This window comes from Oncorhynchus tshawytscha, linkage group LG01, assembly GCF_018296145.1.
Source record: "Oncorhynchus tshawytscha isolate Ot180627B linkage group LG01, Otsh_v2.0, whole genome shotgun sequence".
Classification (NCBI taxonomy): domain Eukaryota; kingdom Metazoa; phylum Chordata; class Actinopteri; order Salmoniformes; family Salmonidae; genus Oncorhynchus; species Oncorhynchus tshawytscha.
Genome location: NC_056429.1, coordinates 18,101,776 through 18,386,687, shown reverse-complemented (window position 1 = coordinate 18,386,687; position 284,912 = coordinate 18,101,776). Strand labels below are relative to the sequence as shown.

The 284,912-nt window shown below is 43.6% G+C and overlaps 5 protein-coding genes, 1 non-coding gene and 1 pseudogene across 9 annotated transcripts; 3 read left to right on the top strand and 4 right to left on the bottom strand.

Annotated features, from left to right (window-relative positions):
* The first annotated feature begins 22,009 nt into the window (after positions 1-22,009).
* On the top strand, positions 22,010-27,083 carry LOC121847265 (annotated as a pseudogene).
* Positions 27,084-43,825: 16,742 nt separating this feature from the next.
* On the bottom strand, positions 43,826-134,755 carry LOC112260563 (protein unc-13 homolog A-like). The gene is made up of 42 exons (XM_042303935.1): positions 133,397-134,755; positions 119,808-119,837; positions 119,618-119,717; positions 112,004-112,121; positions 108,869-108,992; positions 108,480-108,550; positions 108,298-108,349; positions 106,039-106,068; positions 105,645-105,852; positions 99,728-100,495; positions 98,005-98,095; positions 94,679-94,725; positions 79,589-79,673; positions 75,052-75,057; positions 74,613-74,687; positions 74,257-74,476; positions 73,198-73,425; positions 72,242-72,383; positions 71,777-71,946; positions 71,385-71,500; positions 69,107-69,270; positions 68,736-68,889; positions 68,368-68,436; positions 64,911-65,000; positions 64,545-64,679; positions 63,804-63,937; positions 60,690-60,775; positions 60,378-60,504; positions 60,037-60,133; positions 59,069-59,212; positions 58,872-58,949; positions 58,660-58,737; positions 58,434-58,522; positions 58,061-58,210; positions 56,735-56,858; positions 55,174-55,179; positions 53,192-53,248; positions 52,986-53,066; positions 52,026-52,173; positions 47,056-47,148; positions 46,716-46,875; positions 43,826-46,514 (listed from the first exon to the last, which is right to left on the bottom strand). Exons 1-42 carry the CDS (start codon positions 133,416-133,418, stop codon positions 46,232-46,234), a joined length of 5,250 nt encoding a protein of 1,749 aa, XP_042159869.1. The 5' UTR covers positions 133,419-134,755; the 3' UTR covers positions 43,826-46,231.
* A 102-nt stretch (positions 134,756-134,857) lies between these two features.
* hmg20b (high mobility group 20B) lies at positions 134,858-144,976 on the bottom strand. 3 transcript variants are annotated; one of them, XM_024396785.2, is made up of 9 exons: positions 144,781-144,976; positions 141,430-141,610; positions 140,458-140,661; positions 140,032-140,152; positions 138,216-138,268; positions 138,031-138,100; positions 137,718-137,933; positions 137,261-137,393; positions 134,858-135,457 (listed from the first exon to the last, which is right to left on the bottom strand). In XM_024396785.2, the coding sequence occupies exons 2-9, from the start codon at positions 141,559-141,561 to the stop codon at positions 135,445-135,447; spliced, it is 942 nt and encodes a 313-aa protein (XP_024252553.1). In that variant the 5' UTR covers positions 141,562-141,610; positions 144,781-144,976; the 3' UTR covers positions 134,858-135,444. The 3 variants fall into 3 exon arrangements, with proteins under 3 accessions (XP_024252553.1, XP_024252480.1, XP_024252584.1); XM_024396712.2 differs by having other exon boundaries at positions 138,216-138,271; positions 144,781-144,973; XM_024396816.2 differs by having other exon boundaries at positions 138,216-138,271; positions 141,509-141,610; positions 144,781-144,966.
* Positions 144,977-153,770: 8,794 nt separating this feature from the next.
* LOC112230265 (elongation factor 2) lies at positions 153,771-167,734 on the bottom strand. Of its 2 annotated transcripts, XM_024396523.2 has the most exons (13): positions 167,595-167,734; positions 162,496-162,710; positions 162,207-162,388; positions 161,739-161,950; positions 161,352-161,530; positions 160,080-160,185; positions 159,529-159,781; positions 159,236-159,431; positions 158,676-159,042; positions 156,797-157,150; positions 156,429-156,611; positions 156,026-156,158; positions 153,771-154,123 (listed from the first exon to the last, which is right to left on the bottom strand). In XM_024396523.2, the coding sequence occupies exons 1-13, from the start codon at positions 167,595-167,597 to the stop codon at positions 153,930-153,932; spliced, it is 2,577 nt and encodes an 858-aa protein (XP_024252291.1). In that variant the 5' UTR covers positions 167,598-167,734; the 3' UTR covers positions 153,771-153,929. The 2 variants fall into 2 exon arrangements, with proteins under 2 accessions (XP_024252291.1, XP_024252362.1); XM_024396594.2 differs by lacking the exons at positions 162,496-162,710; positions 167,595-167,734 and adding an exon at positions 162,049-162,098 and having other exon boundaries at positions 162,207-162,348.
* LOC112261941 lies at positions 159,883-159,951 on the bottom strand. Its single transcript, XR_002955252.1, has one exon. It is a non-coding gene; the product is annotated as a small nucleolar RNA SNORD37 (small nucleolar RNA).
* A 15,403-nt stretch (positions 167,735-183,137) lies between the features above and the next one.
* Positions 183,138-199,069, top strand: LOC112230187 (cyclic AMP-responsive element-binding protein 3-like protein 3-B). The gene is made up of 10 exons (XM_024396406.2): positions 183,138-183,292; positions 184,280-184,393; positions 184,561-184,801; positions 185,109-185,242; positions 185,547-185,657; positions 185,769-185,875; positions 196,354-196,422; positions 196,519-196,603; positions 197,104-197,194; positions 197,783-199,069. Exons 1-10 carry the CDS (start codon positions 183,272-183,274, stop codon positions 198,106-198,108), a joined length of 1,299 nt encoding a protein of 432 aa, XP_024252174.1. The 5' UTR covers positions 183,138-183,271; the 3' UTR covers positions 198,109-199,069.
* Positions 199,070-202,332: 3,263 nt separating this feature from the next.
* LOC112267513 (relaxin-3 receptor 1-like) lies at positions 202,333-204,623 on the top strand. Its single transcript, XM_024372736.2, has one exon. It carries the CDS (start codon positions 202,606-202,608, stop codon positions 203,809-203,811), a length of 1,206 nt encoding a protein of 401 aa, XP_024228504.1. The 5' UTR covers positions 202,333-202,605; the 3' UTR covers positions 203,812-204,623.
* The last annotated feature ends 80,289 nt before the right edge of the window (positions 204,624-284,912 follow it).

Sequence of the window (284,912 nt, the reverse complement as noted above, 5' to 3'; positions counted from 1 at the left end):
ATGACAATTAATGTAATAATGACAATTACAACAATACTGAACGAACACTTATTTTAACTTAATATAATACATAAATAAAATCAATGTAGCCTCAAATAAATAATGAGACATTTTCAATTTGGTTTAAATAATTCAAAAACAAAATGTTCGAGAAGAAAGTAAAATATGTGCTATGTAAGAAAGCTAACGTTTCAGTTCCTTGCTCAGAACATGAGAACATATGAAAGCTGGTGGTTCCTTTTAACATGAGTCTTCAATATTTCCAGGTAAGAAGTTATAGTTATTATAGGAATTATAGGACAATTTCTGTCTATACCATTTGTATTTCATTAACCTTTGACTATTGGATGTTCTTATAGGCACTTTAGTATTGCCAGTGTAACAGTATAGCTTCCGTCCCTCTAGTTAGCGCGCGCTTACTAGCTAGCCATTTCACTTCGGTTACACCATCCTCATCTCGGGAGTTGATAGGTTTGAAGTCATAAACAACGCAATGCTTGACGCACAACAAAGAGCTGCTGGCAAAACGCACGAAGGTGCTGTTTGAATGAATGTTTACGTGCCTGCTTCTGCCTACCACCGCTCAGTCAGATTATATGCAACGCAGGACACGCTAGATAATATCTAGTAATATCATCAACCATGTGTAGTTAACTAGTGATTATGATTGTTTTTTATAAGATAAGTTTAATGCTAGCTAGCAACTTACCTTGGCTTACTGCATTCGCGTAACAGGCAGTCTCCTTGTGGAGTGCAACGAGAGAGAGGCAGGTCGCTATTGCGTTGGACTAGTTAAATGTAAGGTTGCAAGATTGGATCCCCCGAGCTGACAAGGTGAACATCTGTCGTTCTGCCCCTGAACAAGGCAGTTAACCCACCGTTCCTAGGCCGTCATTGAAAATAAGATTGCGTTCTTAACTGACTTGCCTAGTTAAATAAAGGTATAAAAAAATATAAAATAAATAAAATCGGCAAATCGCCCCCCCAAAATACTGATTTCCGATTGTTATGAAAACCTGAAATCGGCCCTAATTAATCGGCCATTCCGATTAATCGGTCGACCTCTAGTTCAGAGAGACTGTATAGCAGAGGTAGGCTACCGTTCAGAGAGACTGTATAGCAGAGGTAGGCTACTGTTCAGAGAGACTGTATAGCAGAGGTAGGCTACTGTTCAGAGAGACTGTATAGCAGAGGCAGGCTACTGTTCAGAGAGACTGTATAGCAGAGGTAGGCTACTGTTCAGAGAGACTGTATAGCAGAGGTAGGCTACTTACCATTCAGAGAGACTTCATAGCAGAGGCAGGCTACTGTTCAGAGAGACTGTATAGCAGAGGTAGGCTACTGTTCAGAGAGACTGTATAGCAGAGGTAGGCTACCTACCGTTCAAAGAGACTTTATAGCAGAGGTAGGCTACCTACCGTTCAGAGAGACTTTATAGCAGAGGCAGGCTACTGTTCAGAGAGACTGTATAGCAGAGGCAGGCTACTGTTCAGAGAGACTGTATAGCAGAGGCAGGCTACTGTTCAGAGAGACTGTATAGCAGAGGCAGGCTACTGTTCAGAGAGACTGTATGGCAGAGGCAGGCTACTGTTCAGAGAGACTGTATAGCAGAGGCAGGCTACTGTTCAGAGAGACTGTATAGCAGAGGTAGGCTACCTACCGTTCAAAGAGACTTTATAGCAGAGGTAGGCTACCTACCGTTCAGAGAGACTTTATAGCAGAGGCAGGCTACTGTTCAGAGAGACTGTATAGCAGAGGCAGGCTACTGTTCAGAGAGACTGTATAGCAGAGGCAGGCTACTGTTCAGAGAGACTGTATAGCAGAGGCAGGCTACTGTTCAGAGAGACTGTGTGGCAGAGGCAGGCTACTGTTCAGAGAGACTGTATAGCAGAGGCAGGCTACTGTTCAGAGAGACTGTATAGCAGAGGTAGGCTACCTACCGTTCAGAGAGACTTTATAGCAGAGGCAGGCTACTGTTCAGAGAGACTGTATAGCAGAGGTGGGCTACTTACCATTCAGAGAGACTTCATAGCAGAGGCAGGCTACTGTTCAGAGAGACTGTATAGCAGAGGCAGGCTACTGTTCAGAGAGACTGTATAGCAGAGGTAGGCTACTGTTCAGAGAGACTGTATAGCAGAGGTAGGCTACTGTTCAGAGAGACTGTATAGCAGAGATAGGCCACTGTTCAGAGAAACTGTTTTGCAGAGGTAGGCTACTGTTCAGAGAGACTTTATAGCAGAGGTAGGCTACCTACCGTTCAGAGAGACTGTATAGCAGAGGTAGGCTACTGTTCAGAGAGACTGTATAGCAGAGGCAGGCTACTGTTCAGAGAGACTGTATAGTAGAGGTAGGCTACCGTTCAGAGAGACTGTATAGCAGAGGTAGGCTACTGTTCAGAGAGACTGTATAGTAGAGGTAGGCTACTGTTCAGAGAGACTGTATAGCAGAGGTAGGCTACCTACCGTTCAGAGAGACTTTATAGCAGAGGTAGGCTACCTACCGTTCAGAGAGACTTTATAGCAGAGGCAGGCTACTGTTCAGAGAGACTGTATAGCAGAGGCAGGCTACTGTTCAGAGAGACTGTATAGCAGAGGCAGGCTACTGTTCAGAGAGACTGTATAGCAGAGGCAGGCTACTGTTCAGAGAGACTGTATGGCAGAGGCAGGCTACTGTTCAGAGAGACTGTATAGCAGAGGCAGGCTACTGTTCAGAGAGACTGTATAGCAGAGGCAGGCTACTGTTCAGAGAGACTGTATAGCAGAGGTAGGCTACCTACCGTTCAGAGAGACTTTATAGCAGAGGCAGGCTACTGTTCAGAGAGACTGTATAGCAGAGGCAGGCTACTGTTCAGAGAGACTGTATAGCAGAGGCAGGCTACTGTTCAGAGAGACTGTATAGCAGAGGCAGGCTACTGTTCAGAGAGACTGTATAGCAGAGGCAGGCTACTGTTCAGAGAGACTGTATAGCAGAGGTAGGCTACTGTTCAGAGAGACTGTATAGCAGAGATAGGCCACTGTTCAGAGAAACTGTTTTGCAGAGGTAGGCTACTGTTCAGAGAGACTGTTTTGCAGAGGTAGGCTACTGTTCAGAGAGACTGTATAGCAGAGGCAGTCTACTGTTCAGAGAGACTGTATAGCAGAGGCAGGCTACTGTTCAGAGAGACTGTATAGCAGAGGTAGGCTACTGTTCAGAGAGACTGTATAGCAGAGATAGGCCACTGTTCAGAGAAACTGTTTTGCAGAGGTAGGCTACTGTTCAGAGAGACTGTTTTGCAGAGGTAGGCTACTGTTCAGAGAGACTGTATAGCAGAGGCAGGCTACTGTTCAGAGAGACTGTATAGCAGAGGCAGGCTACTGTTCAGAGAGACTGTATAGCAGAGGTAGGCTACTGTTCAGAGAGACTGTATAGCAGAGATAGGCCACTGTTCAGAGAAACTGTTTTGCAGAGGTAGGCTACTGTTCAGAGAGACTGTTTTGCAGAGGTAGGCTACTGTTCAGAGAGACTGTATAGCAGAGGTAGGCTACTGTTCAGAGAGACTGTATAGCGAGGTAGGCTACTGTTCAGAGAGACTGTATAGCAGAGGTAGGCTACTGTTCAGAGAGACTGTATAGCAGAGGTAGGCTACCTACCGTTCAAAGAGACTTTATAGCAGAGGTAGGCTACCTACCGTTCAGAGAGACTTTATAGCAGAGGCAGGCTACTGTTCAGAGAGACTGTATAGCAGAGGCAGGCTACTGTTCAGAGAGACTGTATAGCAGAGGCAGGCTACTGTTCAGAGAGACTGTATAGCAGAGGCAGGCTACTGTTCAGAGAGACTGTATGGCAGAGGCAGGCTACTGTTCAGAGAGACTGTATAGCAGAGGCAGGCTACTGTTCAGAGAGACTGTATAGCAGAGGTAGGCTACCTACCGTTCAAAGAGACTTTATAGCAGAGGTAGGCTACCTACCGTTCAGAGAGACTTTATAGCAGAGGCAGGCTACTGTTCAGAGAGACTGTATAGCAGAGGCAGGCTACTGTTCAGAGAGACTGTATAGCAGAGGCAGGCTACTGTTCAGAGAGACTGTATAGCAGAGGTAGGCTACTGTTCAGAGAGACTGTATAGCAGAGGTAGGCTACTTACCATTCAGAGAGACTTCATAGCAGAGGCAGGCTACTGTTCAGAGAGACTGTATAGCAGAGGTAGGCTACTGTTCAGAGAGACTGTATAGCAGAGGTAGGCTACCTACCGTTCAAAGAGACTTTATAGCAGAGGTAGGCTACCTACCGTTCAGAGAGACTTTATAGCAGAGGCAGGCTACTGTTCAGAGAGACTGTATAGCAGAGGCAGGCTACTGTTCAGAGAGACTGTATAGCAGAGGCAGGCTACTGTTCAGAGAGACTGTATAGCAGAGGCAGGCTACTGTTCAGAGAGACTGTATGGCAGAGGCAGGCTACTGTTCAGAGAGACTGTATAGCAGAGGCAGGCTACTGTTCAGAGAGACTGTATAGCAGAGGTAGGCTACCTACCGTTCAAAGAGACTTTATAGCAGAGGTAGGCTACCTACCGTTCAGAGAGACTTTATAGCAGAGGCAGGCTACTGTTCAGAGAGACTGTATAGCAGAGGCAGGCTACTGTTCAGAGAGACTGTATAGCAGAGGCAGGCTACTGTTCAGAGAGACTGTATAGCAGAGGCAGGCTACTGTTCAGAGAGACTGTGTGGCAGAGGCAGGCTACTGTTCAGAGAGACTGTATAGCAGAGGCAGGCTACTGTTCAGAGAGACTGTATAGCAGAGGTAGGCTACCTACCGTTCAGAGAGACTTTATAGCAGAGGCAGGCTACTGTTCAGAGAGACTGTATAGCAGAGGTGGGCTACTTACCATTCAGAGAGACTTCATAGCAGAGGCAGGCTACTGTTCAGAGAGACTGTATAGCAGAGGCAGGCTACTGTTCAGAGAGACTGTATAGCAGAGGTAGGCTACTGTTCAGAGAGAATGTATAGCAGAGGTAGGCTACTGTTCAGAGAGACTGTATAGCAGAGATAGGCCACTGTTCAGAGAAACTGTTTTGCAGAGGTAGGCTACTGTTCAGAGAGACTTTATAGCAGAGGTAGGCTACCTACCGTTCAGAGAGACTGTATAGCAGAGGTAGGCTACTGTTCAGAGAGACTGTATAGCAGAGGCAGGCTACTGTTCAGAGAGACTGTATAGTAGAGGTAGGCTACCGTTCAGAGAGACTGTATAGCAGAGGTAGGCTACTGTTCAGAGAGACTGTATAGTAGAGGTAGGCTACTGTTCAGAGAGACTGTATAGCAGAGGTAGGCTACCTACCGTTCAGAGAGACTTTATAGCAGAGGTAGGCTACCTACCGTTCAGAGAGACTTTATAGCAGAGGCAGGCTACTGTTCAGAGAGACTGTATAGCAGAGGCAGGCTACTGTTCAGAGAGACTGTATAGCAGAGGCAGGCTACTGTTCAGAGAGACTGTATAGCAGAGGCAGGCTACTGTTCAGAGAGACTGTATGGCAGAGGCAGGCTACTGTTCAGAGAGACTGTATAGCAGAGGCAGGCTACTGTTCAGAGAGACTGTATAGCAGAGGCAGGCTACTGTTCAGAGAGACTGTATAGCAGAGGTAGGCTACCTACCGTTCAGAGAGACTTTATAGCAGAGGCAGGCTACTGTTCAGAGAGACTGTATAGCAGAGGCAGGCTACTGTTCAGAGAGACTGTATAGCAGAGGCAGGCTACTGTTCAGAGAGACTGTATAGCAGAGGCAGGCTACTGTTCAGAGAGACTGTATAGCAGAGGCAGGCTACTGTTCAGAGAGACTGTATAGCAGAGGTAGGCTACTGTTCAGAGAGACTGTATAGCAGAGATAGGCCACTGTTCAGAGAAACTGTTTTGCAGAGGTAGGCTACTGTTCAGAGAGACTGTTTTGCAGAGGTAGGCTACTGTTCAGAGAGACTGTATAGCAGAGGCAGTCTACTGTTCAGAGAGACTGTATAGCAGAGGCAGGCTACTGTTCAGAGAGACTGTATAGCAGAGGTAGGCTACTGTTCAGAGAGACTGTATAGCAGAGATAGGCCACTGTTCAGAGAAACTGTTTTGCAGAGGTAGGCTACTGTTCAGAGAGACTGTTTTGCAGAGGTAGGCTACTGTTCAGAGAGACTGTATAGCAGAGGCAGGCTACTGTTCAGAGAGACTGTATAGCAGAGGCAGGCTACTGTTCAGAGAGACTGTATAGCAGAGGTAGGCTACTGTTCAGAGAGACTGTATAGCAGAGATAGGCCACTGTTCAGAGAAACTGTTTTGCAGAGGTAGGCTACTGTTCAGAGAGACTGTTTTGCAGAGGTAGGCTACTGTTCAGAGAGACTGTATAGCAGAGGTAGGCTACTGTTCAGAGAGACTGTATAGCGAGGTAGGCTACTGTTCAGAGAGACTGTATAGCAGAGGTAGGCTACTGTTCAGAGAGACTGTATAGCAGAGGTAGGCTACTGTTCAGAGAGACTGTATAGCGAGGTAGGCTACTGTTCAGAGAGACTGTGTGGCGAGGTAGGCTACTGTTCAGAGATACTGTATAGCAGAGGTAGGCTACTGTTCAGAGAGACTGTATAGCGAGGTAGGCTACTGTTCAAAGAGACTATAGCGAGGTAGGCTACCGTTCAGAGAGACTGTATAGCAGAGGTAGGCTACTGTTCAGAGTAGAGGTCGACCGATTATGATTTTTCAACGCCGATACCGATTATTGGAGGATGACAATTAATGTAATAATGACAATTACAACAATACTGAACGAACACTTATTTTAACTTAATATAATACATAAATAAAATCAATGTAGCCTCAAATAAATAATGAGACATTTTCAATTTGGTTTAAATAATTCAAAAACAAAATGTTCGAGAAGAAAGTAAAATATGTGCTATGTAAGAAAGCTAACGTTTCAGTTCCTTGCTCAGAACATGAGAACATATGAAAGCTGGTGGTTCCTTTTAACATGAGTCTTCAATATTTCCAGGTAAGAAGTTATAGTTATTATAGGAATTATAGGACAATTTCTGTCTATACCATTTGTATTTCATTAACCTTTGACTATTGGATGTTCTTATAGGCACTTTAGTATTGCCAGTGTAACAGTATAGCTTCCGTCCCTCTAGTTAGCGCGCGCTTACTAGCTAGCCATTTCACTTCGGTTACACCATCCTCATCTCGGGAGTTGATAGGTTTGAAGTCATAAACAACGCAATGCTTGACGCACAACAAAGAGCTGCTGGCAAAACGCACGAAGGTGCTGTTTGAATGAATGTTTACGTGCCTGCTTCTGCCTACCACCGCTCAGTCAGATTATATGCAACGCAGGACACGCTAGATAATATCTAGTAATATCATCAACCATGTGTAGTTAACTAGTGATTATGATTGTTTTTTATAAGATAAGTTTAATGCTAGCTAGCAACTTACCTTGGCTTACTGCATTCGCGTAACAGGCAGTCTCCTTGTGGAGTGCAACGAGAGAGAGGCAGGTCGCTATTGCGTTGGACTAGTTAAATGTAAGGTTGCAAGATTGGATCCCCGAGCTGACAAGGTGAACATCTGTCGTTCTGCCCCTGAACAAGGCAGTTAACCCACCGTTCCTAGGCCGTCATTGAAAATAAGATTGCGTTCTTAACTGACTTGCCTAGTTAAATAAAGGTATAAAAAAATATAAAATAAATAAAATCGGCAAATCGCCCCCCCAAAATACTGATTTCCGATTGTTATGAAAACCTGAAATCGGCCCTAATTAATCGGCCATTCCGATTAATCGGTCGACCTCTAGTTCAGAGAGACTGTATAGCAGAGGTAGGCTACCGTTCAGAGAGACTGTATAGCAGAGGTAGGCTACTGTTCAGAGAGACTGTATAGCAGAGGTAGGCTACTGTTCAGAGAGACTGTATAGCAAAGGCAGGCTACTGTTCAGAGAGACTGTATAGCAGAGGTAGGCTACTGTTCAGAGAGACTGTATAGCAGAGGTAGGCTACTTACCATTCAGAGAGACTTCATAGCAGAGGCAGGCTACTGTTCAGAGAGACTGTATAGCAGAGGTAGGCTACTGTTCAGAGAGACTGTATAGCAGAGGTAGGCTACCTACCGTTCAAAGAGACTTTATAGCAGAGGTAGGCTACCTACCGTTCAGAGAGACTTTATAGCAGAGGCAGGCTACTGTTCAGAGAGACTGTATAGCAGAGGCAGGCTACTGTTCAGAGAGACTGTATAGCAGAGGCAGGCTACTGTTCAGAGAGACTGTATAGCAGAGGCAGGCTACTGTTCAGAGAGACTGTATGGCAGAGGCAGGCTACTGTTCAGAGAGACTGTATAGCAGAGGCAGGCTACTGTTCAGAGAGACTGTATAGCAGAGGTAGGCTACCTACCGTTCAAAGAGACTTTATAGCAGAGGTAGGCTACCTACCGTTCAGAGAGACTTTATAGCAGAGGCAGGCTACTGTTCAGAGAGACTGTATAGCAGAGGCAGGCTACTGTTCAGAGAGACTGTATAGCAGAGGCAGGCTACTGTTCAGAGAGACTGTATAGCAGAGGCAGGCTACTGTTCAGAGAGACTGTGTGGCAGAGGCAGGCTACTGTTCAGAGAGACTGTATAGCAGAGGCAGGCTACTGTTCAGAGAGACTGTATAGCAGAGGTAGGCTACCTACCGTTCAGAGAGACTTTATAGCAGAGGCAGGCTACTGTTCAGAGAGACTGTATAGCAGAGGTGGGCTACTTACCATTCAGAGAGACTTCATAGCAGAGGCAGGCTACTGTTCAGAGAGACTGTATAGCAGAGGCAGGCTACTGTTCAGAGAGACTGTATAGCAGAGGTAGGCTACTGTTCAGAGAGACTGTATAGCAGAGGTAGGCTACTGTTCAGAGAGACTGTATAGCAGAGATAGGCCACTGTTCAGAGAAACTGTTTTGCAGAGGTAGGCTACTGTTCAGAGAGACTTTATAGCAGAGGTAGGCTACCTACCGTTCAGAGAGACTGTATAGCAGAGGTAGGCTACTGTTCAGAGAGACTGTATAGCAGAGGCAGGCTACTGTTCAGAGAGACTGTATAGTAGAGGTAGGCTACCGTTCAGAGAGACTGTATAGCAGAGGTAGGCTACTGTTCAGAGAGACTGTATAGTAGAGGTAGGCTACTGTTCAGAGAGACTGTATAGCAGAGGTAGGCTACCTACCGTTCAGAGAGACTTTATAGCAGAGGTAGGCTACCTACCGTTCAGAGAGACTTTATAGCAGAGGCAGGCTACTGTTCAGAGAGACTGTATAGCAGAGGCAGGCTACTGTTCAGAGAGACTGTATAGCAGAGGCAGGCTACTGTTCAGAGAGACTGTATAGCAGAGGCAGGCTACTGTTCAGAGAGACTGTATGGCAGAGGCAGGCTACTGTTCAGAGAGACTGTATAGCAGAGGCAGGCTACTGTTCAGAGAGACTGTATAGCAGAGGCAGGCTACTGTTCAGAGAGACTGTATAGCAGAGGTAGGCTACCTACCGTTCAGAGAGACTTTATAGCAGAGGCAGGCTACTGTTCAGAGAGACTGTATAGCAGAGGCAGGCTACTGTTCAGAGAGACTGTATAGCAGAGGCAGGCTACTGTTCAGAGAGACTGTATAGCAGAGGCAGGCTACTGTTCAGAGAGACTGTATAGCAGAGGCAGGCTACTGTTCAGAGAGACTGTATAGCAGAGGTAGGCTACTGTTCAGAGAGACTGTATAGCAGAGATAGGCCACTGTTCAGAGAAACTGTTTTGCAGAGGTAGGCTACTGTTCAGAGAGACTGTTTTGCAGAGGTAGGCTACTGTTCAGAGAGACTGTATAGCAGAGGCAGTCTACTGTTCAGAGAGACTGTATAGCAGAGGCAGGCTACTGTTCAGAGAGACTGTATAGCAGAGGTAGGCTACTGTTCAGAGAGACTGTATAGCAGAGATAGGCCACTGTTCAGAGAAACTGTTTTGCAGAGGTAGGCTACTGTTCAGAGAGACTGTTTTGCAGAGGTAGGCTACTGTTCAGAGAGACTGTATAGCAGAGGCAGGCTACTGTTCAGAGAGACTGTATAGCAGAGGCAGGCTACTGTTCAGAGAGACTGTATAGCAGAGGTAGGCTACTGTTCAGAGAGACTGTATAGCAGAGATAGGCCACTGTTCAGAGAAACTGTTTTGCAGAGGTAGGCTACTGTTCAGAGAGACTGTTTTGCAGAGGTAGGCTACTGTTCAGAGAGACTGTATAGCAGAGGTAGGCTACTGTTCAGAGAGACTGTATAGCGAGGTAGGCTACTGTTCAGAGAGACTGTATAGCAGAGGTAGGCTACTGTTCAGAGAGACTGTATAGCAGAGGTAGGCTACCTACCGTTCAAAGAGACTTTATAGCAGAGGTAGGCTACCTACCGTTCAGAGAGACTTTATAGCAGAGGCAGGCTACTGTTCAGAGAGACTGTATAGCAGAGGCAGGCTACTGTTCAGAGAGACTGTATAGCAGAGGCAGGCTACTGTTCAGAGAGACTGTATAGCAGAGGCAGGCTACTGTTCAGAGAGACTGTATGGCAGAGGCAGGCTACTGTTCAGAGAGACTGTATAGCAGAGGCAGGCTACTGTTCAGAGAGACTGTATAGCAGAGGTAGGCTACCTACCGTTCAAAGAGACTTTATAGCAGAGGTAGGCTACCTACCGTTCAGAGAGACTTTATAGCAGAGGCAGGCTACTGTTCAGAGAGACTGTATAGCAGAGGCAGGCTACTGTTCAGAGAGACTGTATAGCAGAGGCAGGCTACTGTTCAGAGAGACTGTATAGCAGAGGTAGGCTACTGTTCAGAGAGACTGTATAGCAGAGGTAGGCTACTTACCATTCAGAGAGACTTCATAGCAGAGGCAGGCTACTGTTCAGAGAGACTGTATAGCAGAGGTAGGCTACTGTTCAGAGAGACTGTATAGCAGAGGTAGGCTACCTACCGTTCAAAGAGACTTTATAGCAGAGGTAGGCTACCTACCGTTCAGAGAGACTTTATAGCAGAGGCAGGCTACTGTTCAGAGAGACTGTATAGCAGAGGCAGGCTACTGTTCAGAGAGACTGTATAGCAGAGGCAGGCTACTGTTCAGAGAGACTGTATAGCAGAGGCAGGCTACTGTTCAGAGAGACTGTATGGCAGAGGCAGGCTACTGTTCAGAGAGACTGTATAGCAGAGGCAGGCTACTGTTCAGAGAGACTGTATAGCAGAGGTAGGCTACCTACCGTTCAAAGAGACTTTATAGCAGAGGTAGGCTACCTACCGTTCAGAGAGACTTTATAGCAGAGGCAGGCTACTGTTCAGAGAGACTGTATAGCAGAGGCAGGCTACTGTTCAGAGAGACTGTATAGCAGAGGCAGGCTACTGTTCAGAGAGACTGTATAGCAGAGGCAGGCTACTGTTCAGAGAGACTGTGTGGCAGAGGCAGGCTACTGTTCAGAGAGACTGTATAGCAGAGGCAGGCTACTGTTCAGAGAGACTGTATAGCAGAGGTAGGCTACCTACCGTTCAGAGAGACTTTATAGCAGAGGCAGGCTACTGTTCAGAGAGACTGTATAGCAGAGGTGGGCTACTTACCATTCAGAGAGACTTCATAGCAGAGGCAGGCTACTGTTCAGAGAGACTGTATAGCAGAGGCAGGCTACTGTTCAGAGAGACTGTATAGCAGAGGTAGGCTACTGTTCAGAGAGACTGTATAGCAGAGGTAGGCTACTGTTCAGAGAGACTGTATAGCAGAGATAGGCCACTGTTCAGAGAAACTGTTTTGCAGAGGTAGGCTACTGTTCAGAGAGACTTTATAGCAGAGGTAGGCTACCTACCGTTCAGAGAGACTGTATAGCAGAGGTAGGCTACTGTTCAGAGAGACTGTATAGCAGAGGCAGGCTACTGTTCAGAGAGACTGTATAGTAGAGGTAGGCTACCGTTCAGAGAGACTGTATAGCAGAGGTAGGCTACTGTTCAGAGAGACTGTATAGTAGAGGTAGGCTACTGTTCAGAGAGACTGTATAGCAGAGGTAGGCTACCTACCGTTCAGAGAGACTTTATAGCAGAGGTAGGCTACCTACCGTTCAGAGAGACTTTATAGCAGAGGCAGGCTACTGTTCAGAGAGACTGTATAGCAGAGGCAGGCTACTGTTCAGAGAGACTGTATAGCAGAGGCAGGCTACTGTTCAGAGAGACTGTATAGCAGAGGCAGGCTACTGTTCAGAGAGACTGTATGGCAGAGGCAGGCTACTGTTCAGAGAGACTGTATAGCAGAGGCAGGCTACTGTTCAGAGAGACTGTATAGCAGAGGCAGGCTACTGTTCAGAGAGACTGTATAGCAGAGGTAGGCTACCTACCGTTCAGAGAGACTTTATAGCAGAGGCAGGCTACTGTTCAGAGAGACTGTATAGCAGAGGCAGGCTACTGTTCAGAGAGACTGTATAGCAGAGGCAGGCTACTGTTCAGAGAGACTGTATAGCAGAGGCAGGCTACTGTTCAGAGAGACTGTATAGCAGAGGCAGGCTACTGTTCAGAGAGACTGTATAGCAGAGGTAGGCTACTGTTCAGAGAGACTGTATAGCAGAGATAGGCCACTGTTCAGAGAAACTGTTTTGCAGAGGTAGGCTACTGTTCAGAGAGACTGTTTTGCAGAGGTAGGCTACTGTTCAGAGAGACTGTATAGCAGAGGCAGTCTACTGTTCAGAGAGACTGTATAGCAGAGGCAGGCTACTGTTCAGAGAGACTGTATAGCAGAGGTAGGCTACTGTTCAGAGAGACTGTATAGCAGAGATAGGCCACTGTTCAGAGAAACTGTTTTGCAGAGGTAGGCTACTGTTCAGAGAGACTGTTTTGCAGAGGTAGGCTACTGTTCAGAGAGACTGTATAGCAGAGGCAGGCTACTGTTCAGAGAGACTGTATAGCAGAGGCAGGCTACTGTTCAGAGAGACTGTATAGCAGAGGTAGGCTACTGTTCAGAGAGACTGTATAGCAGAGATAGGCCACTGTTCAGAGAAACTGTTTTGCAGAGGTAGGCTACTGTTCAGAGAGACTGTTTTGCAGAGGTAGGCTACTGTTCAGAGAGACTGTATAGCAGAGGTAGGCTACTGTTCAGAGAGACTGTATAGCGAGGTAGGCTACTGTTCAGAGAGACTGTATAGCAGAGGTAGGCTACTGTTCAGAGAGACTGTATAGCAGAGGTAGGCTACTGTTCAGAGAGACTGTATAGCGAGGTAGGCTACTGTTCAGAGAGACTGTGTGGCGAGGTAGGCTACTGTTCAGAGATACTGTATAGCAGAGGTAGGCTACTGTTCAGAGAGACTGTATAGCGAGGTAGGCTACTGTTCAAAGAGACTATAGCGAGGTAGGCTACTGTTCAGAGATACTGTATAGCAGAGGTAGGCTACTGTTCAGAGAGACTGTATAGCGAGGTAGGCTACTGTTCAAAGAGACTATAGCGAGGTAGGCTACTGTTCAGAGATACTGTATAGCAGAGGTAGGCTACTGTTCAGAGAGACTGTATAGCGAGGTAGACTACTGTTCAGAGAGACTGTATAGCAGAGGCAGGCTACTGTTCAGAGAGACTGTATAGCAGAGGCAGGCTACTGTTCAGAGAGACTGTATAGCAGAGGTAGGCTACTGTTCAGAGAGACTGTATAGCAGAGATAGGCCACTGTTCAGAGAAACTGTTTTGCAGAGGTAGGCTACTGTTCAGAGAGACTGTTTTGCAGAGGTAGGCTACTGTTCAGAGAGACTGTATAGCAGAGGCAGGCTACTGTTCAGAGAGACTGTATAGCAGAGGCAGGCTACTGTTCAGAGAGACTGTATAGCAGAGGTAGGCTACTGTTCAGAGAGACTGTATAGCAGAGATAGGCCACTGTTCAGAGAAACTGTTTTGCAGAGGTAGGCTACTGTTCAGAGAGACTGTTTTGCAGAGGTAGGCTACTGTTCAGAGAGACTGTATAGCAGAGGCAGGCTACTGTTCAGAGAGACTGTATAGCAGAGGTAGGCTACTGTTCAGAGAGACTGTATAACGAGGTAGGCTACTGTTCAAAGAGACTGTATAGCGAGGTAGGCTACTGTTCAGAGATACTGTATAGCAGAGGTAGGCTACTGTTCAGAGAGACTGTATAGCGAGGTAGGCTACTGTTCAAAGAGACTATAGCGAGGTAGGCTACTGTTCAGAGATACTGTATAGCAGAGGTAGGCTACTGTTCAGAGAGACTGTATAGCGAGGTAGACTACTGTTCAGAGAGACTGTATAGCAGAGGTAGGCTACTGTTCAGAGAGACTGTATAGCGAGGTAGACTACTGTTCAGAGAGACTGTATAGCGAGGTAGGCTACTGTTCAGAGAGACTGTATAGCGAGGTAGACTACTGTTCAGAGAGACTGTATAGAGGTAGGCTACTGTTCAGAGAGACTGTATAGCGAGGTAGGCTACTGTTCAGAGAGACTGTATAGCGAGGTAGGCTACTGTTCAGAGAGACTGTATAGCGAGGTAGGCTACTGTTCAGAGAGACTGTATAGCGAGGTAGGCTACTGTTCAGAGAGACTGTATAGCGAGGTAGGCTACTGTTCAGAGAGACTGTATAGCGAGGTAGGCTACTGTTCAGAGAGACTGTATAGCGAGGTAGGCTACTGTTCAGAGAGACTGTATAGCGAGGTAGGCTACTGTTCAGAGAGACTGTATAGCGAGGTAGGCTACTGTTCAGAGAGACTGCGAGGTAGGCTACTGTTCAGAGAGACTGTATAGCGAGGTAGGCTACTGTGTCAGTGTTGTTGAAAGATGAGAGAGACCTTGCAGACTGTCGAAAAATAGGAATAAATCCAATACTGATGATGGCTTGATGCCAAAACATTTGTGCTTTGTTTTTCACCTTTAATTTATGCATTTGTCTGCACAACAAACTTTTAGGCATCATGATGCAGAAAATAAAACATCTATATTTTTGCATTTTTGGGATGTATTCCCTTTTTCTTATTTTGTACCTTTTTATTTTGACAGGGAGTCAATGCTGAGACCACGGTCTCTTTCCAGATGATCTATGTTTAGCACAACAATACACATGAAAATACAATCAAAATCCTATTTTTCGAGAGTGTCGGGGTCTCCATCTCTTCCAGTATTTTGAGAACGGACACTATTTGGTTTAAAAGGACCTTTAAAGTGCGTAGACGGACAGCCTCCTGTTGTTGAAAGTACATATGCTACTGCTGCTACTGTTTATTATCTATGCTGTTGCCTAGTCACTTTACCTATACCTATATGTACATATCTACTGCCATTACCTCGTACCCCTGCACATGGACTCGGTACTGGAACCCCGTGTATATTGCCAAGTTACCGTAACTCATTGTTTATTTATTCCTCATGTTTTTATTTTTCAACTTTTTATCTCTGCATTGTTGGGAAGTAAACATTTCGCTGTAGGTCTACACCTGTACACAATTGTATTTTATCTGTAAAATGAGAGGGTTTTCAGGCTTCCACAGCATTTATGGGCTCCCCCAGTTTTTCAACAGATGTCAGTATTTTAAATTCAGAGCTGCAAATCATGCCACCCAAGGGATATGATATGACACATTTATAATTTGATTTATTATCTGTATTATTATAAGCTATTTCAACAAACGTCTGTCTTCATCCTCTCTTCCAGGGAGATGGGGTGTTATAGAGTAGTCTGGATGGGTTTTTCAACTCCTTGTCAAGTGACAATGAAACCAGGAACCCTGTACCAATCCAACCAAAAGAACTGCCCACTTTCTGCCCATCCCCTTCCACGTGCTACCCCTCTGAAGCTCTGCCTACCTACTGTTCACCTCGCCCACTGTTTAGCCTCTTCTGGCACCAGCCCCATGAAAGTACTTGGACTCAGGAATTCTGAATCAAATTGATTATTAGCTAAATTAGCTTTCTTTTGAAAAAGATAGCATGAAATAAAATGTTGGCAGGGCAGAGTGAAAGAGATCGGTTTCGTACAGTATGATGAATTGGGTGTTCAATCATGTAGTCTTTTTGTTTTGTAAGACATTTTATGGTTTTACTGAATGTGAGTTATATATTGTGACGATCATGTCGTTGTCAACCCACCCCAAAACATGTTTTAAATTCATTGGGATATTTTGAATGAGAAGTGAATTCTGTTTTTTCCATGGGTTTTTCTTTCTGGGTGTCTAATGCACTCCATGGGGATAGATGGACCATATTTTAAAGGTACTTTGGCTTATTTTATAGGGCTATGTGAGAGGCTTTGGTGAGAGGGAACAAGATACTTGCCTAAATGATGATAATGTGGCAGGTAGCCTAGGGGTTAAGGGCGTTGGGCCAGTAACCGAAAGGTCACTGATTCAAATCCCTGAGCTGATGAAAAATCTTCCCATGTGCCCTTGAGCAAGGCACTTATCCCTAGTTGCTCTGGATAAGAGTGTCTGCTAAATGACTAACATGTAAATTATGCACTCTAAATTCTAACGCTTGTGTTAGTCACAGGAGAGAGTATTAGTGAAAAATCATTGGATCATGTTCTCAAGAAAATATCCTTATTGTTGTAATGTAGTCCATATAAAACCCCTTACCCACTGTACTGAGTTATAATGGGTACAACAGTTATGAGTCAGGCCATACTGTACTGAGTTATAATGGGTACAGTACATACTGTACTGAGAGTCAGTTATGAGGCCATACTGTACAGTTATGAGTCAGGCCATACTGTATTGAGTTATAATGGGTACAGTACAGTTATGAGTCAGGCCATACTGTACTGAGTTATAATGGGTACAGTACTTATGAGTCAGGCCATACTGTACTGAGTTATAATGGGTACAACAGTTATGAGTCAGGCCATACTGTACTGAGTTATAATGGGTACAACAGTTATGAGTAGGCCATAACTGAGTTATAATGGGTACAACAGTTATGAGTTAGGCCATAGTACTGAGTTATAATGGGTACAGTACTTATGAGTCAGGCCATACTGTACTGAGTTATAATGGGTACAACAGTTATGAGTCAGGCCATACTGAGTTATATGAGTCAGGCCATACTGTACTGAGTTATAATGGGTGGGTTATGAGTCAGGCCATACTGAGTTATAATGAGTACTTATGAGTCAGGCCATACTGTACTGAGTTATAATGGGTATACTGAGTTGTAATGGGTACAACAGTTATGAGTCAGGCCATACTGTACTGAGTTATAATGGGTACAGTACTTATGAGTCAGGCCATACTGTACTGAGTTATAAACAGTTATGAGTCAGGCCATACTGTACTGAGTTATAATACTGGGTACAACAGTTATGAGTCAGGCCATACTGTACTGAGTTATAATGGGTACAGTACTTATGAGTCAGGCCATACTGTACTGAGTTATAAATACAACAGTTATGAGTCAGGCCATACTGTACTGAGTTATAATGGGTCAGGCCATACTGTACTGAGTTATAATGGGTACAGTACTTATGAGTCAGGCCATACTGTACTGAGTTATAATGGGTACAACAGTTATGAGTCAGGCCATACTGTACTGAGTTATCAGGCCATACTGTGGAGTTATAATGGGTACAGTTATGAGTCAGGCCATACTGTACTGAGTTATAATGGGTACAGTACTACTATGAGTCTTAGGCCATACTGTACTGAGTTATAATGGGTACAGTCAGGCCATACTGTACTGAGTTATAATGGGTACAACAGTTAGTCAGGCCATACTGTACAGTCAGGCCATACTGTACTGAGTTATAATGGGTACAGTTATGAGTCAGGCCATACTGTACTGAGTTATAATGGGTACAACAGTTATGAGTCAGGCCATACTGTACTGAGTTATAATGGGTACAGTACTTATGAGTCAGGCCATACTGTACTGAGTTGTAATGGGTACAACAGTTATGAGTCAGCCATACTGTCACACTGAGGCCATACCCTCTCAGGCCATACATGTTATAATGGGTAGATTGTATTACTGAGTTATAATTACAGTACTTATGACAGGCCATACTGTACTGAGTTGTAATGGGTACAACAGTTATGTAGAAGTCACACTGAGGTGCTCACTGTGCTCACTGAAGTGTTGGTTTAATGTTGGTGTTTCTAGCCAAGGCACATTTTTCCCATGGCCATGACTTCAGTCAACATATTTTTGAAATGTTTCCAATAATGTGTCAATGCCACCACAACACATGCTGCCTCTCTGTTATCTTGTTCACTGGGTGCCAGACAGTAAGCTAAGATTTTTTTGGTTTGAATAAAGGTGAAGATTCTCAGTGTTGAGAAAATGAAATGAGCTTTGAACATTTACCTACATTTCTCAAAGTTTGATGTATGTATGAAATGTCAAGCTCAATGCGATCCCTATCCCACATCAGCAGGCTGACTGCTGAACTGAATTGGATTGTGTTACTGAATAAAATGTATCTGTATTTCAACAGTAGTACAGTTTCTTTGTCGGTGATTGGTTCAATGTCTATATATATTGATGACATACTTGATACTCCAATGTCTTGTGTATCATTTGAATACTACAGTTGTTCCTGCAGTGCTGACAGGCCTCCACAGCTCAGGGTTAACTGCTGCTGTGAATGAGACCATAGAAGAGAAAGTGCTTGTAAATCCTTCCATCTCAATCACCTCCTCCTTGAGATGAACGGTTAACCTGGCTGCTCTGAGGTTTTCATTTCAGCCTGTCAGACCAGTGCTTGGACACATGATAGAAGGGGAAGAGGACACAAACTGTTTTAGACCTCTGCCTGTTGGAGTGACTTAGGAGTCTATCTACTCTGGACTTGGTCAGGGCCTTTGCAGACAGAGGCTTCGTGTCTGAGAAAGCAAAAAAAAAACGATTAAGATTGGAACTATTGAGTTGTACACCAAGGTAAGCGTTTGATCCAGCATATCTGATTGTAGCTGAGTAGACTTCATTTATTGACAGTTTGTTTTCACTGTCGTGTTCATGGTAGAAATGGATTTGATATCATGTTGTCATTGTGAAACCCAACCCTGTTAGTTCATTGTTATTGATTTCTGTGCGCATATGTGAAGTTGCAAAGACATGTTGGACATTTCTGTCCATTACTGTGAGTCCGTTTGGATCAGCTAATGTATGTTGGCCTACATGTCATAACATGTCAATATCGTGATAGAAAGGCACATAACTGCTGTATAAGCTCATGCTCAACGGGTTGGCAATGATCCACATTGTATGTGGTGCACAGGATCTTGTGCCAGGAGGTTGTCATTACGAGGATAGCTGGGATGATTGAAAAGATGAGTAATCCGAGCTGAGAGAAAAGGATGACAGACGTTCATTTTTAACGGCATTTAAGGGTGTTTTATGCTAATGGAAGACTGTAGAGACTGTATAGCAGAGGCAGGCTACTGTTCAGAGAGACTGTTTAGCAGAGGTAGGCTACTGTTCAGAGAGACTGTATAGCAGAAGCAGGCTACTGTTCAGAGAGACTGTATAGCAGAGGTAGACTACTGTTCAGAGAGACTGTATAGTGAGGTAGGCTACTGTTCAGAGAGACTGTATAGCAGAGGTAGGCTACCATTCAGAGACTGTATAGCAGAGGTAGGCTACTGTTCAGAGAGACTGTATAGCAGAGGTAGACTACCGTTCAGAGAGACTGTATAGCAGAGGTAGACTACCATTCAGAGACTGTATAGCAGAGGTAGACTACTGTTCAGAGAGACTATAGCAGAGGTAGGCTACTGTTCAGAGAGACTGTATAGCAGAGGTAGGCTACTGTTCAGAGAGACTGTATAGCAGAGGTAGACTACCACTCAGAGACTGTACAGCAGAGGTAGGCTACTGTTCAGAGAGACTGTATAGCAGAGGTAGGCTACTGTTCAGAGAGACTGTATAGCAGAGGTAGGCCACTGTTCAGAGAGACTGTATAGCAGAGGTAGGCTACTGTTCAGAGAGACTGTATAGCAGAGGCAGGCCACTGTTCAGAGACTGTATAGCAGAGGTAGGCTACTGTTCAGAGAGACTGTATGGCAGAGGTAGGCTACTGTTCAGAGAGACTGTATAGCAGAGATAGGCTACTTTTCAGAGAGACTGTATAGCAGAGAGATAGGCTACTGTTCAGAGAGACTGTATAGCAGAGTTAGACTACTGTTCAGAGAGACTGTATAGCAGAGGTAGGCTACCATTCAGAGACTGTATAGCAGAGGTAGGCTACCGTTCAGAGAGACTGTATAGCAGAGGTAGGCTACTGTTCAGAGAGACTGTATAGCAGAGGTAGGCTACTGTTCAGAGAGGCTGTATAGCAGAGGTAGGCTACTGTTCAGAGAGACTGTATATAGCAGAGGTAGGCTACTGTTCAGAGAGACTGTATATAGCAGAGGTAGGCTACTGTTCAGAGAGACTGTATAGCAGAGGTAGGCTACTGTTCAGAGATCCTGTATAGCAGAGGTAGGCTACTGTTCAGAGAGACTGTATAGCAGAGGCAGGCTACTGTTCAGAGAGACTGTATAGCAGAGGTAGGCTACTGTTCAGAGAGACTGTATAGCGAGGTAGGCTACTGTTCAGAGAGACTGTATAGCAGAGGTAGGCTACTGTTCAGAGAGACTGTATAGCAGAGGTAGGCTACTGTATAGCTGTAGGCTACTGTTCAGAGAGACTGTATAGCAGAGGTAGGCTACTGTTCAGAGAGACTGTATAGCAGAGGTAGGCTACTGTTCAGAGAGACTGTATAGCGAGGTAGGCTACTGTTCAGAGAGACTGTATAGCGAGGTAGGCTACTGTTCAGAGAGACTGTATAGCAGAGGTAGGCTACTGTTCAGAGAGACTGTATAGCGAGGTAGGCTACTGTTCAGAGAGACTGTATAGCGAGGTAGGCTACTGTTCAGAGAGACTGTATAGCAGAGGTAGGCTACTGTTCAGAGAGACTGTATAGCAGGAGGTAGGCTACTGTTCAGAGAGACTGTATAGCAGAGGTAGGCTACTGTTGAGAGAGACTGTATAGCAGAGGTAGGCTACTGTTCAGAGAGACTGTATAGCGAGGTAGGCTACTGTTCAGAGCGACTGTATAGCAGAGGTAGGCTACTGTTCAGAGAGACTGTATAGCAGAGGTAGGCTACTGTTCAGAGAGACTGTATAGCAGAGGTAGGCTACTGTTCAGAGAGACTGTATAGCAGAGGTAGGCTACTGTTCAGAGAGACTGTATAGCGAGGTAGGCTACTGTTCAGAGAGACTGTATAGCAGAGGTAGGCTACTGTTCAGAGAGACTATAGCAGAGGTAGGCTACTGTTCAGAGAGACTGTATAGCAGAGGCAGGCTACTGTTCAGAGAGACTGTATAGCAGAGGTAGGCTACTGTTCAGAGAGACTGTAAAGCGAGGTATGCTACTGTTCAGAGAGACTGTATAGTGAGGTAGGCTACTGTTCAGAGAGACTGTATAGCGAGGTAGGCTACTGTTCAGAGAGACTTTTAGCAGAGGTAGGCTACTGTTCAGAGAGACTGTATAGCAGAGGTAGGCTACTGTTCAGAGAGACTTTTTAGCAGAGGTAGGCTACTGTTCAGAGAGACTGTATAGCAGACGTAGGCTACTGTTCAGAGAGACTGTATAGCGAGGTAGGCTGTATAGCGAGGTAGGCTACTGTTCAGAGAGACTGTATAGCAGAGGTAGGCTACTGTTCAGAGAGACTGTATAGCAGAGGTAGGCTACTGTTCAGAGAGACTGTATAGCAGAGGTAGGCTACTGTTCAGAGAGACCATATAGCTTTATGGCTTGATGCCTAAACATTTGTGCTCTGTTTTTCACCTTTAATTTACGCAACTTTTAGGCATCATGATGCAGAAAATAAAACATCTATATTTTTGCATTTTTGGGATGTATTCCTTTTTCTTATTTTGTACCTTTTTATTTTGACAGGAGTCAATGCTGAGACCAAGGTCTCTTTCCAGATGATCTATGTTTAGCACAACAATATACATGAAAATACAATCAAAATCCTATTTTTCGAGAGTGTCGGTGTCTCCATCTCTTCCAGTATTCTCATTTTGAGAACGGACAATGACCGACAAAAGTCTTGCTTGGGTGGCACCTGGCAGTGTAACAGGGAAAGGCACATAGAGTAATAACAAGACTGTAGCGTTGATAGTGTCCTGTGTGATGTCAAATTATCCTCTCCAATTTCTACTCTGCAGCTGTGTGTTGGACCACTGGCTGTTGAGTCTGTCCACCTTATTCAATAAGCTCAACATTTGTGATAATGTGTATTTCTGTAACAGGGTGCTCGTGTGTGGTTGCCTGACCCAGAGGCAGTGTGGGTATCAGCCAAGCTCCTCAAGGACTACAACCCTGGAGACGAGAATGTACTTCTGCAGATCAGCGCACACGCACAGTCAACAGCTATACTGTACTGTAGATGTGTTGTTAGTCGCTCTTGATAAGCGTTGCAGGTGGCTGGTGGCACCTTAATTGTGGAGGACGGGCTCATAGTAATGGCTGGAATGGAATGAATGGTATTCCGCACATTATTATGAGCTGTCCTCCCCTCACCAGCCTCCTGTGATAAGCATCTGCTCATGTCAAATATTTCATGTGTCACCCTCATCCACCCTCTCTCAAGGATGTGCAGTACCCAGTGATGCCTCCCTCTGGCCTCCCCTCTGGGGAACCTTGATATTCTGGAGGGGGAGAATGACCTCACTGCTCTCAGCTTCCTACAAGAGCCTGCTGTTCTTCACAACCTGAGTGTGATGAAAGGACATAGTGAGAGAGGAATGGTAGGAATAGGTTGAAGGAGAAAGTGAAAGAGAGGGGGTGTGGGTCTTTCTTCAGATTCTGTTTGGGCATAGGACAGATGCAGCTCCTGGTGCTCCTGCCTTTATGGTCATGACCTCATAAAGCCATCTTTACTAAGTGTTAAGTTAATTGGAGCAATTTCAATGTACACTGAGTGTACAAAACATTAGGAACACCTGCTCTTTCCTTGACATAGACTGACGTCACTTGTTAAATCCACTTCGATCTGTGTAGATGAAGGGGAGGGGACAGGTTAAAGAAGGATTTTTAAGCCTTGAGACAATTGAGACAAGGATTGTCTTTGATACCCCTGTACTGACGTCACCTTCTGGATGGAAGTGGGGTGAACAGGTCGTGGCTCGGGTGGTTGTTGTCCTTGATAATCTTTTTTGGCCTACCTGTGACATCAGTGCTATTGGTGTCCTGGGGGAGCTAGTTTGCCCCCGGTGATGCATTGTGCAGACCGCACCACCCTCTGGAGTGCCCTGCGGTTGAGGGCGGCGCAGTTGCCGTACCAGGCGGTGATACAGCCTGACAGGATGCTATCAATTGTGCATCTGTAAAATGTTGTGAGGGTTTTAGGTGACAAGCCACATTTCTTCAGACTCCTGAGTTTGAAGAGGCGCTGTTGCATCGTCTTCACCACACTGTTTGTGTGGGTGGACCATTTCAGTTTGTCCGTGATGTGTACTCCAAGGAGCTCTAAACTTTCCATCTTCTCCACTGCTGTCCCGTCGATGTGGATAGGGGGGTGCTCCCTTTGCTGTTTCCTGAAGTACACAATCATCTCCTTTGTTTTGTTAACGTTGAGTGAGAGGTTATTTTCCTGACACACTCCGAGAGCCCTCACCTCCTCCCTTTAGGCTGTCTCGTCGTTGTTGGCTGTCTCGTCGTTATGTGTGCCATTCAGAGTGAACGGGGTATGGTAGTAGGTGCCAGGAGTACCGGTTTGTGTCAAGAACCACAACGCTGCTGGGTTTTTCACGCTCAACAGTTTCTCTGTGTGTATCAAGAATGGTTCACCACCCAATGGACATCCAGCCAATGCGACACAACTGTGGGAAACATTGGAATCAACATGGGCCAGCAGTCCCTGTGGAATGCTTTCGACACCTTGTGGAGTTCATGCCCCGATGAATTGAGGCTTTTCTGAGGGAAGGTGTCCTTGATATTTTGTGTATAAAAGGTCATAGAGAAGAAAAAAAATGTTGTATTCCTACAGGACCTTTCATTCTACCAATAACACTGTAATTTTCAACAATCATTCATTCCAGGTATTGTGTTAGTGGCTCTCAACCCATATGACCAGCTGCCCATCTATGGAGTGGGCAGGACATGGCTGACATGGAGCCTCACATCTTCTCTGTGGCAGAAGAGGCCTACCGCACCATGACCAGGTCAGGGGTTAAAGGTCAAGAGCCAGGGGTCACCCTCCTTGGCCTCCATTTTATATGCCCTTTGTTACTTCAAAACACTGCTGTTTTGCCTGCTTTTTGGGGGTTTGGGCGAGGGTTGCTGTTGTTTGTAAAGATCTACAGGTAAAATGTGAGTGACTTATGGATGTTCTTGGGTCTGAAAACAAGAGAGCCTTTGATCGAGTCTCTTCACCCTGTGTGACAAATGGTTCTGGAAATAGAAATGGTTATTGAGTGTGTAGTTGTCTCTGTGTGCAGGGAGGATAAGAACCAGTCCATTATAAACAGTGGGGAGTCTGGAGCAGGGAAAACGGTCTCTGCTAAGTTCACCATTTGTTACTTTGCCATGGTGGGCGGAGCAGACCAGTGTGGAGGAGAGAGTACTGGCCTCCAACCCCATCATGGAGGTACATATGTGTGAATGTGATGAATTCTGCTTTCCTGCAATCAAATGACTTTAAATGCCCTCATGGGTGGAATATTAATATTTTTCATAATTAATTTTAAAAAATGTAAACACCAAAGATCTGGTGTTTCTATGTGAAGCCGTTTTGATATATTTCAGTCTTATGTGATGTATATACTGTAAAGTATAATATTGGGATGCAAACTTAAAATGTAATACATTTCAACTCTATATCTGACATGGTACAGGTGTCTTCTTCTTTTAAGCCCATAACCATGTGTGTGAAGTGTATACTTTTGTTTCAAAGTAGATTTGTTTAAGACTACCAAAATACCCTCTGCATGACCCTGATTTAGCCCACTGCAGTAACCTGCAAAGCTGTTCAAGGTTTTATTTTTTGAAGAGTGTAATTTTGGAAAAAGCGTATGAAAAATGTGTACCGTATTGTGGCAGTATTCAGTTGTAAAGGTAATAACAAAAAGTATGTAATCTATTGTAGTTATGATTATCTCCTTTACTCTTTAGTCTATTGGGAATTCTAAGACTACCTGCAACGACAACAGTAGCTGGTTTGTGAAGTACATTGAGATAGGCTTTGGATGGAAGGGAGATATCATTGGGGCCAACTTGAGGACGTACCTGCTGGAGAAGTCTCGAGTCGTCTTCCATGCGTCACAGGAGAGGAACTACAACATCTTCTACCAGCTGTGTGCCTCCAGAGACCTGCCAGAGATGAGAGTCCTCAAACTCGGTGAGACTGCATAGAATTCATTAAACTATTACAAGAATAACAGGGAAGACGTGAACATCAATGGGTCTGTTTTTCAGAAAGGGTTCATTATGTAAGTGTTTTGTTGTGTATCTCTGTAGGTGGTGCTGATTCCATGCAGATCCTAGGCACTGATGATGTAGTAGATCTGCAGCACACTCGCAATGCATTCACTATACTGGGCTTACAGCATCTATATGACACTATGCACATATCTATGCTAACATGTTTACTTACTCTGCATATAGTCCTATCCAGTATGATCATGCTGCTATGTGTGCTCCTACAGGTGGGCCTCCTGACCAGCAGATGGAGCTCTTCAGGATCCTGGCAGCTGTTCTGCACCTGAGCAATGTCAACATCCAGGCCAATGGGAGACCTGGTGATCGAAGTTACATTGTATTTTTTCTTAACTTTTTCCACATTATTTCCCGAAACACACAAAATTCTCTCAAATATCCCATAATCAGTGGGAGGAGTGTTCCCTGGCTGTGTTCTCCAAGCTGCTGTGGGTGGCCCACTGGCTGTGCTAACGCAGGCTGGCAGTAGGGGGAGACATGCTGGTCAAGCCCATGCCCGGTCAGCAGGCCCTGGAGGCCCGGGACGCCCTGGCCAAGCATGTGTACGGTCAGGTGTTCACCTGGACTCAACACAGCCCTCCTTGCCCAGAGGGATCAGGCCTAGTCATTTTTGGGGTGCTGGACATCAATAACTGAGTAGTAAGGACAGGGAGTAACACTTGACATTAGGTTGGTCTTATACCTGTGTAGTGACATTGTGAATACTGTAGTAACAACATGGTATTAACATATTCCCCTCTTTGTCCATTTGTCTTTGGCAGGTTTGAGAACTTTGAAAGGAACAGTTTTGTACAGTCTGTATAAATTATGGCAATGAGAAACTGCAGCAGCAATTCAACAGGGTGAGTCACCAAGTGTTGTGTGTGCACCTGCAAGCATGCACATAAATATTAGTGTCTGTCTGTTTCCATGAACTCGTTGTCCTCATGTCCCCTCAGTAACCCTTGGTCTCCTCCTCTCCTCTCCCTAGCACGTGTTCCAGTTGGAGCAGGAGGAGTATGTCCGTGAGGAGCTGCCATGGAGCAGGATAGAGTTCAGTGACATCCAGCCGCTCATCGCTCTCATCGAGGGACAGCTGGGCCTACTGGATGAGGAGTGCAGGGTCAGTCAGTCACAGTCCTGGTTTCAATCGAGACCACATTGTGTTGTGTCTGCTTTGTGTTAATGTGTCCAAACCAGCTTGAAATACAATGAATAATGTAGTCAGGATATGATACTGAATCATCACTGTTTTAACTGGCAAGCCAAGAATGCTTTGCGGTGGATTTGAAAAATATACTGTTGTCTTAAGTCCAAAAAGCAAGTCTTGCCAGAAAAAGTATTGCTTTATTAAAAGTCAATCTTCAAAGTATTTATATAAAAAGCAAAAGATTTCTCAAATGTATGTTGACCCAGAAAACCTTACCCCCATGGTGTCTGTTTCCTTGATCAGATGCCTAAAGGCTCAGAGGAGAGCTGGGCTAGAAAGCTGTATGATCAGCATCAGAGTAATGACCCAAGTCCACACTTCTGCAAACCTTGCATGTTCCATCACTGACTTCATCATCCTGCACTTCGCTGGACTACAGGAAAAGGAGGACCGATCACGCCCCCACTCTCATCGACGGGGCTGTAGTGGAGCAGGTTGAGAGCTTCAGGTTCCTTGGTGTCCACATCACCAACAAACTATCATGGTCCAAGCACACCAAGACAGTCGTGAAGAGGGCACGATAACGCCTATTCCCCCTCGGGAGACTGAAAAGATTTGGCATGCATCCTCAGACCCTCAAAAGTTCTACAGCTGCACCACCAAGAGCATCCTGACTGGTTGCATCACCGCCTGGTATGGCAACTGCTTGTCCCCGACCGCAAGGCACTACAGAGGGTAGTGCGTATGGTCCAGTACATCACTGCGGCCAAGCTTCCTGCCATCCAGGACCTCTATACCAGGCAGTATCGGAGGATGGCCCTAAAATTACCAAAGACTCCAGCCACCCTAGTCATAGACTGTTCTCTCTGCTACCGCATGGAAAGCGGTACCGGGGTGCCAAGTCTAGGTCCAAAAGGCTTCTTAACAGCTTCTACCACCAGCCATAAGACTCCTGAAAAGCTAATCAAATGTCTACCCAGACTATTTGCATTGTCCCCCACCCCCATTTTTACACTGCTGCTACTCTGTTTATTATCTGTGCATAGTCACTTTACCTCTACCTACATGTACATATTGCCTCAATTACCTCGACTAACCTTTACTCCTGCACATTGACTCTGTACCGGTACCCCCTGTATATAGCCTCGATACTGTTATTTTACTGTTGCTCCATAATTATGTTATTTTTCTTATTTTATTTATTTATTTTTTACTTCAGTTTATTTTAGTAAATACTTTAACACTTTTTTAAAATTAAAACTGCATTGTTGTAGGGCTAGTAAGTAAGCATTTCACTGTAACCTGTTGTATTCGGCACGATTTGATTTGTACAGGCTATTTGACCAAGAAGGAGAGTGATGGCGGGCTGCATCAGATGACCTGGCCTCCACAATCACCCAATGAGTTTGGGATGAGTTTATTTTTATTTATTTAACTAGGCAAGTCAGTTAAGAACAACTTCTTATTTACAATGACAGCCTACCCCGGCCAAACACGGACGACACTGGGCCAAGTGTGCGCAGCCCTATGGGACTCCCAATCACGGCTGGTTGTGATAGAGCCTGGATTTGAACCAGGGACTGTAGTGATACCTCTTGCACTGAGATGCAGTGCCTTAGACCGCTGCGCCACTTGGGAGGCCGGAGTTTGACCGCAGAGTGAAGGAAAAGCCAACAAGAGCTCAGCATATATGGGAACTCTTTCAAGGCTGTTGGCAAAGCATTCAAGGTGAAGCTGGTTTCTACAATGTAGAAAATAGTATTACAAAAAAAAGTAAAAGTAAATAAAAACTCTTGAGTAGGTGTCCAATCTTTTGACTGGTACTGTATATCCATGCTGTCTCTTTTCACTTAAACGCATTGTAAGGACTACATGAACACTCTTAGAAACAAAAGGTGCTGTCTAGAACCTCAAAAGGGTTCCCAAAAGGGTTCTACCTGGAACCAAAAAGGGTTCTCCTATGAGGAGTCAAAGAACCCATTTGAAAACCTTTTTTCTAAGAGTGATCTACAGCTTTCCCCTTGTCAATACTCTTGGCTCATTGTTGCAACTTCCTTGTCCTACTGTAAGTATTTGAGTGCATCTCAATAAGAGGTGTCCTCTTGTCATTTTGAGGGAGGCTTTACTGAGGAACCAGCTCTCAGCTGTCCACTTTTGTCAGTTTGTGGTGAAATCTCAGATCTCATCCTAGAGTGAAATGAAGGACAGTAGACGAAGATATATTTTTTAACCCACTGTAACACTCTCTGTTAACCTTGTGTCTGTATTTTGTCTGTACATTGTCTATTGCTGGTAGCACCTATTCACTAAGTCAAATTCCAGGTTTCTGTAAATGAACTGTGCAAATAAAGTGATTGTGATTGTCTGTCTCTCTGTCAGTGTGAGTTGGTGGCTGAGCTCTTCCAGCAGGGGGCACTCTGTCCCTGTCAGGTGGGAAGTCCTATCTGCCCAACTGCAGTCTGTGCTCTGGCCCTGGAAAGATATTTCACAGGGATCACAAACTGTGGGCTTCCAGGTACTATGTCTCCCCTGCTGTGGCCAGGCAACAATACAGCCAGTATCTACACCTATTATTGAAATGTATCTTCATTTCCAGTTTTTTTTTTCAGTTGACAGAATGTATTTGTTTTCTTGCTGCAATATAATGTCTGTATTGCTGTTCTGTGCACTCTGTTGTTCTGTGCACTCTGTTGTTCTGTGCACTCTGGGACAGGAGTGGGAGTTTCAGGGTTCCTTCATGTTTCTCTATGTATTTAATATATGTTGAATATTGTACCTGTCCTGTACCTATAAGTTGATGAAAAACACACAAGGTCTCAGACTATTTGTACTCACTTTGTGAAACTCGGTCTCCCTCCTCACTCGAACATCTTGGTTCCAGGTGGACCTATGCAGAGTTCTTTATCTGGTACCGGGTGTTGCTGCGCAAGGGTGGGGTTCAGACCCAGTAACAGATTCAGCCGTCGTGCCAGCGGGCCCTGCTGGAGATCATCCCAGACCCGGAGCAGTACTGCTTTGTAAAGACCAGGGTGTTCTGGATGGGGCAGGTAGCTCTGCGGAGAGGCTGAGGGCTGTGGGGATAATTATCCAGAGCTGGGTCAGAGGCTGGCTGGGCCACAGGACATACATCAAGACCCACTTGGGCAACACTCACCATCCAGAGACACACCGGAGGAGCCCTGGCCAGGCGGTGAGAGCAGAATTTCTGACTGTGTGGCACGATAACACATCAGATAGCAGTGCTCTGAGAGAGACCCTCCAGGCGGAGCATAAGGCCCACAGCTCTGAGCTGGACGCCCTGTGGGGGGCGCTAGTTAAACTGGAGAACCAGCTAGAGACACAGCTCCAGGCCCAGCAGTCCCATCCCAGCCCCTCCGTCACAAAGAAGGAGATAGATAAGAGGGGGGGCAGAGGAGAGGGCAGCCCAGGAGATTCTATGACTCACACAGGTAGAAATTGTTGATCCTAATGGATCAGGAACATTCCTTATGGTTTGTAGTGGTATTTAAGGTCACTGTCACTCTCTTTCTCTGTTTACAGTAGGTGAAGGCCCTGCCCTGCAGGTAGAGAGGGACTCTTTGGGGAAAGAGAAGGAAGATCTGAGCACTTGCTTACTGAAGCAGGGGAAGGCTTAGGAGGGCAGTATTCATAATTGCTATATGTTCTGATTTAATGTGTGTATCTACATTTGTCTGTAATCGTGTGTGTGTGTGTGTGTGTTTGTATGTATGTATGAAGAGGAAGTACTAGGACTTGCTCAGAGAGCTCAGAGAGTTCATTAGGCTGGAGCAGAGGTACAACAACCTCAGAGAGATGAGCATGTTCACTGAGGTAGTCATATCCAACTCCCTTTTCCACTAGCTTGGGTGCCAATGTGAGGCATAAATGTAGCATTATAGAGTGATACCCAGGCTATAATATTCAACGTCTCTAAAAAAAAATAAGTATATTTCTCTGTTACCACTGCAGCGTACTAAGGGCCACAGATGGACAGATTCAAACCAGAGCCTGATCCTGGAGCCCCCATCCCCATTCTGTCCCCATTGTCGTCCCCCTTTTCCGGTCTCCCAGCCTTCCCGGTCACACCTTTCTTCTCCGGCCTTCCTGCCCTCCCCTCTCCAGAGGAGCTGAGCAGGGTTAGCGTGACGTCCCCACCACAGAGAGGCTGGCCTGGCTCAGCTGGGAAGATGACAAGAGAAGATCTGGGGCACGCCTATGATGCTGTATGAGTGACCAACAAGTCAGTCCCTGTTTCCTGATCAATACCTTCACAGCAATAAATATGTTTTATTGTGACATACACCGGATAGGTGCAGTGAAATGTGTTGTTTTACAGGGTCAGTCATAGTAGTACGGCCCCTGGAGAAAATTAGGGTTAAGTACACATCGACAGATTTTTCACCTTGTCGGCTCGGGTATACGAACCAGCAATGTTTTGGTTACTGGCCCAACGCTCTAACCGCCAGGCTACCTGCCACCCTTTATATATTTACATTTTATAACCAATAAACTAATGCAGATAGATTCTACCCCCTGTCTGTGTGTACCTGTCAGGTTCCTGGAGAGCCAGCTGCGGAGCCAGCACTCTCAGGAGGAGGCGGAGTTGGAGGCCCTGAGGCTGCAGGTTAAACTGACCTGCTCTGAACCATCCTCCACTGCACACCAGCAGGTAGGGCCACATTTCAGTGGTCTGGTATCTTGAGGTGGATTACAGGTGGATTACAGTGCAGATACTGTAACTTTGGGCACCACTGCCCAAAGACAAGACCCGGTTCCTCTGCATTGCTGCTGTCACTGCCATGAAGGGGGCTCTGAAGGTACATACACACACGCACACACTCTTATCCATTCTTATCCGATCGTTATGTTTATCTCCTATCAGAAACACTGTAATGATGTGGATATGACAGCACTGTGGCTGAAGAACACCTCCTCACACATAGGATAAAAATGCTGTATATGTGAAGGATCTCTAGGATGGCGCTGTGGATCTGGTGCCATTGACCTTTTACCTCACTGACTTTTTACCTCATTGACCTGAACCGTGCTCTGAGTGACTTCTTTATCCAGGACTATTAGCAGCTCCTGTCCATCTCCGAGAGCCGCCTGCAGCCCACCATCGGTACGACTGACTAATGATAGAACGATATGAAAATCATCCAACAACCAACCAACTCAGCCAACAACCAACCAACTCAGCCAACAACCAACCAACTCAGCCAACAACCAACCAACTAACTCTGCCAACTAAATCTTTTCTTCCCATCCTGCAATAGCTTATATGTATTAACATTTAATATTATGTATTAACATGTAAACATTAATAGCTCATGTTCACCTTTACCCCCACCCTGCTCTCCCGCTTACCTCCCTCCCTCCCTCCCCCTCTCTCCATCCACAGTTGCTGCCATGCTGGAGAGTGAGATGATCCCAGGACTGTCTGGGTCGGGGGTGAAGCTGAGGGGCTTTAGGAAGCGTGCAGGATCTGACCCCAGGGACAGGGGTGGCCCCCAGTATGGCTGCGGTGCTGAGGGAGCTGGGTGCTCTCCACACGGCCCTGTTCCACCAGGCCCTGCCTTCCACCCTGATTGAGCAGGCCTTCAGCCAGCTCACCCATCTCCTCTCTGCCTCTGCCCTCAACAGCCTGCTGCTGCACAAGGACATGTGGAGCTGGAGGCCTGCAGATAAGGTCAGAGGACAGACACACACACATGTATGTATACACACACAGGGCCTGCGCAGGAACAAGTTTCAGTAAAAGATATGCAACCAGATATCTAACATAATCTAGATTTGGTTTGTAAAGGTGTCAGTTTGTGTATAGTGTAGAAACAAGGTAAGTATTGGATGAGACTATAAGGTTTCATCCTTGCGTTCTCCCAGGTATAATGTGAGTCTGCTGGAGGAGTGGCTGCGGAGCCGTGGCTGCTGTGGGGCAGGCAGGGGGAGCTGTGGGCTGCAGGCAGGGGGAGCTGTGGGCTGCAGGCAGGGGGAGCTGTGGGCTGCAGGGGGAGCTGTGGGCTGCAGGCAGGGGGAGCTGTGGGCTGCAGGCAGGGGGCCGTGGGCTGCAGGCAGGGGGAGCCGTGGGCTGCAGGCAGGGGGAGCTGTGGGCTGCAGGCAGCCGTGGGCTGCAGGCAGGGGAGCTGTGGGCTGCAGGCAGGGGGAGCTGTGCCATGTTGGAGCCTCTCATCCAGGCCGCTCAGCTCCTGCAAGTGGGCAAGAAGACAAGACGCTGACGTGCAGGCCCTCGTTCATACCTGCACTGCTCAGGTGGTTTTTAAGCTGGTATTGGTAGGGGGAAATGTTCAAAGTGTTGCAGATATTCATTCAATAGAATAAAAACCAATATTATTCTGTGAACATTATTGTCTTTACTAGAGAACCGTGTCCTTTCTATACAGTATATGTCTATGTCCAACCTCGTGAATGTTTCTTCCTACTGAACACACGCTTGCAGGGCTAATCTAACTGTCTGTCTCTGTCGTGCCACAGATTGTGAAGACTCTGGCCCTGTACACCCCTCACAGTGACCTAGAGGTGAGAGCGACACTCATTTTTATCTGCACAGTGCAGGTACTGTACCGTGACACATACAACAATAATGGAAATACGTCTAGTCATAAAATGTCAAGTCTGTCTGAATTCACTAGGGTTGTGGTCTAGTTACCAGTACTGTGGTTGAGTTGCGTTCATCATCTCCTCTCTGTTCCATCAGGCTCTGCTGAAGGACCGTTGCTGATGGACGTACAGCGTGTGTTCACTGTCACGTTCCCCTACCTGCCGCCCCAGACCATCCGCTCTGACCAGCTGGACATCCCAGACTCCCTTAAGATGTGTTTCCTGCAATGGGCCTGAGAGGTAGCAGGAGTTATACAGGTCTTTCACTGTGGATTACAAGTCTTGGTACTGCTGCAGAAGTCTTTTCTCTGCAGGATATACAGTACATCAAAGTAATACGTGAGTAATGTGTGTGTGTAATTGTCTTATTTTGCATTACTCCTTCTATCAGTAGCACATGTACAAGCACAATATTACTGTTCTTAATGAGCTATTAGAATGCGCATGTGGATTTTATTCTTATCTGTTTCATAGTATTGATTTTTGACAGACATTTCCTTATCTGTACTAAGATTACAGTATTGCCTGTCTGCTACTAGACATTTCCTTATTGGAGGCATCCCACCTACCTCAATGCCTACCTATGTGTACATTGGAAATGTGTGCTTAATACATTTAGAAATTGGTAATATGTTCCAGATATCAGAATACATTATTATAATTATACAAATGTAAACATAATAGTGTACATATGTTTCTCACTCTGATCCAAATGGGCACAATGAAAATGAGAGATTTTCTCTAACATTTTATTGGAAGCAGAAACACAGCAATGCTGCACACCCCCCCTCCACACACACACACCCCCTAATAAGAACACCCAGAATAAAACAAAATAGAAACCTTCAGTATAAAAAAATCCTCTCATGCGAGTACTTTGTAACAGTCACACATCATCATCAGCAGTATATATATATATATATATATATATATTCACAAACCTCTGAAAATGTTTAAATAATATTAAGATAAACGAAGAAGACAATTGCCAAATATAACATCAAATAACACGTGCTGGCACAATACATGTTTTTTCCCATCATGCACTGCGTCCTATGTACAGGGCTGGCATCACTGTGTGGTTGTGTTTGAAGATTGCAGTCGGCGACTGATCTACAAATCATCATCCTAATCAGCTACTCATTATTATCTGTAGATCAGTCAATTGATGCTCTTGAACACGGCCAACGTGTCTACCTATGTGGGCGTGTCAGTGACAGTACCTGCGTGTCTGTACCATGCCTTCGTACCTGTCTGTACTACATACATGCAAACCTGAAAGGGTGCGATTTCCTATTTTACCTCAACACACAGACACTAGACGTCTGAAAGAGAATGGTCTCAGTGACCGAATATACTTGTATCATTGTCAACAGCAATAAATAAGATATTGTGCCATTCATTGCTACAGCTGCAATACCTGTACAGTTACAGTACAGCAGTATGTGAGGCTGTGTATTCAGGGACTATAGACTCCTGTCTCATTAGATGACTAAGTAGCAGCATTATCACTTCATTCAGTGTAACTATTTCTATATAAATTTGACATATATCTCGTGTATATATGTCTGGTACAGAAGTACTATTTACAATACCCATGATGACGAGTATGTTGTTGGTCCTCTCTACGCTGATTCTGTTGACACTGCTCTCCATGTTGTTTAGCCATTGTCCCCGTTTCAAAACAGCATTTACACGACTCAACGAAAGCACTCTGTGCTGATAATTACTTGCATTGTAAACATTATACGACTGCTCCAAACCAACTGATCTAGATAGAAACTGTACCGAATAGATAGACTCAAGTTGTACACATGTTTAAATAGGCGAACCACAATCAATATCTGTGCTTTTTGGGGCTGGACCATCTGAGTAAGTTGTAATTGGTAAGGGCAGCTACTTGCAGAGAGTCTGAACAGACTCACTGATATCCTGTTGTTTAAATGATACCTGGGGCAGATGGACCAAAACCCAGGGGAAGGGAAGGAGTGTAGTGGGCTGTAGAAGGAAGGGAGGCTGTACAGTGGGCTGTAGAGGGAAGGGAGTTAGTACAGTGGGCTGTAGAAGGAAGGGAGTTAGTACAGTGGGCTGTAGAAGGAAGGGAGGCTGTACAGTGGGCTGTAGAGGGAAGGGAGTTAGTACAGTGGGCTGTAGAAGGAAGGGAGTTAGTACAGTGGGCTGTAGAAGGAAGGAGGCTGTACAGTGGGCTGTAGAAGGAAGGGAGTTAGTACAGTGGGCTGTAGAAGGAAGGGAGTTAGTACAGTGGGCTGTAGAAGGAAGGAGTTAGTACAGTGGGCTGTAGAAGGAAGGAGTTAGTACAGTGGGCTGTAGAAGGAAGGAGTTATTACAGTGGGCTGTAGAAGGAAGGGAGGCTGTACAGTGGGCTGTAGAGGGAAGGGAGTTAGTACAGTGGGCTGTAGAAGGAAGGGAGTTAGTACAGTGGGCTGTAGAAGGAAGGAGGCTGTACAGTGGGCTGTAGAAGGAAGGAGTTAGTACAGTGGGCTGTAGAAGGAAGGGAGTTAGTACAGTGGGCTGTAGAGGGAAGGGAGTTAGTACAGTGGGCTGTAGAAGGAAGGGAGTTAGTACAGTGGGCTGTAGAAGGAAGGAGGCTGTACAGTGGGCTGTAGAAGGAAGGGAGTTAGTACAGTGGGCTGTAGAAGGAAGGAGTTAGTACAGTGGGCTGTAGAAGGAAGGGAGTTAGTACAGTGGGCTGTAGAGGAAGGAGTTAGTACAGTGGGCTGTAGAAGGAAGGGAGTTAGTACAGTGGGCTGTAGAAGGAAGGAGGCTGTACAGTGGGCTGTAGAAGGAAGGGAGGCTGTACAGTGGGCTGTAGAAGGAAGGGAGGCAGTACAGTGGGCTGTAGAAGAAAGGGAGTTAGTACAGTGGGCTGTAGAGGGAAGGGGGAAGTACAGTGGGCTGTAGAGGGAAGAGGAGGCAGTACAGTGGGCTGTAGAGGGGAAGAGGAGGCAGTACAGTGGGCTGTAGAAGGAAGGAGGCTGTACAGTGGGCTGTAGAGGGAATGGAGGCAGTACAGTGGGCTGTAGAAGGAGGCAGTACAGTGGGCCGTAGAGGAAGGAGGCAGTACAGTGGGCTGTAGAAGGAAGGAGGCTGTACAGTGGGTTGTAGAAGGAAGGGAGGCTGTACAGTGGGCCGTAGAGGGAAGGAGGCTGTACAGTGGGCCGTAGAGGGAAGGGAGGCTGTACAGTGGGCTGTAGAAGGAGGCAGTACAGTGGGCTGTAGAAGGAAGGGAGGCTGTACAGTGGGCCGTAGAGGGAAGGAGGCTGTACAGTGGGCCGTAGAGGGAAGGGAGGCTGTACAGTGGGCTGTAGAAGGAGGCAGTACAGTGGGCTGTAGAAGGAAGGGAGGCTGTACAGTGGGCTGTAGAAGGGAGGCAGTACAGTGGGCTGTAGAAGGAAGGAGGCTGTACAGTGGGCTGTAGAAGGAAGGGAGGCTGTACAGTGGGCTGTAGAAGGAAGGAGGCAGTACAATGGGCTGTAGAAGGATGGGCGGCTGTACAGTGGGCTGTAGAAGGATGGGCGGCTGTACAAGGAAGGGAGGCTGTACAGTGGGCTGTAGAACGAAGGGAGGCTGTACAGTGGGCTGTAGAAGGATGGGCGGCTGTACAAGGAAGGGAGGCTGTACAGTGGGCTGTAGAAGGATGGGCGGCTGTACAGTGGGCTGTAGAAGGAAGGAGGCTGTACAGTGGGCTGTAGAAGGATGGGCGGCTGTACAGTGGGCTGTAGAAGAAAGGAGTTAGTACAGTGGGCTGTAGAGGGAAGGGAGTTAGTACAGTGGGCTGTAGAAGGAAGGGAGGCAGTACAGTGGGCTGTAGAAGAAAAGGGAGTTAGTACAGTGGGCTGTAGAGGAAGGGAGGCAGTACAGTGGGCTGTAGAGGGAAGGGAGGCAGTACAGTGGGCTGTAGAAGGAAGGAGGCAGTACAGTGGGCTGTAGAAGAAAGGAGTTAGTACAGTGGGCTGTAGAAGAAAGGAGGCAGTACAGTGGGCTGTAGAGGGAAGGAGTTAGTACAGTGGGCTGTAGAGGGAAGGAGTTAGTACAGTGGGCTGTAGAGGGAATGGAGGCAGTACAGTGGGCTGTAGAAGGGAGGCAGTACAGTGGGCCGTAGAGGGAAGGGAGGCAGTACAGTGGTCTGTAGAGGGAAGAGGAGGCAGTACAGTGGGCCGTAGAGGGAAGAGGAGGCAGTACAGTGGGCCGTAGAGGGAAAGAGGAGGCAGTACAGTGGGCTGTAGAAGGAAGGAGGCAGTACAGTGGGCTGTAGAAGGAAGAGGAGGCAGTACAGTGGGCTGTAGAGGGAAGGAGGCAGTACAGTGGGCTGTAGAGGGAAGGAGGCAGTACAGTGGGCTGTAGAAGGAAGGGAGGCAGTACAGTGGGCTGTAGAAGGAAGAGGAGGCAGTACAGTGGGCTGTAGAGGAAGGGAGGCAGTACAGTGGGCTGTAGAGGGAAGGAGGCAGTACAGTGGGCTGTAGAGGGAAGGAGGCAGTACAGTGGGCTGTAGAGGGAAGAGGAGTCAGTACAGTGGGCTGTAGAGGGAAGGGAGTAAGTACAGTGGTCTGTAGAGGGAAGAGGAGGCAGTACAGTGGTCTGTAGAGGGAAGAGGAGGCAGTACAGTGGTCTGTAGAGGGAAGAGGAGGCAGTACAGTTGTCTGTAGAGGGAAGAGGAGGCAGTACAGTGGGCTGTAGAGGGAAGGAGTTAGTACAGTGGGCTGTAGAAGGAAGGGAGGCTGTACAGTGGGCTGTAGAGGGAAGGAGTTAGTACAGTGGGCTGTAGAAGGAAGGGAGTTAGTACAGTGGGCTGTAGAAGGAAGGAGGCTGTACAGTGGGCTGTAGAAGGAAGGAGTTAGTACAGTGGGCTGTAGAAGGAAGGAGTTAGTACAGTGGGCTGTAGAGGGAAGGGAGTTAGTACAGTGGGCTGTAGAAGGAAGGAGTTAGTACAGTGGGCTGTAGAAGGAAGGGAGGCTGTACAGTGGGCTGTAGAAGGAAGGAGTTAGTACAGTGGGCTGTAGAAGGAAGGAGTTAGTACAGTGGGCTGTAGAGGGAAGGGAGTTAGTACAGTGGGCTGTAGAAGGAAGGAGTTAGTACAGTGGGCTGTAGAAGGAAAGGGAGTTAGTACAGTGGGCTGTAGAAGGAAGGGAGTTAGTACAGTGGGCTGTAGAAGGAAGGAGTTAGCACAGTGGGCTGTAGAGGGAAGGGAGTTAGTACAGTGGGCTGTAGAAGGAAGGGAGTTAGTACAGTGGGCTGTAGAAGGAAGGGAGTTAGTACAGTGGGCTGTAGAAGGAAGGGAGTTAGGTACAGTGGGCTGTAGAGGAAGGGAGTTAGTACAGTGGGCATAGAAGGAAGGAGTTAGTACAGTGGGCTGTAGAAGGAAGGAGGCTGTACAGTGGGCTGTAGAAGGAAGGAGGCTGTACAGTGGGCTGTAGAAGGAAGGAGGCAGTACAGTGGGCTGTAGAAGAAAGGAGTTAGTACAGTGGGCTGTAGAAGGAAGGAGTTAGTACAGTGGGCTGTAGAAGGAAGGGAGTTAGTACAGTGGGCTGTAGAAGGAAGGAGTTATTACAGTGGGCTGTAGAAGGAAGGAGGCTGTACAGTGGGCTGTAGAGGGAAGGGAGTTAGTACAGTGGGCTGTAGAAGGAAGGAGTTAGTACAGTGGGCTGTAGAAGGAAGGAGAGCTGTACAGTGGGCTGTAGAAGGAAGGAGTTAGTACAGTGGGCTGTAGAAGGAAGGAGTTAGTACAGTGGGCTGTAGAGGGAAGGAGTTAGTACAGTGGGCTGTAGAAGGAAGGGAGTTAGTACAGTGGGCTGTAGAAGGAAGGGAGGCTGTACAGTGGGCTGTAGAAGGAAGGAGTTAGTACAGTGGGCTGTAGAAGGAAGGAGTTAGTACAGTGGGCTGTAGAAGGAAGGAGTTAGTACAGTGGGCTGTAGAGGGAAGGGAGTTAGTACAGTGGGCTGTAGGAAGGAGTTAGTACAGTGGGCTGTAGAAGGAAGGAGGCTGTACAGTGGGCTGTAGAAGGAAGGAGGCTGTACAGTGGGCTGTAGAAGGAAGGGAGGCAGTACAGTGGGCTGTAGAAGAAAGGGAGTTAGTACAGTGGGCTGTAGAGGAAGGGGAAGTACAGTGGGCTGTAGAGGGAAGAGGAGGCAGTACAGTGGGCTGTAGAGGGAAGAGGAGGCAGTACAGTGGGCTGTAGAAGGAAGGAGGCTGTACAGTGGGCTGTAGAGGGAATGGAGGCAGTACAGTGGGCTGTAGAAGGGAGGCAGTACAGTGGGCCGTAGAGGAAGGAGGCAGTACAGTGGGCTGTAGAAGGAAGGGAGGCTGTACAGTGGGTTGTAGAAGGAAGGAGGCTGTACAGTGGGCCGTAGAGGGGAAGGAGGCTGTACAGTGGGCCGTAGAGGAAGGGAGGCTGTACAGTGGGCTGTAGAAGGGAGGCAGTACAGTGGGCTGTAGAAGGAAGGAGGCTGTACAGTGGGCCGTAGAGGAAGGAGGCTGTACAGTGGGCCGTAGAGGAAGGGAGGCTGTACAGTGGGCTGTAGAAGGAGGCAGTACAGTGGGCTGTAGAAGGAAGGGAGGCTGTACAGTGGGCTGTAGAAGGGAGGCAGTACAGTGGGCTGTAGAAGGAAGGGAGGCTGTACAGTGGGCTGTAGAAGGAAGGGAGGCTGTACAGTGGGCTGTAGAAGGAAGGAGGCAGTACAATGGGCTGTAGAAGGATGGGCGGCTGTACAGTGGGCTGTAGAAGGATGGGCGGCTGTACAAGGAAGGAGGCTGTACAGTGGGCTGTAGAACGAAGGGAGGCTGTACAGTGGGCTGTAGAAGGATGGGCGGCTGTACAAGGAAGGGAGGCTGTACAGTGGGCTGTAGAAGGATGGGCGGCTGTACAGTGGGCTGTAGAAGGAAGGAGGCTGTACAGTGGGCTGTAGAAGGATGGGGGCTGTACAGTGGGCTGTAGAAGAAAGGAGTTAGTACAGTGGGCTCAGAGGAAGGGAGTTAGTACAGTGGGCTGTAGAAGGAAGGAGGCAGTACAGTGGGCTGTAGAAGAAAGGGAGTTAGTACAGTGGGCTGTAGAGGGAAGGAGGCAGTACAGTGGGCTGTAGAGGAAGGGAGGCAGTACAGTGGGCTGTAGAAGGAAGGAGGCAGTACAGTGGGCTGTAGAAGAAAGGGAGTTAGTACAGTGGGCTGTAGAAGAAAGGGAGGCAGTACAGTGGGCTGTAGAGGGAAGGAGTTAGTACAGTGGGCTGTAGAGGGAAGGGAGTTAGTACAGTGGGCTGTAGAGGGAATGGAGGCAGTACAGTGGGCTGTAGAAGGAGGCAGTACAGTGGGCCGTAGAGGGAAGGAGGCAGTACAGTGGTCTGTAGAGGGAAGAGGAGGCAGTACAGTGGGCCGTAGAGGGAAGAGGAGGCAGTACAGTGGGCCGTAGAGGGAAGAGGAGGCAGTACAGTGGGCTGTAGAAGGAAGGAGGCAGTACAGTGGGCTGTAGAAGGAAGAGGAGGCAGTACAGTGGGCTGTAGAGGGAAGGGAGGCAGTACAGTGGGCTGTAGAGGAAGGAGGCAGTACAGTGGGCTGTAGAAGGAAGGAGGCAGTACAGTGGGCTGTAGAAGGAAGAGGAGGCAGTACAGTGGGCTGTAGAGGGAAGGAGGCAGTACAGTGGGCTGTAGAGGGAAGGGAGGCAGTACAGTGGGCTGTAGAGGGAAGGAGGCAGTACAGTGGGCTGTAGAGGGAAGAGGAGTCAGTACAGTGGGCTGTAGAGGAAGGAGTAAGTACAGTGGTCTGTAGAGGGAAGAGGAGGCAGTACAGTGGTCTGTAGAGGGAAGAGGAGGCAGTACAGTGGTCTGTAGAGGGAAGAGGAGGCAGTACAGTTGTCTGTAGAGGGAAGAGGAGGCAGTACAGTGGGCTGTAGAGGGAAGGGAGTTAGTACAGTGGGCTGTAGAAGGAAGGGAGGCTGTACAGTGGGCTGTAGAGGAAGGAGTTAGTACAGTGGGCTGTAGAAGGAAGGAGTTAGTACAGTGGGCTGTAGAAGGAAGGAGGCTGTACAGTGGGCTGTAGAAGGAAGGAGTTAGTACAGTGGGCTGTAGAAGGAAGGAGTTAGTACAGTGGGCTGTAGAGGGAAGGAGTTAGTACAGTGGGCTGTAGAAGGAAGGAGTTAGTACAGTGGGCTGTAGAAGGAAGGAGGCTGTACAGTGGGCTGTAGAAGGAAGGAGTTAGTACAGTGGGCTGTAGAAGGAAGGAGTTAGTACAGTGGGCTGTAGAGGAAGGAGTTAGTACAGTGGGCTGTAGAAGGAAGGAGTTAGTACAGTGGGCTGTAGAAGGAAGGAGTTAGTACAGTGGGCTGTAGAAGGAAGGAGTTAGTACAGTGGGCTGTAGAAGGAAAGGAGTTAGTACAGTGGGCTGTAGAGGAAGGAGTTAGTACAGTGGGCTGTAGAAGGAAGGAGTTAGTACAGTGGGCTGTAGAAGGAAGGAGTTAGTACAGTGGGCTGTAGAAGGAAGGGAGTTAGTACAGTGGGCTGTAGAGGAAGGAGTTAGTACAGTGGGCTGTAGAAGGAAGGGAGTTAGTACAGTGGGCTGTAGAAGGAAGGAGGCTGTACAGTGGGCTGTAGAAGGAAGGGAGGCTGTACAGTGGGCTGTAGAAGGAAGGAGGCAGTACAGTGGGCTGTAGAAGAAAGGAGTTAGTACAGTGGGCTGTAGAGGAAGGGGGAAGTACAGTGGGCTGTAGAGGAAGAGGAGGCAGTACAGTGGGCTGTAGAGGGAAGAGGAGGCAGTACAGTGGGCTGTAGAAGGAAGGAGGCTGTACAGTGGGCTGTAGAGGAATGGAGGCAGTACAGTGGGCTGTAGAAGGAGGCAGTACAGTGGGCCGTAGAGGAAGGAGGCAGTACAGTGGGCTGTAGAAGGAAGGAGGCTGTACAGTGGGTTGTAGAAGGAAGGAGGCTGTACAGTGGGCCGTAGAGGGAAGGAGGCTGTACAGTGGGCCGTAGAGGGAAGGAGGCTGTACAGTGGGCTGTAGAAGGGAGGCAGTACAGTGGGCTGTAGAAGGAAGGGAGGCTGTACAGTGGGCCGTAGAGGGAAGGAGGCTGTACAGTGGGCCGTAGAGGAAGGAGGCTGTACAGTGGGCTGTAGAAGGGAGGCAGTACAGTGGGCTGTAGAAGGAAGGGAGGCTGTACAGTGGGCTGTAGAAGGGAGGCAGTACAGTGGGCTGTAGAAGGAAGGAGGCTGTACAGTGGGCTGTAGAAGGAAGGAGGCTGTACAGTGGGCTGTAGAAGGAAGGAGGCAGTACAATGGGCTGTAGAAGGATGGGCGGCTGTACAGTGGGCTGTAGAAGGATGGGCGGCTGTACAAGGAAGGGAGGCTGTACAGTGGGCTGTAGAACGAAGGGAGGCTGTACAGTGGGCTGTAGAAGGATGGGCGGCTGTACAAGGAAGGGAGGCTGTACAGTGGGCTGTAGAAGGATGGGCGGCTGTACAGTGGGCTGTAGAAGGAAGGAGGCTGTACAGTGGGCTGTAGAAGGATGGGCGGCTGTACAGTGGGCTGTAGAAGAAAGGGAGTTAGTACAGTGGGCTGTAGAGGGAAGGGAGTTAGTACAGTGGGCTGTAGAAGGAAGGAGGCAGTACAGTGGGCTAGAAGAAAAGGAGTTAGTACAGTGGGCTGTAGAGGAAGGAGGCAGTACAGTGGGCTGTAGAGGAAGGAGGCAGTACAGTGGGCTGTAGAAGGAAGGAGGCAGTACAGCACAGAAGAAAGGAGTTAGTACAGTGGGCTGTAGAAGAAAGGGAGGCAGTACAGTGGGCTGTAGAGGGAAGGGAGTTAGTACAGTGGGCTGTAGAGGGAAGGGAGTTAGTACAGTGGGCTGTAGAGGGAATGGAGGCAGTACAGTGGGCTGTAGAAGGAGGCAGTACAGTGGGCCGTAGAGGGAAGGGAGGCAGTACAGTGGTCTGTAGAGGAAGAGGAGGCAGTACAGTGGGCCGTAGAGGGAAGAGGAGGCAGTACAGTGGGCCGTAGAGGGAAGAGGAGGCAGTACAGTGGGCTGTAGAAGGAAGGGAGGCAGTACAGTGGGCTGTAGAAGGAAGAGGAGGCAGTACAGTGGGCTGTAGAGGGAAGGAGGCAGTACAGTGGGCTGTAGAGGGAAGGAGGCAGTACAGTGGGCTGTAGAAGGAAGGAGGCAGTACAGTGGGCTGTAGAAGGAAGAGGAGGCAGTACAGTGGGCTGTAGAGGGAAGGAGGCAGTACAGTGGGCTGTAGAGGGAAGGGAGGCAGTACAGTGGGCTGTAGAGGGAAGGAGGCAGTACAGTGGGCTGTAGAGGGAAGAGGAGTCAGTACAGTGGTCTGTAGAGGGAAGGGAGTAAGTACAGTGGTCTGTAGAGGGAAGAGGAGGCAGTACAGTGGTCTGTAGAGGGAAGAGGAGGCAGTACAGTGGTCTGTAGAGGGAAGAGGAGGCAGTACAGTTGTCTGTAGAGGGAAGAGGAGGCAGTACAGTGGGCTGTAGAGGGAAGAGGAGGCAGTACAGTGGGCTGTAGAGGGAAGAGGAGGCAGTACAGTGGGCTGTGGAGGGAAGGGAGGCAGTACAGTGGGCTGTAGAGGGAAGAGGAGGCAGTACAGTGGGCTGTAGAGGGAAGGGAGGAAGTACAGTGGGCTGTAGAGGGAAGAGGAGGCAGTACAGTGGGCTGTAGAGGGGAAGAGGAGGCAGTACAGTGGGCTGTAGAGGTAAGATAAGGCAGTACAGTGGGCTGTAGAGGGAAGAGGAGGGGGAGATCAGAGAGACCTGTCATTACAATCACAGTCATAATATAAGCCAATCATGACATCACAGGAATACATACATTCCTCTTCTGCAGCCTCAACCTCCTCCAGGCAGATTCATCAATAATAAAGGATTCAGGTGGAGGTCCTGGAATGGCACTAGATACAGCATGGTCAATATGAGCTACTACACCTCCAAGGGTTCCCTGTGCTGAATAGCCTTCCATGTGCTGCTTCTAAATGTGAGCGCCATGAACAAAAGACTGCAAGTGTTCACATACACAGCCCTAGACACTGGTCCTGTTCCCACAAAGCGATCTCAGTCACTATCTATAGCAAAGTCTCACTGGAGTGGGCAGGACTGGTACTATAGCCCTTGTGAACAGACCCCGTGTGCACAAAACTAGGACCAGACAGCCTGGTAAGAGGCCATTTTAGGTAAATGTGGTCATGTCTACGTTATGTGTGCCTGCCCCAGCAGAGGGGAAGAAAGAGACTGTGGGGGTCACGTGTGGCCTGACATCATCATTTGACAAGAGGTTGCTATGGCAACGCAAGCGGTAAGAAACGTATCTGTATTTAGTCTCTAAATGCTCTCCTCCACACTGACACATATCGATCAGAGAGGTTGAAGGAGAGAGAGGAGGTGGCTGTTTTCCAAGGCAAACGAATGGAGATCTGTTCACACACGTGATGTTTTACGATCAATAAACCTTCCCAAAATTGCTTTACTTTCATTCCCCGAAGTCAAAGACACTTAGGAAATTCTCAAAGAAACAAAATATACTATAGAATACGCATTCTTCCACTGTATCGTGTTCTCTCCTCTCAATGGCTTTCTGTGATTAACACACTTACACAAGCAGGGAACACTGGTGTCTACATTATGTCACTGGTGTAATATGACACACATAAACAGTATATACACACACTCACTCATTTCTTTCTCTCAAACACACACACACACACACTGATGAATCACAGTGCTCCGAGGCTTGTCTTCATCAGGTTGCTCACACTTTGTACTGAAGACAGACAACAGGTTTTACAGGACAAGGCATTTGAGGGTTTCAGGCAGTGTGCTCTGTAACAGGGTAGACAAACAGACTTATAAACTGCGACACAAACAGGGACACTCTTTCAAGTTCAAAGTCTTCATATAGGTCTTTAAATATATCATAAATTGACTGATAATATCTCTATATAATATATATAAACATTTCAATCTATATTTAGTCCAGCCTGCTCTCCTATAGAAAACTCCACAGGGGAATTAAGAAAGGTCCAAAACACATAGAAATACTATCATAAACCAGTCTGTGTAAACCTTACTCTTTGGAATGGATGAGGCCTAAAAGCCTGATGGTCTGCTGTACACAGTTGGTCCTGTTAACTTGTGCTTGGGGCTTGACTTGACATAATGTTATTTATTGATTCTTTGGCACTAGTCTAGATAAAGGAAGTGAAAGGGCAGGTAATATACAGTAAGTAATAGACGAGAGGTCAAGGCTACAAGATCTTGATCTCCAGGACCATTTAGATACCTATGCATGGAACTAGTCAATATTGGCAGAATCTAGTTCAAATGTGTGATTGGAAGGTCACAAATAGACATGACCCATGCTATGAGAAATGGAGAGAGGGAGAGATAAAGGAAGACAATATACTCTATCAAGGGATAGTTCAGGATTTTGGCAATGCAGCCCTTCATCTACTTCGTAAGAGTCAGATGAACTAGCGGATACCATTATGTCTCTGCGTCCCGTATGAAGGAAGTTAGAGGTAATTTCGCAAGCCACTTCTAACTAGTGTTAGCGCTAGGTTAGCACAAAGACGTGAAATCTTCGCGCTGTCTCCTCGACTAATTCCACACGAGGAATTCAAGTCTTGGTGCTAAGCTATTTAGCACTGGCTCGCGAAACTACCTCTAGTTGCCTTCATACTGGACACAGAGACATACAAATGGTATCCACGAGTTCATCTGACTCTGGGAAAGTAGATAAAATCCCAAACTATCCCTTTAAACTCTCTTTGTGTGAATGTGTTGTAGTAAGTTGGTCTGTTTTGTGAGTTTGTTGTGTTTATGAATATATGTATGCAAAATTACATGATTCATTATATTCATAATAAAGATATTGGTGCTTTCAAGACAACCAGGAAAATGCCTGTAGAAGGTATCACATGTCCTCTTCAATAAGATGTATGAACAGTACTATAGTAAAGAACTGTTTCTCTGTGCTTCACCAACACTCAAAAATCAGGGCAGTAGTTTGGCTTGCAGTCAGTCCGCATAAGGACTTCCTAGCCTGTAGATGGCGCTGAGCGAATAAAGACTTCTCATCCTCAGCCCTCCTCGGGAGAGCGCTGATCTGACTTGAGTTTGACAAACTCCTTTGCCACGTCGTCGTTGTTGCGCTGGGACAGGATGCGGAGGACGGTGAGGCCCGTCTCGTCCATGTGGACCCTCTTCCCCAGGGGGAGCCAGCACGCTACGCTGCCCCTAGAAGACATGTCCTTCAACTGCATTACGGCTATGCCCACGGTACGGTCCTCCCGGGCGAAGCAGTAGTCCTTCACACACACCTGCAGCTCGTAACACTCTGTGCCCACCTCGTTACTGAGGGCGCTGCAAGGAGAGAAGACAGAGACTCACAGCTTAGAGTCAATGACACGGATTCCACCACTTTGGAATGTAGAAGTGTGATCAGGTAAATAGATGAAAAACTGACAGGATTCCCTCTTTAATATTCAACATGGTCACTTCCAATAAGATGCCACCAAAATCGCAAGATGCTTTGTACCACTGAGGCCAGACTGTAGTACTCACTATGTGAACGTTTCGCTGTATTTGGGGGCGTAGCTGTTGTTCTTGGATTTGGTGGCGTACTTCCTCTTCTTGTCAGCTAGATGAGGACCAATGATGTAGATCTCAACGAAGGGACGGAACACCCCTGTGGTCTGCCACCTCAGGTCATTGGCTGCCACCACTGAGACAGAGAGGGAGAGGACAAAATAAATAGATACGGGAGGTAATTTATCAACAAGGTTTTAACACACCCCATCCAACAAAGCCAAACAGACATTTTCTGTGATATGAGTAACCTTCTGACAACAATTTTTAAGACATGGTAAAATGAAAGATCTGACAGAATTGACTGGACACTGACCTTTGACGGTGACCTTGTGCTCTCCAGTGTTGGGGTGGGTGAAGATCTCCACGTGGATAGACACCTCTCCCACGGCGTCTTCCACACCAGAGCCTGACAGGGACAGGGGCACAAGTTACTCCTTTGTGGCCCAGAGTGGGGCCTCTTTCACTGCTGTAGGCAGGCCAACACTATAGCCAGAATATCTTCCCTTCAGCCCATACTCCCTCTGTACAATACAGTCATGATAGGCTGCATGCTTAAGTCTGGCAGATGTAACTGTCTGAGGGTGAAAAAACAACATATTTCATATGGCGTGAGAGAAATAGGCTTGTATGAGGGGACAATCAGAGAATGCAGGGGTGGTTTGGGGTTGTAAAGAACTTTTCAGTTAACAGTTCCAGGCAAACTAAATATGAGAAGCATCTGATGTTATTAAAGTTCTTTGGATAATTTCATGTAACCACTCATAGCTGCCCTGTGACTCTGCCTGCCCAGCCCCAGGGGGTATGAGCCTTTCAGTTAGGATGCAGCGGTGATGGTAGTGGGAGGCAGGTCAGAGGAGACTGGTAGTGAGAGAGGAGAGGGTTTTCACAGGCCTCCTCTACTGCTGCAGGGCAGAGCAGAGTAGGCAAGTAACATGCTGAGATGGAATGGGCTTGTCCATCTGACTGGATCCTTGCCGAACCCTTTACACAGAGCAAGCATGGCAACTAAGAGGGACCTTGCTGTGGGAGCAGTCCAGCAGCCCAGTCACATTTATACTGAGGCAGAGTGCATACATGTCTACTCTGGATGGTTCTGACGTAGAATATGTGGACAACTACAAATACCTAGGTGTCTGGTTAGACTGTAAACCTATTTCACAACAAAGCCTCCTTCACACAGCGTAGCGTGCTGGGGCAGCAGGGTAACCGGAAGGTTACAAGTTCGAATCCCCGAGCTGACAAGGTACAAATCTGTCGTTCTGCCCCTGAACAGGCAGTTAACCCACTGTTCCTTAGGCCGTCATTGAAAATAAGAATTTGTTCTTGACTGACTTATCTAGTTAAATAAAGGTAAATAAAATAAAAACTCATGCTGCCAAACATACCCTCGTAAAACTGACTATCCTACCGATCCTTGACTTCGGCAATGTCATTTACAAAATCGCCCCCAACACTCTACTCAGCAAATTGGATGTAAGTCTATCACAGTGCCATCTGTTTTGTTACTAAAACCCCATATACTACCCACCACTGCGACCTGTACGCTCTCGTTGGCTGGCCCTCGCTACATATTCGTCGCAAAACCCACTGGCTCCAGGTCATCTATAAGTCTATGCTAGGTAAATGCCTCGCCTTATCTCAGCTCACTGGTCACCGTAGCAACACCCACCCGTAGCACGCGCATCAGCAGGTATATTTAACTGGTCATCCCCAAAGCCAACACTTACTTTGGCAGCCTTTCCTTCCAGTTCTCTGCTGCCAATGACTGGAACAAATGTCAAAAATCTCTGAAGTTTAAGTCTTATATCTCCCTCTCTAACTTTAAGCATCAGCTGTCAGAGCAGCTTACCAGTCACTGTACCTGTACACAGCCCATCTGTAAATAGCCCACCCAACTACCTCATCCCCCATATTACTTACCCTCTTGCTCTTTTTCACCCCAGTATCTCTACTTGCACATCATCATCTGCACATCTATCACTCCAGTATTAATGCTAAATTGTAATTATTTCGGCCTCTATGGCCTATTTATTGACTTACCTCCCTACTCTTCTACATTTGCACACACTGTACATATATTTTTTCTATTGTGTTATTGACTGTACGTTTGTTTATGTGTAACTCTGTGTTGTTTGATTTTGTCGCACTGCTTTGCTTGATCTTGGCCAGGTCGCAGTTGTAAATGAGAACTTGTTCTCAACTGGCCTACCTGGTTAAATAAAGGTGAAATAAAAAACTAAAACTGTCTATAGAGTGCTTGTTATCTTGCGACTACAAGGGGAATTGTGCCCAGAAAGCCAACAGGATTTGAACTGCACTTGACCAGGGAATGTGTGTACCTCTCCACACAACACAGGATAGCCTTGGGCCTGGGTTTGGGCTCTAGAGCTAGGAGTTCTTCGTTCCATGCTGATAGGCCTGGGGGTGGTGAGCGTTAGGGGGATACACGCAGGGCCCTGTAGCGGGCTCCAGTCAGGCACGGACATCGTTTGTCTGGGAGGGAGGAGAGATAATGGTGGAAATTGTAGGTAGGTCGGTTGACTGACTTTCCTTCCCTAAAATGTGAGTTTGTAATTATTTATGTCTTAATCAGTGGTGACTGAAAAACGTTAGTGTGCCGGTGAGTTCTATAGGAGGGCAAACAAGTTCTTTCTCTGTCCAGGGGCATGATGGGACTGTCAGTCCTCAAGTCACTCAGAGGGTGCAGCACAAAACTTTTATTTTGAATAAAAGCAAGCTAAACTGATTATAATTAAACAGCTGCACAATACAGTACAAATTAGAGGACTTCTTTATTGGAGAACTGTGTGTGTCTAAATCTCTGAGGAGGAAGAGATGTGAAATCAGACCCCCAGAAAGTCCCTCAGCTCTAATATACACTACCAGTCCAAAGTGTGGACCCACACACTCATTCAAGGGTTTTTCTTTATTTTTACATTGTAGAATAATAGTGAAGACATCAAAACAATGAAATAACACATATGGAATCATGTAGTAACCAAAAAAGTGTTAAACAAATCAAAATATATTTTATATTTTATATTCTTAAAAGTAGCCACCCAGCTTGACAGCTTTGCACAATTTTGGCATTCTCTCAACCAGCTTCATTAGGTAGTCACCTGGAATGCATTTCTATTAACAGGTGTGCCTTGTTAAAAGTTAATCTGTGGAATTTCTTTCTTTCTTAATGCATTTGAGCCAATCAGTTCTGTTGTGACAAGGAAGGGTTGGTTTTCAGAAGATAGCCCTATTTGGTAAAAGACCAAATCCATATTATGGCAAGAACAGCTCAAATAAGCAAAGACAAATGACAGTCCATCATTACTTTAAGACATGAAGGCCAGTCAATCCAGAACATTTCAAGAACTTTCAGTTTCTTCAAGTGCAGTCGCAAAAACCATTAAGTGCTATTATGAAACGAGCTCTCATAAGGACCGCCATAGGAAAGGAAGACCCAGAGTTACCTCTGCTGCAGAGGATAAGTTCATTCAAGGTAACTGCACCTCAGATTCCAGCCCAAATAAATGCTTCACAGATTTTAAATAACAGACACATCTCAACATCAACTGTTCAGAGGAGACTGCGTTAATCAAGCCTTCATGGTCAAAATGCTGCAAAGAAACCACTACTAAAGGACTCCAATAAGAAGAAGAGACATGCTTGGGCCAAGAAACATGAGCAATGGACATTAGACCGGTGGATATCTGTCCTTTGGTCTGATGAGCCCAAATTTGCGATTTTTGGTTCCAACTGCCGTGTCTTTGTGAGACGCAGAGTAGGTGAAAGGATGATCTCTGCATGTTTGGTTCCCACCGTGAAGCATGGGGGAGGAGGTGTTATGGTGTGGAGATGCTTTGCTGGTGACACTGTCAGTGATTTAGTTAGAATTCAAGGTATTCTTATTTAGAATGCTACCACAGCATTCTGCAGCGATATGGCATCCCATCTGGTTTGCACTTAGTGGGACTATCATTTGTTTTTCAACAGGACAATGACCCAAAACACACCTCCAGGCTGTGTAAGGGCTATGTGACCAAGTGCTGCATCAACCCAATTGAGATGGTTTGGGATGAGTAGGACAGCAGAGTGAAGGGAAAGCAGCCAACAAGTGCTCAGCATATCTGGGAACTCCTTCAAGACTGATGGAAAAGCATTCCTCATGAAGCTGGTTGGGAGAATGCCAAGAGTGTGCAAAGCTGTCATCAAGGCAAAGGGTGGCTACTTTCAAGAATCTCAAAAATAAAATAGATTTAGATTTGTTTAACACTTTTTTGGTTACTGTATGATTCCATATGTGTTATTTCATAATTTTGACATCTTCATTATTACTTTACAATGTAGAAAGTAGTAAAAATAAAGACAAACCCCTGAATGAATAGGTGTGTCCAAACTTTTGACGGGTACTGTACCCTGACAAAGAGAGCGCCACTGCTGATTTTACGATTCTGTGTTTTGCCGAAGGGGAGAAGGGAGGGGGAACTGTCACCTCCTGTCACTGCTGGAGGGACCTGCCCTGGGGAGGGATGACTGGCCACTTTGCGTGCGTGCGCGTGCGTGTGTGTGTGGGGAACAGAGGGTATGGTATGTCAGGGAGCCCTTCCAGACAAACTGATCCACCTGTCATCATCATCATCACTCCATCGTTCAAAAAGGAGGAGGGGTAAACAAAATAAGCAAAACAGAAATCCCCAACTATGCAGGAGACTGACCCTGTGGTTCAAATAAGATACTCTTTCAAACGGTCAGTCAGAGATGAACACCCACCCACTCACACACACTCCTTTTGTCCAGTCATTGTCTGACTCACTCGTTCTCGTTCAGAATCTCTCGTTAATTCAATCTCAAATACCTGTCTGATCACATAACGCGTTCAGAGCCTGAATAGAGAATTAAATGTTTTATAACCCAGAGAGAAAGCACCCCTCCAAAGCAGTTGGTTCTACAACACCACTGAAATATTTAACAGGAAATAAAATAGTGGGTTTCTGGGAAACTCTGGAGTAACCACAACACAGGATATGTTAGAGAATGTCTCTGATACATAACAGCACAGAAGGCAAACAAGGACACACGGAGCTATGGCATCATATTACACTCAGTAAGTGGCCATATTACACACTTCGATGTCCATTAAGCACAGTGAGAGAGAAACTGACGGTACGGAGGTGGAGGAGAGAGGAAGGAAGTAAAGAAATGGAAGACTTGAGAGTGAGGTGAGAAGAGGCAGAAAGAGATTGAGAGAGAGAGCAATAGAGAGAAAGAGGGGTTGGAGAGGCACCCTACCTTGTGCGATCTGAGATGAAACAAAGGTCTTGATGAGTTTGTCTGTGGCCTGGGTGTAGAGGGACAGGGCGTAGTGTAGAGACAACAGGTCAGGACTCTTCTCCAGGAAGGTCTTTTTCAGACCCACCCCTCCAGCATGGAAGTATTGCTACAGTAAGGCAGAGAGAGAGAGAACGAGGGAGAGAAAGAGAGGGGGAGAGAGGGGGAGAGAGAGAAAGAGAGAGAAAGCAAGAGGAAGAGAGAGAAGGAGGGAGACGGGGAGAGAGAGAGAGAGAGAAAGAGGGAGGGAGAGAGAGAGGACACAGAGTCCGAATATAGTTGTTTCCAAACTAGGCTGAAGTGTGTTGAGTGTGCACTACAAGACCCACACCCGTATGTCCTTGAAATAAATTACATGCAGATACATTTCAGACATTATACAGACATTTCAATCCTACTACTTAATTTTTCTGAAAGCCACACCTTGACGTTTCCTGATACACAACTATGTTAGCACACTATGGTTTCATACTCCATAGGCATACTATACTCAGGCAGAGAAGTAGTTGCCATTGGCTCACTGACAAGCCCTTATTCAAATGACCATTACAAATAAGCCGCATTTACCTCAGCTTAATCTGCCTTAAATCACACTACACAGGAAACCTTCACAAACTGAATCACAGACCTGTCTGCTACAGTTAGACAGGACATGGCTGGGAAAATTAGTCTTTCATACATCTTGAAAATCATTTATCTAGATTAGAGTTGTTTAACTGTACTAGCCTAAAGCCAACACTTTTACTGACTTCAATCGAAGGCCTAAAATTACCACTCTATTAATAATACAGTACAATATGATGTATATTTTAAAAAGTCATAGTTAATCAGGTCAAAGTGTGTGTGTGTGTGTGTGTGTGTGTGTATGTTTGTGTGACTGTAGCTTAGGTTCAGGAGAAAGACAGTAGTTTTGGGTTGTACCTTGATGGTGTCCAGGGCCAGTTCTATCACAGCACACTGTTTAGGGGACAGGGCTTTGGCCTCCTCACGACCCATGTGCTCCTGAGAAACAAACACATAGACAGGTTAACAACACAAAGAAATAACTCTTAAATGCAGATCGTGTTAAATACAGAACTCTTAAATGCAGACAGTACTAATGTGGCGCGAGACAAGATGTGTGGTACCTTTATCTTGGAGAGCTGTCCCAGCTGCTTGGCAGCGTTGGAGATGAGCTGAGTTCCCTAGAGGTGAGCAGAGGTAAAAACAGAGGGAAGAGGACTTCATTATGATCACGACGCAGGGTAGCAGTCACGTCATGTCACAAAAGACGGACAATTGTCACATTCACACTCCAAAACTCCCTCAACACATTACAGGACTTTCAGAAATACTAGCTGTCATACTAGTCATTATCTTTTACACACACACACACAAACTGTCCGTCTGCTAGGTTAATGGATATGGTTCAAAGCCAATCAGTCCTAATTTCTAATGAGTCAGATAATGTAATCCAGCTAAATCTACAGATCAAAATCGATGGATCAACATAATGTAATCCAGAGGTCTATGTTTTATCATTGTCATTGTCATGTTTTCCTCATTTACCATTGAGCAGTCTTGGTAATGAGCCCATTCTAGCTTCAGATAAAGACGTTGGCCACTGACGGCCAGAAACATCTCCACCAGAGAGATCAAACTTTGAAAAAATATATATTTTTAACCTCTCTGGAGTAGGCGGGACGCTTGCGTCCCACTTGGCCAATAGCCAGGGAAAATGCAGAGCGCCAAATTCAAATAACATACTATAAAAATCAAACTTTCATTAAATCACACATGCAAGATACCAAATTAAAGCTACACTCGTTGTGAATCCAGCCAACATGTCAGATTTCAAAAAGGCTTTTCGGCGAAAGCACAAGATGATAGCACAACCGTAAACAAAGAGAGAGCAGCATATTTCAACCCTGCAGGCGCGACACAAAACGCAGAAATAAAATATAAATCATGCCTTACCTTTGACGAGCTTCTTTTGTTGGCACTCCAATATGTCCCATAAACATCACAAATGGTCCTTTTATTCGATTAATTCCATCGATACAAATCCAAAATGTCAATTTATTTGGCGCGTTTGATCCAGAAATACACAGCTTCCAACTTGCGCAATGTCACTACAAAATATCTCAAAAGTTACCTGTAAATTTTGTCAAAACATTTCAAACTACTTTTGTAATACAACTTTAGGTATTTTTAAACGTTAATAATCAATCAATTTGAAGACGGGATGATCTGTGTTCAATACAGGAAGACAACAAACTGACTCTACTTTTCGAGTCCACTTCAAGTGACACTCATTCAATATGGCTGTACTTCTTCATTACACAAAGGAATAACCTCAACCAATTTCTAAAGACTGGTGACATCCAGTGGAAGCGGTAGGAACTGCAAACAAGTCCCTTAGAAATCTGGTTTCCCAATGAAATCTAATTGAATAGACAGTGACCTCAAAAAAAAATCTGAATGGTTTGTCCTCTGGGTTTTGCCTGCTACATAAGTTCTGTTATACTCACGGACATGATTCAAACAGTAACATATAACATATACTAATAATATGCATATCTTATATTCTGGGGATGAGTAGCAGGAAGTTGAATTTGGACACGCTATTTATCCAAAAGTAAAAATGCTGCCCCCTATCCCGAAGAAGTTGTTAGAAAAATTCTAGTTATTCTAGAAAAGTAAGTTAAAAAAACAGCAATCCAGATGTTACAGACTAGGGACGATACAATTGCGAAAACACAACAACATTTTAAGCATTGAGAGGGTTTCTGTGCTGTAGAGCAGAAGTGGGTTCTCAGACATACAGTAACAGTCAACAGTTTGGACACACCTACTCATTCAAGGGTTTTTCTTTATTTGTACTATTTTATACATTGTAGAATAATAGTGAAGACATCAAAACTATGGAACAACACATGAAATCATGTAGTATTTTGAAAGTTTGAACAACAGAGCAGGTGGAAGACAGAGAGACAGATAGGAGGAGTGAGGATGTGGGGGACAAAGGGGGGGACAGTTTGCAGCCACATATAGCAGAGGACTGACCACCCTTCACTAACCAACTGTGGGACAGACAGACACAATGACACGCAGGATGTGCCGTACTTACAATCATCTGTGGAGGAAGAACAGTGGGAGTAGGATGTAATAACCAGATAGGAGGGTCAGTGATGCTGCATGGAGCCCCAGATCAATCCTCCAAGCAGCAGTAATACACATATCAAATGGATAGGAGAGAGGGACAGAGTGACCTACAGTACTGAGACTGTAACTGTAACACCCCCTCTGTCTCTGCCCCTGTGGGACAAACACACACTAGGTGGGTCTAACTGATAGAGATACAGGGCAACCATGCTACTATAGAATGATGTGAGGCTCTTTTGTTACCAAACAAAAATGACAACAGACATATCAAAAGCAAAATAAATATACCGGCTGCTGTCCAACATGAAAGGCTCAACAGTTGTATCAATGTGACTGTTGAGTTAGAAGTAGTTGAGTTTAGATGTTAGCTTGTGACTAGGAGCACCACCCTGGAGAACAGGGTTAGAATGACATTGTCCACTCCTTCCCATTTCCACTTTTGGGTTTCACCAAAATCTATGGAGTGAATGAAAGACTGGGGGTCTTTTTGTATGTGGCCTGGGGGCTGGGGAGAGGGGCATATCAGGCCCATCATTACTTAATAATCACCAATCAGATCTATTATTATACAGTCACTTGTAAGCATCTTATAATGTAGACAAAATGTCTGCCATCTATCTCAGCCCTACTTCTTCCCTGTCTAATGACTGTCCTGGCTGCTCACTGTGCGTATGTGGGAGAGTTTGTTGTACTAAATACTATACTCAGAACAGATAAAATATTCATTATAAACTGGGTGGTTCGAGCACTGAAGGCTGATTTTCTGACCGCTGTGGTATATCAGACCATATACCACGGTTATGACAAAACATGTATTTTTACTGCTCTAATTACAGTATGTTGGCAACCAATTTATAATAGCAATAAGGCACCTCAGGGGTTGTGACATTATGGCCAATATACCATGGCTAAGGGCTGTGTCCAGGCACTCCACGTTGCATCGTGCTTAAAAGCAGCCCTTAGTCGTGGTATATTGGCCATATAGCACACCTCCTCGGCCCTTATTGCTTAAATATATCTCCCTCACATACCACATATCAGAGCATGAATCCCTTGAATAAGCATAACTCTGATCTGTGTTGGTTCTCATCCCATACTGAGAAGTGGTTTGTGCCTGTGTAGCAGTTGGTAGTGTGGGCTGTGTGTGTGTATCAAAGAATGTGTGACTACAGGCATGTGAGTGTGTGTGACTGCGTGCATGTGAGTGTATGTGACTACAGGCATGTGAGTGTGACTGTGTTCATTTTGAGTGTATGTGACTGCAGGCATGTGAGTGTATGTGACTGCAGGCATGTGAGTGTGACTGTGTTCATTTTGAGTGTATGTGACTGCAGGCATGTGAGTGTGAGTGACTGTGTGCATGTGAGTGTGAGTGACTGCGTGCATGTGAGTGCGAGTGACTGCGTGCATGTGAGTGCGAGTGACTGTGTGCATGTGAGTGCGAGTGACTGCGTGCATGTGAGTGTGAGTGACTGCGTGCATGTGTGCATGAATATTTGCATGCTCAGAGGGGTGTGTGTTCGTACCGTCTGGTCGGTGAGAGGGGGCAGGACGATGGTCCTCTCCATAGTGTTCATCACCAGTTTCCACAGCTCCTTCAGAACACGTTTCAGCACCGTCTTTTCACAGATCTTCGCAAACAGTGTCAGGCTGACAGGAGACAGAGCGAAGGTAGAGGAAGGAAGGAAGGAAGGAAGGAAGGAAGGAAGGAAGGAAGGAAGGAAGGAAGGAAGGAAGGAAGGAAGGAAGGAAGGAAGGAAATAATGAGACAGAAGGGAGTCCAAAGGAAGGAATTGACAAGAAAGTGAAGGAAGGAAGGAGAGATGAAGGAAGGAAGGAAGATGAGAGATGAAGAGAAGGAAGGAAGGAAGGATGAAGAGGAGACACAGAGAGGGAGGGAGATGAGGACAGAGAAGAGAAGATGACAGAGGAGACAGAGAAGAGAGAGTCCAGATGACAGAGGAGACCAGAAAGAGATTGACAAGAAATGAGATGTTCAAACACAGAGAAGAGAGAGAGATGACAGAGAACACAGAGAGAGAGAGATGACAGAGGAGACACAGAGAAGAGAAGATGACAGAGGAGACACAGAGGATGACAGAGGAGACACAGAGAAGAGAGAGATGACAGAGGAGACACAGAGAAGAGAGAGAGATGACAGAGGAGACACAGAGAAGAGAGATGAGATGACAGAGGAGACACAGAGAAGAGAGAGAGATGACAGAGAGACACAGAGAGAGAGAGAGATGACAGAGGAGACACAGAGAAGAGAGAGAGATGACAGAGGAGACACAGAGAGAGAGAGAGATGACAGAGGAGACACAGAGAAGAGAGAGAGATGACAGAGGAGACACAGAGAAGAGAGAGAGATGACAGAGGAGACACAGAGAAGAGAGAGAGATGATGACAGAGGAGACACAGAGAAGAGAGAGAGATGACAGAGGAGACACAGAGAAGAGAGAGAGATGAAAGAGACACAGAGAAGAGAGAGAGATGACAGAGGAGACACAGAGAGAGATTAAGAGATGACAGAGATGACAGAGAAGAGAGAGAGATGACAGAGGAGACACAGAGAAGAGAGAGAGATGACAGAGGAGACACAGAGAAGAGAGAGAGATGACAGAGGAGACACAGAGAAGAGAGAGAGATGACAGAGGAGACACAGAGAGAGATTAAGAGATGAAGAAAAAGAGAAGGAAAGAAAGAACAAGATGGAAAGATGTGTTAAAAGAGAGAGCGACAGGGATAGGGAGCGGGGAAAAGACGGCAAGATTGAAAGAGACTGGAAAAGAAAGAAATAGAGACTACAGCCAAAAAGGGATTAGCAACATTACAGGACAACTCTCTCTCACTTGCTGTCCAGGAAATCCATGATAGGCTCCAGAACTTTGTCAGCATCCTGGGCCACACTGCTGCAGTTGTTAGCTCCCACGTTGGTCCCCTTCACCTGGCCAAGGATGTCTCCCATTTGCTTCACATTGTCTTCAATCTGTGGCTGAAAACTACACACACACACATAAACACACGAGACATAGAAAGTGACGCAACTAATATCTCAGCTGAAGTGACATAAAAAGGTTAAATGCCATAATTTTGACATATTCGGATGAGACTACGTAGCAAGGAGAGAAAGGCACTGTGATATTAATGAAATATATAGTAGATGGAATGGCTGCTTGCTGCCTCTCTGTTGTCTGACAGTCCCCACCAGTGTGCCTAGCTCACCTGACAGAAAAGATCCTGCTGAGATCATCCATCACAGTGTTTAGCTTCAACTGCAGGTCTTTCAGGAAGTCACTGGCCTCCTTGCACAGCTGAAACACACACACCAATAGATACATGTACACACGCCCGTCCACGCACACACAAACGCACACCTGTCGACGCACACCCAGGCGGACGGACGGACGGACTGATACTGGGGGCAAACAGGGATATGAGAGCCACTCACATCCTTTCCTCCCATGGCCTCAAACATCCTCTCCAGTTGAACTCTGAGCTGCTGGATGTTGTTGATCAGGATGCATGGCTGCAAACAACACAAAGTCATTGTCCACTACACTATCGAAATACCACACATTTTCATTGAAATGCACAAACACTACACTATACTGATGAGCATCCCCACCCAACATGTGTCACGTCCAGTGATTGGGCACTCACCACTTTCTCCATGTTGACGTAGTTAGCAAAGCACTTGGAGATAATGTCCGAGTAGGATATGAGAACATTGCCAATTGTCTGAGGAGAGAGCAGGAGGAGATAGGAGTATGTCAACCACTGTCTCTGTGACTAGGCTCAGCTTACCATCATGAAGCCATGAATGAAGTGGCTATAGTGTGTAGAATACTGTAGTGTACCTTGGCGAAGCGTTTCATGCAGTTGCCTATGATCTGGGGGTCGGGACACTCCAGCTTGCGGATGATCTCAAAGCTCTGGTTGAGCTGAGAGAAGACATCCACCACGGAGCAGGAGAACAGAGCATGCTCCGAAGTCACCTGGAACTGTAGCGGGAAAGGAGAGAGAGAGCATTAAGAGAGAGATGGGAGGAGAGAAGAGAGAGGGAAAAGAGAGGAAAGAGTTTTCCTTAGCACAGCTGAGAGAGAGGAAGGAAGAGAGAGGAAGGAATAGAGGAAGAGGAGAGAGTGGTCCTTAGCAGAGAAGGGGAGAGGAGTAGAGATACCATAATGATTGGAGGACAGAGGCCATGGATTGTTAACATCAGGGGAGAGAGACGGGGGAGGAAGAGAGCGAGATGGTGTCTGGCCTGCTGACCACTGAGCTTTGAGAGAGTAAATAGATATGCTAGTTGTCCTGAGGACCACTAGGGTTGTTTGCAGCCAGACAGCAGTCCAGACAGACGACCGGGTCAGGTGGGTCTGTCTGTCTGTCTGCCTCTAATTGGCAGACAGAGGTGAGTCTGTGGTGGCTCCCCCAGGTGCTACTGGGTAATGAGGGAAGGGCAGCTCCCATTGTTTGGGTACAGAGCTCATTAATCCACAGGCTGGTACAGTCAGACTTTATCTCCCTACCTGAGCCTGAGAAGAGTCTGCACAAATCTCTTTATAGCCTCTCTCTACTTTCTGAGAACATCTCTTTATATTCTAAACTTCCTACTTTCTACTTTGAGCTCGAGTCTCCCCTGCAACATCTGTGCTTCGGCATCCATTGTCTCAGGGAAGTCTTTGATGAGTGCTGGAGACATGTAGGAGGATAAGTCTGCCTGATAACTAGGAGGTTTAGTGAGGAGCTACAAAGGAAGGGATTACTTTCATTCTGCCACAAACAACACAACTTTCATTTTGAGGACATAAGGAGAAGAGTTTACCCCGTCCTTTTTGTCCCTCTCCAGTGCACCATGCAGGAAGTCTCGAGACACTTCCTCGTTCTCGTCCAACCACTGGATGACAAATGGCTCGAACCACCTAGGAGACATCACACGGGGGTGGTTTAATTTAATCAACCCCACTGGAACTTTTGATTTCAAACTACTTCTGGGTTCTGAGAGAAAACCTGTCGCTGCAGTCCACCTGGAACTGCTTATGGGCTGTGCTGTATAGTACCAGGGAGGTAGTGTGTGAGTGCGTACATGTGTGTATGTGGGAATGTGCCTGCATGCATGCGTGTGTTTTAAGGTGAGTGTGTCATCAAGGCACAGGTGGCACTTACGCCGGGTACTCAGGCACACGGCTCTTAAAGAAGGTCAGGTCTCTGCAGTACTCGTTGTATAGCCACTTGACCTTGAAGTGCAGGTTCATGTAATCTGCGCTCTTACACAGCCGGTTCTTTTTATGCTCTGAGAGTTGAGCGAGAGATCGAGAGAAAGAGGAAAAGAGAGAAAAGAGAAAAGAGAGAGAGAGAGAGATAGTGTGCCATATCTGCTTGCAAAAGCATTATAACAGCCCCATAAAAACAGAAAACAACTGCCAGGACAGATCTAGAACAACAGTGTGGTGAGGTGCAACATTATTCAGTGCTCACCCTCCATGGCGTACTTCATATCCTGAGCAAACAGGTTCCACATCACCTCAGCACTGATTTTACCCACGTTGAGCTCCTGAGGAAACCTGTGCGTGGCAGATGGTAAGAAACAGACATGGAGTTACATATGGATGTAAAGGTGGAGAGAGACAGAGAAAGAGACAGAGAAAGAGAGACAGAGAACGAGAGACAGAGAAAGAGACAGAGAAAGAGAGACAGAGAAAGACAGACAGGGAAAGAGAGACAGAGAACGAGAGACAGAGAAAGAGACAGAGAAAGAGACAGAGAAAGAGAGACAGAGAAAGACAGACAGGGAAAGAGACAGAGAAAGAGAGACAGGGAAAGAGAGACAGAGAAAGAGACAGAGAAAGAGAGACAGAGAAAGACAGACAGAGAAAGAGAGACAGAGAACGAGAGACAGAGAACGAGAGACAGAGAAAGAGACAGAGAAAGAGACAGAGAAAGACAGACAGGGAAAGAGACAGAGAAAGAGAGACAGAAAGAGAGACAGAGAAAGAGAGACAGAGAAAGAGAGACAGAGAAAGAGACAGAGAAAGAGAGACAGAGAAAGACAGACAGAGAAAGAGAGACAGAGAACGAGAGACAGAGAAAGAGACAGAGAAAGAGACAGAGAAAGAGAGACAGAGAAAGACAGACAGGGAAAGAGACAGAGAAAGAGAGACAGAAAGAGAGACAGAGAAAGAGAGACAGAGAAAGAGAGACAGAGAAAGAGAGACAGAGAAAGAGAGACAGAGAAAGAGAGACAGAAAGAGAGACAGAGAAAGAGAGACAGAGAACGAGAGACAGAGAAAGAGACAGAGAAAGAGACAGAGAAAGAGAGACAGAGAAAGACAGACAGGGAAAGAGACAGAGAAAGAGAGACAGAAAGAGAGACAGAGAAAGAGAGACAGAGAAAGAGAGACAGAGAAAGAGAGACAGAGAAAGAGAGACAGAGACAGAGAAAGAGAGACAGGGGAAGAGAGACAGAGAAAGAGAGACAGAGAAAGAGAGACAGGGGGAGAGAGACAGAGAAAGAGAGACAGAGAAAGAGAGACAGAGACAGAGAAAGAGAGACAGAAAGAGAGACAGAGAAAGAGAGACAGGGGGAGAGAGACAGAGAAAGAGAGACAGAGACAGAGAAAGAGAGACAGAAAGAGAGACAGAGACAGAGAAAGAGAGACAGAAAGAGAGACAGAGAAAGAGAGACAGAGAAAGAGAGACAGAGACAGAGAAAGAGAGACAGAGACAGAGAAAGAGAGACAGGGGAAGAGAGACAGAGAAAGAGAGACAGAGAAAGAGAGACAGGGGGAGAGAGACAGAGAAAGAGAGACAGAGAAAGAGAGACAGAGACAGAGAAAGAGAGACAGAAAGAGAGACAGAGACAGAGAAAGAGAGACAGAAAGAGAGACAGAGACAGAGAAAGAGAGACAGAAAGAGAGACAGAGAAAGAGAGACAGGGGGAGAGAGACAGAGAAAGAGAGACAGAGACAGAGAAAGAGAGACAGAAAGAGAGACAGAGACAGAGAAAGAGAGACAGAGAAAGAGAGACAGAGACAGAGACAGAGACAGAGACAGAGAAAGAGAGACAGAGACAGAGAAAGAGAGACAGAGACAGAGAAAGAGAGACAGAGAAAGAGAGACAGGGGGACAGAGACAGAGAAAGAGAGACAGAGAAAGAGAGACAGAGACAGAGAAAGAGAGACAGAGACAGAGACAGAGACAGAGACAGAGAAAGAGAGACAGAGACAGAGAAAGAGAGACAGAAAGAGAGACAGAAAGAGAGACAGAGACAGAGAAAGAGAGACAGAGAAAGAGAGACAGAGACAGAGACAGAGAAAGAGAGACAGAGACAGAGAAAGAGAGACAGAGAAAGAGAGACAGAGAGAGAAAGAGAGACAGAAAGAGAGACAGAGACAGAGAAAGAGAGACAGAGAAAGAGAGACAGGGGGAGAGAGACAGAGAAAGAGAGACAGAGACAGAGAAAGAGAGACAGAAAGAGAGACAGAGACAGAGAAAGAGAGACAGAAAGAGAGACAGAGAAAGAGAGACAGAGAAAGAGAGACAGAGAAAGAGAGACAGAGACAGAGAAAGAGAGACAGGGGAAGAGAGACAGAGAAAGAGAGACAGAGAAAGAGAGACAGGGGGAGAGAGACAGAGAAAGAGAGACAGAGAAAGAGAGACAGAGACAGAGAAAGAGAGACAGAAAGAGAGACAGAAAGAGAGACAGAGACAGAGAAAGAGAGACAGAAAGAGAGACAGAGAAAGAGAGACAGGGGGAGAGAGACAGAGAAAGAGAGACAGAGACAGAGAAAGAGAGACAGAAAGAGAGACAGAGAAAGAGAGACAGAGAAAGAGAGACAGAGACAGAGAAAGAGAGACAGAGACAGAGAGACAGAGACAGAGAAAGAGAGACAGAAAGAGAGACAGAGAAAGAGAGACAGAAAGAGAGACAGAGAAAGAGAGACAGAGAAAGAGAGACAGAGACAGAGAAAGAGAGACAGAGACAGAGAAAGAGAGACAGAAAGAGAGACAGAGAAAGAGAGACAGAGACAGAGAAAGAGAGACAGGGGAAGAGAGACAGAGAAAGAGAGACAGGGGGAGAGAGACAGAGAAAGAGAGACAGAGAAAGAGAGACAGAGAACGAGAGACAGAGAAAGAGACAGAGAAAGAGAGACAGAGAAAGACAGACAGGGAAAGAGACAGAGAAAGAGAGACAGAAAGAGAGACAGAGAAAGAGAGACAGAGACAGAGAAAGAGAGACAGGGGAAGAGAGACAGAGAAAGAGAGACAGGGGAAGAGAGACAGAGAAAGAGATACAGGGGGAGAGAGACAGAGAAAGAGAGACAGAGACAGAGAAAGAGAGACAGAGACAGAGAAAGAGAGACAGAGACAGAGAAAGAGAGACAGGAGAGAGACAGAGAAAGAGAGACAGAGAAGACAGAGACAGAGACAGAGAAAGAGAGACAGAGACAGAGAAAGAGAGACAGAGAAAGAGAGACAGGGGGAGAGAGACAGAGAAAGAGAGACAGAGAAAGAGAGACGGGGGAGAGAGACAGGGGGAGGGAGAGCGACAGTGAAACAGACTGATATGGCTAGAGAGAGTGACAGACTCACTGGTTTAGGCAGGGTGTGTAGGAGTTCTTGTCTTCCTCTATGATGGACACGATGAGGGTGATGAGTTTGGACCAGAAGTCCAGGTTCTTGATGCTGGGACCCTGCTCTTCTGGAACGACCACTCCTAGCTTGGCCTGGACAAAACAACACACTCAGTCACTGGGATACTATCACATGGGCTACTATTGTAGCTACTATCGTAGTTTGTCTGATATATATCGCTTCGCTACCACTCAACTCCAATGATATCTATCTCTTCCCTACCACTCAACTCCAATGATATATATCTCTTCGCTACCACTCAACTCCAATGATATCTATCTCTTCGCTACTCTAATGAGCTGATGAACCCATCAAACCACATGTAGCAAGTTTAGTGCTTTGAAGAAAGCTGACAAAGTCAGAAAAAAAGTAGTCATACCACCGCAGAGGTTCAAACTGAAGAATGAACTGAAGATTCAACAAAATATTGCAAGGAACCTCAGGGTGGAATGTTTTATTCAAAGGAAAAATTAGCTTTTGAAATTCATGAAGGGAGTCGGAATGAATCGCCCCACTTTAATAACGCAAAAACAAGGCTTGTAAATCCATATAAAAATCCTGTACAGGCTTGATGGAGACCACCTGAGGTCCTAATGACACGGACAGAGAGAGAGACACACACACACACACGCACGCACGCACGCACACCTTCACACAGCACACCTTCATGCACGCTTGCACACACACACACACACACACCGGGTTTGTCTGGTACTCGCGGCTGTAGAGTTCGTGACAGTTGTTGAAGATGTATTCGTAGGTGGAGTTGAGACAGGCCTTGACACAGTCCTTCACCACCTGACTGGCTCTGGGGGGACTCTGTAGCTCCTGTACCTGAGGACAGACACACAGACACAGACAGATTGAGAAGTTACTGAAACTGGGAAAGCCCATACAACCACACTGGGTCAAAGAAACTCAGTGAAGATGCATGTTTGAAAAGAGCATGTAGTGTAGCGATACTGTACAGTGTAAACAAGAATGGATACATGTGGTACCAAACAGAGCAAAGTAGAGGTGATCCAAGGAGCGGATGGAGTGAAATGAAAGAGAAGAGAGAGTTACCTTCATCCTGAAGAAGGTGATGCTGGTGAGCAGGTCCACAGTAGACTTGAGGTCCTGCAGCCTCTCAGGACTGCTGGCTGGGAAGTTATTCTGTTACACACAGATGATAGATCCACAGTGAGATAAGTATGTGTGTGTGTGTGTGTGTGTGTGTGTGTGTGTGTGTGTGTGTGTGTGTGTGTGTGTGTGTGTGTGTGTGTGTGTGTGTGTGTGTGTGTGAGAGAGAGAGAGAGTGTGAGAGAGAGAGAGACAGTAGAGATATTAAGCTAAACAATAAACTACCAGGATAAACTTCAACATCCCCAGGGGGCAGCAGTAGGTGCTCTGCCAGGAAGTCGTGTGTAGACTTATTAAGCGTTGAAAGGGCACAGGTGCAAGGAACTAGAGTGAGCCATCTTGCAGAGCTGTGAGGCTTCTGGTTTTTCTTGGTAGCCATGTGCACCCTTGGTTTTGGATTAAAATTTTTGTTTGGGCCTGTTTCTCCTTTTTTAAATATTTATTTTCGTCACCACTTTGAACAATAAAAAAATCTGCAATTGGTAACACACTACGCCTTGAAGGACTGAAATCCTGCAGCGCCCGCAAGGTCCCCCTGCTCAAGAAAGCACATATACATGCCCGTCTAAAGTTTACCAATGAACATCTGAATGATTCAGAGGACAACTGGGTGAAAGTGTTGTGGTCAGATGAGACCAAAATGGAGCTCTTTGGCATCAACTCAATTCACCATGTTTGGAGGAGGAGGAGTGCTGCCTATGACCCCAAGAACACCATCCCCACCGTCAAACATGGAGGTGGAAACATTATGCTTTGGGGTGTTTTTCTGCTGTTTTTCTTATGGCTGGGGGCAGTATTGAGTAGCTTGGATTAATAAGTTGCCCAAAGTAAACGGCCTGCTCCACAGTCTCAGTTGCTAATATATGCATATTATTATTAGTATTGGATAGCAAACACTCTAAAGTTTCCAAAACTGTCAAAATATTGTTTGTGAGTATAACAGAACTGATATTGCAGGCGAAACCCTGAGGAAAATCAAACCAGGAAGTGGCTTCTATTTTGAAAACTCCATGCGCCATAGCCTGCCTTTGCTCCATTTAAAGGGATATCAACCAGATTCCTTTTCCTATCGCTTCCTCAAGGTGTCAACAGTCTTTAGACGTAGTTTCAGGCTTTTATTTTGAAAAATTAGCGAGAACGATAACATCGCGTCATTGTATGGCTGGGTGCCAGCAGCATTTTGTATGTGCAACAGAGTTTGGGCAGCCATTGCCTTTCCTCTCCTACTGAAAAAGACAGTTGCGGTTGATATATTATCGATTATATATTTTAAAAACAACCTGAGGATTGATTATAAAAAACGTTTGACATGTTTCTGTGGACATTACGGATACTGTTTGGAATTTTCGTCTGCGTTGTTGTGACCGCTCTTTCCTGTGGATTCTGAACATAACGCGCAAAACAAACGGAGGTATTTTGGATATAAAAATAATCTTTATAGAACAAAAGGAACATTTATTGTGTAACTGGGAGTCTCGTGAGTGAAAACATCCGAAGATCATCAAAGGTAAACAATTCATTTGATTGCTTTTCTGATTTTCATGACCAAGCTACTTTGATGCTAGGTGTTCATAATGTTTTGTCGAGCGATCGATAAACTTACACAAACGCTTGGATTGCTTTCGCTGTAAAGCATATTTTCAAAATCTGACACGACAGGTGGATTAACAAAAGGCTAAACTGTGTTTTGCTATATTGCACTTGTGATTTCATAAATATAAATATTTTTAGTAATATTATTTGAATGTGGCGCTCTGCAAATCAGCAGTTGTTGATGAAAATTATCCCGTTAACGGGATTGCAGCCATAAGAAGTTAAATGTGCAACCAGAGGGAAAGAGAACTCTGGACCACCTTTACTCCACACACAGAAACGCACACAAAGCTCTCCCTCACACTCCATTTGGCAAATCTGACCATAATTCTATCCTCCTGATTCCTGCTTACAAGCCAAAATGAAAGCAGGAAGCACCAGTGACTAGATCAATAAAAAAGTGGTCAGAGGAAGCAGGTGCTAAGCTACAGGACTGTTTTGCTAGCACAGACTGGAATATGCTCCGGGATTCCTATGATGGCATTGAAGAGTCCACCACATCAGTCATTGGCTTCATCAATAAATGCATCGATGACGTCGTCCCCACAGTGACCGTAGGTACATATCCCAACCAGAATCCATGGATTACAGGCAGAATCCGCACTGAGCTAAATTCTAGAGCAGCTGTTTTCAAGGAGCAGGACTTATAAGATATCCTGCTATGGCCTCCGACGAACCATCAAACAGGCAAAGCGTCAATACAGGACTAAGATCAAAAAGTACTACACCGGCTCTGACGCTCGTCGGATGTGGCAGGGCTTGCAAACCATTACAGACTACAAAGGGAAGCATAGCCGAGAGCTGCCCAGTGACACGAGCCTACCAGACAAGCTAAACTACTTCTATGCTCTCTTTGAGGCAAATAACACTGAAACATGCATGAGAGCACCAGCTGTTCCGGAAGACTGTGTGATCACGCTCTCCGCAGCCGATGTGAGTAAGACCTTTAAACAGGTCAACATTCACAAGGCTCAGGGCCAGACAGATTACCAGATTACCTTGCGGTCAGTCATACTGAGTGACTGACCGCAAGGCACTACAGAGTATTGCGAATGGCCCAGTACATCACTGGGGCCAAGCTTCCTGCCATCCAGGCAGTGTCAGAGGAAGGCCATAAAAACTGTCAAAGACTCCTGCCACCCTAGTCATAGACTGTTCTCTCTGCTAACGCACGGCAAGCGGTACCGGAGTGCCAAGTCTAGGTCCAAGAGGCTTCTATACAACTTCTACCCCCAAGCCATAAGACTCCTGAACAGCTAATCAAATGGCTACCCAGACTATTTGCATTGCCCCCCCCCCCCTTACACCGCTGCTACTCTCTGTTGTTATCATCTATGCAAAGTTACTTTAATAACTTTACCTACATGTACATATTACCTCAACTAATCAGTGCCCCCGCACATTGACTCTGTACCGGTACCCCTTGTATATAGTCTCGCTATTGTTATTTTACTGCTGCTCTTTAATTAGTTGTTACTTTTATTTCTTATTCTTATCCATATTTTTTTAAACTGCATTGTTGGTTAGGGGTTCGTAAGTAAGCATTTCACTGTAAGGTCTACACCTGTTGTATTCGGCGCATGCGACTAATACAATTTTATTTGATTTAATACGCAGATTTCTCACATCGATGCACATCTTATATCTGGTTACAGACCAGTTAACTAGGCCTAAGACTCCTTGGTGAGGAACAATATTAGCAGGCTAGTTAATTGGTTTTGCAAAAGGGATCTAGAGGTAGGTAAGGACACAGATTTAAAAACAGAGAGAGAGAGAAATAGAAGAGAGAAAGTTAAGAGTAGCCTACCCGGTACATGGACAGATCAATCCTAAGGGAGTTGTGGAGTTGGTCTAGGAGCTTCACAAATCGTTCTTTCTGAAAAAAATAAAAATACGCCACAACACATTAGCCTAAGAGCTAGCATACCCATTGGCTCACCTTAAACATTGAGTTGAGGCATTGCATCATATTATGTATCTGTCCATCTCTCATGAATTGCTTAGTGCTATCCGGAATCCATGGGACATCCCTACCCTAACTCTAACCTTAATGAGGGTCCTTTTTTGGATTGGACATCCCTACCCCATCGAAGTTGAAATGTAATACGGTTAAGGTTACGTAAGGTTTATTGTTAAGTTTAGTGTAAGGGTAAGGGTTCATTTGGGGCGACTCACCCCGAAGTTGGATGCGGCGAAACGGTCAGAGGCAGACACGCTGTTGGTGGCCTGGGTGCTGTGGGCGTAGTATGCATTGATGTTGGCCAGCAGGGTACTCATTACGGCCGGCACCCCAGGGCACATGTACTTAGACGACAGGCAGGCAAAGTGACTGTGGGAGAACACACACACAGCATAAACATTATCATTTTAGTATTAATGAAGCTGCCCATGCATTCCCTTGTGATGTTTAGGGTGTACCAGAGTATCATCCTAAACACAACCATACACTAGGTGTTCTCTCAATACATCACATTACAATCTGGTAATGTGTATGCTATTGCTGAGTGTCACTGACAGGGTGTGTAGGGTACTACATTTGAGCTCACGTCATAGCCTGATAGATTGACTCCACTCCGTAGCGCATGGCAAACTCATCCACTATCTCCTGAGGAGTCTCATCAAAGTACACCTTCCACGCATCATCCCCTTTAGCATCAGGAATCTTCACAACACCAGAACTCTGCACATCTGTGACAAAGTGGAAGAGGTTCTGTAGGCAGAGCGAGCGAGAGGGAGAGAGAGATAGAGAGGATGAAAGAGACGGGTTATTCAATCTAGACTATGATGTTAATGAGTTGAAGTTGCTAAGGCTGAATGAAGGGAGCTTTCATCATGATCTCTGTGTGAATGTGTCTGAGCAGGAGAGCAGAGTAGAATACACACACTATCTATCTAACTGACTGACTATCTGACTGAATGACTGGCTGACTATCTAACTGACTGACATACTGTATGACTGAGTATCTGACTGACTATCTGACTGAATGACTGGCTGACTATCTAACTGACTGACATACTGTATGACTGAGTATCTGACTGACTAGCTGACTAACTAACTAACTGACTGACTGATTGTCTGGCTGACTATAACTGACTGACTCACTATCTGACTGACTGACTATCTGACTTGCTGACTAACTGATTGACTGACTGATTGCCTGGCTGACTATCTGACTATCTGACTGATTATCTAACTGACTATCTAACTGAGTGACTGACTGGCTGACTATCTAACTGACTGACTGACTAACTATCTATCTATCTGTCTGACTATCTATCTGTCTGACTATCTGTCTGACTGACTATCTGTCTGACTATCTATCTGTCTGACTGACTATCTATCTGTCTGACTGACTATCTATCTGTCTGACTGACTATCTGTCTGACTGACTATCTGTCTGACTGACTATCTGTCTGACTGACTATCTGTCTGACTATCTATCTGTCTGACTGACTATCTATCTGTCTGACTGACTGTCTGTCTGTCTGACTATCTATCTGTCTGACTGACTATCTGTCTGACTGACTATCTGTCTGTCTGTCTGACTGACTATCTGTCTGACTATCTATCTATCTATCTATCTATCTATCTATCTATCTATCTATCTATCTATCTATCTATCTATCTATTCAATTCGAGGGGCTTTATTGGCATGGGAAACGTGTTAACATTGTCAAAGCAAGTTAGGTAGATAATATACAAAAGTGAAATAAACAATCAAAATTAACAGTAAACATTACACATACAGAAGTTTCAAAACAATAAAGGCATTACAAATGTCATATTACGTATATATACAGTGTTGCAACGATGTACAAATGGTTAAGGGTACACAAGGGAAAATAAATAAGCATAAATATGGGTTGTATTTACAATGGTGTTTGTCTATCTATCTGACTGACTATTTAACTGGATGACTGACTGACTGATCAGTGCTCAGAGGGTTACTCAATTAATCATTTATTCAGGCCTGGGCCGCCATTCATTCATTACATGACTGACTTTCATGAGAAATGTATCAGTTGGTTTTATGTGCCAACAGCTAGTACCTGAAATTGTACAGGAATATATGAATCATTCAGTGTCACGACTCACCATTACAATGTGTGTTGAGCCAAAGTGAAGATTGAGAGAATTTGGTACAGACCATTATTTACAGGACAATTGAATAGTAGCTCTTGTTAGGTTCAGCTGTTTGCAAACTATGTCCTGATATTGGACAGAGTAATGACTTGATATAGGGCAATGGTAATTTAGCATAAGCATGGTAGACAGTTGCATATTTGAAGAAGGTCAGAGTGAGAGATATTAGCTGTGGTATTTTATATCTGATGTGGTATTTATCTTGATAGAGCAATGCAGGCGGTGACACCTTTGTGGGATATTAACTTCTATTTCATCTGAAACAACAACTTCATTGAAAGATTGCTACATCAGTCAGCTAAATGAACCAAAATGACTGGGCTATTAACATCACTTAGCACCTGAAGGCAGGAGCATACACAGGCTCGCGTGTACACACAGACCACACGCACACACAGACCACACACACTTTATGCAGGCAGGCACCCATGCACACATGCTCTCTCTCTCACACACACACACACACACACACACACACACACACACACACCTTATCTCGTGCAGACCACACACACTTTATGCAGGCAGGCACCCATGCTACGCACATGCTCTCTCTCTCACACACACACACATACATACACACACACACATGAACATACACACACACACACACACACACACACACACACACACACACACACACACACACACACACACACACACACACACACACTCCTTACCTCGTGCAGACAGGTGTATTGGACATGATATGGAGCGACTGTTTCCTCTCCTTTGATCTCTACATTGATGTGCATCCTGATGGCACCAGACACGGCTGACTTGTCTGTACGCTTGTCTGCAGAGAGGGACCAGACACAAGACTCTCAGTCAACACATACCACAGTCAACCTAACAACAACTATCTTTGATAAAGACCTCAACCATAATGATGACTCTTATATGAAATAAATAATTTTTAAAAGGATAGTTCACCCAAATTAGTTCACCAAATTAACCTCATCGTATGGATACCTAGTAAGTAATTATATGGACCCGAAGTGTCAGAGGCTCAATGATTGGGTTTATTAGCTTAACAAGTGGTTATTTCCCCTTGTACTGTGACTGTACTGACCCAGGTTGTACCAGACATCCATCTCTCCGCTCAGCATGCGGACCTCGATGATGGTCTGACCCAGGAAGTCATCTGACTCCTTTTTGAACTTCTGCTTCACCCGAGATTTGATGTCATCATCCTCGTCCCACACCCGCACCTTGATTCGGTCCGAGGAGTTGTGGCACTCACTACACAGACAGACACAGACAGACAGAGACAGAGACAGAGAAAGAGAGAAAGAGAGAGAGAAAGAGAGAAAGAAAGAGAGAGAGAAAGAGAGAGGGGGGGGGGGAGAGAGAGAGACCCACCAATGTCATCCATTCACAATCTGTGAATACACAACCTTCAATGTTATTCCAGTCAGGTAATCCGTCGATGTGCCCTTGTACAAGGCACTTAACCCTAATTGCTCCTTTAAGTCGCTCTGGATAAGAGTGTCAGCTAAATGACTAAATTGAAAAAGTACTTTCTCTCTCTACTCACAAGTTGAAGTTCTCCTCCCAGACAGGGTTGAGGTTTCCATAGATGGTCTTGGTCCTCTTCTTGGTCTTGCCCACCTGGACCGTGACGTAGGGGTCACTGGAGCCTGTCTTATCCTTCGCCTGGAGGCCCTGGGCACACAGCACTGTGGGGAGGAAGGAGAGCGACCAGGGGGCAGCATCAGGTGGTCAATATGGCTGACTACTGCATTCATCATTGTTTCACTAGTGAGCACAGTGGTCAGTCTAGTTTAGAGGCTAATAGTAGTAGTAGTTTATTACATTTTTACCAGTAAGCCGTACTTGGCAGCTAAAAGCTGAATTGCAGTACACAGCACATACAAGTAAAAAATCTCAAGGAGTTTAAAATATGAGTGACATGAGTATAGGTCTGGTCTACATAGTTCGGAGTACTTCAAACCTCAAACAGATGGAGCTGCAGTCAATAGCACAAGACTTGAGCAGAGCCTAGTTAACCAGGCTAGGTCGAGAGTTCTCCCTTCTACACACTCCCATTGACCTATTCTGGTTCTTTGCCTTCTTGCCTACAGACGAATATCTCAAATCCCACTTCATATGGGACCGTTATCTAATCTGTCTCCTTCATGTCAGACAGTGACTCAATGGTCTACAGCACAGTATGACCTTTACAACAAATAGAGCTGGAACACAAACAAGCAAGAGGAGACAGAGGGTGGATGATGTGTGTTGTGATGGAGTCAGACTGCAAATGGCATCTGCCAGAGCTTTACAAATGGATGGTTCTGAAGTCATACTATTCACAAAGCGTCTCAGAATAGGAGTGCTGATCTAGGATCAGTTTTCCCTTTTAGATCATAATGAATAAGATTGTTTTTCTGCTGATATGGACATGGTGGACCTGGTCCTAGATCAGCTCTCCAACTCTGAAGCCCTGGTACACACACCTCGTCTCTCTCACACACACAGACACACACACACCTGTGATGCTGATCTTGGCCGACCACTTGGAGGTGCCATCCAGTACGCTCTGTTTGATCTGCTTCATGTAGGTGACGTGACTGACTTTGACCATGGCAAACACCTCCTGGATCAGCTCAAAGATCTCCGGCTTGTTCCTCTCTCGGATCTTCATCCTGTCTTTTAGAACCATGATGATGTTCTGGGTTCTGTCCTCTGCCCCATGCTGAGAACTCTTTTCCGCTGCCCCTGGGGTAGACAAGCGAGATGAGGGTCAGATTTGATTTATTGAGTTACATGACAAATAAGGTCTTATGCTGTATTATTCTACAGCAGGAATGGGCAACTGGTGGCATGTGGCCAGCGGCCCCCCTTTTGTAGGCCCCTGAATCAATTACCTAAAAATAACAAATATATGAGTTTGGACACACCTACTCTTTATTTTTGTTATTTTCTACATTGTAGAATAATAGTGAAGACATCCAAACTATTAAATAACACATATGGAATCATGTAGTAACCATAGAAGTGTTACTACTGAGAGATTCCTCAAAGTAGCCACCCTTTGCCTTGATGACAAGTTTGCACACTTCATGAGGTAGTCACCTGGAATGCATTTCAATTAACTTACAATTAACATACATAGTATACAGTGTGATTTCTCGATGAGTGCTCAGGCAGTATCTGCAGACCTGTGAAACGTTCACGAAGAGTTGGAAAGGGGGAGAGGATCTCAAGGAAAGACAAATGGCTTTTCATTTTTTAAATTCATTTTTTAAAATACAAATAAAAGATAGAGAGTGCCTGAGACTGCAGAGTGAGATAATGGGAGGGAGGAGGACAAGGGGAGTGGGATGAGAGATGTAGGAGAGATGAGAGAGGAGGGAAAAGGCTGAAGTATGACAGTCAAAGGGGAATGCCAGACAGCTATTTAACACTCTTATCCAAAGCAGCTTACAGTCTGTAGTCTCCCACACAGTTGGTGTTGTTAGGTTATGTTTTATCATTATATTATGTTTTAGCACCAACTGAACAAAACTTTACCACTCACTGAGAAAAGTTCAACATGGCTCTACTTACTTTGCAGGCAGTCAGCATTGAGTAGGTCCTGGCACTTATCGTGACATTTGACCCCGCACTCGGTGCACCTCATGCCCTGGCGGGCGATGCCCCACAGCAGCCCCTCACACTCATAGCAGTAGGTGGGTGTCGTGGCCGTCCACACCTCAAAGTTATGGGGTGTGGTGCAGGAGATGGGGTAGATCAGAGCCTGTAGGGTCTTCTTGTACACATGGCTCTTCTACAAGAGAGGGAAACGTAGAGGACGTATATACAGAGTCAAAGAATTAGTGGAATCTATGACTACATGGAGAGAGGGGAAATGTCCACTATCTGGATATACTGAGAGTAGAGAAAAGAAAGAGCCAGAAACACACCAGATCCTCGTTATTGAGAGTGCTGGACGCCATAGCTGATGTGAACCCTGCCTTCCTGGAGTTCTGAGCCAGGGACTGAGGTAGGCCAGGCAGGGGACAGAAAGAAAGGAAGGAATTCATGACTGATTAGATTAATATATAGTAGTTTTGTACATACTGCGATTGAAATACATTCAATAAGCACTTTTAAAACAAAGTGACAACTTCGATTTTGCTGAAAGAAAGAAGTCTATTTCTCTTGCTACTTACTTTAATATATTTTAACATATCTCATTAAGGCAACAGGTCACAAAGCGATCCAGCTGTATTCTCCCCAAGTGTATACAAGAAACCAGGGGTCATGGGTATCTGGAATGAAGTGCTTCTCTACACAAATTGCTATTCCCCTTGTCTTAACAACATTCTCTTTTCATTTGGAATCGTTCACGGTGTTACTCACCATAGCCTTTAGCAGTAGAGATGGAGGAAGGAAGAAGCAGGAAGAGAAACAAGTGTTAAAGGGGCCATATGTCAAACAACTCTAGCCACAGTCACAAACATGGCGACAATAGCATAGGGGTGATTTCAAAACAGATACAGAGTGATCGATCATGAGACAGAAAGATCACTATATCAGGGGAGAGTTATTCAGTTTGTTGATGGAATACTGGGTGGAGGGAAAGGAGGGAGGACATTTCCATTAATTTAAATCTAGACCTATTAATCACGTGCCACGTAAACAACCCAAAACATTGTGCTATCTAGAACCTAAAAGAGTTATTCAGGTGTCCCCATAGGAGATCCCTTTGGAGAACCCTTTTTCGTTCCATGTATAAACCTTTTCACAGAGGGTTCTACATGGAACCCAAAAGGGTTGTCTTATGGGAACAGTCGAATAACCCTTTTGGAGTGTAAGACAAAAGCCCTTAGGAACAAAGTGGAAAACTCCGTATTTCCTTAACAATGATATGCGATGTTAAAAGATATACTCTATTTAAAACCCAGAGAGTTACAGGTGTAGGATTTCTAGCTAAAATATATATTCAAAATTTAGAAAGAGCGCTCTAATAGGCTACTTTGAAGCAATGCAAGACATGCCCCATTTGTATTAAAACATTCAGGTTTCAAACAATTAAGTATAACGTTTTCAAAATGCATACTGCCTCCAGCTCATTGCAAAGTGGTGTGTGGTGTGCTAATGAAGCCTTCCTGCCCTTGCTGTTTGATGCAGTGTTCATAACAACTGGAAACTCATACATCTCTGACTTCTGACTTCAGTGTTTTCAGGAGAACTGGGAACTGGCGATTAAACAAGCTCCGACTGGGAAAAATAGTTTTGAACGGTCGGTCATCCAACTCGGAATTCCAACTCGGGAATTCAGGCCTCTTTCTAAAGATCCGACCTGAAGATCACTGACATCATGATTTGACCTCGTATCATAGTTGTCTTGAAAGCACCACAGGCAGCAGCTCTTGCGCTTTCTGACAGATTTTCCATTCAGGGGCTCTGTATCTGTATGCTGGTTGTGTGTGATAAATAAGATACATAACGAATATACTGTACATACACGCTAATTTAATTCCATACAATTATGCAGATGAACCTATAGACCGATAAGCACGACCAGACCACCAATGAATAGGCTAAAAAGCATTATTTCACAATGGGATTTTTTCTTCTCCTCCCAGGACAATTGGCCTGTGCCAATTTTATTCATCGGCTTTACTATTTTAATTTTTTTTATCGGACAAAAGCCAGCTATTATGGCTAATGGAAACGCTGGTGTGTGTGTGTGCATATGTATCTGCATCTCCATGTGTGTGTTCATTCTCATGCAAGTGTGTGGGATGTACAATCTGACAGTGAACTGGATTCATAGAGACAAAGTACTGAGCTATTTAGTCCTATATCGTAATTCATCATTCAAGTGCGCAGTGGAGCTGAGCAGGCCTCCAGCTTGTCAGTGCTATTCAATTCAAAGCCTGGAAGTCAGCTAAATTGGCAAGGGTGGATGGCACAAGGGCACAACGTCTATTTAGTGTGAGTATAATAGCCTAGTTATAGCACCTGCTTTGACAACTACTCTACCGTTCAAAAGTGTGGGGTCACTTAGAAATGTCCTTGTTTTTTAAAGAAAAGCTACTTTTTTGTCCATTAAAATAACATACAATTGATCAGAAATACAGTGTAGACATTGTTAATGTTGTAAATTAAATTATTGTAGCTGGAAACGGCTGATTTTTTATGGAATATCTACATAGGTGTACAGAGGCCCATTATCAGCAACAATCACTCCTGTGTTCCAATGGCACGTTGTGTTAGCTAATCCAAGTTTATCATTTTAAAGGGCTAATTGATCATTAGAAAACCCTTTTGCAATTATGTTAGCACAGCTGAAAATTGAATGTCTTGCTTAAAGAAGCAATAAAACTTGCCTTCTTTAGACTAGTTGAGTATCTGGAGCATCAGCACTTGTGGGTTCGATTACAGGCTCAAAATGGCCAGAAACAAAGATCTTTCTTCTGAAACTCATCAGTCTATTCTTGTTCTGGGAAATGAAGGTTAGTCCATGTGAGAAATGTGTACTACTCCCTTCACAGAACAGCGCAAACTGTCTCTAACCAGAATAGAAAGAGGAGTGGGAGGCCCCGGTGCACAACTGAGCAAGAGGACAAGTACATTAGAGTGTCTAGTTTGAGAAACAACTGGCAGCTTCATTAAATAGTACCCGCTAAGAGGCCTCCCGGGTGGTGCAGTGGTCTAAGGCACTGCTTTGCAGTGCTAGCAGCCGGCTGCGACCGGGAGGTCCATGGGGCGACGCACAATTGGCCTAGCGTCGTCCGGGTTAGGGAGGGTTTGGTCGGTGGGGATATCCTTGTCTCATCGTGCACCAGCGACTCCTGTGGTGGGCCGGGCGCAGTACGTGCTAACCAGGTCGCCAGGTGCACGGTGTTTCCTCCGACACATTGGTGCGGCTGGTTTCTGGGTTGGATGCGTGCTGTGTTAAGAAGCAGTGCGGCTTGGATGGGTTGTGTTTCGGGGGACGCATGGCTTTCGACCTTCGTCTCTCCCGAGCCCGTACAGGAGTTGTAGCGATGAGACAAGATAGTAACTACTAACAATTGGATACCACGAAATTGGGGAGAAAAAGGGGGTAAAATTCAAAATAAAAGAAAAAAGAAAAGAAAAATAGTACCCGCTCCACCAGTCTCAATGTCAACAGTGAAGAGGCGACTCCGGGATGCTGGCCTTCTAGGCAGAGTTGCAAAGAAAAAGTCTTATCTCAGACTGGCCAATAAAAATAAAAAATTAAGGCAAAAAACAGACAATGGACAGAGATATACCGGGGGATGTGCGTGAACAGAAACTTATGGAAAATAACAGCAGACTCGTACATTTCCTCAGCAAAAACAATGACTGAGCAAATGTCAAATTGGATTTTTACCAAATTACTGTATGTCAGACCACGTATTCACCCCGCAGATTCTAATTGACAAACAAACATACCAAAACAAAGTCTTCTCATGCTTCGTTGATTTCAATTTGGCATGAGGGTCTGCTATACAAATTGATGGAAAGTGGTGTTGGGGGAAAAACATACAACATTTTAAAATCTACGCGCACAAACAACAAGTGTTCCTTAAACAATTTGCAAAAAACACACAGTTCTATCCACAGGGTCGGGGGGTGAGACAGGGATGCAGCTTAAGCCCCACCCTCTTCAACATAAAAATCAACAAATTGGCGAGTGCACTAGAACAGTCTGCAGTACCCGGCCTCATCCTACTAGAATCTGAAGTCAAATATCAACTGTTTGCTGATGATCTGGTGCGTCTGTTCCCAACCAAGGAGGGCCTACAGCAGCACCTAGATCTTCTGCACAGATTCTGTCTGACCTGGTCCCTGACAGTAAATCTCAGTCAGACACAAATAATGGTGTTCCAAAAAATGTCCAGTTGCCAGGACCACAAATACATATTCCATCGAGACAACGTGGACCTAGAGCACACAAAAAACTATACATACCTCGGCCTAAACATCAGCGCCACAGGTAACTTCCATAAAGCTGTGAATGAGAGACAAGGCAAGAAGGGCCTTCTATGCCATCAAAATGAACATACAATTCGACATACCAATTAGGATCTGGCTAAAAATTCTTGAATCAGTTATAGAACCCATTGCCCTTTATGGTTGTGAGGTCTGGGGTCCGCTCACCATCTAAGAACCCACAAAATGGGACAAACACCAAATTGAGACTCTGCATGCAGAATTCTGCAAAATGATCCTCAGTGTTCAACGTAAAACACCAAATAATGCATGCAGAGCAGAATTAGGCCAATACCCGCTAATTATCAAAATCCAGAAAAGAGCCATTAAATTCTACAACCACCTAAAAGAAAGCGATTCCCAAACCTTCCATAACAAAGCCATCACCTATAGAGAAAGGAACCTGGAGAAGAGACCCCTAAGCAAGCTGGTCCTGGGGCTCTGTTCACAAACACAAACAGACCTCTCAGAGCTCCAGGACAGCGACACATTTAGACCCAACCAAATCATGAGAAAACAAGAGATAATTACTTGACACATTGGAAAGATTACACAGACCCACAAAGAATTTGAAAACAAATACAATGTTGATAAACTCCCATATCTATTGGGTGAAATACCACAGTGTGCAATCACAGCAGCAAGATTTGTGAGCCGTTGCCACAAGAAAAGGGCAACCAGTGAAGATCAAACACCATCCATTGTAAATATAATCTATATTTATGTTTAATTATTGGCCCTTTTGTGAGTAATGTTTACTGTTAATTTTTGATTGTGTATTTCACTTTTGTTATCTATTTAATTTGCTTTGGCAATGTAAACATATGTTTCCCATGCCAATAAAGCCCCTTGAATTGAAATTGATAAGAGAGAGAGAGAGAGAGAGAGAGAGAGAGAGAGAGAGAGAGAATATAGAGTAAAAGATATTTAGTATATGGTCAGAACTTACACTGACCAGGTCCCTGACCAGAGGCATGGCTTTCCTCTTGCGGAGGTCCGGCATGCTGTCGATGCTATACAGCGCACCACCCACCCTGCATGGGGAGACACCACACAAAGACAGCACTCTTGTTATCACAACATCCTCATCCCCACAAAATCCTCATTACCACAACATCCTCATCACCACAACATTCACCACCACCACTGACATACGTGACCCGATTCAGGAAACTAGACGCATGTTGCAAGTCACGACTTCAGAGGAGAGCTGTTTGAACTTTTTAAAATGTTTTTTTTAATCAAAATGCGTTTTTGGCAAAAATTCCATCTCAACTAGTCTCGAACATGTGAACTTTCATGTGCCTTAATATCAAGCTTGTATGCCATCTGTAAATACAAATAAAATTGTTAAATTACGAGCCTAGTTGGTTTAGCCACAGAAAAAATCAAATCAAATTTTATTTGTCACATACACATGGTTCGCAGATGTTAATGCGAGCGTAGCGAAATGCTTGTGCTTCTAGTTCCGACAATGCAGTAATAACGAACAAGTAATCTAACTAACAATTCCAAAAAAAAAACTACTGTCTTATACACAGTGTAAGGGGATAAAGAATATGTACATAAGGATATATGAATGAGTGATGGTACAGAGCAGCATAGGCAAGATACGGTAGATGATATCGAGTACAGTATATACATATGAGATGAGTATGTAAACCAAGTGGCATAGTTAAAGTGGCTAGTGATACATGTATTACATAAGGATGCAGTCGATGATATAGAGTACAGTATCTACGTATGCATATGAGATGAATAATGTAGGGTAAGTAACATTATATAAGGTAGCATTGTTTAAAGTGGCTAGTGATATATTTACATCATTTCCCATCAATTCCCATTATTAAAGTGGCTGGAGTAGAGTCAGTGTCATTGACAGTGTGTTGGCAGTAGCCACTCAATGTTAGTGGTGGCTGTTTAACAGTCTGATGGCCTTGAGATAGAAGCTGTTTTTCAGTCTCTCGGTCCCAGCTTTGATGCACCTGTACTGACCTCGCCTTCTGGATGACAGCGGGGTGAACAGGCAGTGGCTCGGGTGGTTGATGTCCTTGATGATCTTTATGGCCTTCCTGTAGCATCGGGTGGTGTAGGTGTCCTGGAGGGCAGGTAGTTTGCCCCCGGTGATGCGTTGTGCAGACCTCACTACCCTCTGGAGAGCCTTACGGTTGAGGGCGGTGCAGTTGCCATACCAGGCGGTGATACAGCCCACCAGGATGCTCTCGATTGTGCATCTGTAGAAGTTTGTGAGTGCTTTTGGTGACAAGCCAAATTTCTTCAGCCTCCTGAGGTTGAAGAGGCGCTGCTGCGCCTTCCTCACGATGCTGTCTGTGTGAGTGGACCAATTCAGTTTGTCTGTGATGTGTATGCCGAGGAACTTAAAACTTGCTACCCTCTCCACTACTGTTCCATCGATGTGGATGGGGGTGTTCCCTCTGCTGTTTCCTGAAGTCCACAATCATCTCCTTAGTTTTGTTGACGTTGAGTGTGAGGTTATTTTTCCTGACACCACACTCCGAGGGCCCTCACCTCCTCCCTGTAGGCCGTCTCGTCGTTGTTGGTAATCAAGCCTACCACTGTTGTGTCGTCCGCAAACTTGATGATTGAGTTGGAGGTGTGCATGGCCACGCAGTCGTGGGTGAACAGGGAGTACAGGAGAGGGTTCAGAACGCACCCTTGTGGGGCCCCAGTGTTGAGGATCAGCGGGGAGGAGATGTTGTTGCCTACCCTCACCACCTGGGGGCGGCCCGTCAGGAAGTCCAGAACCCAGTTGCACAGGGCGGGGTCGAGACCCAGGGTCTCGAGCTTGATGACGAGCTTGGAGGGTACTATGGTGTTGAATGCCGAGCTGTAGTCGATGAACAGCATTCTCACATAGGTATTCCTCTTGTCCAGATGGGTTAGGGCAGTGTGCAGTGTGGTTGAGATTGCATCGTCTGTGGACCTATTTGGGTGGTAAGCAAATTGGAGTGGGTCTAGGGTGTCAGGTAGGGTGGAGGTGATATGGTCCTTGACTAGTCTCTCAAAGCACTTCATGATGACAGATGTGAGTGCTACGGGCGGTAGTCGTTTAGCTCAGTTACCTTAGCTTTCTTGGGAACAGGAACAATGGTGGCCCTCTTGAAGCATGTGGGAACAGCAGACTGGTATAGGGATTGATTGAATATGTCCGTAAACACACCGGCCAGCTGGTCTGCGCATGCTCTGAGGGCGCGGCTGGGGATGCCGTCTGGGCCTGCAGCCTTGCGAGGGTTAACACGTTTAAATGTCTTACTCACTTCGGCTGCAGTGAAGGAGAGACCGCATGTTTTCGTTGCAGGCCGTGTCAGTGGCACTGTATTGTCCTCAAAGCGGGCAAAAAGTTATTTAGTCTGCCTGGGAGCAAGACATCCTGGTCCGTGACTGGGCTGGGTTTCTTCCTGTAGTCCGTGATTGACTGTAGACCCTGCCACATGCCTCTTGTGTCTGAGCCGTTGAATTGAGATTCTACTTTGTCTCTGTACTGGCGCTTAGCTTGTTTGATAGCCTTGCGGAGGGAATAGCTGCACTGTTTGTATTCAGCCATGTTACCAGACACCTTGCCCTGATTAAAAGCAGTGGTTCGTGCCTTCAGTTTCACACGAATGCTGCCATCAATCCAAGGTTTCTGGTTAGGGAATGTTTTAATCGTTGCTATGGGAACGACATCTTCAACGCACGTTCTAATGAACTCGCACACCGAATCAGCGTATTCGTCAATGTTGTTGTCTGACGCAATACGAAACATCTCCCAGTCCACGTGATGGAAGCAGTCTTGGAGTGTGGAGTCAGCTTGGTCGGACCAGCGTTGGACAGACCTCAGCGTGGGAGCTTCTTGTTTTAGTTTCTGTCTGTAGGCAGGGATCAACAAAATGGAGTCGTGGTCAGCTTTTCCGAAAGGGGGCGGGGCAGGGCCTTATATGCGTCGCGGAAGTTAGAGTAACAATGATCCAAGGTCTTTCCACCCCTGGTTGCGCAATCGATATGCTGATAAAATTTAGGGAGTCTTGTTTTCAGATTAGCCTTGTTAAAATCCCCAGCTACAATGAATGCAGCCTCCGGATAAATCGTTTCCAGTTTGCAGAGAGTTAAATAAAGTTCGTTCAGAGCCATCGATGTGTCTGCTTGGGGGATATATACGGCTGTGATTATAATCGAAGAGAATTCTCTTGGTAGATAATGCGGTCTACATTTGATTGTGAGGAATTCTAAATCAGGTGAACAGAAGGATTTGAGTTCCTGTATGTTTCTTTCATCACACCATGTCACGTTAGTCATAAGGCATACGCCCCCGCCCCTCTTCTTACCAGAAAGATGTTTGTTTCTGTCGGCGCGATGCGTGGAGAAACCCGCTGGCTGCACCGCTCGGATTGCGTCTCTCCAGTTAGCCATGTTTCCGTGAAGCAGAGAACGTTGCAGTCTCTGATGTCCCTCTGGAATGCTACCCTTGCTCGGATTTCATCAACCTTGTTGTCAAGAGACTGGACATTGGCGAGAAGAATGCTAGGGAGAGGTGCACGATGTGCCCGTCTCCGGAGTCTGACCAGAAGACCGCTTCGTTTCCCTCTTTTTCTGAGTCGTTTTTTCGGGTCGCTGCATGTAATCCACTCCGTTACACTGGTTGTAAGGCAGAACACAGGATCCGCATCGCGAAAAACATATTCTTGGTCGTACTGATGGTGAGTTGACGCTGATCTTATATTCAGTAGTTCTTCTCGGCTGTATGTAATGAAACCTAAGATGACCTGGGGTACTAGTGTAAGAAATAACACGTAAAAAAAACAAAAAACTGCATAGTTTCCTAGGAACGCGAAGCGAGGCGGCCATCTCTGTCGGCGCCGGAAGTTGATGAGCAACGGAAGTGAGCAACCTTCCCGCTAGCCATGATTGGCTGAGATAATGAATGGACTGGACATGCCGAGAGATGCGTTTGGATTGGTCTGCCATATAGTACACGTCTGTCTATTGGAGCTGGTCAGTATGTCAGGTAATCGTGTCAAACGTGTCTTTTTTTTTCAAATGTGGTGTTAGAAAACTGCATAAACCTAATGTCAAATGAAAGTGTACTGTTTGCTAGCTAACGTTAGCTGGCTGGCTCGCTAGCTAACGTTATGTGTATGCGCTCCACTTTCTGGAAGACCGAGTTTTGAAATAAGTGGAATTCGAGTATGATAGCTAAGGAGATGGAGAAAACTTCAGTCTGGATTACATCATCAAACTAAGCTAAGGGCAACCATGCATGGCATCAGACAGGAGATGCGTCCAACCATGATGTATACTGGTAAGATACGTTGTCTAGCTAGCTACATTTTCAGATATTACACGTTTCTAATTTTGACAGAAAGTGGTTTCATTTCAAGTGTACTGTTAACTAGCTAACGTTAACAGGCTGGGTCGCTAGCTAACGTTGTGTATGATCTTATTCTTCGTTTCTCAGGCACACTTGCTTGACTAGCCATAGAACCTGGGTGGTTAGCTACCTGCAGATTCATACAGGGTAGTAACGTCATGAGTTGTTTAGCTAGCTAGCTAGCTAGACGTCTTAACAAAAGACCCCACTCTAATTTTGACAAAGTATTTTCATTTCAAGTTAGTGTACAGTTAGCTAGCTAGCTAACATAAGCTGGCTGGCTCGCTAACTAACGTTGCATCATGAGTTGGGATTCATTGTTTACCTAGCTAGCTATCTAGCTACATTTCACAACAAAAGACTCTCTTCTTAGACCGAATCTAGGTGGTGAGTCACACATAGACACACTGGAAATTAGAGAAATAGATCCTCTAACTTGGTCCCAGATCCGTTTCGGCTGTATAGCCATGTTTGTATGACAATGACCATAGGCAACGCAGGTATCCTAGTGGTTAGAGTGTTGTGCCAATAACCGAAAGGTTGCTGGATTGAATCCCTGAGCTGATAAGGTAAAAACCTGTTGTCCTGTCCTTGAACAAGGCAGTTAACCCACTGATCCCTGGGCCCTGAAGACGTGGATATCAATTATGGCAGCTCCCCGCACCTCTCTGACTCAGAGGGGTTGGGTCAAATGCAGAAGACACATTTCAGTTGAATGCACTCAGTTGTACAACTGACTAGGTATCCCCCTTTCCCTAACAGATCTGGGACCAACTTAACTTTAACTGTTTGCTCAAAATGTCATGCAGTTCTGTATTATTCCATGTTGTGAAGCTTTGTAGCTCATCACTAAGCTAAGGACCATGGGACTAAACACCTCTCTCTGCAAATGGATCCTGGACTTCCTGACGGGCGACTCCTAGGTGGGAGTAGGCTACAAAACATCTGATATGCTGATCCTCAACACGGGGGCCCATCAGGGGTGCGAGCTTAGTCCCCTCCTTTACTCCCTGTTCACCCATGACTGCATGGCCAAACATGACTCCAACACCATCATTAAGTTTGCAGACAACACAACGGTGGTAGGCCTGATCACTGACAACAATGAGACAGCCTATAGGGAGGAGGTCAGACAACTGGCAGTATGGTGCCAGGACAACAACCTCTCCCTTAACGTGATCAAGACAAAGGAGATGATCGTGGACTCCAGGAAAACGAGGGCAGAGCACGCCCCCATTCACATCGATGGGGCTGTAGTTGGGCAGGTCGAGAGCTTCAAATTCCTAGGTATCCACATCCCTAAGGAATGATCATGGTCCACCCACACCTACACAGTCGTGAAGAGGGCACAACAATGCCTATTCCCCCTCAAGAGACTGACAAGATTTAGAATGGGTCGTCAGATCTTCAAAAAGTTCTACAGCTGCGCCATCGAGAGCATCCTGACTGGTTGCATCACCGCCTGGTATGGCAACTGCTTGGCATCCGACCGCAAGGCGCTACAGAGGGTAATGTGTATGCCCCAGTACATCACTGGGGCCAAGCATCCTACCATCCAGGACCTCTATACCAGGCGGTGTCAGAGGAAGACTCCAGCCACCCTAGTCATAGACTGTTCTCTCTGCTATCTATACATAGTCACTTTATCCCTACCTGCAGTACATGTACATATTACCTCACTTACATTGACTAACCTGTACCCTCGCACATTGACTCAGTACTGGTAACCCCTGTATATAGCCTCGTTATTGTTATTTTATTGTGTTACTTTCTTTTTACTTGAGTTTATTTAGTAAATATTTTCTTAACTCTTTTTTTATTGCATTGTAGGGTTACGGACTTATAAAAGTAAGCTTTTCACGTATTCATGTATTTGGAGCATGTGACAAATACAATTTGATTTGATTAATATTGGTTTATTTGTTTATTCTGATCCCTATTAGCTTTTGCAGAAGCAGCAGCTATTCTTCCTGGGGTCCATGAAAAAACACACAACTGGACAAGTAACAAAACACTGATAGACAAGGCCAGTCACACAAATGTAGAATACAACGATACAAATAATACAACTAACACAACTATTATCAAAACAAATTGCGGGTGTAGAGAAATGCTTGTGCTTCTAGCTTATACCCAAAATACACGTAAATCTAAGTAAGGAATGGATTAAGAATATATATACTGTTGAAGTCGGAAGTTTACATACACTTAGGTTGGAGTCATTAAAACTAGTTTTTCAATCACTCCACAAATATCTTGTTAACAATCTATAGTTTGGCAAGTCGGTTAGGACATCTACTTTGTGCATGACAAGTCATTTTCTCAACAATTGTTTACAGACAGATTATTTCACCTAAATCAATGTTTCTCAATTCCAGTGGGTCAGTAGTTTACTGTTTCAAATATGTTTTATTAAACACACACAAGAATGGTGTATAGGTATACAAGACAGGTATACAATTCTTATCTAAACATAAAAGAGCATTCAGGAACAACAAGACCCAGAGCCCTGGGTGCAAAACAAATAATACAAAACACGACATACAAAACAGGGCCAGCAGGGCCAGCACACGCCAAAGGTAGATTAAAATATTACAATTGAGAGTGCGTTAATAAGTACAAATTCACAGGGCCGACTCGTCCAAGTAGGAGAGGAAAGGCTGCCAGATTTGATCAAATGTTGATAATTTATTGTTCAGAATATATCTAATTCTTTCTAAGTGTACAGTGTTTGCCAATTCACTGAGCCATTATTTGGTAGAGGGCGCTTCCCTCCTTTTCCAAAACAACAAGATTAGTTTTTTTGCCGAAATGAGACCGTACGAGATTAGTTGTTTTTGGGGGTTGGTTAATCCGTTTAGGGACTCAGATACTCCCAGGATTATCAGAAGAGGGTCTGGGTCTATTGAAGTCTCCAAAACTTCAGAGAGGATCCCAAAAATTCCACACCAATAAGCATGCAAGCTAGAGCATAGGGCAAAGCAGTGGAGTAGTGTACCCTGCGCAGCCTGACATTTATCACATGTAGGGGATGTATCAGGAAATATCCTATGCAGTTTAGTTTTGGAATAGTGTAATCTGTGTAATACCTTGAATTGTATGAGACGATGTCTGGAATTAATGGAGCATGTGTGGATATACTCCAAGCTCTCTTCCCAGTCTGCCACCGAGATGTCAGTCCCTAGTTCTTCCTCCCATTTTGCCTTGATGGCATCTGTAGAAGGTGTGCTAACAGATTGAAAAGCATCATATAGACGCGATATCAGTTTATCTGAGTTGGGCATATTTTTATGCATCCGTCAAACATGGAAGGTTTAGCATTCCCAAATGTTGGGAGGTGTTTTCTAACATAGTCTCTAATTTGTAGGTATCTGAAAAAATTACTTCTGGGAAGATTATAAGTTTCCCTCAGCAACTCAAAGGAAGCAAAGGTCCCTTCTATGTATAAATCCCCTATGGTACTTATCCCCAACTCTCCCCATCGCTCAAAGGTGTTATCAAGGTTAGAAGGGGCAAAGGAGGGATTCCTGGCGACAGGGAGCATGAATGACATTGGTCTAAGCTCAAAGTGGACTTTAATTTGCTTCCAGATTCGGACTGTGCTTTGTATAATAGGATTGTTACAATAAAGTGACATCTCCAGATTGGCAGGCGACAGAATCACAGCACCAATAGAGAAGGAGTGACACTCCTCACGCTCCATAGTAAGCCAGCTGGATGCCAGAAGTGTGTCATCCAGCAGAAACATAACGCGGAGGTTAGCGGCCCAGTAATAAAATATAACATTTGGGAGAGACAATCCTCCTTCCATCTTGGATTTACAGAGGTGTTTTTTTACTTATCCTGTGTGTTTTATAATCCCAGATGAAAGGATTGATAATTGAGTCCAGTTGTTTATGAAAGGATTTAGGTATGAATACTGGGATGTTCTGATATAGGTAGAGCAGTTGTGGGAGGAAGACCATTTTAATGGCATTAATTCTTCCGAGCAGAGAAATTGGGAGAGTTCTCCAAAATAGTATGTTTGCTTTGAGTTTTTGTATCAGAGAGGGGAAATTCTCTTTAAATAGAAAGGAGTATTGTTTGGTAACTACAATTCCTAGGTAGGTACATTTTTCTGAAGATAACTTAAATGGGAGATGTTCTAGCCAGGAGGTGTTTTGCGACCGTATGGGCATTAATTCACTCTTGTTCCAATTTATTCTATATCCCAAGAAGGTACCAAACAAATTGATCACATCAAGAATAGCTGGGATACTAGCCTGGGGTTCTGTTACATAGAGGAGGATGTCATCTGCGTATAGGGAAATCTTATTTAGAGTATCTTTAGTATTATAGCCGTGTATTGCTGCATGAGATCTAATCGTCTGAGCGAGGGGTTCGATAATTAGGGCGAAGAGCATAGGCGACAGCGCACAACCCTGCCTTGTCCCCCTGTTAAGGTTAAATCGGGGCGACAATGATTGGTTAGTGAGTATTCTGGCACAGGGGTTCCTATATAAAAGCTGGATCCAATTTATGAACTCATCTCCAATATTACATTTCTGTAGGACCTTGAATAGATAGGGCCACTCAACTTGGTCACAGGCCTTTTCGGCGTCAAGAGATATGACGGCAAGGTCCACGTTGGGTAACCTCTGAGAATACATAATATTGAAGAGGCGCCTGAGATTGAAGAATGAGTTTCTGTTAGGGATAAAGCCGGTCTGATCCGAATGGACCAATTTGCCAATTAAAGTGCTAAGCCTGTTAGCCAGAGTTTTTGCTAAAATCTTTTGGTCTGTATTAAGGAGAGATATTGGTCTGTATGACCCTACCTCTTCTGGATCTTTACCCTTCTTATGTATAACTGTAATGAACGCTTCGTCCAAAGTAGAAGGGAGAGCTCCATCCTCATTGGCCTGAACCAACATTTTGTGCAGGTAGGGAGAGAGCATGTTGCTGAATGTTTTATAGAATTCACCAGGGTATCCATCTGGGCCTGGGGTCTTGCCACTCTTTAGAGATTTAATTGTTTCTCGAATTTCATCAAGAGATATTTCCTTATTCAGGAAGTTAGAATCTTCCTGGTTCAGGGCAAGAAGATTACAGTCCTCCAAAAATGTTTGCATAATTAAGGGGTTAGGATCCGCTTTAGATGTATATAGAGTCTCATAAAACTGCCGGAATCTGTCATGATGTCTTTGGGGGAAGAGAGTAATTCCCCAGATGCAGATTTAACTTTGTGAATCATTCGGTCACTCACATTTTTTCGAAGTTGTCTGGCGAGTAATTTGTGTGGTTTGTCACCAAACTCAAAATATTTTTGCTTGGCATAGAGAAAAGATTTAGCAATTTTAGCTGAGAGAATCTGATTATATTCAAATTTTAAAGAGGTAATTTTTTTATGTTTCTCCATAGATGGATGACTAGCATTCTCCCTATCCAGTAAGTGAATTTGTCCCTCCAGTTCTTCCAGTTTTCCTCTGTTTCGCCTACTCCTGGCAGCCTGAAAGGAGATGATACAGCCTCTCAGATAAGCCTTCAGTGTTTCCCACAATAATGCTGGGGAGGTCTCTGTGTTGTCGTTGGTATCAAAGAAAAATGGTAATTTGGTCTTTAAGATATTCACAGAATGTTGGTTCTGTGAGGAGCTGAGGATTCATCCTCCAGACCCTCTCGTTTAGTACAATGTCACCCAATCTCAGGGAGAAGGTGAGTGGACTGTGGTCCGTGATTATAATATCATGATACCTCACATTACAGGTATAGGGGAGTAGTCTAGCATCCAACAAAAAGTAGTCAATTTGAGTGTAAACATTGTGAACATGAGAGTAAAAGGAGTATTCCCTACCCGTAGGGTTAGCGATCCTCCATATATCAAATAAGTTCGAATTTTTTATGTAGGTATTCAAGAATTCGCTTGAATAGGAGGTAGGGGTTCGCCGGGTAGAGGATCTATCCAAATACTGGTCTAGCACACAGTTAAGGTCCCCTACAATGACCAGGTTAGTATGGGAGATATCTGGAATCAGGGCAAGGACTCTTTTGAAAAAAGAGGGGTTATCAATGTTTGGCCCATAGATATTTAGTAGAGTTACTGAGGTAGAGTGGATTTCTCCTATTACGATCACATACCGACCCTCTTTATCCGCAAGGGTGGTTTTATGTAGAAAGGGAATTCCTTTCCGTACCAGAATCGCTGTGCCTCTCGTTTTGGCAGAGAAGTTAGAGTGATACACTTGCCCCACCCACCTACACTTAAGTCTGCTATGAGAGTTATTCTTCAGATGGGTTTCTTGCAAAAATATAATATCAGACGAGAGTGCTTTCAGGTTGGCTAGGACCTTGCCCCTCTTAATTGGTTCGTTTAAACCCTTGACATTCCAGGAAGTGAATGTAAGCCCCGCCCTCCTCTCATTTGTAGTTCCTATGGTGGCCTGCATACCATGTAACTTGATAAAAAGTTAAGGAAGCGCACCAAACCATCACGATCAGCATATGTAGCACCTACACCCGAGCAGTATCCAACCCACCCCTCCCACCCTGCAAGCACCTTTACTTCCCACCCTGTTCCCCTAATTTCCCCAACACTTACCCCCCCCATCAACCCATATTTAACAGGCATGCAAACAGGAGAAGAAAAAAAAGGAAAAATAAAAATAATAAACACATTGTCTGGCCGATGCCAAAAAAGCACGGCGCGACCTCGAACAAGAGGTAAAACAAAAATAAAATCCCAACTATACGTTCACCTCTCACTATCCTAGAACTTCTACTAACATATGAACTGAGGAGGCTCCCGCGAATAAAGTGTTCAGTTGGCATCTAATAAACCTAAACCGAATAAGTTGCAACTTAAACATATTGCGCATTTAAGCGTCATCCTGGGTCAATCCCAGAGATAAGCAAGATATAGCCTCAAGATTATATTGCTAAGCACTGCCGGTCAAAAAATAAACCATCCGCAACCGACATAGTCAGCCGTACCTTTACATACTGTGGGTCAGGAGATCGGAACAAGGATTTGCTAAATTAAACGTTCCCCCCATTAAATTAAAATATATATATATATATATTATTTAATTTTTAAATATATATACATACACACATGCATACACACATACACATACATACACACATACACACATGCATATACATACACACACACACACACACACACACACACATACACACATACATACCTACATACCCACACAAAAAAATGGTATATATATTTAAAGAATATGTATATACATCCATATGCACATATACACATACAAACATTCATACCCCAGTATAACAATCTACACTGATTTAAAATGTACACATACATAATACTAAAATGCTAAGAGAAAATAGTAATAAAGTACAAATAGAAATGATATGTACGTACACCTACACAGCCATATAAGCACTAAAGAGGGCTGGTGGGACTCTAGTCGGGAGAGCGGCCCACGGCTAGCCAAAGGCAGAACGGCACAAAACATCAACTTGCTAACCAGGTGTCTGCGTCTGCCCCTTCCCAACCATCACCCCCATTCCCCTGCAAGCAATAAATAAATGGTATGGTAGTAAGAATAATGTAAGGATTGAAAAATAAATAACGATACAAAACAAAAGTGCGGGAATATAAGTATATCCATCCGAAGGTGTCAGTGATCAAACCTGGAAGTAAAAATATGCATCACTCTGAGCACAGCCGGGATGAAAGTGAATTTAACGTTAAATGAGAGCTCTGACCGCCATCCATTGGTCGGCTCAGCGTCTTACATGTTCGGTAGCCCTTGTTGAGCCCGTTTAATACGGTTTCACCCAATATGGTATAGTATGGATTCGAGTCCATGAGCAGACCCTAACACGCAATGACAAGGCACTCTAACCTGTATGGGGGATTGGTGTATATCCCCGGATAAACTTCTCTGTGTCCAAAACCGAGGAGAGCCAAATCTTCTCACCGGAAGGCGGGGTAATTCTTAGTCTTGCAGGGAAGAGTAAGGCTGGGTGAAGATGGAGTTTGTAGAGTTTGGTCATGACATCTCTGTAGTCGGCGCGATGCTTTGCCACATCGGGCGCATAATCCTCATATACACGGAATGGATGCCCTTTATGTGACAGGTTGCCCCTCATTCGAGCTTCACGCAGGATAAGATCCTTGGTCTTGAAACTGTGACAACAGATGATTACTGGGCGAGGACGTTGGCCCGGTCCAGGCACTGGGACAAGGGAGCGATGTGCATGGTCCAGCTGGGGATCCGAATCCAAAACATCCGATCCCATTGCATCCTTCAATAGCTTGGCGAAGAAGTCGGTGGGGCGAGAGCCCGCCTCTACCCCCTCTGCCAGACCAACAACGCGAAGGTTATTACCTCTGGATCGGCCCTCCAGGTCCACCACTTTCACAGAAAGCCTCTATCCTGCAATGACGTGCATAGCTTCTCTAACTCGTCGATCCTACCAGTGTTGAATTCAGAAGATTTCTCAAGGTGTGGATGTATTTCAAGGCTTACATTTAAACTCAGTGCCACTTTGCTTGACATCATGGTGATTATTAAAAGATATCAGCCAAGGCCTCAGAAAAAAATTGTAAACCTCCACAAGTCTGGTTCATCCTTGGGAGCAATTTCCAAATGCCTGAAGGTACCACGTTCATCTGTATAAACAATAGTATGCAAGTATAAACACCATGGCCATCATACCGCTCAGGAAGGAGATGCATTCTGTCTCTTAGAGATTAATGTACTTTGGTGCGAAAAGTGCAAATCAATCCCAGAACAACAGCAAAGGACCTTGAGATGATGCTGGAGGAAACAGGTACAAAAGTATCTATATCCACAGTAAAACAAGTCCTATGTCAACATAACCTGAAAGGCTGCATGGAATGACCTTTATTCCCAGCATGGAAGAAGCCACTGCTCCAAAACCGCCATAAAAAAACAGACTACGGTTTGCAACTGCACATGGGGACAAAGATCATACTTTTTGGAGAAATGTCCTCTGGTCTGATGAAACAAAAATAGAACTGTTTGGCCATAATTACCATCATTATGTTTGGAGGAAAAAGGGGGATGCTTGCAAGCCGAAGAACACCATTCCAACCGCGAAGCACGGGGGTGGCAGCATCATGTTGTGGGGGTGCTTTGCTGCAGGAGGGACTGGTGCACTTCACAAAATAGATGGCATCATGGGGGAGGAATATTTTGTGGATATATTGAAGCAACATCCCAAGATCTCAACTTATTGTGGGAAGCTACCCGAAATGTTTTACCCAAGTTAAACAATTTAAAGGCAATGCTACCAAATATTAATTGAGTGTATGTAAACTTCTGACCCACTGGGAATGTGATGAAAGAAATATAAGCTGAAATAAATAATTCTCTTTACTATTATTCTGACATATACTGTAACATTCTTAAAATATAGTGGTGATCCTAACTGACCTAAGACAGGGAATTTTTACTAGGTTTAAATGTCAGGAATTTTGAAAACTGAGTTTAAATGTATTTGGCTAGGTGTATGTAAACTTCCCAACTTCAACTGTACAGATATGTCAGAGCGGCATTGGACTAAGATACGGTAGCATAGTATAGAGTACAGTTTAAACATATGAGATGAGTAATGCAAGATATGGAGACATTATTAAAGTGGCTAGTGTTTCATTTCCTTAAAGTGGCCAGGGATTCCTAATCTATGTCTATAGGCAGCAGCCTCTGATTTGCTGGAGAGGGCTGTTCAACAGTCAGTTGTGTAGTACAGAATACAGTACAGTATATTCACGTGAAATGGGTGATGCAATATGTAAGCTCAATTTAAAAGTGACTTAGATTCTGTAGAATAGTGTGGAGTGCAGTTTATACATATGAGATGAGTAATGCTTGATACGGAACATTATTAAAGTGGCTAGTGATCCATTTCTAAAAGTGGCCAGGGATTCCTAATCTATGTCTATAGGCAGCCGCCTCTGATGTGCTAGTGATGTGCTAGTTTAACAGTCTGATGGCCTTGAGATAGAAGCTGTTTTTCAGTCTCTCGTTCCCAGCTTTGATGCACCTGTACTGACCTCGCCTTCTGGATGATAGTGGGGTGAACAGGCAGTGGCTCGGGTGGTTGTTGTCCGTGATGATCTTTTTGGCCTTCCTATGGCATCGGGTGCTGTAGGTGTCCAGGAGGGCGGGAAGTTTGACCCCAGTAATGCGTTGGGCAGACCGCACCACCATCTGGAAAGCTTTGCGGTTGTGTGCGGTGCAGTAAAAGTCAACCTTGCCCCTATATCGATGTTTATGCTGCTTGATTGCTTTGCGGAGGGAATAACTTCACTGTTTGTATTCCTCCATATTCCCAGTCTTCTTGCCCTGGTTAAATGCGGTTGTTCGCGCTTTCAGTTTTGCGCGAATGCTCCCATCTATCCATGGTTTCTGGTTGGGGTAGGTTTTAATAGTCACAGTGGGTACAGCATCTCCTATGCACTTCCTGATAAACTCTTTCACCGTATCAGTACTTGTGTCAATATTATTTTCTGAAGCTACTCTGAACATATCCCAGTCCACGTGACCAAAACAATCAAAATACTGCAGAGTTGCTTAAGAGTCGCAATGCTGCCATCTCCATTGGCGCAATCATCCGTCGCCATCATTAGGCCATCATTATACAGCTATTATCATGTACATTGGTGTGATAGTGACAGGCACTTACCCTGCTGATAGCAACAGGGAGCAAATCCCAACGGACTCCCCCCGAGCCTGTGGAGAGAGGGGGGAGACAGGTGGAGGAATGATTGGCACATAGTACCCCTGGAAATTGTTTTATTAGGTCTACTACATCACACCACTAGCTGTCTGTCTGTAGCTGTCTGCCCCTAGCTGTTCACCCCTAGCTGTCTGTCTGCCCCTAGCTGTTCACCCCTAGCTGTCTGTCTGCCCCTAGCTGTCTGTCTGCCCCTAGCTGTCTGTCTGCCCTAGGTGTCTGTCCACCCCTAGCTGTCTGCCACTAGCTGTCTGTGTACCCCATACTGTCTGCACCTAGCTGTCTGCCCCTAGCTGTCTGTCTGCCCCCAGCTGTCTGCCCCTAGCTGTCTGCACCTAGCTGTCTGTCTGCCCCTAGCTGTCTGCACCCAGCTGTCTGCCCCTAGCTGTCTATCTGCCTCTAGCAGTCTGCACCTAGCTGTCTGCCCCTAGCTGTCTGTCTGCCCCTAGCTGTCTGCCCCTAGCTGTCTGTCTGCCCCTAGCTGTCTGTCTGCCCCCAGCTGTCCACCCCTAGCTGTCTGCCCCTAGCTGTCTGTCTACCCCTTACTGTCTGCACCTAGCTGTCTGCCCCTAGCTGTCTGTCTGCCCCTAGCTGTCTGCACCTAGCTGTCTGTCTGCCCCTAGCTGTCTGCACCCAGCTGTCTGCCCCTAGCTGTCTATCTGCACCTAGCTGTCTGCCCCTAGCTGTCTGTCTGCCCCTAGCTGTCTGCCCCTAGCTGTCTGCCCCTAGCTGTCTGTCTGCCCCTAGCTGCTGTCTGTCTGTCTGCCCCTAGCTGTCTGTCTGCCCCCTTACTGTCTGCACCTAGCTGTCTGTCTGCCCCTAGCTGTCTGTCTGCCCCTAGCTGTCTGCACCTAGCTGTCTGCCCCTAGCTGTCTGTCTGTCTGCCCCTAGCTGTCTATCTGCACCTAGCTGTCTGCCCCTAGCTGTCTGTCTGCCCCTAGCTGTCTGTCTGCCCCTAGCTGTCTGTCTGCCCCTAGCTGTCTGCACCTAGCTGTCTGCACCTAGCTGTCTGTCTGTCTGCCCCTAGCTGTCTGTCTGCCCCTAGCTGTCTGCACCTAGCTGTCTGCACCTAGCGGTCTGCACCTAGCTGTCTGTCTGCCCCAGCTGTCTGCACCTAGCTGTCTGTCTGCCCCTAGCTGTCTGCCCCCAGCTGTCTGCCCCTAGCTGTCTGTCTGCCCCTAGCTGTCTGCACCTAGCTGTCTGCACCTAGCTGTCTGCCCCTAGCTGTCTGCACCTAGCGGTCTGCACCTAGCTGTCTGTCTGCCCCTAGCTGTCTGCCCCTATCTGTCCACCCCTAGCTATCTGTCCACCCCTAGCTGTCTGTCTGCCCCTAGCTGTCTGTTTGCCCCTAGTTGTTTGCCCCAAGCTATCTGTCCACCCCTAGCTGTCTGTCTGCCCCTAGCTGTCTGTCTGCCCCTAGCTGTCTGTCTTCCCCCAGCTGTCTGACCCCAGCTTTCTGCACCTAGCTGTCTGCCCCTAGCTGTCTGCACCTAGCTTTCTGCACCTAGCTTTCTGCACCTAGCTGTCTACCCCTAGCTGTCTGTACCTAGCTGTCTGTCCACCCCTAGCTGTCTGTCTGCCCCTAGCTGTCTGTCCACCCCTAGCTGTCTGTCCACCCCTAGCTGTCTGTCTGCCCCTAGCTGTCTGTCTGCCCCTAGCTTTCTGCCCCTAGCTGTCTGTCTGCCCCCAGCTGTCTGTCCGCCCCTAGCTGTCTGCCCCTATCTGTCCACCCCTAGCTATCTGTCCACCCCTAGCTGTCTGTCTGCCCCTAGCTGTCTGTTTGCCCCTAGTTGTTTGCCCCAAGCTATCTGTCCACCCCTAGCTGTCTGTCTGCCCCTAGCTGTCTGCACCTAGCTTTCTGCCCCTAGCTGTCTGTCTGCCCCTAGCTGTCTGTCTGCCCCTAGCTGTCTGTCTTCCCCCAGCTGTCTGACCCCAGCTTTCTGCACCTAGCTGTCTGCCCCTAGCTGTCTGCACCTAGCTTTCTGCACCTAGCTTTCTGCACCTAGCTGTCTACCCCTAGCTGTCTGTCCACCCCTAGCTGTCTGTCTGCCCCTAGCTGTCTGTCCACCCCTAGCTGTCTGTCTGCCCCTAGCTGTCTGTCTGCCCCTAGCTGTCTGTCTGCCCCTAGCTTTCTGCCCCTAGCTGTCTGTCTGCCCCTAGCTGTCTGTCTGTCCCCAGCTGTCTGCCCCCAGCTGTCTGCCCCTAGCTGTCTGTCCACCCCTAGCTGTCTGTCTGCTCCCAGCTGTCTGCCCCTAGCTGTCTGCACCTAGCTTTCTGCCCCTAGCTGTCTAACTGTTAGTTACAACGATGGAGTCGTGACACACGGCTAGTCAGTTTGTTATCTAGTCTACCCCACTTTGTTACTATAAAGTCAAGAAAGATGTGTTTCATTGGGGAAAAAAACAAACCCTAATGTCAGCCATAAAACACAGGAGAGAGACAAGAGAGCGTTATCGGGGGTGATTTCGCCATCCATTGACGTCAGTCGGGAGGCCTTTGTGTTTGAAGGCCACGGTTGAAAGTGGATTTGTGACAGATCCTTATTTTTTTATTTGACCTTTATTTAACTAGGCAAGTCAGTTAAGATCAAATTCTTATTTTCAATGATGGCCTAGGAACAGTGGGTTAACTGCCTTGTTCAGGGGCAGAAGGACAGATTTGTACCGTGTCAGCTTTGGGGTTTGAACTTGCAACCTTCCAGTTACTAGTCCAACGCTCTAACCACTAGGCTACCCTGCCGCCCCTGACGTTCCAGTAATTGTATCTGTGCTCTTTTTCTCTCTGTGTGTTTAGAGCATGACACAACACTGACATTCACGTCATCATCACTTGCAGCACTCATGACCAACCACAAACACACCCACCTTGCAGTCGGCTCCAGCCCTGGCCAATCAGAACGGACAACATTCAAATCGCTTCGGAAGTGGCACAAAATCAAACAAACACAAATTATCTTAACAACATTAAGCCGGGCAAAAAGAACCACAGGATTACAATTTACAGAGTAAGAGAAGGTGACATGAATGACAGACCACCAAAGGATTGAGAAGTGAATGAAAGAAAGCTGAAAGGGCAAAGATGTCAGAAGAGAAACCTCAGGGCAGGGACATATGAAGGAGTGACAGCATTCTGGCGAGAAACAAAGAGAGCAGCCACATGGTTTCCATACACATCCACGTGCACACATATATACACACACACACACACACACACACACACACACACACACACACACACACACACACACACACACACACACACACACGCTGTCTCACCTGCTGCAGCTGTAGTCGGACCTTGCTGCAGAGCCGTTGCCAGTTGGCCCTAGCCCTGTCTGGACCAGGATCCATGATGAGCCTCTGATTGCTGGGAGAGGAATTTACAAGAGCAGAGCTCAATATATTTACATGATTTGATTTGATTTGATTTGTTAGAACATAATGTAACTTTTTTTTATAGGCAGTAGTGGCTAGTAACGGATACTAATAAAACTGTAGAATAATGTATTGTGTATATAGTATGTAGTGTATATGTATTGTGTATATGTAGTGTATATGTTGTGTGTATAAGTAGTAAATATGTTGTCTGTATACAGTATTTAGTGTATATGCAGGCTATATACAGTATGTAGTGTGTATATGTAGTGTGTATACAGTATGTAGGGTGTATATGTAGTATATATGTAGTGTGTGTATATGTAGTGTATATGTAGTGTGTACAGTATACAGTATGTAGTGTGTATAGGTAGAAGATGTAGGGAAGTGAATAATTGTTATAGTATTAAATCTAGAATTGGCTTCCTATTTCGCAACAAAGCCTCCTTCACTCATGCTGCCAAACATACCCTTGTAAAACTGACCATCCTACCGATCCTCGACTTCGGCGACGTCATTTACAAAATAGCCTCCAATACCCTACTCATTAAATTGGATGCAGTCTATCACAGTGCTATCTGTTTTGTCACCAAAGCCCCATATACTACCCACCACTGCGACCTGTACGCTCTCGTTGGCTGGCCCTCGCTTCATACTCGTCGCCAAACCCACTGGCTCCAGGTCATCTACAAGACCCTGCTAGGTAAAGTCCCCCCTTATCTCACCTCGCTGGTCACCATAGCAGCACCCACCTGTAGCACGCGCTCCAGCAGGTATATCTCTCTGGTAACCCCCAAAACCAATTCTTACTTTGGCCGCCTCTCCTTCCAGTTCTCTGCTGCCAATGACTGGAACGAACTGCAAAAATCTCTGAAACTGGAAACACTTATCCCCCTCACTAGCTTTAAGCACCAGCTGTCAGAGCAGCTCACAGATTACTACACCTGTACATAGCCCATCTATAATTTAGCCCAAACAACTACCTCTCCCCCTACTGTATTTTTTTATTTTGCTCCTTTGCACCCCCATTATTTCTATCTCTACTTTGCACATTCTTCCACTGCAAATCTACCATTCCAGTGTTTATTTTTATTTATTTTTTAATTTACTTGCTATATTTTATTTACTTTGCCACCATGGCCTTTTTTTGCCTTTACCTCCCTTATCTCACCTCATTTGCTCACATTGTATATAGACACATTTTTCTACTGTATTATTGACTGTATGTTTGTTTTACTCCATGTGTAACTCTGTGTTGTTCGTGTCGAACTGCTTTGCTTTATTGTGACCAGGTCGCAATTGTAAATGAGAACTTGTTCTCATCTTGCCTACATGGTTAAATAAAGTTGAAATAAATAAATAAAATATGAGAAGGTGCTCTGGCTACATTACACACACAAATAAAGGTGCTATCTAGAACCTAAAAGGGTTATCCTATGGCTGTCCCCATAGGATAACCCTTTGAAGAACCTTTTTTGGTTCCAGGTAGAACCAGTTTGATTCCAGGTAGAAGCCTTTAGGTTCCATGTAGAACCATTTTTGGTTGCAGGTAGAACCCTTTTGGTTCCAGATGGAACCCTTTTGGAACTGTTTTTTTCTAAGAGTGCAGTAGAGGAGGTTTCACCTGACGACCGGGGTCTTCTCTGGGGGGACTTCTGCTGGGAGGCTCTCTACGACAGGGACCTCCATCTCTAAAGTCAGAGGCTCCTCCACTTGGATGTCTAGGTGGATGTCATCCAGGGCATCAAACACCGGAGGCTGGGTATCTGGAGCAGGGGGCTGGGTATCTGGAGCAGGGGGCTGGGTATCTGGAGCAGGGGGGGGCTTGATGAGGGATGGATGGATCATTGGGGTGAAGGTAGGCTTGGTGGAGGCTGTGGTGACAGGGGGCTGGAAAGGGAGCATTGAGTGGGCTTGAGAGGTGGGGGCCAGGGAAGAGGGAACCAGGGTTGGGGGTTGTGGCTGCTGCTCTCTCAGGGAGGCCTGTTTCTCCAGAGGAGGCCTGGCAATGGAGGCCTTGGGGGGCAGCGTGGAAGCCGTGCTTGTAGGGGAGGAGGTGTAGTGCAGCTCCTCGCTTAGAGTGCTGTCCATCTCCTCCTCCTCCTCTCTCTCATAGTCGTACTCCCCCTCTCCATCTTCGGGCTCATAAAGCTCACCCTCCTCCTCGTCATCTTTTATGTAGCCCCCCTCGTCACTGTACACCTCCTCGGGCGCGTCGGGATCCCAGCCGTAGCTGACAGAGGAGTGACAGGAGTGGTAGGCGTTGTCCTCATCGTAGAGCTCCACAGAGCCCCTCATGTTCCCCTCGACCTCTGGGCCAAACTCCTCACTGAGCTGGGAGCTGCCTTGACTCAGCTCCCCGGAGGAGGCATAGTGACTGCTGCCTGTAGGACTTTAGACACATGGACCACATTCAGATACACAGACACACAAGCAGACTGTAACAAAAGTAACATGTTACCCCCATCATTGCTTGACACTGTGGCACATCATAGGAGGAAGAGGTAATAACAGGCTGCCACTGAGGCGAAGAGGACACAGAGGAGCCACAGCCACACAGAACACACTAACACTTCAACACTGCAACTCACATGAATGTGGCACAATTGTTCCCCTATGCCTCCAGACTGGGGATGAAACACTATAAACACTAAAGAACCAAAGTGGCCCCATAGAGTGCATGTTAAAGGTGACATATTGGGATAAGGATCCAGAGTGGGGACCAGAGGGCATGTTAAAGGTGACATATTGGGATAAGGAGCCAGAGTGGGGACCAGAGGGCATGTAAAGGTGACATATTGGGATAAGGAGCCAGAGTGGGGACCAGAGGGCATGTAAAGGTGACATATTGGATAAGGAGCCAGAGTGGGGACCAGAGGGCATGTTAAAGGTGACATATTGAGATACGGAGCCAGAGTGGGGACCAGAGGGCATGTTAAAGGTGACATATTGTGATAAGGAGCCAGAGTGGGGACCAGAGGGCATGTTAAAGGTGACATATTGGGATAAGGAGCCAGAGTGGGGATCAGGGGGCATGTTAAAGGTGACATATTGGGATAAGGAGCCAGAGTGGGGATCAGGGGGCATGTTAAAGGTGACATATTGGGATAAGGAGCCAGAGTGGAGACCAGAGGGCATGTTAATGGTGACATATTGGGATAAGGAGCCAGAGTGGGGATCAGGGGGCATGTTAAAGGTGACATATTGGGATAAGGAGCCAGAGTGGAGACCAGAGGGCATGTTAATGTGACATGTTGGGATAAGGAGCCAGAGTGGGGACCAGAGGGCATGTTAAAGGTGACATATTGGGATAAGTAGCCAGAGTGGGGACCAGAGGGCATGTTAAGGTGACGTATTGGGATAAGGAGCCAGAGTGGAGACCAAATGGCATGTTAAACATGACATATTGGGATAAGGAGCTAGAGTGGGGACCAGAGGGCATGTTAAAGGTGACATGTTGGGATAAGGAGCCAGAGTGGAGACCAGAGGGCAAGTTAAGGTGACATATTGGGATAAGGAGCCAGAGTGGAGACCAGAGGGCATGTTAATGGTGACATATTGTGATAAGGAGCCAGAGTGGGGACCAGAGGGCATGTTAAAGGTGACATATTGGGATAAGGAGCCAGAGTGGGGACCAGAGGGCATGTTAATGGTGACATATTGGGATAAGGAGCCAGAGTGGGGACCAGGGGGCATGTTAATGGTGACATATTGGGATAAGGAGCCAGAGTGGGGACCAGAGGGCATGTAAAGGTGACATATTGGGATAAGGAGCCAGAGTGTGACAGAACAGTTAACCTAAAGTAAGAGGAAAAAGGTAGTGAACCAACCAAGGCAACCCAGACCAAGGGATGGGCTAGTATGTGTTCAGATGCATGAGTGTGAGTGTGGGTTGGGTGGTGTAGTTATGGGTCTTTATTTCAGTATTTTGAGATATTATTGGTGAATGCTTTGAATCCTACACTGGGCTGACAGGAGTGGAGAAACAGCATCTTTTTAGGATATATTTATCGTCTATGATGAATGAGGCTATTAGTGAGTAGGGAAAGAGAATGAGACGCGGCATGAGTTAGAGAGAGAGAGCAGACAGGAACAACACAAACCCCAACACATACACACAAGTCCACCCGTTTACACACTATCGATTAGAGCAGTGAAGGTTCAATAATGCAGGAGACGGGGGGACAGGAAAACACCTGAGGAAAGGACACCAACACGCACAAACACGCACACGGCATATGCACAAAACCACATACACACTCACAGACAGAATCCTGACCCCCAACCTGCTACTCAATAAAGAAGCGCACACACATGCAAACTCTCTTTGTTTGTCTCTTCTCTTTGTTTCTCTCTCTTTGTTTGTCTCTCTCTGTTTGTCTCTCTCTGTTTGTCTCTCTCTGTTTGTCTCTCTCTGTTTGTCTCTCTCTGTGTTTGTCTCTTCTCTGTGTTTGTCTCTTCTCTTTGTTTGTCTCTCTCTGTGTTTGTCTCTCTCTGTGTTTGTCTCTTCTCTTTGTTTGTCTCTCTCTGTGTTTGTCTCTCTCTGTGTTTGTCTCTCTCTTTGTTTGTCTCTTCTCTTTGTTTGTCTCTCTCTTTGTTTCTCTTCTCTTTGTTTGTCTCTCTCTGTGTTTGTCTCTCTCTGTGTTTGTCTCTCTCTGTGTTTGTCTCTCTCTGTGTTTGTCTCTTCTCTTTGTTTGTCTCTTCTCTTTGTTTGTCTCTTCTCTTTGTTTGTCTCTCTCTTTGTTTGTCTCTCTCTGTGTTTGTCTCTCTCTGTGTTTGTCTCTCTCTGTGTTTGTCTCTCTCTGTGTTTGTCTCTTCTCTTTGTTTCTCTCTCTTTGTTTGTCTGTCTGTCTGTCTGTCTGTCTGTCTGTCTGTATGTATGTGTGAGAGAGAGAGACATACATACATACATACATACATACATACATACATACATACATACATACATACATACATACATACATACATACATACATACATACATACATACATACATACATACATACATACATACATACATACATACATACATACATACATACATACATACATACATACATACATACATACATACATACATACATACATACATACATACATACATACATACATACATACATACATACATACATACATACATACATACATACATACATACATACATACATACATACATACATACATACATACATACATACATACATACATACATACATACATACATACATACATACATACATACATACATACATACATACATACATACATACATACATACATACATACATACATACATACATACATACATACATACATACATACATACATACATACATACATACATACATACATACATACATACATACATACATACATACATACATACATACATACATACATACATACATACATACATACATACATACATACATACATACATACATACATACATACATACATACATACATACATACATACATACATACATACATACATACATACATACATACATACATACATACATACATACATACATACATACATACATACATACATACATACATACATACATACATACATACATACATACATACATACATACATACATACATACATACATACATACATACATACATACATACATACATACATACACACAGACCCACAGACCCCACACACAGACCCCACACACAGACCCACACACACAGACCCACACACACAGACCCACACACACAGACCCACACACACAGACCCACAAGAACACACATGGGCCTGCTGTCCGATAGAAACCAGCATTTCTGTCAGACAGATGTGAGGAGGAAGATGAGGAAGAGGAGGAGGTGGAGAGGAGGTGCAGAGACCCACCTATTGGAGAGTGAGTGCCTACTGTCTAGAGTGTACTGGCGGCTGGTGTGCCGGCTTGAACCTGAAGCTGAATCGAGATCGCTGTGCCCGTTGGTGGCTGAGTCTAAAGTATCATAGCATCTGGCAGGTTGGGGCAGGAGAGGAGACGCAGGAGAGGAGAAGCATCAGTACAGCCCAGCCAAAGGCTTTTCAAAGACACACAGCAACGTACACACACCAAACTGAAACACACACTGCCCAGCACACCTACTGCATAAAGATCACTGGCATAGATAGATAGATAGATAGATAGATAGATAGATAGATAGATAGATAGATAGATAGATAGATAGATAGATAGATAGATAGATAGATAGATAGATAGATAGATAGATAGATAGATAGATAGATAGATAGATAGATAGATAGATAGATAGATAGATAGATAGATAGATAGATAGATAGATAGATAGATAGATAGATAGATAGATAGATAGATAGATAGATAGATAGATAGATAGATAGATAGATAGATAGATAGATAGATAGATAGATAGATAGATAGATAGATAGATAGATAGATAGATAGATAGATAGATAGATAGATAGATAGATAGATAGATAGATAGATAGATAGATAGATAGATAGATAGATAGATAGATAGATAGATAGATAGATAGATAGATAGATAGATAGATAGATAGATAGATAGATAGATAGATAGATAGATAGATAGATAGATAGATAGATAGATAGATAGATAGATAGATAGATAGATAGATAGATAGATAGATAGATAGATAGATAGATAGATAGATAGATAGATAGATAGATAGATAGATAGATAGATAGATAGATAGATAGATAGATAGATAGATAGATAGATAGATAGATAGATAGTGATTGGTTTTTAGCCATAGTGGACCTTGCAGGTTCATATCGCTTAAAACAGAATCACTGCTGATAGAAGCCTTTATGCAATAATGTGGCTGCACCTAGCAATGTATGAGTTTGAGTGAACTTGCGCCTTTGAACAACAGATGAACAGACAAAAAAACAGGGGACTGTATTTCAGCCACGCACACGCACACACACGTGTATACACACACAATGATCATTGTGACAAGGTGCCAGTAAGGATCTTGACAGATGACCTGTATACAATGGGCTGCTCCTTCAGGCTGATATAGTGAGACCAGAGACAGTGAAGTCACATTGGGACAACAGGTTACCATAAAACATCAGTGTGAATATGAAATCAAACAAGGAGGCATATCTATTCTGCTCTGTATCAGTCTGCTTTACTCTGTGAGAACAGAGTGTTGATCTCCAGACGAAGTCAGTATGGATCCCTTGACTAAGAAAAGGAGGTGAGATACATGCTGTGTGTGTCTCAATAGTCCAGCGTTGTTTCCTTTCCTCGTCTTCTTTCCTTCACCCACACAAATCTCAAAGAGCTGGACAGGGGAAATGTACAACTTATACATTTCACCTACCCTGCATGTTTTTTGATTAGTAGAACTGCAGGATAGCAGCTTGTAAAGAAATTACTCAAATGTAATTATAAAATGAAGGAAACAAGGAAAGGAAGGCACTTGGGCTTATTGGGACGAACCCCTTATTGAGACCCTGAGGACCGAGTAAACCAGATAATGAACCAGATAAGGAGGACACGACAGCAGAGAGGGTAGGTTACCTGATGGCTCTATGGTTGTCATAGTCCAGCTCTTGGATGGAGCCGTTGTAGGAGGTGTGCGAGGAGTAGCGCTGGTCTCTCAGGATGGGGTACTGGTGCATGGAGGTGTTGGGCTGAGACATGGTGTAGAAGGGAGGGGGGATGCTGTTACTGGTCTCACTGCGGTAGTCACTGTCTCTGTCGTCCATTGCACTGTCTGGGTCCTCATCTACACACACAGGAAATGGTTGAAATATTATGATTATTATAGGGGCTAGGTTCATTACCCAGGATGCTAGTGAGTGCTTGGTGACTAATTTTAAAAACCTGCCAGTACAGGCCTACCGTACCAAGGCCAAAAGCAGATACATCACATTTATAGTGCTAAACTGTGTGAAAAGCTATAAAAACTCACTTTGCTGGTTTCCCCACAGACTCCAGTTACCTACAGGGACAGGGAGTAAGAAGTTATCACAATGTTGATTTGGGCCTGAGATATGAACTTCAGGTTAAAGAATGTACAACCATATGACCAGGAAATAAACCAGTCAGGGTGAGGGTACTGAACCCCCGGGAACCATTCTGATTGGGGGGTAGAACCCAGAGTGGAGCTGGAGACGGAGCAGTTCAGCGAAGGCAATATGGCTGACCTTGTGACGGATGGAGGGCCAAGGAGGGTTCAGGGTGTGGCAATTAGCAGAGCGCAGTGGGGAGTCAGCCATAACTCTCACCAGTAGAGCTGCCAACCCAGCGCCCCATGACTCATAGCCCATAAGCAGCCACCATCAATACACACTCACTGAAACACAGCACGTAGACACGCACACGCACAAGCACTCACACGTACACTGACCAACCTTCATGGCTGGTTGCTCACAAACCGTCTCTCACCCACGCACGCAGTCATGCAAGCAGGCACACACGCACACACACACACCTACTGACAGACTGAAACACCCACCGCAGCCCAGACTCATCCACAGACATCTCCGCCCACTCACCTGGGCTGTCATCATCAGACAGACAGGGCTGTGTCTGACAGGGCAGTGTAAGTATGTCAGCACACATCCATCACACAGCCAGCAGCCATAAATCACTGTGTGTGGAGTTGACGAGGCAGGCCTGCTGGCTTGATTCATCATGTCAGCTTTTCTCCTAATCCTTCCATACGCCTGCCTGCCTGCGGAGAAGCTAAACACCTTCTTCACCTGCTTTGAGGATAGTACAGTGCCACCAATGCGGCCCGCTACCAAGGACTGTGGCCTCTCCTTCTCCGTTGCCGACGTGAGTAAGACATTTAAGCGTGTTAATCCTCGCATGGCTGCCGGCCCAGACGGCATCCCTAGCTGGGTCCTCAGAGCATGCACAGACCAGCTGGCTGGCGTGTTTACGGACATATTCAATCTCTTCCTATCCCAGTCTGCTGTCCCCACTTGCTTCAAGATGTCCACAATTGTTCCTGTACCCAAGAAAGTAAAGGTAACTGAACTAAATGATTATCGCCCCGTAGCACTCACTTCTGTCATCATGAAGTGCTTTGAGAGGCTAGTTAGGGGTCATATCACCTCTACCTTACCTGACACCCGAGACGCACTCCAATTTTCTTACCGCCCTCGGTGTACACATCACTGACGAACTGAAATGATCCACCCACACAGGCAGTGTGGTGAAGGCACCACAGCACCTCTTCAACCTCAGGAGGCTGAAGAAATTTGTGTTGCTACCTGCTACCTGGAAAAAACTACCTGCTCTTCAGGACACCTACAGCCCCCAATGTCACAGGAAGGCCAAAAAGATCATCACGGACATCAACCAACCGAGCCACGGCATGTTCACCGCGCTACCATCCAGAAGGCGAGGTCAGTGCAGGTGCATCAAGAGACTGAAAAACAGCTTCTATCTCAAGGCCATCAGACTGTTAACTAGCCATCACTAGCCAGCTTCCACCAGGTTATGCAACCCTGCACCTTAGAGGCTGCTGCCCTGTATACATAGACTTGGAATCACTGGCCACTTAATAATGGAACACTAGTCACTTCAATAATGTTTAAATGTTTACCTACTGCTTTATTCCACTCATATGTATATACTGTATTCTATTCTACTGTGTTTTAGTCAATGCCACTGACATTGCTCAACCTAATATTTATACATTTCTTAATTCCATTCTTTTACTTTTAGATTTGTGTGTATTGTTGTGAATTGTTAGATACAACTGCGCTGTTGGAGCTAGGAACACAAGCATGTCTCTACACCCGCAATAACATCTGCTAAATATGTGTATGTGACTAATAAAATATGATTTGATTTTTGATTTGATTCGCTGCTTCCCCTCAAATCAGGAGGTGGAGAGTGAAGAAGAGGGGGAGAGGGAGGAATAAAGTGAAGTGAAGTGGAGGAGGAAGAGGAGGATGAGGAAGAAGAGGAAGGGGTGGAGAAAAAGGAAGAGGAGGAATAAAGTGAATATGAGAAGGAGGAGGATGAAGGGGAGGATAGCAAAGAGGAAGAGTGAAGAGGAGGAGGAAGAGACAGAGGAGAGTGAGAAGGAGGAAGAAGAGGGCCATGAAGAAAGTAAAAAAGAAGAAGGAAGGATGAAAGGGAGGAGGATGCTGTATGAAAGAGGGGAGAAGGAGACTGAAGAGGATACAGGCAGTATCAAGTGTCTACTACTCACAGCATTGTGTTGATGGTGCTTGAAGTGGTCTCTCCTCTTCCTGGTATGTATACTGTAACACACACACACACATCATATTTAATGCATCGAGTAAGTTAGGACTTTTGGAATTACTGATAGCCCTGCCTTGTAGCGGGTAAGATGTAAGCACAAAGAGAGGAGAGGAGGAAGAAATGCCTTACGCCCTGGTCCCTCATGGAGTTGAGCTGCTCCAGTTTCTTGGCCCAGTATTGAGCCTCATCCTCTGGAATGTCTGAAGCAGAAACACCCATTTACTGGTCAGGCACTTAGGACACACACACAGACAATTGTATATGCACAGACATACGCGGGCATGCACATACATACACACACACATGCACGCACACACACGCACAGATGCACACACAATGCTCTAATGGTTCCAAATGATTGCAATATACTTTGACACTCATAGGCTTCCATTGTCCGTGAGTATATTCAGATATAATGATGTAGATATACTGTAGGTAATAACAAGGAGATAGGGTTATAGTTCACTTTCAAGGCACAATAGAGAGCACATTTGACATGAGTGAGAGTGTCATCTGACCTAATGGCAGTTCAAATCGGCTGTCCAGCAGCACGCGGTGGAAGGTGGGGTCTTTGGTGCCTGTGATCTCATTCTCAGCCATGATGACCTGGGAGTCTAAGGTCAGCCACTGCCCCGGCCCCTCCTAAAACAAACAAACACACACACACACACACACACACACACACACACACACACACACGCACTGTTACTGTACGGGGCTAGGATGATGCTAAAAATAGCCCTAGCTAAAGTCTTTTGGAGGCGGGGGAGATACATCCTGTTACAACATTGTCCCCTGGTGGCACTGGGGCCACTAACTTTTTCGGTTGGTGGCACCAGCCCATGATTTGGTGGCACCCCGCAGCATCACACAATAGAATACACTTGATCCATCATCTTATAAAGTAATTATGAATTCATTCAATGCTTAATAAATTCAATGCTTTATTAAGAAGAGTAATAGAAGAGTAATAGACCACTGAGAAGATATTCAATAAATAAGTTGTTAAATCTAACATGTATACGCAGGAATGCATGATTCAAACTATTTTGATATACAACCTAATCCAGTGGTTGCCATGAATTCTGGGTTGACAATTAGGCTTTTAATTTACTGTCATAATAGGTCTCCATAATTTTCATATTTTTTTCAATAGTGTCGTGTCTTTACTATCATTAAATTGAAGACTTAGTTTTTATCAAAGATTCTCTGTAATTAGTCGGGGCACCAAGAAAAATATTCAGATTACAAAGTTATAATTTCCCAATATAACCTTTCAGATATTTTCATATCTGATCAATAGTCTTCTGATTAATTATTTATTTTACCTCACGTTGGTCTCATTCCAAACGTCGTAAATTGTTGGTTATCTGCATGAACCCAGTCTTAGTCATCCATACATCAATTGTCTTAAATAATTTATTTATTACTAACTAAGTAATTCACAGAAATGCATAAACAAAACAACAAAGTAAATATGGTTACAAGAAATGAAAGGAGAATGTGCCCTAGTGGGCTAAACCGGCATGGCGGCTTGTTAGACAAAAGGGAAGTGGGGGTTGACTAAGAAGTCACTCCAGAGTTAATAATTATAACAATTGAAATGCTAATCCTTTACACATGAACGCTCACTCATTCGGGAACAATTGCAATCAATCAATATATTTACGCTGTGTGTCGTCTTGATCGCTGTTGAAAAGTTTGTTTCTTTTGTAGAATTGTCCGTCTCTCTCTCTCTGTCGTAGTTATAGTGGATAGTTCAGAGTGACATTCATTCATGTTGTTGTAGAATAGATGTTTTGGCGGTTGTCGTTCTTCGCGTTCAATGATACCGAATTCCTATCTGCAGACTAGTAATTAATATCAAAGACTTGTTCTTATTCTGTCGGTATAGATAGTCTAAGAGTTTAACCACGTGGTATGGTTAAAAGATTCAGCAATGGTCTGCAACCTTTGTCCTCCCGTGATTGAGAGAAACATGGTCTGGTTGAGAATATCTCAAAGTTGGGTTTTATTCGGAATTGCAGAAAAGGGTCTGTCCCAGGATGCCTGACCCTAACTGGGCTCATGGGCGGTCCTCTGATTTAGTTCAACTCAAAAGGTAATTGGAGTTTCCTTCATTAAACAGTCCAAAATCACATTACACAATTTTACAAACAGTATCATCCTCACTCATTCATCTTATACAACAATTAGATGTAAACCTCATATCTGAGGTTACTATATAAACAGCGTTACGGTAATGTGGCCGCACCGTCTCCCATGAGCTTCCCCAAGTTGTAACAAACGGACCAGTTCGTAGCTGGATTCTTCACCGATCTTTTATACCTTCTCCGGAACGTAAACGTTGTCAGGACTTCAAGTTCTGTGAGGTGGAAGAAATTCCTTTGTTCTCTATGAAACTTCACTCTATATCTATACTGTGTGACCATGTGGCAGGGACTTCCCTAGGAATTTACGACCTCACTCTGACCACAGCAGTCTGGTTGTAGAAGCAGAGAGCGGGGGATGGTGCTCGCTGTACCCAAAGAGGGCAACGTCATGACAATAGGGATGAATTTGCCTTCACCTTTACGTGCATGGCTGCCAGCCATGGTATATCAGGCTGTATACCACAGGTATGACAAAACAATTATTTTTACTGCTCTAAAACTCTCACAAACTTTTACAGATGCACAATTGAGAGCATCCTGTCGGGCTGTATCACCGCCTGGTACGGCAACTGCGCCTCCCTCAACCGCAGGGCTCTCCAGGAGAGTGGTGCGGTCTGCACAATACATCACCGGGGGCAAACTACCTGCCCTCCAGGACACCTACAGCACCCGATGTCACAGGAAGGCTCCCCCCGCTATCATCCAGAAGGCGAGGTCAGTACAGGTGCATCAAAGCAGGGACTGAAAAATTGCCTCTATCTCAAGGCTATCAGACTGTTAAACAGCCATCAATGACACAGAGAGGCTGCTGCCTACATACAGACTTGAAATCATTGTCTACTCTAACAAATGGATCACTAGCCACTATAATGATGTTTACATATCTTGCATTACTCACCCGATATGTATATACTGTATTTTATACCATCTATTGCATCTTGCCTAGGCCGCTCGGTCATTGCTCATCCATATATTTATATGTACATATTATATGTACTTATTCCATCCCTTACTTAGATTTGTGTGTATTAGGTATTTGTTGTGGAATTGTTAGATATTACTTGTTAGATATTTCTGCACTGTCTGAACTAGAAGCACAAGCATTTTGCTACACTCGCAATAACATCTGCTAACCACGTGACCAATACAATTTGATTTAATATTTCCGTTTTTAATTTGAATAAATGTGCTAAAATTGAAATAAACCTGTTTTTGCTTTGGCAGCATGGGGTATGAGGGAAAAAAACGAGTTATAGGGTAGCAAAATGAGAATAAATGGTCTCAGTCTGGAGCCCTGCCTTAAACTCCTTTCATCCCTGATATGAATTGTGTTCCACCTTAAACACTTTGAAATGCTGTGACAACAAACAGTATCAGTCTAGTGTTGTGATGTACTTGTGTCTGAGCCTCAGATGTGCTGCTTGTAAAACACCTTGTACACCCAGGAGGGTGAGGTGTGGTGGGGGAGGAGAGGGGGGCGCCAGGGGGGGCATACCGTACCTCATCAGACTGGCGGATGTTTTCCAAGGGGATCCACAAGGTGCCCACCATGGTGTCCCAGATTAACCCTTTGTTCCACACCTCCACTGTCAGCCCCAGATCCAGCCTGTTGATCTCACTAGAGAGAGAGAGAGAGAGAGAGAGAGAGAGAGAGAGAAATGAGGAAGCATAACAGAGGGATTGAGAGTGGGAAAGGAGGTATGAGAGAAGATGGCAGGGCAGAGAGAGAGAGATAGAGAAAGAGTATGAGACAACAAGAGACGTGATGAGATGAGGAAATGAAACAATATAACCCACCGATATAACCCATCTCACAAAGAAATTAATTTTACAGCGCCTTCAGAAAGTATTCACACCCCTTGACTTTTTCCATATTTTGTGGTGTTACAGCCTGAACTTAAAATTGATTAAGTTGAGATTTTGTGTCACTAGCCTACACACTATACCCCATAATGTCAAAGTGGAATTAAGTTTTTAGAAATGTTTACAAATTTATTAAAAATGAAAAGCTGAACTGTCTTGAATCAATAAGTATTGCACCCCTTTGTTATGTCAAGCCTGAATAGGTTCAGGAGTAAACATGTGTTTAACGAGTCACATTATAACTTCCATAGACTCACTCTGTGTGCAATAACAGTGTTTAAAATAATTTTTGAATGACTATCTCATCTCTTTACCACACATCCAATTATCTGTAAGGTCCCTCAGTCGAGCAGTGAATTTCAAACACAGATTCATCCACAAAGGACAGGGAGGTTTTCCAATGCTTCGTAAAGAAGGGCGCCTATTTATAGATGGGAGGGAAAAAAGCAGACATTGAATATGCCTTTGGGCATGGTGAAGTTATTAATTACACTTTGGATGGTGTATCAACACACCCAGTCACTGCATGAATGAATGAATGAAATGAAATGAATATATGAATGAATGACATTTTATTTTTGTGTCAAATCGCCAGTGTGCATCGCATAAAAAATGAAATAAAAAAATACATAAAAATCAATACATAATAATAAACAAGGTTATCCAAACAATAATTATATCCATAGAGCAGGTACAGGTTAGTCGAGGTAATTTGTACATGTAGGTAGGGGTGACTGTGCAGAGATAATAAACAGCAAGTAGCAGCAGTGTAAAAAGAAAGGGTGGCCAGTTGATGAATAATTCTGTAGTCTTATGGCTTGGGGGTAGAAGTTGTTAAGGAGCCTTTTCGTCCTAGACTTGGCGTTCCGGTACCATGGCTTGGGGGTAGAAGTGGCCTACCGTGCGGAAGCAGAGAAAACAGTCTATCACTTGGGTGACTGGAGTCTCTGACCATTTTTGGGGCTTTCCTCTTCCTGGATGGCAGGAAGCTTGGCCCCAGTGATGTACTGGTCCGTACACACTACCCTCTGATCAATTGCCATACCAGGCGGTGAAGCAACCTGTCAAGATGCTCTCGATGGTGCAGCTATAGAACTTTTGGAGGATCTGAGGATCCATGCCAAATCTTTTCAGTCTCCTGAGCGGAAAAGGTGTTGTTGTGACCTTTTCACGACTGTCTTGGTGTGTTTGGACCATGATAGTTCATTGGTGATGTGGACACCAAGGAACTTGAAACTCTCAACCCGCTCCACTACAGCCCCGTCGATATTAATGGGGGCCTGTTCAGCCCGCCTTTTCCTGTAGTTCATGATCAGCTTCCTTGACTTGCTCACATTGAGGGAGAGGTTGTTGTGAGAGACAGAATCTAAAACAAAAATCCAGAAAATCACATTGTATGATTTTTAAGGAATTAATTTGCATTTTATTGCATGACATAAGTATTTGATACATCAGAAAAGCAGAACTTAATATTTGGTACAGAAACCTTTGCAATTACAGAGATCATATGTTTCCTGTAGTTCTTGACCAGGTTTGCACACACTGCAGCAGGGATTTTGGCCCACTCCTCCATACAGACCTTCTCCAGATCCTTCAGGTTTCGGGGCTGTCGCTGGGCAATACGGACCTTCAGCTCCCTCAAAAGATTTTCTATTGGGTTCAGTTCTGGAGACTGGCTAGGCCACTCCAGGACCTTGAGATGCTTCTTACGGAGCCACTCCTTATTTGCCATGGCTGTGTGTTTCATGCTGGAAGACCCAGCCACGACCCATCTTCAATGCTCTTACTGAGGGAAGGAGGTTGTTGGCCAAGATCTCGCGATACATGGCCTCATCCATCCTCCCCTCAATACGGTGCAGTCGTCCTGTCCCCTTTGCAGAAAAGCATCCCCAAAGAATGATGTTTCCACCTCCATGCGGTTAGGATGGTGTTCTTGGGGTTGTACTCATCCTTCTTCTTCCTCCAAACACGGCGAGTGGAGTTTAGACCAAAAAGCTCTATTTTTGTCTCATCAGACCACATGACCGTCTCCCATTCCTCCTCTGGATCATCCAGATATCATTGGCAAACTTCAGACGGGCCTGGACATGCGCTGGCTTGAGCAGAGGGACCTTGCGTGCGCTGCAGAATTTTAATCCATGACGGCGTAGTGTGTTACTAATGGTTTTCTTTGAAACTGTGGTCCCAGCTCTCTTCAGGTCATTGACCAGGTCCTGCCGTGTAGTTCTGGGCTGATCCCTCACCTTCCTCATGATCATTGATGCCCCACGAGGTGAGATCTTGCATGGAGCCCCAGACCGAGGGTGATTGACCGTCATCTTGAACTTCTTCCATTTTTTTTATAATTGTGCCAACAGTTGTTGCCTTCTCACCAAGCTGCTTGCCTATTGTCCTGTAGCCCATCCCAGCCTTGTGCAGGTCTACAATTTTATCCCTGATGTCCTTACACAGCTCCCTGGTCTTGGCCATTGTGGAGAGGTTGGAGTCTGTTTGATTGAGTGTGTGGACAGGTGTCTTTTATACAGGTAACAAGTTCAAACAGGTGCAGTTAATACAGGCAATGAGTGGAGAACAGGAAGGCTTCTTAAAGAAAGACTAACAGGTCTGTGAGAGCCGTAATTCTTACTGGTTGGTTGGTGATCAAATACTTATGTCATGCAATAAAATGCTAATTAATTACTTAAAAATCCTACAATGTGATTTTCTGGATTTTTGTTTTAGATTCCGTCTCTCACAGTTGAAGTGTACCTATGATAAAAATTACAGACCTCTACGTGCTTTGTAAGTAGGAAAACCTGCAAAATCGGCAGTGTATCAAATACTTGTTCTCACCACTGTACATACATGCATTAATACATACATAAATAAATAACATATACAGATAAACAAATACAGAAAAATGAAACATAAGGCATTTGAACCCAGTCTGGCACAAATAGAAGATTAGTGTGGGAAACAAGCCTATACACAATCTAAGCTAAATATTTGTATAATTTAATTATTAGGTAGCCCTTTTTTTTTTATTCCAGGCTTTATCTAAATATTATGCAAACGGAAATGCACAATGGACAAAAAAACATTTCAGTTTCTCTTCATCGCTCAGCCACATAATGCCAGAGTATATCTGGTGTGCTTTCTGGAATAAGAGCAAGCGTATATCGTGGTAGAAAGAGCAATAGAGGATACAATTAGCTTCATTCACTATTTCTTTGAGATACAGGCACTCAGTTGCCAGAGAGGAAGAAAATCGCTCAGGGATTTCACCATGAGGTCAATGGTGACATTGAAACAGTTACAGAGTTTTATGGCTGTGATAGGAGAAAACTGAGGATGGATCAACATTGTAGTTACTCCACAAGAGTGAACAGAAGGAATCCCGTACAGAACATGCATCATGTTTGCAATAATGGCATTAAAGTAAAACTGCAAAAAAAATGGAAAAGAAATTCACTTTATGTCGTGAATACTGTTGCAGATTGAATCGGAGGCCACGTGACCACTTAGGGGACGCACAGCCCACTCACAGCAGTGGGAGAGCAGGAGATCCCAGCTCAATGCACTACACATGTACGGCTCCGACTTAACTCGAATAAAGAAGGATTTATGTTTTAAAGAACAGTTATTTTCTTTAGTATTTCTTAGACAAGAAGATACACCAAATACAAAGCATTATGTTTGGGGCAAATATTGTACAATAAAGGTGTGCAAATGTAAAGGACGTTGCACTGGTTGCTTAGCGAGTACATCTCTGCCTTGCTAGCACACATTACCGCCCTCCTGAGGTGTCTTAACAGTTGGCGCCGCGCAAAAAGCTAGCTATTCGCTGGAGCAAGTGGGGACACTTCAGGCTGAGGAGTAGGTTTCACACATCCCCATGTGCTACACAAACCTATTAGAGACTTACCCAGAAATACTCAAATCAAATTGTATTGGTCACATACACATATTTAGCAGATGTTATTGCGGGTGTAGCGAAATGCTTGTGTTCCTAGCTCCAACAATGTAGTAATATCTAACAATTCATAACAATACATGCAAATCTAAAAGTTAAATAATGGAATTAAGAAATATATAAATATTAAGACGAGCCATGTTGGAGTGGCATTGACTAAAAATACAGTAGAATAGAACACAGTATATACATATGATATACAAATGAGTATGATATACAAATAAGTAAAGCAGTATGTAAATATTATTTAAAGTGACTAGTGTTTCATTATTAAACTGACCAGTGATTCCATGTCTATGAATATACTATAGGGCAGCAGCCTCTAATACGCAGGGTTAAATAAACTGGGTGGTAGCCAGCCAGGAATGGCTATTTAACAGTTTGATGGCCTTGAGATAGAAGCTGTTTTTTAGTCTCTCGGCCCCGGCTTTGATGCATTTGTACTGACCTCGCCTTCTGGATGATAGTGAGGTGAACAACCCATGGCTCGTGTGGCTGATGTCTTTTTGGCCTTCCTGTGACATTGGGTGCTGTAGGTGTCCTGGAGGGCAGGCAGTGTGCCTGCGGTGATGCGTTGGACAGACCACTCCACCCTCTGGAGAGCCCTGCGGTTGCAGGCAGTGCAGTTGCCATACCAGGCGGTGATACAGCCCAACAGGATGCTCTCAATTGTGCATCTGTAAAAGTTTGTGAGGGTCTTAGGGGCCAAGCCTAATTTCTTCAGCCTCCTGAGGTTGAAGAATGGCTCCTGCGCCTTCTTCACCACACTGTCTGTGTGGGTGGACCATTTCAGATCGTCAGTGATGTGTACGCCGAAATTTAATGTGTATGCTGAGGAACTTGAAGCTTTCCACCTTCTCCACTGTGGTCCTGTCAATATGGATAGAAGCGTGCTCCCTCTGCTTTTTCCGGAAGTCCACGATCAACTCCTTCATTTTGTTGACGTTGAGGGAGAGGTTACTTTCCTGGCACCACTTCACCAGGGATCTCACCTCCTCCCTGTAGGCTGTCTCGTCCTTGTTGGTAAGCAGGTCTACTATGGTTGTGTCGACAGAAAACCTGATGATTGAGTTGGAGGCATGTGTGGCCACCTAGTCATGGGTGAACAGGGAATACAGGAGGGGGCTGAGTACACACCATCAGGAAGTCCAGGACCCAGTTGTACAGGGCGGGGTTCAGACCCAGGGCCCCAAGCTTGGCATTGAGCTCGGAGGGTACTATGGTGTTGAAGTCTCAGCTATAGTAAATTAACATTTTTCTTACATAGCTATTCCTCTTGTCCAGGTGGGATAGGGCAGTGTGCAGTGCAATGGCAATTGCATCGTCTGTGGATCTATTGGGGCGGTAAGCAGATTGTAGTGGGTCTAGGGTGTCAGGTGAGGTAGATGTGATATGATCCTTAACTAGCATCTCAAAGCTCTTCATGGTGACAGAAGTGAGTGCTACTGGGCGATAGTCATTTAGTTCAGTTACCTTTGCTTTCTTGGGTACAGGAACAATGGTGGACATCTTGAAGCAAGTGGGGACAGCAGACTGGGATAGGGAGAGATTGAATATGTCCGTAAACACTCTAGCCAGCGGGTCTGTGCATGTTCTGAAGACGCGGCTGGGGATGCAGTCTGGGCTGGCAGCCTTGCATGGGTTAACACGCTTACATTTCTTACTCCTGTCAGCCACGGAGAAGGAGAGTCCACAGTCCTTTGGAGTGGGCCGCATCGATGTCACTGTGTTATCCTCAAAGCGGGCAAAGAAGGTGTTTAGTTTGTTTGGGAGCAAGACGTCGCTGTGTGCGACGTGGCTGGTTTTTCCTTTGTAATCTGCGATTGTCTGCCACATACGTCTCGTGTCTGAGCCGTTGAATTGAGACTCCACTTTGTCTCTGTACTGACGTTTTGCCTGTTTGATTGCCTTACGGAGGGAATAACTACACTGTTTGTATTCAACTATATTCCCAATCACCTTGCCAAGTCACCTTGCCAACTCAGTCACTGTGTCCGTGTATACATCAATGTTGTTATCCGAGGCTACCCAGAACATATCCCAGTTCGAGTAATAAAAATCAATCTTGAAGCGTTGAATAGACCTTAGCACGGGTACTTCCTGTTTGAGTTTCTGCCTATAGGAGGGGAGGAGCAAAATAGAATCATGATCTGATTTGCCGAAGGGAGGGCAGGGGAGGGCCTTGTAGACATCCTGGAAGAAATAATAGCAGTGGTCGATTGTTTTCCCGAGTACTACAGTCAATGTGTTGGTAGAACTTCGGGAACGTTTTCCTCAAATTTGCTTTGTTAAATTCCCCAGTTACAATAAATGCGGCCTCAGGATATGTGGTTTCCAGTTTGCATAAAGTCCAGTGTAGTTCCTTGAGAGCCGTCATGGTATCGGCTTGAGGGGGAATATACACGGCTGTGACTATAACCGAAGATAATTCTCTTGGGAGGTTTATGCGGTCGACATTTGATTGTGAGGTATTCTAGGTTGGGTGAACAAAAGGACTTGAATTACTGTACGTTATCACAATCACACCATGAGTTGTTAATCATGAAACATACACTACCGCTCTTCTTCTTCCCGGAGAGTTCTTTATTCCTGTCTGCGCAATGTACTGTGAACCCAGCTGGCTGTACAGACGTGGACAGTATATCCGGAGAGAGCCATGATTCTGTGAAAAAGAAGCGATGAAGCGATGGATGGTGAGCCCTCCTGAGTTGGACTAGTAATCTGTAATCGCTACCAAAGGGGATTTTAATTTTTTTTTTATGTATTGACTCAGGGGGTTGAATACTTATCTAATCAAGATATATTAGTGTTTCATTTTTACTTTTTTATTTTTTACAAATGTTAGAATTTTTCTTGACATTACAGAGTATTTTGGGTAGATTGTTGACAATGACAATTAAATCCATTTTAATCCCACTTTGTAAGTCAAGGGGTGTGAATACTTTCTGAAGGCACTGTATATGCCATGAGAGCAACCAGCTATAATCCAATAGAACGGAGAGACAATATGATTCATCCTGTGGTGGATGTGAGTCACTGAGACACAGAGAGCTGTCTGAAGGGAAAAGGTGAGGTCAATAAGGCAGAGTGGAGGAGACCAGTATTATTTCATACAAGGAAAAACTATGTGAATTCTAGCAGGAAGGAAGCGTATAGAGCCGACTGGGTCAGGGAGGGAGGGAGAGAGAGACAGAGAGAGAGAGGGGTAAGATGAGGACTAAAGACAAAGAGGAGGAGAGCCAAGGAAGATGAGGAGGAAAATGAGAAGAAAGAAGGATAAAAGGAAGAAGAAGACTCACAACATGAAGTCCTGCTCCCAGCATGGCTGGGCACCACGCACAGTGATGGTGGTGCTCTTGACGTTCTGCACTTTCAGTGTCACGTAGGTGTTAAATTTCTCTGTGGAACATCAAGGAATATCAGTCTTATTGTAAAACAAACCAGTGTTTCTAAGACTTTTAATGCTAAGTCAAACATGTCTTGACTCACCTTGGGCCCCATCGAGTTTGGCTTTCTTCACTGCAAAACAGACCGAGAGAAACAAAGCATGAGCCATACCGTAATGTGTTAAACAAAATGAGATCAATGGGTCAATCAATCTAGAAATTCAGGTTTCTAAAAACAAACCTATTAATAACCCACATCTCTCTGGACTGAAAAGGTTTTCTGCATAAGACAGCGTCACTTTGTGATTTAGATTTGTATTTATAATTTTTTCATGTCTTTTTCATTTTTAACTAGGCAAGTCAGTTAAGAACAACTTCTGATTTACAATGACGGCCTACCCTGGCCTAGCCCTAATCCGGACGACGCTGGGCCAACTGTGCACCGTCCTATGGGACTCCCAATCACGGCCGGTTGTAATACAGCCTGGAATCGAACTAGGGTCTGTAGTGACTCCTCTAGCACTGAGATGCAGTGCCTTAGACCGCTGTGCCACTCGGGAGCCCAATATGCAATATGCATATAATCAGCATATGCAAATCAGCACATGTGGGGTTTGTGAGTGATTGACAAGACCCTGGCATTTCATAGGAGGAGAAGTGGAATGCACTCCCTCTGATGGCAGAATGCCTGGATCTCAATATCAAAGCCTGCATTAGTCAACAGATGTGGATGGCTCTCAGCATTATGCTCAGGCGAGAGTGGTTCAGAGAGGTGCGTGTGTGCACCAGTGGGGTAGTGTTCTATTTTTTTTATGTGACTGAGGGCAAAACTGTTTTTTAAATGACGTCATCAAAGTTTGTAGCCTAGCGAATAGCCAATCATTATAGAATAAACATAACATGCATCCTCCAATTGCAACGTCTGCCTATGCCCAGACATGGACTATTCTGCTTTAGCTAACCATCTTAAAATCTTGTTAGAAATAAGGAGGTGTTTTTGGTGTAACAGTAACGTTATAGGCCTACTATGCTATGCTATTATATTTGGTTCTATTATTTAAAATACTAATGAATCTTTATGTGATCTTGCGAGACATCGATTCACCTTTGATCTAACTTTACTAAACTAGCACCATTGTGAGAAGTGATAATCTTCTATTTGTAATAATAATAATAATAAGTGATGAGTAGGCCTATTAAGCGTAGGCAACAGATCTTGATGAGATGTCGAAGCGATTGGAGAGTCATTCGGGGTGCTGAAAGGACAGCGCCAGGATCATGCAATGACGTTGAACAAATGTGTGGTGCTGAAGGACAGCTTAAGGATAGCTCTGCCGTTCGGTCAGTTCAGGAACAAACAACAATAATTTGAGGTGGACGTATAGCCTAATAGACATACGACTATGTGGTACAGCTAGCTATTTGTAGGCTATAGCCTAATGTAAATACAAATACATATATCTTAGTATCATTGCACTGTTTGTGAGGACAGCTTTATTGCTGTAGCTAACACTCTGTATTGTAAATAAACTTTTATTTGATTAGCTTGAACACATGGCTACAATATACCCCATTACAGAATAAAAGAAAACAGAGAGGTGAACTATTAATTCATATCATTTATTAGCATAGCTTAAACATGCTACCAAATCAACTGACAAAGTAGTGAACCTAATTACTGCAAAGAATTGAAGGAAGTATTAAAACAGCCATAAAATCAAGTTTTGGTGTGGTGTATTCGTGCATCTCAATAAACTACAACCTAAATGCATTATTACCTCCAACTTGGCCTATTTCACATTTCCAATTTCCTACCCTGACATACCAAGTTAGAACAAGCCTGGCGTCTCAACCAATAGCCAATGTAGGCTAAATATCCCAACTAGGGCTACAGCAACTTCAAGAGAGGGTCAGTCTCCTTGGGCTTTTAGGTGGACACTCTAGTTTGGCTGTCCTCGGCAGAACAGTGTCACCGTAGCCAAGTGGTCACATATCGTTCTGGGTTCCACTTTGCAAGAGTGGGTTCGGGGAGTTTTATGAACATCAAGGCAGACGCACAGAGAATTTATTTTCAACATTCTGATTTGCCAAAGTGATCAAGCCTCCGACAAGTCTTCGCAGTGCACACATGTAGCTTATAGTTCATCATCATTCTCGCCACTGCCAGACAGAAGACAGAAGAAACCATAATTTACCTACCTCTAGGCTGCTATACATATTTATTTGGTTTGTCATTCTATCGCTTTATCTTGGCCAGGTCGCAGTTGTAAATGAGAACTTGTTCTCAACTAGCCTACCTGGTTAAATAAAGGTGAAATAAAAATAAATAAAATAAAAATGGAATTTTAGTGGTAATTAAATATAATTTATTAAAACTTCATCAGAATTAATCTTCCAGAAATAGTTTTACCAGATCCGTGAATTCTCAAATTGAAAGAAGTGAGGGAGCGCCGCTCCTCCTTGCTCCGGCAACACTACACCCCTAGTGTGCACTCACAGGTAGTCACAGGTAGGGTGGAGGGGGCAGTGAGGCCGACAGTGCGGCTGTATGACACAATGGAAGCAGGTCTGTTAAGGCAGGGTTTCCCAAACTCGGTTCTGGAGCCCCCCCTGGTAAGCGTTTTATTTTTTGACCCTGGAACTACACAGCTGATTCAAATAACCAACTGGGGGTGGGGGGGTTAGGAAACCCTGTGTTAAGGTAAAGTTACCACTATCATCTCTTATGGGCTCACTTTAGGCAACCAGGACTTTTTTTAATCACGCACTCTGACGTCAACTGGCCAATTCATTATTAATTCATCCCGCGCCCACCCGCCTGCCCTGCCGATGCCAAGCACCCCCATGTTCAGGGCATTAATATTCAAAGGTTTCCATCTAATCCCCACTGCTCGCCTCCTTTCACTTCATCTCCAAAAGCTGCAGTTAAGAAAAGGAAAAGAAGGAAAGTGGTCCATTTGGAATCCCAGATTTGGCTAAATTAACCTCAAAGGATTTTATCTGAGGGCACAGTGGGACGTGACACTGATGCCCGCAAGCAGCGCAGGTGCGGAGAGTGCTGAATATCTACTAACCCATTTTCTATAATTATGGGTTCAACTGGAGCCCTCTCACCTGTATGAATAATCCATATCATAATTATGAAGCCAATTAAGATTTTAGTTGTAACCGAAAGGTTGCAAGATTGAATCCCCGAGCTGACAAGGTAAAAATCTGTAGTTCTGCCCCTGAACAAGGCAGTTAACCCACTGTTCCTAGGCCGTCATTGAAAATAAGAATTTGTTCTTAACTGACTTGCCTAGTTAAATAAAGGTTTTAAAAAAGCATCATGACAATAGTTGATGTACTTAAAATAGCTCATCGCAACAGAAGCTGAGGATGATGTTTGTCTGATGTCTGATGTCTGAATATCAATCTAACCTGCTAGTGTGCAGGGGAGGAGGAGTTAGACCAGGGATCGTTAACAGGCAGCGCCGTTTTACAAAGTTTTTAGGACATCTGTATTCCCCCACACACACAAAAGATGTGATTGTGGGTCAATGTAATGAAGGTATGAAATTAGTGTTATTTTCAAATACAATCTCTTTTTAGGCTTAGTTGTGGACAATTTGCAGTGTACAAATTATAATTATGTTGCGGACCCCAGACCATTCGCTCTGAGTTAGTTGCCTGAGTTAGAGAATGCACTTAACCAACTTCAGAGCTAAGTCTTTCATGATATAATTACTTAATCTAAAAGCCTACTTTATCCCCTTTGGTGTGATTCCATGGAACACTGCAAAATACAAACAACAAAAGAGACGTTGAACTCCATTGTTATCTCCCCCAGGATTCTACTCAGTCATTCTGCCAGCCTGTTCAGCTGTCTATTCCTCAACACCTCTGCCTCAGCCAACCATGTCCCACCCACCCTCCAACGCAGTGCCTTCCCCATCATTAGCCTTGATTCACTGCCTGTATTTCCCCTTTCTCTCGCCCTCCTTTCTCTCTCTCTCTCACTCCCACTCTCTCCTCCTGCCATGTGGTGTGTGTATATCTTTTTCTTGTGCTCCATTAATCCCTCTGTGCAGCCAAGCGAGGGAGGAGCAGAGCAGAGCCACGCAACACCTCCACCACTAAAAAGAATTGTAGCGAATTGGAGGTTGGGGGGTGGTGGTGGGGAGGGGAGAGGGGTAGGAGAGGGGAACTCACGCAGCTCACAAGCACAATGCTAAAGCATCTTGGCTGTGATGGCAGGAGGGTTTACCAAAAAAAACTAAGCCAACATTTTGTACAAACCCTCAGAAATGTGTCCTCTTCCTTACAACAGCAATTACAGATTCTCTTTGCTCTTTGCAGCAAATAATGCCGTTCTCGGCCTACAGAGGAGCGCCAAGGTATTATTGCCTGAGATTTTCCAATCAAAAGCTTACAAGCACCTCACACTTCAGAGCAGTTGTATTTGTACCAAGAGCAAGCAATAGCAATATAATTCAAACCTGTAACCAGCAGGAATTCTATAATGTTGGAGGAATTCTCAGTTATGAAGAAACAGAAGGAGGAGCTAGAAAATAAAAATGATCTGAAAGGCAGGAATGAGACAACATAATGTATTAATCCCACCATATCATCTTATTCTATCTAACTGAAGGGGAAATTAAGTCACCCACTCACCCCATACTCAGGGGAGTATAGTGAAAATAATCTGGATTATAACGTGATAATAGTAAGCATAATCAAAGGTCAAGGCTGTATAATTTAACAGGATCCAATTAAATGCGCCCTTATGAAGAATAAGGGCACATCATTTATTTTTTAAAAACATTGAATCCACAGAAATGGAAAAATGAAATTAAAGCCAAGGGCTTGCATCTCTTTCAAAGAGAAGCCTGGTTATTGCCTTCTCCGTGTCAAGATACAGGCATCATGTATTCAGAACGTAAACAGAGCATGAGATAATGTAATATTGTGTCTGATTATATGGAACTGAACAGGCCTCTCCTGGCGCAAGATAATTATCCTTGCATTGGATTACAGCATTATTCATGCTAGCTGTGCCACTGAACACATTCAATGCTGGGGAATACACTGAGAGCTTCAGTGGATGTTCATGTGGGAAGAAGAAATTACTGAGGGTTTCTCAACTAAAAACAAGCCCATTACAGCAAGGAAGTGTGTGTACTGTTTGACATGGTAATGTGACTCTAGGCACAATGCAGCTAGGAATCTACTCTCTCCCAGAGCACTGAGCAAGCCTCTTCCTTATCACTAATGATCTGAAGATATGCAAATAGACCTACAGTGCCTCCAGAAAGTATTCATACCCCTTGACATACTCCACATTTTGATGTGTTACAGCCTGAATTCAAAATTAATTATGTATTTTTTTTCACAAAAACATGTTTTTAGATTTTTAAAAAATGAAATAGGACTACAGCAATATCTAATTTACATAGGTATTCACACCCCTGAATCGATACTTTGTAGAAGCATCTTTGGCAGCGATTAGAACTGTGAGTCTTTCAAGGTACAGTACCAGTCAAACGTTTGAACACACCGAATCATTTGAAGGTTTTTCTTTATTTTTATTATTTTCTACATTGTAGAATAATAGTAAAGACATCAAAACTATGAAATAACACATATGGAATCATGTAGTAACCAAAAAAGTGTTAAACCAATCCAAAAGCCTTGATAACAGCTTTGCACAGGCTTGGCATTCTCTCAACCAGCTTCATGAGGTAGTCACCTGGAATGCATTTCCATTAACAGGTGTGCCTTGTTAAAAGTTCATTTGTGGAATTTCTTTCCTTCTTAATGCGTTTGAGCCAATCAGTTGTATTGTGACAAGGTAAGGATGGTACAGTGCATTGCAAAAGTATCCGAGGACACACTGAAAAGGAATGAGATGGATTGAGGAATGCACCAGGGAGTTCTGTGTGTATTCGGCCCAAGCTAGATAGCGACTCCACTTTTGTGGTTGGTGGGTGCAGTGTTGGCGAAGGTACTTCCCCATTTCCATTTCTGCCCGTTGGTTTGGGGATGGTATCCAGAGGATAGGCTGATGTCCCCGATTCGAAACGATATCTTCCGGGATCCCATACAGACAAACACCTGTTGGAAAATGCACTTGGCAATTTCCATGGCATTAGGTAGATGCGGAAGGGTGATGAGTTGGCACATCTTGGAGAACCGGTCCACTACAACTAAAATAGTAATGAAGCCCGAAGAGTCCAGCAGATCCATGAGGAAATCCATGGCGATACGGGACTATGGCCTGTGTGGTGTAGGTAAAGGCTTGAGCTTACCGGTAGGTAGTTGGCGAGGGCTCTTTGCCCAAGCACAGACGGGACAGGAAAGAACATAATCCTGGACGTCAGCTGATGACCACCAGAACTTGCGCAGTAGCTCCGTGGTCCGGGTGATTCTGGGATGCCCAGAACGCAGCGAGGTATGGCAGCATAGCATTAGTTAGGTCTTGCCTGCAGGGGTTCCTGGAGGTGCTGGGTCGTGGCGTAGAGCCTCTTGGATGGCTGCTTGGATTTCCCACTGTATGGGTCCCACGACACAAGATGGCGGCAGGATGGGCTCGGGAGCTGGGTTAGAGAAAGAGGCGTCAAATAGATGGGATAAGGAATCAGCCTTCACATTTTTCTTGCAGGGCAGGTAGGTGACTATGAAGTTGAATCAGGTGAAGAAGAGTGCCCAGCGAGCCTGTCTGGGGTTGAGCCTCTTAGCACTTCTTAAGTACTCCAAATTGCGGTGGTCGGTAAGAACAAGGAATGGGTGATGAGCTCCCTCTAACCAGCAGCACCACTCATCGATAGCCAGCTTAATGCCGAGCTCTCGGTTCCCGACATTATAGTTCCTCTCAGCAGGTGACAGTTTCTTGGAAAAGAAGCCACATGGGTGTAATTTGGGAGGTGTCCCGACCCGCTGAGAGAGAACTGCTCCCACGCCAACCTCGGATGCATCCACCTCCAGAACAAAAAGAAGGGTAGAATCTGGCTGCCTAAGGATGGGTGCAGAGGTGAAGAGGCATTTGAAGGTCTCAAATGCAGTAAGGGCAGTGTCGATCCTTTAGGTGTGTTGGGTCATTGTCTTGTTAACAACCCAATTGAGATGGTTTGGGAAGAGTTGGACCGCAGAGTGAAGAAAAAAAAGTGCTCAGCATATGTGGGAACTCCTTCAAGACTGTTGGAAAAGCATTTCAGGTTTAGCTGGTTAAGAGAATGCCAAGAGTGTGCAAAGCTGTCATCAAGGCAAAGGGTGGCTACTTTGAAGAATCCAAAATATATTTTGATTTGTTTAACACTTTTTTCATTACTACATGATTCCATGTGTTATTTCACAGTTTATGTTTTCACTATTATTCTGCAATGTAGAAAATAGTAAAAATATTTAAAAAACATTGAATGAGTTGGTGCGTCCTAACTTTTGACTGGTACTGTGAGTCTCTAAGAGCTTTCCACACCTGGATTGTGCAACATTTGCCCATTATTCTTTTATAAAATCTTCAAGTTCTGTCAAATTGGTTGTTGATCATCAGTAAACAATACATTTTCAGTGTTGCCATAGATTTTCAAGTAGATATACAGTTGATGTCGGAAGTTTACTTACACTTAGGTTGGAATCATTAAAACTTGTTTTTCAACCACTCCACAAATTTCTTGTTAACAAACTATAGTTTTGGCAAGTCAGTTAGGGCATCTACTTTCTGCATGACACATAATTTTTCCAACAATTGTTTACAGACAGATTATTTCTCTTATAATTCACTGTATCACAATTCCAGTGGGTCAGAAGTTTACATACACTAAGTTGACTGTGCCCTTAAACTGCTTGGAAAATTCCAGAAAATGATGTCATGGCTTTAGAAACTTCTGATAGGCTAATTGACATAATTTGAGGCAATTGGAGGTGTACATGTGGGTGTATTTCAAGGCCTACCTTCAAACTCAGTGCCACTTTGCTTGACATCATGAGAACATCAAAAGAAATCAGCCAAGACTTCAGAAAATATATTGGAAACCTCCACAAGTCTGGTTCATCCTTGGGAGCAATTTCCAAATGCCTGAAGGTACCACGTTCATCTGTATAAACAATAGTATGCAAGTATAAACATCATGGGATCACGTAGAAGTCATACCACTCAGGAAGAAGATGTGTTCTGTCTCTTAAAGATAAACGTACTTTGGTGCGAAAAGTGCAAATCACTCCCAGAACAACAGCAAAGGACCTTGTGAAGATGCTGGAGGAAACGGGTACAAAAGTATCTATATCCACAGTAAAACAAGTCCTATGTCGATATAACCTGAAAGGCCGCTCAGCAAGGTTTGCAACTGGACATGGGGACAAAGATCATACTTTTTGGAGAAATGTCCTCTGGTCTGATGAAACAAAAATCAAACTGTTTGACCATAATGACCATCATTATGTTTGGAGGATAAAGGAGGAGGCTTGCAAGCTGTAGAACACCATCCCAACCGTGAAGTACGGGGGTGGTAGCATCATGTTGTGGAGGTGCTTTGCTGCAGGAGGGACTGGTGCACTTCACAAAATAGATGACTTCATGAGGGATGAAAATTGTGTGGATATATTGAAGCAACATCTCGAGACATCAGTCAGGAAGTTAAAGCTTGATCGCAAATGGGTCTTCCAAATGGACAATGACCCCAAGCATACTTCCAAAGTCGTGGCAAAATGGCTTAAAGACAACAACGTCAAGGTATTGGAGTGGCCATCACAAAGCCCTGACCTCAATCTTATAGAAAATGTGTGGGCAGAACTGAAAATTCATGTGCGTGCAAGGAGGCCTACAAACCTGACTCAGTTACACCAGCTCTGTCAGAAGGAATGGGACAAAATTCATCCAACTTACTGTGGGAAGCTTGTGGAAGTCTACCTGAAACGTTTGACCCAAGTTAAACAATTTAAAGGCAATGCTACCAAATACTAATTGAGTGTATGTACACTTCTGACCCACTGGGAATGTGATGAAAGAAATAAAAGCTGAAATAAATAATTATCTCTACTATTATTGACATTTCACATTCTTAAAATAAAGTGGTGATCCTACCTGACCTAACTCAGGGAATTTTTACTGAGTTTAAATGTATTTGGCTAAGGTGTAAGTAAACTTCCGACTTCAACTGTAAGTCAAAGTGTAACTCAGCCACTCAGGAACATTCACTGACTTCTTGGTAAGCAACTTGAGTGTAGATTTGGTGTTGTGTTTTAGGTTATTGTCCTGCTGGAAGGTGAATTCATCTCCCAGTGTCTGGTGCAAAGCAGACTGAACCAGGTGTTCCTCTAGGATTTTGCCAGTGGTTAGCTCCATTCCATTAATTTTTTTCCTGAAAAACTCCCCAGTACTAAACAATTACAAGCATACACATAACATGATGCAGTCACAACTATGCTTGAAAATATGGAAAGTGGTACTCATTAATGTATTGAATTGGATTTGTCCCAAACATAACACTTTGTATTTAGGTCTTTGCCAAGTATTTTGCAATATTACTTTAGTGCCTTGTTGCAAACAGGATACATGTTTTGGAATATTTGTATTCTTTACAGGCTTCCTTCTTTCGCTCTGTCAATTAGGTTAGTATTGTGGAGTTACTACAATGTTTTTCATCCATCCTCAGTTTTCTCCTATCATATCCATTAAACTCTGTAACTGTTTTAAAGTCACCATTGGGCTCATGGTGAAATCCCTGAGCAGTTTCCTTCCTCTCTGGCAACTGAGTTAGGAAGCACGCCTGTACCTTTGTCGTGACTGGGTCTATTGATACACCATCCAAAGTGTAATGAATAACTTCACCATACTCAAAGGGATATTCAAAGTCTACTTTTTATTTTTACCAATAGGTGCCTTTCTTTGAAAACCTCCCTGATCTTTGTGGTTGAATCTGTTTTTGAAATGGACTGCTCAACTGAGGCCCCTTACAGATAATTGTATGTGTGAGGTGCATGCAGAGATGAGGTAGTCGTTCAAAAATATTTTACAACACTATTATTGCATACAGAGTCCATGGAAGTTATGTGACTTGTTAAGCACATTTAGGCTTGCCATAACAAAGGGATGTAATACTTATAGACTCAAGACATTTCAGCTTTTATTTATTTAATTAATTTGTAAAAAACATTAGAATAAAATAATACTAATTCCACTGACATTATGGGGTATTGTGTGTAGGCCAGTGAGACACAAAATCTGAGTGTCATCCATTTTAAATTCAGTCTGTAGGACAACACAATTTAGAAAAAGTCAGGGGGTGTGAATACTTTCTTAAAGCACTGCATAGGCCGAGTTATAATCATGCATTTACAAGAAATGGTAACAGTGGAGACGCTTCCTCTCTCCTGGGTTTTTGTCGCTGCCATATCTACATGTGTTAAAGACCTAGAAATGTCCATGTGAAGTCTCTCAAGCTCACTGTGGCAACTGGATGTTAACCAAAAAGAACCACTAACATAGCTGTACACTCAATGCTAATGGGAAAGCACCCAAATGCCAGGGAATAGAGGGTTGCTATGCCAACAAAGCTTGAGGATATTGAGGGTACATCTGGGGATCGGTCTCAATCCTGACATCTGTGCAATCAGCTTGTTTATACAACTACGGTGCCAAGAACATATCCTGTCACAAACACTTTGGAGTGGGCGGTTTGGGTTGGAGGGTGGCATGTCGCTCTACCTCTACATATAGTACCTTGATATGTGACAATAACATAGAACTGCCCTAATCTATAACAGGCAGGCTACTAACAAATTAAAATAGACAAGTTACAAAGGGAGCAAAAAGGGTCAAAAGGATTCACAAAACTGCTGATATTCAAACAACCTGACCCAAAAACAGACTTGTCACCAGGCTGCTCGTTATGGCGCACACCTGTCACCATCGGTTCACGCATCAGCGCATAATGACAATCACCTGGACTCCATCACCTCCTCGATTACCCTCACCTCCTTGATTGCCCTATATATGTCACTGCCTTTGGTTCCTTCCCCAAGCGTCATTGTTTCATGTCTGTGTGCTGTTAGTGTGTCTTGTTTTGTACTATGTTCTGTTTATTTTAATAAAATACTCACTCCCTGAACTTGCTTCCAGACTCTCAGCGTTACAAGACTATTCCAAATGTGCTCTGATGTCAGTTAAACATCTAGTTTTGGTTGAAATTTGGTTGAATTGTCAACTAACATGAATTCAACATGAAATCAACAAAATATTTCACCATGACATTGAATTTAAGTTAAAAGTTGGGTGAAGAAAAAGGCAAAATTCCCTTACCTTGATCACTATTTGCAAATCCAATCAGTTTTGCACATTGATTCAACATCAGCACTCTGAATTGTTTTGTTTAAATTAGGTGGAAACAATGTTGATTCAACCAGTTTTTTCCCCGTTGGTTTTGCTGTTTTAAATTTACAAAACATTTGCTTTTGGGTGTTTTGTTTGGAGAGTAACTGGGAGAGTAAATTGCTTAGGGATTCACGCCAATACCACATGGCCCAGGGTAAAATCTCTTGGACACACCTTTATCATCCGCTGAGAAATGTATTTCACACAAACAATCAAATAATTTTAGAAGGGTTATATAGTCAACAACACTGATTCAACATAGTAGGCTAGTGCTAGAGGCAATCTACTGTGGTCACGGCACTGAAAGGCTGCATTCAGCAGATTTCCTTGGAAACTCATGATTTCTCAAGAGGAAGGCTGTCATAAGGAATGCAATCATCATTAGATGACCAAAAGCGACACAGTCCACTGGGCACAAACTGGTTGAATCGGCTTGATTTCAATGTAATTTGTCAACGTATTGTGATGTGGAATCTGTGGAAAATACATGGATTTGCAAAAAGTCATCAACTGTTGTTTTGAGGGCAAAATTCAACAACAGAGTTATGTCATCATGGTAAGCAATGGTAAGCAATTTTCAACATAGACAACCCTTGTTTAGGGTTAGGTTAAAGGGTTAAGGTTAGGTTTAGGGTTAGCTAATAAGGTAAGGGTTAGGGGAATGGTTAGCTAACATACTAAGTAGTTGCAAAGTAGCTAAAAAGGAGTAAGTAGTTGAAAAGTTTTTAATTAGCTGAAATTCTGATGATGAGATTCACCTACCCATCCACCCCGACCAACCACCCTCCTTTCGTTATTGCCTTAAGTAACCCTCTGTCTTATGTAACCATACAAAACGGAATTTATCATACTAATTTTAATGTCTCAGATTACATTTACTATGTTACGTCTAGTCTGAGACCAGGCTGACCATCCAGGGTTTTAATCAAGCCCAGCCATATTTAGCTTTGATATTTGTCTGACTACTGCCAATGAGCTATCGTGAGAATGATTATTGAGAGATCTCATTACTAAATATATATTCACTGTTGCTATCAAAGTCATGGGAAGGTTTAGCAGAGCAAATGAAATGTAACCAAAGTCATCAACAGCTACGGTTTCAATTCAACCCAGGGTTCAACAAAAAATAGACAATATATATAGGCCTAGGGTTTCAAGCTTTGGTTGATGTCAAATGTAATATTCAAGTTAATAATGAATATATTGGATTCACATCCCTATTTCAACCAAAAATTAACCAAGGTTAAAGAATAGTAAATCAGATCAAACTTTATTAAAGTGCATTTAAAGTTTGATTTGATAGGATTTAGTCCTATTCTTTAACTTTAGATATGTTTGGTTCAGAAAAACTGGAATTCATGTCAGACTAAGTCAGTGGTAAAAAATATACATCTCCTTCCAATGTTGATATTTGGTTGCGTTGACAACCAAACACAATTCAACATCACACTATTTACTGTATTGCAAAAGTATGAACTTCTCAACAAGTTAACAAATTCTATGTTGGATTCACGTCTCCAACTAAACCAAAAGTTAAAGAATATTATTAAGCCAGTGTTTCAGATGAAACTACCCAAGCATTAGATACCTCTCATTTAAATGCTGATATTTGGTTGCGTTGTCAACCTAACACAGTTCGATATTACTTTTGTAATACAGTAAATAGCCTATCTTACAAACTAATGTAAGAGTTTTTATTCAACATTAAAATGGGTAACTCATCCATGGCCACATTGAGGTTACTGTAACTATAAAAGTTTTATGTAATCATAGAAAGCGTACATGTTCAAGATAGCATAGAAAAACTGCACAGCGGGAAGCACTCGTTTTAATGTTGGTGTACTAGTAAGACAATTAACCGTAATCAAAAATCTAGTGAGGGGATATGGTAAATAGGACTATCTACTACAAATCAGACATTTTGATACCACAGGCCTAATATGAGGTTTTCGAATTCTGTTCAAATCATAATTTGGTACGGTGAATAGGCTTGTGACAATCAAAGTGTTTATGATGACATTGGTAGCCTATTACGCTTCTTTATCACTAGAAGACACTCATATAATTAAAAGAATTAGACCAATTAAACAACCATAAAATGTTGGCCACAAAATACAAACCTACTGTCAGTTTATTCAGTTAACAGCCAACTTAAATCACATTTAGTAAAACGCGCTTAATTTAGGAAACCACAATTGATACATTTTATAGCAGAATCAGCTGCAATGAGATTCATTGAAGAAAACAGCCCGCGAAGCAGCTGGTTACCCGACTTAACAAGAGCATTTCTCTCGACAGCCAGTAGGCTACAGCAAGCTTGAAATATGTTTGTTTTTATCGCTTACCTCCAACACACAGCAATGACATCTCTTAGCTCTGGCTATGATCGCTCCCAGATGTCCACCGGCTTCAATCCGGAGTAGATATCTGTCTCTATAGCCTGTATAAATAGGTGGACGTGATCAGCTCCGCTTCACAACTAAGCTATTGCGCGTCACCCCTGTGACAAAAAAAATAAATAAATCTGACCTTTCCCGCTCACCCACTGAGTCAGGATCAATTTGGGGGGAGGGAGAGGGGGTATATTTCATCCTCCTCAGCTCTTCGCTCCCCGACTCACAGCCATCTTGTTCAGCACCACCACTGTAAGGACAGTTCCCAAGAGTGACGTCAGGGTAGTGAGGACGGGATGGACCAATGCTGTTTGGCAGTCGCAACACTCTACCTCAACGTTACGTGGCACCGCTGAAAATCTCAAATGTAGACTACATCTTCAAATCTCAGTTAACTGGACCTAAAATAGGATTATAAAGAGTCTTCAAGTCCACTACCAAGGATGACTACAAGCAATTAGATTTACCCTAGTGCGTACTTTGTGTAAAAAAGAAGGAATACATTAAAGTAGATAAGTAAGCTATTGAATATCTTACATGCCATATTTACCCTGACATAATTATATTCTGCGCCTAGAATTACTCTGCCTCTCCTTGTTCCAATCCAAGCTTTTAGAAACATATATTACAGAGCATACTTTGAGAAAACTGGAATTGGTTTTGTCCTTGGAAAGGGGCAATCAGCTGTTGCTATATTCACTGTATATTTTTTCACTTAAAAATGTATGATTTGCACCCATTTATTCTTGAAGAATATAATTTATAAATGCCTCACGAGTTTAGTTCAACTGTCTCACCTCATCAGAACCCAAAATATAAACTTGTTTTACTCCAATGTCTGGAAAGAAACACTATTTTTCCTTAAAACATCCTTAAAACGATACTTTTGATATCATGGCTGTTCAGTCCTTGCATCCATAACTTTGTCTATGAATTTGAGTGGTTACATTTCTCAAGCCCCCAAATTTTAAACGAAACAGGGACAACACTTTGTTATCGTTTATACTACCGAGTGCTGCTTTAATTAAGTGTTTTCTATAGTAAAAACACATTGGGAAAGGCCTACAGTGAATCAAGAAGATCTAAACAAATTAAACCTCAATACTGAGAGTGGATTGAAAAGTCAATCCATGAATGGAAAATTATGAAATTAACTCAAATTTAAAGAAACTGTGTACAACCCAATCAAGCTAACTGACGTTTCTAAATGGAGCTATACCACCCTCTGGTGGGGATCTAGCAACTAAGATAAGACAAGTCTGTCCAAAATCATTTTTTCCATACTTCTGTCCATTGTTAAGTGGGGCCAACAGGTGCTATCGGCGGCTATTGAGTCATCAGGCCATTTCAGACAACATCCTCCATGCGTCACTATAGGCTCTGTGCGTCACACTCATCCTTAATGACATCTGGAAAATTACACACATTTACTTTTATTGCAAATTGATAAAACAATTACAAAGAAGACAAACATCCAATTTGAATTAACGCAAATAAACCATGGCAAAAAAAATCCCTTAATCCAAAACTGCCTACCACAAAACTAATATCAATTACAATACAAAAACGTATTTTGAAAACAATGCTATAATCTTTTCCAGTTAATTTTGCCTCTCATTGGACACCGGTACACTTCCGCAACCTCATCATTTCCAAGTGGCTTCACTTGAAAAACTCTTAATTCACTCCAAATGCCATAAAAGGCATGTCAACTGTTTCTTCCATTTAACAAACCAAATGAACTACAGATGGAACCAGTTAAGGCAGTTGACATAATGACTGTTCACACCAAGCCTCAAAGGCTTATATTCACCACCAAAACTGTACACACATGCAGATGTACCATAGAGTAATGGTATATGGACTGAACGTTGTGTTTTATCTGTTATATCAGATAGACATCCCACCTATCCCTTGACTACACTGCGATGGGCACTGATTGGACCTGTCGTTGCACCATCTGGGATCCACATCAAGTGGGAATGGGTGTGGAGGTCGTCTCATAGTTTCTCACTGAAAATAAGGTGAGGGAGGAGACTGTTAGAACAGTGTGATCATCCATAACAACAAGGTAAGTTGTTGTACTGTATGCATGCAGATCTAGCAAGTGTTTAAATTTGACACAACATTATACAGTAGGGCAAAAAAGTATTTAGTCAGCCACCAGTTGTGCAAGTCCTCCCACTTAAAAAGATGAGAGGCCTGTAATTTTCATCATAGGTACACTTCAACGATGACAGACAAAATGAGAAGAAAAAAAATCCAGAAAATCATAATGTAGGATTTTTAATGAATTTATTTGCAAATTATGGTGGAAAATAAGTATTTGGTCAATAACAAAAGTTTCTCAATACTTTGTTATATACCCTTTGTTGGCAATGACAGAGGTCAAATGTTTTCTGTAAGTCCTCACAAGGTTTTCACACACTGTTGCTGGTATTTTGGCCCATTCCTCCATGCAGATCTCCTCTAGAGCAGTGATGTTTTGGGGCTGTTGCTGGGCAACAGACTTTCAACTCCCTCCAAAGATTTTATGTGTTTGAGATCTGGAGACTGGCTAGGCCACTCCAGGACCTTGAAATGCTTCTTACGAAGCCACTCCTTCGTTGCCCGGGCGGTGTGTTTGGGATCATTGTCATGCTGAAAGACCCAGCTACGTTTCATCTTCAATGTCCTTGCTGATGGAAGGAGGTTTTCACTCAAAATCTCATGATACATGGCCCCATTCATTCTTTCCTTTACACGGATCAGTCGTCCTGATCCCTTTGCAGAAAAAGAGCCCCAAAGCATGATGCTTCCACCCCCATACTTCACAGTAGGTATGGTGTTCTTTGGATGCAACTCAGCATTCTTTATCCTCCAAACACGACGTGTTGAGGTTTTACCAAAAAGTTATATTTTGGTTTCATCTGACCATATGACATTCTCCCAATCTTCTTCTGGATCATCCAAATGCTCTCTAGCAAACTTCAGACGGGCCTGGACATGTAGGGGGACACGTCTGGCACTGCAGGATTTGAGTCCCTGGTGGCATAGTGTGTTACTGATGGTAGGCTTTGTTACTTTGGTCCCAGCTCTCTGCAGGTCATTCACTAGGTCCCCCCGTGTGGTTCTGTGATTTTTGCTCACTGTTCTTGTGATCATTTTGACCCCACGGGGTGAGATCTTGCGTGGAGCCCCAGATCGAGGGAGATTATCAGTGGTCTTGTATGTCTTCCATTTCCTAATAATTGCTCCCACAGTTGATTTCTTCAAACCAAGCTGCTTACCTATTGCAGATTCAGTCTTCCCAGCCTGGTGCAGGTCTACAATTGTGTTTCTGTTGTCCTTTGACAGCTCTTTGGTCTTGGCCATAGTGGAGTTTGGAGTGTGACTGTTTGAGGTTGTGGACAGGTGTCTTTTATACTGATAACAAGTTCAAACAGGTGCCATTAATACAGGTAACGAGTGGAGGACAGAGGAGCCTCTTAAAGAAGAAGTTACAGGTCTGTGAGAGCCAGAAATCTTGCTTGTTTGTAGGTGACCAAATACTTATTTTCCACCATAATTTGCAAATAAATTCATTTTAAAAAATCCTACAATGTGATTTTCTGGATTTTTTTCCCTCATTTTGTCTGCCATAGTTGAAGTGTACCTATGATGAAAATTACAGGCCTCTCATCTTTTTGAGTGGGAGAACTTGCACAATTGGTGGCTGACTAAATACTTTTTGCCCCACTGTATATGAATGGTAATGCACAAGCCTGTAGGTCATGTATGTTCCCTGACATAACTCAGTACAACTCAAGGTATTAGATCTTCTCACAGGTGTGTTACCTGTCAAGGTGAGAAAGGACATCGTGAAGCTGAGCCAGCAAGGCACGGTGCTCATGAGGATTGCTCTCCAGAGTACCACTCAGGCGACTCAGGTAAGAGTCCAGGGTACCAAGAGAGGGGGTCTCACCCGTGCCTGGAGAGAAAGTGTAGTGAAACTAAGGATTCAATTCCTATATGGACAATATTGGGGGTTGATGGAAGAAATACTAAAATATTGTAGTTTAAAATATTTTGAAACCATTAGAACCAAATCTGTATGTTTCAAAATGTCTTGCTAAGGACAAGTCATCAATGTTGATTTTGGCCAATTCATCAACAAACACGTTATGTTTTTACGTCTACAAACTACTTTCATGGTAAGGAAACTTCAACATAAGTAAAAGCAGCCAAATCATACAGGGAGACTGTGCTATCAGGTTCCGAGATGAATGAGAGGGCCCAGTGACATGGTTCTGACCTGGCAGGGCCACAGTGGACAGGCTGCTGACGAGGGTGTGTTTGATGGCCAGCAGGTGCCTGTGCAGAGCCTGCGTCCGGAGCTCATCCTGCCCCAGTTCAGCTTCCAGTCTCTCCTTAGCGCTGTACATGTCTGAAATGTGCTTCTGCAACACTGCGTTCTGCTCCTCAAACTCCACATTTGCTTTGCGTAAACGCCGCAGCTCCGCTTCCCGGGCTGGGAGCAAAGAAACAACCATTAGTAAGGAAATAGCTAGAACTTTCTTCACTGAAACAGTGTTTGTCCCAGAGATGCTCCTCTGCCTGTCTCATACCCTTGTTCTGGTCCAGGAATTCCTCTGTAAATATTGGAACATCAAATCTGTTGGACAGATGATCTGAACCCTAGAGGACATAATTCAAAACAAATCAACCCGTTAACACATGGCACAAAATCAGAAGTCAGCCTACTCATAACCTCTATTCAGAAACACAACACATTATGTAAGGCTAACTGTACCTTCAGAGCAGCTGATCCAGAACTGTTAGCATTGATAATGACAGATGGAGACTCTTCTGAAAAAGAAGATCCCATTATTTAAATGCTCAAAGAAGAAAAATGAACAAAAGACAAAAACTGAAAGGAACAGTTTTAACCACCCTGTCAAACTAATGAAATACAGTGGGGCAAAAAAAGTATTTAGTCAGCCACCAATTGTGCAAGTTCTCCCACTTAAAAAGACAAGAGAGGCCTGTAATTTTCATCATAGGTACACTTCAACTGTGACAGACAAAATGAGAAAAAAAAATCCAGAAATCACATTGTAGGATTTTTAATGAATTTATTTGCAAATTATGGTGGAAAATAAGTATTTGGTCACCTACAAACAAGCAAGATTTCTGGCTCTCACAGACCTGTAACTTCTTTCAGAGGCTCCTCTGTCCTCCACTCGTTACCTGTATTAATGGCACCTGTTTGAACTTGTTATCAGTATAAAAGACACCTGTCCACAACCTCAAACAGTCACACTCCAAACTCCACTATGGCCAAGACCAAAGAGCTGTCAAAGGACATCAGAAACAAAATTGTAGACCTGCACCAGGCTGGGAAGACTGAATCTGCAATAGGTAAGCAGCTTGGTTTGAAGAAATCAACTGTGGGAGCAATTACTAGGAAATGGAAGACATACAAGACCACTGATAATCTCCCTCGATCTGGGGCTCCACGCAAGATCTCACCCCGTGGGGTCAAAATGATCACAAGAACGGTGAGCAAAAATCCCAGAACCACACGGGGGGACCTAGTGAATGACCTGCAGAGAGCTGGGACCAAAGTAACAAAGCCTACCATCAGTAACACACTACGCCGCCAGGGACTCAAATCCTGCAGTGCCAGACGTGTCCCCCTGCTTAAGCCAGTACATTTCCAGGCCCGTCTGAAGTTTGCTAAAGAGCATTTGGATGATCCAGAAGAAGATTTGGAGAATGTCATATGGTCAGATGAAAACAAAATATAACTTTTTGGTAAAAACTCAACTCGTCGTGTTTGGAGGACAAAGAATGCTGAGTTGCATCCAAAGAACACCATACCTACTGTGAAGCATGGGGGTGGAAACATCATGCTTTGGGGCCGTTTTTCTGCAAAGGGACCAGGACGACTGATCCGTGTAAAGGAAAGAATGAATGGGGCCATGTATCGTGAGATTTTGTGTGAAAACCTCCTTCCATCAGCAAGGACATTGAAGATGAAACATGGCTGGGTCTTTCAGCATGACAATGATCCCAAACACAACGCCCGGGCAACGGAGTGGCTTCGTAAGAAGCATGTCAAGGTCCTGGAGTGGCCTAGCCAGTCTCCAGATCTCAACCACATAGAAAATCTTTGGAGGGAGTTGAAAGTCCGTGTTGCCCAGCAACAGCCCCAAAACATCACTGCTCTAGAGGAGATCTGCATAGAGGAATGGGCCAAAATACCAGCAACAGTGTGTGAAAACCTTGTGAAGACTTACAGAAAACATTTGACCTCTGTCATTGCCAACAAAGGGTTTATAACAAAGTATTGAGATAAACTTTTGTTATTGACCAAATACTTATTTTCCACCATAATTTGCAATTAAACTCATTAAAAATTCTACAATGTGATTTTCTGGATTTTTTTCTTCTCATTTTGTCTGTCATAGTTGAAGTGTACCTATAATGAAAATTGCAGGCCTCTCATCTTTTTAAGTTGGAGAACTTGCACAATTGGTGGCTGACTAAATACTTTTTTGCCCCACTGTAGAAGGTAGACGTGTCACATATCTCATCTAATAAGTTAGATGCGTCACAACTCTGACCTCTCTTGACCTTCTTGTCCTGGATCTTGGCACAGGTGATCTGATAGGCTTCACTCTGTTGGTATTCTCTCAGCTCCCGGGCATACTGCAGCTTCTCTCGCTCTGCCTCATCCAGGAAGCGCTATCAGGTCAGCACACAAGCAAACTTCAGTCCACTCCAGACACACACAGAAGAGATCTCAATACACTGGTAGCTTGCATTCCCAGGCTTCTCCTCAACATTATAGCCTGTAGTTGTGAAGGCCGACCTGGGCTTATCAAACAGATCTGGCTAGTCTATAAATATTCATATAAATATAACTATGCAGAAAATGATGCGCAATGCTACTGAATGCACTGCCACTAAATACAAAGCTGGGACAAAAAAAGTGTGTAACTGTTCCTACAACTACATTTCTCTTCCCGACCCATAAAGCCTGAAGGCACCTGTTTATCATGAGGTGCTAAGCGGCTCCACTCTGCACCCAGCCTCTTGGTGATTTCTGGAAAGGGCAGGTCGGGGTGTTTGGCACGGATCTGCTCCCGCCGTTCATTCAGGAAACGCACATATCCTGTCACTGGTGCCTTGGGACCATTGGGCAACACCTTCTTTCTCTTCTTACCCTTGGGCCAACCTCTCTTCTTCACAGGCTGTACAGAAAGAGAACAGACAGGCGATCCAGGATGAAATTATAAAATGCTAGCAATGTGAAAGTGTGTATCAAAAATCAGGAAACATAGCATGACATCATCATCATCACAATGTTTATGCTCTTCTCCAATTTAAAGAGCCAATGCAGTCAGAATGATGTTTCTCATGGGTTTTGTATCATATTGTACAACAGCTGATGAAACTAACACTGTAAAACTGTTTAGAAATTTGATCAGAGTTATTTCCTGATAGTTGCTGGTTGAAAACACAATCTACACAGGACCTTCTAATCAGCAGGTTTTGCATGGGTGGAGTTTTGGCTTGCCTGGTGCCGTCGCCAAGTGGTATAAGTTAATACAGACCAATAAGTAAGAGAGTTCCAAACCGCTAGTTTTTAGATTACATATCGGAAAAGACTATGTGGGATCCTTGGTATGTCCAACTCTGACATCACCCCATTCAAGTTGAAATGTAAAATGGTTAAGGTTTATGGTTGGCATGTCCCAAGGGGCCCGAATTACACTAACCATTACATATCCCTCTCCACTCAGACAGTCCTAGCTAAATTCTTGCTTGGGAAATAGTTTTTTGGTGAAAAGCTATTTGTTTCTTTTTGACCAATTTAATGGAAAATGATTACAGTAAGGCACTTAAACTGTTACACAGAAAGTATTTGATATTAGGATAAAAACGGTTGCATTGGGCCTTTAAGCTAGATCAGGTCATAGAATGGTAACAACACATAGGAAACAATGAGATAACCATACAGTGGGTAGTCTGTGTATACACAGAGTAGAGACAGTACTGTTATTCATGTCAGTATGGGGCCAATTCCCCTTCTCTTGCCTCTTCTTGTACTGCATCAGAGGACTGCGTGCCTCTTGGTGGAGGTCCATCATTTTGCTCCTGCTTCACACCACCCATGATATCGTTATCCCAGTGATTGATCTGCAAGTGGGATATATTACATATGATTCGAAAACAGGTCTAGGAAGTTATTAGTACTTTATACTCACTCATTGAGTTTGTCAGAAGAATATGGTTATATGAAGGACGGGACTATATCAGATCTGTAGTTTGTTATTCTAAATATAACCTAGCTCTTGATCATGACTCTCAGTTCCTTTACATTACACATACGAGTCACTGGACGAAGGAGTCTTCTGTACGGGGGAGTTTTGTTAAGAGCGCCGATGCTCGGATTGAACATTACCACGCATCACTTGAATGACGTTTTAGGAAGCATAAAGACCCTATCTTTCATATCAGCGAGAAATCATTTTCAAGAAACAAAAGGTTAAATTGATAAACATCTTTATAGGGTTTGGGTTCCCAGACGGTCATATTTCCATGCTAAAGTGCTTGTTTTACGGAAAAAAATACAGAAGACAGAGTGGACTAGCTATCTGAGTCTTCGAACACCGGTGTAAACGGAAAATAGATGCCACAAAAACGTTGTCACTGAAAATGACAGCCGACTGCTACTGTGTTAAAACCGGTTCAAACAGTGTACAGTAAGTGGGTGTTTTGCATTTGTGAAATTATTTTGATTTGATATGAAAGTATGGGGATTTATGTTTCTAGAACTGTACCGCAATTTGAGATTCGCGTTTAGATTAAAGTAATTGGCTGTTTTGGCTTCCAGAGCCAATTTGCCTTTGAACAGAATATAAATATAAGCTAGCTAGCTACAAATCAAATCAAATCAAATTTTATTTGTCACATACACATGGTTAGCAGATGTTAATGCGAGTGTAGCGAAATGCTTGTGCTTCTAGTTCCGACAATGCAGTAATAAGTGTGGGACAAGGGTGGTGTTAGGGTGTTACAAGGGTGGTGTTAGCCTGCTGCACAGACCCTATGGACACTAGCCTAGAGCGCCAAGTTAAATTGTACGTAGGAGGATTTTTAAGCTCTCTCCACGGTTACAGCAGGAAGAAAAATATGTAATTGTTGTAAAAATGTGTGAGTGTGCATTTACTATCATTATATATTAATACATTGAATTACTTTGACATATTTAAATTATGCCAAGTTCCCTATGGTGGACAGAACGTGTTTCTACATTAGCCTACACAGACTAAGGTTTTCACCACACAATAATTACAGGAAATACTTCAAATTGCTGACATTAGTATTAAAGATTATAGTCACCACAATTTCACAAAATCGATTGCTTAAAGGTGCACTATGCAGAAATTGCCCTGTCATTTCCTGGTTGCTAAACTTCTAGTTTGTCTAATTTCAGTTTATGTGACAAAACAAGCAAGTATAGTGTAGAGAATCATTGTACAATTTCACCGCCGTGAAATATATTTTCCATAACCAAAAATATTGTATTTTCATCTGTTTGAAGCTGGTGTACAAAAGCAAAAGACACAAAAACGAAAATTATGAACGGAATCATAGAGAGAGAGAGCACATAACAGATCTGCTGCTTCTTAGACTTGCTTTCAATGAGAATGAGCCCTATAACTCACATTTCTATGTGAATTTGGTCAGGTCGCTCTGTTGGTTGCTGAAATTCTACGCTGTTTGCTCAATTTCTATTTATGTGAGAAAACAATTACTGAATAGTATAGGAAATCATTGTACAATTTAAATCGATGTGAAATATATTTTCAATAACAAAAAAGCTGGTGGTCCAAAACAGTTGTTTTGAAGCTGGTGGACCGAAAGTAACTTTTGGTTTTGGTCCACCAGCTTCAAACAGATGTAAAAAAAAAATGTCGTTTTTGAAAAGATATTTCACATCGATCTAAAACTGAAATTGCGCGAACAGTGTAGAATTTGTGCAACCAGGAAATGACAGCAGTTTCCACTAGATAAGACAGCCACAAAGTCAGAAATCACAACACTGTTGGGTAAGTAATGCTATGAAACACTATCATTCCATTAGCGCCAGATATTATGGTCATTTTCTGAAAGTATAATGCAAAAAAAGAACATATCCATATATTTGGTTTAATAGAAGTGTATTTGTCGTATGCGCCAGTACGTAATGGGACTGACTGAACGCAGCTGTAACGTTACTTTTTAGAAAAAATCGGGCGCTCCTCCCATAAACGTCTCTAGCCAGACATGAATTCGTGGATTTGAGGGTTAAGCTATCATTCAAATGAAAGCCAACCCCTGTCGCCATTTACATTTTAGTTATTTAGCAGACGCTCGTATCCAGAGCGATTTATAGTAGGGAGTGCATACATTTTCGTACTTTTAGAAACCGATGTGAGGGTGATGATTAGTTGAAATCATAAGTCAAGTGTTCTTCTTCCGTATTGGCCATCTACCGAAATAATTTCCTCACTGAGATATAAATGGCTACGACAGGTTGTCATCTATTGAAATATATAAGCAGTATACCCAAATTCATTGAGGTCTGTCTGTTAAGAGCGCAAACGGTACACGTCATCAAAGTTATATCAATGTGAGTGACTTAATTTGCGCGCGCTATTGATTACAGTATAACAAACCTAATAAATTCCAGTTGAGTAACCACTTGGCAAATATTGGTGCGTGTGCAGTTTATACGGTACTCATTTAGCGAAATACAAGTAACGTAAATCTGAACACAAGTGTGCAGTAGGGAGTAACTTTTATGTATTGGGTTTAACAATATCACAATTTATTTCAGCATATCGATTATGAATTTGTACATTTAAAATCGGTGTTTTGACAAACTCAGCCATAAATAGAAAAATACATGACAACAGGAAGCAGCAACAGTATCATTTGCAATGTATGTTTTACGAATATAAAATTATACTTAAAAAATGATTTAACATAATTTAACTTAATCAGGTCAAAACTGAATGAGCCTACTTAAATAGTCCAAAAACGATGATTTATTGATTTTGATTATACAAGTGTAATCGTGAAGATATGTTTGGCCAGGCTATACTGTAGAGCGAGCTAAATAAATAGCTAATTTTGGCTAGCAAACATCGATGGAACGGACAATGGGAAACGGTCAGTACACTCCCTGAACAGGAGGTACATATGCGTCAAAGATGTGATGAAATATGCCAACAATAACATTTATCTAACAATAATATTCATTTTAATATACATTTTTAATGTAATTATTTAGCAAACCTAGATAATATTTTATTACTCACCCCTTATCATGGGCTCTCAACCTAACGCCAGAGACGGAAGATGGAGCGAGACATCCCACTCCCTAATTTTTTTCTGTTCTAATGGAAGTCGATTAACTAAGTAGAACAGACCCAGCCGCTATCGCATTTGTGTACTGTCTATGGGAGAGCCACCCCCTTAAGTAGACCGGAACGGACCATATTTTCCAATGGTAAACGGCCCGAATGAATCTTTATTTATCGACCATCTTTGATATGACTTCAGGAAGAGCGTATTCTCATTGACGATTGGCTGACACAATAACACCCACATGATTGGTTAGTTAATTCTGAGCTATATACACAACGAGGCATGTGCTGCGTTCAGTAAGTTTGTACGTTCTGTAACGTTCAGTTGAACGATGCTGTACTGAACGGCCAGTTGAAAAACGGGGAGGTTGTGGTTTGGTGAACGCTGTCAGCATGGCCAATTCCTCACAGATAGAACAATGAAACAGATATTTCACTGGATGAATACAAGTGAAGCATCCGCTTGGCTTATCCACTCGACTACCCAAATATGGTAGTGAGTGGAAGCCCACAGCCGGCAGTGGGCGAAGTTGCAGCGAGATTGATTTTGGCAGACATTCCGCAAATTTTCTCATCAACATTTGATGTCAATTACAGTTCTGTTCCCAAAACTAGAATATGTTATGAACAGAGTGGACTTTACCTTTAGCAAACGTTTTTAAAAGTTGTGTGGTTTAGGAGTGCAAAGACAAATTATTATTATTATTTTTTTTCACATGCGCACTTCACAAAGTAGGCGTTCCCTAATGGAAATATGCAGATGTATGACAGAACTCGCCAATTGGAACTCGCTAGATCGCACTTGGCTCTGCCCACCTCCTTGCTTGTTCTGTCCACTATGACTCATTTATTCCCATTGGAAGCGACAGGCTGTGGTCTATCTTGGTTTAGTTATACAAATATTTTACTTCTTAGGGATAGGAGGCAGTATATTCACATCCAGATGAAAAGCGTGCCCAAAGTAAACTGCCTGTTACTCAGGCCCAGAAGCTAGGATATACATATAATTAGTAGATTTGGATAGAAACCACTCTGAAGTTTCTAAAACTGTTAGAATAATGTCTGTGAGTATAACAGAACTGATTTGGCAAGCGAAACCCCCGAGCATAATCCATCCAGGGGAATTTTTTTTGGAGGTCATTGTGTTTTCCAATGGTTTTCTATGGGAATCCTGATTAATTAGGGCCCAGATTGCAGTTCTTATGGCTTCCACTAGGTGTCAACAGTCTTTAGAAATTCAATGTTTTCAATGTTTTTCTTTTGAGAAATGAAGATGTGCTATTCATTCCATGTGTCTTAAGGTCCCTACTCTTAAGGTCCCTACTATTTTGGTGCTCGTGAACAGGAACGCGCTCCATGTTGTTTTTTATCCAGTATTAGAAACAGTTTATTCCATCTTAAATTTGATCAATTATTTACATTTTCAGATGCCTGAGGTTGGATTAGGAATGTTGTTTGAAATGTTTGGACCAAATTTACAGGTAATTTATTAGATACTTTGTAGTCATGTTGGGCGAGTTGGAACCGGTGTAATTCTGAATCAAATGCGCCAAATAAATTGACATTTTGGGGATATAAAGAAGGAAATTATCGAACAAAATGACCATTCATTGTGTCAATGAGACATTTGGGATTGCAAAAAGAAGATCTTCAAAGGTAAGGCATTTATTATATCGTTATTTCTGACTTGTGAATATTGATATTTCTGTAGTTTGAATTTGGCGCTCTGCAATTTCACTGGATGTTGTCAAATCGATCCCACTAAAGGGATCGGCACGTGAAGGGATCCCTAAGAGGTTATTAAATAGGTCACTCATTGCTTTAAGCCACACCTCCATGGAGTGAGATACCTGCCAAAAGGTTGAATGTACGTGTCGTTAGGATCGTAATAATATCCATACGTAAATTGCTAGGATTGCAAGAAAAGCCATGCATGAAACGTAAAGGTGAAGTTTCATCTGTGAACATACAAACTCCATGTTACAATTACAGACTATTTACCTTTGCTGTTGTTCTGGGATTGATTTGCACTTTTCGCACCAAAGAACATTCATCTCGAGACAGAACGCATCTCCTTCCTGAGCGGTATGACTTCTGCGTGGTCCCATGGTGTTTATACTTGTTTACTATTGTTTGAACAGATGAACGTGGTACCTTCAGGTGATTGGAAATTGCTCCCAAGGATTAACCAGACTTGTGGAGGTCTACAATTTGTTTCTGAAGTCTAGCTGATTTCTTTCGATTTTCCCATGATGTCAAGCAAAGAGGCACTGAGTTTAAAGGTAGGCCTTGAAAATACATCCACAGGTACACCTCCAATTGACTCAAATGATGTCAATTAGCCTATCATAAGCTTCTAAAGCAATGACATCATTTTCTGGAATTTTCCAAGCTGTTTTAAGGCACAGTCAACTTAGTGTATGTAAACTTCTGACCCACTGGAACTGTAATACAGTGAATTATATGTGAAATTGTTGAAAAAATTACTTGTGTCATGCACAAAGTAGATGTCCTAACCGACTTGCCAAACCATAGTCTGTTAACAAGAAATTTGTGGAGTGGTTGAAAAACGAGTTTTAATGACTGCAACCTAGGTGTATGTAACCTTCCGACTTCAACTGTACATTCAGTCTTTTGGCAGCTATCTGTCTCCATAGGAGCATGCCAAATTTGACTGCAGCATGAGCGAGATTCCCAAAAGCTGGAGCGTCTTTCTCACCTGCTCCAGTAGCACTCACTTCACGAGCTCAGGGATGATTATGATTCATGACATGATGATTGTCTATCATGGTCAGCAAAGGCATTTTCTGTAGAGTTTAAAATGTATTACGTAGTAATTTTCTCTATGATAAATGATATAAAACATAGTATCGCATGCCATTGTGACGAAGCTTATTCATATTGCCCTCTAATAAGACTGCTTTCAAGAATAAGCACACGTAATCACATCTACTACCATCTGACTGTTTTCTAAAATGGGGTCACAAATGAGAAAATTCATAATTTGTCACATCCACCACAAATCCATTGTTGCCAGTGCCAATGAAATAATTGAAGAGATAGATTTGTATTTACTTTTAAATAAGCTGATAAGAACAAGACATTTATGTCAAGCTTTTTCTCTCCATTTTGTAAATTCAAATTACTTCCTGAATTGACCCCAACTCATGTAGGTCTATTAAATTAACACATATAGGCCTCCATACACAAACAGTAACAGTATAAACCAAATTTACCAATAACAGCAAAAGCACTGTTGCATACCTGACAAAGCAACAAGGTATCTCTCCAATAGTTTCTGAATAGATCAAATTGAAGGTTGATTCACCAAGCTGAGTCCAACCAAGGTGTGTGTAAATGTCCATTGTCCTATTTCTCTGGTTGAAGGGATATGACGCCCCTACCCTTTCATAGGTAGGCCTGTCAAATGAGCGATTTCTGTCAGAAATGCTACGCAGCAATTGGGAGGTTGGAAGGAGCACAAACTGTATAAAACGTCATTTAATCCTCATATTGTGCTTGATTAGGCCTTTAAATAAGACAGGACTTCTAATAAGACAAAAGCCAAGTAATAATCACCTTTATTTTCTCAGAAATTACAATTTGGAGAGATGGGCTATGATCTATGAATCAGTCCAAAACCCAAGAGGTGAACCTTTGAATTGATTGCGACCAAGGTGGGTTTGATAAAATTGTTGGAAGACTATGCATAATTGGGGTGATATAAACATATAGCAACATGATTTTACAAGGATACTACCTCAAAAATATTTTATTTGTCAGGCCAAGTGATTGACCTGGTGCATTTTTTGGCACATGTCAAGGCTGGACTTGGGCTGATTTAAATGTGTAAAGGTGACCCATTGCAATCACCATTAGGTTAATCTAGGTCATTAACAGGTATGCTCATCCATGATTGTTTACATTGCATTTAACACTGGAAGCAAACATTTAAAAAAGTGTTAACGCTTGTCTTTACAAATGATATTCAACAAAACAGCAGTACATTAATTTGTTTTGGAATTAATATGACATGCAGGACCTCCACTTCACTGATCCTCAACACTGGGGCCCCAAAAGGGTGCGTGCCCTGCCCACTCCTGTACTCCATATTCATCCATGACTGCGTAGCCACACACACCTCCAACTCAATCATCAAGTTTGCAGATGACACAACCATAGTTGGCCTGATTACCAACAATGATGAGACAGCCTACAGGGAGGAGGTGAGGGCCCTGGTGGAGTGGTGCCAGGAAAATAACCTTTTTCCTCAACATCAACAAAATGAAGGAGTTGATCGTGGACTTCAGGAAAAAGCAGAGGGAGCACGTCCCTATCCACATTGACGGGACCACAGTGGAGAAGGTGGAAAGTTCCTCAGCGTACACATCACTAACGATCTGAAATGGTCCACCCACAGACAGTGTGGTGAAGGCGCAACAGCGCCTCTTCAACCTCAGGAGGCTGAAGAAATTTGTTTTGGCCCCCAAGACTCTCTCAAACTTTTACAGGTGCACAATTGAGAGCATCCCGTCGGGCTGTATCACCGCCACCGCCATGCATTGCATGGCAATGATGTGGCAACTGCACCGCCCAGAAATGCAAGGCTCTACAGAGGGTGGTGCAGTCTGCCCAACGCATCACCGGGGGGCACACTGCTTGCCCTCCAGGACACCTACAGCACCCGATGTGATAGGAAGGCCAAAAATATCATCAAGGACGTCAACCATCCGAGCCACGGCCTGTTCACCCCGCTATCATCCAGAAAGTAAGGTCAGTACAGGTGCATTAAAGCTGGGAACAAGAGACTGAAAAACAGCTTCTATCTCAAGGCCATCAGACTGTTAATTAGCCATCACTAGCCGGCTACCACCTGTTACTCAACCCTGCACCTTAGAGGCTGCTGAAATATACAGACAAGGAATCACTGGTCACTTTAATGTTTACATACTGCTTTACACATTTCATATTTATACAGTGTATTCTCATCCTAATATTTATATATTTCTTAATTCCATTATTTTACTTTTAGATGTGTGAATTGTTAGATATTACTGCACTGTTGGAGCTAGGAACACAAGCATTTCGCTACACCCGCAATAACATCTGCTAAATTTGTGTATGAGACCAATACAATTTCATTTGATTTGAAATGCATGTGTCTATTACACAGTCCCCCTCAAACTACACATATTTGGTTAGTAGAGACCCTGTTGAGTGTTTTCCACCCCACTTTAGCTGAGACAGGTAGAAAAGTTCTATACAAGCCAATAAGTGTACCATGTATTTCATGGCAATGAATGGAGTGGGTGGCATAAGGAGTCACCAGTAATCTGTATTAAACCTGTTGCCCAGCAAAAGTGTATTTATTTAAATATAGCCTACACAATAGCTTTCAACATACCATTTGTTCTCTTGGGTACGTTTTTGTGAGGATGTGTGGAGAATGCATAAAACATTACATTTGCTAAACACTCGCACTCCCCATACTGTATTACCTAATGCTGCACCTCCCCATTCACTCAACCTTCTTCCAGCCAGGATAATGCCAACAATAGACGAGACACAAAGCAACCATTTTACTTTATAACTATCAGCTAGCTATATTATAATCTTAATGTAGCTAACCAGAGATAAATGAAACGAATATTATGCTAGATATGTCAATTCTTTGTGGCTTTCTGGTTAGCTAACAGCAGTAGCTAGCCCTATTGACTTCTGGGCTTGCGATCTACTTACTGTACGTAGACAGATAAATATGCCAAAATTAACAGAGCATGTATTAACGTATTAACGTATCAAGATAAAATATTGGTTAGGCAAGTTTATTTTCTCTCACTTCAGCCCAAATAATGTCCGCTATTGATTAAGAACTTTTGCGTCATTTTTTACATGGTTGTGTCATATTTCTTTGTATACTTTCCGTTGAAGCTTGCTTCGATGCATGCTTGAAAATATGTACAAACGGAGTACACATGAGAAGTGCCCTCTTGTGCTCCGTTTCGCATACTCCAATCCCTCAATTTGCGTGCCTCGAGCAGTAGTATGCATTTTGAAAAACACCCTGTATTATTGCTTTTAGACAACGGGTTACTATCATTACAAATGAAGATTTACCAAACCATACATTTTTCTACAAAACATGATGCTACAGTCACTGATTGTCAAGTGGCATTTTAGGCCTTCTCTGGACGTTAGTTATACACTGCTCAAAAAAATAAAGGGAACACTAAAATAACACATCCTAGATCTGAATGAAATATTCTTATTAATTACTTTTTTCTTTACATAGTTGAATGTGCTGACAACAAAATCACACAAATTATCAATGGAAATCAAATTTATCTACCCATGGAGGTCTGGATTTGGAGTCACACTCAAAATTAAAAAGTGGAAAACCACACTACAGGCTGATCCAACTTTGATGTAATGTCCTTAAAACAAGTCAAAATGAGGCTCAGTAGTGTGTGTGGCCTCCACATGCCTGTATGACCTCCCTACAACGCCTGGGCATGCTCCTGATGATGTGGCGGATGGTCTCCTGAGGGATCTCCTCCCAGACCTGGACTAAAGCATTCGCCAACTCCTGGACAGTCTGTGGTGCAATGTGGCGTTGGTGGATGGAGCGAGACATGATGTCCCAGATGTGCTCAATTGGATTCAGGTCTGGGGAACGGGCGGGCCAGTCCATAGCATCAATGCCTTCCTCTTGCAGGAACTGCTGACACACTCCAGCCACATGAGGTCTAGCATTGTCTTGCATTAGGAGGAACCCAGGTCCAACCGCACCAGCATATGGTCTCACAAGGGGTCTGAGGATCTCATCTCAGTACCTAATGGCAGTCAGGCTACCTCTGGCGAGCACATGGAGGGCTGTGCGGCCCCCCAAAGAAATGCTACCCCACACCATGACTGACCCACCGCCAAACCGGTCATGCTGGAGGACGTTGCAGGCAGAACGTTCTCCACGGCGTCTCCAGACTGTCACATGTGCTCAGTGTGAACCTGCTTTCATCTGTGAAGAGCACAGGGCGCCAGTGGCGAATTTGCCAATCTTGGTGTTCTCTGGCAAATGCCAAACGTCCTGCACGGTGTTGGGCTGTAAGCACCTGTGGACGTCGGGCACTCATACCACCCTCATGGAGTCTGTTGCACATTTGTGGCCTGCTGGAGGTCATTTTGCAGGGCTCTGGCAGTGCTCCTCCTTGCACAAAGGCGGAGGTAGCGGTCCTGCTGCTGGGTTGTTGCCCTCCTACGGCCTCCCCCACGTCTCCTGATAGCGCCTCCATGCTCTGGACACTACGCTGACAGACACAGCAAACCTTCTTGCCACAGCTCGCATTGATGTGCCATCCTGGATGAGCTGCACTACCTGAGCCACTTGTGTGGGTCGTAGTCTCATGCTACCACTAGTGAAAGCACCACCAGCATTCAAAAGTGACCAAAACATCAGCCAGGAAGCATAGGAATTGAGAAGTTGTCTGTGGTCCCCACCTGTAGAACCACTCCTTTATTGGGGGTGTCTTGCTAATTGCCTATAATTTCCACCTGTTGTCTATTCCATTTGCACAACAGCATGTGACATTGTCAATCAGTGTTGCTTCCTAAGTGGACAGTTTGATTTCACAGAAGTGTGATTGACTTGGAGTTACGTTGTGTTGTTTAAGTGTTCCCTTCATTTTTTTGAGCAGTCTATTCATATCGACTGCCATGTAAAACGAAACTAAAGCACTGGTTGATCATTCCAGAACCTTGGTTTAGGGGGAAGCTGTCCATGGTTCTGAAAACAGAGCATGTCTATGCATAGGAAAATAAACATTTATATATAGGACAAAACACAGACACCACATAAAGAGACCTAACACATGATAGAAACAATATGGTACAAATATTGGGCAGACAACAGCACAAAAGCAAGGTAGAGACAATACATCACGCGTAGCAACTGTCAAGTGTTCATGATTGAGATGTCAAGCTGCATGAGGCAAATGGGCACACCAGATACTGACTTGTTTTCTGATCCACTCTTGCCTTTATTTTAAAAAAGGTATCTGAACGACGGATGCATATCGATATTCCCAGTCATGTGAAATCCATAGATTAAGGACTAATTCATTTATTTAAAGTAGACTGATATTATAGGAACTATAACTCAGCAAAATATTTAACTGTATGTTGCTTTTATATTTTTGTTCAGTGTAGTATACCAAACATTTAGGAACGTCTTCCTAATTTTGAGTTGTGCACCCCACACCTTCAGAACACTCAATTATCAGGGAATGACTACAAGATGTGGAAAGCTTTCCACAGGGATGCTGGTCCATGTGGACTAACACTTCCAGTTTTCAAGTTGGCTGATGTCCTTTAGATGGTGGACCATTCTTGACACACGTAACTTATGGAAAAACCCAGCAGCGCTGCAATTCTTGATAAACCAGTGCACCTGGAATTACCACACTCCTTTCAAAGGCAGTTATATATTTTGTCTTACCCATATCTCAAGACTTAAAATCATTCTTTAACTAGTCTTCTCCCCATTCATCTACACCAATTATTTAACCAGGCAAGTCAGTTAAGAACAAATTCTTATTTACAATGACGGCCTACCCTGGCAAATTGTGCACAGCCCTATGGGACTCCCAAACACGGCCGGCTGTAATACAGCCTGGAATGGAACCAGGGTCTGTATTCACGCCTCTAGCACTGAGATGCAGTGCCTTAGACCGCTGCGCCACTTGGGAGCCCAAATTGAAGTCGATTATTAAGTGTCATCAATAAGGGATCATAGTTTTCACCTGGAAAGAGTGGGTGTTCTTCATGTTTTGTATACTCAAGTGTATGAAACGTGTATATATTGATCCACCTGCGTTAACAGTAATCGCAACGGCAGTCCGCACACAAATGTCCGGTCCTACAACCCTCTCCAAAGAATGTCGAACCAGTTTATATTTTCAATTTTTATTCAATTTATGTTTACAATTCTTCCTAATTGTTTATCTTGATAAAGTCTTTGCTTTCCTTATGGAAAATGTTTGTGCCCATGGTGATCTGTACAGTTCTGGTCTCAGTGTTGGGGTGGGGGGGAATGAGAGGGTAGCCTTTTACAATTTGTCCAGGTAGTTATCCAATGCAGGAATTCCCTCCTTGAGCCCCTTGCGTTTACGTGTGTCAGCCACAATCTGGGAAATCTTGGTGGATGCGTCCTGGGGATCTCCCTGGAGGATCTGCCAGTGGTCAAACACACACTGGGGGAAGGCCTGGCCACCGGTGTTGGAACGCAGGTCTGCTGTGAAACCTTGAGAAGGAACACAGGTATTAGCATATATCATTTACGGACATATTCAATCAATCCCTATACCAGTCTGCTGTTCCCACATGCTTCAAGAGGGCCACCATTGTTCCTGTTCCCAAGAAAGCTAAGGTAACTGAGCTAAACGACTACCGCCCCGTAGCACTCACTTCCGTCATCATGAAGTGCTTTGAGAGACTAGTTAAGGACCATATCACCTCCACCCTACTTGACACCCTAGACCCACTCCAATTTGCTTACCGCCCAAATAGGTCCACAGACGATGCAATCTCAACCACACTGCCCTAACCCATCTGGACAAGAGGAATACCTATGTGAGAATGCTGTTCATCGACTACAGCTCGGCATTCAACACCATAGTACCCTCCAAGCTCGTCATCAAGCTCGAGACCCTGGGTCTCGACCCCGCCCTGTGCAACTGGGTACTGGACTTCCTGACGGGCCGCCCCCAGGTGGTGAGGGTAGGCAACAACATCTCCTCCCCGCTGATCCTCAACACTGGGGCCCCACAAGGGTGCGTTCTGAGCCCTCTCCTGTACGCCCTGTTCACCCACGACTGCGTGGCCAAGCACGCCTCCAACTCAAATCATCAAGTTTGCGGACGACACAACAGTGGTAGGCTTGATTACCAACAACGACGAGACGGCCTACAGGGAGGAGGTGAGTGCCCTCGGAGTGTGGTGTCAGGAAAAACCTCACTCAACGTCAACAAAACTAAGGAGATGATTGTGGACTTCAGGAAACAGCAGAGGGAACACCCCCCTATCCACACCGATGGAACAGTAGTGGAGAGGGTAGCAAGTTAAGTTCCTCGGCATACACACAGACAAACTGAATTGGTCCACTCACACAGACAGCATCGTGAAGAAGGCGCAGCAGCGCCGCTTCAACCTCAGGAGACTGAAGAAATTTGGCTTGTCACCAAAAGCACACAAACTTCCAGATGCACAATCGAGAGCACCCTGGCGGGCTGTATCACCGCCTGGTACGGCAACTGCTCCGCCCACAACCGGAAGGCTCTCCAGAGGGTAGTGAGGTCTGCACAACGCATCACCGGGGGCAAACTACCTGCCCTCCAGGACACCTACACCACCCGATGCTACAGGAAGGCCATAAAGATCATCAAGGACATCAACCACCCGAGCCACTGCCTGTTCACCCCGCTATCATCCAGAAGGCGAGGTCAGTACAGGTGCATCAAAGCTGGGACCGAGAGACTGAAAAACAGCTTCTATCTCAAGGCCATCAGACTGTTAAACAGCCACCACTAACATTGAGTGGCTACTGCCAACACACTGTCAATGACACTGACTCTACTCCAGCCACTTTAATCATGGGAATTGATGGGAAATGTAAATATATTACTAGCCACTTTAAACAATGCTACCTTATATAATGTTACTTACCCTACATTATTCATCTCATATGCATACGTATATACTGTACTCTATATCATCGACTGCATCCTTATGTAATACATGTATCACTAGCCACTTTAACTATGCCACTTTGTTTACATACTCATCTCATATGTATATACTGTACTCGATACCATCTACTGTATCTTGCCTAAGCTGCTCTGTACCATCACTCATTCATATATCCTTATGTAGATATTCTTTATCCCCTTACACTGTGTATAAGACAGTAGTTTTGGAATTGTTAGTTAGATTACTTGTTGGTTATTACTGCATTGTCGGAACTAGAAGCACAAGCATTTCGCTACACTCGCATTAACATCTGCTAACCATGTGTATGTGACAAATAAAATTTGATTTGAAATGTGTTTTATACAATACACATTTACTACAACTCAGGGAATTGTCTAGCCCTGATAAGTGCATATCAGATAAGGGAAAAGTGGACTGCACTTGGTGGGTCACTCACCGAAGGACTCGTTGACAGGCAGGTAAGCCTTGACGATGAACATGGGGGTCCCCATGACCTGGGACTCCTCGAAAACGTGACCGCGCTTCCTGTTCAGCACACCATAGATGCCTCCCACCACCTGCTCAGGACACTGCAGGGAGAGGGGAAAACAAGGTTAACACCATTGAATTCGATGGTTAACACCAACCTGTCCAAGAAAGCTATGCTGTTCAAGGATATAGCATTTTTCTAGTCAACTTCCATTATCCTGGATATGAGCTAATTTCTAGTCAAGTATCGTATTGTGTTTTATGGATTTAGCCATCACTTGTTCAGTGTGGTGCATGATTTCACATCAGACATAGTCCTTGTTGAAACCAAACATTTAATGAAACATTTTAATTGTCAATTGTAGGCATACCTGAATCTCCACCAGGTAGACAGGCTCCATGAGTCTTGGCTGAGCTGTAAGCTGGCATGCATACAGCACTCTGCGGGCTGTGGGAATGATCTGACCACCACCCCGGTGGATAGCATCTGTGTGGAGGGTCACATCGTGGACGTCAAAGCGGACAGCACGCATATTCTCCTCGCACAAGGCACCCTGGAAACAAAATATTAATGTTTAAGGTATTGATACAAGCACTTCAGTTTGCGTGACAAATCTACATTCTCAGAAAACTACCCGTGGCGTATTCCAACACATAATTGTGCCTCCTTGAATGATGGTATGCTTGTTTTAAAGTGACCAACAAAGTAGTAAAAATTACATCCATGAGTCTTGCTTACCTCCTTGACAGCCCACTGGAAGCCAGCCACCACGCTGTCCTTGATCTCGTTCAGGTACTGGACTCCCTTGGTCACGTCCATCAGCAGGTTGGGGCCGGTACCGTCGGGGCCAAAGCACCAGATCTTACGGGCCTCAGACACATCCCACTCGTACTTGTCGGCCAGGAAACGGGCACGGACCTTCAGTTCCTGTCTGGCACTGACGTCACCCTTTTCGATGTCCTCAGCCAGGCCGTCGGGGAAGGGACGGGCTTTCATGTACAGACGGTTGTGTTTGTTGGGGGACTTGGACAGGCACATCTGGTCAGACTCCTCAGACACAGTCTCCCTGTAAGAAACCACCGGGTCGGATTTCTATGTGGGAGAGTGGAGGGGGTGTTTAATTATTAAATACATCAGTAGGATAACACTGCCTGTAACGTAAAACCATTGTAAACTCAGCAAAAAAAGAAACATCCTCACTGTCAACAGCGTTTATTTTCAGCAAACGTGTAAATATTTGTATGAATATAAGATTCAACAACTGACAAACTGAACAAGTTCCACAGACATGTGACTAACAAATGGAATAATCAAGTCAAAACAGTCAGTATCTGGTGTGGCCACCAGCTGCATTAAGTACTGCAGTGCATCTCCTCCTCATGGACAGCACCATATTTGCCAGTTCTTGCTGTGAGATGTTACCCCACTCTTCCACCAAGGCACCTGCAAGTTCCCGGACATTTTTGGGGGGGAATGGCCCTAGCCCCCACCCTCCGATCCAACAGGTCCCAGACGTGCTCAATGGGATTGAGATCCGGGCTCGTTGCTGGCCATGGCAGAACTGACATTTTTGCCTTGCAGGAAATCACGCACAGAACAAGCAGTATGGCTGGTGGCGATGTCATGCTGGAGGGTCATGTCAGGATGAGCCTGCAGGAAGGGTACCACATGAGGGAGGAGGTAGTCTTCCCTGTAATGCACAGTGTTGCGATTGCCTGCAATGACAACAAGCTCAGCCCAATGATGTGACACACTGCCCCAGACCATGACGGACCCTCCACCTCCAAATCGATCCTGCTCCAGAGTACAGGCTTCTGTGTAACGCTCATTCCTTCGACGATAAACGTGAATCCCATCATCACGCCTGGTGAGACAAAACCTCGACTCGTCAGTGAAGAGCACTTTTTGCCAGACCTGTCTGGTCCAGCGACGGTGGGTTTGTGCCCATAGGCGACATCTGGTTAGGACCTGCCTTACAAGCCCTCAGTCCAGCCTCTCTCAGCCTATTACGGACAGTCGGAGCACTGATGGAGGGATTGTGCGTTCCTGGTGTAACTCGGGCAGTTGTTGTTGCCATCCTGTACCTGTCCCGCAGGTATGATGTTCAGATGTACCGATCCTGTGCAGGTGTTGTTACATGTCTGCCACTGCGAGGACGATCAGCTGTCCATCCCGTCTCCCTGTAGCGCTGTCTTAGGCTCTCACAGTACAGACATTGCCATTTATTGTCCTGGCCACATCTGCAGTCCTCATGCCTCCTTGCAGCAAGGCTAAGGCATGTTCATGTAGATGAGCAGGGACCCTGGGTCAGTAGCAGTAGAAAGGCCTCTTTAGTGTCCTAAGTTTTCCTAACTGTGACCTTAATTGCCTACCGTCTAAGCTGGTAGTGTTTTAACGACCGTTCCACAGTTGCATGTTCATTAAATGTTTATGGTTCGTTGAACAAGCATGGGAAAGTGTTTCACCCCTTTACAATGAAGATCTGTGAAGTTATTTGGATCATTAAAAATTATCTTTGAGAGACAGGGTCCTGAAAAGGGACATTTCTTTTTTTGCTGAGTTTAGAAGGGATCATGTGAAAGCCCTACATGTAACAAGGCATGGAGGACTAGTGTACCTTCAGTGGAATGCAGGCATGGTCCTCCTCCAGATCCTTGAGGCAGATCTCCAGATGCAGCTCACCGGCTCCAGCGATAATGTGCTCTCCAGACTCCTCGATAATACACTGCACCATGGGGTCAGACTTGGCTAGACGCTTCAGGCCCTCCACCAACTTAGGTAGGTCAGCAGGGTTCTTGGCCTCCACAGCCACTCTCACCACAGGGCTGACGCTGAATTTCATCACCCTCATGTTGTGGGCCTGCTCGAAGGTAGTGATGGTCCCGGTCTTCACCAGGTACTGGTCTACTCCAACCAGACCAACAATGTTCCCGCATGGCACGTCCTCGATGGGTTCAATGTAACGTCCCATCATCAGAATGGTCCTAATGAGGAACAGGGGAGAGTCAGTCAACTGTTCAATACTGGGCAAGAGCTTATACAGCATTTAAAATGTGCTACTCCCATGCATGCGCCTTGTGCTTACGGGATGGTCACAGATTTACACTGTTTTCATGGATTGCGAGAGACAAATTACAAAGTATAGCCATTAGAAGTGTAGCGTTCCAGAGTACCAACCTCTGAATTGGTTTGAGGTAGAGGTCCTCTTTCTTTCCAGGGGTGAAGTTTGGTCCCATAATGCGCACCTTTTGGCCGGAAGACACGCAGCCAGAGAAGACTCGGCCAAAGGCGTAGAAGCGACCCTTGTCGGTGGTGGGCACCATCTTGGAGATGTACATCATCAAGGGAGCCTTGGGGTCGCAGTTCTTGATACCTTAGAGGAGACAGTTGCGTTAACAGACCGGTATATGGTACTATCCATGTTTCCAGATGAGTGCAGATGAAGGAAAGAAGAGCGGTTGTAGTCTTACCCATGGCAGCTTCATCGTCACCAGGTCCTTCATAGAGCAGCTCACAACGGTACTTCTGGGCCGTGACGGGGGAGGGCAGGTGGATGGTGATCATCTGGAGCAGGGCCTCTCCGGCTGGCAGCCAGCGACGCATCACAGCCTTCAGCAAGGGCTTGCCCTCCTTCTCCTTGTCCTCATTGTCCAGCTTGATGTCCAGCTTCTCTATCAACTTGGCCGTCTCCTCCTTCTTGAAGTTCATGATGGCGTCAAACACCTATAGCAGAAACAGCAGTTAAACGTAAAATGGGTGGACCATACAATAAAATACAGATGGCTCATATGGGGAGAGGTAACTATAGAATTGCCTTTGCCATGCGTCAGACTGCAGTTTAACATCACTGGACAATCAGGTCAAAGTGAAGAATGTATTAAGTCATCATTCATAGGCATGAAGCGCTAAAAGGCACAATACGAAATGCACTTTCCTGGTCAGATCTTATCAGTACATGGCTAGTATGTATCCCCTCACCTGACCTAATGCTAAACATTGTTAAAGTCATGTCTCCACTCACCTTGAAGATGGGGTCTAGGACGAGCTGAGAGAAGGTACGGGGGAGCTTCTTTCCATCAGGTCCGTTGGCAGACTTGCTGAACTTGCCAGTGGCTGGGTCGAAAAACCTGAAGGGGAAAAAAATATCACCATTTAACCTCACTAGGGTAGGGGGAAGCATTCTGAATTTTGGATGAAAAGCGTGCCCAAAGTAAACTGCCTGCCAGTCAGGTCCAGAAGCTAGGATATGCATATATTGGTAGTTTTGGATAGAACACGCTTAAAGTTTCCAAAACTGTTAAAATAATGTCTGAGTATTACATAACAGATATGGCAGGCGAAAACCTGAACTCCATCCAGGAAGTGCTATTATTTTGAAACGTCTCTTTTCCATTGAAAGCCTATGCACCATACAAAGACTTAAGACGCAGTTCACGATCTCTATGCCTTCCACAACATGTGGCCCGTCTTTATGGATTGTTTCAGGCTTTTACTCTGAAAAATTGGGGATAAACAGCACTTTCAATGAGCGGACAATGGAAATTTCCAGACACGAGTCCAGCGCGTGACCGGGAGCGCTCCTTTCTGGTTTCTCCTTTTCTATTGACGAAGCTTTTGTCCGGTTGAAATATGATTGATTATTCATGACAAAAACACCACGAGGATTGATTAAACATCGTTTGACATGTTTCTATGAACTTTTATGGTACTTTATTGATTTTTCGTCTGTCTGTTGTGACTGCTCTTTGTTCCAATGTATTACTGAACAAAACACACCAACAAAACAGAGGTTTTTGAATATAAAGAGGGACTTTATCGAACAAAACAAACAGGTGTAACATGGAGTCTTCGGAGTGCAACCATATGAAGATCAAAGATAAGTGATACATTTTAACGCTATTTCTGACTTTTGTTACTCCTCTTTTTGTCTGCTAACTGTTTGTAATGATTTGTCTGCTGGGCGCTGTTCTCAGATAAATCGCATGGTTTGCTTTTGCCGGAAAGTCTTTTTGAAATCTGACACCGTGGTTGGATTAACAAGAAGTTAATCTTTAAACCCATGTATAACACCTGCATGTTTCATCAATTTTTACAATGAGTATTTGTTTTTGAATTTGGCACACTGCAATTTCACTGAATGTTGGCCAGGTGGGGCGGTAGCGTCCCACACCCACTAGAGAGGTTAACTACACTGCAAACTGACAAGGCTTGACATGTACCAGGCAATCTGGCAGGAGCTAGTTCAGGAAAATGTGGCAGATGATTACAAGGTTGACAGTGACTGGTCCCTCACCTTTCACCCCACAGCTTCTTCATCATGTCCTCCACCTTCTTGCAGCGCTCTGCAGGTCCTAGTTGTGCATCACCCTTGGCAGCAAACTTCATCACGTACATTTCAGCAAACTGCTTCAGGGTGAAGGCCCATCCGTGGAGTCCCGACCCAAAGCCAACAGTTCCAATGACCGGGTCAATCTGTAAGAGAATAGTTATTACTACTAGGGCAGGGTTGATACCAAGCCAAGAAACTAGAACTCCATTTCCAGAGAAACACTTTCAATATTCATGTAAACCGCAGTTTTGTCATCAGGTGCAAAACAGAACTGGAACAATGCCACAATTTCACAGGTGAATTGTCAACAATTTCTGACAAGGCATCGTACAGCCAACATAAGTAGCTTACCATGATAGCGCCCATGGGACCACTCTCATCCTCTCCGTAAGTGGCAATGATCACGTTGACATTCTCCACGATGCGCTGGAAGGTCTGGAACAGATCTTCTGGCTCCAGCTGCAGCTCCAGTAGGGCCCGGTCCATCTTGTTCATCATCAGCACGGGCTTGATACGCTCAGCAATGGCCTGCCTGAGCACAGTCTCTGTCTGCACACACACACCTGGGCAGGGATGGACAAGAGCAGATAGTGAGCTAAGAAAATGTTGAGAACAAATGGATTGGTTTGTTGACTGACTCCTACTCCTTTTTATAATATACCTCGTAATCATGGAACCTAGCATCAATATGACATCCTGTATGACAGATGTCTGAAAATAAAGAAATACTTGTTCAAAAAGTATAGAACATGCCATCATTTTTTACAGAAATGAAAGCATGATCGTGTCCGACATAACTAGGGCGAAAGACGTCCTTACCTGACACGCAGTCCACAACAACCAGGGCTCCATCAGTGACACGGAGAGCGGCTGTGACCTCAGAGGAGAAGTCAACGTGGCCTGGAGAGTCAATCAGGTTGATGAGAAACCCAACGCCATCTTTGCACTGCTTGATGAAGGCCATGTCATTCTCAGAGAGTTCGTAGTACATGGAGATGGCACTGCAGTGGAAGAAAGTGTTAGTCCACTCAACTGCCAGCCAAAACCTCTCCTACTTCTGCCCAGTCAGAAGAAATGTTAATAGGCAATCGGCCAGGGGGACACTCACGTTGACTTGATGGTAATGCAGCGCTCCTGCTCGTCCTTTCGTGTGTCGGTGAAACGGGTCTCTCCAGCACGGGATCCTGCGATGATACCAGCCTTCGACACCAGTGAGTCTGTCAGGGTGGACTTACCATGGTCGACGTGCGCAATCACAGACATGTTACGGATGTTGGACTTCTTGTCCATGATGGCACGGATTTGGTCTACGGTAAAGTTCACCTACAGAGAGGGGGGGATTATTAATGTAGAGCTGTGATGATAAACTGAAAATTAGACGTCAACCATACCGATCACTTACCACAGGCATTTTGCTAACATCGCTCATTGAGACAAGTAGACTATACTTGGGAAATGTGAAGTTTGAAATGAAATAAGTTTGCTAATACATTTGATGGCTACAACCTAGGGCCGGGCTATATAAAATTATTTCAAATGTACGTTTTACGCAATGTTCCAAATGCCTGTATCACAAAAGTCAAAGGTTCATTTCTCTCTCCGTTTTTATGTGTGTTTATTTTGTCTCGTCCCCTTTAACAAGCAGTTAACAAGCAGTTTCAACACACTATTTACATTTGAGGTTTGATCCAACATAAAAATCAGTCATATGGACACCAAAATAGTATGTTACTGTAATAGAGAAATTAACCTTTGTAACAATTAACCCTTTAACCCTTTTAATGTCTCAACTCCCAAAATGTTGATCAGAGCAGACCCTACTAAGAGAGGAGTATCATTGGACAGGATTGTGGAAAATATATGCTCAGTTTCTGCTGCACGCAGCAGGCCTACTGTAATAGGCCTGGTAGTCGAGTAGTGCACACTGTGTTGTAGTGGGTACTGTGTTGTGAAAGAGTTATGAAAATGTAATGGCATGTAATATTTAACTGAATAACTGCCTTAACTTCGTCGGGCTAGGGGGCAGTATTTGGAAGTTTGGATGACTGAGGTGCCCAAAGTAAACTGCCTGGTACTCAGGCCCAGAAGCTAGGATATGTATATAATTGGTAGTATTGGATAGAAAACATTCTAAAGTTACCAAACTGTTAATATAATGTCTGAGTATAACAGAACTGATATGGCAGGCGAAAACCCAAGGAGAATCCATACGGAAAATACATTTTTTGAACTCACTCATTGAAATGGCTGTCTATGGGAATATCAACGGAATACCTCCCAGATTGCAGTTCCTAGGGCTTCCAGTAGATGTCAGTCTTTAGAAAGAGTTTCCGGTTAGTTTTTTGAAAGAATGAGCCAGAATGTAGTTTTTCTAAGTGGCTCCCATTTTGGCTGTAGTATTGTGGCGTGCGTGGATGACAGTGCCCACTGAGTTATTTATCTCCGGTAATGAACATACTATTCTCCGTCTTAAATTTGATGGTTTATTTACATATCAGGGTACCTGTGGAACGATTTGAAATGTTGTTTGACTTGTTTGGACGAAGTCTATTGGTAACATTCAGGATTCATTTGTATGCATTTTGAACAAGGGAAACCAGTGGATTACGGACTCAAGCGCGCCAACTAAACTGACTTTTCTGGGATATAAAGGACTTTATCAAACAAAAGGACCGTTTGTTATGTAGCTGGGACCCTTGGGATTGCAAACAGGAAGAGCTTCAAAGGTAAGTGATTTATTTTATCGTCATTTCTGACTTTCGTGACGCCTCTGCTTGTTTGGAAAATGTTTGTAAAGCTATTGTATGCGGGATGCTGTCTTAAAATAATCGCATGGTATGCCTTCGCCGTAAAGCCTTTGAAATCTGACAAAGCGGCTGGATTAACAAGAAGCTAAGCTTTTAAACGATGTAAGGTCAATTGTATTTTCATGAATGTTTAAAACCTCTTGGCTCTACCCATCCCGGAGCGTTGTCATCAAGTACATTAATTAGCATAACGCAACGGACAAATGTTTCCTAGAAAATATTGATGAAATACAGTGAAACAGTTTAGCCTTTTGTTAATCACCTTGTCATCTCAGATTTTGAAATTATGCTTTACAGCCAAAGCAAGACAAGCATTTGTGTAAGTTTATCGATAGCATAGCATTATGCCTAGCTAGCAGCAGGCAACCTGGTAACGAAAATCAGAAAAGCAATCAAATTAAATAGTTTACCTTTGATGAGCTTCGGATGTTTTCACTCACGAGACACCCAGTTAGATAGCAAATGTTCCTTTTTTCCAAAAATATATATTTTTGTAGCCGAAATAACTCCGTTAGTTCTTCACGTTTAGCTGAGAATTCGACCGGAAATTGAGGTCACGACAACGGCGAAAAATATTTAAAATTAGCTCCATAATATTGATAGAAACATGGCAAACGTGTTTTATAATCAACCCTCAAGGTGTTTTTTAATATATTTATTCGATAATATATCAACCCGGGACAGCTGTATTTTCAGTAAGACCGGGAGGAAAAATAGCTACCTCTGTCTATTACGCAAGAATTACTCTGAGAGCCCTCAGCCGGACACTTACGCAATGTAGTCACTTACACTCATTCTTCAACATAAAGGCGTGAAACTACGTCAAAATGCTGTAGACACCTTGGGGAATACGTAGAAAAAGGAATCTGGTTGATAGCCCATTCACTGCTCAATAGGGACGCAGAGCTTTCAAAACACGAGTCACTTCCTGATTTGATTTCAGGCTTTCGCCTGCGAAATCAGTTCAGAAAAGCTAGTCAACACAGCTAACAATCACTTCAAACAAGCTGGAAAGAGTGCAAACTAGCACTTAATTTCATTTTATGTTTTTACATTTAGTTGTACATTTCCATAAAAATGATGACAGCTGATTCGTGATTGACTGGCTGGGAAACGCTGCCTGCCTGTCTCATCCCGACACGTTCATTACTATGAGACACCTGGAGATCAAATTTGATTATTGAAACAGGTTTATACAAATTTCCACGGGTGAAAAAAATGTTAGTCCAAAAGAAATGAGAGAATGTCTAGACGCTTTTTATAGTGGAGATCATGTTTATAAATTGCCTGGCTGGGCTGATATGGAACAGTAAATAGGCCTTTTTAAAGTCATTGATTTAGCAGGTGGTAACTTGTGGAATAGACACCGGCTACATTGTGGTTTTAACCAATCAGCATTCAGGATTAGACCCACCCATTGTATAAACCCATTATGTAGGGAGGTCTAACAAAAGATATGAGAATGGCTGATTCTGCATGGCTATAAACCGTTGAATGCAGTACCATTAGAACAGATATGACGCACTGCAAGCTGATGCACTGGGGCCTGGGCATGCAGACAGTAATGAGTATACTCGCCGGTTAGCTGACAGAGCTTTATTGGCCAACTTCATGCTTTAAATCATTCAATGCTAGGCAACCAAAAACAGTAAACTGCCTTAAATGGTGCGTATAGGTTGGCAAGGTGCACCGGGTGGAAAATTTGACTAGCCATCACAAAAGTTGGCTCTCGAGTGTGCTACTAAGTTAATTAAGCAATTAGGCCTGAGGTGATGTGGTATATGGCCAATATACCACAGTATGGGCTGTTTGTTATGCATGACAAAACGCAGAGTGCCTGGACACAGCCCATGGCCGTGGTATATTGGCCATATCACAAACCCGAGGTAACCAACATAATTAGACCAGTAAAAATAAATGTTGTCATACCCATGGTATTCGGTCTGATATACAGTGGTGTAAAGTACCTAAGTAAAAATGCTTTAAAGAACTACTTAAGTAGTTTTGGGGTATCTGTACTTTACCATTTATATTTTGGACTACTTTAACTTCACTACATTCCTAAAGTAAATTATGTACTTTACTCCATACATTTTACCTGACAGCAAAAAGTACTAGTCACAATTTGAATGCTTAGCAGTACAGGAAAAAGGCCAAATTCATCCACGTATCAAGATAATGTCCCTGGTCATCCCTACTGCCTCAGATCTGGTGGACTCACTAAACAGAAATGCTGCCTTTATAAATTATGTATGTGTGTTGTGTGCCCCTGGTCTGCTAAATATAAGCACATTTTTGTATAGCGTTTACTTTCCCTCAAGTATGACAATTTAGTATTTCTTCCACCACTGCACTTAGGTACATTCAAACTCTGATACCTTTAGACTTTCTCAAGTAGTATTTTATTGGGTTAAATTAACTTTAGTAATTTTATATAAGGTATCTTTACTTTCACACAAGTATCACAATTGAGTACCCCACCCAATCTGTTGATATACCGCGGCTGTCAGCCAATCAGCATTCAGGGCTCGACGACCCAGTTTATACCTTAGAAATCTACGTAACCGGTGAACGATCAGACAAAAGTAGGCCTCGATGCAATCGGCAGAAAAATATAAACGTCAGCTTATTACACCTGGCTGCCATTTAATACCACCAAGTAGCGGGATAGCGAGTCATATAGACAAAACACCAGCTGTTTCTGAATAGTAAACCGAACAGATTTAAACTCGAGAGCATAGCCATTAAGGGTAGACCGTCATTGTAAATAAGAATGTGTTCTTAAACTGACTTGCCTAGTTAAATAAAGGTTATAAAAACACAAGACATGAATTACTGCCAAGAGACGACGCTTTGACAGCGCAGCCTGAATAGGCCACGTATACACACACAGCTAGCTTTTATGACATGCCGGCATCCTGAACATAGGTTAATAAACGAACGCTTGGCCAGTTAACAAGCAAACGTCGGACAAACAATTTGTAAACGTAACACATACAGCGTTACCTCTTAACGTTTGAGTCACTGGATATGGGACCAATACTAGAAGTGCAAGACATGACAATCGACCGCTAAGGGTTCAAAGCCACTGACCGGCACTTCGTTCATGCTAGAACCTCATTTTAAAAGGACATTACAGGTAAAGGTGGCCTCTGGCATGGGGCATCATCAAACAGGGGGAAAACTGGCATAGTTGGGACCATTTGGGTGTCTGCACTACTGTGCAGAAAGAGGTCTGTTCACACAAATTGGGTGCCATTTTGTTCAAAGCCCAAGTAACCACATACCATCTATCTCCTTAGTGTAAGACATTTTACACTTTAATGTTATGACTGAAGTAGAAGAACACATGATTATACTATACTACTATTCCCAAAACGGAAATACTTATCCAACTCACCATTTTGACGGATGGTTAAGGATTCGCTTCGTGGAAAAAGAGTCACGAAATTTTACACTGCCCACCTCTCGAGGGCATAGGCAGGGAAGAGAATGTTTACGTCAACAGTCACGCTTTTATACTGCTCACGTGCTGCGTAAGGACGCAAAGTCTTGACGAGCAGTCTACCAAGACAGAGACGTGCGTTGTTTTGGCATTTTGTGACAGAAGAAACAAACACTTTCTCTGATGACCATGTGTAGCATTTTACACTGGTGGGCAATGGCCTACAAGCATTGACGAATAATTATACTTCTACGAAATTAGGCTGAATTAACGTCAAACAGTCATCGCTAGAGGGTTCCTTACGTGCCACACCCAGGTACAACAATAGACGTTTCACTGCACACATCTTCCCTCGCCCTACCTGACTAGCCAAACCAGCCGTTTATGACGTGAAACGAATAACAGTGCCATCTGACGGATGGTTGGTCTGACCTGACCTTGTAGTCAGAACTTCAGAAATTGTTGAACTACAGTTACTTTAGCAATATATACTTGAGCAGTTCGGCAGTATCTTATAGGTGTAGTGGAATCTCAAGTATGTTTATCCAAATCAAATCAAATTTTATTTGTCACATACACATGGTTAGCAGATGTTAATGCGAGTGTAGCGAAATGCTTGTGCTTCTAGTTCCGACAATGCAGTAATAACGAACAAGTAATCTAACTAACAATTCCAAAAAAAAAACTACTGTCTTATACACAGTGTAAGGGGATAAAGAATATGTACATAAGGATATATGAATGAGTGATGGTACAGAGCAGCATAGGCAAGATACAGTAGATGATATCGAGTACAGTATATACATATGAGATGAGTATGTAAACCAAGTGGCATAGTTAAAGTGGCTAGTGATACATGTATTACATAAGGATGCAGTCGATGATATAGAGTACAGTATCTACGTATGCATATGAGATGAATAATGTAGGGTAAGTAACATTATATAAGGTAGCATTGTTTAAAGTGGCTAGTGATATATTTACATCATTTCCCATCAATTCCCATGATTAAAGTGGCTGGAGTAGAGTCAGTGTCATTGACAGTGTGTTGGCAGTAGCCACTCAATGTTAGTGGTGGCTGTTTAACAGTCTGATGGCCTTGAGATAGAAGCTGTTTTCCAGTCTCTCGGTCCCAGCTTTGATGCACCTGTACTGACCTCGCCTTCTGGATGACAGCGGGGTGAACAGGCAGTGGCTCGGGTGGTTGATGTCCTTGATGATCTTTATGGCCTTCCTGTAGCATCGGGTGGTGTAGGTGTCCTGGAGGGCAGGTAGTTTGCCCCCGGTGATGCGTTGTGCAGACCTCACTACCCTCTGGAGAGCCTTACGGTTGAGGGCGGTGCAGTTGCCATACCAGGCGGTGATACAGCCCACCAGGATGCTCTCGATTGTGCATCTGTAGAAGTTTGTGAGTGCTTTTGGTGACAAGCCGAATTTCTTCAGCCTCCTGAGGTTGAAGAGGCGCTGCTGCGCCTTCCTCACGATGCTGTCTGTGTGAGTGGACCAATTCAGTTTGTCTGTGATGTGAATGACGAGGAACTTAAAACTTGCTACCCTCTCCACTACTGTTCCATCGATGTGGATGGGGGGGTGTTCCCTCTGCTGTTTCCTGAAGTCCACAATCATCTCCTTAGTTTTGTTGACGTTGAGTGTGAGGTTATTTTCCTGACACCACACTCCGAGGGCCCTCACCTCCTCCCTGTAGGCCGTCTCGTCGTTGTTGGTAATCAAGCCTACCACTGTTGTGTCGTCCGCAAACTTGATGATTGAGTTGGAGGCGTGCGTGGCCACGCAGTCGTGGGTGAACAGGGAGTACAGGAGAGGGCTCAGAACGCACCCTTGTGGGGCCCCAGTGTTGAGGATCAGCGGGGAGGAGATGTTGTTGCCTACCCTCACCACCTGGGGCGGCCCGTCAGGAAGTCCAGTACCCAGTTGCACAGGGCGGGGTCGAGACCCAGGGTCTCGAGCTTGATGACGAGCTTGGAGGGTACTATGGTGTTGAATGCCGAGCTGTAGTCGATGAACAGCATTCTCACATAGGTATTCCTCTTGTCCAGATGGGTTAGGGCAGTGTGCAGTGTGGTTGAGATTGCATCGTCTGTGGACCTATTTGGGCGGTAAGCAAATTGGAGTGGGTCAAGGGTGTCAGGTAGGGTGGAGGTGATATGGTCCTTGACTAGTTTCTCAAAGCACTTCATGATGACGGATGTGAGTGCTACGGGGCGGTAGTCGTTTAGCTCAGTTACCTTAGCTTTCTTGGGAACAGGAACAATGGTGGCCCTCTTGAAGCATGTGGGAACAGCAGACTGGTATAGGGATTGGTTGAATATGTCCGTAAACACACCGGCCAGCTGGTCTGCGCATGCTCTGAGGGCGCGGCTGGGGATGCCGTCTGGGCCTGCAGCCTTGCGAGGGTTAACACGTTTAAATGTCTTACTCACTTCGGCTGCGGTGAAGGAGAGACCGCATGTTTTCGTTGCAGGCCGTGAATCCATGTAAATTATACCCAAAGAAAATGCACTTCTATTTGTTTTGACCTCAATCACAAACAAAAATATTTAGATTGGATTCAAATCAAATATCTTTCCCATTCATTTTGCATTGAGGCCAGCATGTTAGGGTAGCTCTAATGCAGATAAAAGGGAAGCGATAGATTAGAGTACACAATTTGAATTTGATGAAATATCCCATGTAAAGTGAAAGCTATGGAAAAAGCTATGGAAAAATGTCGTAGCTTTAATTCAAACAATGTCTTGTTATTATTGCACTCCCACTGTCAAGGTCTGCCAGTTGTCACGTTAATTGGTCAAGTCATCCAGCAGGTGGTGCCTCTTTGCTGAGTTCAGACCTCATTCTGCATCACTAGCGAGTTCCAACTACATTCTAACTCTCAACCTGAAGTGCCATAAAACAGTGTGTGAAAGCGATGGAAAAAATGGCTTTGCTTTAATTCAAACAATGTCTTGTTAATATTCCACTCCCACAGTGAAGGTCGGCCAGTTGCTACGTCACTTGTTCAAGTCATCCAGCAGGTGGTGCCTCTGTGCTGAGTTCAGACCTCCTGCATCACTAGTGAGTTCCAACTACATTCTAACGCTCAACCTGAAGTGCCATAAAACACTGGTGTTACCGAAGGTATTACCTAAAGATAGTACAGTAAAACATAGATTTATACAACAGAATGTCCTGTTCCATACCCAAAAGGCCATTATAGGGCTGTTTAAGGAGCTTGACATACAATACCAGTCAAAAGTTTGGACACGCCTACTCATTCAAGGGTTTTTCTTTCTTTCTTTTTTATTTTCTACATTGTAGAATACTAGTGAAGACATCAACACTATGAAATAAAACATATGGAATCATGCAAAAAAAGTGTTAAACAAATCAAAATAGATTTTATATTTGAGATTCTTCAAAGTAGCCACCCTTTGCCTTGATGACAGCTTTGCACACTCTTGGCATTCTCTCAACCAGCTTAATGAGATAGTCACCTGGAAAGCATTTCAAATAATAGGTGTGCCTTGTTAAAAGTTAATTTGTAAAATTTCTTTCCTTCTTAATGCGTTTGAGCCAATCAGTTGTGTTGTGACAAGGCAGGGTTGGTATACAGAAGATAGGTAAAATACCAAGTCCATATTATGGCAAGAAAAGCAAAGAGAAATGAGAGTCCATCATTATTTTAAGACATGAAGGTCAGTCCATCTGGAAAATTTCAAGAACTTTGAAAGTTTCTTCAATTGCAGTCACAAAAACCATCAAGGGCTATCATGAAACTGGCTTTCATGAGGACCGCCACAGAAAAGGAAGACCCAGAGTTACCTATGCTGCAGAGGGTAAGTTCATTAGAGTTACAGAAATCAGGAATCAGGAATTAATTGCACCTCAGATTGCAGCCCAAGTAAATGCTACACAGTTCAAGTAACAGACATAAACTGTTCAGAGGAGACTGCATGAATCAGGCCTTCGTGGTTGAATTGCTACAAAGAAACCACTACTCAAGGACACTAATAAGAAGAAGAGACTTGCTTGGTCCAAGAAACAAGAGCAATGGACATATGCCGGTGGAAATCTGTCCCATGGTCTGATGAGTCCAAATTTGAGATTTTTGGTTCCAACCGCCGTGTCTTTGTGAGACGCATAGTTGGTGAACGGATGATCTCCGCATGTGTGGTTCCCACCGTGAAGCATGGAGGATGAGGTGTGATGGTGTGGGGGTGCTTTGCTGGTGACACTGTCAGTGATTTATGTAGAATTCAAGGCACACTTAACCAGCATGGCTACCACATCATTCTGCAGAGATTCGCCATCCCATCTGGTTTGCGCTTAGTGGGACTATTATTTGTTTTTCAACAGGACAATGACCCAAAACAAACCTCCAGGCTGTGTAAGGGCTATTTGACCAAGAAGGAGAGTGATGAAGTGCTGCATCAAATGACTTGGCATCCACAGTCACCCGACCTCAACCCAATTGAGATGGTTTGGGATGAGTTGCAAGGCAGAGTGAAGGAAAAGCAGCCAACAAGTGCTCAGCATATGTGGGAACTCCTTCAAGATTGTTGAAAAAGCATTCCAGGTGACTACCTCATGAAGCTGGTTGAGAGAATGCCAAGAGTGTGCAACGCTGTCATCAAGGCAAAGGGTGGCTACTTTGAAGAATCTCAAATATAAAATATATTTGAAATTGTTTAACACCTTTTTGGTTATTACATGATTCCATATCTGTTTTTTCATGGTTTCACTCTTATTCTATAATGTAAAAAAATAGTTTATTTTATTTTAAAACAGCCTAAATCCAGACAAACTTTTGAATACTTTTAGATTTACTTCCACTGAGATGGAGACATCTGGTCAATATGATGAGGCGTGCATCACGCTGATATTCAAAACATTGTATGTGATTGAAATTCCACATTGTGTATTGGATGGTCACAAGACGCAGGCCTCCTAACTGTCCCTAGAATTTCTAAGCAAACAGCTGGAGGCAGGGCTTTCTCCTATAGAGCTCCATTTTTATGGAATTGTCTGCCTACCCATGTGAGAGACGCAGACTCGGTCTCAACTTTTAAGTCTTTATTGAAGATTCATCTCTTCAGTAGGTCCTATGATTGAGTGTAGTCTGGCCCAGGAGTGTGAAGGTGAACGGAAAGGCACTGGAGTAACGAACTGCCCTTGCTGTCTCTGCCTGGCCGGTTCCCCTCTCTCCACTGGGATTCTCTGTCTCTAACCCTATTTCAGGGGCTGAGTCACTGGCTTACTGGTGCTCTTCCATGCCGTCCCTAGGAGGGGTGTGTCACTTGGGTGGGTTGAGTCACTGACGTGATCTTCCTGTCTGGGTTGGCGCCCCCCCCTTGGGTTGTGCAGTGGTGGAGATCTTTGTGGGCTATACTCGGCCTTGTCTCAGGATGGTAAGTTGGTGGTTGAAGATATCCCTCTAGTGGTGTGGGGGCTGTGCTTTGGCAAAGTGGGTGGGGTTATATCGTCGGACGGGGCCACAGTGTCTCCCGACCCCTCCTGTCTCAGCCTCCAGTATTTATGCTGCAGTAGTTTATGTGTTGGGGGGCTAGTGTCAGTCTGTTATATTTGGAGTATTTCTCCTGTCTTATCCGGTGTCCTGTGTGAATTTAAGTATGCTCTCTCTAATTCTTTCTTTCTTTCTCTCTCTCGGAGGACCAAGAGGCCTAGGACCAATCCTCAGGACTACCTGGCCTGATGACTCCTTGCTGTCCTCAGTTCACCTGCTTGTGCTGCTGCTCCAGTTTCAACTATTCTGCCTGTGGCTATGGAACCCTGACCTGTTCACCGGATGTGCTACCTGTCCCAGACCTGCTGTTTTCAACTCTCTAGAGACAGCAAGAGGGGTAGAGATACTCTGAATGATTGGCTATGAAAAGCCAAATGACATTTACTCCTGAGGTGCTGACCTGTTGCACCCTCGACAACCACTGTGATTATTATTATTTGACCCTGCTGGTCATCTATGAACATTTGAACATCTTGACCATGTTCTGTTATAATCTCCACCCGGCACAGCCAGAAGAGGACTGGCCACCCCTCATAGCCTGGTTCCTCTTTAGGTTCCTTCCGGCCTTTCTAGGGAGTTTTTCCTTGCCACCGTGCTTCTACACCTGCATTGCTTGCTGTTTGGGGTTTTAGGCTGGGTTTCTGTACAGCACTTTGAGATATCAGCTGATGTAAGAAGGGCTTTATAAATACATTTGATTTGATTCCTGCTGATTGGGCGAGAAGTTGAACGCAGACTGATTATGATTGTGCATAGACCAAGACTGTTCAAAACCATTCAGAGTGACCAAGAGAGTAACCAGTAATCTGCTCTGACTCAGTCTGCAAATGCTCTCTTTTTTTTCAAGTATCATTTGGACCAAACAGATGCTCAACGTTCATCATCCATTTCTGCTCCATTAACAGTGTCGTTCGGTCCTTTACATCCAGCCAATTTAACATCCACTTGCTTTAGACTCACACTCACAGTTGCTTTTGACTCAGTTACTTGTCTTCATTTTTTTTAATAAAATCATTTTTGCAAAGACTGTATTGTAGCAATTGGATGAATGCTTTAAACAAACAACGCGTAAACGTTTGCTTGTAGCTTGTAGGAGCAATGACCGGTTACGTCAGGTTATATTCATGAGGGTAAATCCCAAAGCCCCAGAGTCTGAGAGTAGTCATAGCTATATTGCTTTTCAGATGTTGTAACAATGTACAAGTGTAACTTGCAGGCTAAAAACAGGGTTTTAACCTTTGGACCCATTCCCCATCAGATAGAGGAGCAATAATGATTATGTAATGCTGCCACAATATGAAGACCATCATGGTTATTGGCAGTGATCTAATTGCAAATTGAAGACACAGCTCGCAGGACAGTGACAGACGAAAGGAAAGAGTGACAGATATTGGAAGTGATACTATGAGTAAGGAGAGATAAAGGGTCAGGCTTTTTGGACATAATAGAAAATGAATACGTTGACAGCTCACATGAGACGGAAGAGACATAGTGTCTGATAGGAGAACAATGAAATGTAATCTGTTTTATGAGAAATATGAATAAATGGTGCATAGCTTCTCTACTGTATGTGCTTTATTAGTATATAGACGTTGGAGAAATAGCTCTGTCACTATCGAGATGTTTAGACTAATAGCCTTGCCAAAATAATCTACCATCAACTTTTTAATGACATTCATAAGGCCTTCTGATATATATTTTGAGAACAGAAACAGACAAATCAGTTTTAGAATTTGACAAAGTGAGTAGAATAGATTGAATAGATAGATTTGAATAGATTGTCTTGCACATTAAAACACTGAGAGTGTCGGTTCATTCCTTTTTCTATTTTCCATGCAGAGTCACCATTCCAGTCTGGGATATTTGCATCTGTCTTTATTGCAACTAAAATGGGAACACGTTTGAATGTATTTTAGAAAAGAGAACACATCAAAATATCCCCATGGGTTGTTTGTTATTGATTTATGCCTATGCTGCAGTCCTAGGCCTTAGTCATAAGCCCAACTGAATCCCAGTAATAACAACAGGTGGAGCCTTCCAAATGCAGAAAGAACAACTTTTTTTTGGGGGGATTTTGAGGTTTTTTTTTCTGGTCAGACTTGAATGAATTGATCGATTTAAATCAGTTATTTGTATGAACAAATAATGATTAGGTTATAGAAGCAGTATTTCATTCTCATGGGGATTGTTTCAAATGGATACATCTTATCATATAGTGCATTGATTACTTTTATGAGCTCAGAATTGTTTGCTAATGAAGGATGTTAGAGCCGATTTGGACATATTTGTATAAAAGACTGAACATACTGAAATATTAAGTACGTACCTTTATGATTTATGTTTACCTGATTGAGATATATTCATTTGTTAGTGTAATTCAGTTTTTGGCCCCCTCTTGCCCATTCATTGTATTGTGGTAAGTGTGTTAGGATTGCTAGATGTGGGAGCGGTATAGTTTTTTGAACATACATACAGACAGGTCATGTTATGTATTTTCCATATCAAGTATTCTATGCTTTAAGTTGATTGGAGAATAATTTCTTTGTTATATATAAGAATAATAAACATTTTTGTTGCACCATATCCCTGGATGTCATTGAATGTTTGGCCGTTTGGAAACCTTGAGTGTGGACTGTATGCGTACCAAACAACCCCGCTTCAGGCTTGGGCAGGGGCTATGGTAAAGAGGAAAGGAAGCCACTACAATCAAGTCAAAAAACTCTATGAAGGATTACTATCGGAAGGAAATCTCCGGGATCGGACACACGCTGGATATTGTTCTATTTGTCATTGCATTCGGACCATAAGGACAGCTCGCTTGGAAGGACTTGAACTCCTAGAATTCGCCCGGCCGTGAGTAACCACTGCGAAAGAATGAGCTGCCCTGTTCAGTGCGATCGTTTGATCATGCATATTATGGAAGCGCAAATGTGCTTATAATTGGAATGTTTGATAAACTTGGGAAAGGAATTCAAAACACAGCGCTGTGAAAACAATTAAGAATTTTAAGTTTGGGAAACACTGAGATCCTACGCACAATGTAGCCTAATCTTATGTCTAATATTTGGCCTAACGTGGAAATGCAATGCATCAACGCAACAAATGCAATTTAAGGATCTAAAGATACTGCTTCTTTAAACTTCATTAAAGGAAAAAAACTTAAATTGGGATGAAATGTTTCAAACTGATCTAAAATGCCGAACTTGCTCATGTTCAATTCAAAATGGGTCAATTTGCTGAACTGGAGGACTGTGTTTTAAAGCATTAAAAGGAGGTCTAAAGGGGCATTATGTTTAACAATCAAAAACCAACAACTGTCATTATAAATTGAGTGAACTAAAAGTGAATGATGGAGGATGAAATCCAAAATAAGACTCCACTGGATAGGGCAGAGGAGCATCTAAATTCACTCTATGCAGCCTGGAGAGGCAAACTTGGAGTGTGTACCCACAAAATGAATGAAATAAAAGTCTTGATGGAGGAAATATTGAAACTGTGAATGAGGGTCTTGAAGCATTTGATGCTGTTCTCAATAACTTTAAGAATGCTCATGATTCGGTGCTAGAGCTGGTCACAGAAGAGGAACAGGAGAGCATTAACTATTATCAACCAAGAATGAGAACTTATGAACATTTCCTGAAAGAGGTGGAAATATGGGAAAAAAACTGAAGTTGAGCCACAAATGCTCATTGAACCACACGACAACATTTCCAATGTGTCAAAAACATCAAGTAAAACAAAGTATTCTAAGACTGCTTCCTCATTGTCCTCTGCACGCCTAAAAGCTGAGGCAGAACGAGCAGCTCTACTAGCTCGCCAAGCATCATTACAGGACAAGCATGCATTGGAACTGGAGAAAGCTCAACTGGAACAACAGAAAGCTCAACTGGAACAACAGAAAGCTCAACTGGAACAACAGAAAGCTCAACTGAATGTTAGGATGGAAGAAATGGCACTGGAAATGGACATAGCAGCATATAATGCCAAACTGAAGGTCCTGGAGAGTGTTGAGTCAACTTCTCAATCCCATTCTGTGGTAGCCCATTTTCTAAGCCAAGAAGATGGAAGGAAACTCTTATTTTGAGAACCAGGAACCCGAGGTCTATGAGGAACCTGAACCATCACCTGTTGAGTTCGTTGCATTAGATGCAGTTCCAAAGACCCCACTACAAAGAGTTTTACAAAAACCGACCACAAAGCCATCAAAACCTATTCAGAAAACAGTCATAAACCACACACTTCAGCAGCCAACATCAAGGTCTAGCAATCAACACAGAATCAACACTGCGGGTATCAGCCATAATACCAGCCACGATAACCTCTCTACTGTCATGCAAAGGCAGAATGAAATTGCTGACCTCGTTGTACTACAGCACAAATAGGCCACACTCCCTGTTAGGGAGATACCTATGTTTGACGGTGATCCTCTAAACTTTGGGCTATGCGTGCATTTTAGCATGGTATAGAAGATAAGACAAGCAGTCACCAGGATAGGCTCTATTACCTGGAACAGTACACCTCTGGTCGGCCCAAGGATCTGGTCCGTAGTTGTCAGCATATGGAAGCCAGAAGAGGCTATGCAGAGGCTAAGAGGTTGTTAAAGGAACACTTTGGCAATGAAATCAAAGTCACCACTGCTTACATGGAAAAAGCTTGGAACTGGACAAACATCAAACCGGATGATGGAAAGGGACTGGGTGGCTATGCACTCTATCTTAGAGCTTGCTGTGACACTATGCAAGACCTACAGAACATGGAAGAGCTTAATCTTACCTTCAAAATTAAGTTGATCATGTCAAAACTTCCCTACAAACTAAGGGAAAAATGGAGGTCTACGGCATGTGATATTTTAGAGAGAAGTTCAGTGACCTTGTGATCTTCATGAAAAAACAGGCCAAAATACTGCAGGATCCGTTGTACGGAGATATTCAAGATCCCCTGACCAACAAAAAGGGTTTTTAAAAACAAAAACAGAAGCTGACTTTAAACAGCAGTTCAAGTCCAAGAGTAGGGGAAGCAGCTTTGCCACTGCAGTAGCTGTAGTGGCAGATTGTGACCCTGAAAAACCTCCTAAAAGAACAAACATTCAAAGTCAAGAAACCAGGCACATAACCTTCTGATGCTCCCAGTATCTCATGTGTATTTTGCGCTGGTGAGCATTTCTTGGTCGACTGCCAACAGGTGAAGGCACAGCCACACGAAGCCAAGGTTGAATTTCTGAGATCAAAAGGCCTTTGTTTTGGCTGTTTGATGAGAGGACACTTAAGCAAAGGAATGTAAAAGAAGGATGACCTGTCAGAAATGTCAAAGAAAGCACCCCACTATCCTGCACATTGAAGGAAGAGAGAGATTTAGATCTGTGAAGGCAGATACGAGTGGTGTAGCAGTAAAGCGGGAGGAGACTGTCAGCAGTGCTCTTGTTTCACTGGAAGCTGGTGAAGATACCGGGGCCGGTACAGATTGTGCACTTGCAATTGTGCCAGTTCAAGTAAAGATGGCAAATGGAAGCAAGTCTGCGTTAACCTATGCATTTCTTGATTCTGGTAGCTCAGCAACATTTTTTACAGAGAGACTCATGAGGCAGTTGCAAGCTAAACGCAGTGAGACTGAAATTCTGCTACGGACAATGGGGCAGGAGAGTCCTACCAAGAGCTATGAGATATCTGGATTAGAGATTGGCAATGTGGAAGGCAACATTTCTTGCATTACCAAAGGTCTACACCCAAAATAAGATCCCAGTGACTAGAGAGAATATTCCCACTCAGAAAGATCTCAAAAGGTGGCCATACCTGAAAGAGGTTCAGTTGAAGGAAATTGATGCCGACATCGAACTCCTGATTGGCGTAAATGCTCCAAAGGCAATGGAACCCTGGCAAATCATAAATAGCCAAGGCAACCGACCGTATGCAGTGAAAACCCTCTTTGGATGGGTGATGAACGGTCCTCTTAACAATTGTACCATGGCAGAAGAATCTGGGCATCCTACGGTGATGGCCAATCGTATCTCAATGGCCGACCTGGGGGTTCTTCTTGTAAATCAGTACAACCATGACTTCCCTGAAAAAGAGTATGAAGAGAAAAGTGAGATGTCAGCTGAGGATCGTAGGTTTATGGAGATCGTATCAAGCTCCATAACCCTCAAAGACCATCACTACTACTTACCGTTGCCCTTTCGCAACAAAGATGTAGTCCTGCCAAACAATCGTGATATGGCAAAGCAGCGGGCTCTAAATATTATCAGGAAGTTCAAGAAGGACAAAGGTTACCCTGCAGAGTACAAAGGCTTCATGGAAGAGATGATAACAAAAGGTTACGCCGAGAAGGTACCACAAGAACAGCTCCTCAGAAAGGCAAGGTATGGTACATACCACACCATGGTGTTCACCATAAGCGCAAAGGAACGATACGAGTGGTGTTTGACTGTTCATCATCCTATAAAGATACATCTCATAACAGTGAACTCCTTCAAGGCCCTGACCTGGTAAACACGCTTATAGGAGTCTTGCTAAGATTTCGGCAAGAGCGCATTTCCATGATGGCAGACATCGAAGGAATGTTCCATCAAGTACGTGTCCATGAAGATTACTTAGACTTCCTGTGATTACTATGGTGGCCGGAAGGTGATACTAACAAAAGATTGGAGGAGTACAGAATAACGGTGCATCTTTTCGGTGCTATATCCTCTCCAAGTTGTGCAAACTTTGCACTGCGAAAGACTGCAGAGGACAACTGTGAGAGGTACGATGAAGAGGTGACTCAAACAGTCAAGTCCAACTTCTATGTTGATAACTGCCTCAAGTCAGTGGCCACAGAAGAACAAGCCATAGCTCTCTCAAAAATCCTCAGGGATGTGTGCTCTCAGGGTGGGTTCAAATTGACCAGGTGGGTCAGCAACAGCCGCACTGTGCTGGCTTCTATCCCTGATGAACACAAAGCCAAGCAGATAAAAGAACTGGACCTGGACAGAGAAAAGCTGCCTGTTGAAAGAGCACTTGGAAACCGATGGAACATTGAAAGTGATGCATTTACCTTCCGAGTCACTGTCAAGAACAGACCCCTTACAAGAAGAGGTATTCTCTCAACTGTCAGCTCTATTTATGATCCAGTAGGTTTCCTCGCCCCATTTGTATTAAAGGCAAAGCAAATTCTTCAAGTGCTCTGCAAGCTAAAGTGTGGATGGGACGAAGTCATCCCTGAAGAACACTATTTCATGGAAGAGATGCTTCTCAGGGCTGGACCAGCTGTCCAGATTCCAGATTGATAGGTGTGTGATGCTTGAGAACTTTGGTCAAGACCGCACAGCTGCATCACTTCGGTGATGCAAGTGAACAAGGTTATGGCACGGCAAGCTACCTTAGGTTCACAAACGGTATGGAAAAGGTCCACATTGCATTCATACTGGGGAAATCAAGGGTGACTCCACTCAAGCAGATGACGATCCCCAGACTGCAACTTGCTGCAGCAACATTGGCAGTGTGAGTGGACAGGATGTTAAGGTTGGCGCTCCAGATTGAACTTGAGGAGTCAACTTTCTGGACAGACAGCCAGTCTGTGCTAAAATACATCTGCAATGATACGAAGAGATTCCATACCTTTGTGGCTAATAGGGTTGCTATGATCCGTGACCTATCGAAAACAAAACAGTGGAGGTATTTGAACTCCAAACACAACCCAGCCGATGATGCCTCGAGGATTTCATGTTGAAATGTTCCTGAACTCAAAGAGATGGCGCAATGGACCAGAATTCCTGGAGAAACCAGAAACTCATTGGCCGAAAGTCCCCGAGGAGCTTAGCTCCATCCCTCCGGATGATCCAGAGTGTGTAAGAAAATAGTCCAACCAGCAAACTGATTGAGTACTATTCAACATGGAACAGCTTGAAGAAAGCAGTTGCCTGGATGCTGAAACTGAAGAGACTTATTCTACAGTTAAGCCAGAAAAGGAAAATTCTCTCACAAACTGATCCAAGATCAGATCAGAGTCTGACAAACTCATTGAAGGAACAAATTGACAAGTTCAAGCTGACGTTTGGAAAAGAAAGTCTGTCTGTGGATGACCTAGATGAAGCAGAAAAGGTCATCATTCGATTTGAGCAACAACAGCACTTTAAACAAGAAATTGCACTAGTTGTAAGAGGAAAACAATGTGCCAAGAGAAGCGGCTCAATCTGTAAGCTTGATCCAATTGTTGACAGTGGCATTCTGAGAGTAGGAGGAAGGTTAAGCAAAGCTGCTATGCCTATGGAACTAAAGAATCCTATGATCCTGCCCAAAGACTCCTACATCTCCAGACTGATCTTACTCCACATCCATGAGCAGGTTGGCCACTCTGGGAAAGGTCACATGCTTTCTAGACTTCGCCAGCGATATTGGATACCCTGTGCCAACTCCTTAAGAGCTGTGTCTTCTGCAGGCGGATGCAATCTAGAAGTGGAGAACAGAAAATGGCCGACCTTCCACAAGATCGGGTGTCACCTGATTTCCCGCCTTTCACCCATGTGGGCATAGATTATTTCGACCCATAGAGGTGAAGCGAGGCCGCGTTCATGTGAAGTGGTATGGTGTGATCTTTACTTGCCTTGTGAGTTGAGCTGTCCATCTAGAAGTTGCTAGTTATCTGGATACTGATTCCTGCATCAATGCCCTGCGCAGGTTCATCTGTCGAAGGGGCCCAAGAACAAGTATCAGAACAGACAATGGCACAACTTTGTTGGAACACACAGAGAGCTAGGAGAAGCTCTGAAAGGGCTGGATCACAACAAGATTCAAAATGAATTACTGAAGGAAGGAGTGACATGGTCATTCAATCCTCCCTCTGGAGCCCACCATGGGGGGGTATGGGAGAGGTTGATCCGACTGGTGAAAAATATCCTCTATTCAGTCCTTAAAGAGCAAGTACTGGATGATGAGGCTTTGCAGACAGCCTTGTGTGAAGTTGAGGCGATTATGAATGACAGATCAATTACTACTGTAACAAATGACCCAAATGATCTAGAACACCTGACTCCAAACCATCTGCTTAATCTGAAAGCTAAGCCAGTCCTGCCACCAGGACTATTCCAGAGAACGGCCTATACTCACAAAGGAGATGGAAGCAAGTACAATATATCACTGACCTCTTCTGGAAGAGATGGATCAGGGAGTATCTTCCACTTATGCAGGAGAGGAACATGTGGAACATTTGTGTAAATATATTAAATATTAATGTACATGATGAAATATTAGGTACGTACCTTTATGATTTATATTTACCTGATTCAGATATATTAATTTGTTAGTGTAATTCAGTTTTTGGCCCCCTCTTGCCCATTCATTGTATTGTGGTAAGTGTGTTAGGATAAAGGCAGGAAGTTGGGCCTTCGGGGCAGGGAGTCCTTGCTAGATGCGGGAGCGGTATAGTTTTTGAACATACAGACATACATACAGAAAGGTCATGTTATGTATTTTCCATATCAAGTATTCTATGCTTTAAGTTGATTGGAGAATAATTTCTTTGTTAGATATAAGAAGAATAAACATTTTTGTTGCACCATATCCCTGGATGTCATTGAATGTTTGGCCGTTTGGAAACCTTGAGTGTGGACTGTATGCGTACCAAAAAACCCCGCTTCAGGCTTGGGCAGTGGCTATGGTAAAGAGGAAAGGAAGCCACTACAAGGATGTTCAATCAAGCTCTCATTGACAGGCCATAAAGAGCATCTCTATACCGTATGAATTAACTAACATCACACAGAAACTGTGTCAAAGGGTACCCTCATTCCCTGTCAATCTGTTATCAAACACAACAAGAGGATAGGAAAGTATAAACTCTGATCTATTCATCCATTCATCCATGAAGGTTCTTTTCTAGACAGACAGACTTTCCTTGGTTGTCAGTCTTTCCCTGGCAATCAAATCTTTACAAACTGGCCAATGGGATGACAGCCCTGGAGTTGATTACTGGGTGTGCTGTGTTGGAGTTTAAACTTTGGACCTCAGAACAAGAGCAGGGAGATACAGTAGAGACATGGTAATCTGGAACAGAGCTCCTTCACAACAAAGGAAACAGAACACTTAACTGGATTTGTCTTATTTTGGGGAGTTCTGTCCTGTGCCGCCCTAGTGCTGAAATTATGGACCACTATTCAGACCAGGTAACAGGGCCCATGTCTTAGTTTCTGTGTTTTTAGTGTCTCCTGGTTCATTTGTTTAGTAATTTATGTTATTAGGGCAGCCAAGGTTATATGTATCGTCAAACAAGTTCAGAGGAGGTAACACACTGTATCTACGTGCCAGTGAATGGGGGTGGGTGCTTTGTGTAGTCTACAAAGGAATATGGGTGCTTTGTGTAGTCTACAAAGGAATATGGGTGCTTGTGTAGTCTACAAAGGAATATGGGTGCTTTGTGTAGTCTACAAAGGAATATGGGTGCTTTGTGTAGTCTACAAAGGAATATGGGTGCGTTGTGTAGTCTACAAAGGAATGTGGGTGCGTCGTGTAGCCTACAAAGGAATGTGGGTGCGTCGTGTAGCCTACAAAGGAATGTGGGTGCGTTGTGTAGCCTACAAAGGAATGTGGGTGCGTCGTGTAGCCTACCAAGGAATGTGGGTGCGTTGTGTAGCCTACAAAGGAATGTGGGTGCGTCGTGTAGCCTACAAAGGAATGTGGGTGCGTCGTGTAGCCTACAAAGGAATGTGGGTGCGTCGTGTAGCCTACAAAGGAATGTGGGTGCGTTGTGTAGCCTACAAAGGAATGTGGGTGCTTTGTGTAGCCTACAAAGGAATATGGGTGCTTGTGTAGCCTACAAAGGAATGTGGGTGCGTCGTGTAGCCTACAAAGGAATGTGGGTGCGTCGTGTAGCCTACAAAGGAATGTGGGTGCGTTGTGTAGCCTACAAAGGAATAGTCTTACACTTTTCTCCTTTCAAATGAATCAGACCTAGATCAACTTAATTTAACTTACGCATTGAAAGGCATAGTCAAATTGATTTTTTTAGATAGGAGTGCCATGAGATAATGGTAATAAAAAGCATTAGTCCTGGGTATTATTGCTTTTACAGCCATCCTGTAAGGCTCTTTGTATGTTATCTCTCAGTTGTAAATGTAAAGCAACATGTCATTAAGTGGCCTGTTCTGTTCCAGGGTTGCGACGGGATTGAGCTGCTTGATTTGCTGTTTGATCAAAACAATGGCATCCTCCGTCATGAGGAGATGGGACACCATGACAACCATGCCTGGCCAATCCACGAGCCAAACGTGAGTGGAGTGAAATATCTAACTCTGTGATTTTTATCCTGCAGTGTTTTTAAAATGTCCCCTTACCTGTGTCTACTACGTGATTCACATGTCTAGCCTGCGATTCTCAACCACTCTCTCCAGTTTGGCTGTACAATAATTACCACATTTGGTATGTCATTTGGCAGGTGTGTCCAGCAGAGCAACAAAGCGAGGACTTCCTGAATGCCCTCCTGAGTGGCAGTGGCTCAGTTTCGGGGTCCCCCCTGTGGTCTCCCTCTCCTAGTGACAGTGGCATCAGTGAGGACCCGCACTCGGATCAGATGGACAGCCCCCAGCGCCCTGAGAGCCCTCCCATGGAGCCCCACTTCATCCCCCCTCAGCCACAAACCAAGGTCACCCTGGATGCCAACTTCTCCATTGATATCAGTAAGACAAAGCTGGCACAAATTACTAAGCACAGAAAGTATAACAAAAACTTTAAAGTTTTAAATGATAAAAAGAAGCAACAGAGGCAGTTACATTATTACGTCATGCGGAATATGTGATTAAGTATTGCAATTTGTTAATGTCAATCATTGGAACAGAAGTTCATCCTTTGAAAGCAACACAGTCTGTGTTCTTATGCTCTATGTATCCATTAGGCAAAGGCCTACATTGTCTCAGTATCAACACATACACAGACAAATGATGGCACTTCTGTCTGGTCCCATCACGTCTCTCTGTGTGGTTACAGATGGCTGGGACTCAGGCTTCTACCCAGGCAGGACTGGGGGGACAGAGTGTTCCTCTGATGCACACACAACCCAGCTGTCTTCTGGCTTCCCCCTCACTGTCAAGGACCTACTGCTCTCTGGCACATCTGATCCGGTGAGTGATGATGAAGGGTGTGTTTGTGTGCGCTTGGGGGGAGTGTGTCTGTAATTGTTTGTATATAGGTGAGTGAGTGTGTTGGAGTAGAGAGAAATGGGTTAGAGGGGTAAAGTCATTCTATAAAAATCAGGCAATGTAATTGGCATGAGCAATGCATGAAATGAGAGGGATCGAGGGCTATGCTGTCTGCCGTGTAACTCTGCACTCCCTCCATTCACTCTGAAAATCTCATTGCAGCTGGCCACTGGTTGTGATGCTGTACGTATGACTTACTGTATTAACATTTTCATCTCACTTCCAGCCCCCACAGCATTCCCAACAGTCCTTCCAAGAGTTGATTCTTAATGAGGATGAGAAAAAACTGCTGGCCAAGGAGGGGGTGACTCTGCCTAGCCAATTACCTCTCACAAAGGTCAAACTTTTTTGCACACTTTGCCACTTCACAGAACAACTTATGGCTCTTGAGTATTACCAAAGTGTGTAAACACATTAAATATGTACTTCCTTTGTCTGTTTCTATTAGTATGAGGAGAGGATTCTGAAGAAAATTCGCAGAAAGATCCGGAATAAGCAGTCGGCTCAGGAGAGCAGGAAGAAGAAAAAGGAATATATTGATGGTCTGGAGAGCAGGTACTGGCAATAGGCACTAAATAAATGGATAAGGCAGGGACTCACAGACCTCAATTCAAAGTAGACATGATCAATTCTGACTAGAACTGCCTAAAATCGATAAAGCACTTCTACAAACTAACAAGATATTTGGAACATGTCACAGGGTGCTGAGCACAATAAGTTAAAATCAAAGGTCCCAATGCAGCCATTTTTATCTCAATATCAAATAATTTATAGATAATTATGTACCTTTCTGTGATTGTTTTCAATTAAAATGGTAAAAAATAAAGACATAACTTCTTAGCAAAGAGCAATTTCTGAGTGTGGAGGGGAAAACTAAAAACAAGCTGTTATTGGCAAAAAGGTTTGGAAGTCACGTTCTTATTCTTCAGGCTAGGGTCTATTTTTCTCTACTTCCTGTCTGACTGACATGCCCAAGTAAACTACCTGTTGCTCAGGCCCTGAAGCCAGGATATGCATATAATTGGTATCATTGGAAAAAACACCCTATGAAGTTTGTAGAAATGTTAAAATAATGTAGGAGGCTATAACACAATACATATGGTTGGAGAAAATCCAAAGAAAAACCAACCTGATTTTTTGTTGTTGAGAGAGCCCATGCTTTTACAATGGAAAGTATAGGGGCATATCCAAATCCAGCTCCCAGATTGAAATTCCTATGGCTTCCACTAGATGTCAACAGTCTTTATTCAAGGTTTCAGGCTTGATTCTTCCAAAACGACAAAGGATAATGACTTGGAAATTTGTGTATGCGCGTGAGACAAAGAGGATGCACACCTGCTAATATCGGTTTCCTATTGAACATACTTCTTTCCGTATTAAATATTATAGTTTAATTACATTTTAGTGTATCTGAGGATTATTTAGAAATGTGTTTTGACTTGCTTTAACAAAGTTTAGCAGTAGCTTTTTAGATTCCTTTCTCTGCATGTTGAAAAAGTGGATTACTCAAATCGATGGAGCCAACCAAACAGACTTTTTGGGATATAAAGAAGGATTTTATCTAACAAAATGACACCACATGTTTTAGCTGGGACCCTTTGGATGACAAATCAGAGGAAGATTTTCAAAAAGTAAGTGAATATTTAATTGCTATTTGTGAATTTATGAAACCTGTGCTGGTGGATAAATATTTTGATGTGGGGCGCCATCCTCAAACAATCGTATGGCATGCTTTCGCTGTAAAGCCTATTGTAAATCAAACAGTGGAGTTAGATTAACAAGAATTTAAGCTTTTAACCGATATAAGACAGTTGTATGTACCGAAATGTTTAATATCCATCATTTTTATGATTATTTATTTGAATTGCGTGCACTCCAATTTTACCGGAAGTTAGCGGGACACCTAGCCCTAAGAAGTTCTAACTAATTTACCACCTAGCAGGTGAAAACTGCATCCCACCAAAACAGTCAGAAATTTAAGCCGATCTTTTCAAACAGTTCTTACACTAAAACAGTATTATCATAATGTTCACAATTTCACAGTATTATTACAACCTCATAGTGTGGAAATACATATAAAACACAGGAAAATTACATTTTTGACTGCACTTGGCCTTTTTATACACTGCTCAAAAAAATAAAGGGAACACTAAAATAACACATCCTAGATCTGAATGAATAAAATATTCTTATTAAATACTTTTTTCTTTACATAGTTGAATGTGCTGACAACAAAATGACACAAAAAAGATCAATGGAAATCAAATTTATCAACCCATGGAGGTCTGGATTTGGAGTCACACACAAAATTAAAGTGGAAAACCACACTACAGGCTGATCCAGCTTTGATGTAATGTCCTTAAAACAAGTAAAAATGAGGCTCAGTAGTGTGTGTGGCCTCCACGTGCCTGTATGACCTCCCTACAACGCCTGGGCATGCTCCTGATGAGGTGGCGGATGGTCTCCTGAGGGATCTCCTCCCAGACCTGGACTAAAGCATCCGCCAACTCCTGGACAGTCTGTGGTGCAATGTGGCATTGGTGGATGGAGCGAGACATGATGTCCCAGATGTGCTCAATTGGATTCAGGTCTGGGGAACGGGCGGGCCAGTCCATAGCATCAATGCCTTCCTCTTGCAGGAACTGCTGACACACTCCAGCCACATGAGGTCTAGCATTGTCTTGCATTAGGATGAACCTAGAGCCAACCGCACCAGCATATGGTCTCACAAGTGGTCTGAGGATCTCATCTAGGTACCTAATAGCAGTCAGGCTACCTCTGGCGAGCACATGGAGGGCTATGCGGCCCCCCAAAGAAATGCCACCTCACACCATGACTGACCCACCGCCAAACCGGTCATGCTGGAGGATGTTGCAGGCAGCAGAACGTTCTCCACCGCGTCTCCAGACTGTCACATCTGTCACATGTGCTCAGTGTGAACCTGCTTTCATCTGTGAAGAGCACAGGGCGCCAGTGACGAATTTGCCAATCTTGGTGTTCTCTGTAAGCCCAATCCCCACCTGTGGACGTCGGGCCCTCATACGACCCTCATGGAGTCTGTTTCTGACCGTTTGAGCAGACACATGCACATTTGTGGCCTGCTGGAGGTCATTTTGCAGGGCTCTGGCAGTGCTCCTCCTGCTCCTCCATGCACAAAGGCGGAGGTAGCGGTCTTGCTGCTGGATTGTTGCCCTCCTACGGCCTCCTCCACATCTCCTGATGTACTGACCTGTCTCCTGGTAGCGCCTCCATGCTCTGGACACTACGCTGACAGACACAGCAAACCTTCTTGCCACAGCTCGCATTGATGTGCCATCCTGGATGAGCTGCACTACCTGAGCCACTTGTGTGGGTTGTAGACTCCATCTCATGCTACCACTAGAGTGAAATCACCACCAGCATTCAAAAGTGACCAAAACATCAGCCAGGAAGCATAGGAACTGAGAAGTGGTCTGTGGTCCCCACCTGCAGAACCACTCCTTTATTGGGGGTGTCTTGCTAATTGCCTATAATTTCCACCTGTTGTCTATTCCATGTTGCTTCCTAAGTGGACAGTTTGATTTCACAGAAGTGTGATTGACTTGGAGTTACATTGTGTTGTTTAAGTGTTCCCTTTATTTTTTTGAGCAGTGTATATATATTTTTTTAATTTCACCTTTATTTAAATATGTAGGCCAGTTGAGAACAAGTTCTCATTTACAACTGCGACCTGGCCAAGATAAAGCAAAGCAGTGTGACAAAAACAACACAGTTACACATAGGATAAACAAAAGTACAGTCAATAACACAATAGAAAAATCTATATACAGTGTGTGCAAATGGAGTAAGGAGGTAAGGCAATAAATAGGCCATAGTAGCGAAGTAATTACAATTCAGCAAATTAACACTGAAGTGATGGATGTGCTGATGAAGATGTGCAAGTAGAAATACTAGTGTGCAAAAAAGTAAATAAAAACAATATGGGGATGAGGTAGGTAGTTGTGTGGGCTATTTACAGATGGGCTATGTACAGCTGCAGTGATCGGTAAGCTGCTCAGATAGCTGATGCTTAAAGTTAGTGAGGGAGATATAAGTCTCCAACTTCAGCGATTTTTGCAATTCGTTCCAGTCATTGGCAGCAGAGAACTGGAAGGGAAGGCGGCCAAAGTGTGTGTTGGCTTTGGGGATGACCAGTGAGATATATCTGATGGAGCGTGTGCTACGGGTGGGTGTTGTTATGGTGACCAGTGAGCTGAGATAAGGCGGAGCTTTACCTATCAAAGACTTATAGATGGAGCCAGTGGGTCTGGCGAAGAATATGTAGCGAGGGCCAGCTGACGAGAACATCAAGGTTGCAGTGGTGGGTGGTATATGGGGCTTTGGTGACAAAACGGATGGCACTGTGATAGACTGCATCCAGTTTGCTGAGTAGAGTGTTGGAGGCTATTTTGTAAATGACATCGCCGAAGTCGAGGATCAGTAGAATAGTCAGTTTTACGAGGGTATGTTTGGCAGCGTGAGCGAAGGAGGCTTCTGTTGCGATTCTAGATTGAATTTTGGATTGGAGATGCTTAATATGAGTCTGGAAGGAGAGTTTGCAGTCTAGCCAGACACCTAGGTATTTGTAGTTGTCCACATATTCTAAGTCAGAACCGTCCAGAGTAGTGATGCTAGTCAGGCGGGCGGGTGCGTGCAGCGATCGGTTGTAGAGCATGCACTTAGTTTTACTAGCGTTTAAGAGTAGTTGGAGACCACGGAAGGAGTGTTGTATGACATTGAAGCTTGTTTGGAGGTTTGTTAACACAGTGTCCAAAGAAGGGCCAGATGTATACAGAATGGTGCCGTCTGCGTAGAGGTGGATCGAGGAATTACCCGCAGCAAGAGCAACATCATTGATATATACAGAGAAAAGAGTCAGACTGAGAATTGAACTCTGTGGTCCCCCATAGAGACTGCCAGAGTTCTGGCCAACAGGCCCTCCACTTTGACACACAGAACACCAACTATCTGAGAAATAGTTGGTGAACCAGGCGAGGCAGTCATTTGAGAAACCAAGGCTGTTGAGTCTGCCGATAAGAATACGGTGATTGACAGAGTTGAAAGCCTTGGCCAGGTTGATAAAGACTGCTGCACAGTATTGTCTTTTATCGATGGCGGTTATGATATCGTTTAGTACCTTGAGCGTGGCTGAGGTGCACCTGTGACCAGCTGAGAAACCGGATTGCACAGAGGAGAAGGTACCGTGGGATTCGAAATGGTCAGTGATCTGATGGATATAGGTCTGTAACAGTTTGGGTCTAGAGTGTCTCCCCCTTTAAAGAGGGGGATGACTGCGGCAGCTTTCCAATCTTCAGGAATCTCTGACATTACAGAAGGGAGGTTGCAACAATGGCGGCGGATAATTTTAGAAAGAGAGGGTCCAGATTGTCTAGCCCAGCTGATTTGTATGGGTCCAGGTTTTGCAGCTCTTTCAGAACATCTGCTATCTGGATTTGGGTGAAGGAGAAGCTGGGGAGGCCTGGGCAAGTAGCTGTGGGGGGGTGCGGAGCTGTTGGCCAGGGTTGGGGTAGCCAGGAGGAAAGCATGGCCAGCCGTAGAGAGATGCTTATTGAAATTCTCGATTATCGTGGATTTATCGGTGGTGACAGTGTTTCCTGGGAGGAGGTGCTCTTGTTCTCCATTGACTTTACAGTGTCCCATAACTTTTTGGAGGTAGAGCTACAAGATGCAAATTTCTGTTTGAAAAATCTAGCCTTTGCTTTCCTAACTGACTGTGTGTATTGGTTCCTGACTTCCCTGAAAAGTTGCATATCGTGGGGACGATTCGATGCTAGTGCAGTACGCCACAGGATGTTTTTGTGCTGGTCGAGGGCAGTCAGGTCTGGAGTGAACCAAGGGCTATATCTATTCTTAGTTCTACATTTTTTGAAAGGGGCATGCTTATTTAAGATGGAGAGGAAATTACTTTTAAAGAACAACCAGGCATCCTCAACTGACGGGATGAGGTCAATATCCTTCCAGGATACCCGGGCCAGGTCGATTAGAAAGGCCTGCTTGCAGAAGTGTTTTAGGGAGCGTTTGCCAGTGATGAGGGGACTAGACCCCTAATGAATGCAGGCAATGGGGCAGTGATTGCTGAGATCCTGATTGAAAACAGCAGTGGTGTATTTGGAGGGCAAGTTGGTCAGGATAATATCCTTGAGGGTGCCCATGTTTACGGATTTATGGTTGTACCTGGTGGGTTCCTTGATAATTTGTGTGAGATTGAGGGCATCTTGCTTAGATTGTATGGCGGACGGGGTGTTAAACATATCCCAGTTTAGGTCACCTAACAGAACGAACTCTGAAGATAGATTGGGGGCAATCAATTCACATATGGTGTCCAGGGCACAGCTGGGAGCTGAGGGGGGTCTATAACAGGTGGCAACAGTGAGAGACATATTTCTGGAGAGATTAATTAAAAAAAATAGAAGCTCAAACCGTTTGAGCATAGACCTGAAAAGTATAACAGAACTGCAGTAGATTGCAACTCCTCCCCCTTTGGCAGTTATATCTTGATGGAAAATGTTGTAGTTGGGAAGGAAATCTCAGAATTTTTGGTGGCCTTCCTAAGCCAGGATTCTGACACGGCAAGGACATCAGGTTTGGCGGAGTGTGCTAAAGCAGTGAGTAAAACAAACTTAGGGAGGAGGCTTCTAATGTTAACATGCATGAAACCAAGGCTTTTACGGTTACAGAAGTCAACAAATGAGAGCACCTGGGTTAACCTGGGGTACATCACCCGAAGAACAGAGGAGGAGTAGGATGAGGGTACGGCTAAAGGCTATTAAAACTGGTCGTCTACTGCGTTGGGGACAGAGAATAAAAGGAGCAGATTTCTGGGCGTGGTAGAATAGATTCAGGGCATAATGTACAGTGGAGTTAAACCTAGGCATTGAGTGACGATAAGAGAGGTTGCATCTCTCTGGAGGCACTAGTTATGCTAGGTGAGGTCACCCCATGTGTGGGAGGCGGGACAAAAGAGGTATCTGAGGCATTTTGAGTTTGGCTAGGGGCTCTGCAGTAAAATAAAACAATGATGACTTCCCTAAACAACAGTATACAAGGCATATTGACATTAGAGAGAGACATAAAGCAAGGCATAAAGCAATCACAGTTGTTGATTGGGAAAGCTAGCTAAGACAACGAGTAAGACAGCAACAGCTAATCAGCTAAGACAACAACAGGTAAAATGGTGATGAATGGGCAGAGAGGGTCAGTTAACTACACACAGGGCCTGAGTTCGAGGCTGGGGCAGACAGATAAACAAAACAAACAAAATGGAGTCCCGTGATTATTGAGCAGTCCAGCAGGCATCCGCTATGTAGCCAGGTGATCATAGGGTCCAGTGAACATCAATAGATGAAACAGGGAAGTCGTTACTACGCTGGCAAGCAGGAGACACGGCGTTCATAAAGTTAGCAGGTCGGGGCTAGCAGAAGCGTCTTCATCGACGTCCGACAAAGGCCGGTTGAGGGCACATCGGATGGAATTACGTCGGCAGACCAATCACGATGGATCTGAGGGGCTCCGTGTCGACAAGGGGTCCTGGCCAATTGACAAAAGCGGTAATGTAGCTGGAGTAATATCGTTTGCTAGCCGGGAGATGCGCCTGTCTCAAGGCTAACTGGTGCTAGCTTCGGGTCAAGGGCGTTAGCCACTATAGACACTCGGTAGCAGCTAGCCAGTTGCAATGATTCGATGCAAAGGTCCAGAGCTTATGGCAGGAATCCGGTGAGAGTCCGGGAGGCATCAGCTGTGTAGCCGAGGGATCATAGGGTCCACTGAGCTGGCCGGGAGATGGGCCTGGTTCAAAGGCTAGCATGGGGGCTGGGCCACTCGGTAGCAGCTAGCTAGCTGCGAGGATCTGTAATAATGGTCCAGTAATCTGAGGCAATGGTGTAGAAAAGCAGTCCTGATATGCTCTGGGTTGATATCTTGCTGTGCATACTGGCGTTGTGCAGACTGACAAGCCGACGGGCCGCCCCCAGGTGTTGAGGGTAGGTAACAACATCTCCACCCCGCTGATCCTCAACACTGGGGCTCCACAAGGGTGCGTTCTGAGCCCTCTCCTGTACTCCCTGTTCACCCACGACTGCATGGCCACGCACACCTCCAACTCAATCATCAAGTTTGCGGACGACACTACAGTGGTAGGCTTAATTACCAACAACGATGAGACGGCCTACAGGGAGGAGGTGAGGGCCCTCAGAGTGTGGTGTCAGGAAAATAACCTCACACTCAACGTCAACAAAACTAAGGAGATGATTGTGGACTTCAGGAAACAGCAGAGGGAGCACCCCCCTATCCACATCAATGGGACAGTAGTGGAGAGGGTAGTAAGTTTTAAGTTCCTCGGCGTACAGATCACAGACAAACTGAATTGGTCCACCCACACAGACAGCATCGTGAAGAAGGCGCGGCAGTGCCTCTTCAACCTCAGGAGGCTGAAGAAATTTGGCTTGTCACCAAAAACACTCAAACTTCTACAGATGCACAATCGAGAGCATCCTGTCGGGCTGTATCACCGCCTGGTACAGCAACTGCTCCGCCCACAACCGTAAGGCTCTCCAGAGGGTAGTGAGGTCTGCACAACGCATCACCGGGGGCAATCTACCTGCCCTCCAGGACACCTACACCACCCGATGTCACAGGAAGGCCATAAAGATCATCAAGGACAACAACCACCCGAGCCACTGCCTGTTCACCCCGCTATCATCCAGAAGGCGAGGTCAGTACAGGTGCATCAAAGCTGGGACCGAGAGACTGAAGAACAGCTTCTATCTCAAGGCCATCAGACTGTTTAACAGTCACCATTAACATTGAGTGGCTGCTGCCAACACACTGACTCAACTCCAGCCACTTTAATAATGGAAATTGATGTAAAATATATCACTCGCCACTTTAAACAATGCTACTTAATATAATGTTTACATACCCTACATTATTCATCTCATATGTATATGTATATACTGTACTCTATCATCTACTGCATCTTTATGTAATACATGTATCACTAGCCACTTTAAACTATGTCACTTTGTTTACATACCCTACATTACTCATCTCATATGTATATACAGTGCCGTGCGAAAGTATTCTGCCCCCTTGAACTTTGCGACCTTTTGCCACATTTCAGGCTTCAAACATAAAGATATAAAACTGTATTTTTTTGTGAAGAATCAACAACAACTGGGACACAATCATGAAGTGGAACGACATTTATTGGATATTTCAAACTTTTTTAACAAATCAAAAACTGAAAAATTGGGCGTGCAAAATTATTCAGCCCCCTTAAGTTAATACTTTGTAGCGCCACCTTTTGCTGCGATTACAGCTGTAAGTCGCTTGGGGTATGTCTCTATCAGTTTTGCACATCGAGAGACTGACATTTTTTCCCATTCCTCCTTGCAAAACAGCTCGAGCTCAGTGAGGTTCTGTACTCGATACCATCTACTGCATCTTGCCTATGCCGTTCTGGACCATCACTCATTCATATATCTTTATGTACATAGTCTTTATCCCTTTACACTTGTGTGTATAAGGTAGTAGTTTTGGAATTGTTAGGTTAGATTACTCGTTGGTTATTACTGCATTGTCGGAACTAGAAGCACAAGCATTTCGCTACACTCGCATTAACATCTGCTAACCATGTGTATGTGACAAATCAATTTGATTTGATTATCCAGGGTAAAAGCGGCTGGTGTCTGAGCTAGAGGTAAAAGCCGCTAGCAGTGGCTAACAATTACTAAATAGCTAGTAGCTAATTAGCTGGTTAGAATCTGATGACTAGCTTCTGATAGAGTTTCTAGCAATAAGGTCTACAAATAGCGGATCCGTATCACATTGGGTAAGACGTGTTGCCGGAAGGTATTTCTAATTTAAAAATGGAAAAAGAATCAGTGTGTGAAAGCTCAGACACACTGGTAGGATTGTCAAACGTTTGCGTGCCAACAATACTTAGCACCTCTGAACAGAGTGTCGGCAGTCAATCTTTATTGTGTTCACACAGCAAAGACCTTGGAAGTCGTCAGCCACTCAGCGATGTAAAATACTCCAAACCAGAAGGTGTCAATAGCGTTGTTTGGCAATGCATATCCGTGCGTATTGCCTGTGGTCTAGATTCCAAGCTATCTGTACTAATGTTTCTATTTTGTAGAAAGCCCTTGTTGGTACTAACCAGATGGCCACAGCTAGATAACTACCTGGCAAAACGATGAAGAAACAATTAAATTCACTCTCCATAATCCCAAACCGCCAGTGCCAGCCCATAGCCAAATGTTTCACTAGCTAGCTAATGTTAGCATATTCGCTAGCTAGCACAAAATAGCTAGCTAGCTTAGGACACTGCAAAAACTCACTAGCTAACACTGGCAGCTGTTTCATGGAAACTAGCTAATCCATTGTGATTTAATTATAACGGCAATACTAGCTACAGTGTTTAGATAGCTTGGTGAAAGTATTTAGTGTTGTGTGCATTGCGTCTGTGCACTTAGCTAGCTCCCATCCCATAGTCTATATTGTATATGAAGTGTGACTGGCTCATCCGTGGATGTACGGAGAAAATGACACATTTTTTTCATTTTTTTGTTGGGGTATGTGCTCTCTGATTGGATCAAAGTTAAGTTGTTGGCCACTGACGAGCATTGCGATTCTACAAGTAGAATCGGTAGGTTTGTCGCTACAGGGTCGGCCCGCAGCATGTCCCACTTTAGTTCTAGCAAGAGATAGAACGGCCTCCCACTGTGATATGTACTTATCGGCAGTCTATCGGTAGTGAGATTCTTGATGTGTTTCTGCTTAAGTTGCGTGGCACAGAGAAACTTCACAGTGCCCACTGCTGTCAGAAATGTGTAATTCAGTATACTTGACTGTCACATTATGATCTAATTCTACAAAAGGGTTTTTCAGTGTGGTAGTTAGAGTGACAGCTAGCTAGTATGTTTGTTGGACTGATCAAGCAGCAGCAGCTCGTCAGTCTCATCTGGGAAATTCCCTTGTTGTTTGTCTTCCAGGATGGCTGCCTGCAACACAAACAACCAGGAGCTCCAGAGGAAAGTGTTCCAGCTGGAGAAATGCAATACGTGAGGGACCTCCACACTAATCTGCTCTCCCTGCTCTGTTTCTGCCTCCGTACACCCGGTCGCAACATTTGCTAATTGAGCCTTTGTGTCTCCCAGGTCTCTGATGGGGCAGCTGCACAGGCTGCAGACTCTGGTCATGGGCGGCTCCAAAAAGACCGCCCAGACTGGGACTTGTGTCCTGGTAAGGAGAAGTGTCACTTTAAGAAACAGTTTTACTAGATCAGGCCATACACCATGTGAAATTAGAGAGAGACCGACAGGTGGAGTGAGAGAAAGATGTATGCCAGATATACAGATGTAAATAGACACAGATACACTCCAGAGAGGCAAACCATTGATTCCCTTGTCTACAACATAATTGGAAGGAACAAAAAATCACACCACATCAGTGCAAGCAGTAATTAGACTTGTAAATCCACTATGAATATGAATGAGTTTGTATCTCTTCTAATGCCGTTCGGAAAAGGCAAACATTTGAATTATAAGGATAGTGTGTTCAAGCCTTGTGACTTTGATGCCCATGTACTGGGATGAGCTGAAAAGTTCTTAACAACAGTTCCTGAAAAGGTGAGTCTTCCACTCTGGAACTCCACCGGGGAGTGGAAGCTCTCCCTAATGGCTAAACCTTATTAACTTTGGCAAAGAGCAAATGGTGATTTTTACCCTTCTCTTTTTCCCCAGGTACTGCTCCTGTCCTTCTCCATCATCCACTTCCCCAGCCTGAACCCTTTTGCCAAGGTCAGCCAAGGAGGGGACTTCAGCCCAGTGAGGGGTGAGTCAGCCTCCTGCACTGTCTGGCCAATCCTCGCCCTGCCACCCCATACCTCCTGCCTCAAATCACAGCTGGAGAGCTGAATAGACTAGAGCTCCTCTCACTCCTACTGCCAGATGCTGCTACGACGCCACTGTTAAAACAACTCTGCAGAGCAAGGAGGCCCACCAATTCACATCAAAGAGCTGAGCTGGCAACCCTCAGCACAGAAACCATGTATTATTGAGCACTCTTCTCATCAGCCTGTCTCACTGTAAAATTCCTCTCAACAGTTGGAGGAACTGTTGGATAAAATATGAAATGGACTTCAAAGATATCTAATGGTCTCATCAATGGTTTAAGATTGTGAATTACTTAAATGTAATTTGTCATCTTTACCGACTGTTTGTTAGCTCTATGAATATAATAAATTCCTAGTTGTCTTTAGGTAATTGTACAACTGAAGACCAAGGTACAAGATTGTTGAGGGTGGCTTACAGTTAACGACTTAAAGTTGGACTGGGGATGTATGTACTGTCACACATACATCAACATTTAATGACTGGAATACATACTCACCTGTAACCTGTGTCCCTCTCGCCCCTGCAGTCCAGTCACGGTCCCTGCACAACCTCCAGTCCTCCAGAGTGCTACATGTGATTGACCAGCTGTACCAAACTGCAGACGACAAGGCCAAGCCTCCAGACAACCATGTCCTGGGAGACCAGGGTGTGGATGCGATTATGTCTCTGCTGGGAAAACTGGGCACTGGTCACGGCAGCCAAGGACTGCCCAATTTTGACCCCATGTCTCAAAATAATAGCATGGACGAGCAAGTCCATTTCCAGGGAGACCCCATTACTGGCCATATAGCTACAGTGACTTGGAATCCACACCGCAGAGCCACACTACGCCCACATGCTGATGACATGTGATTTGGAGAGAGTATTCCCAGCAGGATTTCTCTGTTCTGCTCCCATCTCCACACTTCATATCATGAAACAGAGTAGCACACGCCTAAGGCTCTTGTTTACACTATGAGTTGGGGAATAATAAATACATTATTTTGCCTGTTATATTTTATTCTGTGTGTGTGTGTGTGTGTATATCCTTTTTTTTCTTGTTTTGTTATTCTGTTTTGTATTGTTTTAAATGCGGAAGACACATTTCAGTTGCACAACTGACTAGGTATCCCCCTTTCCCTTATTTGACCAAGTTGACCTGAATGACTTGTGTGTGCATGTCTGCAGACGCACATCTCAACGATTGTTTGTGTCAATCGTTATCTGCCGTGGTGCCTCTCATCTCTCAGCCTTTAATCATGGGGAGAGTAGCTCAGCGACCAGCATTTTTAATCAGCTTCTCTGTGACCCATTTTGATTGTCCATCTTCCACCAGCATAGTGGGATATGACCAGTGGTAGGAGAACTCTAAGTCAGACCCTGAGAGATGGACAAAAAAAAAGGACACAGTCAAAGAGATGTCCTTGTTTTCACTTGTTTAAAGGGGCAATCCAGGATTGAAGCATACATTTTTGGACTTTTAAATGAACATTACCATTGATTATTTCAGAATTGAATTTATAAATGCTTCACGAGATTATTTCAACTCCCTTAACCCATCAGGACCCAAAATATAAGCTTGTTTTTACATCATTCAAACACTGTGTAGATTCTCATGAATGGTCAGTCCATGCATCAATAGCTCCTTGCGTCAATAGTTCTGTCTATGAATTGGTGAGTGGTTACATTACTCCAGCCCCATCCCTCAGCTGTTTACCAAAACAAGTGGCAAATCCCAGATTGCCCCTTTAATCCTGCAAATTTCTTTTCTGTTTTAAAGTGCATTGCTGAACCAGATAAACTCAGTGCTTGTATTAAACTCCATGAACAGCTATTGAGTGGTTTAAACTTTCTTTTTGCTTATTTATTTTTGAATGAGAGTCACATGGGTAAATGAAACCAAACCAAACATGATTAATACCTCCTTCACTTTGGTGGAGTAAAATTTCATTGCCTCCATCAGGAAAGGGACAACAGAAAGAAACGTTCCATTTGTGATTTCATGCCAAGTTGTGGTTCTGTTCACTTCTGTTTGAGGTGTATGGTATGATTCAACAAATATTACAGATGCAAAAAGGTATATAAGATAGCAAGCTAATCACTGAATGGACGGTCCGAGATATGCAATAAAGAGATTAAAGTCTACAGGTTTATCGAACTTCACAGGTGCGCTCATCTTGGTGTTTGATAGGATTAACCTGTGCCGTGGCCTTAGTGTCTATGTGATGTTACAGCTTGACTATCCTCTGTCTACAGACATAATGCTTTACAAAATGTCAATATCTGGCCATCTGTGCTATACTATAGGCTGTGCAAATGCCAAACACTAGCTACTGGCTCTCTCTTCCCAGAAGTTCCTACCTTGGGATCTGACATGAAACATGTCCTAATTAGCTTTCGACAGGATAATAACATCCATTTTAGTTTCATTCATTTGAATTGATACATTTGACAATAGCATACTGACTCTGCAAGGCTCACTAGAAGGCGGACTCAGAAAAAAGTGACTATTGCTGTGCCATAATATTCAGAGAATATCCAAGAACAGCACTTTAAAGCAATGCCAACCCCACTGTGAATCACTACGACCTGTGTCTAACCCAGGCAGCAGCACACAAGATAAACACCATGCTTTACTGACCGTCTCTAGGACACACACCACTCTAGTTCACAAACCACTCTAGGTCACATACCACTCTAGGTCCACCTTACTAGAGGCCACACGCCACTCTAGGTCACACACCACTCTAGGTCATACACCAGTGTAGATCACACCACACAACTGGCATTTCTCCAGTACTGTAAAAAGAAACATTCTAGAAAGGAAGCGATCAGCGCCATTGTTAATCATAATGTGTTTGGGAAACCCCGTTCCAGACGACTTTTATCATGGAAGATTTGAATATGTTTGATTGCTCTGTATCCCCCCATTGGAATACTCATTATTTACAAGTAATTGATTAGTTTCTCATAGACAAGCTCTCTTCTGACCCTGTTGCTTCGGCTTCAACCATGCTGTGCCGGAAAGATGGTCCTAATTTTACTTTGGCTGCCTTTAACAGTCTAGATCCTCTTAAGGTTTCTTCCTATAGCCAGGAGTTTGTTTAAACTGTTACAAACACAATGGTTACTTCACTGAATAGATTATTGATAAAATATTGGATATTTAACAGTCTACTGGTTGTCATTGGTTGTATATCTATCAGCTTTTAGTTGAAAAAATTAAAATTAAATCACTTATTTATTCTCAGAATGCATCCACAGTTTCACTCATGATGACCACTTTCATCTCTACCTTCTGAAACATCCTGGTCTCAGAGCATTGCGTATTATTCTGTACGTAAATCTGAGACACTCCATTTAGTATAATACAATATGTTATGTTTCTTATGGTATGTATTAATTTGTGGATGTCCATCATCCATTTCGTACGATATGTTACGAATTTGCTAAACGTACAATATGCTACAAATTAGCAAAACGTACAATATGTTAAGAATATCCTAAATGAATGATTTGTTATGAATTGCAATTTATTGTGGCTAACATTAGCTAAGTGGCTAACGTTAGCTAGGCTAGGGGTTAGGGGTTAGGGCTAAGTTTAGGAGTTAGGTTAAAGGGTTAGGGTTAGATAAAAGGGTTAAGGTTAGCGTTAGGGGAAGGGTTAGATAACTTGTTAAGTAGTTGCAAAGTAGCTAAAAAGTAGTAAGTAGTTGAAAAGTTGATAATTAGCTCAAATGCTAAAGTTGGCCGTGATGAAATTCAAACATGCAACCTTTGGGTTGCCAGATGTTTGCATTATACGCCCATCCACCCTGACCAACCACCCTCCTTTCATTTTTGCCTTAAGTAACCTTCTGTCTTTATGTAACCATGTCAAAAGTAACATATCATACTCATTTGAGAAACTGGATTTACATGTATTCTCTTACGTTTAGTCTATGAGACCTGTCTGAAACCACTGGGGAGAATCTGCCAAGATGCCCCAGGAAAACATTTCAGATGAAATAATATGACAGCTTTATCCTTCTAAACACCTGCTATTAATCCCTAGTCCCATGACTGTCTGATTTCTAAGTGTAACGAAAGTGGTTAAGCGAACCATGCTCATGTGCCATGAGACCTGAAAACTTGTGTTAGCTCCCCAAGCTAATGTAATGCCTAGGCTTTAGGTCAGCAGGCTAATACAGTCTTGTGGCACACAGACGACCTGGGTTAAAACCCAGTCAATCACATTCGTGCCAAGACTCGGTCAATTGATGCCTATCAGCTGCAAGGGTTGTTGTGGATAGGGGGTTAAAGAACAGGTCATTCTGTAAAAGCATGCTCTTTTGATGATTAACCTTGCCTGAGAGTTAAAGAATTTAGTCAGTTGGAAACAATATTGGTATTTTTGCTGTTGCTGCCCTTTGTAAAACAACTATAAAGAGCTGGTAATTTTTTTTTTTTTAATTGGTTATATCTGTTAATTTTCCAATTGTCCAATTTGATTCCAATTTGATTTGTAATGGGGCGGCAGGGTAGCCTAGTGGTTAGAGCGTTGGACTAGTAACTGGAAGGTTGCGAGTTCAAACTCCCGAGCTGACAAAGTACAAATCTGTCGTTCTGCCCCTGAACAGGCAGTTAACCCACTGTTCCTAGGCCGTCATTGAAAATAAGAATTTGTTCTTAACTGACTTGCCTAGTAAAATAAAGGTAAAAAAAACTTGAGCAGTAGGCTAACGGTGTGCCGCCTATTTTCTCTCCCCATACTCTCTGTTCCAACACATTTCAAGCGCTGAGAAAAAGAGAAGTAGAAGTTAAAATACCTTGAGTCAAGGCTGATTTTATTCTGAGGCAGTTCAGGTGAATAAATGTGTTGTTTGTTTGGTTTAATCCCAAATTAATTCAATAACGCCACGGAGCTCACCCCATGACTCATTTACTCACACCAACCAAATTGAAGACACACAGCAAACAAGATTTAAATTCAAATGTCAGAACGTATTGAGATGTATTTATGATGAATTGCAGGACGACCATGGCATTATCTGGGTTGTTTCTAACGGAGACAGGCGAGAAGCTGTGGTGGTGATTACGAGCCTGAACCTTGCGCGCGCCTGCGGAATCTATAAAAGAATGAGAAGTGCTTCCACCGAGCTCAGTGAAGTGAATGAGAGACGATAGGTGTTGCAGAGGACAGACCTATACAGTGGAGAACAACTTGGATTTAGCAAAAAGACAGCTCCACAGAGAAAATGAATAGGACAGGTACGTTCTAAGTAACAATTAGGTTGCTTTTTCCCCCCTCATCATGAATGTGGCATCTCCTACCAATTTCTACTCCTGAGCATAAGAGGTCTCCAACATGCCATGCTGAGTGATTTGTGAATGAATAAGTTAGCCATGCAACCAAATGACAGTGCGCAGACCCTGGTACCAGAGGTGTGTGAGCAAGTACTGGAGGATAATGCAGGACTGGGTTACGGTGGCTCTACTGGCAACCTGTCGCTGCGCTGCTGGCTACACTTCTTAAGCAAGGAATCTATACTGGAGCTACAGGGAGATGGTTCCAGCATCACAGTGCGTGTAATGATAGCTCTGGTGTACTCTGTTGTGTGTGCACTGGGGCTAGTGGGGAACTCTCTGGCACTCTACCTGCTTCACTCACGCCACAGTCAGACGCAGTCCTCAATCAACTGCTTTGTAATGGGCTTGGCTCTCACCGACCTGCAGTTTGTTCTCACGCTCCCCTTTTGGGCTATTGACACGGCTCTGGACTTCCGCTGGCCCTTCGGCAAAGTAATGTGTAAGATCATCAGCTCCGTGACCATCATGAACATGTACGCCAGTGTCTTCTTCCTGACTGCCATGAGTGTGGCGCGATACTACGCAGTGACCTCAGCCCTCAAGATGCACAGCAGGCGGACGGCGGCAGCCAGCGCCAAGTGGATCAGCCTGGGCATCTGGGTAGTGTCGCTGCTAGCCACCCTGCCCCACGCAATCTACTCCACCAGTGCCCAGCTATACGACGAGGAACTGTGTTTGGTGCGATTCCCTGAGTCAGGCAGCTGGGACCCTCAGCTGCTCCTGGGGCTGTACCAGCTACAGAAAGTACTGCTGGGCTTTGTTATTCCCTTGGTGGTCATCACTGTGTGCTATCTGCTGCTGCTGCGCTTTGTGCTGAGCCAACGCATTAGTGGAGCGGCCAGCTCAGAGGGCTCGGAAGGCCGCCACAAGCGCCGGTCCAAAGTAACCAAGTCGGTGGCTATCGTGGTTCTGTCCTTTTTCTTGTGCTGGCTGCCCAACCAGGCGCTGACGCTGTGGGGCGCGCTGATTAAGTTTGACCTGGTGCACTTCAGCAATGCATATTACAACGTCCAGAACTACACCTTCCCGCTGACTGTGTGTCTGGCTCACACCAACAGCTGCCTCAACCCTGTGCTCTACTGCATAATCCGCCGTGAGTACCGCGCGGGCCTCAAAGAGCTGCTGCACGCCACACCCTCCTTCAGGAGCCTGGCCAACCTGCTACCCCGCAAGGCCAAGGTGGCAGAGGCTCCCCCTGTCATGACGCTGGTCCAGATGGATGTCTAAAGGTGGGCGTCTCAGCGTCTCTAGTAGACAATGGGCAACAACAAGGAATGCACTCAGCTCTCCAAAATACCAGTTTCATGGAATTTGATTGTTGTAGTTGATGGAGCAGCATCACAAGGCAAGCCCATTGGGATGTGTGCGGTGGAAATTAAATAATAATGACATACTATACTGTTTAATTAGTCATACTATGCTGTTTTACTTGGATAATTGTCTGTTGTTATATGTTAGTATTTTGCTGATACAGGTTCGTCTTGTGTGACATAGTCATGGGTCAGGGCCTACAGATAAGTGCCATTTGGGTGTGACTGTAGTATGTGGCATCCTGTTTTAACAATCTAGAGGAACTTAGATGTGTGGAAACATGCAGGATGCATTGTTCTTTTTCTATAAGAGGAGAGAGACAACTCTTTTCGTTGAGCTTTCCTAACGTTGCACTGTTGAGTGGTAGTTATTGATTGCTTCATTTTTGCAAATCTTATAAATAGTTGTTTTGAAGATGTGTGCCCCAGTTTTCTCCCCCTACTCTGATTCTCTTTGCCAGATGTGCTTCTCCTCTCTCTTCCGCTGCTTCTCTGCTAGCTAGAGATACATTTAGCAAGCTAACGTTAGATAGCTATCATGATGGTAGCTCGGCTACATAAGGTTACATAACATTCAGATATGTCGCGGGGCAGTCATTGAACTTTATTTCCCGAACTCACATCTTCTTTGTCACTAGAAGCCAACTCCTCGAACATACACTATATAAACAAAAGTATGTGGACACCCCGTCAAATTAATGGATTTGGCTATTTCAGCCACAACCGTTGCTGACAGGTGTATAAAATCGAGCACACAGCCATGCAATCTCCATAGACAAACATTGGCAGTAGACTGGCCTTACTGAAGAGCTCAGTGATTTTCAATGTGGCACCATCATAGGATGCCACCTTTCCAACAAGTCAGCTCGTCAAATGTATGCCCTGCTAAAGCTGCCCCGGTCAACTGTAAGTGCTGTTATTGTGAAGGGTAAAAGTCTAAGAGCAACAACAGCTCAGCCGGAAAGTGGTAGGCCACACAAGCTCACAGAACAGAACCGTTGAGTGCTGAAGCACGTAGCGCATAAAAATCATCTGTCCTCGGTTGCAACACTCACTACCGATTTCCAAACTATTTCAGCACAAGAACTGTTTGTCGGGAGCTTCATGAAATGGGTTTCCATGGCCGAGCAGCATGTTGAATGCCAAGTGTCGACTGGAGTGGTGTAAAGCTTGCCACCATTGGACTTTGGGGCAGTAGAAATGCATTCTCTGGATTGATGAATCATGCTTCACCATCTGGCAGTCCGACGGACCAATCTGGGTTTGGCGGATGCCAGGAGAATGCTACCTGCCCAATGCATATTGCCAACTGTAAAGTTTGGTGGAGGAGAAATAATGGTCTGGGGCTGTTTTTCATGGTTTGGGCTAGGCCCCTTAGTTTCAGTGAAGGGAAATCTTAATGCTACAGTATACAATGACATTCTAGACATTTGTGTGCTTCAAACATTTTGAGGAAGGCACTTTACTGTTTCAGCATGACAATTCCCCTGTTCACAAAGTGAGGTCCGTACAGAAATGGTTTGTTGAGATCGTTGTGGAAGAACTGCACAGAGCCCTGACCTCAACCCCATCAAACACCTTTGGGATTAATTGGAATGCAGACTGCGAGCCAGACCTAATCGCCCAACATCAGTGCTGACCTCATTATTGCTCGTGGCTGAATGGAAGCAAGTCCCCACAGCAATGTTCCAACATCTAGTGGAAAGCCTTCCAGATGAGTGGAGGCTGTTATAGCAGCAAAGGGGGGACCAACTTCATATTAATGCCCATGATTTTGGAATGAGTTGTTCGTCGAGCAGGTCCACATACTTTTGGTCATGTAGTGTATATGGTTGGATTTGTTGGAATTCTCTCTCCAGATCTTCCTATAGAGAAGCAAATCTTCCTTGCGATGTAGTTAGACACAAAGCTGCTCTCGCTGTCAGAGACGTCTGTGTAGCCCATTGTTCAAACGGTGATGTGTGTGTGTTTTTGACCGAGCTAGTATAAGCCAGCATAGTACATGCCCACTTATGCAACATAATGCCTGCCCTTCGACCTTACGCCTGCGAAAGTTCAAGTAAATCACATGATAAATGAGGTGAAAAGGAGACTGGAGGCCGTCTTTAATAACTTGTGCTGCCTTCTCATAATTTATCATAAATATGTAACACGTAGCACTCATGTGAGGGAGCTGTACTGCTTCACTCTCCACTTTGTACCTGCGAGATAAATACAGATCGTCAATCCCCCCATGATCTCCATTAAGGAGGAAATAAATTATCAATTTGTTTTCACTCATTTGAATCAGTGAACTTACTCTCTATTGAAAATACTTTTAGCAGCTTATTCTATTCATGAGATGTTGAATTGATGAGAGACTGTTCGTAGGATGCAGGAGTTCATTCAGATAGCACACTAACATGATGTCTGTGTAGGGTGTTATTGTCATGCAATTCAATACCTTGTTATTATTCGAATTGGTCATGTCCTCCTGTGCTATAACTGTCCTTAGTGGGTAGATCCTTTAATTCATCAAATAAAACAAACTCAATTATGGCCTCATTGTATATTGTTTTGATTCAATTTATGTGGTGAACTGTTATTACCAGAGCCTTATACACATGTATGTATATATATGGCACTGTTTATTACTCATAAGATAACCACTGATGAAGGGAAAAAGAGGAGGTCTTCATGAAATTACCCTCTTTGCTTTGGGGTCAGGTCAGGTGTTGAATAGAAGCCCATAAAGCCATTTCTTCAAGCTTTCTGGACAAATGTCTCGCTTCAGGAAGCTTTGTTGTGTGTGCAAGCAACAGATTAGTAGTTGGAGTATTGTTTTACTCCAATGGACATAGAAACATTTAGTGTGGTGGGAACATACTGTATATGTGATTGAGGTAAGGAATGTACCAGAGGAACATACCAGAAAGCAAGTGGTAGGTCATTGCCTTGCACCACATAAGCTGATCATAAAAGGAAAACATTTCTCCAGTGTTAACTACAGTTGTATGCAAGGTCAGGGTCTCTTTGTTTGTGCACTAGAATGTAAGAAAACAATTATATTTGAAGGAATGGAGAAATTGCATTGCAACAAATATACAACCTTGCTTTCATTGTTACGGACAGAGAGCTGCTCTCTCCCTCTCTCTCTCTCTCTCTCTCTTTCTCTCACACACACAGGCACACACAGGCACACACACACACACACACACACACACACAGGCACGCACCCAGACTGAGTCACTGCTTGCTTTAAGAGATACAAAGTGAATGTCTTATTGGATATCATCCTCCTACCCATTCATACATCTTTATTCAGAAATCAGTTTGAAGGAAATATATTCAAATATTGAAATAGTCTAAACTTTCAATGGGATGTGAATAAAAAAAACACAAGACTGAAATCATGTACTGTAAAGATTATACTGCAAAAGCTCTACAGTATTACTACTGTGATTCATCATTCTCTGTAATTTTCTTGCCTAGGTATATCGTCATATAAACAGTTTTTCTAAGTAATTATGAAAATTACAAGTGAATACATGATCTGCATTATGTAAGACTAATAAATAAACCACTCAACTTGAACATTCTCTTTTGATTAATTGGGCCGTGTTAGAATTCAGAGCATGCTGATGGGGATGTGTTATCTATTGTTTATCTGACTGGCTGGCCGCTGAGGGTCCCAGTGATGAAGTGTCTCTAATTATGCTGTTAAATACTTGACATTCTCAGCATGTAGACAGGAATGTGGCTCTCCCCTTCCTTCTCACGTAGCGTTCATTCTGGATTCACCAGGCTATTCTTCTCCTGCACTGAAATACAAATTCTGGTGTTCAAATCTGTCAAACCATACCAAACTTTCAGCCTGAGAAGTGATGAGGATTCTTTCTTTTGTCAACCTGTAACAAATAAAATGCTTTGACACCAGCTGGCTATCAAGGGCTGCTGTATCGGCTTAAGGAGCTCCTTTCCCAGGCACCGTGATTTATTCATTAGTCATTGATGGACCAGGGTCCATTGCATATCCATAGAAAATGTATTTGGTATCACCTTCCACTTGACTTTTAGCACTTTTTCTACTTAGCCTGACATTGCCTTATAGCAATGCTTAGCTAAACTTTCAGATTCATGATGAGCAAAGAATTTGCAAACCATCTAAGAAATCTAGAATTGGTCATGATGTGATTGAAAGTGTAGTGTTCATACAATGTGGTCTGAAATAACAATGAATAGAATAATATCAATACTATGGCTTGACAGGTTATAATACAGTATGTAGGCAGGGTGATTGTCAGTGTGGGAGATCTTTCTAGAGCGCCCGGTTAAATTGTGCATAAGAGCATTTAGTAAATGTAAATGGTTAAACTAGTGAGAAATACTGTATGTGCACACTAACATCATACATTGAAATGTTAATTTATTTGTACATATTATATTATATTGTGCTAATTTCCTGAATGTGGACAAGTACAGTAACAGTCAAAAGTTTGGACCTACTTACTAATTCAAGGGTTTTTCTTTATTTGTACTCTTTTCTACATTATAGAATAATAGTGAAGACATCAAAACTATGAAATAACACAAAAGGAATAATGTATTAACCAAAAAAGTGTTAAACAAATCCAAATATATTTTATATTTGAGATTCTTCAAAGTAGCCACCCTTTACCTTGATGACAGCTTTGCACACTCTTGGCATTCTCTCAACCAGCTTCATGAGGTAGTCACCTGGAATGCATTTCAATTAACAGGTGTGCCATGTTAAAAGTTCATTTGTGGAATTTCTTTCCTTCTTAATGCATTTGAGACAATCAGTTGTGTTGTGACAAGGTAGGGGTGGTATACAGAAGATAGCCCTATTTGGTAAAAGACCAAGTCCATATTATGGCTAGAACAGCTCAAAAAAGCTAAGGAAATGACAGTCCATTATTACTTTGAAGGTCAGTCAATACAGAACATTTCAATAACTTTAAAGGTATCTTCAAGTGCAGTCGCAAAAACCGTCAAGGGCTATGATGACACTGGCTCTCATGAGGACCACCACAGGAAAGGAAGACCCAGAGTTACCTATGCTGCAGAGTATAAGTTCATTAGAGTTAACTGCACCTCAGATTGCAGCCCAAATAAATGCTTCACAAGTTCAAGTAACATACACATCTCAACATCAACTGTTCAGAGGAGACTGCGTGAATCAGGCCTTCATGGTTGAATTGCTGCAAAGAAAGCACTTCCAAAGGACACCAATAAAGAAGAAGAGACTTGCTTAGGCCAAGAAACACTAGCAATGGACATTAGATGGTTTTTTATTCCAACCGCCGTGGCTTTGTGAGACGCAGAGTAGGTGAACGGATGATCTCCGCATGTGTGCTTCCCACAGTGAAGCATGGAGGAGGAGGTGTGATAGTGTGCTTTGCTGATGACACTGTCTGTGATTTATTTAGAATTACATTCACACTTAACCAGCATGGCTACCACAGCATTCTTCAGCGATACGCCATCCCATCTGGTTTGTGCTTAGTGGGACTATCATTTGTTTTTCGATAGGACAATGACCCAAAACACACATCCAAGCTGTGTAAGGGCTATTTGATTTGACCAAGGAGAGTGATGGAATGCTGCATCAGTGGCATCAGGAAGCCTAGTGGTGAGAGCATTGGGCCAGTAACCAAAAGGTTGCTGGATTGAATCCCCAAGCTGACAAGGTAAAAATCTGTTGTTCTGCCCCCAAACAAGGCAGTTAACCCACTGCTCCTAGGCTGTCATTGTAAATAAGAATTTGTTCTTAACTGACTTGCCTAGTTAAATAAATAAAATATCAGATGACCAGGCCTCCACAATCACCCGACCTCAACCCAATCGAGATGGTTTGGGAGGAGTTGGACCGCAGAGTGAAGGAAAACCAGCCAACAAGTGCTCAGCATATGTGGGAGCTCCTTCAAGACTGTTGGAAAAGCATTCCTCATGAAGCTGGTTGAGAGAATACCAAGAGTGGGCAAAGCTATCATCAAGGCAAATGGTGGCTACTTTTAAGAATCTAAAATATTTTGTTATTTCATAGTTTTAATGTCTTCACTATTATTCTACAATGTAGGTAGGTGTGAGTAGGTGTGACCAAACCTTTGACTGGTACTAAAATGTGTTACTCACATTTTGACCACATCGGTTGAGTGTAATTGCACATCCTTTTTTACCTTAGATTAGTGATATAAGAATAAAAGTTTATGCTAATCACCATGACACAAAATTGCTTGAAACAGATCAATATCACTCTGTATAATAGTTCCTGGCCACGCACCTATACATGGATTTGAGCGTCAAACTATCATTCAAATAACAGCCATTACTGTTGATATGCTATGTCGGGTCGTGATTTGTTTAAGTTAAATAATAAAGCAACTGATTTGTTTCCTTTCCCGTTTTGGCAGCCTCACAAAACTTCCATCCGACATTCTAGAATTTAGATGACTGCGTTCAGCAAATTCTCTTCTAACCAGTGTTTTGAAAATTGTTCTCATATTCAGTGTGGCCTTTGAATAGTGTTAGTTTAAACAGTGCATGCACCCCAAATGTTGGCCCCTGCTCTATCGATTTCAAATTGATATGCGTTGTGTTTGCCTTTGCGCGTTGGTGACCCAGTTGATTGCAAAATGCAACAATCCAAAATGTTGCTGGTTGTCTTCTACAAGTTGTCCTCTAAACAGTGAGATACATATTATTCCGTATGTTTTTTTAGTAAGGCTAGTTTGAACAGGACCTGCATCCCGACCCCTCTCTCATTCTATTGATTTCAATGTGATATCAATATTAGTGACTGACAAATAAGTGTTATGTTTCTCTTTCCGTTTTGGCAACCACCAAATCAAAATGCATCACTCCAAAATGTAGCCGGTTGTCTTCAGCTGGTTGTCCTCTAACAAGTGATGTAAACAATATAAGTTTCCATGTGGTTTTTGAGTTGTGTTAGTTTCAACAGCACATACAACCGGATTTCCCAACTAATCAATATGAGTGATTAATTACAACTTCAAAACAACTGTGTTTTTGGTGCATATGCAGTTTACAAGGGGCTTGTTTAAAAAAATAACAAAGTAATATGATTACTATTGTGGCACATGTATGTGTAAGTAGTACATTTTATGTTTAGGTTTTCAATATATCACAAACTGTTTATTGATTTGTCAAAAGTTATTGTGAATGGGAAGCATTGACAGCATCATTTTCAACTTATGTTTTAGGAATATAAATGGAAGTTTCAACATTCATTTCTAATAGTAGTCTACTCAATTAGGTAAAAACAGCTGAATTATTCCAAAAACATGATGTAATTTATTTATTTTGATGATCTACCAGAAATCATGAAAACGGGGTTGACTCGCCTATAATAAGGCACATATATTTAGCAATAACAAACAATAAAAACATTTATCATCGGTTATAAAAATACAGTGACTTAAAAACAACATACAAATTGGTACAACTTAGCTAGCTAGCTAGTCAGCTGACAGGCAAATGTGACTAACAGTAACGTTAGTTTCTTAGCTAGCATAAAAACACAAGCATAAAATACTGTACAATGACGAAAATATTACTAAAACATTGACAACTTCATCAGGAAACATAAGGAAACAAACACGGTACTCACCGTTCCTGCATTCACACACATTGAAGGACAAAACAGTTAGAGTAATAATGTTAAACAACCAGAGATTCTCTGCACAGCCACAGGTGGTGAGCTGACCTAGAGAGTTAGGTGAATTAAAACAGCAAGCTTCTGCTAGCTGTGAGTTCATCAGTCACTCTTAAAGGGACAGGCTTTCTTATAGGTGAATATAGAAATGAATATAGGTCTGCTGTTTCAGATCAATGGAAATTTAATTAATGTTGTTGTATTGTACTTGACCTAATGACAAAAAACTATAATTTATTTGTTTCAATTAAGAAGAAAAAGTTCTAATAGGATTCTGATTGGGGAGATACAAAATCCTATAGGATTGCTCGAAAAATATATGGTCCAATATGATTATTGGAAGATTTTTGATGCCCCGTTCTCCGGGTGAGAGGCTGCGGAGTTACCTACGGAGCTCGATTCCCTCATCGCTTTTACCATCTGTATCGATGGGCGATTACGGGAATGACGGAGGGAGAGGAAATTGCCCAGGAATCCCATCTTGCCATCAAGTCATCCCGGAAGCTCCCAACGGTCTCATTGCCGAGAGAACCCGAGGCTTTCCGACCTGCCCCGAGGGCTGCCGAAGATGGCCGGTCGCCAGCATTTTGTGTCCTCTTGTCCTTTAAAAAAAACATGCTCACCGGCAGGAGCGAGTACTCTGGTGGGCCATATGGAGAACGCTCCTGCTTCCCTGTTCACACCCCTTTTCATGCCATTTTGCTGTGGGGAGACCAGTCCAAATCTCTTCAGGTTCCTATTGACTCTGGGGCCGACAAGAGCTTTTTGAACGCTCCCCTGGTGTCCGAGCTGAACAGCCCCTCTCCATTCCCATGGATGTTAGAGTACTGGACAGGCGCACTATAGGCAGAGTCGCCCACAACACCACTTCCATCAACCTACATGCGTCAGTGAACCACAGCGAGGCTAACAAGTTCCTGCTCATCAAGTCCCCTCAGATTCCCATGGTATTGAGTTTCTCCTGGCTCCAGTGACACAATCTCATCATTAACTGGTCTACTGGTACCATCATGGGCTGGAGCCCGTTCTGCCACGCACATTGCCTGAAGTCATTCCGACACCTCAAACATTGCTTCACCACAGCTCCCATCTTGGTTAATCCGGACCCTTCCTGTCAGTTTGTGGTGGAGAGATGCTTCTGAGGTCGGAGTGGGGGCTGTCCTGTCCCAGTGTTCTGCCCTGGACCTCAAGCTACATCCCTGCGTCTTTTTTCCCACCGCCTCAACGTCGCGGAAAATAACTACGATGTGGGGAATCGTGAGCTTCTCGCAGTGAAGATGGCATTGGAGGAATGGAGGCACTGGCTGGTGGGCGCGGAACACCCATTCATCCTGTGGACCAACCACAAGAACCTGGAATATCTCCACACCGCCAAGCGCCTCATGGGCCCTGCTGTTCACACGGTTCAACTTCTCCCTCTCATACCGGTCAGGATCCAAGAATGTCAGGCCGGATGCACTGTCCGCTGCACCGGTTGCACTGTCCGTGGCACCGGTACCACTCCGGAGCCCGAGACCATTCTTCCCACCTCATGTCTGGTGACAGCACTCAACTGGAGTATAGGGAAACAGGTCCGGGAGGCGCAGCGGTCCCAGCCGAAACCTGGGGGGGTCCTGATAATCGGATGTTTGTGCCTGACGCTGTCCGCTCTGCGGTCCTGGAGTGGGCCCATTCCTCCATGCTTGCCTGCCACCCTGGCTTCCGTCGGACCCTGGCCTTTATGCGACAACTCTTTTGGTGGCCTATGATGGTTCCGGATGTCGCCATGTTTGTCTACGCCTGCATGGTCTGTGCTCAGAATAAGACTCCTCGGCAAGCTCCGACTGGTCTTCTGCAACCACTGCCTGTCCGTTACCATCCCTGGTCCCACATATCACCGGATTTCATCACAGGTCTCCCCCCGTCTGAGGGCAACACTGCCATCCTGACTGTGGTCGACTGGTTTTCCAAGGCCGCTCACTTCATTCCTCTCCCCAAACTACCCTCGGCCAAGGAGACGGCCCAGCTCATGGTGCAGCACGTCTTCAGGATCCATGGACTGCCCGTGGACATGGTGTCCGACTGGGGGCCTCAGCTCTCGTCCCGGTTCTGGAACAAAATAAGAATTTGTTCTTAACTGACTTGCCTAGTTAAATAAAGGTAAAATAAAATAAATCCTGGACCCAGGCCTCATCGCAGATTTTCAACACTGACACCCCGGTCAATCAGGTATGCACCCATATGGGCAGGGGTGGTGCTCTGTTTCACCTGTGATTGTCTCCACCCCCCTCCAGGTGTCACACATCTTCCCCAATATCCCCTGTGTATTTAGACCTGTGTTCTATGTTTGTCCGTTGCCAGTTCGTCTTGTTTGTCAAGTCACCCAGCATTTTTGTTCTCAGCTCCTGCTTTTTCCAGTCTCTCCTTTTTCTCACCCTCCTGGTTTTGACCCTTGCCTGTCCTGACTCTGAGCCACCTGCCTGACCACTCTGCCTGACCCTGAGCCTGCCTACCGTCCTGTCCTTTGCCCCACCTCTGGATTGTTGACCTCTGCCTACCCTGACCTTGAGCTTTCCTGCCGTCTGGTACCATTGCCCCACCTCTGGTTTACTGACCCCTGCCTGCCTTGACCTGTCAATTGCCTGCCCCTGTTGGAATATTAAACCATTGTCTATTCGACGTGTCTGCATCTGGGTCTTACCTTGATTCCTGACATTCAGAAGCTTCCCAGAATGAATGGCTTTCCTGGGTAAAGGTACTGTATACTGTAAATAACATCTGCTGTGGTTCCTCTCACCAGAGTTGTTTTTGTTTTCCCCCCATTTCCTATCAAATTATTCCACCTCTTCTGACCATTCCAACAACACACACATCCACATCTTTTCAAGTCAATGATGTAATTCAATTTACTCTTATGTTGTTCACGGCACGAGAAGGTGCTTCTCTTTGAGCCCATTAAAGGAAAAGTCCACTCAAACTATGTTTTGGTATTTTCTTTATTAGACGACTGTTGATACAGTCCTCAAATGGTTTTCTTGTCAGCAGTCAAGTTTTCAAGATATTGGACATTCAAGAAGAAAAGTGTCACCGGCCACATCATTATGATGATTCAAAATGCAAAATACTGTTCTTTAAGAACTGTGCCAAGTAAACTCTCACAGTCCTAAAGCATACTATTAATCCCCGGCACTCTCCTCCCAACTTTGCAATTCCAATAACAACCCCCTCTGTGTCTTCCTTCCTCCCTCTCCTGGTTTATCTCACTTTCTACTGCAGCTTTTATCCAACTAAGTACGAAGGAAAAAGGAAACCGCACACTGCTCTTGATAGTATCACCGATCTTAAATAAGCTTACATATCGGCCACACGGCCTTCGTCAGAGCTTTAGGGATTTTTTTGAAAGCTGCACCATTATGTGGACCTGGCCCCACCCACATCCGTTCTACACATCGAAGGGGGTTGGAGGCAAAGGAAAAATAAATAAGTGCTACCAAATATAACAATATGCATTTCATAAATATTACAAAAGTGTATAGACAAGGTGTATTAAACACGTCTGTAAAATCTCAATAAGGAGATTTCATTAGTCATAGGGTACATCATACGAAAAACGTCAGAATAATCTACAACACATATTTCATGTTATGGAATATCTCCGCACTGCCAAGCGCCTCATGGGCCCTGCTGTTCACATGGTTCAACTTCTCCCTCTCATACCGGTCAGGATCCAAGAATGTCAGGTCGGATGCACTGCCCGCTGCTGTAGCGGCACCAGTACCACTCCGGAGCCTGACACCATTCTTCCCACCTCATGCCTGGTGACAGCACTCAACTGGGGTATAGGGAAACAGGTCCGGGAGGCGCAGCGGTCCCAGCCGAAACCTGTGGGGGCCCTGATAATCGGATGTTTGTGCCTGACGCTGTCCGCTCTGCGGTCCTGGAGTGGGCCCATTCCTCCATGCTTGCCTGCCACCCTGGCTTCTGTCGGATCCTGGCCTTTATGCGACAACTCTTTTGGTGGCCTATGATGGTTTTATCCAACTAAGTATGAAATCACTACAGTTTTCTAAATGCAAACTTCAGGCACACTTTTCGTGCCCACGCAGATTCATGACAAGGTGTGTCAGGGGCAGAGATGCTCCCCTTTGACATCAAAGTCACTTTTGAGTGACGTGACTCAAAAGTACATGGCAGCTCTCAAATTGAAAATCTCACTGGGGAACGTTGACATTTCTTTTCAAATTCCACCCCTGCTGGTACTTACAGATGGCATTATTTCATGTCTGTAACTTGAAATATGATTTTCGGAAAGTAGATTTGAACTCAACATGGCTCCCAGTTGTAATATCTGGGACTTGCTATGGTAAAGGCCTGCTTCTGTTAAAGTAATAATGAGCAGGTCAAATATGCCAACCCAAGTGCAGCACATTACGACCAGGTCACCTATATTTGAACCTCTAAGAGCAGTGCTATGAGAGCTCTAATGCCTCTTACAGGATGTCATAATGGACACGTGGTCAGTTTAACAAACAAATATCTCCTGGAAGTCACAAGTGGAGTCAGCAGAACAGTTTAGAGGGTGACAGAACTAGTCTGATAGCCTTTCAGCTCCCGAGGCAATTCAGCACTAGACAGCAGCCTTTTAAAGTGGAACTGACAGTGTTTTAGCAACATAAAATCATATAGAAGCAAGCCCTTAGATATGGTCATTTTCACATTTTCATACTTTTATAGAATGTTTGGGAATTATGTAGAGTAAGGTATTTTGTGAAAATTCTATAGTAATATAGAGTTCGAAAGCGGCCGTCGATTGGACAATTTATAGATACTGCATTCGATAAAACGTAATAAAAACGTGTCAGTCTTGTCTAGGACCAGACAGGTGCGCCATAGCCAATCAGAGCTACAGTAGGCCTATATGCAATTAAGCCATTTTCCACACGGGCCTGCCATCATTCATGTTGAACTGGACTGTGTGTTTACAGGCAGAAGCAACAGTGCGACTTTAGATCAGTAGAACGCATTCGCCAAAAGCCACAAAATACACCTGATGTAACGACGGGTGAGTGAAATGAGTGAGGAGTCAGATGCAGAGAGCGAAATGAACGGGAAAACGCTTTAATGTCCTTCAAATCGTAACAGGTCCAAAACATGGGTGAATGCCCAAAACACTGGCGCTAAACCAACCCAAAACCTAGACACACACTTGACAGCGAAAAACCCAAAACCAAAACACGATACAACACCAAACGTAACAACCAACAAGCCCGCACAAACACCAGCGGGCAAAACGAACTTAAATAACACCCATCCCAAAACCCCAACAAGGAACAGGTGAAAACAATTAGACAAAAACAAACAAAAAGGAAAAGGGATCGGTGGCAGCTAGTAGACCGGCGACGACGACCGCCGAGCGCCACCCGAGCAGGAAGGGGAGCCACCTTCGGTGGTATTCGTGACACCTGAATGGATTTCTGCAAATATATAAATACTACAGGAGTCGTCTTATATTTGGGAACAGGTAGGCTATCTCTCCTTCAGTTGCCTATGCACAACAGCAACAGCAAGATCAACAACTAATGTTAGCCAGAGCGAGATGAGCTAAAATCTAATGAGGGAACAGTAGATAAACCCTCTCAAACTTTTTCAGCTTGTAGTTGGCTGTCAAAACTACTCTGATAAACAATGGGTAGTACTGTAAGCTAACACATCGTGCTGTAACGTACAATTGACCTTATTTTAGCGCCCAAAAAGCATAATTTTTCCAGATCAACTGTAATATGAATACCATTGTATTCAAGCATGTATATGCACAATTTCTCCCCTATCCAGCAAAATCAATGACGAGACCTTCATGCTGCCCATCTCTGCATGATTGAAGAAGGCAATAAGCTCCGTCAAGTCTTTTTAAAACTGACGTGTGGGGAAGCAAAACCTACTGCGTGATAGGGAAAGGCTTGTGTGGGGAAACAAAACCTACTGCGTGATAGGGAAAGGCTTGTGTGGGGAAACAAAACCTACTGCGTGATAGGGAAAGGCTTGTGTGGGGAAACAAAACCTACTGCGTGATAGGGAAAGGCTTGTGTGGGGAAGCGAAACCTACTGCGTGATAGGGAAAGGCTTGTGTGGGGAAACAAAACCTACTGCGTGACAGGGAAAGGCTTGTGTGGGGAAGCAAAACCTACTGCGTGATAGGGAAAGGCTTGTGTGGGGAAACAAAACCTACTGCGTGATAGGGACAAAAGGCTTGTGTGGGGAAACAAAACCTACTGCGTGATAGGGAAAGACTTGTGTGGGGAAACAAAACCTACTGCGTGATAGGGAAAGGCTTGTGTGGGGAAACAAAACCTACTGCGTGATAGGGAAAGGCTTGCTATCTCTCCTTGGGGAAACAAAACCTACTGCGTGATAGGGAAAGGCTTGTGGGGAAACAAAACCTACTGCGTGATAGGGAAAGGCTTTTGTGGGGAAGCGAAACCTACTGCGTGATAGGGAAAGGCTGTGTGGGGAAGCGAAACCTACTGCGTGATAGGGAAAGGCTTGTGTGGGGAAACAAAACCTACTGCGTGACAGGGAAAGGCTTGTGTGGGGAAGCAAAACCTACTGCGTGATAGGGAAAGGCTTGTGTGGGGAAACAAAACCTACTGCGTGATAGGGAAAGGCTTGTGTGGGGAAACAAAACCTACTGCGTGATAGGGAAAGGCTTGTGTGGGGAAACAAAACCTACTGCGTGATAGGGAAAGGCTTGTGTGGGGAAACAAAACCTACTGCGTGATAGGGAAAGGCTTGTGTGGGGAAACAAAACCTACTGCGTGATAGGGAAAGGCTTGTGTGGGAAACAAAACCTACTGCGTGATAGGGAAAGGCTTGTGTGGGGAAGCGAAACCTACTGCGTGATAGGGAAAGGCTTGTGTGGGGAAGCGAAACCTACTGCGTGATAGGGAAAGGCTTGTGTGGGGAAACAAAACCTACTGCGTGACAGGGAAAGGCTTGTGTGGGGAAGCAAAACCTACTGCATGACAGGGAAAGGCTTGTGTGGGGAAACAGCTTTTTTCACCCGATCTGTCCAACTTATCACCTCTAAAATATAAATGTAAATAAAACGCTAAAATGTAAATAAAACACTAAAATGTAAATGTAAATAAAACACTATAAAGAGGACTGTTTCGTTTTTTTTGTTCAAGTGTTTTGAGTATTAAATGTATCCGTCAGTAATGTGCAAGGTGTCTCCAGTGCGCATTCATAGCCCAGTGCGCTCTATTCCAGCTCCCCACATTGGCCGGGGCTCAGCACTTTTGGCCTCCAGTATGCCTCCTTGGACCAGGATATCCTGTGCAGGTTCTGCGCAATGTGTCTCCGGTGCGTCTCTACAACCCAGTGCATCCTGTGCCAGAGCCCCGCATATGCAGGGAGAAAATAAACATCCAGCCAGAATGGGTTGTGCCAGCTCTACGCTCCAGACCTCCAGTGCGCCTCCACAGTCCAGTACATCCTGTGCCTCCTCCTCGCACTCTGCTTCCGGCGACAATTCCCAGTACAGAGCTTCCGGCGACAGTTCCCAGTCCAGAGCTTCCGGTGACGTGTCACATTCCGGAACCTCCAACAACGGGCCACAGGCCGGAACCTCCAATGACGGGCCACAGTCCGGAACCTCCAACAACGGGCCACAGTCCGGAACCTCCAACGACTGGCCACAGTCTGGAACCTCCAACGACGGGCCCCAGTCCGGAGCCTCCAGCGACGGTCCCCAATCCGGGGCCTGCAGCGACGGTACCAAGTCTGGGGCCTCCGGTGATGATCGGTGGTCTGGTTCCTCCGGCGATTATCTGCGGCCCGGTTCCTCCAGTGATGGTCCATGCACCAGGGCCGCCACCAAAGCGGGGGGGTCTACGTCCCGCACCAGAGCCACCGCCGTGAAGGGGTGCCCACCCGGACCCTCCCCTTTAGAGTCAGGTTTTGCGGCTGGAGTTCGCACCTTTGGCGGGGGTACTGTCACGCCCTGGCCATAGAGAGGTTTTTATTCTCTTTTTTGGTTAGGCCAGGGTGTGACTAGGGTGGGCATTCTAGTTTCTTTATTTCTACGTTGGTGTGGTTCCCAATCAGAGGCAGCTGTCTATCGTTGTCTCTGATTGGGGATCATATATAGTTGTCCTTTTTCGTTGGGGTTTTATGGGTAGTTGTTTTCTGTTTAGTGTCTGCACCTGACAGGACTGTTTCGGTATTACATCTTTGTTATTTTGTTTGAGTGTTTTGAGTATTACATTTATCATGAACACTTACCACGCTGCGTGTTGGTCCACTCCTTCATACGACGATCGTTACAATATGTTACATATTATACACGCCCACCGATCCACCCCGACCAAACAATCTCCTTTCTTTTTTGCATTAAGCAACCTTCTATCCTATGTAACCATACCAAACTTAACATATCATACTAATTTGAGTGTCCCGGATTTACATTTACTATGTTATGTCTAGTAGTCTATGAGACCAGTCAGCATAAACTGGGAATTTTATATTTTTCACAGATATTATGATTGTCTGTTTCATTTCTGCAAAGTAGTTCAAATGCTGTCAGTTCCACTTTAAAGCCATACGGAGTGCAAGGACCCATGAAAAAAAGCTTAAGATGTGATGACTCGTTTGTAATTGCATGAATCATTGCACGAATGCTAAATGTTCGGCTCATATGTAACCTACAGTGCTTTCAGAAAGTATTCTACCTCTTGACTTATTCCACATTTTGTTGTTACAGCCTGAATAAAACATTTATTAAATAGTTTTTTTCTCTCACCCATCTATACACAATACCCCATAATGACAAAGTAAAAACATGTTTTTAGACCTTGTAGTAACTTGACAAGGAATGCCCACACACATTTCAATATTACTTTCCTTTACTTTCAACCTAAGAAATAAAAGGTGTACAGAATCAAATCAAATCAAATTTATTTATATAGCCCTTCGTACATCAGCTGATATCTCAAAGTGCTGTACAGAAACCCAGCCTAAAACCCCAAACAGCAAGCAATGCAGGTGTAGAAGCACGGTGGCTAGGAAAAACTCCCTAGAAAGGCCAAAACCTAGGAAGAAACCTAGAGAGGAACCAGGCTATGTGGGGTGGCCAGTCCTCTTCTGGCTGTGCCGGGTGGAGATTATAACAGAACATGGCCAAGATGTTCAAATGTTCATAAATGACCAGCATGGTCGAATAATAATAAGGCAGAACAGTTGAAACTGGAGCAGCAGCACAGTCAGGTGGAAGTTGAAACTGGAGCAGCAGCATGGCCAGGTGGACTGGGGACAGCAAGGAGTCATCATGTCAGGTAGTCCTGGGGCATGGTCCTAGGGCTCAGGTCAGTTGAAACTGGAACAGCAGCATGGCCAGGTGGACTGGGGACAGCAAGGAGTCATCATGTCAGGTAGTCCTGGAGCTCAGGTCCTAGGGCTCAGGTCCTCCGAGAGAGAGAAAGAAAGAGAGAAGGAGAGAATTAGAGAACGCACACTTAGATTCACACAGGACACTGAATAGGACAGGAGAGGTACTCCAGATATAACAAACTGACCCCAGCCCCCGACACATAAACTACTGCAGCATAAATACTGGAGGCTGAGACAGGAGGGGTCAGGAGACACTGTGGCCCCATCCGAGGTCACCCCGGACAGGGCCAAACAGGAAGGATATAACCCCACCCACTTTGCCAAAGCACAGCCCCCACACCACTAGAGGGATATCTTCAACCACCAACTTACCATCCTGAGACAAGGCTGAGTATAGCCCACAAAGATCTCCGCCACGGCACAACCCAAGGGGGGCGCCAACCCAGACAGGATGACCACAACAGTGAATCAACCCACTCAGGTGACGCACCCCCTCCAGGGACGGCATGAGAGAGCCCCAGTAAGCCAGTGACCCAGCCCCTGTAATAGGGTTAGAGGCAGAGAATCCCAGTGGAAAGAGGGGAACCGGCCAGGCAGAGACAGCAAGGGCGGTTCGTTGCTCCAGAGCCTTTCCGTTCACCTTCCCACTCCTGGGCCAGACTACACTCAATCATATGACCCACTGAAGAGATGAGTCTTCAGTAAAGACTTAAAGGCTTACAGCCATGTACAAATACAGCAAAACGATACAGCCCATTCAAAAGGTGGTAGAGTCGCATTGTGCAGATCCTCAAAGGGGAAAGGTCACGGCCAATGCCAATAATAACCATATACACATGAATAGTAAACATACTATACTGCAGGTAAGTACAATACATATTCCATGTAATTATTTATATAGTGTCCACACAATAACAGAACTTTAAGTAAATTAAATACATAAATATTTCATTTACATAAGTCTTTACACCCTTTGAGTCAAATATATGTTAGAATTACCTTTGGTAGCGATTACAGCTGTAGGTCTTTCAGGGTAAGTCTGTAAGGTTATTGTCCTGCAGAAAGGTACATTTGTCTTCCAGTGTCTGTTGGAAAGCAGACTGAACCAGGTTTTCCTCTAGAATTTTACTTCTTAGCTCTATTCCGTTTCCTTTTATCCCAAAAATGTAACTAGTCCTTGCCGATGACAAGCATACCCATAACATGATGCAGCGACCACCATGCTTGAAAATATGAAGTACTCAGTGATGTGTAGTGTTGGATGTGTAGTGTTGGATTTGCCTCAAACATAACGCTTTGTATTCAAGACATAAAGTTAATTTATTTTCCATTTTTTTTGCAGTTTTACTTTAGCTTGTTATTGCAAACAGGATGTATGTCTTGGAATATTTGTATTCTGTACAGGCTTCCTTCTTTTCACTCTGTCAATTAGATCAGTATTATGTAGTAACGACGATGTTGTTTATCCATCCTCAGTTTTCTCCTATCACAGCAATTAAACACCGTAACTGTTTTTAAGACACCATTGGCCTAGTTGTGAAATCCCTTAGTGGTTTTCTTCCTCTCCAGCATCTGAGTTAGGAAGGACGCCTGTATCTTTCTAATGACTGGGTGTATTGATACACCACCCAATTAGTAACTTCAACTTTGCTCAAAGGGATATTCAGTGTCTGCTTTTTTATTTATTTTTAGGTGCCCTTTTTTTACCAATAGGTGCCCTTAAATGTGAGGCATTGGAAAATATCCCTGGTCTTTGTGGTTGAATTTGTGTTGAAATTCAATGCTCGACTGAGGGACCCTACAGATAATTTAATGTGTGGGATACAGAGATGAGGTAGTCATTCAGAAGTCATGTTAAATACTATTATCGAACACAGTAAGTCCATGCAACTTGTGACTTGTTAAGGAACATTTTTACTCCTGAACTTATTTAGGCCATAACAAAGGCGTCGAATAATACTTATTGACTCAATACTTTTCTGCTTTTAATTTCTAATTCATTTGTAAACATTTCTGAAAACATAATTGCATTTTGACATTTGTGTGTAAGCCAGTGACAAAATCAAAATGTAATCAATTTTAAATTCAGGCTGTAACACAGCAAAATGTGGAAAAGTCAAGGGGTTCTAATACTTTTCGAAGGCACTGTATGTAATGAATATGACAGAGCGCTAGTCATCCCGTAACTGCGTGATAATAATTGGGATCTTGGGGTATGGCCTTGTTGCTGCAGTTTGATGGTGACCTTTGCCAGCTGCTCCGGCTTTGATAATGATCGTGTCCAGCTTGGGGACAATAGAGCAGCTGAAATACCAGCCCAGTCAGTGTTTCAAGCCTTATCGCTCTGTCACATTGTAATAAACCTCTTTCTCTCTCCCTCTGCACCAGCCAGCATCAGGGGAGGCTTAGCTGATGCTTTCAGCCTGTTCCTTGCCATCATTATCACCTGCGTCAGGACAAGCAACGGAGACAAAACAACTTTACAAGCTCAATCCAGGTGTGCTGTCAAGGCCCATAAAGGTTGATTTGTGACATCGTGTCAACTTGACCTTATCATGTTTTATAGCTTGATGATATTTGTACCTATAAACTACACATGACAAGTGTTAGAAAGTGATCCCATTGAAGTACACAGTTTGGTATTTATACTGTATACAGCTAGGCTACCCAAAAGTTGAAAGTAATTAGAAATGAATAGAAAACATCTCATTGAGTAAAAATCATTGATTAATTAACTGATTGGGTTTAAATTGAGCTTTTCCTGATGCTCAGGGGGTGGGATGGGGAGTAATCAAAAACACACTTTACTTAAAGCTTTGAGAATATCATTGTTGAGTGTACGCAGGCAGGTAGCACCAGTAATACGTATCATTCCATCCAAGTCATATTTCCGGATGATGACATTTAGTATGCTGAATTATGGATGATTCAATGGTTTAGCTGTGCCATATGAGTCATGTGGTGGCTTGTTTGTTACTTGACCAATGTATTTCCATTAGTACTATAATTAAAGTTCTGTCACATTGACTAACTCTGTTATTAAATCAACCACACAAAGATTATCAGCAGGGTTTGTCTGCTGTTTAAGTCACTTCTATTTGAATCACATTAATCCAGCTATTTTTGACGTGAGTTCACCCACGGATATTTCTGGGAATCAGCGATTTGAGCGACGTCTCTGACAACACCTCCTTCAAAACCAGGGCAGGGAGCTTCACAGAAAGTTCAGTTTAAATTATAGCAATAACTTCTCTGTGAAATGATTTGACTTCTGAGCAAAATGAGCATGTCGTCCAGCTTCTCACTGTGGCTCAGCAAAGACATTTGTCCTATTTTCAAAAGAGCTTTTTCTGTTTCTCAAAAATTGCTGTAGCCTATATCTGTGAATGGGTCCCCCTGAGCAGGAATGAACTTTTTTCTTGCAGAGTATTTTGTTAAAGATCTCAAGGGGAAAAAATGATCTTCATTCATTATAACTCAGAACTTAATTAAAACTCATTCACTTGCCAGTTTGAATAGTTGTGAAGACATCTAAGAAAACAAGTAAAGTTAATTGGTAATTGCTGAAGAATGTAAAGTAATGCAAAGCTATGTGTGAATTACAGGGGCCCAGGGACATGAGTCCCCCTGTCTCTAAATAATGCTAATTGAGCCATTCTCCTATTTGTTTCAAATGCAATTTGCACTGCTACAGCGGTCAATATGAAAATGAAAACGTATTCCAAATTAAACTAACACACCCACCTCTGTGTCAAAAAAATGTACCCCCATGTGGCTGCACTTGTCATTCTGGGACAGCCCCGTCTGTCTCTCAGCCTCTTTTCAGGTTTCCCAACCTTTCTACAAAAAATGTCCTTTTGTCAACAACTTACATGATAAAATACCACAATTTAATATAGAGTACTATAGTACTTACTATATAATTATATAGTTAACTGGAGTTTAATGTAGAATACTATACAACACTTTATAAACTAGGTAGTTCGAGCCCTGAATGCTGATTGGCTGACGGTCGTGGTATATCAGACCGTATACCACGGGTATGACAAAGCATTTATTTTTACTGCTCTAACTACATTGTTAACCAGTTTATAATAGTAATACGGCACCTCTGGGGTTTGTGGTATATGGCCAATATACCATGGCTAAGGGCTGTATCCAGGCACTCCGTGTTGCGTTGTGCATAAGAACAGTTCTTAGCCGAGGTATATTGGCCATATACCACACCTCTTGCCTTATTGCTTAATTATAGTATCCCTCAATCAGGAGTAGTACTTACTATAGAATGTTGTAGTATACTGTAGAATACTATAGTAAATGCTACAGTATTATCCACAGAAAGACACTGTAGTAAATACTATAGTAATATCCGCAAAAAAACTACAGTCTGCAAAAATACTACTGTAACTACTACAGTATAGTAAAGTCCACAAAAACAATATAATATATACTACAGTTCTGTTACTACAGTATTTATACTATAGCTAACTGTAAATACTACAGTATACTAAAGTAAATACACAATTATTCACTAGTGTTTTTGCTTTGACTTTAGTCCGCAAACACTACAGTGAATACTACAGTATAGTCTGCAAAAACACTACAGTGAATGCTATAGTATAGTCTGCAAAAACACTACAGTGAATACTACAGTATAGTCTGCAAAAACACTACAGTGAATGCTATAGTATAGTCTGCAAATACACTACAGTGAATGCTAGAGTATAGTCTGCAAAAACACTACAGTGAATGCTAGAGTATAGTCTGCAAAAACACTACAGTGAATGCTAGAGTATAGTCTGCATAAACACTACAGTGAATGCTAGAGTATAGTCTGCAAAAACACTACAGTGAATGCTAGAGTATAGTCTGCAAAAACACTACAGTGAATGCTAGAGTATAGTCTGCAAAAACACTACAGTGAATGCTAGAGTATAGTCTGCAAAAACACTACAGTGAATGCTAGAGTATAGTCTGCAAAAACACTACAGTGAATACTACAGTATAGTCTGCAAAAACACTACAGTGAATGCTAGAGTATAGTCTGCAAAAACACTACAGTGAATGCTAGAGTATAGTCTGCAAAAACACTACAGTGAATGCTAGAGTATAGTCTGCAAAAACACTACAGTGAATGCTAGAGTATAGTCTGCAAAAACACTACAGTGAATACTACAGTATAGTCTGCAAAAACACTACAGTGAATACTACAGTATAGTCTGCAAAAACACTACAGTGAATACTACAGTATAGTCTGCAAAAACACTACAGTGAATGCTAGAGTATAGTCTGCAAAAACACTACAGTGAATGCTAGAGTATAGTCTGCAAAAACACTACAGTGAATGCTAGAGTATAGTCTGCAAAAACACTACAGTGAATGCTAGAGTATAGTCTGCAAAAACAACAGTGAATGCTAGAGTATAGTCTGCAAAAACACTACAGTGAATGCTAGAGTATAGTCTGCAAAAAACAGTGAATGCTAGAGTATAGTCTGCAAAAACACTACAGTGAATACTACAGTATAGTCTGCAAAAACACTACAGTGAATACTACAGTATAGTCTGCAAAAACACAGTGAACTACAGTATAGTCTGCAAAAACATACTACAGTATAGTCTGCAAAAACACTACAGTGAATGCTAGAGTATAGTCTGCAAAAACACTACAGTGAATGCTAGAGTATAGTCTGCAAAAACACTACAGTGAATGCTAGAGTATAGTCTGCAAAAACACTACAGTGAATGCTACAGTATAGTCTGCAAAAACACTACAGTGAATGCTATGGTATATTTATGCTAAAGTATTTATACCATAGTATACTATAGTATTTTTTCCACTTGGGTGTGTTTTGTAACCAATGTCTCTTTCCATTCATCAAATGGCTTGAGTGCACAGTGCACTGTTTGGATGCTGACATTATTTTGGAGTGGATGAACATTCGCAGGTAGCCTACTTTTTGAAGTATTTTGTTGGACAATAAGATGAAAACATCACGACTGGATGTGTTCATGCCAAATTAAAAGGTAGTAAAACATTTTTTACCATTCAATTCAGAAAAGAAATGACTGGCACGGTCAAACGCGTGCACACATAGGAGGTCTGTGACAAGAATGTTACGGTATACTTTTCACTCTGATGCGAAACAATTGGAAACTAAATGTGCACCTCAAGGTTGCTTTACCGTGGAAACAAACTGAATGCCTCTGAAGCTAACTCATTCTGACATTGTGTGCAAGTCAAAAAGAAACCTCAAGATCATTTTTGCCTTTTGAGGAAAGTAGAAAACTGGAATGGCATACATATGAAGTAGCATTTGTTTCCTGGAAAGATGTCTGTTTTTGATGTTAAAATAAACATGTAACCCTTTGCTGTTGTTTGCACACCATGTTGTGACAGGCTGTGGCCTAGATTCCTAATGTGGGATCAGATTCATGTGAATTTAGGACATGCAAATCATTCAAAGTTTTCAGATACATAATTCATTAACCCTAAAAGCACCATCCTATTTTTCGCTTAAAAGCATCCACATGTCAGACAAAAAGCAAACAGTGTTTGTTGTTTTAAGTAATGTCTTTGTTGTTGTAATATCGCAAACGAACATGGCAGTTTCACAGCTACAAATTCCAACTTTTAAAAAATCATGGTAAATGATGCTGTTTTTTTGTTGTCAGTAACTAGCTGCTTGACAAAGTCCTAACATTTCAATATGATTTAAAAAAGGGTTTGGAAATTATGGCTCATTATGGTGGATTGAAAAATAACTGAATGTACAACTGATGTAGATTGACATTTGCCAGCAGCAGTTCCAGTGTCAACTCAATTCTCAATCCAATTATGTGGTAGAGCCACTGTTCGAATCTGCTCCCAAATGGTCCAAGAGATGAACACTAGATTTAAAGGCCCAGTACAGTCAAAAACATGACTGTTTTCAACCTGTCCTCAGGTCTTTTATTACATTTCAGCCTGTTTTTGTGGGATGGAGTTTTGGCCTTCCATGCAATACATTTGTTAATAATAAAGAAAGAGTTGCAAATCTCTGCCAATAACAGCTAATTTTCCATTTTCCCCTCCCCACTCAGACATAGCAAAATTCTGGCTTAAGAAAATGCCCTTTGTTAAGAAGCTATTTTTGTTTATTTTTGACAATTTTAATTAAACAATCACAGTAAGGTACTTCATTGTAACCCAGAAACTATTTGATATTGAGATAAAAACGGCTGCATTGGACCTTTAACATTAGCATCTATCAGTGGACAATGTTTCAGTACTTAGCTTTCAGTGCAGTGTACTACTTTCATTCAATTATTTTGTGTGTACTAGATTGCTGATTGACCATTACCAAGAAAATACATCTTATTCCAAAATCATGGGCATTAATATGGAGTTGGTCCCCACTGTACTGCTATAACAGCCTCTACTCCTCTGGGAAGGCTTTCCACTAGATGTTGGAACATTGCTGTTGTGACTTGCTTCCATTCAGCCACAAGAGCATTAGTGAGGTTGAGCACTGATGTTGGGCGATTAGGCCTGGCTTGCAGTCAGCGTTCCAGTTCATCCCATAGGTGTCGACGGGGTTGAAGTCAGGGCTATGTGCAAGGTTCTTCCACACCTATCTTGATAAACCATTTCTGTATGGACCTTGCTTTGTACACGGGGGCATTGTCATGCTGAAACAGGAAAGGGCCTTCCCCAAACTGTTGCCACAAAGTTGGAAGCACAGAATCGTCTAGAATGTCATTGCATGCTGTAGCATTAAGATTTCCCTTCACTGGAACTAAGGGGCCTAGCCAGAACTAAGAAAAACAGCCCCAGACCATTATTCCTCCTCCACCAAACTTTACCGTTGACATTATGCATTTGGGCAAGTAGTGTTCTCCTGGCATCGGCCAAACCCAGATTAGTCCGTTGGACTGCTAGATGGTGAAGCGTCATTCATCATGCCAAAGAATGTGTTTCCACTTCTCCAGAGTCCAATAGCGGCAAGCTTTACACCACTCCAGCCGACACTTAGCATTGCGCATGGTGATCTTAGGCTTGTGCACATGGTGGTCCTGTTCTGTGAGCTTGTGTTGCCTACCACGTGGCGGCTGAGCCGTTGTTGCTCCTAGATGTTTCCACTTCACAACAACAGCAATTACAGTTGAACAAGGCAGCTCTAGCAGGGCAGAAATTTGATTAACTGACTTGTTGGAAAGGTGGCATCCTATGATGGTGCCATGTTAAAAGTTACTGAGCTCTTCAGTAAGCCCATTCTCTGCCAATGTATTACCATGGAGAGTGCATGGCTGTGTACTCTATTTTATACACCTGTCAGCAACGGGGTGGGGCTGAAATAGCCAAATCTACTCATTTGAAGGGGTGTCCACATATATTTGTATATATATAGTGTATTCTCCAGGTATACCATGGGGCTGAGAGCTTTGTTGTCATTTAGGTCAAATATTTACTACTGTAACCACAGAGCCTCCACAAATCATTGCATTCAAACCTTGTATTGAATAACTAAATCATTTAATATATTCAGTTATTTATTTATAGACACTCAATTATTTCAAGGTTGAGTAAGTAAGAATTTTGTCTACAAATTTACCGACATTTTTATTACATGTAAGTAGTTTAGGATTAGTGAATGCCATAATGTAGTTATTTTGCTACATACTCTACATCTCCCTATTAGCTGAAATCATATTTTTTCAAAGCAATTTTAGGTGTTGTGCTAGCTATTCTGTCTGAACAGTCACAAATCATGGGAATTTGTTGTGTAATGCAGACCTTGACTACCTCCGAGGTAGGAGTTGCTAGGCAATCTTCCTGCACTCGCTTGTGCAGGCCTGCTCCCTCAGTGGCTAAAGCCAGTGTGAGAAATGTGCTAACAAATGTTTGTGCAAAGAAACTAAATAAATACTGCACTCTGACCCACAAAATGTATTTGCTAGATTCATGATAGTGTTATTAGATTAAGCAAGTGAACTTCAAAACGTGATGTAGTTTTATTGGAATTGGCAGCTGAATTGATTCTGCTAGCTTCTGACATGATTTACTGCATCTTTAATATATTCAAGAGGAGACATCTTTCCTCAAAATCAAAGCTTGTAAGCAGACCTCAAAGGGTGTACTGTTGAGATGAGTTCATGTCACACCATCTGATATGTAGATCCAGCTACACTCCCCTCCATATGTATTTGGACAGTGAAGCTAAAATGCTGAATTATGTGAGTAGATAAGATGTTTTTGAACACTATTCAATTCATTCTGATAATGCAATGATTAAGAAAAATCATGAATAATGATGAGTAAAAAGGTCCTAGAGACTACAGCATACCATGCTAACCATTACCAATATTTTTTTTATAAAAATTTATCCAAAATGTAATAGTACATTATTCACCATTCAGTTCATGTTGGGCAAAATATAATCCAAAACACAACCAAAAAAACTGCAAATGCATCCAATGAGTTTAAGTCACAATCCTGATGTCCATCCCATTGAGTGCAAGGAATATGGGACCAAATACTAAACTTGACTACTTTATTGCTAAAAAGTGAATTTGTGCAAATACTTACTTCTTCAAATGATAGGACTAGATATATAGTGTTTTAATTTCTAAATGGTAAAACATACAGTACCAGTCAAAAGTTTGGACACACCTACTCATTCATGGGTTTATCTTTATTTTCACTATTTTAAACATTGTAGAATAACAGTGAAGACATCAACACTATGAAATAACACATGGAATCATGTAGTAACCCCAAAAAGTCTTAAATACAAATATATCTTATATTTGAGATTCTTCAAAGTAGCCACCCTTTGCCTTGATGACAGCTGTGCACACTCTTGGCATTCTCTCAGGTAGTTCCTGAGGTAGTCACCTGGAATGCATTTCAATGAACAGGTATGCCTTGTTAAAAGTTCATTTGTGGAACCCCCAAATAGCAAGCAATGCAGGTGTAGAAGCACAGTGGCTAGGAAAAACTCCCTAGGAAGGCCAAAACCTAGAGAGGAACCAGGCTATGATGGGTGGCCAGTCCTCTTCCGGCTGTGCGGGGTGGAGATTATTTTAAAATTTTATTTTACCTTTATTTAACTAGGCAAGTCCGTTAAGAACAAATTCTTATTTTCAATGACAAACAGTGGGTTAACTTCTTGTTCAGGGGTAGAACGACAGTTTTGTACCTTGTCAGCTCGGGGGATTGAACTTGCAACCTTCCGGTTACTAGTCCAAAGCTCTAACCGCTAGGCTACCCTGCCGCCCCATTATAACAGAACATGGCCAAGATTTTCAAATGTTCATAGATGACCAGCAGGGTCAAATAATAATAAACTGGAGCAGCAGCACAGCAGGCTGTGTAAGGGGTATTTGACCAAGAAGGAGAGTGATGGAGTGCTGCATCAGATGACCTGGCCTCCAAAACCACCCAACCTCAACCCAATTGAGATGGTTTGGGATGAGTTGGTCCACAGAGTGAAGGAAAAGCAGCCAACAAGTGCTCAGCATATGTGGGAACTTAGCTTCACTAAGCTTGACCTGCGGAACGCATACCATCTTGTGCGGGTCAGAAGCGGTGACGAGTGGAAGACCGCTTTCAACACGCCTACTGGTCACTACGAATACTTGGTGATGCCCTTCGGCCTGACCAATGCCCCGGCTGTGTTCCAAGTGCTCATAAACGATGTGCTTAGGGATATGCTTAACATCTTCGTGTTCGTGTACTTGGATGACATCCTCATCTTTTCGAGCTCCCTTCAAGAACACACAAAGCATGTCAGACAAGTACTCAAACGCCTCCTAGACAGCCATTTGTACGTTAAACCGGAAAAATGTGAATTCCATTCCTCCCGAGTGCAATTCCTGGGATTTGTAGTGGAACCCGGTCGAGTCCAAATGGATTCCAGGAAGGTAGGGGCGGTAGCGGATTGGCCCACCCCCAAGTCCGTTAAGGAAGTTCAGCGTTTCCTGGGCTTCACAAACTTTTACAGTAAGTTCATCAAGAACTTCAGCTTGGTGGCAGCCCCTCTCTCGGCTTTAACCAAGGGTGGCAACGCAAGGTTTCTGTGGGGAAAAGAAGCTGAGACGGCCTTCCAAGGACTCAAGCAGCGCATCCTCTCTGCTCCCATCCTGACAGTACCGACTGCGGATGAACCTTTTGTGGTGGAGGTAGACGCATCAGAGGTTGGTGTTGGAGCTGTCCTGTCTCAGAGGGGTGAAGACAAGAAGCTCCACCCTTGCGCCTCTTCTCACACCGGCTTACTCCGGCCGAGAGGAACTACGATGTGGGGGTTCGTGAACTCCTAGCGGTTAAGATGGCATTGAAGGAATGGAGACACTGGCTCGAGGGGGCTTCTCACCCGTTTCAAGTGCTTACAGACCACAAAAATCTGGAGTATATCCAGCAGTTGAAGCGGTTGAACACCAGACAATGGTCTCTTTTCTTCAATTGATTCCAGTTTATCCTCACCTATCGGCCCGGGTCGAAGAATCTCAAACCGGATGCCTTGTCCCGAGTCTACGCTCCTGCCATTCGAGAAGATACTGACATGCCTGTCCTTCCTGCCGCTAAGATCGTGGCCCCGATCTCGTGGCAAGTTGAGGATACCGTGAGACGAGCTCAAGCTATCGAACCGGGTCCGAAAGGAGGTCCTGCCAATCGGTTGTTTGTCCCCAAGGCAGCGAGGACCCAGGTCCTTCTGTGGGGGCACTCCTCTCGCCTCACCTGTCACCCGGGCGTAGGTCGCACCTTGGAGTTCATCCAGCAAAAATTCTGGTGGCCCACCATAAAAGAAGACGTTGCCACTTTCGTCAAGGCCTGTCCCGTGTGCTGCCAGGGCAAATCTTCTCACCTCCGCCTTCAAGGACTCCTTCACCCTTTATCTATTCCCCACCGACCCTGGTCCCATATCATCGACAGGTTTTCTAAGGCGGCCAGGTTCGTCCCCTTGATTAAGTTACCTTCTGCCAAGGAAACGGCTGAGTTGGTAATTAACCAATTAATTAACCAATTAATTAACCAATTGTGTTCCGAGTCTTCGGCATTCCTCAAGATATGGTTTCCGACAGAGGTCCCCAGTTCGCCTCAAGGTTTTGGAAGGCCTTCTGCCAATTCCTAGGGGCCACTGCCAGTCTATCTTCAGGGTACCACCCAGAGTCCAACGACCAAACCGAGTAGATGAATCAAGAGCTGGAAGCCGCCCTCAGATGTCTGGCCTCCAACAACCCGTCCACATGGTCGTGCACAACACCTTGCGCTCCTCCTCCACTGGTATGTCCCCGCACGAGAGTCAGTTTGGCTATGCCCCTCCATTGTTCCTGGACCAGGAGGCAGAAGTCGGCGTGCCTTCAGCCTTGAAGTTCATCAGACGCTGTCGGCTTACGTGGAGGAAAACCTTCACAGCGGTACTGACGACAAGCCAACAGACGTCGCTGTCCCGGGCATACCCTGCGCCCTGGCCAGAGAGTCTGGCTCGCCACAAAAAACTTACCACTACGGGTGTAGTCTCGCAAGCTGTCCCAGAAATACATCGGTCCCTTTAAGGTTGCCAGGAGAGTGAACCCTGTTACATATCGCCTGCACTTACCCAGATCCCTTAAGATTAGTCCCACGTTTCACATTTCCTTATTAAAACCTGTTGTTTTTTCTCCCCTTGTCCCGGCAGGCAGACCTCCCCCTCCGTCCATGTCATCGGAGGCCAGCCGGCTTATACCGTCCATCAGATACTGGATTCCCGCCGGGTGAAGCGGTCCTGGCAGTATCTGGTGGACTGGGAAGGCTACGGTCCCGAGGAGCGCTCCTGGGTTCCTGCCAAAGACATACTGGACCCTGACCTCATTCGACAGTTCAGGGCCCTCCACCCCGAGAGCTGGTAGGAACGTCAGGAGCCGTTCCTAGGGAGGGGGGTGTTCTGTCAGGATTTGGCCATGATTGTTCTGGTTTTGGCCACTAGATGCCCCCATTGTGCTTTTTGACCCTTTTGTTTTCCCTTGTTTCCAGTTATTATTTGCACCTGTGCCTTGTTTTCCTTGAATGTATTTAAACCCTTAGTTTTCCTCAGTTCTTTGCTCTGTGTTTGAATGTTAGCACCCAGCCCCAGCGATGCTGTGAACATTTGTTGCCGCAGTTGGACTCTCTTGTGGTACTCTGTTTTTGTTCTCGTTTATTTATTTTTGATTATCTTTTGAGGCTTTTTCCTGCTGTACCTACCACCTTGTGGATTTACTTTTTGACTTGGATTACCTTTTTCTCTTGGAATTACTTTTGACGTTGTGGATTTATATTTTTGCCTGAACTTTCCTTTTTACTTTATTTAAACACCGTCTCAAGTACTGCTGTGTCTGCCTCATCTTCTGGGTTCTGCCGACTATTAGTGGCTCAGTTTGCTAAGTGACTGTTTCTCACACCGGAGACCCGAGTTTGTAGCCAGGTCTTGATAGGAACTCCTTCAAGACTGTTGGGAATGTGTCACGTGTGCTCCCTCTCCGGCCTCACCAGACTGCTAGTTATGGCGCACACCTGTCACCATCATTACGCACACCTGCACGTCATCTGACTCACTTGCACTCCATCACTTCTCTGAATACCTTCCCTATATATGTCACTACCTTTGGTTTCTTCACCAGGTGTTATTGTTTCTATTCCTGTGTCATGTCTGTGCGTTGTTCGTGTTTCTTATTTTGTATTATGTTGTGTTTATTTATTAAAACACTCACTCCCTGAACTTGCTTCCTGACTCTCAGCTCACTCGTTACAGAAAGCATTCCTCATAAAGCTGGTTGAGAGAATGCGAGAATGAGAGTGTGCAAAGCTGTCATCAAGGCAAAGGGAGGCTACTTTGAAGAATCTAAAATCTAAAATATGTTTTGATTTGTTTAACACTTTTTTGGTTACAACATGATTCCATCTGTGTTATTTCATAGTTTTGATGTCCTCACCATTATTCCACCATGTAGAAAATAGTAAAAATAAAGAAAAACCCTTGAATGAGTGTAAGGTTTGTTGTCGGGAGAACGAGAGGAGGACCAAAGCGCAGCGTGGTAAGTGTTCATGATGATTTTTAATTAAAACTCAGAACACTAAACAATAAATGACAACGTGAATTTACAAAACCGAAACAGTACCGTGTGACCCAAACACTCACATGGAAACAAACACCCACAAACCAAAAGTGAAACCCAAGCTATCTAAGTATGATTCTCAATCAGGGACAACAATTGACAGCTGCCTCTGATTGAGAACCATACTAGGCCGAACTCAAAAACAAACGTAGAAAAACAAACAGACTGCCCACCCCAACTCACGCCCTGACCATACTAAAACAAAGACAAAAACAAAGGAACTAAGGTCAGAACGTGACAGTACCCCCCCAAAGGTGCGGACTCCGGCCGCAAAACCTGAACCTACATGGGATGGCCTAGGTGGGCGTCTGTCAGCAGTGGTGGTTTTTTGCGTCTCTATAGCCCGCCTTCATGGCCTCTTTAGATCGGTGACCTCTCTTTAGAGCGGCGACCTCTTTAGAGCGGCCGCCGACCTTGGACTGGGGACCCACGCCACGGGTCCCGAATGAACGGGAGATTCCAGCAGCGCCGGATAGGCGGGAGACTCCGGCAACGACGGACAGGCGGGAGACTCCGGCAACTCCGGAGTAAAGGATGATTCTGGCATCGCCGGCGTGACAGACGGCTCTGGCAGATCCTGGCTGACTGACGGCTCTGGCAGCTCCTGGCTGACTGGCGGCTCAGGACAGACTGGCGGCTCTGGCGGTTCAGGACAGACTGGCGGCTCTGGCGGTTCAGGACAGACGAGACTCTGGCAGCGCTGAACAGGCGGGATCACCTGTAGGGAGAAGACTGAGACAGCGTGGTGCGGGGGGCTGCCACCGGAGGGCTGGTACGTGGAGGTGGCACCAGATAGACCGGACCGTGCAGGCGCACTGGAGCTCTTGAGCACCGAGCCTGCCCAACCTTACCTGGTTGAATGCTCCCCGTAGCAAGGCCAGTGCGGCGAGGTGGAATAGCCCGCACAGGGCTGTGCTGGCGAACCGGGGACACCATGCGTAAGGCTGGTGCCATGTACGCCAGCCCGAGGAGACGCACTGGAGACCAAATGCGCAGAGCCGGCTTCATGGCACCTGGCTCGATGCCCACTGTAGCCCGGCCGATATGGGGAGCTGGGATGTAGGCACCGGGCTAAGCACGCGTACTGGGGACACCGTGCGCTCCACCGCATAACAAAGTGCCTGACCAGTAGGAAATCCTCTCTCTCCACGGTAAGCACGGGGAGTTGGCGCAGGTCTCCTACCTGACTTGACCACACTCCCCATTTTCCCCCCCAATACATTTTTGGGGATGCCTCTCGGGCATCCAGCCGCGCTGCCGTGCTGCCGCCTCATACCGGCGCCTCTCTGCTTTCTGCTTTCGCTGCCTCCAGCTCTGCTTTGGGGCGGCGATATTCCCCTGGCTGTGCCCAGGGTCCTTTGCCGTCCAGAATCTCCTCCCAAGTCCCGTTCTCCAAATATCGCTGCCTGTCCTGCTGCAGCTCATTACCACGCTGCTTGGTCCTTTGGTGGTGGGTGTTTCTGTAACGATATGGGTGTAGTGGGTGCGAAGTCAGGCGCAGGAAACAGAGAGTTCAAGGTAGTGCTCTTTAATGCACACACGGCGAACTTAGGCCACCCCACGAAACACTGGGCGCTCACAAAAACAAATGCCCCAAACACGGGGACTAAAACAGTAAAGTAAAACCCACGAACAGGAAAAACAACGTTTGTCTCAAACATGCACAAATGTCACACAAACCAAAAGTGAAACCCAGGCTACCTAAGTATGATTCTCAATCAGGGACAACAATTGACAGCTGCCTCTGATTGAGAACCATACTAGGCTGAACTCAAAAACCAACATAGAAAAACAAACAGACTCCCCACCCCAACTCACGCCCTGACCATACTAAAACAAAGACAAAAACAAAGGAACTAAGGTCAGAACGTGACAATGAGTAGTTGTGTCCAAACTTTTGACTCCTACTGTATATACTGTAAGTTGCATAGACTCACTCTGTGTACAATAATAGTGTTTAACATGATTTTTGAATGACCACCTAATTTCTGTACCTCACACATACAATTATATGTAAGATCCCTCAGTCGAGCAGTGCATTTCAAACACAAATTCAACCACAAAGAGGTTTTCCAATGCCTTGCACCTATTGGTGGATGAGTAACATTTAAAAAGCAAACATTGAGTATCCCTTTGAGCATGAGTATCCCTTTGAGCATATTAATTACAGTTTGGATGGTGTGTCAATAGAGTTTTGTGTTGCTTTCCCTGGCGTGACATTTTGATGACCATGTAAATCTCTCTCCGACTTTTATCAAAACATTCAGCTCTATTTACTCTGATTTGAACATGCTAATTAGCATCAAAGTAGGCATCGTGCAAAACTACAAATCCCTGCAAGCTCCTGCACGTCATCTCTAGCTGACAAACTTTGCTGACAGGTATTGTGTCAATTTAAAACTTGCACAAGACTGTTCACAGAACTGTCCATTTAAAGAAATGTATCCAATTGATTCATTTATACATTTAGCTAACATTAGATAGTTTATCCAGAGATTCTTACCTTTGCCTCGATTTAAGCAGTGGAAAAACTATTGGAACCATTTTCCTGTTTGACTTCTAGGTTTTATGGCTATTATGACTCATACTGTAGTACTCTATACACCCAGTCACTACAAAGATACATTAGGTATGCTTCCTAACTCAGATGCCAGAGAGGAAGGAAACCATTCAGAGATTTCACCATGAGACCAATAGAGACTTTAAAACATTTGAAGAGTGTAACAGCTATGATAGAGAACTGAGGATGGATCAACAGCATTGTAATTAATCCACAATACTAACCTAAATGACAGAGTGAAAGAAGGAAGCCTGTACAGAATAAAAATATTGAAAAAACATGCATCCTGTTTTGTAAAAATGTGGCAAAAAATGAATACAAAGTGTTATTTGTAAATGTCTCACAGGAATATGGTGCAAATCTACCTTTGTGAAACCAGCTTTTGGTATATTAAGCTTCAACGTGAGTAGGCAGTATAACATTTGAGGTATTGGGTACATGGATCTGTTGGAATCTGACTGACACACCTGTCTACACCTGATATCAAACCTTTATATGTATGTTTTCCTAGGTCAGCACAGGATTTGCTTCTTCTTTTTTTGTTTAAAATCTTGTAGCCCTTTCCTGGAGTCCAATGAACAAAGAGCCCTCTAGTGGCCTCATGAGTGGAATGTTAATAATATGTTTCATACTTTCAGGATTAATATACATTTTAAAAATCTTAAAATGTGTTGTTTCTTTGTCAAATAGTTTTGTTATATTTCAGTCTTCTGTGTTGTATATAAAGTGTAATATTGCAAACTCAAAACCGAATACATTTCAACTCTATATCTGACATGGTACATACAGGTGCCTTCTTTTTTTAAAGCCCACAACTATGTGTGAGGTGTATACATTTGTTTATAAATAGATTGGTTTAAGACTAGCAAGAAACACTCTGTGCAACCCTGATTTAGCCCACTGCAGTAAAAGGTTAAATGTGCTATTGTTAATTAAATTGTGAATGCAGTATAATTTCAAGTAGTTTGAATTGTATTATTTCTTCTTGAAACTGAAACCCACAGAAGGCAGAACCAATTATGAATCATTTGTTTGTTCTTCCTGAGGAGCTGATGCAGATGATCACTGCAGCCTTCACGATGACCCACTTACAAGATAATAGCCACAAAACTCAATCTGTGTCGTGTGAAGTAAGCCCTTGATAATTATTCTCTTTTCAACAGAAATGGGTGTAGGAAAACAGGAGATACACTACATGACAAAAAATATGTGTACTGTGCACCTGCTCGTCGAACATCTTATTCCAAAATCATGGGCATTGATATGGAGTTGGACCCCGCTTTGCTGCTATAACAGCCTCCACTCTTCTGGGAATGCTTTCCACTAGATTGCTGTGGGGACTTGCTTCAGCCACAAGAGCATCAGTGAGGTTGGGCACTGATGTTCGACTCCAATTCATCCCAAAGGTGTTCAATGGGGTTGAGGTCAGGGCTCTGTGCAGGCCAGTCAAGTTCTTCCACACTGATCTTGACAAACCATTTCTGTATTGACCTCGCGTTGTGCACGGGAGCATTGTCATGCTGAAACAGGAAAGGGCCTTCCCCAAACTGTTTCTACAAAGTTGAAGCACAAAATCGACTAGAATGTAATTTTACGCGTTAAGATTTCCCTTCACTTGAACTAAGGGGCCTAGCCCGAACCATGAAATACAGCCCAGACCATTATTCCTACTCCACCAAACTTTACAGTTTGCACTATGCAATGGGGCAGGTAGTGTTATCCTGGCATCCGCCAAACCCAGATTCGTCCATCGGACAGCCAGATGGTAAAGCGTGATTCATCACTCCGGAGAACGTGTTTCCACTACTCCAAATTACAATGGTGGCGAGCTTTACATTGTGCATGGTGATTAGGCTGTGCGGCTGTTCGGCCATGGAAGCCCATTTCATGAAGCTCCCGACAAACAGTTGTTGTGTTAACCTTGCTTCCAGAAGCAGTTTGGAACTCGGTAGTGAATGTTGCAACCGAGGACAGGCGATTTATACTCACTCCGCGCTTCAGCACTCAGCGGTCCCGTTCTGTGAGCTTGTGTGGCCTAACACTTCGAGGCTGAGCCGTTGTTGCTCCTAGAAGTTTCCACTTCACAATAACAGCACACACAGTTGACCGGGGCAGCTCAAGCAGGGCAGAAATTTGACTAACTGACCTGTTGGAAAGATGGCATCCTATGACAATGCCACATTTAAAGTCACTGAGCTCTTATAAATGGCTATTCTACTACCAATGTATACCTATGGAGATTGCCTGGCTGTGTACTTGATTTTATACACCTGTTAGCAATGGGTGTTGCTGAAATAGCCAAATCCACTAATTTGAAGGGGTGTCCATATACTTTTGTATTTATAGCATATTTCATAAAACACTTCAATAACTTAAGACTACATTATAGCTTGCTGCATTAACATAAAATCTATCACAGACCATTCCCATATCGCTGCGTCTACTTCTCAGCCAGGAGTAACTTGTATTGTAACCTTGTTTTACCTTTCTCTTCTCAGTGCTTTGGGGGGGGGGGACATAGCTTCTCCAGAGTGATCACATAGTACTGTGAGGCAGTTCATGCATGGTTGAAGCGTCACTTTCCATACCTGAAGATAAAGAGGAGGAGTCTCAAGGCCTGTCTGCACACTCTCTGAACTCTCCTCTACAAAGACACACACCAAAAACAGTCACATCTTTGAGAGAGCAAAGCAATGTGTTCTTGTGTCCACCAAAACACCCAGTCTCACTTTAATCTCCTAATAGGTTTCTTTCCCCGGTGCATTTATTTTATATTTCTTGGAGTGGGCGATCCCTCTGATCATCTGGTTGTACTACCTGTGGATTATACTACAAAGCCTCTTTAAAGTCTTTGCAAAGCCACGTGAATAATAAGCCATTTGGTCTTAAGAACAGTGGAGCTGAACTGAAACATTCCTTCGGGACTGCAGAAAAGTACCTTCTCGCAGATACAGTCTGTTCAAAGATATACTGTATGAATGATTTATCTTAAAGAGATAGTTCACTTCAAGTTACAACTAAAGACCACTCCAAAATCAACTCCGCCGGGTGATCAGACCTCTTGATTGGTCTGATAGAGACTCACCCATGTCCCATGCCACCTGTTGTGTAGATCTAGTGCTATACCTCAATGCCAAATGGACAGAAAGGCACCATCTAATGAAATCAATTTAAATCCTGCTATCTCTCAAATTATTTTGTCATTTGGTTAGCCTAAATACATGTACACTCCCCTACATACAGTTGAAGTTGGAAGTTTACATACACTTAGGTTGAAGTCGTTATAAATTGTTTTTCAACCACTCCACAAATTTCTTGTTAACGAACTATAGTTTTGGTAAGTTGGTTAGGACATCTACTTTGTGCATGACACAAGTCATTTTTCCAACAATTGTTTACAGACAGATTATTTCACTTGTAATTCACTGTATCACAATTCCAGTGGGTCAGAAGTGTACATACACTAAGTTGACTGTGCCTTTAAAGAGCTTGGAAAATTCCAGAAAATTATGTCATGGCTTTAGAAGATTCTGATAGGCTAATTGACATAATTTGAGTCAATTGGAGGTGTACCTGTGGATGTATTTCAAGGCCTACCTTCAAACTCAGTGCCTCTTTGCTTGACATCATGGGAAAATCAAAAGAAATCACCCAAGACCCCAGAAAAACAATGGTAGACTTCCACAAGTCTGGTTCATCCTTGGGAGCAATTTCCAAACGCCTGAAGGTACCACATTGATCTGTATAAACAATAGTACGCAAGTATAAACACCATGGGACCATGCAGCCATCATATGGCTCAGGAAGGAGACGCGTTCTGTCTCCTAGAGATGAACGTACTTTGGTGAACAAAGTGCAAATCAATCCCAGAACAACAGCAAAGGACCTTGTAAAGATGCTGGAGGAAACAGGTACAAAAGTATCTATATCCACAGTAAAACAGGTCCTATATCGACATAACCTGGAAGGTCTCTCCGCAAGCAAGAAGCCACTGCTCCAGAACCGCCTTAAAAAAGCCAGACTACGGTTTGCAACTGCACACAGGGACAAAGATCTCTACTTTTTAGAGAAATGTCCTCTAGTCTGATGAAACAAAAATAGAACTGTTTGGCCATAATGACGGTATTATGTTTGGAGGAAAAAGGGGGATGCTTGCAAGCCGAAGAATACCATCCCAACCGTGAAGCACGGGGATGGAAGCATCATGTTGTGGGAGTGCTTTGCTGCAGGAGGGACTGGTCCACTTCACAAAATAAATGGCATCATGATTTAGGAAAAGTATGTGGATATAGTGAAGCAACATCCCAAGACATCAGTTAGGAAGTTAAATCCTGGTCCCAAATGGGTCTTCCAAATGGACAATGACCCAAAGCATACTTCCAAAGTTGTGGCAAAATGGCTTAAGGACAACAAAGTCAAGGTATTGGAGTGGCCATCACAAAGCCCTGACCTCATTCCTATAGAATATTTGTGGGCAGAACTGAAAAGCGGGTGTGAGCAAGGAGGCCGACTAACTTGACTCAGTTACACCAGCTCTGTGAGGAGGAATCGGCCAAAATTCACCCAACTTATTGTGGGAAGCTTGTAGAAGACTACCTGAAATGTTTGACCTAAGTTAAACAATTTAAAGGTAATGCTACCAAATACTAACTGACTGTATTATGTGACTTATTATTTTAAGCACATTTTAACTCATTAACTTATTTAGGCTTGCCATAACAAAGGGGTTGAATACTTATTGACTTAGACATTTCAGGTTATAATTTTGTATTAATTTGTAAAAATCTCTGAAAATGTAATTCCACTTTGACATAATGGGATATTGTGTGTAAGCATGTGACACAAAATCTAATTTAATAGATTTTAAATTCAAGTTGTAACACAACAAAATGTGGAAAAAGTCAAGGGGTGTGAGCACTTTCTGTATTTGACAGCAAATAATGGCATCATTTCTGCCAACTATATACTGAAAATAAACTTAAACACAACATGTTTATGCATGATATGCAACTGCTCAGGGAAGTCAGGAACCAATACACGCACTCAGTCAGGAAAGCAAAGGCTAGCTTTTTCAATCAGAAATTCGCATCCTGTAGCTCTAACTCCAAAAAGTTTTGGGACACTGTAAAGTCCATGGAGAACAAGAGCACCTCCTCCCAGCTGCCCACTGCACTGAGGCTAGGTAACACGGTCACCACTGATAAATCCAATATAATCGGAAATGTCAATAAGCATTTCTCAAAGGCTGGCCATGCCTTCCTCCTGGCTACTCCAACCCCGGCCAACAGCTCCCCCCCCTCGCAGCTACTCACCCAAGCCTCCCCAGCTTCTCCTTCACCCAAATCCAGAGCTGCAATACCTGGACCCGTACAAATCAGCTGGGCTAGACAATCTGGACCCTCTCTTTCTAAAACTATCCGTCGCCATTGTTGCAACCCCTATTACCAGTCTTTTCAACCTCTCTTTCGTATCGTTTGAGATCCATAAAGATTGGAAAGCTGCCGCGGTCATCCCCCTCTTCAAAGGGGGTGACACCCTAGACCCAAACTGTTACCTGCCCTACCTATCTAAAGTCTTTGAAAGCCAAGTTAATTAACAGATCACTGACCATTTTGAATCCCACGGTACCTTCTCCGCTGTGCAATTTGGTTTCCGAGCCGGGCACGGGTGCACCTCTGCCCTGCTCAAGGTACTAAACGATATCATAACCACCATCGATAAAAGACAGTACTGTGCAGCCGTCATCATCGACCTGGCCAAGGCTTTCGACTCTGTCAATCATCGTATTCTTATCGGCAGACTCAATAGCCTTGGTTTTTCTAATAACTGCCTCGCCTGGTTCACCAACTACTTTGCAGACAGAGTTCAGAGTGTCAAATCGGAGGGCATGTTGTCCAGACCTCTGGCAGTCTCTATGTGGGTACCACAGGTTTCAACTCTCAGGCCAACTCTTTTCTCTGTATATATCAATGATGTCACTCTTGCTGCGGGCGATTCCCTGATCCACCTCTACGCAGATAACACCGTTCTGTATACTTCTGACCCTTCCTTGGACACTGTGCTAACAAACCTCCAAATGAGCTTCAATTCCATACAATACACCTTCCGTGGCCTCCAACTACTCTTAAATGCTAGTAAAACCAAATGCATGCTTTTCAACTGTTCGCTGCCCGCACCCGCCCGCCTGACTAGCATCACCACCCTGGACGGTTCCGACCTAGAATATGTGGACAACTATAAATACCTAGGTGTCTGGCTAGACTGTAAACCCTCCTTCCAGATTCTTATTAAACATATCCAATCCAAAGTCAAATCTAGAATCGGCTTTCTATTTTGCAACAAAGCCTCCTTCACTCACGCCGCCAAACTTACCCTAGTAAAACTGACTATCCTACCGATCCTCGACTTCGGCGATGTCATCTACAAAATAGCTTCCAAACTCTACACAGCAAACTGGATGCTGTCTATCACAGTGCCATCTGTTTTGTTACCAAATCACCTTATACCACCCACCACTGCGACCTGTATGCTCTAGTCGGCTGGTATTTGTCGCCAGACCCATTGTCTCCAGGTCATCTATAAGTCTATGCTAGGTAAAGCTCCGCCTTATCTCAGTTCACTGGTCACGATAACAACACGCACACGTTCCAGCAGGTATATCTCACTGATCATCCCCAAAGCTAACATCTCATTTGGCCGCCTTTCCTTCCAGTTCTCTGCTGCCAGTGACTGGAACGAATTGCAAAAATCGCTGAAGTTGGAGACTTATATTTCCCTCACCAACTTTAAACATCAACTATCTGACCAGCTAACAGATCGCTGCAGCTGTACATAGTCCATCTGTAAATATCCCACCCAATCTACCTACCTCATCCCCATACTGTTTTTATTTTATTTACTTTTCTGCTCTTTTGCACATCAGTATCTCTACTTGCACATCATCATCTGCTCATTTATCACTCCAGTGTTAATCTGCTAAATTGTAATTATTTGCTCCTATGGCCTATTTATTGCCTACCTCCTCATGCCTTTTGCACACACTGTATATAGACTTTCTTTTTTCTACTGTGTCATTGACTTGTTTATTGTGTTATTGGCTTGTTTATTGTTTACTCCATGTGTAACTCTGTGTTGTTGTCTGTGTCACACTGCTTTGCTTTATCTTGGCCAGGTCACAGTTGTAAATGAGAACTTGTTCTCAACTAGCCTACCTGGTTAAATAAAGGTGAAATAAAATTAAAAACATTTTTTAAAATAAATGTAAAGTGAGCTGAAATCAAAGATCCCACAAAAAGCTTATTTCTCTCAAATGTTGTGCATAAAAGTGTTTACATCCCTGTTAGTGAGCATATCTTCTTTGCCAAGATATTCCATCCACAAGACAGTTTTGGCATATCACGAAGCTGACTAAACAGCATGATCATTACACAGGAGCACCTTGTCCTGGGGATGATAAAAGGCCACTATAAAATGTGCAGTTTTGTCGCACAACACCTACAGCTTCTCGCACAACTACGACAGCTTTAAAACATTTTTGAGGGACCGTGCAATTGGCATGCTGACTGCAGGAATGGTCACCAGAGCTGTGGCCAGATAATTTAATGTTCATTTCTCTACCATAAGCCGACTTCAATATCGTTTTACAGAATTTGGCAGTACGTCCAACCGGCCTCACAAATGCAGACCAAGTGTAACCAAGCCAGTCTAGGATCTCCACATCCGGCTTCTTCACCTACGGGATCATCTGAGGGGGCGCTGAGGAGTATTTCTGTCTGTAATATAGCTGGGCCTGGCTCCCAAGTGGGTGAGCCTATGCCCTCTCAGGCTGCGCCATTACCCAGTCATGTGAAATCCATAGGTTAGGGCCTAATGAATTTATTTAAATTGACTGATTTCCTTATACGAACTGTAACTCAGTAAAATCTTTTAAATTGTTGCATGTGGCGTTCATATTTTTGTTCAGTATATATTTACCTCCACACTGAAAGTTTGATCAATAATACTAGAGGGAGCGTGTCTTTCTTGCCAAATAACCTGATTTAAACCAAGGGAAATTGATTGAGCAGGGAAAAAAGCTTTTTTCAGTTTGCACTGGTTTGAATTTGGAGAGCTTTGGCACTGATTATTCCAAGCAACAAGGGAGAGTGGTCAGAGAGGAAAGAGGTGAAGAAAGAGGTGAAGAAGAAAAATAAGAAAGCAACAGAGGCTAAATAGAACACATCAGATTTAGAATAGAAAGGAGATGGAAGAGAGAAAGCAGGTTGAGGGTAAATGAAAGGATGACGAGAGAAAGCAGGTTGAGGGTAAATGAAAGGATGACGAGAGAAAGCAGGTTGAGGGTAAATGAAAGGATGATGAGAGAAAGCAGGTTGAGGGTAAATGAAAGGATGATGAGAGAAAGCAGGTTGAGGGAAAATGAAAGGATGACGAGAGAAATGTGTTGTGCAGGGATCATTGCAGACAGACACAGGGAGTCTGTGTTCATGCTTGCTATATGCAGTCAATCTACAGTTATACTTACTTCAAGGACAACACACGCTTGACAACTGTGTCTAGTGTTAGCGTTATATGGGTCTCTTTTACATGATTGCATGAAGACATGTTGTGTCAGGATAACACAGTAATTAAACTGTTTATGCACATGAAACATGAGAAATCTATTTTTAAACAAGCCACTTGCTCTAGCCTCAGATTTCCTTCCTTTCCATCGGTTCTTGTTTTCTGTGAATGACTAATACCTTCATCTTAAGTACATATTCTCTAGCCTGGCAACCAGACTGATTCTGTATTCAAGTCGCCTACACTGTGCCTTGTTTTGTAAAATATGTCCACACGTCTCCCTAAAGCAGAGACACAGTGGCAGACATGCTTGTTATTTCCTCCCACAACAGTGGGAGGATGAGTCAGAGTGTTACATCCGTGAAAGCAAGAAACACTCACTATAAGTACTGGGAATTATCATTATGGGGGTGGACTATGGATCTGTCTCCCTCTGTTCGTACGTAGGTTAGTATGCACGTAGGTTAGTATGCACGTAGGTTAGTATGTATGTTTGTAACACATGATATATCAGACACCACTAGACCGATGTTTACGAAACTTGGGTGAAGAATACGTCATTCACATTGATTGGCCCAAGAGGGGCACTATAGTAACTGAAATGCCAAACTTTGAGCAAGCATATACAGTGCCTTGCGAAAGTATTCGGCCCCCTTGAACTTTGCGACCATTTGCCACATTTCAGGCTTCAAACATAAAGATATAAAACTGTATTTTTTTTGTGAAGAATCAACAACAAGTGGGACACAATCATGAAGTGGAACGACATTTATTGGATATTTCAAACTTTTTTAACAAATCAAAAACTGAAAAATTGGGCGTGCAAAATTATTCAGCCCCTTTACTTTCAGTGCAGCAAACTCTCTCCAGAAGTTCAGTGAGGATCTCTGAATGATCCAATGTTGACCTAAATGACTAATGATGATATATACAATCCACCTGTGTGTAATCAAGTCTCCGTATAAATGCACCTGCACTATGATAGTCTCAGAGGTCCGTTAAAAGCGCAGAGAGCATCATGAAGAACAAGGAACACACCAGGCAGTTCCGAGATACTGTTGTGAAGAAGTTTAAAGCCGGATTTGGATACAAAAATATTTCCCAAGCTTTAAACATCCCAAGAAGCACTGTGCAAGCAATAATATTGAAATGGAAGGAGTATCAGACCACTGCAAATCTACCAAGACCTGGCTGTCCCTCTAAACTTTCAGCTCATACAAGGAGAAGACTGATCAGAGATGCAGCCAAGAGGCCCATGATCACTCTGGATGAACTGCAGAGATCTACAGCTGAGGTGGGAGACTCTGTCCATAGGACAACAATCAGTCATATATTGCACAAATCTGGCCTTTATGGAAGAGTGGCAAGAAGAAAGCCATTTCTTAAAGATATCCATAAAAAGTGTTGTTTAAAGTTTGCCACAAGCCACCTGGGAGACACACCAAACATGTGGAAGAAGGTGCTCTGGTCAGATGAAACCAAAATTGAACTTTTTGGCAACAATACAAAATGTTATGTTTGGCGTAAAAGCAACACAGCTCATCACCCTGAACACACCATCCCCACTGTCAAACATGGTGGTGGCAGCATCATGGTTTGGGCCTGCTTTTCTTCAGCAGGGACAGGGAAGATGGTTAAAATTGATGGGAAGATGGATGGAGCCAAATACAGGACCATTCTGGAAGAAAACCTGATGGAGTCTGCAAAAGACCTGAGACTATGATGGAGATTTGTCTTCCAACAAGACAATGATCCAAAACATAAAGCAAAATCTACAATGGAATGGTTCAAAAATAAACATATCCAGGTGTTAGAATGGCCAAGTCAAAGTCCAGACCTGAATCCAATCGAGAATCTGTGGAAAGAACTGAAAACTGCTGTTCACAAATGCTCTCCATCCAACCTCACTGAGTCGAGCTGTTTTGCAAGAAGGAATGGGAAAAAATTTCACTCTCTCGATGTGCAAAACTGATAGAGACATACCCCAAGCGACTTACAGCTGTAATCACAGCAAAAGGTGGCGCTACAAAGTATTAACTTAAGGGGGCTGAATAATTTTGCACGCCCAATTTTTCCGTTTTTGATTTGTTAAAAAAGTTTGAAATATCCAATAAATGTCGTTCCACTTCATGATTGTGTCCCACTTGATGTTGATTCTTCACAAAAACATACAGTTTTATATCTTTATGTTTGAAGCCTGAAATGTGGCAAAAGGTCGCAAAGTTCAAGGGGGCCGAATACTTTCGCAAGGCACTGTATCTTGCACAGTTTGCGCTACAGTCATGACATTTTATACATGTATGCATCTCCTCATGAGAAACAAGTTTCCTATAAGGATCTATAAGATCCGCCCATTCACAAAAATGTTGAAAGGGTGTGTAGACTATCTATACACAATGCAATTCTATACAGATACAGTTGACAATGAATCTTTTTGGCAATGTTTTTATTTTTATATATTTTTTAGGAATAATCACATGTAATGTCCCCCACAATGAAATCTGTCTCCGTACTATGGATCTGATGAAGACAAAGAGGCCGTGCTCTTGTGCGTTCGTTTGTGCGTTAGACAGACACCACTTGCCCCATTGTGACTAAACTCAGGTGAATGATGCATTTTGCCATGGAGATCCAACATTTAAAACTTAAATTATGGTGGCTCCTACAGGGAATGAAGATGAACTATTCATTTGATCCAATTGATAGAATATTGAATTGATTGCCTTATTATGGAGGCAGGGTTACTGTTGCCATAAATCATCTTAACCGTCAAGTGCCCTATTTAGGGGACTTTGACCAGTTCTGGACCGGTTCCAGATCTTTTTTCTGTGTACAGCGCACTCTGTGAAAGGTGCTTTACACTCCCTAAAAGTGCTGGTTGTACCAATTCATATACGCTATTGCAAGCGCAGCTTCACAGAGACAGGAAATTGTCCATTTGTACAGGGAGTGACATGTTTTGGCCTACCCAGACAAAACAATTTATTGTGCCTGTGACCTTGTAGCTGTGCTTGCAATAGCGCATATGAAACAGGAGAGCCGAGCGGATGCAACAATATAAGTTTTATCTTGCTGTGATGGACTGATAGCTCTCAACAAGAAAAAACACTAAATAATTTAGTAGAGTTGAAAACAGAGACCACGTTCTCTTGGTAACAGACGGACAAAATCATATTGTGCTTAAAGCTTGTTGTAACAAGTCTGCACACATTTGAATAGTGTCTCTGAGTCAGAGGAAGTTTGGCAGAAATGTCTCTGCAGTCAGTTATATGGTACTTATATTGTACTCTCGCTAAGTATGATCATACTATATTTATTTTACATTTATAAGAAAGGTGAAATCTTATAATAAGTCATTTATAATTTGATTGTTACTACGTATATTTAGAAACCATGTCGGAAATTTCAAGACCTATTGCCTTTTGTTGAATAGAACATATTTTCATAATATTTGTACTTGAGCTTGTTTCCTCAATAGTGAGAACAAGTCAAGCAATTTATAAAAAATGTTCCAGACCTTTCTCAAACTATGCAGCATTACCAGTTATTGTTTATGGCCATCTCATGAAAAACTATAACTTTTTTGGTATGTCTATTTAGGCAGAAATTAAAAATGTTCCATGACGTTCAAGAGGGCCATGAGAGCCAACCTATGCTTGATCAGAAAAGGTGTTTGGAGGCGCTGTATGGGTGGTGTGAGGCAATTGCAGAACCTCCGGAGGCACACAGAGGCCACATTGAGCTCCGTACTACATTGCCATGTGCCTCTCATATTATACAGGAAGGTCCTGTATAAACACAAACTCACTTCCTTGACAACTTCCTTCACAGCAGCTCTGCGCTGCTCAGCGAAGCGCAAGATGTATGAATTCCCTGATTTCTACAGAGGCCATATCACCTTAATACTGTACGGCCAATGCAGACGTCAGATTGACCATACAGATTATTTTATTCACTCACTGCCCATCAACAATGTATATTACTGTTGACACAGAGAGGATAAACACAACCAGGGCCTGATCACATGATGGCAGATACCTATTCATACTGTAAATCTTTAAATGTACTAACATTTTACATTTGGTAACGATGTCAATTCGCTCTCTCTCCGTCTCTCATCCATCTCTCATTAGACATAAAGTAAGATTAGCCACACGCAACAGGGGAAGGAAAAGTGTCAAACTGTCTCTGTAATTTGAGGAGAAGATTAGGATTAGTTATTACAAGTTTCAATCTGATTTTGAACTACCGTCTCCATAGCCGTCCCATCAACTTTGACATATTCAGTGAAACTTGCATATTCAGTGTTGGACCATGGTGTATTTTCCTTAACCACTGTTTGAACTGTGCACCAAAAAACATACATTTGGCACACATTTTACCCTCAAGCTATAGACCGGGTTATCCCCCTGCCATTTATCACCATTTACCTTTCAAGTGCCATTGACTCTATTGACAGTAATGAAAAATGATGTGGACTTTGGGGCATCGACACCTACTCTGTACGTTATACTGTATGTGTTGCTCTTATCTCAGCATCGACTCATTTAACCTTTGTCACTGACTCAATCTCTATTACTATTGCATACATACTGTATGTCAAATCCCATCAACTGCAAGGTTGAGGTATTATTACATGAACTGGATCTGTACAAAGAGAAAAGATAAGAGCAAACAGAAAATAGGATAACGGGCTCATACCCTAATACTAGGCTGTCAGAAGTAGCCCAAAACCAGATGTGACGGACCATTTCCTCTCCCATCACTGTCTGTGAACCCAGATACCGGTGCGTAAAATTTTTACTATTCTTAGAAGCTGCTGGGCTGGCTGGATTTTAATTAAAGCGGAGTAAATTGATGCCTGTGGACTGCAACAGTGTTTTCTTGTTGCTTTCGTTGCTTGGACACTTAATCAGTGCCTGTCATGGCGACCAGGGGTCAAATACATTGCAATTTATCAACGGCAGCACAACACTCCAAGCAGGTCGACCACCACTCAGTGACCCCCTCACATCAACATCATCCTCCCGGACACCCTAGACCCACTCCAATTCGTATACTGCCCCAACAGATCCACAGATGACGCAATCTCAATCACACTACCCGCCGCCCTTTCTCACCTGGATAAAAGGAACACCTACAGTTGAAGTTGAAGTTTACATACACCTAGCCAAATACATTTCTTAAACTCAGTTTTTCACAATTCCTGACATTTAATTCTAGTAAGAATTCGCTGTCTTAGGTCAGTAGGATCACCACTTTATTTTAAGAATGTGAAATGTCAGAATAATAGTAGAGAGAATTATTTATTTCAGCTTGTATTTCATTCATCACATTCCCAGTGGGTCAGAAGTTTACATACACTCAATTAGTGTTTGGTAGCATTGCCTTTAAATTGTTTAACTTGGGTCAAACGTTTTGTGTAGCCTTCCACACGCTTCCCACAATAAGTTGGGTGAACTTTGGCCCATCCCTCCTGACAGAGCTGGTGGAACTGAGTCAGGTTTGTAGGCCTCCTTGCTCGACACGCTTTTTCAGTTCTGCCCAAAAATGTTCAGGGCTTTGTGATGGCCACTCCAATACCTTAACTTTGTTGTTCTTAAGTCATTTTGCCATAACATTAGAAGTATGCTTAGGGTCATTGTCCATTTGGAAGACCCATTTGCGACCAAGCTTTAACTTCCTAACTGATGTCTTGAGATGTTGCTTCAATATATCCACATACTTTTCTTTCCTCATGTTGCCATCTATTATGTGAAGTGCACCAGTCTCTCCTGCAGCAAAGCACCCCCACCACATGATGCAGCCACCCCCGTGCTTCATGGTTGGGATGGTGTTCTTCAGCTTGCAAGCATCCCCCTTTTTCCTCCAAACATAATGATGGTCATTATGGCCAAACAGTTCTATTTTTGTTTCATCAGACCAGAGGGCATCTCTCCAAGAAGTACGATCTTTGTCCCCATGTGTACAGTAGTTGCAATCCGTAGTCTGGCTTCTTTATGGCGGTTTTGGAGCAGTGGCTTCTTCCTTGCTGAGCAGCCTTTCAGGTTATGTCGATATAGGACTCGTTTTACTATGGATATAGATACTTTTGTACCTTTTTCCTCCAGCATCTTCACAAGGTCCTTTGCTGTTGTTCTGGGATTGATTTGCACTTCTCGCACCAAAGTACGTTCATCTCTAAGAGACAGAACGTGTCTCCTTCCTGAGCGGTATGACGGCTGCGTGGTTCCATGATGTTTATACTTGCATACTATTGTTTGACCAGATGAACGTGGTACCTTCAGGCATTTGGAAATTGCTCCCAGGATGAATCAGACTTGTGGAGGTCTTGTCACGACTTCCGCCGAAGTCGGCTCCTATCCTTGTTCGGGCGGCATTCGGCGATCGACGTCACCGGCTTTCTAGCCATCACCGCTCCATTTTTCATATATTCATTTGTCTTGTCTTGTTTTCATACACACCTGGTTTTCATTTCCCCAATCAATCTACTTGTATTTAACCCTCTGTTTCCCATCATGTTTTATGTGTAATTGTTTTCATGTCAAGTGATGTTCATTTAGCGCTTTACTTTATTGTTCTATTTTTTGAGCGTGTTTGTTTTGTTGTGCTCCCGGTTTGGAACTATAATAAAATGCGCTTTATTTATCGTACTCTGCTCTCCTGCACCTGACTTCGCCTTCATACACATCTTGACAGGTCTAATATTTCTTTTCTTGGCTGATTTCTTTTGATTTTCCAATAATGTCAAGCAAAGAGGCACTGAGTTTGAAGGTAGGCCTTGAAATAAATACACAGGTACACCTCCAATTGGCTGAAATGATGTCAATTAGCCTATTAGAATCTTCTAAAGCCATGACATGATTTTCTGGAATTTTCCAAGCTGTTTAAAGGCACAGTCAACTTAGTGTATGTAAACTTCTGACCCACTGGAATTGTGATACAGTGAATTATAAGTTAAATAATCTGTCTGTAAACAATTGTTGGAAAAGTAGATGTCTTAACCGCCTGGCCAAAACTATAGTTTGTTAACAAGAAATTTGTGGAGTGGTTGAAAAACGAGTTTTAATGACTCCAACCTAATTGTATGTAAACTTCCGACTTCAACTGTATGTGAGAATGCTGTTCATCGACTACAGCTAAGCATTCAACACCATAGTGCCCACAAAGCTCATCACTAAGCTAAGGACTTTGGGACTAAACACCTCCTTCTGCAATTGGATCCCGGACTTCCTGATGGGCCGCCCTGGTGGTAAGAGTAGGCAACAACACTTCTGCCATGCTGATTCTTAACACTGGGGCCCCTCAGGGGTGTGTACTTAGTCCCTCCTGTATTCCCTGTTCATCCTCAACTCCATGGCCAAACACGACTCCAACACCATCATTAAGTTTGCTGATGACACAACAGTGGTAGGCCTAATCACAGACAACGATGAGACAGCCTATAGGGAGCAGGTCAGAGAACTGACAGTGTGGTGCCAGGACAACAACCTCTCCCTCAATGTGCGCAAGACAATGGAGCTGATCGTGGACTACAGGAAAAGCTGGGCCGAACAGGCCCCCACTAACATAGACGGGGCTGTAGTGGAGCGGGTTGAGAGTTTCAAGTTCCTTGGTGTCCACATCACCAATGAACTATCATGATCCAAACACACCAAGACAGTTGTGAAGAGGGCACAACAAAACATTTCCCCCCTCAGGAGACTGAAAAGATTTGGCATGGGCCCCCAGATTCTCAGACGTTTCTACAGCTGCGCCATCGAGAGCATCCTGACCGGTTGCATCACCACCTGGTTTGGCAACTGCTCGGCATCTGACCGTAAGGCACTACAGAGGGTAATGCGAACGGCCCAGTACATTAAGCCAAGCTTCCTGCCATCCAGCACCTATTTAATAGTCGGTGTCAGAGGAAAGTTCATAAAATTGTCAGAGACTCCAGTCACCCAAGTTATAGACTGTTTTCTCTGCTACTGCACGACAAGCGGTACGGGAGCGCCAAGTCTAGGACCAAAAGGCTTCTCAACAGCTTCTACCCCCAAGCCATTAGACAGCTGAACAATGCATAAAAATCGCCACTGGACAATTTACAGAGCTTGAGAGGATCTGCAGAGAAGAATAGGAGAAACTCCCCAAATACAGGTGTGCCAAAATTGTAGCATCATACCCACAATGACTCGAGGCTGTACTCACTGCCAAAGGTGCTTCAACAAAGTACTGAGTAAAGGGTCTGAATACTTACAGTACCAGTCAAAAGTTTGGACACACCTACTCATTCAAGGGTTTTTCTTTATTTTTTACTATTTTCTACATTGTAGAATAATAGTGAAGACATCACAACTATGAAATAACACATATGGAATCATGTAGTAACTCAAAATGTGTTAAACAAATCCAAATATATTTTAGATGTTAGATTTTTCGAAGTAGCCACCCTTTTCCATGATGACAGCTTTGTGCACTCTTCACATTCTTTCAGTCAGTTTCACCTGGAATGCTTTTCCAACAGTCTTGAAGGAGTTTCCACATATGATGAGCACTTTCTCATAATCCAAGTTTACATGTACATACTGTATCTACCTCAAGTACTTCAGTGTCCCTGCACATTGTACATTTTTTACTGATACTGACCCTGTATACACAGTGTACAAAACACCATCCTAATATTGAGTTGCACCACCTTTTGCCCTCAGAACAGCCTCGATTTGTCATCTACAAGGTGTGGAAAGCGTTCCGCAGGGATGCTGGCCCATGTTGACTCCAATACTTCCCACAGTTGTGTCAAGTTGGCTGGATGTCCTTTGGGTGGTGGACCATTCTTGATACACACAGGATACATGCTGTTGAGAGTGAAAAACCCAGCAGCCTTGCAGTTCATAACACACTCAAACCATTGCGCCTGGCACCTACTACCATAGTGCGTTCAAAGGCACTTCAATATTTTGTCTTGCCCATTCACCCTCTGAGTGGCACACATACACAATCCATGTCTCAATTGTCTCAAGGCTTAAAAATCCAATATTGAATATTCCACTGGTGGGAAGGACTTTCAAGTTAGGCATGTCAATGTACCTGTGCATGTGACAAATAAAACGTGAAACTTGAGACTCTACAGCCATGTCCTTGGCAGCACTCTAACATAATTGCTATTGAGCTCCCTGAGGGTGGATTGTAGTAGACAGTGCCTAGCCCACTTATCTGGATGCAAATTGATTTCTTTGGCTACGATTAAAGAAGTATACTGGTACGAAGCAGTCCCTTATCAGCTCCCTTCTTTCAACATGCCTTCAAGTTCACAAGTGGTTGTCACAGTCATTATGAAGGATGGGGTTGGAGGGCTGAAACTGTCTCTGTCTGACTTGTCTCCCACTGCAGTCTAATCTCTCCTAAGGATTCACTCTCTGAACAGACACACTGAGCAGGCAGAGCTGAAAAACCAACAACAGAAAAGCAGATCGATGAGGAAAATCTAAAAATATAATGAAACAGCTGGATCATTTTTTTTCTGGAAGCAACACTTTAGCAAGGATCTTTTCACTTTGAGAACATAATAATGGTGCTATGAACCTTTGAACAGATGCTGCTGGTGAGTCACCATGTAGTGGTTTGTTTTTGTTGTCTTTTATAATTTGACATGAAGTTGCTCATGGCAAAGACTAAATTCCAATCACTGACTCACAATAGCTGCAGGATGACTGCTATCACCAACTGTAGGCATTCATAGAAATTGGTGGCAGATTTACTACATCAGAAAGGAAAAGTGGAACTCAATGAAAGAGAACCACTTCTAGACAGGTAATTGTGTTTTGACGAATGGGACGTTGAAATAAAATTGTTAAAAAATGGAAGCTTTGCATTCAAATTGGCATCATTAGAAGAAGACCTCAATGCAAAATTAAATTGGGTCACACTTTATTTGGATAGTCCAGATTTTCCATCTGTAGATTCTCTAAAGATGGTCATACTATCAACAAACTATCTGTTGATAAGCAACTGCTTGCTAATGTTACGTTTAGGTTCAAAATAAGGGCTGCGGTAAAGGTTAGGGTTAGGGCTAGGGTAAGGGTTAAGTTTAGGGTTTGGATAAGGGTTAAGGTTAAGGTTAGAGTTAGGGTTAGTAGATAGTTAGTTGAAATGTTACTGATAGTCTGTAGCGCACAGTCATGACTTCCCAGCTAGCAAATAAAGTTCTGAGAACCATATGTCTCTTAGAGCTTGGTGAAAGGGTGGTTGTCCTATGGATATTCTGCATACAACCTTCCCACAATGTTCTGGGTGCATGATACCTAGCTAGCGCATAACATTCTGAGAGCCATATCTTTCTTAGGTAGGAATTTCAGTACTTCAGCATAATGTTTCCTACAGGCTTCCTCATGGTTCCATTTAATGTAATGCTCTCAAATTGTTCAGAGAATGCTAAGAAACAACATTCTTTGTGGGAATTTCAGTACTTCAGCATAATGTTTTCTGCAGGTTTTGTCATGGTTCTGTTTAGTCATATTCTATTGTGATGTTTATGGGACATATAGGAGTGCCAACAAAGAATCTCGTCAAAGGTAATGAATGTTTTATATTTTATTCCTGCGTTTTATGTAGCGCTGGCTACGCTAATTCCTTTGTTTACGTCTTTTTCCGGTATTGCGGGGGGTGCATGCTATCAAATAATAGCTTCTCATGCTTTCGCCGAAAAGCATTTTAAAAATCTGACATGTTGGCTCGATTCACAACGAGTGTAGCTTTAATTGAGTACCCTGCATGTGTGTTTTAATGAAAGTTTGAGTTTTAGCGAGTACTATTAGCATTTGGCGTTGCGCATTTCCATTTCCTGTAGGCTATGTGAGACGCAGATGTCTCACCTTGCCTAAAACGTTCCATAAAAACCACAAGAAGACATTAGTAATGTTCAAAGAACATTCTAAGAATGTTATTTAAAAACATACATTCCATTCTCAGCATAAACAAATCTCTCTCTATCCTCTATATTGATAAGTGTGTTCAGGCCACTAATTGGCCACACCTGATCTTAATAAGTGTTTGTTTCCTTTGAAATGGGGTCTATTTGAATAGACTAATATGAACAGCTTTGTATGAGTTACAAAAAATCATGGCATGCTAGCTCCATCCTGGTGACACAGTGGACCAACTCCATGGATAGAGAACAGAAGATGATATGTTTCAATCTCACTGACGCCATGCCACAAGAAACTTATTTTTTTGCATGATTAATGCCAAAGCAAATACATTTCCATGTGTCCCATCTGTGCTTGTAGTTCACAAAGCTAGCAGTGTTAAAAGTCTTACTGAAACATGTTCTCAGAACGTTATTTAATTACCTTCAAATAACCTATCATTTCCATTCTCAGACCGTTAATAAAGAATCCCAGGAAAACATTCAGGGAACCATAGTAAAACATTCCCAGAACCTCCTTGCAACCTAAAAATTAACATTCCTTTCTGGGAACTTTTAGTTTTTGTGTTGGTCATCCTAGTGGGATATAGATTATAACCAATATTATGCGATTATAACCAATATAAATGACGGTAAGACACTAGAATTTAATGGCTGTGATAGGAGTAATAATAAAAATGGATCAACAACATTGTGGTTAATCCAACATACTAACCTAAATGGTAGTGTGAAAAGAGGGAAAAGAGGGAAGCATGTACAGAATAAAAAATATTCCAAAACACTCTTTCTGTTTGCAACAAGCCACTAAAGTATTACTGCAACAAAATGTACTAATCCAATACAACACATTACTAAGTACCACTCTCCATATTTTAAAGCATAGTGGTGGCTGCATGATGTCATGAGAATGCTTGTAATCACTAAGGACCAGGGAGTTTTTCAGGATAAAAAAAGAAACATAATGGAGCCAAGCACAGGAAACATCCTAGAGGAAAAGTTGGTTCAGTCTGCTTTCCACCAGACATTGGGAGATGAATTCACCTTTCAGCAGGACAATAACCTAAGACACAAGGCCAAATTTACACTGGAGTTGCTTAAAAAAAAGAAAGTGAATGCTCCTGAGTGGCCAAGTTACAGTTTTGACTTAAGCCTGCTTGAAAATCTATGACAAGACCTGAAAATGGTGGTCTAGCAATGATCAACAACCAATTTGAGAGCTTGAAGAATTTACACCACTCCAGTCGACGCTTGGCATTGTGCATGGTGATCTTACCACAAACAGTTGTTGTGCTACCATTTTGTGGCTGAGCCGTTGTTGCTCCTAGAAGTTTCCACTTCACAATAACAGCACATACAGTTGACTAGGGAAGCTCTAGCAAGGCAGAAATTTGACTAACCGACATGTTGGAAAGGTGTCATTCTATGACGGTGCCACGTTGAATGTCACTGAGCTCTTCAGTGTGGGCCATTCTACTGCCAATGTTTGTCTGTGAAGATTACATGGCTGTGTGCTCAATTTTATACATCAGTCAGTAACGGGTGTGGCTGAAATAGCCAAATCCACTCATTTGGAAGGATGTCCACATACTTTTGTATTTTTAGTGTACTTTGTATCCCTCATTTAATCCAATGTTTCCATTATTTTGGCAGTTATCTGTATCATTGTTTAGGATGTTGACAGACAGGAAGGATTTGCAGGACTTGTTCTGCTAAAAGTTTGGTCTGTAACCATCAATTGCAATTTCGATATAAAAGTAGATAGGAATTTTCAAGCTATATTGAGGTAGGCTATTAAAGTATCGAAATAAATAACTTTGTTTAAAGCATTACTTTCCACTCGTTTATCAATTTACTTTTGGCGGAAAATCTGGGAAATGAGGTCACTCAATAAATGGATGAACTAAACTAATTGGACAGTCAAAGAGGATGATCAGTAATATTAAGTAGGGTGTCCAATCAAAAACACATATCTTGACCAAGGGGTATAATAATATGTTTATTGCGTAGATACTACTCAAAGAATAGTAGTCCAAACTGCATGTCTCTATCAAACGTTATTGGAGTTTATACCCTTGTAGGATGGCCAAAATTAGGGTGAATAAATCAATGGAAGCCAGAGGATTAAAGTGGTAAAAAAAATACATTTGTAAAATAGCATTGTGTGAATTAATGCTCAGTGACAGGCTCACTTTTGAACTTGTCATCGTTGTTCTTGAATCCGGAGGACATAAAACAATATATAGGTAAGATAGATATTGATTTTAAGACATGACATGTAGTATTTTCTTATTTTAGTTTACGCTTTTCAATGCTTTAAACATTTCCCACAAAAACTCTGTGAAATGTCAATGAAGCATGGATAATTTACATTACAGTTTACATTTCAGTCATTTAGCAGACAGTTTTATCCAGAGTGACTGACAGTAGTGAGTGGATACATTTTTGCACTTTTTCCCGTACTGAGCAAGCCTTTCGAAGCCTTTTACATTTAATTCAGCTCGTGTCATACTAATTTTGCGACCCGCGTAAACAACTTCGCAGATGACCACCACGACCTGTAAAATCCTCAATATTTTCTGTGAGAAAGTGGCACTGCTCTATCAAAACATTTCAGTGCTTATTAGCGGATGTATTAGGTTACGAAATCCGACTTTTTGGATATAATATCAATGATATGTTAGAGAAAGACCCCACTGAACGATTCAGAACATGAATAATCATATTTGGCTTGGTAAAATGTATTTTAGAACATAAGGAAGTGACATTTTATCACACAAGTACGTTTTCACCCACTCATGCAAGTAAAATTGCTCCCACTAGTCGCTGATTAAACATAACACTGTGGAAGCACATCTCCATATGGAGGGATGGGCACATAAATAAGAAGCAATTAGCTGAGTGGTGTTGAAAGGGTCACCTGGTCACACAGAGACACGAGTGTTGATACGAGTTGTATCAAAGGGAAAGACAGGGAAACTTGCTGAGGGACAACATTAAGACTTGTTGGGAGTGTGTGGGCTGCGATGAAAGCCTGAGTCACAAACCTCTGCTGACTTTTCCTCACCATTAAGACAGCAGCTGTGAGACAAACATACTAAATGTGCCCCGTTTCAGAAAGCTGGGCTTATGACAGACGTCACTACTTCACAGGAGAGGCAAAATGTGTTTTTTTTCTTCAGAAATGCCTTTGAACATTTTAACTTTCATGCGCCTTAATAACAAACGCGTACGTCATCTGAAAATACTAATACAATTGTTAAATTACTAGTTGGTTAAAAAAACATTTCAAATTTTGGAACATAAGACCAAAAACAGATGGTGTGTCACACATGTTCACTAAATACACTGATTGTACACAACATTAGGCACACATGTACTTTCCATGACATAGACTGACTAGGTGAATCTAGGTGAAAGCTATGATCCCTTATTAATCAGTGTATATGAAGAGGAGAAGACAGGTTAAAGAAGGATTTGTAAACCTTGAGACAATTGGAACATGGATTGTGTATGTGTGCCATTCAGAGGGTGAATGGGAAAGACAAAATATTTCAGTGCCTTTGAACGGGGTATGGTAGTAGGTGCCAGGCACACTGGTATGAGTGTGTCAAGAACTGCAACGCTTCTGGGTTTTTCATGCTCAAGTGTTTCCCATGTGTACCAATCATGTTCCACCACCCAAAGGACCAGCCAACTTGACACAACTGTGGGAAGTACTGGAGTCAACATGGGCCAGCATCCCTGTGGAATGCTTTCGAACACCTTGTAGTCCATGCCTCGAAGAATTGAGGCTGTTCTGGGGGCAAACGGATGTTTTGTACACAGTGCATGTATACACACATGCTGCAGAGGGAACAGACTAAGGCATGTTAGCTCCTCTGAGATCCCCAAGCTAACACAGTTCACTGTAGAAGTCACATCTCTCAGTGCGGTACATTGATATAAACTGCAGCAGTTCCAGGAAGTTAATTAAGTTAATAAAAGGTCATAAACCTCATCTTGGCCATGACTTCACAATTGCTGTGAAGTTTCAAACCCAGCAGGGCGGTATCCTCTCAAAAGTGGCGTCTAAAGTTAAAATTGTGCCAGGAGGGATGGAAATCAGCTCCTAAAGTGCATAGAGCTCCTGCTACTGATCATGCCTTTGGAAAAAAAATATGTTTTTTTTTCCTGGAAAATGGCAGCAACAGTACATCCATAACCAGGGGAAATGGTTTATAGCAGTATACCTCTCATCCACATAATGCCTTTCCCATTTGCTTGTCAGTACAAAAATACTATTTAGCCATACCCTAGTCTACAGCCATGAGCCATGGTCCAGGAAGATTGAGTTGCACCAACCAGTGGGTCCCCGATCCAGCATTAGGGAAATAATGCCCTGGGCTCAAATACTGTCCAAAGGTGGAAACAGAAGTGGAATTGAGATGGTCCGCAGAGAGCATACCCTCATGGAAAAATGGGTTCCAAGAGGGTTATTCGACTGTCCCCATAGGATAATCCTTTTTGATTCCAGGTAGAACCCTTTTTGGAAAAGGTTTTTCATGGAACTCAAAGGGTTCTACATTGAAACAAAAGGGGTTCTTCAAAGGGTTCTCCTATGGGGACAGCTGAAGAACCGTTTTAGGTTCTAGATAGCACCATTTTTTCCTAGAGTTTACTGCTGCTGTACCAGAACATAGTCAACTGTCACTTTTACACCTCCAGTATTGACCTTATGTTTAAATCCTGCCTGGCTCGGTTATTTATCTAGGGGCTGAGACATGTCTCAGCTTCATAGAATCAATGTTATTATGACTTCAACCTGTGTTCTTTCCTCTTGGGGATATCATGGGTATAAAAAAATTATGCTATAATATTGACTTTATTTATTTTGTTTTGTTTGTAGAGAATTGACAGATTATCTTCTTATTCCCCCAACTATTAGATCGCTGCTATCTTTTTTAACTAACTATGAGGTATTATATTACTATTGGGCATTATATTAATTATGAGGTATTATAATCCTTTCCAAAGAGCCTATCAGCATGGAGGTCAATCAATCAATCAATCAATCAATCAATCAATCAATCAATCAATCAATCAATCAATCAAATGTATTTATAAAGCCCTTCTTACATCAGCTGTCACAAAGTGCTGTACAGACACCCAGCGTAAAACCCCAAACAGCACGTAATGCAGGTGAAAAACTCTCTAGAAAGGCCAGAACCTAGGAAGAAACCTAGAGAGGAACCAGGCTATAAGGGGTGGCCAGTCCTCTTCTGGCTGTGCCGGGTGGAGATTATATCAGAATATGGCCAATATGTTCAAATGTTCATAGATGACCAGCAGGGTCAAATAATAATAATCACAGTGGTTGTCGAGGGTGCAACAGGTCAGCACCTCAGGAGTAAATGTCAGTTGGCTTTTCATAGCTGATCATTCAGAGTATCTCTACCGCTCCTGCTGTCTCTAGAGAGTTGAAAACAGCAGGTCTGGGACAGGTAGCACATCCGGTGAACAGGTCAGGGTTCCATAGCCGAAGGCAGAACAGTTGAAACTGGAGCAGCAGCACGACCAGGTAGACTGTGGACAGCAGGGAGTTATCAGGCCAGGCGGTCCTGAGGCATGGTCCTAGGGCTCAGGTCCTCCGAGAGAGAGAAAGAAAGAAAGAAAGAAAGAAAGAAAGAGAGAAAGGGAGAAAGAAAGAGAAAAAAAGAGAGAGAATTAGAGAATTAGAGAGAGCATACTTAAATTCACACAGGAAACCAGATCAGACAGGAGAAATACTCCAGATATAACAGACTGACCCTAGCCCCCCAACACATAAACTACTGCAGCATAAATACTGGATGCTGAGACAGGAGGGAGACACTGTGGCCCCCTCCGACGATACTCCCGGACAGGGCCAAACATGCAGGATATAACCCCACTCACTTTGCCAAAGCACAGCCCCCACACCACTAGAGGGATATCTTCAACCACCGACTTACCATCCTGAGACAAGGCCGAGTATAGCCCACAAAGATCTCCCCCACGGCACAACCCAAGGTTGGGGTCAAGGCTATGTGTCATCCGCATAGCAGTGAAAGTTAACATTATGTTTCCGAATGACATCACCAAGAGGTATGATATATAGTGAAAACAATAGTGGTCCTAAAACAGAACCTTGAGGAACACCAACATTTACAGTTGATTTCTGAATGGTTTGACAAATCAAGAGGACAAACCATCCACAAGCCAGAACTTGTCTGTGTAGACCAATTTGGGTTTCCAATCTCTCCAAAAGAATGTGTTGATCAATGGTATCAAAAGCCTTGGTCTGACGCCATTAAAAGGTAATTTACCACCTTCACAAGTGCAGTATCAATGCTTCGATGGGGACTAAAACTAGACTGAAGCATTTCGTATACATTGTTTGTCTTCAGGAAGGCAGTGAGTTGCTACGTAACAGCTTTTTCTAAAATGTTTGAGAGGAATGGGAGATTCGATAAAGGCCGATAGTTTTTTTATATTTTCTGGGTCAAGGTTTGGCTTTTTCAAGAGAGGCTTTATTACTGCCACTTTTAGTGAGTTTGGTACACATCCGGTGGATGTTATTATGTTCAACATAGGTCGGCCAAGCACAGGAAGCAGCTCTTTCAGTAGTTTAGTTGGAATAGGGTTCAGTATGCAGCTTGAAGGTTTAGAGGCCATGATTATTTTCATCAATGTGTCAAGAGATATAGTACTAAAAAACTTGAGTGTCTCCCTTGATCCTAGGTCCTGGCAGACTTGTGCGAACTCAGGACATGTCACGCCCTGACCATAGAGAGCTGTTTATTATCTATGTTGGTTGGGGCGTGATAGTGACTAGGGTGGGTCATCTATGTGATTAATGGTTTATGTTGGCCTGGTATGGTTCCCAAACAGAGACAGCTGTTTATCGTTGTCTCTGATTGGGGATCATATTTACGCAGCCATTTTCTTATTGTTTTTTGTGGGATCTTGTCTACAGATAGTTGCCTGTACGCACACCAGTAGCTTCACGTTTTGTTCAATATTTTGTTGTTTTTGTTCGGTGTTCATTTAATAAAGTAAAATGTACGCCTATCACGCTGCACCTTGAATTTATCACTACTGAAGTGAAAGCCATCCTCTCTTGGGGAATGCTGCTTTTTAGTTTGCTTTGCGGCAGTATCAAAAATAAATTCAGGTGGTGCCTAATTGTAGATTAAGAAAGAGACGTTCTGACCCCAAGATGTGACGAAGTTCTGAGATAAATCAGTCAGGTAAATCCCTTCAAAAAGGGTTAGGGTTAGGATAAGGGTTAGGGTAATCCAATAGTTTGGTAACACTGTATTTGTAAGTGTGATTTTTTTATAGCTCTCATTTAATTAATTCATTGGGAAATGACACTACATGACAAAATACCATAGAGCTCTGGATCAACATAAAAACAAAGCAGCTCTTTTCGTCTAATTCATAGAGGTCTGGACATACATGATGATCAACACTTCCAATTGGAACTAGGAGACGCCTGGAGATGTGATGACATAGCCCCGTCTCTCTGCATTGTCTAAATGTCACACAAGGCTGTGGCGAAAGAGCATGGCACTGAACTATTCTAAGGTCTTCTAAGGACCGGGGAAAGGTATTCTGACCTTAATGGAACTTCCTGGTTAAAACAAAAGTTGGATGGCATGATTTCGGAGGACATCATATACTTTGTCTTCAAAGTTTAGTGTCAGTTCAATCCATAGACAACTACACACCCTCTGACTCTCCTGCCAACTCTGCATGTCCCTGAGCAGCTTGAGGCCCTGACAGCAGTGGGGGATATGGATGCAGACAGACAGACAAATCAGGTGAATTGGCAAACCCTTGAGAAAGATGAGCAAAAAATACTATAACATTTTTTTACAAATACTGAGCTATAGTGTATGATCCAAAAAAAGAGAGAAAATTATATTTTATTTAATTTTAGATTAATACAATTCCTCGTAAAAATATATTTTGTTTAACAAATATCATTATGTTTTTCTTTCAAAAAGGTAGGTGTCAAAATTATTGGCACCCCTGTTTTCAATACTTTTTACATCCTACCATTGCAAGGACAATAGCACAGAACCTTTATCTATAATATTTAATGAGATGGCGAACACATTAGGATGGATCTTATACTGGGTTGGCAGGGTAGCCTAGTGGTTAGTGTGTTGGACTAGTAACCAGAAGGTTGAAAGTTCAAATCCCTGAGCTGACAAGGTACAAATCTGTTGTTCTGCCCCTGAACAGGCAGTTCATAGGCTGTAATTGAAAATAAGAATTTGTTCTTAAGACTTGCCTACTAAAACAAAAATTCCTCTTCAATTCAAAACACATGTTTTCAATGGTGTTTAAGTCCAGAGACTGAGATGGCCATTGCAAAATGTTGATTTTGTGGTCAATTACTCATTTATTTTAGGATTTTGATGTGTTCTTGGGGTCAATGTCTCACTGGAAGGTCCGCTTTCGGGACAAGTTTCAGCCTCCTGTCAGAGGCAACCAGGTTTTTGGCTAAATGTCCAGTTACTTGGTAGATGTTATGATGCTGTTGACCTTAAGGGCCCCAGGACCAGTGAAAGCAAAACAGAGCCAAAACATCAACGATCACCACCATATTTTACAGTAGGTATGAGGTTATTTTTTGCATATGCATCTTTCATTCAATGCCAAACCCACCACTGGTGTGCCTTGCCAAACACCAATTTTTCATCCATAGCATCAGTTCCAATCCAAGTGCCGTTTAGCAAACTCCATGTCACGCCTGCTCCCACTCTTCCCTCCCTGGCGCTTGAGGGCGCCAGGCTGCCCTGCATCATGCACTCCTATCATCCATTACCCACACCTGCCTACCCTTGTCACGTGCATCAGTGATATTGGACTCACCTGGACTCACTCATCACCTGTTATTACCTCCCCTATATCTGTCAGTTCTGCAGCTCTGTTCCCCGCTTCTGCATGAATTGTTTTTTGTTTGTATTACTAGTTTGCTGACGCTGTTCCTGTCTCGTTCCATGTCCGTTCTTTATTAAATGTTTGACTCCCCGTACCTGCTTCGTCTCTCCAGCGTCATTCCATGTGACACTCCAGGCATTTACATTTGTTGATTGCTCTCAAATAAGGCTTTTTTTTCAGTGATCCTTTCCAAAGAGCCTATCAGCATGGAGGTGGTGTATAATTGTAGATTAAAAGACTTTGTGACCCCAAGATGTGACGAAGTTCTGAGATTCTCTAACTGTGGCCCTTGGACTTTTCTTTGCCTTCAGAACAATCTTCCTCACTGTGATGGGGACAAGATACACTTGCATCCTCTACTAGGCAAGGTCACCACTGTTCCAATGGTTTTAAACTTCTTAATTATTGCCCTAACAGTGGTAAGTGGTAAATTTAGTTTTTTAGCTATTGTTTTGTACACATTGCCTGATTCATGAAGGTCATTTTTTTAGCAAACATTATAGTTCAGTATTTGTATTATTTATTTGATAGTATTTTTTGCTCATTTTGGAGGTGACTGTATAGACAGGTATGTCCATGTTGAAATTGTCACGACTTCCGCCGAAGTCGGTTCCTCTCCATGTTCGGGCGGCGTTCGGCGGTCGACGTCACCGGTCTTCTAGTCATTGCCGATCCACCTTTCATTTCCCATTTGTTTTGTCTTGTTTTCCCACACACCTGGTTCACATTCCCTCATTACTTGTTGTGTATTTAACCCTCTGTTCCCCCCATGTCTGTGTGTGAAATTGTTTGTTGTAAAGTGCTTGTGCACTCTGACTAGTTCGCGACAGGTTATTTTGTACCCATATTTTGTTGTTCTGGGTGCCGTTGGTTTTGCATATTAAACTGCTCCGGTTATTACCCAGTTCTGCTCTCCTGCGCCTGACTTCCCTGCAGCTAGTCACGCACCCCTTACAGAAATGGATGAAATTAGTAAAGAACCTCTTAAATGTAACTACATGTAATTGAAAATGTTATCTATGTGATCCCCAAAAGTAATGATGTATCATGAGAGTGCCATAAACTATAACTAGGAATGCTGCATACTCCAAGAAAGGTTAAAATGTCACCTTTCTGGTATAATAGTTATACATTGCTGAGGTGTAGTCACTTTTGAGGACTCAAGCTCAAGTACACAGTAAAAATATGATACAAATATGAAAATATGTATTGATATATATTGATTTTCTATTCAACAAAACTGTATGAATAAGGCTTGAAATGACTTATCTTATTTCTAAATATAGTATAATTTATGTCTAATGTCTAACTATAAAATGTCACCTTCCTTATAATTGTAAAATATATATTTGTATATTTAGTGTTAGAGAACATGTGCATACATTCCTTTCTATAGGTCTCTCTTGATCCAAATGTCTGCCCCCATCTCTGTGAACGTCTCACAAACCTCTAGCTTGGCTTCCTGAACTTGCTAGGAATTTGCCTTTCATCTCACATTAATCTTGTCCGTTTACGACAAACAGAAGGTGACAGTCGGAAAAGTGCATGAAATGGTAGGAGGGACATCCCAGCTTCAAGTGGTGTCAGATTTCCCATCCTGCTTCCAACAGGCAGACGAGACATACTCCTGTGTCTGTGAGAATCCGGGCTACCTCTTAATGCAAGCCATTTCCATCCATGGTGTCCACACATCAATTTATAAGCGGAAATGTCAGTCGGAACTGGTACCAGAACCACGCAGGACCCAAAAACAGCTGACTTTAAATCTAAGATTATTAACAACTAATATGGTCCTGTGTATCTCAGTTGGTAGAGTATAGTGTTTGCAACACCAGGGTTGTGGGTTCGATTCTCACGGGGGACCAGCATGAAAAAAAATGTGCAATCGATACTTTAAGTCACTCTGGATAAGAATGTCTGTTAAATGATTAAAATTTGAAAATTATAAGGACTTTTCATGAGGCTTTTGTAAGCTGAAGATATGGTTTTATTAGGCGTTTCTAAACTGAAGATATTTTCACCAATTATTTATCACTAACAAGGGAGGGAAATGAGATGTGCTGGAAGAAGAGAATCCTAACCTCTATTCATAACCATAACCTAATCATATTCTAATCTGTTTTAATTGCCCAATCTATTCTAATCGATTTGATTCTCTTCTATTCTATTATTCTAATCTATCATATTCTAATCTATTCTAACAGATTCATATTCATTTTCCATAACTCCTTGCTGCTGGCTATCAGCACTAATAATATGAATAACAAGCTCCATATAGTAGCCACCGGATATTATGATCTCATGGTCAAGCCTGGCATCTCATGGTGAATGGTCAATCAAAACTAAGAGAAACTGAATGATATTTACTTGTGTTGTCCTTCTGTTTTAGTATCATCTGCCTCAGCCGTGTCAGGGTTGTGGTTAGTATCATAGCAATAGGCAGCTGAGGCTAGATGTACGGTTAGTGCTCAGACTAAAGATCACAATCTCACTGTTATATAAAAGATGTAATATGTAATTCGACACAACAACATTTAGCCTATCATGCTCTGTTTCTCAACTTTGCATAACTGATTCCTATCCTGATATACAGTACCAGTCAGAAGTTTGGACACACCTGCTCATTCAAGGGGTTTTCTTAATTTTTTACTATTTTCTACATTGTAGAATAACAGTGAAGACATCAAAACTATGAAATAGCAAATATGGAATCATGTAGTAACCAAAAAAGTGTGAAACAAATCAAAATATATTTTAGATTTTAGATTCTTCAAAGTAGCCACCCTTTGCCTTGATTACAGCTTTGTACACTCTTGACATTCTCTCAACCAGCTTCATGAGGTATGCTTTTCCAACAATCTTGAAGGAGTTCCCACACATGCTGAGCATTTGTAAGCTGCTTTTCCATCACACCTCCTCCTCCATGCTTCATGGTGGGAACCACACATATGAAGATCATCCGTTCACCTACTGTACTCTGCGTCTCACAAAGACACGGCGGTTGGAACCAAAAATCTCAGATTTGGGCTCATCAGACCAAAGGACAGAATTGCCACCGGTCTAATGTCCATTGCTTGTGTTTCTTGCCCCAAGAAAGTCTCATCTTCTTATTGGTGTCCTTTAGTAGTGGTTTATTTACAGCAATTTGACCATAAAGGCCTTATTCACATAGTCTCTTCTGAACAGTTGATGTTGAGATGTGTCTGTTACTTGAAGCATTTACTTGGGCTGCTATCTCAGGTACAGGTAACTCTAATGAACGTATTCTCTGCAGCAGAGGTAACTCTGGGTCTTCCTTTCCTGTGGCGGTCCTCATGAGAGCCAGTTTCATCATATCGCATGATGGTTTTTGCGACTGCACTTGAAGAAACGTTAAAAGTTTTTTCGGATTGACTTACCTTCATGTCTTAAAGTAATGACGGACTGTCATTTCTCTTTTCTTATTTGAGCTATTCTTGCCATAATATGGACTTAGCCTTATTTGGTAAAATACCATCTTCTGTATACCACCCCTACCTCGTCACAACGCAACTGATTGGCTCAAACGCAGTAAGAAGGAAAGAAATTCCACAAATGAACTTTTAACAAGACACGCCTGTTAATTGAAATGCATTCCAGGTGACTACCCCATGAAACTGGTTGAGAGAATGTGAAGAGTGTGCAAAGGCTGTCATCAAGGTAAAGGGTTGCTACTTTGAAGAATCTAAAATCTAAAATATATTTTGAAAAGATTAACACTTTTTTTTTATTAATGCATGATTCCATATGTGTTATTTAATAGTTTTGATGTCTTCGCTATTATTCTACAATATAGAACAAAGTAAAAAATAAAGAAAAACCCTTGAATTTGTTGGTGTGTCAGAACTTTTGACCGGTACTGATAATATATATATTTTTTAAAGCCACATGAGGCTTGTGAGGGATTTACCATTTCATCCCTTTTACAGGGAAATATATTTTAAAGAACACACCCTACCTCCAATGTTCCCTTCTATAAGTTCTCATTGTTCTCATGTGGTTCAACGCTGTGTGCTTGCACCTATGTGTCTCTCAGTGGGCCAGACTCCATCTCCAAATTAAAGTCAGTGCTCCTTGACTTAGGCAACTGCTTGACTCACCATAATTACAGCCATTCTCTATTTGCAACACTTTGCATTGTATTCATTGGGCGCTGAATAGATGGGTGATTTAAGAATAGTACGCCAGCGGACCGGCTGTCTGGCAGGGACACAATGATTGCACTTCTATGACACAGAGTTACGGCACATTATGACTGAGTCACAAGCAGATGTGAATTGAATATACTTCATGTGTATATGTCTCAGGTGTTTTCTGTCTGTGAATTAATGTCACAAGCCAAGACGAAATTAATCTGTCATTTAAATGCTGTCATTTGCATATAATTTCAAAACAATTTTAAAGGCAGGTCAGATGACAGTGAGAGACAGTAGGGACATTCATCATTTGATCATGAGCAGAATCATCAGTAGGCTAATTCCATGTTGGCCTTCAACTAAAAATGAAATTACACATAATATCAAATGTCAATCATAGACCTCTGAAGGCCATGTTGGAGCTTTTGACAGTTACCAGACCTCTCACCTTTACCCGCGTCATGCTATATTTCCCCGTGGCTGCGTTTACACGGGCAGCACAATTCTGATATTTTACCCACTCGGTAACACTTCCTTTTAAGTGGTCCTAAGTACATGTGTAATTACACTTTAACAAGTATTGTAGTTAACTGTAACTCATAGTTACAAAGTAATAACAAGATGTACCTGGTAGTAATTGCGGTCTGTAATTACAGAAGTGTAAGAACGAATGCTTGTTACCATGCTTGTTACAAATGGGCAGGTTTCCACTAAATTCACCAACTTAAGTGTTTCGCTTCTTCCCAGCTGCATCTGATTAATTAACTACTGTGACAAAAATTGCGATCCCTTGTGGAAGTGCTGGGTGTCTGAGCGATTATAGCCTATGCTCAATATGCTCTAATTACTTACCCATGAATGTGCACTGTTAAAAATATATCTCCAGTCAACGTTGTTGCTAGCACTTGCTCCCAAAATAAAGCGTACCATCTGGGTTAACTTGGTTGAGCTTAGGAAAATAGATTTAATACGAGTGTCATCCCATATGAGGAATAAGACACTAAGCATAGTACATGTAACGTTTTCCTAGGTACAATGTAATTACTAATTGTTACATAGGATTTAGCTAGTTAAAATTAAGTGTATCTTGAGGGGTACTTACTTGTAACTAATATGTACTTATACAATACATTACCCATACGGTCAACAAGGCCCTCATTTTCAAGTTTCTGGAAGTGTGATCCAAGTTGTACTTGTAACTAATACACTAGTACACCAGAGTACATGTACAGTAATATCTGCATAAGTACAATGTAATTACTAGGTGTTACACAGGATTTGGCTAGTTACAATGAAGTGTATCCTGAGGAGAACTTATTGTAATTATAGTGTACCGATAGCCAGCGGTGGAAAAATGACCAAATTGTCATACTTGAGGGAAAGTAAAAATACCTTAATAGAAAATGACTGAAGTAAAAGTGAAAGTCACCCAGTAAAATACTACTTCTGTAAAAGTCTAAAATTATTTGCTATTTATGTTTGTATTTATGGATCCCTGCGGTCTGGCAGAATTGAGGCAGTTATACAATTTTTAAAACATTACAATGCATTCACTACAGAACTCACAACACACACAAGTGTGTACTCTCAGGCCCATACTCCACTACCACATATCAACAACACAAAATCCACGTGTAAGTGTGTGTATAGTGTGTATGTTATCATGTGTGTGTGTATGCATGTGTCTGTGCCTATGTTTGTGTTACTTCATAGTCCCCGCTATTCTTTAATGTGTATTTTTACCTGCTTTTTAAATCTGATTCTACCGCTTGCATCAGTTACCTGATGTGGAATAGAGTTCCATGTAGTCATGTCTCTATGTAGTACTGTGCGTCTCCTATAGTCTGTTCTGGACTTGGGGACTGTGAAGAGACCTCTGGTAGCATGTCTTGTGGGGTATGAATGAGTGTCCGAGCTCTGTGCTAGCATTTCAAATAAAATACAACTTTATTTGTCACATGCGCCTAATACAACAAGTGTAGATCAAATCAAATCAAATCAAATCAAATTTTATTTGTCACATACACATGGTTAGCAGATGTTAATGCGAGTGTAGCGAAATGCTTGTGCTTCTAGTTCCGACAATGCAGTAATAACGAGCAAGTAATCTAACTAACAATTCCAAAAAAACTACTAAGATGCCATGCCTGCTCCCCCTCCTTGACGCCCGAAGGCGCCAGGCTCTCTACCATTACACACTCCTACCACTACCAGTATGCACACCTGCCTTCCCCCCGTAATGTTCATCCGCGATTATTGGACTCACCTGGACTCAATCATCTGTTTAATTACCGCCCCTATATTTGTCATTTCTCCAGCTCTGTTCAACGCTGCTGCATTAATGTTCGTATGTCGTTGTGTTACCCGTGTGCTGACGCTGTTCCTGTCTTGTTACCTGTCTGTTCCACATAAAATGTTCAACTCCCCGTACCTGCTTTTCATCTCCAGCGTCGGTCCCTTCAGTAGACCTTACCATGAAATGCTTACTTACAAGCCCTTAACCAACAGTGCAGTTCAAGAAGAGTTAAGAAAGTATTTACCAAATTAACTAAAGTAAAAAATCAAATAAAAAGTCACACAATCCCTATACCAGTCTGCTGTTCCCACATGCTTCAAGAGGGCCACCATTGTTCCTGTTCCCAAGAAAGCTAAGGTAACTGAGCTAAATGACTACCGCCCCGTAGCACTCACTTCCGTCATCATGAAGTGCTTTGAGAGACTAGTCAAGGACCATATCACCTCCACCCTACCTGACACCCTAGACCCACTCCAATTTGCTTACCGCCCAAATAGGTCCACAGATGATGCAATCTCAACCACACTGCACACTGCCCTAACCCATCTGGACAAGAGGAATAAATCAAATCAAATCAAATTTTATTTGTCACATACACATGGTTAGCAGATGTTAATGCGAGTGTAGCGAAATGCTACACTCGCAGGGGTACCTATGTGAGAATGCTGTTCATCGACTACAGCTCGGCATTCAACACCATAGTACCCTCCAAGCTCGTCATCAAGCTCGAGACCCTGGGTCTCGACCCCGCCCTGTGCAACTGGGTACTGGACTTCCTGACGGGCCGCCCCCAGGTGGTGAGGGTAGGCAACAACATCTCCTCCCGCTGATCCTCAACACTGGGGCCCCACAAGGGTGCGTTCTGAGCCCTCTCCTGTACTCCCTGTTCACCCACGACTGCGTGGCCACGCACGCCTCCAACTCAATCATCAAGTTTGCGGACGACACAACAGTGGTAGGCTTGATTACCAATAACGACGAGACGGCCTACAGGGAGGAGGTGAGGGCCCTCGGAGTGTGGTGTCAGGAAAATAACCTCACACTCAACGTCAACAAAACTAAGGAGATGATTGTGGACTTCAGGAAACAGCAGAGGGAACACCCCCTATCCACATCGATGGAACAGTAGTGGAGAGGGTAGCAAGTTTTAAGTTCCTCGGCATACACATCACAGACAAACTGAATTGGTCCACTCACACAGACAGCATCGTGAAGAAGGCGCAGCAGCGCCTCTTCAACCTCAGGAGGCTGAAGAAATTGGCTTGTCACCAAAAGCACTCACAAACTTCTACAGATGCACAATCGAGAGCATCCTGGCGGGCTGTATCACCGCCTGGTACGGCAACTGCTCCGCCCTCAACCGTAAGGCTCTCCAGAGGGTAGTGAGGTCTGCACAACGCATCACCGGGGGCAAACCTCCTGCCCTCCAGGACACCTACACCACCCGATGTTACAGGAAGGCCATAAAGATCATCAAGGACATCAACCACCCGAGCCACTGCCTGTTCACCCTGCTGCCATCCAGAAGGCGAGGTCAGTACAGGTGCATCATAGCTGGGACCGAGAGACTGAAAAACAGCTTCTATCTCAAGGCCATCAGACTGTTAAACAGCCACCACTAACATTGAGTGGCTGCTGCCAACACACTGACACTGACTCAACTCCAGCCACTTTAATAATGGGAATTGATGGGAAATGATGTAAATATATCACTAGCCACTTTAAACAATGCTACCTTATATAATGTTACTTACCCTACATTATTCATCTCATATGCATACGTATATACTGTACTCTATATCATCGACTGTATCCTTATGTAATACATGTATCACTAGCCACTTTAACTATGCCACTTTGTTTACATACTCATCTCATATGTATATACTGTACTCGATACCATCTACTGTATCTTGCCTATGCTGCTCTGTACCATCACTCATCCATATATCCTTATGTACATATTCTTTATCCCCTTACACTGTGTATAAGACAGTAGTTTTGGAATTGTTAGTTAGATTACTTGTTGGTTATTACTGCATTGTCGGAACTAGAAGCACAAGCATTTCGCTACACTCGCATTAACATCTGCTAACCATGTGTATGTGACAAATAAAATTAGATTAGATTTGATTTGAACAATAACACAACAATAACGAGGCTATATACAGGGGGTACCGGTACCGAGTCAGTGTGCGCGGGTACAGGTTAGTTAAGGTCATTTGTACATGTAGGTAGGAGTGAAGTGACTAAGCACAGATAATACACAGCGAGTAGAAGCAGTTTACAAAACAAATGGAGGGGGGGGGGTCAGTGTAAAAGTCCGGTGGCCATTTTATTAATTGTTCAGCAGTCTAATGGCTAGGGGTAGAACTTGTTAAGGAGACTTTTGGTCCTAGACTTGACGCTCCGGTAACGATTGCCGTGCGGTAGCAAAGAAAACAGTCTATGACTTGGGTGACTGGAGTTTCTGACAATTTTATGGGCTTTCCTCTGACACCGCCTATTATATAGGTCCTGGATGGCAGGTCTGTAGCGACTCACAGTCAGATGCTGAGCAGTTGCCATACCAGGTGGTGATGCAACCGGTTAGGATTCTCTCAATGGTGCAGCTGTAAAACTTTTTGATAATCTGGGGACCGATGCCAGATCTTTTCAGTCTCATGAGGGGCAAACGGTTTTGTTGTTCCCTCCTCTTTTTGGACCATGGTATGGTAGTTCATTGGTGATGTGGACAACAAGGAACTTGAAACTCTTGACCCACTCCACTACAGTTCCGTTGATGTTAATGAGGGCCTGTTCTGCCCGTCTATTCCTGTTGTCCACAATCAGCTCCTTTGTCTTGATCACATTGATGGAGAGGTTGTTGCCTTGGCACCACACTGCCAGTTCTCTGGCCTCCTCCCTAATTAAGATTGCGTCATCAATTTCTCTTAGCTAATCATCAGTAATTTGTGTCCTTCCCTATAAGCGTGCTGAAAGTCTGTTGTCAATTAGTTTACTGTGAAATAGCATTGTATCTGGACAAACTATTTTTTTCAGAAGTTTACTAAGGGTTGGTAACAGGCTGATTGGTCAGCTATTTGAGCCAGTATAGGGGGCTTTACTATTCTTGGGTAGTGGAATGACTTTTGCTTCCCTCCAGGCCTGAGGGCACACACTTTCTAGTAGGCTTAAATTGAAGATGTGGCAAATACGAGTGGCAATATCGTCTGTTATTAAGTATCAAAGTATATATATAAATATATATATATATAAATCATTTCACATTCCTTATATTAACCAAACCAGACGGCAGGATTTTCTAGTTTTCTTTGTTTATGGATAGCCAGGGGCACACTCCAACACTCAGACATAATTTACAAATGCCAGATCAGGGGCAGTAGGGATGACCAGGGATGTTCTCTTGATATACTAAGTAGTGAATTGGACCATTTTCCTTCCTGATATGCATTTGAAATGTAACATGTACTTTTGGGTACCAGGGAAAAAGTACATTATTTAATTTAGAACTGCAGTGGAATTAAAGTAAAAGCTGAAAAAAATCTAAATAGGAAAGTCATGTACAAACACCAAAATGTTTACTTGGCTTTTGTAGAATTTCAGCCACTAGTTCTGAAAGGGGTGCTAATGAACCAAAAGTGGTCACCATTTTTTGTGTACTACGTCATCAATTGTATACTATGTCTGTAAGGCTCTGTATTTATTTTTTTAGTCAACCTTGTGTTCTGTTTCATTGTGTTCTTGAACGTAGCCCTGTTTCATTGTGTTCTTGAACGTAGTCCTGTCTTTCATTTTTGTTCATTGATTTCACCTGTGTTAGTTACTCACCTGCTGGTCTCAATGGGGGGTGAATCTACACCTTTTCTCCCTAAGTATTCATTACAACGTCATCTGTTTCATACTGCTTTAACCATCAATTGGTTACACATTAATAAACAGTTTTGATTAACATTTTGAAATAGTAATTTGTGCTTGGCTGAATAATGGTTTATAAATGCACTATAAATGCAAAACAAACTCTCTTATTCCATCATGTAATCTTGTAATGGTTTCACTGTTGAAGAGCATTCTCACTTTCGATGGGATGCAATGGTGCAATTATTTATTTTAATGCATCATGTCAAGCATCATATCAAGGAATTAAGGCATAATGTCTTCTCATCTGCAGGAACATGCTCAAAATATTGATGACCACAAATGTGTCACCTTGTGTTGACCATAACTTCATGTGACAATGCACAAAGAACAGGGTCGAGAGCAAGGTCAGTGTGCAAAATCCAGACGAGAGAAAGAAACAAAGTGTTTGTAGATGAGACAAAAACATCAAGACAGGAGAGAGAGAGTATGTTTTTTGTGGGATACATTCATTCTGCTGGACAATTCAGCATAGGTAGTTAGCAATCTACCTACCATTTGCCAGCTACCTAGCGTATTGTTGGAGGTCATATGGCTCTGGCTTACTGTAGCTAGCTAGCAACCATAACTAGCTAGCAAGCAAACCATGGCTGACGTTTTTGTTATGCCTACCAACTAAGCTAGCTAGCTGGTTACCATAGAAGCAAAAAAAAATATCAAACTAACTCAATATAGACCAGAGCCTATCATTTCCAATGGGAGTATGTTCTATGTTTGTGCTTTTCTATAAACCAATTTCTGTGTTCATACAAGTGACTGATTGAACGCATCCTCAGTATCTGCAATTTGGCAGTACGCCCATAAGCTTGTTTATAGAAAGGGATATCTCAGTTTCAAGGTCTCAGCTTAGAGAGAAGAAGCCTTGTGAGGTATTGGTCTGTCACATGCATGAAGCAAATGTTAATGATTCATTCATTATGAATAAGCTAAATCATGCAAATATGACTTGTCTGCAGTATATAAGAGAACTAACGGGACTGCCCCGTTAGAGCTCCTGACAGACGTTCACTATGGTTCACTATGGTTTGTTGGAACCTCTCCAGCGAGCTGAAAATAAACAATGATTCAGTTAAGATTGATTTTGAGTGTCCCTGTGTAAGAATTTCCACAACAGGAGAAAATTAATGATAGTGGGCAGAACATACTTTTTCACAGGAACATTGTCCAATTCACACACTTATCAAGAGAACATCCCTGGTCATCCCTACGGCCTCTGATCTGGCGGACTCACTAAACACAAATTCTTTGTTTGTAAATTATGTGTGGAGTGTTGGAGCATGCCCTGTCTATCCGTCAATAAAAACAAACAAAAATATTTTGTAGTCTGGTTTGCTTAATAGAAGGAATTTGAAATGATTTATACTTTTAAAATTCTTTATACTTAAGTACATTTTAGCAATTCCATTTACTTTTGATACTTAAGTATATTTAAAACCAAATACTTTTAGACTTTTACTCAAGTAGTATTTTACCGGGTGACTTTCACATTTACTTGAGTCATTTTCTGTTAAGGTATATTTACGTTTACTCAAGTATGACAATTGAGTACTTTTTATACCACTGCACATGTGCAATAACTCAATTCATCCTTGCACTCCTTCTAAACAATACCATTTTTTGGGGGGCAAAGGGTAAAGTCTACAAAACGCAGTCCACTCTGTTACAGATTCTAGTTTTGGAAACAGAAAACTGTATGGAGACCAAATGTTTAATCTTCGGCAGAATGTCAGCCAAAATCCATCTTGCTCTATCTTCTCCCCCTGCCTCCACTGGGCTTCCTCTCATCACCATATTTGGCATTGAGTGAAAGCGCCAACTGGATGCTTCATCTGTGGTAGATAGCACATTCTACAGAATAGACTTTCCATGCAATCTGTTGAGTTTTGTTTGGATTAGCTAGAACACTAGCTAGCTTGTTTCCTAACCATGACTAGATAGCTGGCTAAGTTACCTAACCTAAAGCTGGCAAATAGCTATACGACGGTTGCTACTCGCTAGATAACTAGCTAGCTAGTTGGGCTCACATATGTGTAAAGCTAGCCACAATAATGATTAACCACAATAGTGTAATTTATGGTTTGCCTTTATAATAAAAGTCCCCCATTGAAAGTGATACAAATGGAGCACACCAAGCATGTTACCTTGAGCTAGCTAGCTAAGTGTGTCAACACACACTATGAGTAACATTAGTTAATTTTCAATGTAGCTAAACACTAACTAACTTATTAGTATTAGCACAGATAGAACAATGGCCCAGATGTGTAACAGGAGGTATAAATGTGAAACATCTGGTTGCAGTTTCCTCTCCATGTGAATTATGTTAGGGAGAGGAAGCTCAGTTGCCTGCAGTGGGAGATAATTGGAGTAAGATGGAACTGGGCTGACATTCTGCCAATTTTCTCATCGATTTAACATTTGATCTCAATTCAGTTTTCTGCTCTCAAAACTAGAATATTTTACAAACAGATTCAGTGGAAGCTTTGTAGACTTGACCCTTTTCCAAAGCTTTAAAAAGTTTTAAAGACGAGCTGCGAGCTCGAGTCGAACAGGCAAGCTCATGTCTGCGAGCTCTTGTCGAACAGGGATTCCGGGTTCCAGGCACTCTCGGTGGCAGAAGTGCAAAAAAAAACACAGCATAGTCTGCCACACTATAGGGGTCTTGTCGCAGTTGAAGTGGCTTCCGAGCAGTCTCTCCTGGACAACGGAGAATCGAACACTTTTCTTACCTCCACCACAAACTCCTCAGGCTGAGGCAAACGGTGGATTGTTGCTCCCAGGAGAGTGCCTTCCTGGACATGAGTGTTAAACAGGTACACTATCTTCTAGCGATCCCAGGGAAATTAAGAGAAACGCCCGGCAGGTTTCTGGATCTCCAACATAGAGTTCTGGAGACAAATAATTAGTAGTAAAACTTGTCTGAATTTTGATGTCGCCAGATTGACTTTAGTTACAGTGTAGCGTTAGTTAGTTAGCTAGCTAAAATTGAGGGGAGACCTCTAGATTTTAGCTAGCTAATGTTGTCATTGCTAGCTAACTTTGACTAACTTTGCTAACTAATGACAACATTGCCATCTGTCTAAAGTACATTTCACAACATGATGATGGCAAAGTGGTTTCCCACTAAATATGTAAAGAATTTAGCAATGTCATCATGTTCCTAAGTCCCTTTAGTGTAATTTAGATGAAATAGACATCCCCGGTTTAAAGTCATTAGCCCCATTCGACTTTGGAGCATCAATATGGCTGCGGTGTCTGTAGAACATTGACAATGGCAACAACGCAACGGAGTGACGGAGGTGCAACCCATGTATAAGTACACATTAGTTACAGGTAAGTACCCCTCAAGATACACTTAATTTTAACTACCTAAATCATGTGCAACAAATAGTAATTATGGTATGCTTTATTTTGGGGGCAAGTGCTAGCAACAATGATGACAAGATATATTTTGAACAGTGCAAATTAATGGCTAAGTAATTATTGCCTATTGAGCATAGGCTATAATCTCTGATACCCAGTGCATCCTCAAGGAATCCCAACCTTTGTCACAGTTGCTAATGAATCGGATGCAGCAGAGAAGAAGTGTAACACTAAGTTGCTGAATTTAGTGGAAACCTGCCTATTTGTAACAAGCATGCTAACAATAATTTATTGCTACACTTCTGTAATTACAGACCGCAATTATTACAAGTTATGTGTTCTTATTACAATGTAACCATGTTGTTGCAGTTAACTAAAATGCTTGTTACGGTGTATTTACACATGGAATTAACCTGTAACTGTCACGATCTTCGTACAGAGGAGACCAAGGCGCAGCGTAAAATGAATACATAGTTTTTAATGAAGATGAAGAACACTTAACAAACTACACAAAACAACAAACTCACCGCTATATAATACTAGTGCAGACACAGGCAACTAGACATAGACAATAACCCACGAACCACAATACAAAACAGACTACCTAAATATGGTTCCCAATCAGAGACAACGACAAACACCTGCCACTGATTGAGAAGCATATCAGGCCAAACACATCGAAACAGACTAACTAGACATGCAACATAGAATGCCCACTCATATCACACCTTGATCAAACAAAACATAGAAACAAACAACGCAAACCATGGTCAGAGTGTGACAGTAACAAGGACCTCTTAAAACGAAGTGTCATCAATTGGTCTTTTGACCAATCAAATCAGATCTATTCACATTAGATCTTTTTCAGAGCTGATCTGATTGGTCAAAAGAACAATTAGTGGAAAATATCAGAATTGGGCTGCTTGTTTAAATGCAGACAATGAGTGACATTTCCCAGAAGCAACATGCCAAGAGCAGAGTACTGTATTAGATACATCTTTAACAACTCATGAAGAAACACCATATTAGGTAACCTACTGCAGTGGTTGTCAAACTTGTTGTCAAACACCCAAATCACATTTTACTCTCCCTGAAATACCTTCTTAAGTGCTTAAGTGCAACTGGGCATTATTAGGCCTATATTCTTCACTATCCAACTACTGTCTTTGTAATGTGTAGGTTTGTGTCAGGGCAATGCAATAATGGACCGGTTGCAATCCATTTGAGTGTGTCCATAGGAGGTTTCTCTATGTGCCTCTGCTAATTTATGAACAAAAATATAAACGCAACATGTAAAATGTTGGTCACATGTTTCATGAGCTGAAATAAAAGATTCCAGACATTTTACATATGCATTATTTCTCTAAAATGTTGTGTACAAATTTGTTTACATCCTTGTTGGTGAGCATTTTTCCTTTGCCAAGATAATCCATCCACATGACAGTTGTGGCATGTCAAGAAGCTGATTAAACAGCATGCACATTACACAGGTGCACCTTGTGCTGGGTACAATGGTCAGAGTCATGTGTGTATAGGTGGCAGGGAAGTCAGGCCCAGGAGAATCAAACTGAGTGTAATGGAGTTATTTAATACAATTTATAATTTAATTTAATACACTAAATGTAACAATAAACAAAGTGGGTACGAGGACCCGTCGCACACCAATACAAAACAATACAACACTGAAATAACAAACAATCTCTGACAAAGACATGAGGGGAAACAGAGGGTTAAATACACAACAGGTAATGAATGGGATTGAAACCAGGTGTGTAGGAAGACAAGACAAAACCAATGGAAAATGAAAAATCGATCAATGATGGCTAGAAGACCGGTGACCGCCGAGCACCGCCCGAACAAGGAGAGGCTTCGACTTCAGCAGAAGTCGTGAGAACAATAAAAGACAACTCTAAACACAGATTTTGAAGGAGTGTGCAATTAGTATGCTGGCTGCATGAATGTCCTCCAGAGCTGTTGCCAGATAATTCAATGTTCATTTCTCTACCATAAGCCGCCTCCAATGTCGTTTTAGAGAATTTGTCATTATGCCTCATAACCGCAGACCACGTCTATGGTGTCTTGTGGGCGAGCAGTTTTCTGATGTCAACATTTTGAACAGAGTCCCCCACGGTGGCGGTGGGTTATGGTATGGGCAGGCATAAGCTACGGACAACAAACACAAGTGTATTTTATCTATGGTAATTTGAATGCACAGAGATACCGAGACAAGATCCTGAGGCCCACTGTCGTGCCTTCACCTCATGTTTCAGCATGATATTGCACGGCCCCATGTACACAATTCCTGGAAGCTGAAAATGTCCCAGTTCTTCCATGGCCTGCCTAGGCTGAGTTAATCATGGCCAAACTACAGAGCCGTGACTAAAAATATTCAGGCAAATAACTAGGCCCACAGCTTCCCCCTCTAGGATTCTCAGCTGAAGGTATGAACAACCACATGCTCCATGTGATCCTCAATACCAACGCTCTGTTTTAACATTTAGAAACGTTAATAATCCTTGCATTTGAAACGGTTTTGGAAAAATAAAACCCTTTACTTCCACATTACATCAAAATAATTTCAGAAATGCAAAATACACGCTTACTGTAGACTGTTTTAACTGGTTTTCACACAGTTGCAGCCAGCTATTTTTCAGCTACAACACTATTATGGCATCCTTCTTCTGTTACAGACAGGTGTTTGGAGATGTTTCAATAATTAATTAGAACAGGTGGTTGCTTCTGCATTCCGTGAACAAGCGCTGTAAGACGGAAATATTATAGAGTGGAAACCCTAACCCGATAGATGCGTATAGTAATTTAACCTTTTTTTTTAACCTTTCTCGCTGATGTGAAAGTTTAGTTCCAAATGTTTCCAAAACCGTATAGCAAGCGTGGCATAGCCTATTGACATTTAGACAAAGTATTGACATTTAGACAAGATTTGGGAGTGGAGTGTGGGTGCGTCTGCCTCTGTCAGTTGACAGGTTCGTGAATAGATGGTATACTGTATGTTTAAGCAATAAGGCACGAAGGAGTGCGGTATATGGCCAATATACCTTGGCTAAGGGTTGTTCTTATGCACAACTCAACGCGGTGTGCCTGGATACAGCCCTTAGCCATGGTATATTGGCCATATACCACAAACCCCAGAGGTGCCTTATTGCTACTATAAACTGATTACCAATGTAATTACAGCAGTAAAAATAAAAAAGGTTGTCATACGCGTGGTATACTGTCTGATGTGCCACGGCTGTACCACAGCCAATCAGCATTTAGGGCTCGAACCACCCAGTTTATAATTAACATTATCGTCTATGAATGGGCTAGCAAATACCATGCTGACAATATTTGTATTCATTGTCAACAACATTTTTGTAGGGAGGAAACATGTATTTTTGTCTGAGAATTATTTCAGTTCACAGGAAATTATTGTGGCCACATCATTTTGGGATATGCAGTAGGCTAATCTCCATTAAGCTAGAACAAAAATTGTGAGTAATTTGGTCAGATACCATTTATGTTTAGTAGTCTGTCCAGGAGAGTTTATGATATCAGTAGCCTGTAAAATTAGAGCAGAGTTCTATTTCTCTCTAGTGGCGGGAAAGCATAGGTGCATCGATTTCGAGATAAACATTGCCAAAGTAGAGGCATTTCTTTTTTACTTTAGCCTACTTTAAGAAATAACCAACTGACTTAGTATGACAGGATGGGCTCAGTATAGGCTAGTGTTCAATAGTTTCCCCACATAGGTTATCTCAAGGATGCAAGGAGAAAGATAAATGTTTTAAACAGGCCTATCTGTTTGAAAAGGGCCCGTGCCTCCTCAGCTCAGGTGTTTGTGGTCCCCTCTCAATCAGTTTGTTAATTGGTAATTAGAATATAGTAGAATTTGCTGCTTTATGCAATTATGTTATTCACTAACTTTAGAGTGATATTCTCTAGATACAGCTGTGTATACAGCTTGTGGCCTTTCCTCCCACTATGATTGAAATGCTCTTCGGCTAGATATTAAATTACTGGGCTACCTAGACCAATATGCTAACTGGCATCAGTGCAACTTTTAACATACATTTTAACTTCATGAAAATTGAATTGACGGAGAAATGCAAATGTAATGATTAAACTACACATGAGGATATTAATTGAAATAATGCATTGAATGGGTAGTGCCAGTCAACATTCCAGCCTGCATTTGGTTTGCTAATGATGCACTGCTCTCATTCCATTTCCCAAAGAAAGAGATTGAGAGGCAGTTGTGTGCACTTCTGCATACAACTTAATTCCAAGTTTGATGGCCTACATCTACTTTGCTGATCCAGATACGATGGCTGATTTAGTTTACTCCTGACTGTTCATCTTAAACACATGCAAATTGATTGATTTTAACTTCAATTTAAGTTCATTCTCAAACCCCAGGAGTCAGGTAGCAGTAGTGACAAGGAGTACAAAAAGGTATGCCATCTCATCTCTATTCCCTGCATCTCTGAATGCTAAATAATCACACACATATATTTGCCATGTAGTGTCTCATTAAATTCCATTAACACAAACCATTCATTTCAATTGATTTGGACTCAGAATACATGAACTGTGGATTGATACTGACCATGGTATTTCAATATTTATAGCATCCTCTTTAAAGGGGCAATATGCAGTTGCTTCATCCATTTTTAGGTTTCTGAGTTAATGGAATGTGCCCATTGAAATAGGTGGGGAGAACGCTTTGTTAATGAATGCTTACGTGATGTGAATTATAATAAAGATGCTCTTGAAAATACATTTCTCTCCTGTAAGCCTGTCCCTGAGGTAAAGAGTAAGAGGCTCCCAGCGTCAGATGGCCCAGCCCCCAACAATAAAAGGAGCCAGTGGGAGGATGAGGGAGAGCAGAGCAAATAAAGTCACTGATTTGCAAACAGCCACATCACTATACGTCTAAAACCAGCAGACATTTTTGCACTCGAGCATGTTCAATGTAACACTCTCTCTCGTCTGCAGACAGGAAAGATGAAGTTCGTTAGGGTGTCTCTTCCAAAGGCAAGGTCCAGAACGATATCAGAGAGTTTACACCACTGACATGAGCGACCGGTACAGACAGAGTGCTCTTTTCACATCCACGTCATTAAGTCTCTTAAATGTAACAATACTGAACAAAAATATAAACA

Excerpts from the sequence above, each read along its gene's own strand:
- LOC112230265 (XM_024396523.2), bottom strand. Across the intron at positions 162,389-162,495 it reads TGCATTACCATCAAGTCAAC|TGCCATCTCCATGTACTACG; the intron begins GTGAGTGTCCCC and ends CTTCCACTGCAG. Across the intron at positions 160,186-161,351 it reads AAGAAGCTGTGGGGTGAAAG|GTTTTTCGACCCAGCCACTG; the intron begins GTGAGGGACCAG and ends TTTCCCCTTCAG.
- hmg20b (XM_024396712.2), bottom strand. The coding sequence starts at position 141,561 with ATGATGGACCTCCACCAAGAGGCACGCAGTCCTCTGATGCAGTACAAG. Across the intron at positions 140,662-141,429 it reads GTATACACAGACTACCCACT|CCTGTGAAGAAGAGAGGTTG; the intron begins GTATGGTTATCT and ends CTTTCTGTACAG. Across the intron at positions 138,101-138,215 it reads CTGGATCAGCTGCTCTGAAG|GGTTCAGATCATCTGTCCAA; the intron begins GTACAGTTAGCC and ends TATGTCCTCTAG.
- LOC112260563 (XM_042303935.1), bottom strand. The coding sequence starts at position 133,418 with ATGTCATTGCTGTGTGTTGGAG. Across the intron at positions 58,738-58,871 it reads ACGTCAACATGGAGAAAGTG|CCATGCATCCTGATCAACAA; the intron begins GTGAGTGCCCAA and ends TGTTGTTTGCAG. Across the intron at positions 46,515-46,715 it reads TACAGCGAAACGTTCACATA|CGCCCTCAGTAACGAGGTGG; the intron begins GTGAGTACTACA and ends CTCTCCTTGCAG.
- LOC112230187 (XM_024396406.2), top strand. The coding sequence starts at position 183,272 with ATGGACCACTATTCAGACCAG. Across the intron at positions 184,802-185,108 it reads CAACTTCTCCATTGATATCA|ATGGCTGGGACTCAGGCTTC; the intron begins GTAAGACAAAGC and ends GTGTGGTTACAG. Across the intron at positions 196,423-196,518 it reads CAGCTGGAGAAATGCAATAC|GTCTCTGATGGGGCAGCTGC; the intron begins GTGAGGGACCTC and ends TGTGTCTCCCAG.
- LOC112267513 (XM_024372736.2), top strand. The coding sequence starts at position 202,606 with ATGAATAAGTTAGCCATGCAACCAAATGACAGTGCGCAGACCCTGGTA.